This window comes from Centruroides vittatus, unplaced genomic scaffold, assembly GCF_030686945.1.
Source record: "Centruroides vittatus isolate TY-2023 unplaced genomic scaffold, ASM3068694v2 contig_738, whole genome shotgun sequence".
NCBI classification, from domain to species: Eukaryota; Metazoa; Arthropoda; class Arachnida; order Scorpiones; family Buthidae; genus Centruroides; species Centruroides vittatus.
Genome location: NW_027122474.1, coordinates 1,531,651 through 1,820,008, shown reverse-complemented (window position 1 = coordinate 1,820,008; position 288,358 = coordinate 1,531,651). Strand labels below are relative to the sequence as shown.

The 288,358-nt window shown below is 28.9% G+C and overlaps 9 protein-coding genes across 9 annotated transcripts; 6 read left to right on the top strand and 3 right to left on the bottom strand.

The window, feature by feature from the left end:
• Positions 1–39,480: 39,480 nt before the first annotated feature.
• eIF2Balpha (eukaryotic translation initiation factor 2B subunit alpha) lies at positions 39,481–62,027 on the bottom strand. Its single transcript, XM_067277179.1, has 9 exons — positions 61,887–62,027; positions 59,764–59,865; positions 59,450–59,592; positions 56,461–56,577; positions 53,499–53,611; positions 50,597–50,665; positions 45,255–45,330; positions 45,058–45,183; positions 39,481–39,754 (listed from the first exon to the last, which is right to left on the bottom strand). The coding sequence occupies exons 1-9, from the start codon at positions 61,897–61,899 to the stop codon at positions 39,602–39,604; spliced, it is 912 nt and encodes a 303-aa protein (XP_067133280.1). The 5' UTR covers positions 61,900–62,027; the 3' UTR covers positions 39,481–39,601.
• Positions 62,028–65,536: 3,509 nt separating this feature from the next.
• Positions 65,537–99,167, top strand: LOC136980980 (malectin-B). Its single transcript, XM_067277180.1, has 4 exons — positions 65,537–66,086; positions 81,179–81,358; positions 92,456–92,513; positions 97,949–99,167. Exons 1-4 carry the CDS (start codon positions 65,718–65,720, stop codon positions 98,158–98,160), a joined length of 819 nt encoding a protein of 272 aa, XP_067133281.1. The 5' UTR covers positions 65,537–65,717; the 3' UTR covers positions 98,161–99,167.
• Positions 99,168–110,059: 10,892 nt separating this feature from the next.
• Positions 110,060–156,495, top strand: SppL (signal peptide peptidase-like protein). Its single transcript, XM_067277243.1, has 13 exons — positions 110,060–110,505; positions 125,526–125,603; positions 133,212–133,279; positions 135,512–135,631; positions 135,857–135,935; positions 136,775–136,887; positions 138,789–138,895; positions 140,698–140,769; positions 141,995–142,083; positions 143,176–143,221; positions 149,707–149,854; positions 152,519–152,628; positions 155,163–156,495. Exons 1-13 carry the CDS (start codon positions 110,489–110,491, stop codon positions 155,229–155,231), a joined length of 1,116 nt encoding a protein of 371 aa, XP_067133344.1. The 5' UTR covers positions 110,060–110,488; the 3' UTR covers positions 155,232–156,495.
• A 6,203-nt stretch (positions 156,496–162,698) lies between these two features.
• LOC136980985 (active breakpoint cluster region-related protein) lies at positions 162,699–217,416 on the top strand. The gene is made up of 23 exons (XM_067277184.1): positions 162,699–164,470; positions 186,792–186,868; positions 188,575–188,700; positions 190,234–190,419; positions 190,802–190,909; positions 191,723–191,768; positions 191,846–191,898; positions 196,231–196,350; positions 197,159–197,292; positions 197,403–197,470; positions 201,719–201,834; positions 204,423–204,479; positions 208,310–208,448; positions 208,538–208,602; positions 209,342–209,381; positions 209,477–209,551; positions 209,642–209,739; positions 212,699–212,857; positions 212,942–213,051; positions 213,150–213,289; positions 214,783–214,917; positions 215,489–215,594; positions 215,698–217,416. The coding sequence occupies exons 1-23, from the start codon at positions 162,934–162,936 to the stop codon at positions 215,930–215,932; spliced, it is 3,930 nt and encodes a 1,309-aa protein (XP_067133285.1). The 5' UTR covers positions 162,699–162,933; the 3' UTR covers positions 215,933–217,416.
• Positions 217,417–219,817: 2,401 nt separating this feature from the next.
• Positions 219,818–222,278, bottom strand: LOC136980919 (carbonic anhydrase 2-like). The gene is made up of 7 exons (XM_067277117.1): positions 222,134–222,278; positions 221,984–222,037; positions 220,979–221,149; positions 220,763–220,911; positions 220,620–220,685; positions 220,327–220,554; positions 219,818–220,247 (listed from the first exon to the last, which is right to left on the bottom strand). Exons 1-7 carry the CDS (start codon positions 222,168–222,170, stop codon positions 220,059–220,061), a joined length of 894 nt encoding a protein of 297 aa, XP_067133218.1. The 5' UTR covers positions 222,171–222,278; the 3' UTR covers positions 219,818–220,058.
• Positions 222,279–228,401: 6,123 nt separating this feature from the next.
• LOC136980918 (carbonic anhydrase 1-like) lies at positions 228,402–230,119 on the top strand. Its single transcript, XM_067277116.1, has 5 exons — positions 228,402–228,565; positions 228,640–228,773; positions 228,865–228,954; positions 229,237–229,461; positions 229,525–230,119. The coding sequence occupies exons 1-5, from the start codon at positions 228,484–228,486 to the stop codon at positions 229,849–229,851; spliced, it is 858 nt and encodes a 285-aa protein (XP_067133217.1). The 5' UTR covers positions 228,402–228,483; the 3' UTR covers positions 229,852–230,119.
• A 1,601-nt stretch (positions 230,120–231,720) lies between these two features.
• Positions 231,721–245,031, bottom strand: LOC136980941 (carbonic anhydrase 13-like). The gene is made up of 7 exons (XM_067277139.1): positions 244,983–245,031; positions 244,843–244,893; positions 243,613–243,786; positions 243,364–243,515; positions 243,177–243,269; positions 242,880–243,104; positions 231,721–231,918 (listed from the first exon to the last, which is right to left on the bottom strand). The coding sequence occupies exons 1-7, from the start codon at positions 245,029–245,031 to the stop codon at positions 231,721–231,723; spliced, it is 942 nt and encodes a 313-aa protein (XP_067133240.1).
• A 4,950-nt stretch (positions 245,032–249,981) lies between these two features.
• On the top strand, positions 249,982–258,240 carry LOC136980917 (carbonic anhydrase-like). The gene is made up of 7 exons (XM_067277115.1): positions 249,982–250,129; positions 254,388–254,444; positions 254,581–254,748; positions 256,720–256,874; positions 256,945–257,034; positions 257,130–257,357; positions 257,429–258,240. The coding sequence occupies exons 1-7, from the start codon at positions 250,084–250,086 to the stop codon at positions 257,822–257,824; spliced, it is 1,140 nt and encodes a 379-aa protein (XP_067133216.1). The 5' UTR covers positions 249,982–250,083; the 3' UTR covers positions 257,825–258,240.
• Positions 258,241–272,222: 13,982 nt separating this feature from the next.
• On the top strand, positions 272,223–279,879 carry LOC136980978 (carbonic anhydrase-like). Its single transcript, XM_067277178.1, has 7 exons — positions 272,223–272,380; positions 276,986–277,045; positions 277,859–278,026; positions 278,124–278,272; positions 278,364–278,453; positions 278,619–278,846; positions 278,925–279,879. Exons 1-7 carry the CDS (start codon positions 272,326–272,328, stop codon positions 279,210–279,212), a joined length of 1,038 nt encoding a protein of 345 aa, XP_067133279.1. The 5' UTR covers positions 272,223–272,325; the 3' UTR covers positions 279,213–279,879.
• Positions 279,880–288,358: the final 8,479 nt, after the last annotated feature.

The window sequence follows — 288,358 nt, the reverse complement described above, 5'->3', positions numbered from 1 at the left end:
CCATCTTACAAACAAATCGTGTTTAAAGTTTTTCGTTTCTCTAGAGATTCTAACTTGTGATTTTTCTGTAGCAAAGAAAATTAAAAAATAAAATAAAAGAAAAGAAAAAAAATTGCTAAAAGCCAATTGAGTAAAACTGTAAAAAAAAATTATATATATAAAAAAATTTAAGTAAAAATCATCTAACAAATTGCATTGTTTACAGAAGAAAAAATTGAGCTATATCTATATAAATCGAAGGTTATTTTTCTTAATTACTATAAAAGTTTATTTATTTATTTATTTGTAATTTTTTTTAAAAAAATAGATAAATATTTAATTAACTTTTAACCCATTTTAACCGAATTTTTTTCTTTTTAAATGCATTTTTTTAAATTATATAATTTGCATTTAAATGAGTATTTTATGGGTTTTATGTTTAATTTCCGTTTAAATATATCTTCTTGGAGGATAATTTTGTTAATTTTTGTTAAAAATAACAGGTTATTTTTATTAATAATTCAAGTTAAAAAGTAGTAAACTTAATGATAAATTATGAAGTAAATTTTTAAAAAAATTAAAGAAAAAATATTTAATAAAAAAATTTCTTTTTCAAATAATTTTTTTTTCTTTCATTCAAGTTGTTAAAGAATTTTTTCCGAATTTTTAATGTAAATTAATTTAATAAAGATTAAAGGTAATTTTTTTTTTCTTAAATTTTAATAATTTTCTTTATGATTTAAATTATAATTTTTAGAAAGAATTTCATTAATTTAATGACAAATTAATTAGTTTGCTGAGAAAATTTTTTTCTTTTATTTTTAATATTTGAATATATTAAGAAGAAGTTTAAGATATTAAAATAATAATAATAATAATTCGAGCGCGATGCGACGCGACGCGCCGCCACGCGATCCGTTTTTTTTTTTTAATGGTAGGTGCGACGCGTTGCGAAGAAAGCGAAGGTGGCAGACAAAAATTTGAATAACTTATGTTTTCTACGTTGAATAATTCTGAAAATTTGCGTATCTTATCTGTAAAATGTGGAGAATCGTTACTACTAAAATTGTATTCGTTTCATGAGCCATTTTTTAAATATTATTACGCGTAAAATATGCTGATATACCATTACAGAGTTAAGCGAAACATCTCAAAAAAAATGTAAATTAATTAAAATTTTGGCATTAATTTAACGAGAAAATATATTTATTGCATACATCGCATGTTACAGAATGGGGAAAATGTTGTGTTTTATAGAATTACTCAGTGAAACGTGAAAATAAATGGAGATAAAGGTGGTGTGAGTACAGGAATTTAATGAGAATGTCTTCCAAATTCTGTTTTAAAATATATATATATATAAGATTTTCAATATTTTATCAGTTGAGAATCAAAATTTAAATAGAAATATCTCAAATTCAGTCGATCTTATGGCATGATTTTAATAGTTTCTATCCAATTTCATCCGAAGAAACTCAATAAAAATTCTTTAACTCGTCTTGGAAAATTGACCTTTAAATGACCTTCAAAAGATATAATTAATGTTTTTTAAATTGAGGATTTAATAAATTGATGCATCTTTATTTAAAATATCAATAGATTTTAATATAAATGAATTAAAATTGCTTCTATTTAATAATTCTTTATCGCAAGGTATGTAATTTCTTAAAGTAGAAACCATTTAAATCTACTCGATAGCACTGTATGAATATATATTTTAATATATTTTCCCATTTTGTAGACTGAAAATTTTAGCCTAAAAACTGCGAAAATATATTTAGAATTTCATATGAAATTTTGTAGAAGAGGATAATCCTGAATATTTCAAAGTTATGTATAGATGTCTTCACACGCTTTTAACTGATGATGATGATGATGTTTGAATTTATATAGGGGATTAAGACAAATGAACTAATATTACGCAGCTGAAGACATGTAATCGATGAAGATAATTTAACTGAAATGAAGATGTAATTAGTAAAAGTGATTTCTAAATTAATATGCAAAAATGAAATGTAATTAATAAAGATGATGCTAATTTCAAATTTTTGAAAATATGGAGATGGAGATGGACTTAAAAATTTATATATAAAAAGAAGCATCTAAAATACAAATTAATCCTATATTTAACAGAATATATTAAAATATTTTATGTAATTATTATAGTTTTGTCTTCTCAACAATTACAGAGATTCATTAATATAGAAATTAATGCATCTTGGTTCATCTGTTCATCTCTTACTATTCAAGAACTTCACAAATTTAATAATTTCTTCTTTCCATTGTAAATATACGTTAACAAATATCAATATTAACAATAAATACCTTAAAGAAATTTATTTTGCAAAGTTATAACAACTCGTTTCATGTTTATTTATTTATTTTCCACTTCAATATCAGTAAAATTAGATCCTTCAACCAACTTTAATGAATACATTTATCCCCTCTTTCGCATTTAATTGAATGAAAATAACTCCCCAACCACTCGAAACAGGCATTTAAAAGTACCAAATAAAACATCAATTGTAATAATTTATGTAATTATCTTCACAGCATCTCAAAATCTTCCATTTGTAACCTTCCATACAATTTCTTCGATGCTTATTATGATGAAACTCGAGTTAAAATGATTCATTTTTCGCTTCGTGTGATGATTTATTTATCAATGTAATGTAAATAGGATCTATTGTGTTGTTTCATTTCGCTATTTTTTGGTTTTTAATGTATTTTTCTCCTTATAAAATAAAGAAAATCTCTAAGAAAAATACACGATTATCTTTCCAAATTTCTCGTTCAGAGTAACATATTCGTACTCTCTGAATGGGAATTTCAGAAGGATAGCTTTGTATCCTTTCAATAATAATCAACAGGATACAAGATTACCATTCAGATACGAGATGTAATATCTTATCCTTGTCATACAGTAGAATATGGATACAAGATTATCCAGAAGGATAATCTTGTATCCTAGTGATACGTAGGATATATCCTTTATCTCCTTACATCTCTCAATATTCCTATATCTTTATTTTATTGATCCTATCCTACTGATAAAGGATAAAATATTAAATCTGATACAATTGTAGGATAATCAAGATTCTCTCAATAATAATTAATAGAATCAATATTATTCTTCAGTTATTATCAGACTTGATGATCCTCTAGAACAGCATTCTCATTCGAATGATCTGTAGGATATAAGATATAGGACGATATAGGATACATTGTGTCCTATTGATTTTTCGAATCGGAATCTTGTCCTATAAAGGATATAATACTAAGTCTGATGCTAATTTTTACGTTGCTAGTTGTCATATTTAAATTAAATTGGCTTAATTTATAATAGACAAAGTAATTATATACTTACAGTTCGGTATAGCATTAATATTACGTCTACAATTATAGATTGAAGTTGTTGAACTCACAGTACAATGGTAATTATCGTTACCCATTCAACAGCTGCTCTACATTCTCTATATATATTAACATCAATTACACTGATCGCATGTCTTGTCCTTTGTTCTGAATGAGTAAAACATGCAACTGATGTTGGCATATAGATTGCATTCTCCTAAGTAGAATCAAACATGCAATTAATAATCTCTTTTATTAAAATTGCGCATTAAAATGAACATAATTCACGTTTATGTCGACATATTTTCTCTGTACAAATATTGAAACTGATGATGCAGTCTGCGCAGTTTACGAGTTTAAAAAATGCTTAAAATCTTAAATTTTGTTGTTATAAAATGGATAAAATTATTTTTTTTTCTTTAAAATAATATTTTAAAATATAAGTTTATATTTGTTTTCACTGCTTATATGTAAATAATGACATCTTGAGCTTCTCTTTCACTATGTATATGGAGATTATAACATCTTGAGCTTCCTTACACTTGCTAATTTAAATCTTGAGCTTCCTTACATACTAATCTACAAATCTACATCTTGAGCTTCTTTTTTCATTCTTCTTTACTGTGTATTTGGACGTAATGACACTCTGAGCCACTTTATGGTGTTATTTAGGAGTATATCTTACGTATCATAACAGACAGAAAATATCAAAAAACAAGCGACTTTATCGGAGTATAGCGAAAGCAGTAACGGTTCCTCCAATATGAAAGTATGAGTAACTTTCGGATTAACGCTATCACAATTCTTTCACCTGCAAACTATACTCTACCCCTTCGAGAATTCGGATTTCTTATCTGATTTTCCTCTTCGTAAATAGACTTTATAGGAGAATTGACGTCATTTTTTATCATATAAGAGGACGTAATCGATCGATAAAATATTTATTTCGAACAAATTTGTTACAAGAAAACAAATTTAATCTCTAGAGTTATAAACAGCGCATTACTGGACGACTATCTCATTATGTAATATCCACAGAGATAACTAAAATGAATCTGTAAATCATTCTAAATGTTAACAATAAACATTTACACGACCCAAAGCTCATATTAAAATTGCAGAATTTGTTTAAGTGATGAGTTTACATTATGAGATCTGCGAGTAATGAAATTGTTCTGAGGTAATAATAGTAAATAACTTCGAATTTATTCCTTAGTTTTTATTTTATTTTATTTTATTTTGGGAATAATAAAAAGTACATTTTATACTTTATTTTATAATAGATAAATGTTTAATTATCATCATCGATTTTATTAAATAATTTATTCTTATTTAAAGTAATTTGAAATTTTAAGAATCTAAGTAAGTATCTTCAACTTATTAATATGTATGAGTTGTTCAAGTAAATTTATTGCTAAATAAAGAATTATTTTATTAAAACTTTCTTAAATTTTTTTAATTCGAGAAAATAACATTTTTTTTAAATTAAAGTTATTTTAACGGAATATTTTTAAGGTTTAAACAAAGAATTTCTTACTAAAAACATTAAAATGTTAATAAATAAATAATTATTTTATAGTTTTAATTATATTTTTTATAAAAGGCAACTTTACAACCGATTTTACAAGGAAAAAAATTTAATATATTTTTAAATTAAGTAAAAATGATAAATAATCTTAAGTAAATATGTTTTTAGAATCTGTAAGGATGGTGCGGATTATACTCCGATTTTTGATATTTTTTTTCTAATCTTACAATTTCGTTGGCTTAAAAGACTATCAGAGATGAGTTTTATATTAAAAAAACAGAAAAATTTACTTCATTTTGTAAATATATATCAAAATTTTCATTACATCTTATGTAGTAATCTTCTGTTTACGTCTTACATTATATAAATTAAATGGGTAAACAAAAGAAAATTGATATTTTTTTCACATTTTTGTATTGAAATGGAAGGGGAGAACGATTAAAATTATATTTTAACAAATTTTTGTTACTAAATAAAGCTAATTATTAGACACTAAATTGTTATTTATGCTATAAGTTTAATTCAAAGTTGAATATATGACTGTATTATATAAGACCATATGGAGCCTTGCATATAGTATAGTGTATATATATCTATTTGCACTATTGAAGATATATACTACATCCTATACTCTATTCTACTCTACCCTTATATATATAGAGTATACCCACAGAGATATATGTACTCTGTATCTCTGAGGTATATATTAATATATATATATCCTCAATACGTAAGACTTTATGTGTATACCTACCTAAGACTCGATATATATATAGACTTTATGTATACAACCTATATATTGAGGATATATATATATATATATTTCCTCAATATATAGGTTTGTATACATAAAGACCTATAATCTCTCACAACAGATCGCCCTCATTATGCATTGTTAACGAAAACTAGATAAAATTGTCTTTAAAACACATTAAAATCTAGAAAATCTAGCAAAGTTTTAATTTAAAAAAATAACTAAAAAATTTCTCCTCGTTGTTTCATGTTATTTCGTATAATTTCCAATTAAATATCGAAAGAAAAATAATTTAGTGGTCCGAAAGAATTTGAAAAAAGTACTGTACTTTGGAGTTAATAAAGAGTTACAATTAGATATCACTCGATATCTTTGGCCGTGTGCACATCTGCAACTAAATGACATCCACAGACATGGCTAATTGCACATGGCAACAGCCAATCGACTAACTATGTGGATGGCTTATACAATACAGTCCACTGGCCTTTAATAGCACATAAACACCGCAAATGGTTGCCTCTACACTTATTTAATTAAATAACTTTCTCTTGGCAGCAATTCCAGACAAACACATATTTTTTTTTAAACCTCTACTTCCTCGAAATGTAGAAATAAAATACAAAGTATAAAAAAGTAAATTTATAAAAGAGTTTTAAGACCGTATTTGTGAATTGTTTCGTACATAAACTTTATAGAAATTAACTTACATATTATATAACTTTGCTCATTGATAAGAGATAAAGAGATCGTTAATGAAGTATATCTATTAAGAATTCATTCACTCTGGCAATTCTCCGAAAAGATAAATCTGTTTAGACTCATCTTACGTGTCCTATCTAACGAAATTTTTGTTTGAAATGTCAGATGAATTATGACAATGCTTCTTAAGCACCAGACAACAGAGTTGTTAAGCAGCAAAGTAAGATTAATTCGCATAGAAACTTGATGAAGTTGTTAGTTTACCCCTTTCACGAAAACATTAAAGAGGAAAAAAAATGGCAAGATTTTAAATTTATTTATCCTTTCGGGAGTTGAAATTAATCTAGAAACTTTAATAATAACCCCATTTCAACTTGGTCACGTTTTATCCAATGCGAAATTGTATTTTTTTTTGGAAAGTTGAAAAAGGGTGCCATTTTATTCGGTACGACGCCGTTCTACTTCAATTTCCAATGGACAAATGGGGTGACTGAAGGTTGAAAGGAACAAGTGCACAACCCTGTCGCATCCTAACAAACTGCCACCAATTTTGTCGACGTTTAAAGAATAAAAAAAAAAGAAGGAAAAAAAATACTACAACAGGAAGTATTGAAAAATGGACAGAAGAAACCTGAAAAATCTAAGAAGTGTGAGAAGAAGTACTGTAAATCTTTAAAGCAATAGATAGTGAGTGAGAAACATCAGACGTTTATTATCAACAGACAAGTTAGGAAAAAGTCTCAAGGGATAGTGGCCATTGGAAGTAGGAAAAACTGACTTTTGCTAGCTGCAAAGACTTACTTAAACTGGACATCTTAACCCAAAGGGAAATGGGATTCTTCACATCACATGTCATTTTATACATCTCCTTTCTAAGTTCGATGATCTCTCTATTCTCTTACTATAATTAACTAAGAAATTTCTTTAAAAACATTCTCTTATCTAACTTACACTTCTTAAAAAAGTTTCCACTTACATTAATTCTATTTTTTTTTTTAACTTTAGAGACACAATTTTTGACTTTATCTTCCTTCGATGACACTTTTTTCTTTATAGATTCTCTTCTTTTACAATCGAATTTATTATTCTAATTATATAAATTGAATTTTTTTTTTAAATATATAAATTTTTTATTCAATAGTTAGATAAGAGATATGAAGGAGAGATAAGGTATTTTTTCTTATTTTCTGTTGAAAAAATAATCAAAATAAAATCAAGAAAAAAAAAATGGAGTTGGAGTGTTTTCTATTTGTCGTCGAGTGTCTCGTTTTCTTTTAAGACCTAAGATAACAGCACTTGTTTTATGGATGAAACTACTACAGTAACAATCACTTTGACTTCACTTTAACGTTATAGGTAAATATATATCGAGTGATAAAATTACTCTACTTGTGTTTTAAAATGTTATAAAATAACTCCAATTTTTTTTTTTATTTGATTTTTATGTTTCTAAATATATAATAATTTATTTAAAATTATTTACAGCAATCATTAAACGCAATAAACTTCTAAAAATTAGAATTTAATACATAGGAAGTTCGTCGAACAATTTCTGAGTAGTAATTCATAAAAAAATGTTCGAAATTTTAACCGCGATTGGTCGATGATATTGACGAATTAACGGTGATTGGCTTGTTTAAATTTCTTCAACGAATCGCCGTTAAGATAGTCATATTTTAAATTAATACGGTTAAAATTTAAAATATATTTATTTTTCGAAAATTTTACAGAGACCCGCTTACATTCGTAAGAGTATTTTTAATATCCTTTATCGTCTTCCACGATTATTGCAATTAATAATAACGAATTTTTTCTATAAAATATTAATGTAATTTTATTGAGTTTATTAAAATATTTAAAATTATGCATTAAAAAAGAACCGAATTCGAATGAAATTTAACGAACGGGAGACAAACTTTTTTCAATTTTTCTATTATTCTCCCAAATATTGAGAAAAGTATTTTTAGCATTTCATGTGGGATTTTCGAACGATAAACGTTAAATTTCTTATCGTTTCCTGGCATAAATTACTCTTTTGTGTTTTCTGAAAAAGAAAATAATAAATATATCAACTTCTTCCATACTTTTAAGATAAAAAAGAAGAAGAAGAGGGAAGTGCATTCTAGTCAAAACCGCTCGATAGACAAATATATCAACTCACTCGATATGACATATTCTGTCGAACTAAGCTGACTTTTCCAACCTTCTTGAATTTTTAACACATTTCGCCTCACGCTGTCAAAGCGCTTTAGCAAAGATTTTATCTGTCTGTCCGTCCGCAGAAGAGATAAACATTATTAAGTAGATCCTGTCTAGATCAAGTTTTGAGGCGAGGAATCGACACGGGTCGTCGACCTCAATTATTAAAAAAAAAAAATAGAAAACAAATAAAAAACAAAGGAGATTTAAAACTTTATCTTCAATATAAAGGAGGAGAATTCTCGAATATTTGCAAAATTTTCTGCAAAGTTCAATAAAGAATAATGTGAAATAATGTTTTAAAAATTCAAAAATGTAATAATTTTGATAGCTCGAGTATAAATATTGCAAGTGCCAAACTGTCTGTTTGATGGACACCTACACGAGTAGATTTAGAATATTCTTCTGACGATTCTTCTTCCATGATTAAACCTCTTACATTATTCAGATTTGAAGAATTTGTTGCATACTTCGATAAATCTAGGCACGTGCTTAAAAATCACCCTCGGATATCGCATATAAAACCATTATAACAATAATACATACGCATATTTAAGGGCGAGATAAGTGTATAAGTAAGCAATTCAGTTACTTTCATGTTTATGAATGGAAAAATAGAGAAATAATATGATATTAGAGATGGCATTTATTATATATTTACTACAAAAGAACAAATATATTACTGTGAAAGGTAATGCATCAGATGTGACCATCATCTTGAACTCTTTGTCAGATTATACGTTACACTTTTATACGAATTTTTTTTTTTTAGATAAATGGGGAAATGATAAGAATTATATAAAGTTTAATCTATAAATCATAAGTTTATAACTCGAAAATTTCTTTATTTTACTTCTTTTTACGCGATTCACGAAGGCCATTTCTCCGGTGATGTGACTGGGTGCGGTTGGCAGATCTTTGTCAGATAAGAATTTTATATGAAATTTAATCTGATGTTGTGTAAAATATAGGTTACGTTAAGGAAAACTTATCATCAATACAAAGAAAACTTTTGTTTTTGACAAAACATCCTTTGTTTTATACCTACTCCTATTGAAAATTACAGTTAAGGATGCATTATAATAGTAACATACGTAATATATTTTTAATTTATGAATTAATTTTAGTAATATTTATATGAAAAAAATAAATCATTTTGCATACTTTAAGCTGTCTCATAATTATAGAATGGTGGCAAAATTGTAGAGCATAGTTTCTTCTTCTATATGAAGCATGTGTTACGTATTATCAAAATATTTAAACTCTAGCTTTCTATAGAATAAAACATAAATAAACCATTAAAATATGTTAATTTAAGCGTGTTAAATAAATAATTTTGTTAAATTCTTATTAGTAAATACAGAATTTCATGTCTCGAGCAAAGTAATAAACATCAAGAGATTCTTGAGCTTAATTACAATGAATTTCTCTGAATTTCAATTTTTTTAATAATTTACCATCAAAACTAGAGTATTTTGAATAAAATTTTAATAAAATTTTTAATTGTTAAAAATACAGATTTTCGTTACAAAGTTTACAGTCATTATAGAAAACGTAATGGAACTTTCCTCTTCACATTCAATTTACAAGAACTAAACTTGAATTAATTAATTGAGAGAAATTTGTCGATGTAAATATTTACCAAGGTTTTCTTGTCGTTTATTGTCTTTTTATACATATTTTATTGTCATTCTAGACAATAAACCGTGCGTAAATCTCGGAAGTGTCGACAGTTGAATAACTCTCTTCTTGCATGAATTAAAACAGGTTCATTTAACCGAAGTAATAAGTTCATCCAGCGATTTTCTACATGAACTTCAACCTTTAAACTTATATAAAACATTGAACCAAAGAAATTTGATTGATAGTTTAAGAAATTTATAAATTTAACCTTGTTAAAATCACATTAAAAATTCATCCGTCGATGAAAATTCATATTTTACGGAACGGTCGACATGTTTTCGTTGAAAAAGTCATATAATTTTCTACCATTAAGAGAAGCATTTATTTTCATTTATTAAATAATCTCTTGAAATTTTAATCGTTTGTTCGTTTGTCTGTTCGTCCATCATTAAACACAATCATATATACCTATTCTTCTAATATATTAACATTAAGAGATTTAACTATCAATGAATACAGAAATTTAAACCTTAATACGGTCAAACCTATGAACAACGGACACTGAAGGAAACATTTAAAAAATAGCCGTTGTTTGGAGGTTATTTTGTATTGATTTTCTTCAACGTTCCTGAAAAACCTTACAACAATGGCCACATCTAAACGGAGTGGCCGTTGTTGCAGGTTCGACTAGATTAACATAAAATCTAGAAATTATAAAACAAATCTTCCGGATTTAACCAGATATATGCTTTTTATACACTATAAAATTAGTTTTATAATAATTAAACTAAAGGATAATCTCGTGAAGATTTTTATGCAAAAATTAAAGAGTGAACCCCTTGATTTATTTTCAAATTAAAGTCTTAAATCCGTATTTTTAAAATAAATTCGAGGATTAAAATTATTCGAAAATTAAGAATATAATTCTATTTTTAAAGATATAAGTAGTTTCAATCACTTAATCGTTCCTCACAAAATTAACTTATTAATTCATACCTTAAAAGTAAACAGTTACTATATTTCCATTACTTTTTCTAAATATTACCGAATAGAATTAAATTTAAACAGTAAGAACGAGAGAAATTTCCTATAAATTCGAAAAAATAATCGATAATTTCTTCGACTTTCCAAATTCTATCAAAAGAAGTAGCATCTTCTTATTAATTTCGACACATTTTTTGTATGTTTACTTGGAAAGGACAATGTCACAAAGCACGAAAATAGAAATATCATTTTTTTCCCCCTCTTCGATCTTTCTAATGAAGAAAAGTACAGTTAGAAGCTTAAATCCATGTTAGAAAAATCGATATTTTACGCCATGTAAGCAACTAATTACTAGAAATGTAAGATGCCATGTGTAAGAGACACGTTGCCAACAACCTGCATGCGACTTTCTTCTTCATTCTTCACTTCCACCATAAGTCAGAAGTGTTTGTTTTGGAAGCTCTCCAAGCAACGAATCTCAAAGGATGCTACTTTCTAAACAGCACTTACATTTTGCACATTCGGCAGATTATCTTTAACATAAAAACCTCATAAATTTAATTAAAATCATTTCTTTCTACAGCTTGAACATTACACGCGTGTGCTGAACCGAGTTAGTTTTTCGTATATAAATTCGTCTCTTTATAACAAATATTAATATTAAAAAATGATGTTATAAACTAGAAAAAAAAAGTCGAAAAACGTGTTTTTCTTATGTTCGTAATTCGTAGTTTACTTTATGATTTTTATGTTTACTTGAGTGAAAAATAAAGAAAAAATGCGAATAAAATAAAGAAATATTCACACTTCGAATCACGTAAACTTGCAATTTCCATCATTCAAAATGAAATCTTGACAAGATTTAAAATATTTAAAGCAATAAAAATCGATAAACTTCTTGATATCTGTTTACCTTTGAATAAATTCTGTTTGAGTTTTCAATTTTTCCAATAATTTCTTTACCGCACCTCCATTTTTATAATAAAAATCAATAAAAAAAATCATTATTATTATTTATTTATAAATTACTAACGAATTTTTTTAAAAAAATGGGGTTAAGTTATGTATTTTAATAGATTAATAATTAAATTGTGTAAAGGATGGAGGAGAAGGAGGAGGAAGAAGAAGGAGAAGAAGAAAAAAAAAATTGAAGCAAACAACTCGAGATAAATTATCTTTTAACAAAGCTAAATTAACTACATATTAATTATTGAAGAAAAGTTAGAAAATAAAAATAATTTTTAAACTTATAACAATGCAAAGGATCATTAGTTAATTATAGAATATTTTTAAAAAAGGTAAAGGAGAATGGCAATTAAACTAATTTCTCGTCAAAGAATCCTTCTGCAATTGACGCTGATGAACAATTCTGCTGATAAAATACTGAATATTACCATTAATTACCGTCCACTTATGCTACGAAACCTGCCATTTACACCATAACAAATAAACGCCAGTAATTTTCTATACGATTTGACAAGCGCACAATATAAACGTTTCACACTCAACTTGTTTCTCATATCATTAATGATGCCATTAATGAAGATTAACAAATCTCTCTTCCTTACAAAATTGTTTTCGGATAGTACTTCCCATCGTACAAATTGTTCAAATATATCATTCTTAATATGCCTGACATATCTTCGCCTCTCTTCAATGGATTAATTTCTTAATTAATCGCTCGAAAATGACACAATTTTTACTTATTTTTCAACTCCCCCTCCTAGAGGAATCGAGCAGGTGTGATGCTGAGCCACCTTATCGATCACCATAACTTGTTAAATTATTATTACGTTAAATTGGGACGGTGTTTACTGAAACTTATGGTAAGATGTACTGTCTACAAGTAGAGTCACCTTCCATCAATCATTCTGCAGCAAGGCACTGTATGTCTCCAGTTATCCATCACTAGGAGCCACTCTTAGAAGACGTCCTGCAGAGATGGACGATCTCTCGCTTGTCGGCTCCTTGCGGATACAGCAATGTCCTCCATCATCTACTTTATAGCATTATCTCAACTCTCTCGACTGTAGAACAGAAAAACAACCAATCTAATTTGTTAAATATTCTTTAAAATCTTCTAAATTGTTGCTATATACAGTGTATTTTTCTTCCTTTTTCTCTCTTGCTCTCCACGTGTCCTGTGATCGACGTTGCCTAAATGCCACCGTGCTAAACAAAGAATAAAATTTCTCTTTAACTAAGCTTTAATAATTAATGTATTTTAAACTCCCCTTATCTCGTTTACTCGTTATATTTTAAAAGTTACGGTACTTTTACCGTATAATTTATGTAAAAGTTTGTTTAAGTCTACGTGTAAATACAGATAAATAATTTTAAAACTTTTATATATCATAAAACTACACGAAATTGTATCGGAAAACATTAAAACAAGGAAGGAGAAGGATTATAAGAGTAATTTATAAGAATAGATTACTTAACTTCACCATTTTTTTTTCTCTCTCCTAAACTTAGGTAAGACCGTAAAAAATCGATTACTGGAATTTTTTCGAATTTAAACCTTTAAAATCTATAATATAATTTATAAATTTTATAAAATTTAAGTCGAAGAAGTGTTAAATTATTGTATATATATATATATTTTTAAATATTACAAACTTCCTTCACTTGACATTTATTAAATATTTCTTATAAACATATTTTTGGTAAATTGCCAGAAGACATTGAGAAATTGTCTTCTCTGTTCTAGAATTTTACTTTATATATATATATATATATACTAGATATTAAATATGCATTGAGTTTTACTGATATAGAAATAGATTTTGAGTCAGAAATGCCAAGAGAAAAGATATTAAATGCCATAGAGGACAATGACACGACATTGAAAACTTTTTTCCTTTTCTTCTTCTTCTTCTTCTTCTAACCTCCTTTAAAAAGAGGTTGGAAAAAGACTATTGTTAGAAAAATCAAGAAAAGATTTTTTTATTTTTTTATTTTCTTTCAAGCTATTACAATTATTTTTAGAGGTATTTAATTATTTTAAACCAATTTCAAACACTCGCAGACATACGTCGTATAAGATAAACGACCCTCTTAAAAACTAAACAATTATTATTACTACTTAATTAAACACTTAAAAGAATTTACGATCTTAGAAATTTAAGGTTTCTTGATTTTTTTTCCTGACGTAAGAAAATTTATTTTACATCAAAAAGTAATAATAAAATCTGTTAAGTTTGTGCAAAAGTCATTAACCTACTGATGAGAATTTCGCCTACGTTTTGTTACTTTATTTTATTATTACTTTTTTTTTTCTAAAGCTGTGTATTCTCGAACGTAGCCGAAAGGAAAAGATAGAAAATGAGAAGAATTTATCAAAATTGAAAATGTGAATTTCTTCTCCTTTCGTTTTTCTTTGTTTTAGTTTCCTTTTTTTTCCTTCCTGATATAAAATTAAAAACTAAGTGGGATAGTTTCAATCGTATATCTTTAGCCAGAAGGAGAATGAGCATCTGGAAGAAGTTTATGACGTTTCTTCGATTTCCCTTTTCATCTATAATTCTAAATGTTTTCTTCCGTCTTATATTGTTTTCCGTTGAGAAATTTTTCTACAGACTTAATGCGTTTTTATCGTGGTTGAAAACTATAACTCTGTTGTTGTAAAAGCAAAGTTTCTATTTTTTTACAATATTTTTTTTTTATTTCTTAAATTAAACACGATGGAACGATTAATAAATACAAGTAATGCTTCTATCGATAAAGTATTTTTAAAAAGTCATAAATAAGTCGATACGAGCTTTCTCTACAGAATTGTAACCGTACTTTTACTATTTACGTTTCGACTACGTCGCGCTATTTTATTTAAAATATTCATAAATATTTATGTTTCTCGTTGTAAATTATACATAAAAGTCGCTAATTTTTATTATTTAATTGTTCTTTTATTCTCTTATTAAAAATTGTATACGCTTGTAACTGAGAGAATATATTTAGTTGTATAAAATTACAAGCAAATAGTTCTAGAAAACTAATTTATATGTAAATATAAAATATGTTTGCTTATGTATTATCAGTAATTACCATTAAATTAATTAAATTTTGCTGTATCGTACTATACTATCGGGTAGAAAAAGGTAAGCAAGACAGTCAGAATCACGCCTGCATAAAGAGAGGCCCTCAAAATATAAGCCAAACAACATACATAGAACCTGGTGTTATGAGACAACAGCTTAAGGCCTTATAAAAGAGAAATATTTTTATATGCTATAGCTTAAAGACGTAGCAAATCTAACTCCTGTCCTGTATACATATATACGTACTAGTAGATAGGCCCGGCGTTGCTCGGGCAAAAGTAACGATAGCGAAGATTAAGATTATTACGTTGTAGTCACAGAAGAAAAAGAGTAATTTCATCAACAAACTAAATTTTTCTAAAGAAAAGTCAAATTTAAAAATCGAATATTCTAATATTGTTCTATTTTCACGACGTGTTCTGATTATATTGTTCGATTTTCATCGAATGTTCTAAAGAAGAAAAGTCGAGAAGAACCGAACTAATCTGTTTAAATTTGAAAATCGAATATGTTCTAACATATTACTCTTTTTTTTTTCCTCCAGCGCCCGTAAATCTTGCACGTCACTTTCTCTTGTTCTCCATTGTTACTTAACACTTCCATTGTTGATGGAAGTGTTAAGCCTTAATCCTGTCCCTCTCCCCATGGGGAGGAATTTCGAAAAACCCCTTCTTAGTGTGCGTTTTCGTGACGTACCGTAACTATGTACCAAATTTCAACTTTCAACTCTTAACCGTTTGGGCTCTTAACATTTCCATTGTTACGTAACACTTCCATTGTTAACATTTCCACTGTTGACACTTCCATTGTTACTTCACACTTCCATTGTTACTTCATACTTTCATTGTTACTTCACACTTCCATTGTTACTTCATACTTCCATTGTTACTTAACACTTCCATTGTTACTTCATACTTCCATTGTTACTTCACACTTCCATTGTTACTTCATACTTCCATTGTTACTTAACACTTCCATTGTTACTTCATACTTCCATTGTTACTTCACACTTCCATTGTTACTTCATACTTCCATTGTTACTTCATACTTCCATTGTTACTTAACACTTCCATTGTTACTTCACACTTCCATTGTTACTTAACACTTCCATTGTTACTTCACACTTCCATTGTTACTTCATACTTCCATTGTTACTTCACACTTCCATTGTTACTTCATACTTCCATTGTTACTTCACACTTCCATTGTTACTTCATACTTCCATTGTTACTTCACACTTCCATTGTTACTTCATACTTCCATTGTTACTTCATACTTCCATTGTTACTTCACACTTCCATTGTTACTTCATACTTCCATTGTTACTTAACACTTCCATTGTTACTTCATACTTCCATTGTTACTTCACACTTCCATTGTTACTTCATACTTCCATTGTTACTTCATACTTCCATTGTTACTTAACACTTCCATTGTTACTTCATACTTCCATTGTTACTTCATACTTCCATTGTTACTTAACACTTTTATTGTTACTTAACACTTCCATTGTTACTTCATACTTCCATTGTTACTTAACACTTTTATTGTTACTTAACACTTCCATTGTTACTTCATACTTCCATTGTTACTTCATACTTCCATTGTTACTTAACACTTCCATTGTTGATAGAAGTGTTAAGATTTAATCCTGTCCCTCTCCCCCGTGGAAAGGAATTTCGAAAAATCTCTTCTTAGTGTGCGTTCTCGTGACGTACCCTAACTGTGTACCAAATTTCAACTTTCAACTCCTAACCGTTTGGGCTCTGCGTTGATTATTATTATTATTATTATCAACTCGTCTCGATTATATATATAGATTAACGTACAACACGTTTAACAATAATAATAATACTTTTTAACGTTTATATTATTGTAAATATTTACTAAACATTGTTTACAATTACTATCAAATATTTACAAGCATGTCAAATGCTTATAAGTGCTTTAATTTGCGTTTCGAATAGCCTATATACAAATATTTACATATACCAATAACAGCTTACAGATGCTAGTAATTGCTAATAAATGATAAAAAATACAAAATATTTTTATATGCAAATTCTTTCCATTTTCTTCTCTGTTTGAAAATATTTAAATTTTTTTGCATATGCAAATTCTTTCCATTTTCTTTTGTAGAACGTTTGCAAAATGTTTATCATTTCTAAACGTTCGAAAGAATCTTTAAATCAAAGATAATGCGCCTAATTCAACTTTTTAAGAGTTTTTCGAACGTTTTTCTAACATATTAAATGTATTTTTTATTATTATTCTTCTAGATATTTATGCTATATTTACCTTTCTTTTTCTATAGTTAAATATTTTCTTTCTTCAGGAATTTGCAAATATTTAATTTTAAAATTTTTTACGAAGAAACAATTACTATTTAATTGATTTTATCCAATAGAAAATAGTATTTTTTCAGATATTAAATTTATCTATTCTATTAATTATAAGCTATACATTAAGATATATTATTGTAAAGTATGAAATTAAAGCATAAAATAATAATAAAAATAATTGTATCGAAACTTATTTTTTCCTTTAAAAAAAGTACAAGAATGAGTTAAATCCAGTAATAAATGTATAAAATAGCGATAATAAACGATAACTCCTGTAAAAAGTATGAAAAATCTTGCATATATTCTTTATCGAAAATGCCGATAAAGTAAAATTTCTTCCCTATTTTTTTTAACTTTAGTAAAATGAGTTAGTGAAGATGAAGGATATAGGTGCATGATCTGTTAAACCCGACAAAGTCTGACAGAAACGATTAGCTTATTTGATTTATGGTGGTCTTGACATTCATCCAAGGATTCTTATCGTTAGCAATGGTCTGAAGATCGTTTTGCGGTCCGTCAATTTAGAAGAATGGCTGATGTAATGTTGTCTGCTGCAGCATCTTCCTTCCAGTTCTCATCCGGATGAAAGGATGCTACTAGGGAAGGGAGAAGAAAACTCTCTTTTGTACTAAGTTGCAATTAGTACTAAATAAAGAATTCGTTTGAAATTACAACTTCTCTAGACTATCTTCTGCGATGGTTAAATTATTTGTTCCCTCTCCCTTATTTTTTTTTTTTTTTTTAATTTTAGAGAGCTTAGAGATTCTGGAAGTGTAAAATAAGAAAAGCATCGATTTGATTATTTCAATGGAGGAGAATCTCGTAGATGTTTACGATAAAAATTTAATTAAATTTAGCCGAAAGAAATTATAAGTGTTTCTTCCCCTTTTTTTTCTTCTTTAAGTATTTTTGGTTTAGAAGATAAGAAAGTTTAAGTTCGTTTAAAAATAAATTTGTCTCCGGCTGTATGTATGTATGTATGTATGTATTTATGTACACATATATTAAGTTTCAGTTCCTCTAGGTACTTTTTTATGATGTTAACTCTACTAGATATGTTTTCATTTTGCGTATATTAGAACTAGATGAATATTTCGTGTCAATTTTATTCGATATTTTTAATATACTCTCCGCTAAGCAATTTTTGATGCTAAATATAACTCGCGTATGTAATATTCATCGCTAGCTTTAAATATAGCAGATAAAAAGAGAAGAACTATATAAAAATTTTTATAATTTCGAAGCCTTTATACTCCTATAAATAAAAAAAAATAATATAAAAATATTACTTTACTGTTTCTATAGGTATTAAATCTATTAATAAACTATTCAATTGCGTGTAATATTTTTACTTTATGTCTTTACTAGAAGATAATAAACAATACTATGATTTTATTTTAAAAATAAATAGAGAAGTATCGAGAGAATTAATGCTTATATTAAAGAAATACTGCAGTTTGTACCATTAAATTATAACTTACATACGAGATATTATTATTACCCTTTGCAAATAAAAGATTTTTAAATAAATTTCCAGGCGGTTCCTTACAAAAAAATATCTAATTTTTAATACAAAAAGATATTCAAAATTTTTCATTAAATGATATATTTCTAGACCTTTCAAGAAGTTGATAAAAGGAAAAAAAAGCTGTATACGTAACGCCACTAATAGAGGGGTCGATTTCATTGTTTACACTTCTCTTGTGGTTCGGACACGACTTCATTAGCATAGAAATGACATTGTCGCAGCTCCCAGTTAATTGGCATGTACTACTTTCAGTGAAAAAATTTCTCCTCTCTTTCTTTCGATTTTGTTATTTTCATAAATACAAAATTTGGGAAGGAAAAAAATACGTTTATTTCCACTAAAAATCTGTATGAAAGAAGAAGAAAAAACAGTAATTTGATTTTTTTTTATCCGAATAATTACTACGCCATTCAATTACAGTTTGAATCAGATATTTAATTCTTATTTGATATTTTTTTAAAAATAATTTTGAACATGTAATTAAATGGTAAAAAATTCGTCAAAGAAGAGACGTTTCATTTATTTAAACGCACGATATTTATAATTAATTATCAAACTTAGAATTAATTGAATTCGGATAATGTTTTACTATATTATTCTCTTCCTTATGAATGGGAAATGAAACGTGTCAATTTCCATTCATAAACGTAAATGAAACGTGAAAGATCGCATCGTAAAGTTGTTGATTTCAACAATTAAATTTTTATTCATCGATTCGCCCATTCATTCGTTTTAATAATCAATTTCAATTGTTAATAAATAAATAAATTTATGAATGAATCGTAGTAAATTAGAACTAAACGTAAAAATAAGAGTAAGAAATTTAATTTACGCTTTCAAATTTTAACGCCGTAATACGATCAAAAATATCTGGAATCACGTCAGACATAAACACAATCTGACGATGTAGTAGCATTATTAATAAATGATACAGAAGATTTTATCTGAAGTATAAGAGAATTGGAGCATCTCAGAGTCATTTAGACTTGCAGTAATTTCTTATTATCCATTGCTCGTGTAATTTCCGTGAGAGCAGACGAGATGCCGTCAAGACTCCCTCGAGAAAAAGTTCTTTTCATTACTTTTCTCCCCTTATTCCCCCTTTTCCTGGATGAACTTGTGGAACGTTCGGATCGGATAGTTGAAAGCTGGATGTTTCCAAACCGTTATTATCGTAAGAGCTGGAGGAAAGATCCAATTGTTTAGGTGGAAGACAGAAAACCGAGTGAATAATGGCACTGTTTTACTTAACTGTAGGATGCAAATATGGTCTCTCGTTCGAGGAAAAAAAAAAAAGGCTTTTTTGGTTTGCAAATTGATTCTTTCCGACATTGTTATTCAATAGATGGCCGAGTTAAAAGTAGAAATCGTACGTAGAAGTAGTTTGAAAACTGTTGAAAAAGTTTCCAAGTAATAAACTCGTTCCCGGATTTTTTTTTTTTTTTTCCTACTTAATATTTCATACGTCGAATGATGAATCATTTTACAACTCATTAGTCAAATTTACTCGCTTTGTCGGCTTGAAATGTAAAATTCCTGATGTAATCTGTAAGTTTAATAAATCATTTTTAAAATCTCATTTATTATATTCTAACGTTAAAAGTTTAAAATAATAATAATAAGATAAATTAAACCCATAAAATTTTCTTAAAATAAAATTTATATAAGTTAATTAATTAACTGTTCTATATTTAAGAGCTGAGCAATAAGCATCGATTATCATTACTCGAATGCTCTTTATAATAAACGGTTAATCGAAAATTTTTTATTTCAAACAAAGCAAAAGATCCTACAGTGATTATCATCACCGAAATAATATTTAGAAGAATTTGTCAGCACGGTTAATCGGGAAAAAATGCCCTCCTTTCGTGCACGAGAAAGAGGGGGGTTTTACTTTGATTTTCTTCCAGTAAAAACTTAAGTAAAGAAATTATATTGCAAGTAACAAGAGCCGACAAAGAGAAAGATAAATTAGAAATCGAACAGACACCAAACTAAACGGAAATTGGGGGAGGAAGTAGTGAAAAAGTTTGTAATCCGTAGCGTGTATGATCAAAGCGTGAAAGATGGCAATTACCAGTTTAAATCCTAAGATTGATATACTTGGCTTGGCAAATACCTTCTGACAACAATACGGGTCAAAAGGTTAAAACTCATCTGATCTCACCTTAATACATCTGTTGTCTGCTCACCACTTACGATGAGAAATTAATGTACAGAATAATTAAAAAATCGTTACTTTTAAGTCTTTAAACCACCAGAAAAAAATTAACACGAGTGTACGTATCTCTGCGATAATAAACAGCATTACATTAATTATAAACATAATTTTCTCCCCTTGAGCGAAATGAGGTCGACTTATAAGTAACACAGTACGGTGTATATATATATATTTGATTACTCTGTGCGGTTTATGTGTTTACTTCTATCGAATATATTTTATTAAGAAAGAAATAGAGTAGAAATTATTAATAGTCTCTGCACATAAAAAATAAAAATAATAACAAAAATTATTAATTATCGAGCCACAAATTATGAGAAAATTAATATTAAATATGTTGAATATATTTATTTTTCTTCGTCTTTTTAATCAGATTTCTTCTATTTTTCTTTTAATTTTAATTAAAATTTCATTACTGTATATGGGCTATATACTGTATAAACTTATGTCTGTCTGTTTCTCTATTCGTTTCGTAACTTGACATTAATTATATATTTAAATATATTTAATTACTTTATATTATTTTTAATTTTTTAAACTTAATTAATTAAAATTATATTTCTTTTTTTACATCTGTTTGTCTATCGTCATTCATTTTAATATTAATTAGGTCTATATACATATATTATTTTTTAATTTTTCACCTGTTTAATTAAAAAAATTTAGTAAACGTTTTTGTACAGTACGTCTATTTGTCTATTCGTTGCACGCTTTGACGTTAATTATATATATTAAAAAACTCTATATATAATGAACGAATTGGGCTGAATCATTCCTATATGGGGATGTCACTATACTGAATACATTTAATTATTTATAATTTTAAAATAAAAATCTAGATTTTAACCACATGTATTCGAATAGTATTTTCCTTTATTTTATCTAAATTTTCTCAAATTATCCTTCGAAAACATAGAAGATATTTTATAGGAATATAAATATATTCACACTTATTATAACGTTAAGTTTAAAATATACGTTAAGAAAAATAATATCAGAAGGTAAAATATTTTATAAATTCTATTAAATTTCGCCTAGAAGATAGCTCGGAGTGTTTAGAATTCTTTTATATGTTTTTTTTATTTTTGTTTTCGACAACTTCCATATGCTCTCTTTCTCCATGTTTCAACGAAATTTCCCGACTTTATCTACTTTGTTTCCTGACAATTTCGATATAGAAGGATATTCTGTATGCCTTAGGCATATTCGTGTTTTTTCTCACGTTTTCCAATACTTGATTGAATTTATTTTGAACTTGACCACGTCATACCTTTAGAGACCCTCCACCAATACCAAATGTAACACCAACCACCATATGAATTTATCCAGATTCTACCTGTATGAATTATTTTTAAAAAATATAAAAAATCGATCAATTTTTATAGTTATAAATATTTTATATTAAATCACTATAAAATTTTTCTGTAAAAATAAATAAAAATCCTAAATTTTAGTTTTATTTTATGATTAAAAAGTCTTTCGTCGTCAACGCCAGATAGATGCACCGCTTCGTGTTATTATTATTTATTTTTTTTTTTTCTTTTTACTTCATTTAATTAAAATTTTTGTTTTCAAATGCGGTTTAATATTTTATAAATTATTATTTTAAAATTATTTTAAGGTTTAATACATTTTTTCATATATATATATATGTATAATTACTAAATAAATTAATTCTTAAAAATTAAGTTACGTAAGTCGTTGTTAAATTTAAAAAATAAAAGTGTAAAAAAAATTTAAATTTAAAAAAAAATTGGGTTAAAATTGTAGAAAAATTATGCATTTTCTATTAAATTATTTAAAAAATTAATCGATAGAAAATGGGATGTAACACGGAGAGGAGGAGAGTAATAGAGAAAATATACTTGTGTGGTAGGCAAATTCGGCAAGAGGAGCAGCAGTTAATTAATTACAGATTGTAACAGGGCGAAACGTGTCAAGTTACGTCACGGGTCTAACACGACAGGCGACAAACGTACCAAACAGGCACAGATTTGAATTCTGACACAGTTGACATTAATGCTATTACAATATCGAAGCATCAATTAGATATGTTAAAACTTTAAAGTTTGTAGTTAAATGACGTTGCTCTATCTACTGCTGCTGTTTGGTTAACACGACTCTAATCTAGTCAAACTTTAACTCACCCTGCTTTAACTCATCTCAAAGGAAGATCATAGTTCATTCACGTTCGTTATTACCAGAATTTTAAACTGATTTATTGAAAATTTATCAACGTATGCGCAATTATATATAATTAAATGATCCATAAAATCATTAAACAAAAAATTATAACTTTAAAATCTTTAAAAATTAAGTTTAAAAAGTCTTTTTGAACATAGGTAGTCGTTTGTGGAATATGGAAGATAAATTTAAAAATTTTATGATGATTGGTTGAAGACGAGAATATCCGAGCGACGATTGGTTAGTTACATAAAAGTGGGAAGAGATATATTTAAATTGTCTAATCTAATTCGTTAATTGAGTTTCTGTAAGCTAAATCATTCAAATCTTATAAATATTTTTATCTACCATAATTAGCAATAAACAATTTCATATTTAATGAATATTTATATTTATTTTTATTACTATTTCACGAAAGTTTTGCATATTAGTGATTTAGCTTACATGCGGTATTATTTAATATGTGTCACATTAATATTTCTATTAATTAAATTATAAATATCACCGATACTTGGGCAAGATGGGCTGTTGAAATTGTACATTTCTTAAAAATTTTCGTTAATTTCCTTAATTAATTATCACAAATTACATTAATTAAACCTGTATAATAAATAAATAAAAATAAATTTAAAATATTTCGATAAATACAATTATTTGAAGCTAGAAAAGTGAAGATATTTACGTCCCTTCTTGACACACATTATTATATTTATTAACAGAACATAATTAATTTTTCAAATAATTAATTTTCCTTAATTTTGTATCATAAAATTCGTTCTTATTCATTAAAGATGCGGAGTAGGCAAAGAACATTTAGAGAAATATCCACAAGAAGTGACTATCGTCGAAAATATTGGGTTGAACATTAATCTAGCATCGATTGCTCTAGGTCCCTGCCAACAATAGATTGCTTGCCAAGATTGTTTCGTCACCATCAAAAGGAAATGACGTCGTTACGGCCGAAAAAATAAATAAATAAAAAAAATAACAAAAAAAATCCGATCAAATTTAGGAAATATTGTTCTCTCTCTCGCTTCTTTATTCGTTTATTTTTTCCCTTTATTGTAAGAAACTTTGCAAAATAATCCTTTAAAGAAACTCGAATTTCTCTTTTATATTTTTAGGTATCGACAAACGTACAGGACCTTCCTTAACTAATTCTAAAACAATTCGAATTGAAAATGTAAAATTCCAAATGGAGAATCGTTAACGTAATGCTTTATTAATCGGTTGTGTCGCGTTAAATTATCAAACAATAGTAACTATTTTCGATTGCATAAAAATTAAATTAACTCATTTAATAAATAAGCCATTCCCCGAAGAATAATTATCGATGATAAATTAATTAATTCGTTAAGTAAAATCGCTATTTATCTTCCATAGTAACTGTATATACTTCGACGTTGTTGTGTACAGTAAAACCGGTCCAAACGGAAACCTGCTAAACCGGTTTATACAGGTTTTACCGTACTTACATACAAAGTTTTCAGCCGAAATTCTCATTTTTTTAAGCATGCAAACTGGAAAAATATGATAATTTGAAGCGAGTAATTCACTCGAATTTCATTCAAAACTTCGAATAATACTTTAATTTCGTTTGGTATTTTCTCTTTTGGATATCTGAAGCGTGCAGTCAAGTCATTTCCAGCTCGAGAGAGATAAGTAGAGCCTTCTTTTCCCTACAAATCTTATGAAAATACATAAGAAGAATATATTTTAGTAATGAACAATGACGAAAAAAACAAGAGTACAATAGCAGAAAGAACAGATATTTATAATTAAATGTGTTATCACAATAATGAAAAGACACGTTTAACAAATTCTGTCCACCTTTCTCTGAAACGGAAAAAGGAAAGTAACAAAAGAAGTTTAATTTTTATTTTTTATTGTTAGAGATGTTGGAAATTCCTCGACGTTATTTTCACAGGGAAGAAGATAAGTTATTAAATTTAACAGTGAAGCAAACCTCCAGGGGGGTTCTTCTTCTATAAGTCGATAGCTTTACGTTTTATCTTATCTGTTCTAATTTCCAGAATCGGTTAGAGTACAATAAGCTATAGTATCTTCTATAAAATTCCAGCCCCCGAGCAACCAATGACTGACCTTTTTACTTGCCAATGTGTGTCGTACAAAGGAGATTTTTCTGACGTAGGAAATTACCACGTCAACACTAAGGAAGTTCGACGTTTTACTAAGTAAGATAAACGGTCGACGAACTTAAATATCTGTCTTCTAACTTGTATCTTGTTTGAAAGGAGGGGAAAAAAATGAACCTCTACCGCCGTACCGTCGATTATTCATATTTGTATACGTTTAAACCTGTGTAAGCCGGAATCGCACATTGACGAGTATTTTTTCCCCGTTTTTCCGTTGTAAACGGGTTTTTTAACATAGAAAATCGCTCCGTATAGAACCATTTAAGCAGGTTTTTTGAGCTGAAAAATTGTAGACCTATAAATTCGCTCTATCGCCCGTCTGTCTGTCTGTTCTTCCTTAATCTCGAGAACGGTGTTAGATAGATGAAAATCGAGACCAGATATGGAAATTTTAGAGAAAGGAAGCCCCGAATTTATTGAATATTTAAATATTGTGTTAGAAATATTGAATTAACTATATTTTAGGTCCTCGTTCGCGTTATAAGCAAGTTTAAAATGCATGTACTGGTGAAGCTACTTCCTTATAACACACGTCTTTCTTTTTATACAGTTTATGTAAAAAAAAAAAAAGTAGACCTCTCAATAAAGAATCGTGTGCGTTATAAACGGGTTATTGGGGAGAAAACGTAGTCTTAAAATATATTATAAACCGGTAATTTATCTCAAGAATAAACGTAAATTATACCTCGTTATAACGTTACAAAAGAGATAATACGCGCGATTATACAATTATAATTTCGATAAAGAACAAGTGGCGTTAAAAGCGGATTATAGAAGAGATAACCTCATTATAACACCTAACCCCTTCTAAAAATAGTTTGTAGTGCGTAATATCAAGAAAAAAATAAATAAAAAATACTCGATATAACGTTGTAGAGTAGATACTTTTCTAAAGATCTCTCTCTCTCCAGTTATTAAATCGAGTGGTACTTTTTGAAGTGTCATTCATCCAAAAAATGGCAGCAAAACAAATTAAAAATACACTAAGAACTCCACACTTTAGCCAATGGAAGGGGGCGAAAACGAGCACGTGATCAATAACAAACGAAAGGAAAAACTTTTCGATAAGTGACAAGAGTTGACACTTTCAGAATAATAACACTGTTTATCTGTCTACAACGAGATATTAAGGCATTTACCTCTAGCATTAACTTGATTTATAAGATGACAAAATCAGGAGACGTTTGAGTATCGACGAGTAACGCTAAAGAAAAAGGGAGAGGGGGAGGACCCAAAGACAATAATTGCACGTTATTCCACTTCCCCTTCCCCCTTATTATTATTATTTGTTTCTTTTATCAAATATACAATTACTATAATCTAATTAAGTAAGGCAATTTCCTTTATGTATATATCGATTCCGGTGTTCGATAGTCGTTTATTTAATAGGGATATCGCTTCATCACCTTATCGTAATTTGGTGACGTTTGTGTAATAATAATTCGACTGTCAAATGCTTAAAATCCATTTTTACTTTATTATATTTTCTGATTTATTGTCATTAACTTAATGAAGTCTGAATATGTATTTTCCTCCCCTTTTTTTTCGCAGATTTTTATAGGTTCGTCGAAAGTAATAATGGTAATGGTTACTAATTAACACGATAATTTCTTACTCCTTCTCCTCCTCCTCCTCGTGTTTTCAATTTAAATTGAAAATATGAGAGGAGGAGAAGTTATTTATGCTTAATTTTTCAAATTTGTATTATTAATTCTCCTATTCTTCCTTTGAATTTAATTGAAAAAGATGAGGAAGATAAGAAGCATCGATAACTCTTTTCATCCTCCTCATCTTAAAGAAAATAATAATAACTTATCCTCTTTTTCATTCTCTTACTTTCAAGTTATGATGACGATAAAGATGAGAAGTTATTAATTAATAATATAAATTATAAAATTAAGCATCAATAATTTATCTTCCTCTTCATCCCCTTTAAAGATGATAAGAAAGATGATGTTATTATATCCTCTTTAAGAAGATGAGGAGGATGAAAAGTTAAAAATGCTTAATTTTTTAAATTTGTGTTATTAATTATAGTATATTTTTTTCTTACTTTAAATGAAAAAGATGAGGATAAGAAGCATCAATAACCTCTTATCCTTCTCATATTGATAAATTACTGATAATGCAAGTTTGAAAAATTAAGCATCGATAACTCTTTTCATCCTCCTCATCTTCTTAAAGAAAATGATGATAACTTTTCATCTTTATCGTCTTCTTAACTTAAATTAAGAGAAAAAAAGGGGGGGATAAGATATTAATACAACAAATTTAAGAAATTAAGCATCAATAAATTAGCCTCTCTTCATCCTCTTACTTTAATTAAGATGATAAGAAAGATAAGGTTATTATTTTCTTCTATAAGAAGATGAAGATAAAAAATTATCCATGTTTAATTTTTCAAATTTGTAGTATTAATAACTTATCCTCCTCATCATCTTTAACAAAAAAATTATATAATTTTCTCACGAATTTTCCCTATTTTTAATGTCTTCAAGATTCAAAAGAAAAAATACATATTTAAATTACGTTGACTTAATTTATTATACTTTAAAGTTGATTAATTAATGATTAAGTATGGAAATTACACACACTTTTAAATAATTTACATGTTTTTCTCGAATTTAATTAAGTAAAAATTAAGGAAATTTTAAAAGTAAACTGAATAAATAAACAAATGTTGTTCTTATCTGACTTTTAACAACTCCTGAAGTAACTTAACTACAAAAACAAGTAAAAAAAATTGTGTATTCTCGTATATTATTGAGTGTAAACATAAAAAATACTGTATAAAAAGAAGACAAGTGGGGAGACAAAATGTCTACATCTGCAGAAGATGGCACAACAAGCAACAAAAGATATCTTTCTCTTCTTTATCCTTTATCTTACAGAAATTCTATATCTACTTTTCAAAAAAACAAAACTGTTAGAGTACAATTTAAGTTTATTATACCGTATAATATACATTATATAATTTATTACGGTATAATATTAAAAAATTATACATAAATAATACCAGAATATATATATATATATATAAAAACGAATATGTTTTATTTATACTGGATGATGATATACGTTTGTATTGTATAATAAGTGTAATGCGATGTTTCTGAACTGTATATATACAGTATATTAATAAATTTATTGTATTTTATAAGTAAGTAGCTTGCTGTGTGCTTTGTGATGCTGGATAGATGAATATTTGCCAAAAAGAACCCCTTCAGATTCACCGATATAAGTCTGTAAATCTTACATTTTAAGGCGTAAAAAATTAGGTTTTAAATTTATTTTTACAGTTTATATTTATGGAAATGGTTTCGTTTTAGAGTTTTTAAATAATTATTTTGTAATAATTTAATTTATTGTTGTTAAATTGTATACAAGTTAGTACAAAAATCAGCTAAGTTGTAAAACATTGGAATAAGATAGCAATTTAGTCTTTATAGGACTTATGGTCCACCCTGTGCTTATGTATTTATTATTATTTTTTTTAAGAAAGATTATTTGATTATTTATGTATAAAATTTCCGAAAATCTTTCTTATCTCCGTCCTGTATAGAATATTTTTTCAAGTAACGTTTGCCATTATCATCGAAGCGAGGAACCAGATGCAAGCTACGAAAAACGAATGAAAAAGATCAACCAGAGCAAAATAAGAAATAAAAAAAAACTCAGGCTGTTCTTTTATAAAAATTCAAAAATTCAAAATAAAAATAAAATAAGTTAGAAAAAGTCGCCATAAAGTTTATAAATTCAAGATTTATTCTCCTCTTTCGACTCCAACTTCATACCTTGGAACCATAACAGAAAAATACTTTCCTTTCTATATATATATATAAACATACAGGGTGGCCAAAAAATCAGTTTAATAAAATTAAGTTATTTTTTAAAGCATATCCATATTTATTTTATTTATTTGAGTTATAAAAGTAGCTGTCTACAAGGTGATTTAAAGGGAGGAGGAGGAGGAGAAGATTTGTATCAATTTCCTTAACCCCAGCATCAAATGAAGATTAGAAGAGTAAAATAAAATACCCGGAGGATTTCTAAAATGGGATATTTCATATAAAATTTTTCGTAGGAAAGCTTAGATCGCACTCGAGTTCCTCCTAAATCTCGCCCTCTTCGACCAAGGAGTCGTTAAGTTTTGCTTCATTACTTTCGACTCCGAGAGGAAAAATAGTAAACGAAAGTAGAAGAAAACGAGGTAATTCCCTAAAAATAAATGGCAAATGAAACTTTCTTTGAGAGAAATTACTTTGTAAATTCCTTCCATTGTTTCTTTAAAGTAATAAAAGGTGATAACAGTTTAAGTGAAAATCGCTGAAGGACAAAGAAGAAAAATAATAATAATAATCTATACATAAACTTTATATAGATTTTATCACGATCTATAGCAAATTGTTATCTGTAAAATACATTTTTAAAAATTCAATTCTGGATTAAGAAAAGATCGCTATCATCTTTTATCTTGAAATTTTTGAATAGGTAAATTTAGGGTGACTTTACGAGGATTTCTGACTTATTTCTACACTTTTTATTCGATCTTTCGGTGTACTGAGTAGTCCAAAAGTCAGAATTATCTCTTTGGCACGCTCATAAATTGCTGGAAAATACGCCGTTGATTGACTTTAACACACCTATCCGATGTGAATTAAAGAATTTCGTTCAATTAAAACATATTATTTTAATCCGAATTCTTTACGTATATAAACTGTAGATAATTCTTAAAGATTTTTACACCCTAAACAAGGAATCTAACATGTGAAATTACCGTCGAAACATCGTTATTTATTGATTCCTCCGTATGGCAAAATTTTAAAATCATCGTCCGAGAAATCCCAGAGGTAAACGAATGATTTAACAGGCGTATAAAACTCGTCCAGACACACGTAAAAGAGTTAATCAAGAAACTTTCGTAAACTCATCAATGGACACTAACGAACTTTTGCCCTTTGAATAAAGAAGAAAATTAATAAAATACGCTACTGGGGTGTTAACCAATCGAATTTTTCCAACGTTATCCAAGAGTTAGAGCAGGGAATAACAAGTAATGGCCATTACTCGTTAGATGTAAGAGGAGTCAATAGGCGACACGACGTCCGAACAATTTGTCCAGCGATTTCTTCTCCAACCATGCTCGTCTTCAGCATACAAATGGTGGATTGATGTCTAACAACTTCTCCTAAATAGCTTCTGTAATGGTTTAGTTAAACAAGTTCCTTTATTGCTTACCTAACAGGGATCTTTTTCCCCTTTTCCCTACCCTCCCCTACACGTTTTTAACCTAGGAGTACGAATGTCGATGCTCTACTTACCCAAGCAATTAGTGGAGGAAGGTGAGGTCTGTCACATATTGCCTTAATTAAGAGCCCCGTGTGGCTTGTTTCCTCGCGACTGTAAATCACACATAGAAGCGACACGGCGCTTAAGCTTGATTAATTAAATTCTCGACTGGCTAACTTACAGAATAGATTGAAACATTATTAGTTTGGCAGTTCCCGTGTGTGAGAGGTCACGGTTATGAAGTCGACAAAATTCTATTTTTCCACTGTTTAAAGCAGTGTTAAATTGTGACGTTAATTGTTTAATTTTCTCTACATGGTATTTAATCAATTGACATAATTAAATTTTCACTTTAGAAATATGCCGCCTGATACGACGACGAACATTTGGGGTATGCTAATCGTGTTATCCCACAGTTAACATTTCAAATTGTAGTCAAACAATTTGTATAATTTATAACTTGAAAATATGTTTTGTACGTTTACTACTATTGCTGTAAACTATTTCTTACCGATTATAAGAGGAAAAAATACATACCGAATTTACGTAGGCCCTATAAACTACAGTTTAGGGCCTCTGCAAAGAGGGCCTTGCGTTTTATTTGGAGAGAAATGCTACATACTCGAGCCTGTTACGCTCAAAAACTATTTTTCTGGCATAAGAGTGGATTTATATGAACTTTAGGGACCTATTTCGATATTTTTACTTATTTTATAAAGATAAAAATGTGCGTTAATTTATAAATTAACATATTTTCTGTTGTTTAGAATATGCACGTCATCTCTTCTTCAGCATCTTCAGCATCCGATGATGCGGTAGATTTTTAAAACTACCGCATCACCGGATAAAAATGGGATTTACTACTAATAAAACTCAAAAAATGTGTTTAATATCCGTTTATCTACTTATAAAATAGTTATATATCTCTCATATTTTTACAGGTAATTAATTATTTTATTCATCAAAAACGAGATAATTCCGTTATCGACGAACAAGTAGTAAAGTCATTAAATTCTACTGGTTGCGATGAAGATAAACATCTAAAAACCTCAACAGTTACCGTTTCTGTAAAGTTTACGATAAAAATCTCTACTTTACATGCTATTTTAAGCATTTATTCTACTAATTAATACGTAAAATTAGAATTAGAAAGTCAATTATGCTTCTACGTTTTAATTTTACAGTTTAAGTTATCCATTCTTTTACAGTTGGGATGCTGAAGAGAAATTGCATTTCTATAATAATAATAAACGGATAAAATACCTAACTTTGGAGCAGAATCGCATTTGTCTCTGATGAAAGGATCGAAAGAGAGAGAGGGAGAGAGAGAGAGAGAAAAAAAAAATCTCATCTGAAATAAGGTGATGATTGGAAAGAAGTTTCTCGTAATTGAAGCTGCAAATGTTCATATTAGATTTCTTACAACGTCCCTTAGGAGAACTTCTTTAATAGATAATCCCCGAATCATCTTATGGTTTCTCATAACGATAGAATTCAAACCTTCCATTATCAGATAATGGATAGAAAATGGAAGAATTGTCATTACTTAATATAACTTACTTCGTATGTTTCGCCGTTTCTTACAGAATTCCATCCTTTCTTTCTACATTCCTACTAAATTCTACACATTTAAGTAAAATATTTTATAGATAATATACATTTTTAAGCTTGATAGAGAATATTTTTCGAATAAAATCCTACTTATACGTACAGAATAGTTCACATCTCAGTTAACGATGTGTGTTGTAAATACACTGTATACTTTGGAGGAAACATGATTAAAATACATAGAACTAAGATTATAATTAAGAGTTTAACTAAATTTTTGGCTACTCTGTACGTATTTAAATAGTATATATATTTATTTATTTATTTATTAAAATTTAATAAACTGAATTGATTTTTGAATATTTAAAAAAGAATTTTTAGAAAAAAAAACAAAAAAGATTCTCTCAAAATGCCATTATCGATTTTATATAATCGATAATTTGTAGCTGATAAGGTGAAAACTTGGTGATTGATTGCTGGTTGCAGTCAGTCAAGCAGTCAGTTCTAAGAATTTCTAATGGACAATTGTTCAATTTAAAGCTGATATTTAGTAAATAAACATCAATCTATAATTCTATTTTATCGACGATAAAGGCTAATGAAGTGTCCCTGTTACGTTGATGGATAATTAATGATCATTGTAAACGTTCTCTTAAGATGCTACAACATATTCTTAACATTAAATTTTACATGTTATGTATATTCATCTCTTGCTCTTACAATTTATGTATTAAAATCGCATTTAGTAACATATGTTACCGGATACTGTAACGCTTTATAATTAATAAACTCCAGTGATTTTCTACTAATCATCCTTCAAATATAATTTTTTTTTTTTTAATTAATTAAGAAAATCACAATTAAAATAGACATTCTTGCTTATAAAAAGCCATTTATATATTTTAAAAAAATTCTATAAATACTTTAAATTGTTAAATTCGTATCAAAAAGTCTCAATTCAATGTTAATGTATCATTAACTCAACCTGTTAAGTGCTCTTTAATGCTTGGTTGTATGGCCTTACATCAAGTACTTTTAACAGTTTATCATCAATTTTTATGAGTTCTAGAATTACTTTTGATATCTGAATGCCCTTGTGACAATTATAAGATAGTTTAAAAGTCATTTTAACTCAAAATTCCAGAAGAGATAGGAAGGAGAAGGAGGAGGGAAGAGGGAGGAGGGAGGAAGGAGAAGCAGGAGGAGGAGGAGGAGGAGGAGAATAGGATGTCATTTTAGTAAAGTTCTCTAGAATATAAATATTTTTCAAAATTTAAAAATCACGGAATAATGCAAACACTTTGAATCTCTCTAGAGATGGATTTAATTAATTAAAATTCATAAAGTAATATAAATAATTAAAATTTAATGAGAAATTATTCCTTCAAGATGACATTCCTGTTATAAATATTTATAAATTATTCTGATGATTGTTTAAATTAGTTTAAAAAATTTTTTTTTTCAATCTTTTTCTTACAATTTTAATATTAAAAACTACATTGTACAGTTATTTGTATTAATTTTATACATTCAATATACCATTTGATAATTGTAAAATGAATTAAAGTATTTTTTTTATAATGAAATTTTAAAAAAAAATCTGTATATTTCTTTATTTTATAGATTAAATTTAAAGAAATATTCATATTGATAACAAATAACTCAATGTTTAAATGAGGGTCATCAAGAGTTTGTATGGGGGGGGTGGAGGTAGAGGGGACACCTTTGCAAATTGTTTTGCTTTTTTTGAGCAAATGAAATATATAGAATGCTTATCAATAAAGAACAACCTTAAAGATTTTTTGTCAGTAAGAATAACATTAATTTATAGGATTTGAAACCACTAATGGCACTAATTTTTCTTTGGATCCAAGGAAACCCCCCCTCTCTCTCTCTCCTCCAGGTCTTGCTCAAGTGATACTTCCTTACTGCAATTATTAATTTTTTCATGAAGTTAATCAAATCTTTATCTGATATACGAGTATATATATACGTATATTTATATATTTAAATTAACTTTTATGATTTAATTTAATTTTACTTTGAAATATTATATTGTTGTTTTTAATATTTGTGATTTTGCAGGCAGAATTTAGTTTCTTCTTTGTTTGTAAACCTTTATACTGTTTATCATTTCCTGTGCCAAATTCCAGAGTTTTATTGATGTAAATAAAATTGATTTTTGTCCTCTGCTTAATCTTGTTTTTGGTAATAGAAAATTTGCTATTGGCCATTTTGAGGTATCTGCAGCTTTTTTTGTTTCTAGGAAATTCTAGATGCGAATACTCATAGATGATTCGGATCGTTCCGTAGTTTATATTGACATATAAATGATATTATTCCTTTCATATAAAGTAATTTATTATTATTTACTTCTTCTCTTTTATAGTAAGCTGTCACTGATGAGTTTTAATTCAGAAATAGAACAGAGCCTATAAAATCTGTAATATTTACCTCATATTTTGATATATTACTTCATATTATTATTATTATTATTATTCCATATTCTAGTTTAGATCAGATTTTTAAAGCTTTTTTATTTAGAAATTGTCTTAATTTCTTTGTTATTCTTGTATATTTAGCAAGGATAATTGCCATTATATCAACTTGGAACCTTCAATTTATATTTATCATTTGTTATTGTTATTAGGTATTTTATAATATCTGTTCTTAACATTTTAATTTCATCAATATATAAAATATTACTTGCATTTTTCCTTATTTACTGTTAACATTAAATTCATTAGTTAAGTTTAACTACATTTCATAATTTATACCTTTTTTTATACATGAATGTATATTTTAATTTTTATTTATTTCTGTATTTTAAAATGAAAGATTACTTTAGACTTTGTAAAATAAACCATCTTATGTTAAGAAGCACGGGCATCTGCAGAAGACAAATAATTACATTGATAAATTCTTATTTAATTTTTTTAGGTGCCGAGGGCTAAAACTGGTAGACCCGTAATAAAATTTTAAGACAGACAAAGCGTCTTACGGCCGCGGGTGTAAGGTTACATATCTCAATCACTTTTACAATTACACTTTGTGGAATTTTTTACTCAATCCGAGAGAGAGGAAAGTGTCCTCTCTGCAGAGACCTACATAAAGAAGCATTTTGCAACACCGATGAACGTTTCCGAGACTTACTCTCATCTTTAGATCAACTTTCAAACCTTTGATTCCATTAACTGTCAGTCAAACAACTGAAAATTGATTGAGAAACTCAAAAATATAAATCAGTCTTAAACTAGAGGATTGATTTATTTTTTTAACCTCAGTATACCCATACTTATTTTTATAGAATATTGACATAATACTGCTATACACTGTACTGTACTTCTGACTTTCTTCTAAAATACAGTGCATAGCAATAGCTTATTCATTAGTAATAAACTTATCACATATATTAACAAAGCATTTAAATCCTAGCACTTTCCAATTCCTTAATCATATTCAACATTATAAATGCTTTAAATATTCAAGAAGAGTGAAAAACTATAATTCACTTGGATTTGAATGCTTTTTTAACATGTTACAAATCAATAAAGCAAGGTTTTTGTGGCTTAAATTTCAGAGTTCTGGATGCATTATATTAAGTAATAATTGTAAATATACAATTTCTTTTAATTTTTAAATAAAATTAAACTTAATTTAATCAATATTATTTAATACATTTTAGTATTTTTGAAGTTTTACCATTCGTAAAGAGAGAAGCCTTTATTTTGATAGGTGAATGAGAAAACTAATACGAAAGCCCTACAAAATAATGCTTTTGGTTTAAGTCAGGAACATTGTAACAAATTTATATACAGTTATGAAATCAGTAATTTTAATAAAACTTAGAAGATAATTGGTCCATTACAGTTTTTATCCCATAAAAACTTAACAGAATAATCATCTTCATATAAAAAATTGAATAAGAAAATATTTTTATAATTCTTAATCACTTTTTTATAAATTTAAGATAACTTCCGTGCACGTTGTGTATATAATTTACATGCGCAAAGTCTTGTGATTAAACAAAAAATTTCTATGACGTGAATAATTACACTTGCAATTTATTCGGAATATTTTCAATATTTTCGTCTTGTGATATTTAAATGCATAAAAATAATAACTTTTATATATAACTAAAACATTAATTATGGTTGTATTAAATTTTGATGCACTTAAAATTATTATATCAATGTTTTTTAATACATAATTTATTTGTGTGTTTCTTCTTCATCCCGTATATTTTTCAGGACAATGATGATTATTTTCTCATAAAATAAAGCTTATTCATATAAAGTTTTATATAATGACTTCAATCAGTAGCATAAGTACATAACTAGAAACTAAATTGATGTGCAAATCTACATTCATCCCTGTACTAGTACTGTGGAAGAAGATAAAACATTTAGATATTGTGTATACGTGTGTATAAGTGCATTTGTCACATTCAAATCTTTTTTCCTATAATTATTTGATTGTTGTTTTTATCTATTTATTTTCAAAAATTTCTTTATTAATGTTTTAAATGTAGTTAATTTATTATTTATTGCAAAACAAGAAACAAACAAAATGGATAGTAAGTGCATGTTTGTTCACATTTAAAGACTATTTTCTATAAAAAAAAATTAAATCATAAGGATTGAGTTTAATTTTTGGGCTGCAATTTGAAAAACTGTAGACCTATAAATTCCCACTGTCATCAGTCTGTCTGTCATAATCTCGAGAATGGTATAGATCAGTGATTCCCAAACTTTATCAATCCACCGCCCCCTTTGTTCCATAAAGTTATACCCAACGCTCCCTAACCCATTTTCTCTTGTGTGAGAAGGATTGGAAATATTCTTAGGAAAACTTTTCTATGAATCTCACACTTTGTGTCCTTACCGTACATTGTTCTCAACATCTGGAATCAATAAAAGCAATGTTTCCTCTTATCGGTTTAACAGAGGAAAGGGAACGGCTGTCAGTGACCCCAACTTTTGCCTTTGGTCAGTGTTCAGTACCCTGCCTCCAGCACCCCTCTAGATTTACTCACCGCCCACTTTGAGAAACGCTGGTATAGATGGAAGTCAAGACCAGATATAGAAAACTTAAGGGCAGTCGGTCCTGATTAATTGTATACAAACTAGTGCTTTGGGCCAGAAGTCATGTTATTTCAATTCAAAGACTTTCTCCCGAACAAAGTTAGATAGATAACCAGCATGACTTCATTGTTAACAGGAAAAGTATGATGCACAGGGGCAAAATACTACTAAACTTAAGTGCATTGTGACAAAAAAATTGCACCTTAATATTATGACAATGTTACAATAGATAATTGCTCATTGAATATTAAATGTTTCTTCTAACGTTTTAAACCAATTTAATAATTTTCGTCATTTACATCAGGGATGGGCAACCCGCAGCCTGCGTCGCATAAAATATCAATAAATATATCAATTTCCCAGCTTAAGGAAGTATGCAGCAAAAATTAAAATGTTATTTTCTACAACTTATGTAAGTGAAAATTTTTCTACAATGAATTTAGTAAAAATTAAAACAAGAAACCAGCTAACAGACACATCAAAACTAATTTAAAACTAGCAGTGACTAATATTTAACCAAATATTTCTGATATATTACATTTACATCAGTTCTAGAAGCTAAATTAAGTATACCTATGCTAATTTATAATTATATATGAATAATAATATAAAATTCTTGTTATTTTAATAAAATTTTATATATAGTTTACTCTATTAGATGAAAATTCAAATGATAAAAGGAGTAATCAATAAGTTCTGAGATCTTTCTTCTTTTACAAAAGTATTAAGGAAGATGTTGCACCCCAGCAATAGTCTAGAAATTAGGATGTTTGTGTACCATATGTCGTCTTGGTGGCTCACATGCAGTGGTACAGAAGTGGGAAGAAGGAAGACTATCCATGGTCCAGCATCGCATTCAAAAATGTTAGAACAACATGTGGCAGTCAAATAAGAAAAATGGCCACATAAGTCTGCAAACTGCTGAAAGAGGCCAAAAAATTGGGAGTTAAGTCATAGTTTCTTCATCATGGCAACACACCGTGTCACAAGGCACTGTCTGTAAAGCAATATTTGATCTAAAAAATGTATCATTAGCCAAACATCCTCCATATTTGCCAGATTTGCCTCAGACTCTTTCCAAAACTGTCAAAGGAAAAAACTTTTGAAGATGTGGAAGCCATACGAGAAAATGTGACAAAGACACTAAAGACCATTCCAAAATCTGAGTTCCAGAACTATTTCAAAGCAGCTCCAGAAACACTGAGAAAAGTTTATTGTATTTCAAGGAGACTACTTTGAAGGAGATCCATCCTAACTAGCAATAAGTGCTTTCAATTATTTAAAACCATAATAATAATTCTTGGAACTTATTGATTACACCTCATACATAAAAAGACGACTTTATGCACCAACTTTACAAATGAGGTTGAAGAACAACTGTCTTTTTATTATTAGTTTTCAATAATTAACTTAAATAAAGGATACAAATTCAGATATTAGATATTTCCAATAAAATTACAGCTTTATCTTCATGCAAAAAATTGGGAGAAAACAGATAAATTTATAATTAAACAATTATTATGTATTTTCATTGAAAACACTTGTATATGTATCTTTAATTTATAAATTTTGTGTTAATTTGGAAAATTAACAGTCAGAAAGCTTGTTTTTTAAATCTAATGAGTAAACAATAATCGTATTTGCAAGTAACTTCAGAACTAAACGTGTCTTATCCGTTATAATCAATGATATGTAATTTTTCAATATGCAAAAATAAATAAAACTGATAAACAAATATAAATAAATTAACATATGAAGCCATGTGGACAAGACAATTTAATGAAATCGGCATTATATCTAAATATAAAATTTAATTAAGGAAGAGATTTTTAAAAATTGCCATTTGAAATTAATTACATGGATTAGTAGTTGTTACGAAATTATTAATTAGTTTAATATGCAAATTCTCGTTAATTATTTCAAAAATTAATTTAATAAATAGGCATTTTTCTACGAGTGAATAAAATACAATTAACATTTTTAAAATTTTTATAATTTATTAACATTTTGTACATTGTTGCCATTTTGCAAGCATTTTTGACATACTTCTTTCGCAATTATAAAACGGGAGACAATTCCATTCGTATTAATGCTATTGGTACAATTTTATTAATTCGTCACTAACCGCCGAAGGTGTCAATATGCCTAAGTCGGTAAACAGAAGAGTGATGTATGATGGCGGCGTGAAGTCGACCAGCGGATGTTCTTTGCTTAAATCTTTATTCTTCACTGTTTGAGGATTATACTGCAAGAAAATCTTGATTATTAGCAATCAACTTTCTGACGTGATAAAAATTTATTTTTATTTTAGCTGATTATTTGTAAATTTAAATAGAAATAAATGTGTAAATATTTTCTGTAGATAAATTTTCTATGTTGTTATAAAAAGAGAAGTAAGTTCTCAACTTACTTATATTTAAAATTTATGAAAATATTACTAATTTCCTAATAAGATAATGTGTTTCGAGCATACAAACACATTATCTTTCATTTTTACATTTCTTCAAATAGTGGAAACAAGAGTGTCACAAGAAACAATCTGAAAATTAGAATTAGAAAAGAATTGAATGATTGGAATTAGAAAATTGACTAGTCAGGTCATATGTGAAATTTTTGGTTTTGTCACTGTCGGGGTGGAATCGTGTAAACATGATTCCCGCCCTTTCCTTTTGGTCTGGTAATGACCAACGTGACAAGAAGACGGCGGAGGGAGAGACTGATAAATGTGGACGGGTAAACACCGGGTGGTCATCCGATCCGTAGCCGACGAGTGTGGAGGGCAAAGGTCGAGGCGGGAAGAGGGGAGTTGACGCTCGGAATGTGGGAAAAAGGAGGGAGAGACGCAGGTGGTGGACAGTTCGCCAAGGTTACGCCATTCGGAAGGGAGTTGGCCCACGTTACGCAACTCGAATAGTAGTTTGCTCACGTCACGCTATTCGGACGGTTGGCGAGAGAAGTTCCTCCGATCGTTTCGGACCCGAGTGTGGACCCTTCAAGTGCCAAAGTATTCGCAAGGTGTCTTCCCGACGGACCTGAGCAATGGTGTTTTCCAACAGGACTCACAGAACTTTATCTGATGTTATTGGCGCACTGGGTCGGTCGCCAACAGTGAACACATCGGACTTTTTTTGAACTTTACTGTCACTATCAATAAAAAGTCGTTCCTAAAGAATATGTGCACCAAGAAATGTTTGGTGCACATATGCATGAGCAGTGTTGACCAATTAGAAACCAGTTTTAGCGTGTTTGCTGTAAAGCGCTTTTCGAGCGCTGCATAAAGAAACGCGGCCTATGTGTGTTTTCCCTATAACAACATTTAAATCAGAATTTATAAAATAATAACAAAGCTGTATGGATGTTAATGTAACAGTTCTAAAGTTTTGAGACTTTCAAGTTTTAAATTTTCTAAGAAAATTATTTTTTCAGGTAAAAAATTGTTCCTTATTATCTATTTAGTGTAAAAATTCATTGAATATTTCATCAGAACAGAGTTACGGACTCAAAATACAATGTAATATAAACCTTTGATAATTACAAGTCATATTATGATATGTTTATTTCGGGAATTACTTTATGAGCTAATAAATATATTTATTTTTTTGTTAACCATCTTCTATATGAATCAATAAAGCTAATTAACTGTGTTATGTATTTACTAACCTATAGTGTCAGCTTCAAACTTTGCAATGTTATGATAAATTCTTTGGGACTGTTATGGAAAAAAACAGACTAACTGCAGAACAAGTGTGTTTATTACCTTATAATGCAACTTTTTAAGCAAAACAACACAATATACATAAATTTCTATATCAAATAGCCATAAAGTTTTGTCATTTGGTCTGCAACTCATTAAGAAGCAATTGTTAATAAAAAGTATTTCTATTCTTGCATTAAATGGAATAATTAATTTAATAGAATAAATAATTGGTTAGTAGTAGTTTAATTACGTAAATTTAAAAGTCAGAACTGTGTCAATATTTAAATTGTAAGTAATATTTTAAAAATTATAAAACTTTAAATCAAATTGCATATTCTTGAGTTCTAATTATATGAAAATGACCTGGTTAAATTATCGTGTAAAATCAAATATACTTACTTTTTAAATAATCAAAACTAATATTTAAAATTTCTTATAAAGACTCAGATTTAACTAAAAATGCAATTATTATATTTAAAAATATAAAATTAAAATTATGGCTAATACTTTTTGAAACTATGCAAGATTTAAACTTTAAAAATAGTTTTCAAATTAGCATTACATTACAGACTTTTCAGCTTTCTTATATTTCAACATTCAACATTCGTGTGTCAACATAACATGCCATTGTTCTACAGATTTTATAATATTCTGATGCTAACTTCTCATTACTTTTCTAATTATTCTTCACTAAATAATAAGGCACATAGTGAGCCAATTGAACATGTTCAATGCAATTTGCTGACAATTTAAATCTTTTAATTCATCAAGTTCTTTAAAAAAACTAATAGCAAATCCTAGTTCTTTTAGTTGTTATGAAGGCTATTAGTAATAGTGTTGTATCTTATCAATTCTAAAACAGAACAAATGTGTGATGGTCACAGTCCAATGTTCACAGACAACCTGCTGCCAGACTTCTGGGAGGAAATAAACACTGTCAACAGTATAACTTTTAGCCAGTATTTAGAGAGACTGCCTTAAGGGAGAAAGGATGCTGTTTACATCTAAATAGAACTTGCCTCTAAGAAAAAGATCAAAGTTACATGGATTCTCCATACTCACCTGATGCGAGTCTGTTTAGCAATGTCTTCATTTGTTGTAAAGAATGGCTATGTGAGTGCAAGTGGATTGGATTGGATTGTGCAAGTGAATTGGATGTAACTGCAGCAACTGTGGTCATTTGTGATGAATTACTGGATGATGTTCAAGGACGTGGCAGTAGTATCCAGTGTTAATTGTCTGTCCATGCTACACAAGAGGCCCCCTTGGATGTTGTAAGCAATGATCTTTAACACTTTTACCACATCCAGTTGTTGCTGCAGTTTCCTGGGGTGCAGGATGATTGATGAAGCTACTCATTTGAATGGTGTTTAATCTCTAGTTTGTAAGAGCTAAAACACCAATTTTTAGCTTTAGTCCATCTTTAATCAATTGCAATAATCTGATGAAGGATTCTTCTTCAGGCTTGTAATGTTCTAGATGAATGAGAGAAGTTTCCATTCATTGCCATTTCTGCACATTCTCAGTTCCTTCATCAAGACATAGTGTTTACTACAAAACATTAGAAGTTGTAATGCCTATTTCAGTACTCATTTCTTGGCAAGTCCACCAACAATCATTCTCCAATAACCTCAAAATGACTTCCACATGTTGCTCATCCATTGCAGTGATTGGATGGCTGCCACCACATGTTTGTGGCAAAAGGCTTTAACCATCAAGCTACGGGGCAATATCACAGTGCATCACCATCACATCTCTTAAACCTTTGTGACACTGTCATACATTTCATCCATGTGCAACTTGAATTTTGATGAGCAAACATTACTTCGGGAGATAAAATAAACACTTAAATATTTGACGAAATTTCATTAATGAAAATTTAGACTATACAAAACAAAGTTTGAGTCCTTTTGCCTATTAATATCCTTTTATTCCAGGAATATCTTATTAGATGGCTGTTTTGTGGTTCCTGGATTGGAATAAAAGGATATTAATAGGCAAAAGGACTCAAACTTTGTTTTGTGTAGTCTAAATTTTCATTAATGAAATTTTGTCAAAATAATCCTGGGCTTTTATGTACTTGAATATTCGACATTCTCCTATTTGTCACAAATGCATCAATGCTTATACAACAACTGGGAGAAAATTATTTGGCAGACTTTTGTCAATTTGCAATGTTACAGCCAATATTCAGTAATGTTGCCTGTTCAAAACAAGTTCATGTATTTTACATTATTCATAGCAGTTACTGACAATAAAATGCCTTTTTTATTCTTCTGATCCTTCTTCAACCACTTTTTTGTTTTATTAATTTTTATGCATATTAATTTATTTTCTAAGATAGCATCCATTTTTTTTGCAAATTCCAATTCCTTAATAAATTCTTTAATGCAATTTTTCTAGCATACAAAATTGTTTAAAAAAAATTTTATAGATTAATAAAAATATTGTATTCATTTATTTATGAATATTGTATTTTTTGTGTATTGTAAAGTTAATTTTAATTTTTTTTTCAACTTAAACTAAATATAATATTGTGATTAAAATTTAAGTATTATCTATGCAAGATTTTTAATGGTTTAAGATATTCTATGAAATATTGGACTATAATAAATTTTAAATGTAATTGTCAACAAATATTGTTTGAATCCCCATTTAAACACACTGCATTGAAGATAGATTTTAATAATACAAAACTAGCAAAGTACAGTAGACTTGCCATCATCCAGCCCAATCCATGCCCATATTTTCTGGTTCAAGCTATGTTGTAAAGATTTTTTACACAAATAAAAAGTGAAAAATAATTGCAATTTTAAAAATATTTTATATTTTTTATTGAAGTACAGTATTTTTAAATAATAATGTTGTGTAAAAATTCAATGGCAAATGTTTTCATAAAATATATGGTCATTCAGCAGATAACTAATCAACTATGTTATCCTATACGATAAGTTCTCCATAGCAATTCTGTGCTTACTTCTAAAAACCTTCATTCAAGTTAACAGTAAATAATTTAATTACAGTTTACAGATGCAGGCTTGCAGATTCAATTGTGGGTCTGTAACATGAATTGAATTATTTACTGACACTTGAATAAAGGTGGAATTACAACAGTTCATTATTACGATCATGTCCTATAAGTTTCGGAACAACTTCATCAAATGTATAATTCATTATATGTAATTCACAAATGATCTTATTTCAGCACATAATTACAAAAATTGGCAATGAATTTGTTTCTTACAGTTAAGAAAGCAGCTTATTAGTTTAGTTTGACTTGTGTTTTTACTGTACAAAATTCCTAAATAAAAATTAAATATATAATACTTTCTACATATATTTTTTTTATTCAAATATTTTGAAGATAGCAAAACATGAAAAATAAGTGTACAGAATTACAGGTACTCCTCACTTTACGACTGAGTTCTGTTCCGACAACTACATCGTTAAGCGAATTGATCGATAAGCGAGGAGCTTGCGCCGGGAATATAGGATCATTGTAAAATTATACAAATTATGCAACATACTTCAAATTTATTCATAAAAAGACTATTACAGTATGCTATTTGCCTATTATAGTACTAAAAGATTATTATAGTACGCTTAGTGCGCATGTCACCATTCACCACTGACCGACTCAGCTTGAGTGTCTCAAGCTGAAAAAGGGGATTCCCCGAATTGCAGGTCGAAACTCAATTGGTTGTAAGTGCGAGCGGTCATTAAGCAGATAGGTCGTAAAGTGAAAAGTACCTGTACTATTGTTCATTTCAATTGATATATATTCAAATGAACAATATAAATGTAAATCAAGTAAATATATTAACAAATAACATTATCATATTGAAACTAACCTTAAATTGATCAGGTATATCCTTCTGATTTAATGGATAAAGTCGAACAAATTTGATACTTTCCGCTAATACATAAAACGGTTTATTCATCTTACGAGCACATATTGCTAGAGGATAAGTACCAATCTATAATAACAGACATAAAAAAATTTTTTAATCCTTCATTATAACTATGGAAATTTATTTAAAATTTTTACCTTATTAATAATTCCACCGCTTTCTACAATACCTTCAGCTCCAACTAATACTAGATCAATCTTTTCCATTATGTAGCTGAAAAATTCATAAAAATAAATACATTAATTAATCAAAAATATTTACTATAGTAATAATATTAAATAATATAAACAAAAAAATTACATCACCCAGAAAAACATATTTAGTCTAGCCCATATAATTCTTAAGTCATTTCTAATTGTCCATATGATAAAGTAATACTACTATTATATATTCACAAAGAAAATTAAATAAGTCAATAATGATAATATTAAAACTGAAAGAATCAATAAATATAAATATTTAAAGTATTATATTTTATATACATTACGGGCTTAAAAATCGCATACATAACTAGAAAAACCTTTAGTTTTGCACTTTTTGAGAAATTCTGAATATTAATCATTAACTAAATGTTAAATTATAAACGATTTTCTATATTATTGTATGATATAAAAAGTTTTGCTCATTATAATCTTCTTGTTTTAAGTGTAAACTAGAAAGAAGGTTTTTGAGTTCTTTAAAGTGTATTTGTACTTCAAACAACTAACTTTGAATGATAAATTCAATAAAAATTTGCTTCAAAGTTCAAACTTTGCGGTGCCGAACGTCTGACGTACACGTTTACGCATTTAAAACTTCGGCTCAACCTCGCTAATAATAACACAACTTTTCGATTTAAAGTTTACAGAGTTGTAAATATTTAAATATTGATTTAATTTCATTTATTTACAATATTATTTTCAATTTTATTATTCTTTAGTTAGTGTCTAAAAATATAAATTGTTTGCAATTCTAACTAATAAATACAGACTGATAACTGATATATAATAATGTATTCATGTGATACACTTATTTTGTCTCTAATTATTCAGAATCATATCATTCAATAGAATTGTTTTTAAAATATTAAACACAGATCTAAACTAAAAATATTTACAAAATGTATGTATATCAAAGTTTGAAATTAAACAATGTAGTAAAATTCAATATTATCATATTTGTTATAATTTAATTTAATCAATTTATTACTTTTTACTCTAATTTTTTTGTTGTATTAAATGTATTTATACAAATTTATCACAATTATCAAGTTTAAGATAGTGAAACAATCAATTTTAAATTAAATCAAATCATATAAAATTTGCTCAATTCTTATATTTATTGTATTTCATTTACTCTGGATAATCTATTATGTTTTATAATTAAACTGCGTTCCGATCTTTTAAGAACAAATTCAAATGAAGATAGTTCGAAAGCGCGATGACCATCGCGCATGCGCTATATCTGTCGTGCTCCTTGTCGTACTGTATCATATTCTTTTTAATCTTTGTATTCTTTTTTATCTTTGGGTCACATGATTTCATGTGTTATCGGACCCAAATAAATCTTTATGCATCCTCTTGTAATAAAGTTTGCCAAGCAAGCGAAAGAGTTATCTCGTCGCGTGAATTAATGCATGTTGTTTTAGTTTGCGCTTTATGTATCTCTATCGCTTCCAGCCATTTGAGGTGTTCCATCCGAGTCGTTTTAGTTATTAGCGTGGCCCCGCGAAGTCCACATTAATGCCCGGTTCAGAAGCGTACACTGCAAGCGACGTGGTAGCTCTGTTGTATCTTATATCCGCCTCGTGTTCTTTAACCCTGACTTCCATAGAGCGTTTCGTTGATCCTATGTAGATCAGATCCCTATTAAATCTCTCGTCCTTTATCGGGATTCGGTATACGCCTGCCATTCTATTCGGGTCCGATGGGTCCTTTCCGTTACGTAACAAAGTGTAAATGGTTGGGCCTCTCCTATAAGCAACGGTGACCTTACGTCTCCTTGCGATAGACGCGTATACGGATTTCAAGGTCGGGTTATATGTGATGGGTATTCTCTCCACCTCCGTATTTTGGTTGTTACTTTGTGCCACTGCAGGTGCGTTTTGGCTCATTCGTGCTCTTTGGCGTTCCGCCATTCTTGGAATAATGTTGCGGTAGCCGTGTATATCCGCAATCTCTCTTTCGCTTGCTTGGCAAACTTTATTACAAGAGGATGCATAAAGATTTATTTGGGTCCGATAACACATGAAATCATGTGACCCAAAGATAAAAAAGAATACAAAGATTAAAAAGAATATGATACAGTACGACAAGGAGCACGACAGATATAGCGCATGCGCGATGGTCATCGCGCTTTCGAACTATCTTCATTTGAATTTGTTCTTAAAAGATCGGAACGCAGTTTTTTAAAAATAATAGAATCCAGCAGTTAACCTGAAGAAGGACACGGAAGGCGTCCAGAAAACGTTCGTTGAATTGAAGTTATTTATTTCACACCGGTCAATAGGCACAAGTGAGTTCGATTTATATTTTATACACCCCGGTGTGTAGGATGATGATATGTTAATCAGTGATGCCGACTAACGATTACCGGAAGATAGTAGTAGGCCTAACTAAGGCAAGAGAAAGGCTGGATTTCCTGAACACATGCAAGAGAAACGGAGTGTTCCCAATGACAATATTTCGCATCCACCTACCGCCAGGCAATGAGAGCATAAAGAAGAAAGTCAGATGGATGTGTTTGAACAGGGCCATAAAGACGACCAAAAAATTAGTATTTTCCAGTCTAGCGAAACTAATACAAGTTGAAAACATATTATTCCAACAGGACCCCCGCCTTTTGGAGATGGAAAATAATAGAATCATAAACATGGCCGATAGACTTCGAATGAATCTAAGAAAGCGGTACAGCAAGAAACTGAATTGGATTTTAAGGTTCCAAATCCCTAAAGACCAAAGACAACATCAATGCCCGTACGTTGTGTGGGATAATTTACAAATCCCTGGATTTGTCAAGGATATTCTCAAGTTTGGGCCAACATTCGCACCGACACGTCCTAATGCAGAAACTTTCACATCCACGATACCGGATTTAGAGCTATTGATAAGAGGCCTCACCGACACGCAGAAAGAATACTACAGATGGGTAGCCACACTCAAAATTAAAAACAACAGGAGTTCCAAGGAACTTCTAGTTCTGAGAGAAAATATCAAACGCACGGTTAGATGGGCACGTCTGAACAAGGTCACGATCACCAGAGCAGACAAAACCAAGAACATAGTAATCATGAAAAGGGAAACATACGAGAAAGGGCTGAAGGAATACATAGACGCAACTCAATGCAATCAGGTTGGAAGTAACTGGGTAGAAAAACTACATTCACGAGTTAAGAGATTGTCGTGCTCGAAATTGGCCAAGAAGCTAGAACTAAAGAACATCACAATGGATACCCCGGACGTACCCAAATTATTTGCGTTCGCGAAAACGCACAAAGAAGGCCAACAGTTTCGTCCGGTTGTGGATAAAACCAAGGCTCCCACCCGTAAGTTGGAAAAAGCGATTCACAACATAATTGTTCCACACATGAGCGGATATCAGTTCACCATCTCTAATCCGGAAGAATTAATCATTCAGTTGAAACAGATCACCTCCCCAGCTTACATAACGGTGCTGGATTTTAAATCGTTGTATCCTTCCATCAAGATACCACCGTGCTTTTGCGCACTTCGAGACTTCCTGTTTACGAAAGTAAATGACACAGCCCTCACCAGAATGTGTTGGAATTAGCGCACCTCATGTGTTACGGGTCGGTGTTTCAATTTAAAAATGTAACATACACACAATCGCGGGGTGTCCCGATGGGAAGTCCACTGTCAGGGGACTTGTGTGAGTTGGTGGTGAGACAACTCGAATCCAAAACACTCCCGGGATTCACCAACGATATCCTACTATACAGACGTTATATAGATGACGTCATCATCGTATGGAAGACAACACCGAACTTGGCGCAATTCGTAGAAAAGATGAATGATAACACGTATGGTCTGTCAATCGAAGTTGAGCAACATAGTGATACCAATGTGCATTTTTTGGATGTGGATATCAGGATTGACTCGCACAACATCCATACCTCTGTGTATCGCAAACAATGTGCAAGCCCCACATACATCCCGAGTGACTCATGCGACCCGATCCAATACAAAATAGCAGCATTTAGATCATTGGTCAGACGGGCATACACGCACTCTTCCACTCAACAAGCGCTTAAGAAAGAGTTGAAACATATTGAGAAGATTGCGGATATACACGGCTACCGCAACATTATTCCAAGAATGGCGGAACGCCAAAGAGCACGAATGAGCCAAAACGCACCTGCAGTGGCACAAAGTAACAACCAAAATACGGAGGTGGAGAGAATACCCATCACATATAACCCGACCTTGAAATCCGTATACGCGTCTATCGCAAGGAGACGTAAGGTCACCGTTGCTTATAGGAGAGGCCCAACCATTTACACTTTGTTACGTAACGGAAAGGACCCATCGGACCCGAATAGAATGGCAGGCGTATACCGAATCCCGATAAAGGACGAGAGATTTAATAGGGATCTGATCTACATAGGATCAACGAAACGCTCTATGGAAGTCAGGGTTAAAGAACACGAGGCGGATATAAGATACAACAGAGCTACCACGTCGCTTGCAGTGTACGCTTCTGAACCGGGCATTAATGTGGACTTCGCGGGGGCCACGCTAATAACTAAAACGACTCGGATGGAACACCTCAAATGGCTGGAAGCGATAGAGATACATAAAGCGCAAACTAAAACAACATGCATTAATTCACGCGACGAGATAACTCTTTCGCTTGCTTGGCAAACTTTATTACAAGAGGATGCATAAAGATTTATTTGGGTCCGATAACACATGAAATCATGTGACCCAAAGATAAAAAAGAATACAAAGATTAAAAAGAATATGATACAGTACGACAAGGAGCACGACAGATATAGCGCATGCGCGATGGTCATCGCGCTTTCGAACTATCTTCATTTGAATTTGTTCTTAAAAGATCGGAACGCAGTTTTTTAAAAATAATAGAATCCAGCAGTTAACCTGAAGAAGGACACGGAATCGTCCATGTATATCAAAGTTTGAAATTAAACAATGTAGTAAAATTCAATATTATCATATTTGTTATAATTTAATTTAATCAATTTATTACTTTTTACTCTAATTTTTTTGTTGTATTAAATGTATTTATACAAATTTATCACAATTATCAAGTTTAAGATAGTGAAACAATCAATTTTAAATTAAATCAAATCATATAAAATTTGCTCAATTCTTATATTTATTGTATTTCATTTACTCTGTAATCAATGTTCATAATTAAATGTGTATATATATTTATATGATTTAACCTTCTTAAATAGTCAAATTAAATTATTATGTATTTATTAAAATGCACATAATATAACAGTAAATAATTAACATACCCAATAGCTGCATCCAAAATTAGAGTGTAAGGAATACCTTTGTCTTTGAGCCATTCACACATCTGTAAACTAAAGACATAAATAAGTTATTTAATTTTTTAAAAAAGAATTTTCATAATTATTATTATTATTATAAGTTTTTAGAATAAAATTCATAAATATGATGGCAAATTTCTGGTATCTGCAATTGATAAAGCATTATGGAGACAAGAAAAATTTACAAATTGCAGACATATGTATAACAAAATGTATGTTTCATGCATTTCTGTTTCAGTGTAATGTAAGTAAATCCTGTCTATGTAATGAGATGTAAATGATTCTGTTTATATAATCAACTACAGTCAGACATATGATAAATTAAATAAAAACCAGTAATGAGAAAACACTGCATTCAATCACCATGATAAAAAGAAATGCAAAAGTAGAATAGGATTTTTTGTAACACATTTAAAAGAAACAAGCATTAAGAAAACGCTGAAAAATAAAGTAAAATCTGGCCATTTAGAAACATAAAATAAAATGAACCAATTTGAAATTTTTCTTAATATAATATGAATGAGTGATAGAAAACAAACATTTTTCTCCCCCTATAAAACAAACCTTTTGAGTACAGTTTTCTGATCAAGCAGGTATGATTTAAATAGTAATTTGTAATAATTACAAAAAAAGCAGTAAAACATTCATTTATGCTGATTGATTCCCAGATATTTGTAAATACAAATTCAAAAGCAGAATTTTATTTCTAACTAAACTAATTTTGAAAAAAGAAATGGAGTTGAATGCAATTATTTTTCATAATCAATCGTATAGATAAAAAATAATAAACATTTCACACATTCTTGTAAAAGTTAGAACAATAGAATTATTGAAGATTGTTAGTGAAGATACAATTGTAAAGGGCTTTAAGAAATTGTTTGTGTTAGAATAGAATAGAGGACAATATGCTATTCAAGGAGGCTGAAGAACTAAATGGTAATGAAACAGAAATGATGAAATTGAAAGTTCTGACTAAGATGAAAGTGATGAAGTATTATTTTAATGCTTTTTCCAAATTCTTTTAATGCAAATAAATTTAACAATGGAAGGTCGATTTACTTCATATTCTAATTTTTTCAAAAAAGGATTCCAAAATTGGGAATCAACTTACATTTGGAATAATACACCATTTGTTTGTAAATAAAAGACAGCATTGAAAGAACAAACAGTTTTGAAAAATATATTATTAATTTAGAAAGTATTCTTAAGAGATATCAGAATAATTAATTCTGATATCTCTTAACAATACTTTCTCAATTAAAAGAATCTTTTTGAATTTCTTAAAACATATCTAACTATTTTTTAAGAAATTCAAAAAGATAAGCAGAGTCGTTTATCAAATTTAACCGAGATACTAAAAATTTAAATTTAGTCATTAGCATTTTTTGACTCCTTCCACCCTGTGAGCACTAAGAGCTTTTTATCAAGCCCATTGTGAGTTTGGCCAGGCCTACATGGTGGCCAGGTGTGAGGGACAGAACCCAGTGTATCTGAAACAGACCACCCCAAAAAATTCATGGAGCTTATTGAACTGTCCAGATTTGTTCCTGGGTGCCTGGATTGGTAGGCTGAACCTTTAACCACTCAGATATCTGGCCATCATTAGCATGTTATGCAACACAAGATATAAACATGTACAACTAACCCATGGACACTAATCTAATCTGTGGTATTAGAAAGTGGTTAATGTAAGTAATGAAACCTATATTTTATGGAAGAAAGATTTAAAAAATTTATATAGACATTTACTTGTCAATATCAAATGTTCCAAAATTTAAATATGTAAAGTATTTAAATAGTTTTGAATTCAGACAAAAATGTCTTAAAAGACTCAAACATATTAAAGTTTATTATAACTATTTTTAATTTGAACAAATGCTTTAAAAATTCTTGAACATTCATTTGTCTCATTATAGACTTATTAATTTTTCATTTATGTTTTACTTATTAATTAAATACTTCTTTATGAAAACAGAAGTCCCAAATAATTTTAAATGCATAACTTTGACAGAGAGTTATTCGTATTAATATTTTAAAAAAGTCATAAAAATAGTCGCAATGTCAATATGTATAAATTTTCTCAAATATTTGAAATTAAGAAAATTATCTAAACCTAAACAATCATAATTATTTTATTAATAAGATGTTCTTATTGGATTAGAATAACTCAACAATAACTTAGAAATTCATATCAAGAATGTAAACAAGATAAAATTACCAAAATCTTATTCCAATTTACATTGACCACAATATACTGATTATGAAACGGAACAGTCAAATTTTTCATCTTGTAAAATGTTTCTGAAAAATCTAAGAAAACTTTTTTAATAGCCACGATTTTGCCTTAATGTAATTAATCATTTTAACACTATTTTAGTTTCTATCCTTAATTAGATTTTTGTTTTCATAGATGCTAATTTTCCCTAAAAATGAAATAATTGTTTGACTGACTGGCTGGCAGGCTTTTTTGAAATATACAGTACAAAAAGATATTCATATAATATTAGTGTAAATACTTTAATTTGTGATAACTGTTTAAGAAATAATGCATCTATTAAAAGATATAAATCCAATCATTAAGCAATACACGGATTATTTATGTAACTTTTATTAGCATTGTGTTATTGAAATGTTATTGGTAATTTTTATGAAATTTTAAAGAAATTTAAAAACTATTTTTATAAATTTAAGCATAGAAAAATGTAAAAATTTCTGTACGACAGAAACAGTCTGGACTGATGATAAATTTAAATTATACATTTCAATTCAGTTAAGACAATATTGAAAGCTTTAGTTATAACTTTCAATTACATAAAATATTCATTTATGAAAAATAAACTAAACAAAAATTTTTTGTATAACTTACCCATTCCTATTTGGACAAGATTCTGTTACATAAACATGAAATCGTTTTTTAGCTTCAAATGCTTCCACTAGAGTTTGATATACAACTCGAGAACAAGAATGGGTAAGAACAGTCTAAATATAAAAAAAATACGAATTCAAATGATAAAGCATTAACAAATGTTTATATAGAACTGTGTATGTATGTATGTATGTATGTATGTACGTATATATTTAGAATAAAAAAGGTTGATTGATTTATTTAATACAAGATTTTAAAAATTTGTTTGGATGGTAGCTATAGAATAAAAATACAATAAACAAGTATAACAACATGTATATTTTACTTCTTCACATTTTTATACTCTGCTTATAAGCAACATTTTGATCTTAAAAATAAGTTTTCTATAGAATTCACATCTAAATCATGACTTGATCTGTTCAAATCATATACACCAAAATTTGTTATCTATGTATAATTACATTGAAATTTTTTTTTCATTTAGTTATATATATATATATATATATTAAAATTATGTGCAAAGCAATAAACTAGTGAAAGAGTGATGTAGTTGCTTTGCTAATAAACACATTTACATATTGACAATATACTGTATATATCTGAAAAAAATTCCTCCAATCTTTCCTTATACGCTTCTAGCCTACAAAGAAATGTCAAAGAAGATTTTGCTTTGTTTATATAAAAGCAGTTGTCAACTATGTAATGTTCTGTCAGTTTGTTGTTTTACATAAAGTTTTAGTTTTTGATTGTATAACCAGCATTTTTTTAAACAAATGTTTACAAATTGTAAATTTCAAAAATATAAATATTAATTTTGTATCGATTGAATGTATGTATTATAATCAAAAATATTCTCTGGGAAATCAAACTACTCTCACAAAAATAATAAAATGAAAAAAAAAAAAAATCAATCTCAGCAACATAATTCAGTAATTTGATAAAATTTATTTAGAATTTCTTGTACTAATACTTATAAAACATCAAATATTTTAAATGCAATTTCACTTATTTTTTACATTGAAAATTTACATGTCAATATTATTTTTCATAAATATTAAAACATTTTAAATATGAGAAAATTTTAGAAAGTTAAAATCTAAAATTTTCACAATATATAAAAGAAAAACTTTCGTTGGCATTTTATGGTTAAAAATACCTGAATTTTACTAATAAATGTTTCAAAAACACTTATTAATAAAATTTATATATTTAGAAAGTAATAAATTTCAATAAGTCGTCACAAATTAATTAGCAATTATTGTTGAAATTATTAATTTTTATAACTGATGCATCTACTAATAATTAATCTCAAAGATCATTTTTTTTATCGCTGCATAGAACATATGTCCCCGGTCAAAAATTATCTTCATCTTGATTTTACAAAGTATAAATGCATTTGTCAATATTTATTATATAACTAGCAGATGAGCCCAGCATTGCTCGCGCAAAAGGTAACGACAGCGAAAATTAAGATTATTAGATTATAGGCAGTCTTATCCATTTTCACTGGTTGCAAGAATTAGGTCTTTATGTTCCAATTTTCATATAACAAATGAATTATGTTATTTAAATATTGCTATTAATGTATATTAATAATACCATTAAACATGTGTATTAATGATAAAACTAAGTACTGTACATTATTATGAATATATCAAATTGTATATCTGAAATATCATCCCAATAATTTGATATCTGCATTGCTACATTACAGTTACAGTAGAGAGTCGAAAATCGGAATCAATTGGGGACTGGAGTTGTTCCGATTACCCATTATGTACGAAAAAATGCATTAACCTGTCCGATGTTCAAATTTTTCTCCATTGCATGTCGCTTCGTGTTGAATTTTTGTCGATTTTAAGCCTAACGAAAATTTTTATAATAATAATCGAGGCTATCGTATCGTTAAAAATTATTTCTTTATTTTGTACAAACAAAATAAATATATTGAAAAATATAAAAACAAAAAAAATTATACTTTAGAAGTAAATTTAGTATCAAAAACGTTCGATTCGGCACGACACAGTCCAACTGAAAATCGTGCCGATTACTGGCGATTCCGATTAACGACGCTCTACTGTATTTACAATAACTTCAATGTTTGTTACTCTTTTAAAATTTAATTATTTCTATTTTACTTGCTTATATCTTAGATTTAACCATTTTTAATGTGAATTAAAATATGAGTAAAAGTAAAATTCTGAATACATTATCAAACAATCATGCCAGTTACTTTGAACACATATTTGCAAGAATTTGTTTGAAAAAACCTCATGATAAGAACAATCAGGCATGCAGGGAGACTAAACCAGCTAAAGACTCACTGGTTTGAGCAATCATAGCTGGCTGACTGGATGGTAAGACAGTTAACGCATCAGCCAACCACTTCAGAGGACTCTGGATCAAATCTGGGCAGATTGAAAAACCCTAGAAATTTTTTTGAATGTTAGATTTAGCCTAAGCTACCCATTTGTCTCCTTGTAGGCCTAGCTAAACTCATAATGGGCTTGAAAAAGACCATCTTAGTGCCCACAGGATGGGAGTAAAAAAAGGGAGAATACTAGCAAGAATACGAGAGAATTGACAGAGTTGGCACACGATCACATAACATGATACATTCACCTTCGTAACTTCTAAGGGTTGGACACAACTGAATGACTAATATATACACCATTACTTATTTTCCACCTTCAATTAATTCATCTATAAAAATTTCCATTTTCTTAAAAAATATTAAAAATCAAAAAATTTTACCAGTTGATATATTAGCCACTAAAAAATAATGTGATTTTGTTATACTTTGTATAAATCATTGCAAATCATAATTTTTAATTATGTTGGAAGTAGGAAAATTTAACATTTTCCTGGCCTAATTCTATATTTTGTATTTTTCATATTATTTTAATCAAAAATCAAAACTAAAATAAAGACTTAAACAATAAAAACATCTTAAAATACTTACACAATTATCAAGAATAAATGGATTTCCTAATTTTGCTATTTTATCTCTAGATGTAGTAACTTTTTTTAAAAATAATCTTCCACGTTCAGAGAGAACTTTTTTGCACTCACTAAAATCCTGAAAGTTATAAAAATATTACAAAAAATAAATAATATAGTTATAAAATAATTTTTTTAATTAAAAGATTAACTTTTAATCAAAAACATAAAGTACACTATAAAAAATTTGTGGTTAAAAAGACAAATAATGTAGAAATATCATCATTCGAGCTTTAAAAATAAAAATTCCATTACATATTGCTATATTTTGTTTTCATTTTAAAACTTGTAGAGTATTAAATTAATTAAACGTGAATTTAGTATTCTTTCAAATGAAATTGTTCATTCTATTTATAAAGAAACAAAATTACATTCACTAAAGTACTTCCTCTGTATTAAAAAATTAATTATCTGCATTTTACACACATTTGTTGTCACACATTTCTGAAATATCCATACATAAACAAAGCCTAAGTAACAAATTTTAAATGTCAACTATATGAATTAATAAATATAATGACAAGAACAATAATAAAATATAAAAATATTCCTGAATTAGAAGAATCTGTAAAAGTCTTTACATTCTCTTCTTTTTCAAAACCTAAAGAACACAACAGTCTTTACAGGTGAAGTTGACCTTTTATCTGAGGCTACTCATTTGTCTTGATATGTAAAAATATTTTTAAAAATTCCAGAGGTAATGGCAAAATCAATTATATGATATTGGAAAAAAATGCCAATAAACTATATAAATAGTTTAGGCATGTGTCTCTGTCTCCACACTCTTTGTAGATATCACTGTGGAATATCTAAGAGTGCAGAGACATACACTCTTTCCATCCTACAGGATAAAATTTTCCATCTTACAGGAATCACAACAAACTACTATCAATATAAGACTCTAGTTATATATTGTGAATCCACCCTTCCCTATTTTTGAAAGGTTTGCACTGTATCAACTCATTAATGGCAAAACTGTCCTCTTAAAGACAGGTACAAATCTTTGGCAATATATGTTATCAGAAACAGCCATCCAGTTAAAAGACTGCTTGGCATTTTCATGTTCAAAAGATCCATAACAATGCTTCACATTCCAAGATTTGAATAACATTTTTATTTCTTTTCTTGTAATTTATTAATACAATAAACCCACCACTAATTCAGACTAACAGAAGGTGAAGGTTGTCTGAGTTTATAAAAGTCAGAGTCAGCAGGGTATTTTTTCTGATGACATGGAAAATGAAAACATGGATTTACAATATAGCAATGAGCTCAAAAAATTTCATGACAGTACAGTATACAGCAATGTATGGTCTTTAGTAACTTACAGTATAATATGGAATACACAGCATCACAAAGACTTTCAGATGTTAATAATTAATAAGTGTTTTCAATATTAAATCTCAAGATGGATAAGAGGGAATCATTCATTCCATAAAGACATCCATAAGGAAGGACATCAGGCTGAAAAATGACTATCTAATTTAATTGTTTTTTAAGCAGGGAGCATAAACACCAATCCCAAATTGATGGGAAAAAGGCTACAATAAGAAAATGACAATGATTATACAATTATATAAATTGATAATATTTTAAGGAAAATGTATTATTGTTATTACAAGAACAGAAAATTTTAAAACAATATCTTGAATCTTAAAAACACTAAAATAAAGCTTTTATTTTGTTTTAATTTTTAGAGTAAAATTTTACAGTAATCAAATTGTCAAATCAATAAGTTGGAACAGAATGTTTTTTAAAAGATCATTGAGTGGAAAATTTGTGCATGTCTGTTAGGTCATATTCCCTTTGGCAAAATGACCTAACAGCACTGTCCAAGATTGAGTCTGTTTCTTTAAAGTTAATCACTGTGCCTTGTATATTTCAACTCTTTCTAGGTGTTTTATCTGTGACAGTTCCGTAGCATGGTGTAAGAGGTGTATTTATTTCTTTTGTTGTATATTGGTGTTGTGTTATTATTCTATTAGATTAAATAACTAGTACAATCTCAGAATAAACAAACAAATCAGGCTGAAATTTAATCATCAAAAATATATCATAATCTAAAAAATAATTTTATATAGCAAAACATAAAACTACCTCATAGATTTTGAAGATGAGGGTTTCTCAAAATCACTAAATAAATACATAGATAAATCCAAATAAAAGATTACAAGCAGCAGCATTTGAATAGGAATTAATGTGGAAGAGAATATCTTTTCCCCATTAGACAGATGGTACTAGTTGTCTTACAGCAGTTGTGCAGGTAGGTAGTGTAAGTTCGCTGACACATCAGAGTGATTGAAATGGCAAGATGTTTAGAAAAGTGGTCTTGCTTGGAGGTGCAAGCTGTGATTCGTTTCTTATGGGAATCTAATGCAAATGCCCTGGCATATTGAGTGATGTGTCATCCTCCTGCATGACAATGCCAGGCCCATACTGCTTGCAAAACTAAACAATTGCTGCAAAAGTTCAAGTGGGAAGTCTGGAGCCACCCCCCATACAGCCCAGATTTGGCACCCAGTGACTATTTCCTTTTTCTGAAAATGAAGAAACACTTATCTGGAACAAGGTTCTCTTCAGTGATGTGAAAACAGCTGCCGAGAACTGGCTCAATGGGCAGGGACGTGATTTCTACCAAGCTGGGTTATACGAGTTGGTCATGAATTCAGATGATTGCGTAAATAGATTTGGTGATTATGTGGAAAAGTGATTGGCAAGTATGCTTCTTAATTCCGTTTTGTATTTTCTGTCTATTATTAATAAATAATTTTTTATTACCCTTGTAACCTTTTTTTTTGGATCCACCCTCACCCTCATAGTAATATTTTTAAATTTAAACCTAATCCGTTTACTTAGTTTTATTATAAGCAATGCAGTGTTGAAATTTGCTACTAAAATCATCTCATTTTTAATATAGTATATATTTTTACAATAAAAGAAAAATTTCTTACTGCATGATCTAATTTAGCAGTTAATGTTATAAACCGAAGAAATAATTCACAGCCAGAACTGACAGTCGTTACTGACGAATCAGCAGTGGTAAGCACCTCGATTGCTTTCAATAAATTCTCTCTCAATCCTAATAACGTTTCAGCTAAAAAAATATATATTTAAAATGTAAAAATAAATTTTTTCAGTCTATATAAACAGCTGACTGTATCTTATTTAATTCATAAAATTTTTTATAAATTATCAAAAACATAAAAGAAAATATTAAATTTTAAATATTTTATGTTTAATAATTAAATATAAAGATCAAGCTTACAAGAATCTCTCTCCATAAATTCCATTAATGTTTTAAGTGCTGCAATTGCTGCTGATGAACTGGGATCGGTTTGTAAAATTTCATTGAAATAATTTAATATAGCTATAAAAACAAAGTAAAACACATTTAAATGACAATTTTTAAACAGACAATTGATTTTGTTATAAATATTAGAAATTAATATTTTTGAAAATATTTGCTATTAAAATCAATTTTAAAGTTTTCATTATTTTTCTCTGTTAAAAATTTTTGTTATTTGACTTCTTATTTCAATGTAAAAAACTTTAAACATAGTCAGGAAAATGTTAAAGAAAAAAAATAAGATTTGAAGAGCTAATGTTTTCCACAGACAGTTCCCAAGTTATACAATAAATTCTGGTTAATTGGGCAGCTGTTTAACATCAAAATATCTGAGAATTGATGATTTTTTTCTTAAAGAAAAGCATTTATATATAAATACCTTACGAGCATCATTGCTAAAGGCAAACACAGTTACACAATACTTATAAAAACTGGCAGCCACAATCAATGACTATGAGACAGTAGCCTAACTAGAATCAATACTATGGGGCTGAAATTAGAACTTGTAAATCACATTCCCCATACCACTATGGGCAAAGAGCAAATTCTTAAGTATAGTATATATGTGTCAATGCATTTGTCATATTTTTCCTGAACTTAACTGATTTTCTAGATTTATTTATTAGAAGCTAAGAGTGATCTGAGCCCCTGGTTATGCTACTGATGAGACTATACGCAAGTCATATCTATAAGTTATTAAAACAGCAATAGCATATTTTAATGTAACAAGAATCTTCACAAAGTTGCAATGCTAAATCTAAACTTTGTTTCCTTATCACATTAACCAAAAATAAAGAAAAATGTTCAATATAGTTCAATCTGAAAAATTACAAATATACAAATTTGCTAATCTTATTCAATATATTTTAGCAATTTTCATTAAAATTTTCAGTTAATGTTCACTTAGCTAGTCCCAATGGCGATATCTCAATCATCAGAGCGACGGTGGTTTTCACTACTTTTCTAGCAAACTCAATGTTTTATTTTGTATCTTTTACATAAATTACACCACCCCCACAACTGTTGATGACTTCGCGTGATATTCGTCTCCAAAGATCAGGTTTTAACACGTATCAGTCTACCTACTATCATCCATGCTTCACATGTAGGCAGGCGCTCGGTGCTTGCTATCACTTGCATCTTAGCGCCCGGGTGGGGATGAGCCCCCACACCACCTAAATCTATATAACATCAAGTAATCTATGAACAGTCAAGTGGGATACTCGAAGCCGGCACAGTCGCATGGGCTAGTTGTTAAACACAATACCGCCATTGGGGCTAGCTTGGTGAACATTGACCAAATTTTCAAGTAAACAAAGAAAATGAGTATTTTTTTGTCACTGTGAATGTTTAACAATTTACAGTTATTATTGCACTTCAATAAAAAAACATTTTGATACATTGGAATAAAATGAGCTCAATTCAAGTTTTGAATGAGACAGTTGGGACGTTATCAGAGTTGTAGAGCATATCGATAGGAGCAAAAGAGTCAAAGAAACCATACCTCTACAACCGACCCTTTGCAAGTTACAGCCTCCAAAATCAGGTCACACGAGATTGCAAGTTGCATCACTCCACTTAGACTATCACGTTTAACTATTTAGCCCACGCAACTATGCCGGCTTCAAGTAGCTGACTTGACTGTCCATGGAGTACTTGATGCCCAAGTGGGGCAATCAAGTACTCCCCACCGGGGCACTGAGGTGAGCAATAGTGAGCACCAAAGTGCACGACTACATGCAGAGCATCAGTCAAGGTGAGTAATAGCTACAGAGCATGGGGAATAGGTGTTACATGTTAAAATACATGTAACACCTATTCAATACATGTTAAAAACTGACCTTTGGAGGCAAATATCTCGCAAAAGGTCGCATGTACAGGTACGGTTCCTTTGACTTTTTTGCCTGTACAACCCCCGTCTACGATTCTCGGGGGGGGGGGTGCGAAACCCCTCATTCAGAGCTTGTATCTTACCACTAAACATACTGTACCTTATGGCATAAATATGTTTTATTAAAAAATAAAATTAAATTAATTCTTACATTCATCATCCATTTTACGAATTGTTTTTGTAGATTTTGATCTACGTCGAATTAGGTAATTATTTTTTAAAACAGGAAACTAGCGTATTCAATACTTTCTCTAATACGTACAACTTGTCATTTTCCAACCATGCTGTCTACTTGACGACCTCTATATATATTACGTTTCATTTTATACAAAATACAATTTGTGAATATTCGAAACCATTAATATAACTAGGTTATTTTATTCAATTAATAATATAACAGCAATAACTTCAAATAAAAAATAAGTTATATTGTTTAATATAAAAGTTTTTAAAAATAATGAAATTTTCAGAATAATTTTATCTTATATTTTTATTGAAAGAAGGATAATTCATTAAAAACTAAAGTGAATGGATATTTTATTATTTAATAATATAACATTGTCGTTCGAGCGAATGTGTTACAATATTCCCCATATCCCGAATCCTTTTTCCATTTATGACTCTTTTCGCTTTTTGGGAACAAAGAGGTTTTTTTTTTTTTTAGCAAGCCCATTATGAATTCGACCAGGCTCATACTGGGTGGCCGGTTGGAGAGTGACCGGGCCCAACATTTACGGACGGACGTGTTAGACCACTCCCGAAAAATTCCTGGGGTTTCTTTCAGTTTGGATTCGATATCCGGTCCCCCAGAGCCGTAGGTTGCCACCCTAACCTAACCGCTTTAATATTGTTTAAAACAATATCATTTTTATCTGCAATTATATACCCATAAAGAATAAGACACGTTCCAAAGATAGTTTTAAATCTGATCCTTCTAATTGGAAAATTGGTATGTTTTATACCACAATCCGAGCTGAAGGAACAAAAAGTCATAATTGATAAATAAAAATACAAGTATTTGTGCAAGAACTGCGATTTGATAAAATCAAATCGAAAATACGACGCTAATTGACAAATGAAGGTAAATTAACAAGGCGATTAAGGTGTTAGCCTACCTCTCTAAAACGAGCCCGTTATTTAGAAAGTGCTATCGCTCATTTAACTAACGTACCTGTACAGTACATACAATTCATCTGTGTTTTATTAACGTGGAATTAAAAAAACTCGCTATTTTGTCAGAAAAAAAAAGTATGCCTACGAAAAAGCGTAAGAATAGAATTGGTCAAGTAAATTCTAGATCTAAAAGAGTAAGAACAACTGAGACCCCTGAAGGCCGTGAAGCAACATGGAGTAAGAATGGCTTTGTCAAGGGCTGCATCTCTACTCTTCTCAATTCTTCAATTTCTATTTTCTCATAAAAAATATTCCGTCATGCTTGATGGGAGAATTTCTAGCAGCTTCCACTATAAACCTACTATGCTCACAGGAAGAGAGTTAAAAATTCTTTATTTATTCTTTATTCAAAATTACAGGCGGTTTTAAAGGCAGGCGGCCATTATTGTCAAAAGGATGTCTTTTGACAATAATGGCCGCCTGTCTTTAAAACAAAAGTATAACAAAACCCATTAAAATACAACAATTACAAAAGGTAACATATACGCGATAAAATACAAAAAATTCTATGAAAATCATTTTTTTTTCAGTGAAATTTATAACTAATTAGTGAATGATAAATGTGATAATTTATTGAGAAGAATGAAAATCTTGAGTTTAATTAAACGGGTAATTAAAATTGAAAAACTACTCAATTAATTAAATTAGAAATTTTTATATTTTTGTAAATTCAATGTTTTATATATGTTCTTAATAGTGTTTTTATTTGCATTTTATTTTTAAGTTAATCTTATAACGATAAAAGTTATTATAGTCATATTATAAGCATTGAAAAATGTCACATATAGCCAATTAGAATCAGTTTCAATTACTAAACGTGACCTATAGGCCGCGTTTCTTTATGCAGTGCTCGAGAAGCGCTTTACAACGAACACTCTGAAACCCGTTTCTAAATGCAGCGCTGCAATGTAGCGAACTGTTTCTAAATGTTTACTGCAAGAGATCGCTGCAGCAAAGATAAAGCAGCTTTTACGTCGCTACACGTGCAAAGCAAAATGGACGCTTATGTGTATAATACGACATTATGCTGTAAAAATAAAAAAGTCGAAATGACTGTTGATAAAAATATTATGTAAAGATTAAGAAGAATTAAATTTTATAAAATGACTCTGAAAGTTATCTAAAGAATAAGAAAATACTATGTTTTAAATATAATTATACATCTCCTATCTCTTTACTTCGTTCACATTTTCGGAAAGTGAAATGCTCAATTCTTTATATCTCTTTATTTAAATATTGTAGTTCTTTAACTAAAGCACTACTTTCGACTGTAACTGGAATTAAAGGATAGATTACGGCGTCCATGTTTCACTCGAGCGGAAAGCGTTTCTAAACTATGATGCAGCGATGTGTAGCGATAGCTGCTTGTGACGTCATTTTCGCTACACTCTCGCTGCATAAAGAAACGCGACCATATTCTGCCAATCATACAAGTCTAAAATCACACTCTAGCAAACCGGAAGTTCTGATTATTTCTCTTTCGCTTTAAAGATTTGATTGAGGATTTAAAGCCCTTAAAGCACTTTTTCATTTAAATTTGCATATATTTTGACAGTAATGTTTTTTTTCAAATAATTCCTATAAGCTAGTTATTAAATATTTTCCTAATTATTTTCGTGTTTATATCGTTGAGATGAAAATGATTTCTACTCCGAACGATGATAATAGGCGGCATATTCGGTTCTGTTATAGTTCAATTCTATTTTGTCTTTTAATATTCAATTTTTTAAAATGTTTTTAAATTAAAATTTTACATTCTGTAATTTTTTATCCCAAGTATCTATCTCTCACATAACCAATCAACGCAAAACAAAAATGATTCATTTTTTTTGTTTATGAAGTGTTGTTTGGCGAACCGTATGTTTGTGTCACACTGTTTTTTTATGTTGTAAACGTAATTAATAAAATAGTGTTCGGTAACCTGTTTTGTGCTTTATTCCTTAGTACAATTAAGGGAGTCGATTGGAAATACACGTTACGTAATTTTGGGGTTGGTTATATGTAAAAGGTTACGGAGCGTTACATAATTTATGGACGATTTCATACAGCTAATGATTCCTGGAGACCCTTACAATTATTTAACTGTAAGGTAAACAAATACAATCCAAACTGAAACATAAAAGGAATTTCTTTCTTTTTTTCTTTCTATCTAAATGTGTTCATCTGGAGATTCCAGCCTCTAGGGCTATATTCTCCGAGGTGCTGCCGCCTGGTGGTATAAAAGGAATTTATTACACTATAATATATATATATATATTAGAGAGGTTGCGGCCGACGTTTTCAACGCGAATACGTGTACGTCGGACGTTCAGCGCCGCCTTCCTGTGAGCCTAGAAGTTTGACAATGGCGTTTGGAACGTCAGTGGAATCATGCTCGACGTGATGGCGCTGCGCCTGTTAGTAGATTTCAATGGTGAATGAAATACTGTACTGTGCAATACTGTGTAGGAAAATGGTATTTTTATAAAAATATTTTAAAAACACTCTTTAGACCTTACTTTAAGAAAATATTAGTTAACTTCTCTCAAGATAATTTTTGTCCAACGAAAAGCTCTTATTAATACTTTATTAATTAAAATTAAAAAATTAAATTTAAAATTCATAAAAAATGAACGACAGGGAGCGCTTTATCGCAGCGTGTTCGTAAGTTCCGTTAAGCAGCATTTTCGATGTTGCCGAGTAACGCTATCTTTTCGCGGGCTTTAAAACGCCTTTTCTTATTACTACCATCAATAACATTATGGTAAACATTCCCATTGAATAGTGTAATATTTACTTTTTTCATTTTTTAGTAATATAATTATTTTCGATGAAGTCCTTCCATTTTATTCAAGTAACTATCGAACTGCTGTTTAACATCTTATGTGTGCTTCAGTTGGTGGACGTGGCTTTCGGCATAGGTGAAGTTATCTATGCCATCAATTGCGGTGGAGAAGTACACGTCGATAGTCACGGAATACATTATCGTCGTGATCCTTTGCATGGCAAAGTTGGGACTGCTTCTGATTATGGAAAACAGTTAATTATAAGCAGAGTTCCCAGATCAGATCAGATATTGTACCAGACTGAAAGATATCATCATATGACTTTCGGTTATGAGATACCTGTCAACAAAGATGGGGATTATGTGTTAATTTTGAAATTTTGTGAAGTTTATTTTTCTTCCCCTGGAATGAAGGTAATGTTTTTTTCATTCAAATAATTTCTATAAGCTAGCCTGCTTCTAACTATTAACATATACTATACATTATAAGTGATTTAAATTATAAAAACTTCAAAACTACTCAATGGTAACTGAATTTATTGCATAACTACTACTTAAAATAATAAAATCAATTTTTTTTAAATTAAAAAACACACCTTAAAATTTGTTTTTGAATTAGACATGTTTTATCAACACCTTTCTTTGGTTAATGTTACCTATGGTAGCGAACATGGCGGCTCGTCTCTGAAACAATGGGGACGCACGTTCTAATCTAACCTAACCTAACCTAACCTAACCTAACCTATTCTAATAAATTACCCCTATTATAATAATTTGGCTGGCAATAATTATGGTAATTTATTAGAATAGGTTAGGTTAGGTTAGAACGTGCATCCCCACTGTTTCAGAGACGAGCCGCCATGTTCACTACCATAGGTAACATTAACCCTTTTGATTAAATAAAATATAGATGATTGTATGGAATTCAGTTTACAAGCTTACAGTATCATATGTTTGTGGATTTTATTTACTTTTAAATTTATGAAAAATAATTTTTGATCTTTCAGGAATGATCTGTACAAAACAAATGTTTCCTTTGTAAATAATAATCAGTTTACAGTGTTGTTTCTTTATTTTCATTGATGTATATGAAATAATAGGTTGAATATTAATTCTATTATTCATATATTCAGAAAATAATCTATTGCAATAATTCAGTTTTTGTTTCATATTGTTTCAAACCTTATTATATTTCTTTTAACTATTTCTATAAGAGAACCAGAAATAAAAACAAGTGTTCGAAATGTAGGTTAAATAATTGAAAAGTATTGCCGTGTCAGAAAAGTAAAAAATCAAGTGATGTATGTTAACTTTTTGCAATATCTTTTTTATATAAAGAAAATTTGTTACACTTATCTAAATATAAAAAGAGAGTCCATGAAAAAATAAAATTATTTTTGGAAGACTTATATAAGAAGCAATTAAGATAGTTGAGTATGAATAGAAGCTTTTACCTTCGTGGGTATTATATCAATTCATGCTATTATTGAATCACTGAATGTACTTATATATTATATAAGTACAAGTTTTTTTATGGCAAAAAATTTTAAATTTAAAAAGTTCTTTATTAACCATAAGAATTCAAATGAAATTTGAAACTTGATTAATCTTAGTCCATGTTAATTTTAGAATAAATTTAGTGAAACAATTAATTCAGTCCTAAAATTGCTATACTATTCTTAACCTTTAAGAATTAACTTCGGTTTTTTATTGGAAATAATTTCTGTTCTAATAAGATTATAGGTTAAAACACTTGCAATTTCAGAGAAATTAATTTTTAAAGTTTGAGTTTTCCATGTTTTAAAATGGCAAACTTGGATTATATTATTTAAAAAAAATTCAAACATACCTCAACCTAGGTTAATAAAATGAGAATTTAAGATGAGTAAGCAATATACAGATTTATTGAACAATATAATAGAACAAAACATTTTATTTAATTAATAATAAATTAACATACAAATATAAACATAATCAAAATGCTGCTAATAGTGATCAAGAAATCACAGATTTATTATGGTGAAACATTTTTTGAAATGATTTATATCTCATTATCAGATTAAAATTAAAGAACAAATGTTTGAATTAATCGTGTTCTATGTGAGAGATTAGCGAGGTTGAGGCCGAAGTTTTAAACGCAAAAATGTGTACGTCGGTTGTTGGATGTTCGGCGCCGCTTTCCTGTAATTCTAGAAGTTTGACATTAGCATTTGGAATGTCGAGCATGATTTCACTGACTTTCCAAACACCATTGTCAAACTTCTAGGCTTACAGGAAAGCGGCGCTGAACATCAACGTACACGTTTTCACGTATAAAACTTCAGCCTCAACCTCGCTATTTATTCTTTGATTTTTGACTGATGATACAGAAATTATCTCAGAAAGATTTTAGCATCATTGTGATTTTTAAGTCTACCATATTAAACTGTAAAGTCATCAGAAATTTTAAAAATTACTAAAGTACAGAGTATAAAGTAGAAAAAAACATAAGTTAAGCTGATAAAAAGAAATTGGTAGTAACATAAGTACTAAAATTTTTTTATACTTTCATAACAGAGAAATATTAACAAATTTCTTTAAAATTTTAAAAATATAATTTTCTCAAATAAATTGAATTAAACAGTATAATTTACATTAAGATGTGGACATAAGCAGCAGCTGTCGGTTTATTGATAGTAAACATGTAATAAATATTAATACACTATCTAGTTTTACATGTATATGGTAATAATTCCTAGATGATATTCTTATTTCTGCCTATGAGTAGGAAAAAGAATAATATATAGGAATTACTATTTTTCTAATTATAATTCCTATGTAGCATCATTCTTATTTGCAGCAATTTGACAGTTTAAAGGTTTCACATTGTTTTGCAATGCCCTGTACATATATATAGTTATTTTTTAATAGTTCTTTATATAAATAATATTAGTTTCATATATAGATGGTGTAGAAATATTTTACTTTTTTGAGATTTTAGATTTTCTTGGTAATGTACTGGATATTGTCTTTCAACATTGTTTCGTTTTTATGCAAGTTACCTGCTTCTATAGTATTTAAGCATTTAATTCTGTGAGAGAGTGAGACCAATGTAGCTTTATTGTATTAAACGAGTAATACGTTTATGTCCTAATGTAGATTATATTGTTTATTTGCTATATATCTTTTCTTTTCAAAACATTTAAAATAAAGCGAAATACATTCAGGTAATCCTGGATATATGATAACTCTTTACATCCACATTGTACTATGTTCTATCCACGTAATAATCACATCTGTATCTTGCATTTCTTGAGTAACAAATCAGTTAAATATAAAAAACTATGTAAAGTAACTGGTATATCTAAAATTTTTAATACAGAAACACTTTTGGAATATAATTCTACTGTTTATTTACTTTAAGCTTAAAGAAGGGAAGATAAATGTATCTTCAAATTAATAATTAGTTAACAGGCTAACTGATTTGCCTTTCTTCCAGACTTATCAAACTGATCTTTTAACACAATTATTAATATGAACATCCAGACAAGAAGCAACAATCCTGAAGTGTCTTCAAATGTTTTTCTGTATTAAAACTTTTAGACTCTGGTATAAGTTATATTTTGAATTTATTTAGTATACTAATTGCACTTTACTATAATAAAGAGATGAGATAACTAGCTGTTACACGCAACTTTGCCCGTGCACATTTTGCAAGCAAACACTATTTATATTCAGTATTTTAACCATAGTAATTGTTATATAACACCTATCACTGAGAATGATGAGAATTGCTGAGAATCAAACAAACTGTTTTCAATTCGATCAATTTTCTGAAATGTTTACAATCGTTCTATAATTAAACCAATAAGCAATAACAAATTTGAATTTAAAACGGTTCAAACATTTGGTTAAAAAATCAAAATATATAAAAATATTTATAACAATGTCTGAAATGTTATCAATTTAATACACTAAGTACTCAATGAAGACTAAATGTAGTTGAAAACAAAAAATTGCATCTAACATAGTACAGTAGAAACTGTTCTTCAGGTTAAGTCTTAATCCTCTTTCTCTCCCCCACGGGAGAATTTCGAAAAATCCCTTCTTAGTGTGCATTCTCATGGCATACCCTACTAAAATGCAGTTAAAAACAAAAATCAGATCTAAAATAGTACAACAGAAGCCATTCCTCAGGTTAAGCCTTAATGCTCTCCCTCTCTCTCCGCGAGGGAATTTTGAAAAATCCCTTCTTAGTGTGCGTTTTCATGATGTACCCTAACTGTGTACCAAATTTCACCTCCTTAGGTTCTCTGGGTGATGATGAATCAATCAGTCACCCAGTCAGTCAGTCAGTCAGGGCAATTAATTGTATATACAGCTACTCCTCACTTTACGACTGAGTTCCGTTCTGACGACTACGTCAATAAGCGAGGAGCTTGCACTGGGAATATAGGATCATTGTAAAATTATACAAATTATGCACAAACTTCAAATTTATTTATAAAAAGACATGCATATGTACATATTATTATTTGTTTATTTGGTTATCTGGAGCTATAGAGGGTCCAGGTAAGGGAGATGACGACGATGAAAACTTGTACCTTCAAAGGCGGAGGTTCTGGATGTAACAGTTGAAAAGAAACTTGTGTGGTTTGCTTTGTAATCTTTTTTCTTGATAAATTTCTCTATAGCACTTCAAAAGTTCACTTATCCCACGTTCAACTTTACTAAAACATTCAGTATTTGGATCCATAACCTCAAGTTCCAACATAGGTGCATTAGTTTTGGAGAACACACCTGCTAACCCATGTACCATGAATTTCTTTTTCACTTCTTCAGTTCTCTTCTTCCTCTTCCAAATGCTGCATCGCTTCTAACTGTATTAAATCCTCATTTGTTAGCTCTCCATCGGCATAATCCACTAATTCAACAATGTCTTCCACTTCAACATCTAAATTAAGTGCATTGGCAAGGCCCACAATTGTCTGAATTAAATCAAACTGACTAAAAAGTGTATAGTAAGCCTATAGTATGCGCAGTTCACGTGTCACCAATAGCCACTGATCGACACCCACGCTGAGAAAGGGTATTCCCTGAATTGCAAGTCGAAACTCGATTGGTCGTAAGTGTGAGTGGTCGTTAAGCAGATAGGTCATAAAGTGAGGAGTACCTGTATTTAGATAATAAAGATGAGATTCAGACTAGAGTTTCTCAAACTTTTTCTACTGTTTTCAGAGTTTAAAATTTTTGTGCCAGTCTTTCTAAATTCACAATTATTTTCCAATTATTATTATAGCAAGAATAATTAAAAATAATAATACAGTAGAGCGTCGAAAATTGGCGTCAATTGGGGACTGGGGTTGTTCCAATTAGTCATTTGTTCCAATTTCCGACTTTGTACGAAAAAATATATTAACCTGTCCGATGTTCAAATTTTTCTCCGTTGCGTATCGCTTCCTGATGAATTTTTCTCCGTTGCGTGTCGCTTCGTGTTGAATTTTCGTCGATTTTAAGCCTAACGAAAATTTTCATAATAATAATCGAGGCTATCGTATCGTTAAAAATTATTTCTGCATTTTGTACAAACAAAATAAATATATTGAAGAATATAAAAAACATGGAAATTATACTTTAGAAGTAAATCTAGTATCAAAAACGTTCGATTCAGCACGACACAGTCCGACTGAAAATCGTTCCAATTTCCGGTCATTTCAATTACCGACATTCCAATTAACGGCGCTCTACTGTATATTATATAATAATGTCATATTAAATAATTGTAATTTTCCAAACAAAATATATAGTTTAACCCTGTTTATATGTTTTTCACAGTTATATGCTAGAAATTTTCTACATTTTTCTCAATTAAAAAAAAACGTTTCAGTTATACTTTTTTATTTATACCTTATATGTTTGGTACTCTATAACACTTTTCTCTCACATAACCTTTATTCACTTTCAAAAGAAAATATTTAAAACAATTACTTAAAAAGTAAAAAAGCAATTATATATTATTCACTCACGGTTAGTTAACACTGACAGTGAATTGCCAGCATATGCAAAAAGCCGAGCAAATAATACATAGTCCGATGCTGTTTCTGATGAATTTTCTTTTTAGAAAATCACTTGCCCAGTCCATGTTGAAAATTTTCACTTTTTACCTTTTCCAGTATGAACCGATTTCATTATGTGAGCAAAACTTGCTTTCTAAGTTTCTCATTTGTTTTCACTATTTGTTGTCAGTGTGAACTAACCTTTAAACTGGTTCTTTCTTTCAAATGATGGGAGTTCCAGCAGAAGAATAAGGCTTATGTCACATACTTTATCAGTAAGTGTGAGAAAGTAAGCTTTAATCAATTCACAATTGTTACAGTGACTGCTTGTGTAGTTATGTAGTAGTAGGAAAAGCACAATTGGCATCAGTAGTGCCCCTTATGCTATTCCTAGTGAGGAAAATCAGTGATTCATCAGAGAAAAAGAAAATGCAGAAGTCTTTATAATTGAAACAATCCAAATGAAAATAATGGCAACATTGCAATGCAATAGTTAAATTTATTGGTTACCAGTTAATTCACGTTGAACTGTACTTTTATGATGCTATATTCATTCTGAAAACAATTCAAATGTAGTTTCACTTGTACATTTCTTTTACTTATACAATATTTTTTCCAATTCCCTTGAAAAATGTATAAAAGGGATTTGACTATACTTTAAAATCGTTGAGACTGAATTATTCTGCTGAGTTAATTAGAATTGACCTAAATCACTGCTGAATTTTAGTTAAAAGAATTATAGATTCTTTTAAACAATGAAATGTTGTTAATATAAAGTTGAAAATTTAAACTTATAGTTAATTTTTAAAAGATAGTACAGTACATTGTACTAACTTGGACCTCTGGTCATCCAAATACCGTATTTTCCAGCGTATAAGACGATCCCCAACTTTTACAGTTAAAGTATAGAGTTTGGGATATACTTGTCCTATAAGACAACCCCCGACTTTTGAGAAGATTTTCCTGGGTTAAAAAGTCGTCTTATACGCCGGAAAATATGGTAGCTACTATTCCCCTAACTAAAATATTGTCAACTGTACACCCGCATTTCACATGTAAAGTAAACATAAGTCACATGTGAGCATTGCTGTTCATTCTTTCTGTGATCCTGTCTGACTTAACCATTCTAACAACTATTTGCTGTTGTAAAGTATCTTATAAAAGCGAAAAATGGCCTCAAAGAGTAAGTATTACATCTTTTCTATTATATCCGCATTAATTTGAACTTCTCGTTAATATAAACTACCACTAGTCTCAATTAGTTTTAATTAGCGTGACTGTACTGTAATTCACTGTTTTTTTTTTTTTTTTTTTTTAGAAAATAGTAATTCAATTTATAAAAATTTGTGAAAATTCGGAGGGAATAAAATCAGCATTATTGTAAAACTCTTCCAGTATTATAAAATTCAAAAATAAAAAGAACACAAAATTGAAGCACAAACATGTATTTTTTGTAACTACTTTTGATTACATTTACATCATCATCATGCATCTTCTGTAAGGAATAATGTGTGTAGAGATAATATAATTATTGTATTATATCTGCAGATGTTTCATATTTTAAGCTATATAATCAAAATGTAGTTTTAAATATGAAAAATCCAATGCATATTTCAAATTTAAAAATAAATTGTTCTTCTACTATTAATATATACTAAATATCTGAAGATGATGATATAATGTTGTTAAAGCAGTTATGAACAGAGCAGTGAACAAATAAATATAAAATTTTATTCTGAATTCACTTGAGTTTGTATTATTATTATTATTATTTATTTATTTATTTTTACATATATTTGCTTGTACAAAATGTTGAATGTAGATATACTTGCTGATCATGTGTAAAAATAAAGATTTGTTCATATTAATTATCTATCCAAAGCATTTAGGATTTGATATGATTCTCTGGGATTATTTGATATGTGAGTGTTCTCCAGTTTAAATCAGATTTTAATTTCAAATGTCTGTTGTTAAGTTGATTTACTCACAAATTGGAAATACCCTTTTATTTTGGTTATTCGTTGCCAATATACAGGAAGTACCTTAAATAAATTTTAGTTCAGTTGAATTTGTGTGCATCCATGATGATGATATTTAATAGAAAAATATCAAAAAATGCATGTTAGAAGATCGTTGTAATGATAAAGACAAATGAAAGGTAGACGAACACTCCAGAATATCTCTTTTTCTATCAAGAAACAATTATCAATTTTATACTTCATTAGAACAGTAAAAAGCACTCTAAAAACAATTCAAAAGAAAAAATATGATATAGCTAGTAATAAAAATTTTATTAAAGCAATTATAGCAATAGAAGATTTAAAGAATAATTTTCCCTCCTCAATGGGTCAATTTGTCTCAAAACTCTAAAAAGTTATTTCTGGTTGAATCTCTTTTAATAAAAACAAAAACATCCATATAATCAGGCTACTTTCAGTTTTAAAAAAAACCTTGAAAATTACTTAATATAAAAATTAATACCTTATTTTCTGGCGTATAAGACGACCCCCCACTTTTACAGTTAAAATATAGAGTTTGGGATATACTCACCCTATAAGACGACTCCTGACTTTTGAGAAGATTTTCCTGGGTTAAAAAGTCATCTTATACGCCGGAAAATACGGTAATACAAGTTATAGTTTGAATCTGTGGAATTTACATCCTTCTAAAAACATTAGAATTTTATATCTGCATTTCCTAAAGACATCTCTATTGAAGAAAAGGAGACAAAAATAGTTGCAATAAATCAACATATTTCTTTATGAATGATTTTTTTTTCTAATAGTATTGTTTTAATATTATCCAAATTCAACTGATTAATAAACTCAATGAGCCATTATTTCCACTTCAGTTGATATAATAAAAATTTCTTTTTCAGTTAGTGGAATAGATATAAAATAATAAACTACTGTCGCAAAAATCAAAACATTAGTAGAAATGGTCAAAAATTCACATTAGCAAATGTTTTACTCCATATTAAATGGAGGTCTTTAGTATCTTAACATTCTAAATCTAAACCGGACAGATACGGATTTAGAATGTTGGTTTTTTGTGGCAGTTGTTTATTTAAGTATAACTAGTTTTTAGCAGTCATTATTTAGATATAAAATAATTTTTTAAAATTTACATATTATATACTATATCTAATACAGTACTTTCGGGTGAAAACCCATTACTAGATAAATTATGAATTAACGAAAAAGAATACAAACTCTGTTAATCATACAACAGTTTGAAATTGCAGAAAATGTTCTGAAGGAACTATTTTTATATGAGCTTCAAGTCAATCATATTCTTACATGATTATAGTGGGGTTACCATAGTATTTTTTTTTTAACTCATAACATACCCAAAGATGGGTTTTTGCCTTAAAATAACTTTCATATTTATAGATTCAAATATTCATTACAGTTAAAATGGAAGATGGCAATTTTATAAAATTTAAAAATATAGAAGAAAGTAAGTCTTCTTTCATAGGGACAACCTTTTAATATGCCTCTTAATTTTTTTGAACTCCTGCCATTTACATTACAACAGTCTATACTGAAAAATATCCATATCCATTTGAGGAGAGGTTAAGGTTGAGGGCAGTAGCTCTAATGATGAGCATTACTTTATATCCACAATTCAGTTTCTCAGACAAGTTCTTACTACCTTTGAGAATTATGGATTTCTCCAAATAGACACAGGACAGTTGCCAGATCCAGCAATTTCTTGCCAAGTGAGCTAACTTTGAAGAAAATTAATGGCACTTTTTATGTCTATGTTGCAACATTCAATATACAAAAAATTTGCTTGTTAAAAACATTTATTTCTGACTTTTTATCTTCTACAGATTTTTGACATTGAAAACCAAAATGTTACACTTAAACTGTTATGCTACAAAATGTATTTTTGTAACATAACAGTCATTTTTTTCGACTTTTACATAAGCATTTGCATGAGCCTTGGCTGATTTCTGGCAATACTTTCAAGAGTATGACAGCCTGTAGTGTCAGTATAAAATGTTTATAATGGAAGTGTGAAGAAATTAAACAAGTGTCATACATTTTAGTTCTTCCACACTTTATTAAGAAAGTTTATTTCTAAATGTATTTTTATACTTGTGAAGTCATAACTGACCATTTGTTGTTCTAAAAAACATTTGTGAGAACTTAACTTTTTAAGAGTTTATGTTAAAAAAGGGAGGAAAACACAATGTGATGAATTCCGTTTTGAATAGTTGTAATCGCCGGTTTTATGTACGATTGGATGTAATAATTTACACTGGCTTTTTATGTGCTTATGTACAACCAACTGTATTCAGTCTTACAGGAATTTTTTGTAACCTTCTGTTGAAGAGGTGCAGTAGTTTGAAATGCTGAATAATTAGAATACAGAAACATGTTACAATAAATATCTGAAAAATGATCATTGTCCTCTAGTTTTTTGTATGTTCGTTCTCCTTGATTTAACATGTCCTTACATGAACTAAGGTTCTCGTAAACATTTTTTTTTTTTTTAGAATACTTAAAATAAGGACAAGAAGCAATGATTGTATTTATTATTATTCTTTATACATAGAATTTTCCTTATATCAAACAATCAAAAATATTGGTTTCTTCAAATTCATTAACTAGAAAATTTCTGTACTTCAGATAATTGCTCAAGAGCAAACTTTTAAGTTTATGTCTAGAGGTATCTTGATGATAACGAAAGAACTCTTGAAATTAAAACAGGATTTTTATGGTATTGTCTTAGTAATCAACAAATTGAAAACCGATAGAATACAATCAAACCTGTCTACAATGGAACCTGGATATAGCAGAAACCTTATCATAAATTTTCTTTTGTCCTGTGTATAGTGGAACCTATTTAACGTGGAAATGGAAATGAACATGACCCACGACATAAAATTGTTGTGCCAAGTATAAAAAATTCTAAAGCTATGGTTATACTTTTAATATTATTGTCTATTGGACGAGTTTGTTTTGTTTTTGGTAATGGTTACAAATTTCAAACTTTAAATTTGAAAAAAAGTTGTAAATAATACTATAAATTACCTTAAATTTTCAATATTGTCAGTTGAGATCATTCACAAAAGAAGCAATTGTCATGGCTTTGAAGAAAAGCGTACAGCTTTCTTTAAATATAATAACAGCATATGTACAGAAATAGAAATAATATACAGAAATAAATAGATATGGAAAGTCTAAGGGCAAGAGGTCCCAATTAACTATATGCAAACTAGAAGTCACATTATTTCAATTCAAAAATTTCCCCTGAAAAGAGTTAGGTGATCGGCATGACTCGCTTTCTAAAGAAAAAGTATGATGTGCAGGAGCGACACACTACTAATTTGAGGTGGAGAGCATGTATTTTAAATTAAATAAATTAAAAATTGCAGCCCTGCATTATGACATTGTCACAATAAATAATTGTTTGTTTTATAGATAGTTTTTAGTAATAACATTTTTCTAATTGCAACAGATGTGATACTTTTATGATAAAAATATACATGTATTCATTTAGTATTGAAACTTTTTGTGTCGAATTATTGATTGATAAATTATACAGTGATAAGAAATGAAAGTCCTAACTACAAGTTCAATAAGTAAAAATAAACTTGCTTTTAATGAAATCTGTATTTGTTGCTGTATTAGATTTAGAAAACCTGTTACATAGATTAAAAATAAAGAGTTAAAAAAGTCATTTATACAAAAAGTATTATATTAAACTAAATTCATATAAAATGTATGAACTTGGTTTAATATCAATGTTTATGGTTTATGTACAGAAGAATAAAGTCAAACTAACCAGTGGAGTTAACTTAATAAAGCAAACAATACATCTTTAACAGTGAGTAACAGTTTGGGAAAACACAAATGTTTCTGACCCAGTTAATGGACCATTTGCAGGCTTAAAAAAGATGTAAGAGGAATGTTAGTGTGGAAGAGGAAAGATGGGATATTTACTCTAGTAAATAATCTTGTCAATTCTTTACTGTATTTACCTTATCCTTTATAATGATTATATCTGAAATCAGGGATAATTTCCACAATAGATTTTAAGTAATAAAGTGTTTAGTGTTTTCAGTTAATAATTGAGTAGTTTTTTTAGTTAATTAGACATATTTTTGATTTAAAAAATAGTCCATTTGACTTAAAATTTATTAGATTTGATTGTTTCAGAGAAAATTTCTTAACTATTTTCAAATTTATTAGAAAAATGGTCAGTCGGATCCTGCTGTATTCTGCTACCGCAGTTCAGAACCTAATTTGATTTGAACAATTTTGAGTTTTCATAATTAGCTATTGCCATATATTTTCTATATCCTTTAGCTATGCAAATTAATCTTATTGCTAGAGTAACCTGTTCTTAATGGACAGCATTTAGACAATTCAACGGACAATTTTTCTGGGGTTTCGACATATTTTGAGTTATATTACTCAACATTAGTAATATAACTCAAAATATATTGAAAACTCAGAAAAATTCAATTCAATTTGTTGAAAATTAATATTTTGATAGCAAAAATGTTTAGGAATATTGTTAAAATGTAAAATATTGGTTACAATTTTCTAATTACTGTAATAAAATTAATTTTAAAAAAATAAGAGCATTTGAAATGCTCAGTTGTTTATTTATCTAACAATATAACATACTGCTTCAGAATTTATTGCAACTATTAATACTAGTAATGGCATAGAATTGAGTTTGTTGCTAATGTATAACACAAACTATAAAAAATATAACATACTAAAAACTTTTTTGAGTAGTGGAATATTCAAAAGTGGAGAAAATTCCAAGATAAAAGTATTTATAAATATGATTGATTTGTCTGAGAACAAAAAGTTTTATGATATTTTTATGTAAGAAAAGCAAAACAGACATATGATAAATGCATGTAAATTAAACTTTAATTTTTAAAGGTAAAAAAACATATAATTTAAAAAATTTTACTTTATCATTTATATTTATCAAATGACGAGTTTAAAATACAGTGGAACCTCGCTTAACGAGCACCTCTCACGACGAGTATTTTGCATAACGAGCAAGACAAATTGTAAAACTTTGCCTCGCTTAACGAGCGATGTTTCTCATAACGAGTGGTGAGGGGAGGGGAAGTCCCGAATTGTGTGCATGCGGCACGCTCTATCAGTCTGTGTTTCGCACTCCTTCCGCTAGCATCTTAGTGTCGCTCGTGATCACATATTTTTCCAAACTTGTGTTCACACATATTACTTATAAACATCAACTACTATAGCTCATTATATAATAAACACGTCAAACAATATGCCAAATTCTTGGGTCATTAAATATATGACTGAATTAAAAATTAGCTATTTATAATTATTAAATTTAATACAAGATGGAAACATAACTGCCTACTTCTAGTCAAATTAATTAATTTCTAATATTTAATTATAGCCTTTACATAACCCAAGAATTTGGCATATCGTTTGGAGTGTTTATCAAACTAATTAGCTGTGATGTTTTTTTGTTTCTGAAAATTGAATTTTCTTTCCAGGATGGTTCATTCTGTGCTACAAGAAAAGATGGTGATGATTCATGCTCCTTAACAGTGTATATTTTACAATTTTTTTTAAATAAACGTTATACATAAAACATTTGAGCGTTTTTTCGGCGTGTAACACATTATCGTATTTTACATTAATTTCTATGGGAAAAATTGTTATGCTTAATGAGTGTTTCACATTACGAGTAAGCCTCTGGAATGAATTGTGCTCGTTAAGCGAGGTTCCACTGTATTTTAAAAAGAATTTCAAATTTTTGTATCGTACAAGAAATGATTTTGATGAGAATGACCAAAATCAAATCTTTGAAATTTTTGATTTTAAAAAACTGTAATATAAAAGGATTTTAAAAATATATCTTTGTTTTATGTTTATGAAAAAAAATTAAAAAAAATAATAGATTGAGTTCTGAATTTACCAATGACTGAAGAAAGCAAGCAGTTTTTTGTTTCCTATAAATCATAAATCTTTATTTATCCATAAATCTATAAATTTTTCTGGAGATTTGTTGTTATATAAGATGAAAAAAAATTGATTCTGTTATATATTTGAAGAGTGTGTTCCTAGTTTTAAATCTATTTTTAAAAAATTTTTAGGGATTAAAAATAAGTCTTTATAGAACTTCTGATTTATAAAATGTAATTTTATCAGCAATAACATTTAAACATAAAATCGACTTTTTACTTCTAAATAGACAAGAAAAAAATATTTTTCCTCTCTGTTTATTCTCATGAAATAATATATCTGAAAATCATTTGTAAGGATTCATTTCACTTCATGAGATCGTAGTTCTGAACTTACAGGTGAAAACCACAATAAAAAAAAGTGATTACTTGATAACTATACAACAGAAAAAAATTACTTCAGTTATTTTACACAGTAATATTTAATCTTTATGTAATTTAATAATTACATAAAGATTATTTCTGTGTGTAATTTAGTGATAAATATGATATTATTATTATTAATTTTTTTATTTGTAGTAATAGAACTGCTTGAAATGTTGATTAAATTTGACTGTAAGAAATAAACAATATTAAATGCAAATATCGCACCAGTTTGTGTGTGTGTGTTGTATGCGCGCACAAGTGCGGGAGTAGGTGCATGTGTATAATGTCTTTATTGGAAATAATATTTGAGGAAAAATACAATGTTTAGTTCATTGAACTTCATTTAATATTGACTTAAGCTTACATATCAATAATATTGATGAAATATATTTATATATTTAGCTATTTTTTCTCAAAAGTGCATTTTCTACATATAAAATTTAGATCATCATTGAGAAATTATATATATATATATATATATTATATTATATTATATTATATGTGTGTGTGTGATATTATGTATGTTTTCTGTGTTTTTTATTTATTTTATTAAAAATTCTTAAAATATCATCATCATCATAACATATTCTATATAAATTTATTGTTAAATCTGAAAACATTAAAAAAATTTTAAAAATAATATAACTGCTTTATAATACATTTTTTTTAGAATTAAATAATAAATTAAAAGTGTTTATTTATTTCAATTAGTACTCTTTTATCTAACTGATTAATCTAACAAGCTATCATAAATTCTTATTTCCTCATTATATGCCTTTCCTCTGTCATTTTTATTTTTATATAATTTTATAATTCTATTTTTCAGTTTGTTATTCACAAATTTTTATTAAAATATGAGTTTTTTTGTTTTTAACTTACAAGTTAAAAGAATATATATATATATTTAAAATCAGTCATTAATTAAATATTAAATTTAAAACAAATATTTACAGTTATATTCATGTTATCATATTAAAAAATTATTACTGTATTTTACGGACTATAAGACACACTTTTTTCTTTGAAAAATTGCCTCCAAAATTAAGGTGCGTCTTATAGTCCGTAAAATACGGTATTTAAAGCCATTTTAAAATTATTAGTCATCATAAAATGATCTTTTTCAGGTGTTTGATGTTCTCTTAAATGGTATCCATACGATAGTGTCGGATTTAGACATTTTTGCCAAGGTTGGAAAAGGTGTGGCCCATGATGAATACATTCCATTTCAAATAAAAGGAAATAAACTTTCAGTAAATGGAGAAGAATCTAACCATGATGGAAAAATTAAAGTAGAGTTTATAAAGGTAAATAATTCTGTTTAATTATTATATTTATTAGTTTATTAATAAAGTGCATTTGAATTAATGTAGATGAGTGGTTTAATTTCATAAATAATGTCTATTGTTTTCTAAATCAATATGTTATTGATTTATTAAAAATCAATAGCATACTAATCAACTGACTTCAAAATTTATCAATATTATATTGATTTATAAAATGATGATCAAAAATTGCCGTCAGATATGCCCTGTTACATAAACATTGATATTAAAAACACGACAGAATCTGCTTATTATAATCACTTTGGGATTCATATACACTGATAACAATAACGGTAATGTAAGTGATGAAAGTAAATAAAAATGTATTTAATGGAAATTTGGAATTAAAAGTGCATGTTAAAAACAATTATGAAATGTATAAATAGAATGTTTATTAATTGTAATTATTATTATTGTTGATTGTAGTAATTCATCCATTGTTGTTTATCATCTTTAAGAACAGCAAGCATATAAATCAAGTAAGAAATACCAGTAATTTAAACTACTGTACTACAAACAAATAACAATTAAAATGATTAATATTTGATGTTTAAAGCATCAATTAAGACTGATAATGATTGTTCATTAGCAACCATGCATTAAGACTGATAGCATGAAAAGCAAGCTTAAATATTGTTCCAAAATAGAACACAAAAAAGAATAACTATGTTTAAATATTTGAAAATAAAGCCAAAAAACTAAAAATTAATACAAATAACGAATAACAGTAAAATGTAAAATAAATAACTCAAAAATATACAAAAAAGATATAGTAGAAATGAGGTAATTATTACCTTCTAACAAACTTATTCTGTACAATTTATTTCCAAGCTGTTGCTAAGCTGTCAGCATCTCTTTTATTAATGCACTAATCCTTCAATCTGGTTTTGTATATTTCAATTTTTTCAGCATTCTGTGCCAATGTAGGGGAGTGTACAGACAATAATGTTTGCCTTCCATTTTATCATTGAGCCTTTAGTTTGCACCATCCTGGAGAGTACCATGTTATTGCATCCCTTCCAAGCTGTGTTTAACTTACATTATATTGATGTTCTTTAAGTCTAATTTTCAAGTTCTTTGTGGTGACACCAATGTAATAATAACTATAATTAAATTAGATTACAATAAGCTAAGTTTTTATGATATATTTTTACTTATCTTTTTATTGTTTTTATGGGATTTTTGCTTTAGAATATTTATCATTAATCTACATTGTCTGCAACCATTCATAGTTGTGTGTATATGATAAATTAATATTTTAGTGGATAGTTTAAAGTTTTTCCCTCAAAGAAAATGATACTTAAACATATAAAAATTTAATAATAATATAACATATAAGCATGAAAGCAATAGAATTAAAGTGAGTTATTGGGCTGCAATTAGAAAAAATTATAGAGCTAGAAATTCCCACTGTCATCTGTCAGTCTGGTCTTTTTTAAATCTCTAGAACAGAGATAGATGAAAGTCAAGACCAGGAATGGAAAGCTTATGGGCAGGAGGCCCCAATTAACTATATATGAACTTCTGGTTTGAACTGGAAGTCACATTATTTAAATTCAAAAATTTTCCCCTGAAAGAAGTTAGTTAGATGACCCGTACATGACTCCACTGCTAACAGGAAAAGTATGGTGTATAGGGGCAAGACACTACTAATTTAAGGTGGAGAGCATATATTTTAAATTAATCTTTCATCTTCCAAGTTGTGTTTAACTAGTTTGTTAATTCTCCATTTCAAAAGGTTGGAAGACTGATTCCATCATATTTATTAAAATTAGTAAATTAAAATTTTAAATGCCAAACTTTTTCGTTGGCCTTCTCTATGCAAAATTATATAGTTAAAATTGCATTCTTGGGAAAATAATGTCAGCTTATGGCACTGAACATGTGGAAAACATGATAACTCACTTTACAACAGATTATTTAACAACTGTTTTCTAGGAACCATAAAAATATATTTATATAAATTTTGCAATATTTAATGTCTATCAGTAAAATAGATGATTCTGTAATTAACCTTTCAACAGTGGAACAGTCAGGTGTGGGGCTCCCACTTAGTTGTGGAGAAGAAATGTGGGAAATTTTTAAAGTATATTTTCAAGCGTTTTTTCTCATTACCGTTTCGGAAAAAGATTTTGTAAACAGTTCTGTCTAGTAAAGAAAAGTTTTTTTTTATTGTTACATAATTCATTTTTTATGTGAATTTCTTTTTCGCGGTAGTTTTTGGCTAGTTTTTGGCGATACCCCCAAAAGAATTTAGCGAGTATAGTCGTCCCTCACCACTGCCATATGATCACCTTGGACGATTATAATCGTCCCTCACTGTTAAGAGGTTAAGATATAATTAAGAAATGAATCTCATTTCAAATATAAAAAATTATTTATTTTGACATTGTCACAATGCTATGTTGCAATTTCTAATCATTTTTTTAATTTAAAAATTCTCCAATTACCTATATGTGAACTTCCAGTCTGAACCGGAAGTTCACATATAATTAATCAGGGCTTCTGGTCCTTAAGCTTTCTATATCTGGTCTTGATTTCCATCTATCTAACTCTGTTCTTGAGATTAATGAAGGACAGACAGATGACATGTATATTTGTATTTATTATTATGTTATTAGTCTGCAAATTGCAGACCAATAACATAATAATAAATACAAATAAACACTATTTTTAAATATATAATAATTAACTTTTTCTACATATTATTAATAAACAAAACATACCGTTATGATACTAAATTTCATTAATCATTTTAAAACAAAGGACTATATTGCTAAAATAAAAAGTAAAATGAATTTTACATAACCTAGTATTATTATGTTAAATTATCTGTATATTTAAATAGTAAATTTGTTTTTTAAAATATGAAAAGTTGAATTTAGAGTTTATTGTTAAATTATTATGAATGAAAATTGTTATCAATATCTGCCATACATACAAAAATCATATTTTCTGATCACTGAAAGTTATCATCATCAACTTTTAACATATTAAAATATTACAATAATATTTAATGCTATCTATTACATATAATTAAAACTACATACAACAAGGAAACTATTGATTAATATAATTTTTCAGAATTCTTAAAAAGAGTGAAAAAATAATACTAAAAATAATAAATTCATATAATTCTATAAATAAATACATAGAAATTTTATGGTTTAGAAAAGACTATAATATATTCTTATAATAAATAAATCATATTTATTTACCAATTTGATTTTCTGTCATAATTTATTAATGCCAATTAAATATATTAAGAGTAATTTTAGAAATGATTTCATTTTGTTAAACTTAAAATTATATATACCGTATTCTACGGACTATAAGACGCATTTTTTCTTTGAAAAATTGCCTCCAAAATTCAGGTGCGTCTTATAGTCCGTAGCGTCTTATAAGTATTTTTTTTTTTTTTAATTGCTTAAAAATTAAGGTGCGTCTTATAGTCCGTAAAATACGGTATTTTTTATTTTAATTAACATTTTATTTTTTTTATTTGTCATTTTTTGCCATAAAATGTTTTTATATTTATTTATGATATTCATAAATTAGTGTATTATGTTGTTGCTTTATTATACTAATTATAGAAAATGACTGAAATCTGATATGTAATTATTTTGTAACCAGTAAAATTGAAAAGAAAACAAGAACAATTAAATTTAATTAATAATACGTCAGTTATAAATATATTATTTTACTAATGGTAACAAATAAGCTAAGTAATGAAATTAAATATTCATAATTTGAAAGATTTGACATCTGCCAGCAATCTAAAAATGTCTATTTGATATGAGATATAAATAAATAAGTTCTATTTTTATATTTATAAATGTTATATTGATTTTTTATTTGATAATTTTACATGTATACTGAACAAATTAATAGAAAAAGGACTCTAACTTCAAAATTATACACGGATAAATATTAAAAAGACATACATATTGATAAATAAGTGGAATATGTATATATATATATATATATATATATATATATATATACATACATACATACATACATACATACATACATATACATATTAAAAATTAATTTAAGTTACATTAAAATTTTGTATAATTAATTTATTTGTTTTGAACAGAAAATCTGGAAATTTATTACAGAGATTTAGTATCTAAATTAATTTTTAGGGGGTAAAAAAATGATTTTGTCAGAAGACAGATAAGAAAATTTTGTTAATGATAATTTATGTTATTTCTAATTTATGGTTTAAGTAATTGTAATTTGTTTTTAATATATCATTGCATTAAATTATTAGTTCTAAAAAGTTTTTAGATAAATTTAGTGACATCCATATGTATTATATTTATTAACAATAACACTTAGATATAAATTAAATTGAAAAATTGAGAAAGTCATTGATTTTTTTTTAATATGAATATTTCTTTGTTTTATTAAATAAGAGTTTTATCAATGATTAATATTAAAAAATAAATTACTAATTAATATATTTTTTAATTAAATAAATTATTACCAAATTGGTAAATTAGCTATCAATCGAAAGTATTTTCATCATCCGTAAGACACAATGGTAATAACAATTAATATTTTTACATGTATTAATTTGCCTAAAAAATTTATTTGACTGGAACTGATTATTTGTATCTAACATTCAGTATATTTTGTTAAAATTATAAAACATTTGAATTTATTAATAGTATAGTTATTGATTATAAATTTTATCAATGGAGATAATTTATAATCAATAACTATACTATCGATTAATTGATAAAATTTAAATATACATTCATTTAAATTTTATCGATTAATCAAATATTTTCTTGAAAATCAAATTCTTTCTTAGTATAATGTATCTTTTTAGTATGTGTATCTTTATTAGTATTATTATGTATTTTTATTTTCTGTTGGAAAATAATAAAAATGCTACAACTTTAGTAATCAACATTAGACATTTATTTTCTATTTAAGTACTCCCAGTAACTTTATAAGTTAATGGGATCATATGATAAAAATGCTTAATACAATGCTGTAAATTGTATCATTGTTAAATAAATGATAATTTTGTAAGTTAGGTTGGTTTATTGGAGGTGTGAAACATGTTTTACAGTGTTCCAATCAAACATGAAAATTAGAAAAGACAATAAAGTTCCTGATGGAAAAAGTATAACTTATTAAACTTCTTCATGGTTGTATTTTTAAGTCATCATAGAAATTTTAATTTAAAATTTTTTATAGAATTTAGAATTTTAATTTCAGTAATAAAGAATTTGTGTCCTATTCTCTGTCTAATATTAATTTTATCTCTAATATATGTTGAATTATATATCAGAAAATATTTTTATAGTTTTTTTCCAACTGAATTTTCAGAAACGTTTGTTTTAATGTAATCATATTATTTGTTTAAACCTGTTATTCACTATGTATATGTTATTTAAATAATATAAATCCATTTAAAAAACATTTTAATGATGATTATATTTAAATAAAATTGATTTCTGCAATTTCTTTGTGAATTTTACTAATTTTTCTCTATTATAATTTATAGAAATAAAACATTACAGTTCTAACTGTTTAAAAAATACTTTTAAAGGTAATGTAAAATAATAATGAAAGACCTAATTTATATTTTTATTTTATTTAGATGTATGTTGCGACAGTATTAAAATACACCGTTATCAGAACAGTTGCAACAGGTGTTAATTATCTAAAAACACTCAGACAGATGCACATTACGTTCACATGACATTTAACTGTTTTGTATTATTTGTTTTAAGAAGTAATCTGTTATTAAATTCGACTAATTTTTAATAAAAGAAATTTTAATGTATTATATATAAACTAATATCCTGAAATATAAAACATGGGAGAAATAATTTTCTGGCATTAAATATTTTAACTAAAACAATAAATACATCACATAATATACAAGTACTTTTTATAACTTAATATTATCATTATCAAGTGAAATTGTGGTAAAATCAGGTAAAATTATCAGGTAAAAGTAATTTGTGTGAAATAACTATCCACTGCTTTCTCAGGAAATAAAACATCCATCTTATAATTAATTGCCATATCCTTTAACGTTTCTATTCATTTAAGATATTTCAAGCTGGTTGTATTACACTCCGTCATAGGGTGTAATAAACGTGTGTTATCAAATTTGACCTGAATGTCTTCATCATTTGTGAAAGTATTACTTTTATTTCTTGTTGGTTTATTGGTATATACATCTAGCTGTAGTTATTTATCATAATTCTGTACATTGAAATGTAAGTGAAATTTAAGTACAATAATTTAATTTGATAAAATGATATTATAACAGTTATATTAAAAATAATGAAAAAGTTATAAATATTTTAAATTAGAGGAAAAATACATAGAAATACAATAGTATAAGCTGCAATAATGTAAAAAATTTTAGAATAAAGCGTGATGTTATATCAAATTCTTCCAATTCACTGGAAATAACTATGAATGTTTCAGTTGTTCCTAAGGATTCCAATTTACTATTAATCCTTACTATATACAGTTTTACTTTCGTTATAACTCTTTGAATTGTCTTTTTGTACATCTGAGTTTACGTTTAATAATTCTTTCTAGTTGCAGTATCTCTTCATCTTGTCTTTACTATGAATATAATTTAAAACTGATATTTTTTTGAATAGAAAGTATTAGATATAAAAAGTAAATTTGTATTACTTTTTATATCTAATACAAGTTGTGTATGCTTTTGCAGAGGAAATCAACAAGTGAATTTCATAAAAATATACATTAATGACAATAAATGTGCTAGAGATTGTTCTAGGATTAAGTGTCAGTCTGTTGTTTTCGAGATGTAAATTTACAAAAATATTTTTACGATATGCAAGGCTTCAAGATAAATTATTTTAGATAGGTTTGTTATTGGAATAACATAACTACCATGTATTGTATAAAATGTTACTTAGATTATTTGTTAGCATTTTTAAGATACACTCATTGTAAATATCAAATAATGATGAAGTTGCTATGTACTACGTGATACTGTGGAAGGTGGAGATAATAAATTATTCTAGCTTGTAATGTCAAATATCCAACTTTTCATGTATTTATTCATTACATAAGTAAAGTTCATATGTTGTTTTTTAATTTCTATCATAGTCTTTTATTCAATTTCAATAGACTTTACACTTTCTTGAAAAGTATATGTCAGTTTATAATGTTTCATTTTGAAAAGAGGAGTTAGGAAAATGGAAAAAATTTTTCTTGAATTCTTTCTCGACAAACTGCATATAGCAGTATTAATAAATTTATTTGCAAAATAGTGAAATATACTTAATCCTTAAAGTACATTTTCAAAGTTTATAGTTCTCACTCAAAGTAAAGTAAATGAAAAATGCCTTTAATAAGATGCTATATTTCATTTTTTATATTTTGTCTTAGAAATGGAACAACTGAAATATATCAAATATATACTTAATATTAACAGAATTTTTATTTTTCTAATTTTATTCTGAAATAAGTTAGTAATATCAAAAATATAAAAAAAATAATAATAATAATATTTCTTAACATTTTAAAATTAATTTACATTCTTCAGAATACTATAATGCTACTGCCTTCAAAATTATTTTCGATATACAGATATTTTTTTTATTTAAATTAATGATTAAAATTTCTTGTATACAGGCTACAGATTGTCGGTGTTTTAGTCAGTTCAAAAGCTTACACTGGATACGTGTTCCAGCAATTTTTGCAGATTATATGTAGGAAATTACAGTAATTTAAATAAGACTTTTTTTTTTTTTTTTTTTATTATTAAATAAAATTTTTACTTAAAGTGCAGACACTTCTTGACTTAAAATGTTTCAACATGTGATATTTCACACATACGACGGCCGGTGCGAGTGAAGCAAAAGCACAGGAAAACTGTAAAACTGTTAGAATTTGAATTCAAGCTGCTATACTGATGCATTAATGATCTTTCTTGAGACTATATACACCAGCTTATATCATCATGTGTTTTACAGTGTACTCATTATGTCTGCAAAATACCCTGCTGTATCTCAATGAGAAACTTAAGATAATATGTAAGCATGACAGTTATGTCAATGGCTTGTGAGTTTGAGCTATCATTGATTGTAATAGCCCAAACTCACATTACATACTATAAAACCTTTCATATAGCTTATTTATTTATTTATTTTTATTTTCAACTTGCAATATTTTTGATTTACAGTGTGTTTTTCGGAACATAACCCCATCGTAAGTCAAGGAAAGACTGTAGTTTTGTTCCAAAGTCTTATAATGGCTAATGATTGTAATATTTAGTTATTTCAGATATATTATAAATTAGTTTGCCAATTTTTAATTTTAATTATTCAAATTATTAATACGGAAAGAGTTTATTACAATGAATTATGTATAATTTGTTATAATGATGATCTAAATTACATTTAAAATTAATATTTATAATTAATTTTTAAGTGGATTGAAGTCAAAGAAAATTATATAATACAGTAGAACCTCAATTATCCAGACCTCTATTATCCGGATTTTTGATTATCCGGATTGTTCAAAATAAACAAAAATTGTACGAATTTTCTGATTTGCCCTTGGCAAATTGCGACATTGTTTATGTACGTACTGTACATGATGGAATGCATGTAACAAAATTTTGAAAAGACCATTAGTAAATTCCAGTAACAGTAGAAAGTGGTATAGGAGACATTGCGGAAACAATAGCACAAATTTCAATATGTGCTGAATGTGACGAAGAAAATGTAACCGAGTGGTTAAATTGTGATGCGAATGATCCTGGATTCCAAATTTTGAATGATGAGGAAATAATTAAAGAAATATCTGCCTCAGATGAACAAGATTGAGAAGATGAAGAGATTTGCGAAGTAAGAGATATTGGTCCTACACATTCTGAAGCTTTTCGGGGCTTAGATGTTGCCATGAAGTGGTTTGAGAGCTAAGAAGAGTGTAACTCAGGACGACTTATATGTGTTAAAAGTATTTGCGATTTAGCAGCTTCAAAAAGAACAGCTAGCTTTACTGGTAAACAAAAATCGTTAATTGAATTTCTTAATAAAAAATAATTTAATATTGAAGCTATATGTAAATCTAGACAAATAAAAATTATTCATAATATATGCACTGTCAAATATTATTATTTTCGACTATCCGGATTTTTCCTTATCCGGACTACCTTCATCCCCAATTAGTCCGGATAATAGAGGTTCTACTGTAAAATGAAATAATAATTCATTTTTTTTAATTGAAATAAATACTTGAATATTTCTATTTAGTCAGCTATTCAAATTATTTTCATGAATTTTTAATATTGTTTATACATACGTTATTTGTTATGACATTTAGGCCTCTAAAAAAAGACTAAAAGCTTTCGTACATCTAGATAAAATGAATTTTTTATTCAAATGTTTTTCAAATCTTATGATGATAATATATATTGTTCTGTATTATTAATAACTTGGACCTAAATTAACATTCATTTTATTTGTTAATGGTAATAAGAGTAAATTGGCTTTGTCATTTTTAAAATATCAATAATATTAACATAAATATTAATATAGATCTAACATTAGGTTTACAATTTACATTAAATGCTTAGCTTAAAATCATTGTGACAACATCACAAAAATGCAAAATAGAAATGGTGACACTAGGAATTGCTGGTTTGGCTAAAATCTTAGAACAAGTGAGCAAAATGAAGGGGGCGGAGGGGAAATGAAGAAGTGGGCTGGTCCAGAGGAAGCAAAGTGAATGAGACTTGACTTGAGCAAAGCAAGTGGGGTAGGGGAGTTAGGCTGAGAGGGGAAAAGTGAACGAGGGTGGGAGGGTTGGCCACCCACCATGTGGGACATAGAGTGAAGGGAGCAAAGTGAACAGGAATTAATTTGAGGAGGTTAATCATCATTAAATTTTTATGAGTAGTCTGTATTAAGAACAAGTGTGTAAAGCCTAGTTTTATAAAAATAATAATCATAATTCAATGAAATTTATTCTATTTTCATTATTTTATATCTCTGATTATTATTCCAAGATAGCAAATTTCTTTACAGTAAATCTAAACTTGTAGTTTGAGATAAAATCCTAATTTTCATAAATTTTTGACTTTATAAAATTCTGATGTTTGAGAAGTGTAGCAATTATTATTTTCATTCTTGGTAAAAATAATTTTTCTAATATTTTGTGTATTAACTGAATACCTAATATTATTAATAAATAAATAGTATTTAAAATACCAAAATTAAATAAAAAGAAAGAAGCTAAAATATCGAACAAATCCTTTTTTTTATTTTGCCTGAATTGATTTTCCTCTTGATAAACCCAAAATATAAACTTTAGTGTATAAACCACAAGTGAGGCATTTACAACATGGCTTTTCAACCAAAGAACATTATATACTGAGAAATGGTAAATATCATCAGATCAGTTCAAGATCCAGGCTTACTAAACATATGGAAGTTTAAGATTTGCAGGCATGGATGGCTTTTTTGTCTAATGTCTAAATTATAAGAATTTGGATTATTAAATCGCCTCAGTAACCTTAGTTTTATTTCAGTAACACCTTAAAAATGACAAACGTTTTTGAACGCTTCAGGTCAGTTGTGTGTTCCATTTAGAATGCTCATTCTATTGCATTCTACATTCAATTTGAATTCAATTCTATTTGGATTATTTAATAATGGGGAAACTTTTACTTGTATAATTTCTTAAGTGGTATGTCTTATTAGTTAGTTCTAAAAATTTCTGTTTTGTTTGTTTTATTAATTGTAATTTTTAACTTTTATATATGTTTTTCCTTAATTAAAATGTTTTGAATATTCTATAATATGGTCTTCCCTTTTACTTCCAATTTGTAAATTTTAAGACGATTAAAAATATTTATTCTTTACTATTGATTTTTGTTGGATATAAAAGTCTGATTTTTTTTTCTGTTTCATCAATTCTGTTGTCAGGATTTTGATTTTTGGGTATTGTTTTTGTTTGTTTGAAAATATTTACTATTTACTTTCTAAATTTTCTATTTTTTTTTTTATGTATAATTTACTCAAGATGACAAATTTATTAATTTTTTTCTTCTTCCAGGGATATAGAGATAATCCAAAAATTAATGCAATTTATGTGATGAGAGGCACAGTTAATGGTAAGAATATGTTTCTATCATTCAAAAACTGTATTCAATGCTATTTTTTTTTTTATTGCTAATATAGATACTATTTGTTTGAAAAAGTTTTCTTGAATTTTAATGAACATAAAACTGATTAAGTATTTGATATTTTACAAATCAGAATAAGAGTTAAATGCAATTTAAAATATACAAACAAGTCTAAAAAATACTTTCATTTTTGATAACACTTTCATAAGTAAGAACATTTTCATAAGCAAATATATTTTTAAAATAAAAATAATAGATTGAATTAGATTATTCTTAGATAAAAATCTAGTGCAGTAGAGCATCGTTTATCCAAATCAATTGGGGACCGGGGTTGTTCAGATAACTGATTTTTTAGGATAACCGATTATGTACGAAAAAATATATTAACCTGTCCGATGTTGAAATTTTTCTCCGTTGCGTGTCGCTTCGTGTTGAATTTTCGTCGATTTTAAGCCTAACGAAAATTTTTATAATAATAATCGAGGCTATTGTATTGTTAAAAATTATTTCTTTATTTTGCACAAAGAAAATATATATATTGAAAAATATAAAAACAATAAAAATTATACTTTAGAAGTTAATTTAGTATCAAAAATGTTTGATTCAGCACGACACATTCCGACTGGAAAGCTTTCGGTTAACTGACGTTTTGGTTGACCGGGTTTCGGATAAACGATGCTCTACTGTATTTATATTCAATTCTACGGAAATGATTAAAAATTAAAATTCACACATTGATTTTATACCTTAATGATAGTAATAAATTGATAGACAAAACTTATACAGTAGAGTCCTGGAAACTTGACTTCCAATAACTCTATATTCTGTAAACTCTTCTGCAGGTGAAATAATACCAAATTCACTACTGATTCCCAACACAATGGCAACTGAAAAAGAACTCACAAGTTATTGGTCTTCTTTTTGGTCTACTGCTGTCATGCACAACTCTGAAACAGACTGAATTAAAGAGGAGAGTGAATACATGCAGGAATCACCTAGTATGTATTGTGTTGAAATAAATACACAGGACATCTGTTGCACAATGCAGAAAGCACACAACTGGACAACACCTAGTGTGGACAACATTCACAATTTTTGGTACAAAAAATTCACATCCCTGCACCAGAACTAGCTAAACATTTAACTCATATCATCAACAATCCCAAGACATGCCAATTTTTCTCATGCAGGGCATCACCTACATGAAAACAATAACACCAAAGACCCTGCACAGTACAGACCAATTGCATGTTTTCCAATGCTTTACAAGATTCTTAACTTTTTCATTGCAAACAAAATATACAATCATATTGATGAACATAACATTCTTATAAAACAACAAAAAGGCTGCTGTAGAAATCACTCTAACTCAGTCGAGAGACCTCGAAAAATTGTCCTTCACTTTTAAGGGGATTGTCCGGTCCAATCCAGGGCATGGTCAATAGCTCGCATTCAGGTCTGCTTCAGACAGGATCTCCCCGTGTGATGCACAAAGGTTGCAAAGAACAACTACTCATTGATTCTGTTGTCCTACGGCAAGTTCATAAGCAACACAGAAACATACACATGGCATACATAGATTATGGAAAAGCATTCAACAGTGTCTCACACACTTGGCTGTTGCACACACTTTGCATCTATAAAATCTATTTCTAACTCATTAGTTTCCTTGGTTCTACCATGCTCCACTGGAGAACAACATTACATCTTAACATCCATAACACTCTCATAAAAACAAATCAAATACACTTCAAGCAAGAAGTTTTTTAAGGAGATTCCTTGAGTCCTCTTTTGTTCTGCCTTGCACTTAACTCTTTATCTAACACATTGAACAAAACACACAATATGGTTACAATATCAGACACAATAAAACAACACTGTTCACATTATCACACTACATGAGGCGTGTTCATGGACGATATCAAACTGAAAGCGTCCACACAGAATCCGCTTTATCATCTCTTACAAACCACACACATATACTCAAAAGATATACAAATGTAGTTCGGTCTAGACAAATGCAAAACACTACACATTGAAAAAGGAGTTCTGAAGACAGGAGAATTTGTACTCAGAAGCGGAGAAATTATTGAGCCCATGGAATTATTGAGTTTTACAAATATTTAGGATTTCAACAGGTCAAATTTATAGAACATGCACAAATCAAACAAAGGTTAACACTTGAATACCAGAACAGATTACACACAATAAAGATTTTTATATACAGTATCACAATTATTATATTTACAAAAAATGTTTCTGTTGTGTGTTTCATTAAAGTAATTTTAATTTACTCACATTTTTAAGGAAAACATTTATGAATTAACTCAGTTTTTCATTGCATCATGCTTAAAACTCATGTAATATCAGTAATAAATGCTGCATAATAAGCCTTAATAAGTTTGTGGAACAAATTTTATTGTTGCAAAATACATAATTCTTCATTTTCTTACTTTTCTTGCTGTGACAATATATTAGTGTTTTTTTTTTCCAACTTTTTCTAATAGTGGTACCTTAACTTGGTAATTTTTTTACTTGAGGTGACCCTAGTTCTTTTGCAATGTTTTTATAACCAATTATTTCATTTTATATACTTTGAGTAATATATATAAGAAGTATTGTAAATATCAAGAACACTATGATGCTGCTCAGCACTACAGGGTGCGGCACCAGAATCCAGACAAATTACATATTTTTTATTGTAAAAACGAAAAGGTTTACAAATGTTTTTTTAATCACATTGTTTGTAAGGTCATAAAGAATACATTTATGACCTTACAAACAATGTGACTCCTCCTGCTTGAATGACTGCCTGCATTCTTAGTCTGAAGCGTGTGCATGCACGCTTTAATGTGTCAGCAAATGCTGCATCAATAGCAGCTCTCAGTGATGCGATGTTTGTATGTCTGGACTTGTTCATGACCCTTTCGACTACACTCCATACATAGAAGTCCAAAGGATTTAAATCTGGGTTGTTGGGAGGCCAGAATTCTTTTGACCAAAACATGTTGACGTTGTCCGACAACCAATTTTGCACCAAATGACTTGGGTAGGCGGGCGCACCATACTGCTGGAAAACATAAGGCTCTCCAGATGACACAGTTTCTATCCATGGCTTCACTACATTTGACAGAGCATGCAAATAGACTTCTTTTGTGACATTTTTCCCTTTGTTAAAGAAATATGGTGGCATGACATCACCCTCACTGGACACAACACCTAGCACATGAACATTTGCCGGAAATTTTGTTCTTGAAATAATGGGGGCATCTTCTGGGTCATGGGCGAGCCAGCGATCATTCCTTCGATTGATTTTCACATCAACAGTGAAAATTTTCTCGTCAGAAAAAAATCTGAGTCGTCCAGCAGCATTGTTTCTTAAGGAGCACAAAAGCAAGTTACAGCATTCAACTCGCTTTGTCCTGGCGGCTTCAGAAAGCATCTGTCTCATTTTGATTGTGTAAGACTTGTAGCAGAGGTCCTCCTCAATGATTCTATGCATAGTTTTCTCACTCACACCAACCACCAATGACAATTTTCGGATCGACTGACTTGGATCCTTAAAAATCAGCTCCTGAGCCCATTGGATGATTTCAGGTGTCCTGACAACATGCTCCTTTGAGTGAGTTTTCCTTGCTGGTGTTGTAAAACCTTTGTTGGACTTCTCCGACTGATTGTACCTTGTGACGACATCATACACAGTCTATCTCAGGTACCCGAAGAACCGAATGATTTCTGTCGCCGAGCGCCCAGCCTGAACACTTTCAATAAATAATCGTGGCTCTTCGGTTATACTCCGCACTTGGCTTCAACATGGTGACTGTTTTGCGGTTATGATGGTTTAGTACACATGTCAAGCTATTTGAACGCCAAACATGACATCTACCGGTGGTACAGAATGGCGAGAATTTGAAATTGAATTTTGTTCGGATTTTGGCACCGCACCGTGTCTATTTTGTGGCATCCCAATTGAAAACCACTGCAATAAATTCTTATTGAATTTAACATTTTGATTTTCTGTCAGCTTTTTATTATGATTAACTTTCAAATTAAATTTTAAATTATGTTAATTACAATGTATAGTAAAGTAAAAATATCAAAAGTTGAAAAGCTAATTTTAAGAAGAAAAAATGTGCATGATATATACATATTAACATATATATAATGTACAGTACATGATATATATATATATATACAGTATATGTACAATTAAGTAAGTAAAAAAAAAAAAGCTCAAAAATTATAACTGAGTATGCAACTGTTAATAATATGATTGTAGTAATAAACTATACAGTTGTACCTGTCTATTTTGAATCTCATGAGAACGAGAAAAAAATTCCAGGTAGACAGGTTTCGGGATATAGAGGTTTCTACACAGTAAACAGTAATAGGTTTGATTGGAGGTATGGCATTTTATTAATACAATAAGAAGTAAGTACAGTATATATCTGTATTAAATATAAATAAAACATTTTTGACATACCTTAACAGAACTAGTTTGTTAATAGTTTCTGATACTTGATTTTCTTCAACCAATAAGATGCAAGCCAAACTCATAGCCTCAGTCTACCAGTGGCTGAGTGGATAAAACCACCAAACACTGACAATTGGTCATGGGTTTGTTCCTTGCCAACGGGCTGGCAACATGGAATTTTTCAGATTTTCTCAGTCTTTGTAACACCTAAATGGGGGCCAGTTTCCCATAAAGTTCTCCCAGGCAGCATCTAACCTTGGAAGATTGCCCATGTATTATATTGCCATAAACAAATAAGCCAAAACAAACTCATAGCCAATTACAACTGTTACTATATTGCAAGAGATGTTTCTCAACTACAATTTATGCTATCAAAATATAATTGCTGAGCTTTTAATTTGGAATTGATACTTCAGTCCATAATTTGAGATAGACAAGTTCAACTGTAATTCAATAATAATAAAATAGGTTTTTTTTAATTAAAAAAATAGTTATTATATTATAATGTAACATGACAAAGTAATTTTTGTTTATTATATAATTATGAAATTTTAACTTTGTAATAAATAGCAGTTACAAACATTTCTCTTGAAGATATCAAAAGATTTTACAATAACTTTTCATTTCACTATGTTTGAAAACAATCCTCATACCGGTACTCCAATATCCAATATAACTTCTTAAGCCTTTTAAATTTTTGAAAGAATTCTATTTGCATTCTATTTCAAAACCGTCGATAAAACCTGACGAAGATCGCGGAGGCGATCGAAAACGTTAGTTAATTAGTTGTTAATTTTCGTATGGAGTACCGGAAAATCACTATGTTTGTCAATGTATCTTAGTTGTGTTTTTGTATCTAAAAATTGAGACAAATAATTATCAGTAGATTGTTTTAACGTCTGCTCAAAATTAAGAAATATATATATTATATCAATTTTATTTATTTTAGATGTACCACAGTTGCCACCACTCTCTCAGGGAGAAGAGAAAGATGAGGAAGAAGAAGAACTACAAACAGAAAAGAAATCATCACAAGTTAGAAGGCCATCAGGTCCTCGTAGTCCCAATCCATACGAGACAGATGACAACAGTACCATGCTTCCCATTTTTGTAGCCGTCGGTGCCTTTATTCCTTTACTTTTCTGTTTATGTCGATTGTGATATAGTTTTAGTATCACCCATCACTAAATTATGGTATGTTTTACCAGTATTAATTTCAAAAAAGAGAGAAAAAAATTTAATTTTTTTTTTAATATAAAAGTTTATAGGCTATTTATTTTAAAAGTTAATTGATATCAATGGATATAAGTTGTTCTGATGGATATATAAATATTGTTGCAATATTTTATTAATACATTCACTTGTTGAGCTTCCATATCCTTTGCAATAATATCAAATGTGTATCAGTTATGGATATTAATGTACAGTATGTAACTATAATATCCCAAATAGGTTATAGTTCTAACATTGGAGGAAAATGTTTTAAATGAAAAGGACAATATATGATCAAAATAAAATAAAAAAGCAAATTATCAGTTCATAATCCTGCATGTCATCCCTCAAAAGATATTTAGAGCCTTCTAAGTTTAACAAATGGCTTAGTGCAAAATTATTAGATTAGGATGTTCAGTAACATTGAAATTTTATTTATTTCTTTAATTTCAAAATTCGGCTATTGAAATGTATATCAGATATTTATTAACACCTTAAAAAAATGCACTTTATAAGCCACTGGTGATGTATTCTAGTCTTGAATTTCAAAGAAAGATTTTTTAAAAATTATCAGGAAAAAAGTCCTGCATATTGAACACATCATTTTTTAATTTTAAAATTAATGTTTAAAGATATTATGTTTTTGCCAAGTTTGATATTTTACTGTTGTTTGGACATTTAGTAAAGTTTCGAATTTATTTAAACAATTTTATAATTCATTTGTTACAAAACAAAAGATATAGAAAAATTCAAATAAAAATTATTTCTAATGGAAATACAATGGTTTTAAATAAATTACAACTTCATTTTGTTGGTGCTTTTTGTGTTATAATTAATTGCAGCAACTACAAGAATTGATAACTATTAACTACGCGATTAGAAATATAATTAATGTCTTTTCAATTGCCATCCTCTAAATGAGAGACAAATTTAATAAAATTATACTGAATGTTTAACCTCCTCCTCTTCATTTTTTGTTTGCATCTTAATTTTGTAAGATAGTGCAAATAGTACAGTTCTAACATTATCCATAATCAACATACTTTATTTATGTATTTATATAAAGGATGTCCACTTAAACATCTATCCAGGGTCAAAGAGATCTTTCAAGCATTGTGGTTAGGGTTTCTTATTTCCCGGTCTTTTGCTTGTCTCCAGTGGAAAATAACTGAAAGGAATCAATTTAAGACAATTTAGTATAACATATAAATAATCTCTGACTGTAAAGGATAAACACAAAATTGCAGAAATTGATACAAAAAAGTGAGCTTAATTTTGTTAGAGAACTTGTTCAAAACAACCACTTTATCAACAATACAAAGATTTAGATTGTCAAATATGGCATTATGGATGGCATGTAACATTCCTAGTGTCAGTGTTTCACAAGCCTTTCATATGCATCTCTCCAGTTTACCAACATCATGCAGTACTGGGTACACATCATATATTGATACTTTTAGGAGATCCAATGAGGAAAAAATCCGTAGGGATCAAATCTGGAGAATATGGTGACCATGGAACAGACTTTTGTCTTATCCAGAGGTTGCCAAACTACTCTGCAAGCCACTGATAGACATTTGTCTGAGAATGAGGTGGTGTGCCATTGTGCTGGTACCAAACCTGCTTTAGTTGCACCAGTGCAAGCCATTGACTCACTGTTGTGTTCAGGATGTTCAGATAGCAGTTTACTCAGTATTTAGGATACCATCAATGAATACAAAACCAAGAAGCTGCTCACCTCAAACTCTGGATCAGATATTTCGGGTAAAATGCACTTGCTGTTGTGTAGGTTGCATCGTGGAGCATGCTTTATCCATTGCTATATCACACCTCAAAAAACTTTCAAGTGTCCAGTGACAAAATTCACAGGTAAATGTAAACAAAGAGTTTTGGACTCCTCCTGCTTCAGGTTTTCTGCTTTCCTTTAAATGGAACTTAAAACTGATGTTCAAATTTAAATTTAAATTATAACTCTACATGGTTCAATGGACATAAGAAGCTGTATCATGACATAATTCAATGATTATGTTGATAGGATGGATTTCCATAGATGGTGTTGTATTGTAAATTGTTGCCAAGCATATGAAAGTTGTTTTTCTTCTTTATAATTAATGCATGTTCCCCTCCTTCCAGCTTTAAAAAAATTTCAAGGGTATCAACATCCCTGATATCTTCATCTTCACAGGCTGTGCATATCAGCACTGCTTGGTGGAACAAAGCCTCTTTGTCTTTGTGAAAAGCATATGTTGCCAGGCCAGTGGAGAGTTTTCTCTTATCCAAGTCAATTTATCAAATATCAATTTAAGAATCTAGTGTTAGATCAATGTATATTAGGTCACTATTGATCCTATGATCCCTTACAGATATCATCAGGGGCAGATCTACGTAGGGACTAATAGGGCTTAAGCCCTGGGCCCCCAAGTGTCAAGGGCCCACAAAAATTGAAATATTATTGTAAATTTTTAATACTTTTTCATTAACAATGAGCACTTATCGTATAGTAAAAAATAGTTAATATTAATAATATAATAATATGATAATTTATAGTATTGTTTGTATTAACAAAAAATGGGGTCCTATTGGCCTTCAATAAGCTCTAGGCCCCAAAAAACCTAGATTCCCCCGGGTATCATATATACCCCTGGGGCTCTGTGTGTTTAGGGTTCTTTCCCATTTCTAAGTAATGTGTATATGGTTGAATTCCATTTATATATAATGCCTGTGTCCTTGTGTGTCGCTATTCATCTATAAATTGTAAGTGGTGTTCATACCTCACCACTATTCAGTTAGAATACATTTGTTCTGTTTTGGTTACTAGTGGTGGGCACTCTTTAATTTGGGATAGTCATTTCCTTTACCCAGTAGTACACATTGTGACACTTATACAGTCCATTTTGGGAAAACAAATGACTTCTCAGTCCATAAAATGTGCCGAAGGAGTTGCAATTCATCATACTGTAAATTTAACATCATATTGCACCACTCAAATTGTTTTATGCAACCTCTACATTTTATGCTGGTTGCAGATAGCAGTGGAATAGGTGCCGTTTTTATTATTTAAAAGGTTTTTGGGTGGGAAGAATAAAAAATTTAGCAAAATATGGAAAATGCTTCAACATTAACTGAAACAGTAGACGAAGTTACAGGACTATCAGCTGAAAATATGAAAAACGATACAAAATATGCTGAGATTTCTTGTCAATTCGACTAATCGCTGGTTAATATTAATATGAACAAGATTTTGATACTTTGTCCTCTAATATTTGACAATAAAGTATGCTGCAGCATTTTTTCAACTCTGCCCTGTGGGTCCTAAGAGTGAGTGGTCTGGTAGTGAGGGACAGGACCTGACATGTCCAGACAGAGCACTCCCGAAAAATTCGTGGAATTTTTCCACCCGTCAGGATTAGATCTCGGATCTCTAGAGAGGTAGGATGCCATCTTAGCAACTCAGCCATCAGCCGTTAATGCTGCAGCTTTTGCATGATTTTTCAAATGTGGCTCGATCTTATAAAGGTTGACCGTTCGGACATCCGACCGTCATTGTTATATACTAGTGTTGCAACGAATAGTATATTCGGCTTAACATACGAAAATTGGCGCGCAAACCGCATTATGGCAAGGACCCTGCTTCTATTGGCCCGCTGTCACTACGCTTTGCCAATCGCGTTAATTCTTGACAGTTGTAGCGAACAAACGAGCGTCATGGCGGTATGTGATAAGTGATGACATCAAATGTGGATAACAATGAAATGACCTATACGTGTAAATAACGGAAGAAGAACAGAGAAGGACCGCGAAGTGAAAATATGAAAATAAATATGAAATTGAGTTGATAACATAATCGAACGAGTTGAGACAGCTTATTGGCCCGAAATTCGCGGCCGTCAATGCCAAATAATTGTTCTCATAGACTTTGGAAAGCTAAATGCTTGTAATGAAAGTCACTTAGCGTCACGGGCGAAAACCTGGGGCTGTTCAGGCTACCAAGCTGTCTCGAATCTGTGAAATCATAACTGTGACTTATACCGACGTCCTGTTTGTCTCTTTTTCTGTTATCACCAGGCTGAGAGTCACGTAATTGTAAAATGGGAAATCTACGACGGAAAAGTGACGAATCGAAAGTATCGTGCGCGCACATTATGATGTGTGCATAGGCACACTGTACTAGAGCGATAGAGGAAAGAGCAAAGACTAGCGCTTAAAAAGAAGGATAGGCAGGATCAGACTCATATGTGCGACGATTCTCGAATGAATAGGTATGCACTGTACAGTACGTGTGCTGATCTTTGTAATTATAAATTGTGAATACATGTGATTAATATTATTTTATTTTTTTATTTTGTGCAGGTTATAAGTTATAAATAAATATAAACAAACAACACTAACCCGATAACATTAAATCTAAATACCAAAATGATTAATTTACCGTGGTTTTGTTATTTCTTACTCCTGTTTTTAGGTATTCGGCCGAATACGAATATTCGTTTCATCACTGTTATATACTAGTCCAGACAGCAGGATGGCCAAGCAGTCAAGGTGCAGTCTACCACTGGATGACCTGAGATCAAATCTGGGCGGGTCGAAAAAGTCCCAAGAATTTTTCGGGTAGTGGTCCGTCCAGATATGTCGGATCCCGTCCTTCACTACCGGCCGCCCATTGTAGTAGGTCTGGCCGAACCCATAATGGGCTTGCTGAAAAAGGCCTTCTTAGTGCCCACAGGGCGGAGAGTTTAAAAAATCTATCAACGAGTTGCTTAACTTTTCCATCTTAACGTCTTAACTCATCTATTCTTAACATCTGCTATGATATTTTATTTTAAAACTTTATATTTTTAACTATTATAAAAAGCTTAATTTTGGTAGGGTTTTATAAAAACAAATTGTAATGCTAATACGAGTAAAATCGTGATTAAGTTTGACCGTACTCGAGATACACATGACCTCTTTATCTTCTCACCCCTCGACTTTTAATTACCAAAATTTAATAGCATCAACCCCCCTAATAAACAAACCCCTGCAAAATTTCAGAAATTTTCGACAAAAAGCATGGGAGTTATTAAGCTTCAAAGAGGGTGAACGAAATCGTGCCTAACACACATACACTAACATCCATACATACAGGAAAAAACCGAATTTTTTGTATTTCTCGACGTTTCAAGGTGTCCTGAGACCAAAAATGTAAAAATCTTGGGGAGGGGGTCATTTTTTGACCAATAGCCATGAAAATTAAACGTAAAAAAAATATATATATACTAGTCCGTACAAGTTCATTCCTTGCCGGACAATAAATTTTCTACTAGGACCGCTTCACACAATACTATAAATCCACATAATAATGCAAGCGTTAACACACCGTTGAAGCTTGCAATTTTGCTTTCGCAACGTAATGTTTTCTAGTTTTTGCCATTTCATAATTACCTTGTACGTCCATATGCGACGACCCTTCCCAGGAGAACATTTCTTGGGAAACTGGCTCCTACTGAAATGTTCGACACAAGAAGAAAAAAAGCCGGAAAACTCCACGTGGCAGCCGGTCAGTCATCCCGCAACCAACAACATAGTGTATCAGTGTTGAATGGTTCTGTCCACTCAGTTACTGGTTGATCCATTGGGCAGAAAGAGTCAAAACTAAGAAAATCTTACCCATCATGGATTCAGGAAGGCTTACAATGGGGCGGCTGAGTATTGAGAGACAGGCTTGACATCGGGATAGACTTTCCACAAAAAATTCCTGGATTTTTCGTCCTCCCGGCTTCGAACCCGAGTCCCTCAGAGCTGTAGGTTGACGCCTAAACTGCCTCTGCCTTTCCGTCTTCTTCGATAGCAATTTATCAATTAAAAAAAATAATAATAAAATAATAAGTAGTAACTAATATTTGTATTTTTTCCGTCGGTTATACTGTATATACGAATAGAATAGGTAAATAAATGAAGATGGAAAATTTCCGAAATGTTTATCTGAAAAATTTAATAAATTCTAAATTTTTAAGCTAATTAAACTAAAATTTCAATGAAAGATTTTAATATCAAGGTAATATATTTATTTACGTGAATTTATTCAGATTATAAATGTACCGGTACGTTTCTCGTGCCAAATTTAATAAGATTCAATTTAAGAAGATGGCTGAATAGTCGAAGAGGTTTATCCTTCAGTCTGCTGTGAATTCGAGTTTGATTTTAATCTAAGAAATTTATTAAGAATTCAGGGTTTAATCTCTCCGCATTGCAGCCATGGCCACTTTCATGACAGATATGAAGAAAGAACAGTGCTGCAGGACAGAAAAAATCAAATTTGAAGGCGTGCCCGCAAACAGGGACGGATACACGGGAGCTTCAGGTGTTAAGCTCTCTCCTACACGCAATATAGTCGTTTTGCACGCGTTAATAAAGGATACTTATAATTATTCAGATATTTTTAATTTTTGAGTTAGCTCCCTCTGGATCTGCCCGCAAGGCGAAAAGCATTCAGAATTGTCTTTATATTTACTTCATTTCGGGACCTTTTCTTCAAAACGTAGACATGTGTTTTAATTTGAAAACAAAAAAGAAATAGTTAATTTATCAAATTGTTATAATTGAAAATACAACGAATGCCAAATACAGTACTTCATTTTATTATTTTATAAAATTCTTACAGGGTTAGTATGATTAATTTCCCTATACGGAGCAGTCTGTAGCTGTAACCAATAAGCGAATTGATGCCAAAATATGTATACAGATGATGCAAAGAATCCGAAATTTCCAAAGAATTTTGCAAAAGAACAAAATTTAGTTCAAAAACTCTCGCTAGAGACGATTTACACGAAACAAAACAAAAACAACAAAAACGCTTTTGTTCGTTCGCAAGGAACACGCCTTCTGCAGAGGCTTTTTTTTTTTTTTTAACTCTTTCCGCCCTGTGGGCACTAAGAGGGCCTCTTTTAGTAGGCCCATTATGGGTTCGGCCAGGCCCACAATGGGGCGACCGGGTGGTGAGGGACGGGGCCCGACATATCCGAACGGACCACCCCCCGAAAAATTCCTGGGGATTATTTGACCCGTTCGGATTCGATCCCGGGTCCCCCAGAGCGGTAGGCTGCCACCTTTACCGCTCGGCCATCCGGCCGTCTGCAGAGGCTATTTACTGATGTAAGGAATGTTACTCAATGCGTGCCCCATTGTATAGGTGTAAAATTTGAAGGCTTTGAACAGCGTGTTTCGCAGCTGACCGCAACTGCCCTCCAGTTACACTTCACACGTGCAAACTGTTCTCCAAAGTTGCAACATGCCATATTCTTTAAATTATCCCACAACCAAAATTCACATGGATTCAGATCCGGAGAACGTAGTGGTCAGGCAATTAGAAACGAATGACTAATCACCCGGGTATCCGTAAGATGTCGGCACAAAATCTGCTGTACGTTACGTCCAATATGGAGGCGCAACATCCCGCATAAATGTTGCAGACGAAAGACCACTGATTAGGATACGACACTTCGGCAAATTTGCTAACTCTCTTTCCTGTCGCTACGAGGATGCGCTGAGTTTAGGTTCAATATGGCAAATGGAGGAAATCTTTGTTGTTCCGCAGTTTTTTGTAAAAAGTATAAAAAGAAAGCTTCTCATTTATCAATTTTTTAGGTTTCCAAAAGATATAAAAAGACCTATAAATTCCCACTGTCATCTGTCTGTCCTTCCTTAATCTCGAGAATGAAGTTATGTAGATGAAAGTCATGATCAGATACAGAAAGCTTAGAGGCAAAAGGCCCCGATTAACTATATAAGAACGTCCGGTTTAAAAAGGAAGTCATATTGTCCGAATTCAAAAATTTTATTCTGAATGGAGTTAAAAATGACCGGCATGACTCCATTGTTAACGGAAAAGTTAATGTACAGGACCAAAACACTTCCGTACTGATTTCAGGTGAAGAGCGTATATTTTAAATGAAATAAATTAAAAATATGATTAAAAATTATATATATATAGTTAGACAGTTATATAAATCTACTTAAAACATATTTTTACGTGCAATAATAAATGTAAAATAGTATATATACATACAGTACTGTACATTCACCAATTACAGCTAAAATTTACCAATATATTAAAAAACTACACTTTAGCAATGATTTACCCCTTTAAGCTGATAGTATGCAATATGCAATATGCAATACGTTTAGTTTTTCTTGTAGCTACCAGAGGGCGTTGGAAATTTAGTGTTAGTGTGCTATGGAAGTGTCGCATCCGAATCCTAATCCGTGCGGAATGCATTGCCGTTTTTGAAGTTGGGGTATGTCAAAAGTGTGAAGCGTGTCAGGATATCAGCGCTCCCTAGCAGAAGTTTTTGAACTAAAATTTTTTGCCAAATTTGAATTTTGCAAAATTCACATTCTTTTGCAAAACGATATACAAAAAGTTCAAAATTTTCTGTATACAAAGTTCGGTGTCAATCCGCTTATTGGTACAGCTCTGAATAAGGAAACTTTAATTATGGCCACCCTATAGAAAAACTATATGGCCTTTATTTTCAAAAATAAATTATTAATATTATTATCCATTGTTTAATTATAAAATGTTACTTTTTAATGTATTAAATTTTATAAATATTTTATTCAAAGCAATTTCAATAAATTATATTTATATATTAATTAATAAAGTTTAAAATGTACTGTTTATTTATTTCATTTTTAAATATAAATTACTTATTAATTTAAACGATATTTTTTAAAAATAAAAACGTGGTGCTTTAACTCAATTTTTTACTATAAACTTCCTAAGTTTAGAAAATCTTCATTGCTTCTGCTGCTAATATATATATACTGTATATAAATTGATCAGTTGATTATAAATAAACTGTTAAATGACACATTATATACTATCAGATATGTCGTTAGTTGCAGCAACTGCATTGGAAGATCATCAAAAATAAGAGATGTAATGATATTTTGCAATGGATCTAACGACTTAACGGAGCCTCTGTCAATCAATAAAAATAATGCCAAGAAAAATAAACAAACACCGAACTTTTAATTTTTACTAAGGATTCAAAAATTTATTTTATTTTTAAATCCATAAAGAATTTTAATATCGCATATCTCACGTAATCTTTCTAGTTGATGAATATAATGAAAGCATGGACATTTTGATTGATGGAGATGAGTATTACTTTCCGATCTTTGCACTAGAAAATATAATTTTTATTCTTTATTTTCATGTAAAAGATACTGTGGTTCAGCACTAATCCGTAATCCAACGTATACAATTATTAAATATGTCTGGACCATATAGAATTACGTATATTCGCTAGCTGACAATCTACCGTGACGGGTTTTCACGAGTTTCTTATAATTATGACAGCATTTAAATCTTTTTTGCATCGTTATTAAAGAAGGAAATCGTGTCTACAATTCTTAAATTTCCAGCCAAAATGTTTTAATTATTATACTCTTAATTATATTAATTTTTGAAGCATGGTTACTTAGACTTTAATTTCGGTTTATAAACTATCGTAAAATAAATTAAAATTGGCATGTAAACGAAGCGTGTAATTCGCAATTATGGATCAAAGGTAATTAATAGTTATAAGAAATTTAAATATAGTTTGTTGAGAAGTTAACAGATAAAAATAAGAAATTTTCCACTTCGTACCGTGATTTTCTGTTAGAAAAAATGTGATATTTGATGCTGATAAAACGCTTTTTTTATCGCTCTGATTATCTGTTTTTTCTTAATACAGGATTTTTTCCCTTATATTTTTGAAAATATCCAGAAACAAATTCACTTAATTAATTTTTCTAAGTGTTTTTATAATCTCTACACACTTATCAAATGACAAAACATTTTAAATAATAATATAAGAATTAATATTTCATTCCTGTGATTATATATATATATATATATAATTTACAAGAAAATAAGCTTGAAAAATATAAAAACCTAAAAAAAATTAATTAATTAAAATTTATATATTTATAAGATTAATTTTATAATTTAAAAATAAAAGGAAATTTAATTTTTTTTTCTACTAAAATCATCAAAATTTAATTTAGAAAGATACTTTAGAAAAATCCAGAAAGAAAATCAACTAAAAAAAAATTATTGTTGTTATTATTTAGAGAAATTTATAACTTTTTCCCTCTCTTAAAAGTTTTTCCTCCTCACTTCAAATTGTTTTGAGAATAGAAAAAAATTGAGAAATAAAATATTCTGAAGAAGCTTTACATTTAGAAATTTATAAAATTACATCTCTAATCCACAAAATAATTCTCCAATATAATCATAAAGTTAATTATTAAATCAACTTTAAAAACAGGGGAAAATTGAAAAAATAAATAAATAAATAAATAAAATTAAGAATTAAGTAAAATAAATAATTTATAATTTAATACAAATAAAATGTATTAAAGATATCATTTATAAATTAAATCAGATAATGGAAACATGGAGGCAATATTCTTCAAAAAAAAAAAAAAAAAAAAAAAAAATTACTTTCAACATAAAAAATTGCAATTGAAATTTTTTAAATCATTTTTTTTATTATTATTATTTTACATTTGTTTTAATAAAATATAAGAAGATATATGACAACTGTTAAATAGGGAATTAAGTTTGTTGGGGAAAAATAGGGAATAAAATAGGGAATTAAATTTATTAATCCTCACTAAACTTAATTCACCACTAATATTGTTTATATTATATTAATATAAATAAAATAAATATAAGATATATAAAAATATTTTTATATATTATATAATGATTATTTATAATTTTAAATGATTAAGGTTGCTTTGTAGTTATTTAGGTTTTCAATTCGATTTAAAAAAACAAAAAAAGAAATTAATATTGTTAGTTATTTGAGTGTGACTGATCTCAGGAAACCATAAAATGTTATTTTTTTATATATAAGTATTTTTTATTTTTGTTTTTTAAGTCGATGAACTAATGTTTGTTCGTACTGAAAAATTCGTACCTGTCAGTATTTATGTCTTTACGACCTCGGGAATCGCTTCATCGCTTTCTTTCTGCCTCATAACCCGCAAATTATTATTACTTTAATCGAGTTTTTCTTTTTACAGTTATACAGTATATCTTTTTAAAAAATATAATTATATTTACTTCGACATCAAAAATAATTATTTTTTTTTTATTAAAACACATCTCTGCACTTTTGATAATGATAGCCTTAAAATAAACTCTGATCTTTATTGATAATAAAATTTGATGAAATAATTAACGTATCTTATATGATTATTTATATTTAAAAATTATCGGGTTTAATTAATATCTTATGAACAAAGAATTGCTCTATAAAAAGAACTTAAAAAAAATAAATAAATAAAATAAACATTAATTTTGAATGTAAGGGCTCCTCTAGTAGAAAAATTATTAACTTTTGTGTTTAAAGGGAAAATCGTGTAAAAGTTTAGGTATATTTATTTTTACTTTTAAATTTTTTATTTTTATTTTTTTGTTAAATTAATGTTAATATTATTTCTTATTATTGTTTTATAAACGATAATAATTTATATATTTATTTTTTCAATTTATAGATACTTTTCTGTAAAATTTCCCTAACAAAGTTTTAAAATAAAAAAAAAAATTTGTTCACTTTTCGTGAAAAATCCCTAAAAGGTAAAAATTTTTCAGTAAATTTTCCCTAAATAAATCTACCGAATTTTCAGTTTTATAAACAAAATTACATTATCGATAAAATCTAATCTCGTTTAATGATTTACATATTTTTCGAATTAAATATTTATTATTCATTTTTGAAAGAAATTTTAAATAAAGTAAATTAACTATTAAATATTAAATTTATTTTTAGAAAAATATCCCTAAAGAAATTAAAACGACGTTACTCCGATTGGTAGAAATGTTCCACGTGAACCGTGACGTAATAAATGGCTGGCGGACATTGCAGACATACAGTATTATAGATTGTTTTTTATGAGAAAAGTTGCTTTTAAATCACATATGTAATTTATAATATCGAATTATTAAGAATATGGAACAAATGGAAGTTTGATAAGTTAGATGAATGTTTGGAGTGGTTATTTACATCTACAAGACGATTTGAACTTACAGTTTTAAGCCTAAACGGAAGAGGTCGAAAAACTGATAAAATACACACACTTGTATAAAAAAACACATAAAAACAAAATAGGGAAAAAATGGACGAAAGGCAGAAAAGGAATATTTGGTTAACATGATAGGATTTACACGAAAAGTACTGTCTTTAGAGAAGATTTTAGTGATCATCTGAAGACCATTTGTGTTGGTTGACAGTTGTTGGAAATGACTGAGTACCAATGGTAAGTTTTAATATCATTTATTTAAAAATTCAAACACTATCAAGCATTGTATTGTATTTTAACACTTATAAAACACACTAAAGAGCTTGAAAACACTACACAAACACAGTTAAGTAGGTGTATTATGTGTTGAAAACACCACACAGACACACTTATGTGTAGGAGTGTTGTGTGTTGAACACATTTGAATATAATTTGCACATTAATAAATCATATTTGATGAAAAGGATCTGTTCAAATATAAATTGTTAAAAATTGAAGTTTTAGATGTATTATTTCCTCTTTTTTTTTCTGTCCTTGTCCTACTACATTATAAAGTAGGCCAACTTATTTCTGTAGACATGGGAAAAATTGCAAATGATAAAACAATGATCTTGTTTAATATGTGTAGTTCTTGGTGATAAATTTTGTTTGTTTGAATGGTGGTTGTTTGGCTAAACATTACGGTTAGATCGAGTTAAAAGAAATAGATTAAAGGTTGCTTATCCGGATTGTTTAATTTATTTATGTGGATAGAATTTAAATGTATGTAAATGATAAAGAATTCATTATAATGTAGTACTATTATTCTAATTGAAATTATCATTGGTTTGGTTGTATATAAACATAATTATTTGTTTACATTTTATAAAATATTAGGTTTAATAAACAGTATTATCATTTATCACTGATTATCCAGGATTTACTGATTATGTTATAGTAATAGAAACAATAAAGTTGCAATATTTCAAGTATTTCATATTGAAAAAGTTTCAAGTTTTAATTTAGAAATTTTGAATGCTTATTAAATCTGATAAAAATTAAATTAATTATAGTGAGATTTTTACTTTTTTTTTAATATTTGTTTTATCACAAGAAAATAGTTATTTATTTGATAAAGCTAGAAATCAGATTTTTAAGTTTGACTTGACTAATACTGTAGAATTAAATATTTTACTTTGAAAGACAAGTAATCAAAAACCAAAGCCTAGATTAAATCTAAACTTCCATAAAATATTTTAGTAATAGTTTGTATTTAAAACATATTGATATTAATCAATAGTTGTAACCTTGTATTTAATTCCTCAATTTTTTTTTTTTTTGTTTTATTACTGTTACCAAAGTTAAATATTGTTTTCATTCATTCAGTATTGTTTTAAACAAAGATTATTCTTTCTCAAAACTGATGCCCATCTTAAAGCAGATGTTTACTTGTGTTTGATTTCTACAATAATATACAATGTATAGAGTTTATAAATACAAAATTATATTTTATATATGCGCTATATTTTTCGTGTCAAATCCGCAAAGATATATTCAGTTCCGTTTGTCTATTCAGGATGGACAATAATGCATCTGAAATTACTCTTTTAGTATTGCTTGAAATTATTATAATAATTTCATTTCCTCTGTGAAAGTTTAGATGTAAATAGAAATGTTCCAGGAAGCAATGAAGTGAAGTTAACAAAATAAGGTTTAAATAAAATTTCTTGGAAATTATATGGCCTACTAAATCTATAATGTTCTAAAATTTGTGAAATTTTATTTAAAAAATAATAATGTAACTAACAGCTGAAAATTTCCATGAGATATTGTTAAGTTGCTAGGGAGAATATACTAGACAGGAAGTTCTTTTTCCCTTCTTATTTAAATAAAAGAGCATTTCTCCTAGGATAGATTAGCCCTGAACCTTCAGTTATTGATCCTTTATCATAAAGACTTTAAAGTTGCTGGTATACATTACTTATATGACTTAATAGAGAAATTAGGTTATATTAATAATACATTTAATGTTATCAAAGTTTATATGCTTACTGTAAGATGTTATATTATTTTTTGTGGAATTCTTATTTATTCAAATTATTATCGTTATTTTATATCATTCTATCCATTTTACATAATTAAGCTTATATCTTAATATAATCAGATATTTCTGACGGTTGTTATTTTAGTTATTCAGTTGTGAATGATAGAATCACTATATTAATTATATCAAGATTGAAAATATTTTCCAACCATATACTTTTGAAAACAAAGTTACTTCAGTGAGATTTGAATTAAAATTATTTTTAAAAAGGTCTATGACTAATTTTTAAAAAATCATTTGAAGAATTGAATAACCAACTAAACTCCATTTTAACAGAAACTTATATGCTATGCCATGAATATAATTTTAATTAGAATTAATTAAAAATAATTGTTGTAATGAGAAATTGTTTACATCTATGTTATATTTAATGATTATGTAACAAAGTAGTACAAAGATCAGAGAGACCATAATTACATACATTTTTCCTTAATGAAAATTGAATATCTTAATTATTTTGTGCCAATTATATTAAATAAAACCATTAGAAAATGATACGTGGAATTTCAGATATTTTCAGATTTCTAATGTTATTACACAAAGCAATTATTACTGTAAGAAACAAACGCATACATATATCATTTGTTAAAAAATATTATGTTATGGAATGTTTTGTAATAGAAAAAAATTTTTATAGAAATATCTTTTCAAAAAAATATCTGCAATCTATCAATATGCGAATTTCCACATTACAAATTCAAGTTTCATAATAAAAAAATTAATGCAAACTTTATCATTTATTATGGCATGATTTCGTACGTGTGTATACGTATATAGCATTTTAATCATCCTTTAGTCCTTTATTTAAACATGCCATTCTAATTATTTTTATATATTTACATAAAATATTGGCTATAATGATTTGAATTATATTTATTGTTTAAATTAAAACTCTAAAAATACAGCTTGTTTATTTTCTTGTTCCTGTTTAAATATAGTCTTAATTCAAAATAAAAATATTAATTTCTGAAGCAAGTGATTTTTGCCTATTTAACTAAAGAGTCTATATTATTATAACTTTCAAATCATTCCTCCATTTAAAAACATTAATGAAAAACTACAGAATTGTTTTGAATAATCTTACTACTAAAGAACATATAGTTATCTAAGTATAAAATTTTAATTTGCAGCGTTAACATTTATCATATTAATTGGTACATTTTCACTCAAGAAATAAATTACATGTTTGTTTATTTAAACATAAATGTTTTTAATAATCTCTGTCTTTACTGGAGAGTTTAATTACATAACTGTTACATTGTTGCATTAAAATGGAAAGTTTACAAAATACTTTATCTTTAAACTGCACAGAAATAATTAAAATTTGCAGTCTTATTTAAAAATTAATAATTGTTTAAGCAAATTAACAGAGATTGTGAATTTCAATAATTTGTGCAGTTTAAAGGTAAAGTATTTTCTAAATTTTCCACTGTAATATAATATTCTAAACTTTAACAATTATATATTGTAGTTTGTTTGAAATGGTTTTTAATGGAATTAAAAATTGACCAAATAATTCAGACAGACAATCATTTTTTCTAGAATGGAAAATATATAGTCAATTGAAATATAAACCTTGGCAACATACAGAAAATGCTATTTTATAACTTGTAAAATTAACAGAATGGAAACGACAAATCTTTTATGCCAAAGTAAGCATATTTAACAGTGTCAGAATGATATAAAGATATCAATCCAAAGGAAAGAAATCAAATCTCAGAAGGAAAGAAAAAAATGTACTTTTATTTCAAGTGGGATTGATCCCAAGATGGTTGTAAATATTTTTGGGGAATATATTGCAATAGCATAGATTAGCCACAGTATCTAGTGCTTGATTGAAGAACTTTGGTTTGATTTGCACCTAGGATAAATTTGGGTTTACCCCCCCCCTTCCTGTTTGAACTCTATAAACATTTTTTGGGGGTGAAAATGTTATTTATGCACTAAAATTTTTATTTCATTTGTTATTATTTTAATAACTTCAGTTTATATATATTTTTATTAAAATGATTTATTTTTTGTTTTTAATTTACTCAATTGTTATATTTTCAGGAAACAGTCCAACATAAAACTCTTTGTATTTTGTCCCTTTCCAACTAATGAAAACACAACTTTGTGGAGAGTGGAAAGGGATAAGATATGAAGAATGTTCTTCTAAATCTTTGAATTTCAATAATTTTTATTAAATTTTGATAGTAAATTAAGCATTAATAAAAGACTTGAGCAATAATATATGGATAAATCCACATGTTATTGCTGTTTCTCAAGTGTTTATCCAGTTATCAATTGTTTAATATCATCATTATTTTCTCATATATACATAGCAATTTTTTCCTTTATATAATACAGAGATTATTTATTCTGATAAGTATGCTATTTACTTCTGCTTATTTTCTATTATTGACTTTATTTTTTTTCTGGTGGTTATTTTCCATATTTTATTGTTGGTAATATTTTATATGTATGATTTATTTTTAAAAATTAGACATAAAAAAGAACTTCAGTAAAGAGCTATAGAAGATAAGTAAATCAGATAAGATGGTGGGTAGATAGAAATTTTTAAAAGATTCAGATGAAGATAATTTTGGTGAAGAAAGTATTTTTAAGAATAAGAATTCTATAGCACTAAATGAAAATTGAATTTAACAAAAAAAATAAAAAGCTAATTTTGCTTAATGTCAAGATTTTTATTTTTATTAATATTACTGCAATACTTTCCTAAAGTATATTATTATTACAAATATATTCTGAAGAATATTATTATTAATAAAAATATATACATCAGAATATCTTTGTAGTTTGTTTCCAACAAAAATGTTTCTTGGCAGATTTTCTATTGGTATTTTCTATTATATATATATATAATAGAAAATACCAATTACAGCTTTAAAATCATTTTAAAAAAATCTGCCAAGAAACGTTTTTGTTGGAAACAAACTACAGTATATATATTTATATATACTGTATTTACTTGCATATAAGACGAGGTTTTTATTCATTTTTCACTGCTTCAAAAACTTAGGTTGTTCTATACACACGAACGAAGGGTTCTTTGCATTTTTGCAATAAATTTTGTGAACCATGTATTGACATTTTTTACCATATTCTCACTCTCTGATGTTTAAAAAAAGTATTTTATCTGGGTTGTTTGAATCCTTCTTGTGTATTGTCAGCAGTAAAGAAGAATAGAAATAGGAAAAGCAAAGCTTTTGAATTGAATTCTACAAATCATACAGAAGCCCGATATAAGTTTTAATCCATTCCTACATGAAAACAGATGATTATTCGGAAATCAGAATTTGGAGAAACTCATAAATGTAATCGACGGAGAGTTGATTCGACTGTTAAGAATTGGCAAAAAAGGTTCTCAATTGTTTAGCTTCACATGAACAAATTATGTTGTTGATTTTCAAGATTTTTCTTTAAAGTTTAAAAGTAATTTTTGCAGGACAATGTGTGCATTTACGTGCATTTGATATTTTAGTTGTAATTAAATGAAATAAAATTAGAATTGTATTAATAAATGTATATATTAATAAAGATCAAAATAAAGAAAATTTATTTTCTTTATTTTGATCTTTAAAGTCACACCTCGTCCTATATGCGAGATTGTCTTATAAGCGAGTAAATATATAACTTAAAATTTATTTAGTAAAAGATGATGAAAAATATATTTAAATGTAAGATATAAATACAGTTCATTATGTAGAATTTGTTAAACTGTTCTCCCTGTAAACAGTAGTTGTCAAGTAATTCTCTTCTCCTGTAATTAATAGCAGTGTTACACACTATTTTTTGAATTGTACAATTACTTCAGAGTTTCTTATCTTTTGGCAATCTAACATATCTAAGCATTTAAAACATTCTATGATTTAGCTACTTTTGTCTAAAGAGGATTCTGTGAAATAATTTAAACTTTTTAATAGAAGTTTATAGTTTTTTAGTATTGTGAATAAGTATTTAAAATATATTAGTGAAAATAGTGTTTTAATGATTATATGGGATAAAATTTTGAATTTTTAAACAGAATGTTAAATACATAGCCAAACAATCACCTTAAATACTTGGAGAATTCACACTCAACAACCTTTCAACTGTTTTCAATTACTATTACTGGTTTTTTAAAAAGGTTGTTGAGTGTGAATTCTTCGAGTACACAAGTCAAACCTTTAAATACTTGGGCTATTAATCTGCTAATTTTAACAATTAATACTAAGTAATTTGCTACTAGAAGTGGACATTAGGTGTCATCTCTTATCTAAATTAATAATTATAATTTTTTAAATAATTTAGAATCATCTGGAAGAAATTTATTATTAGTTTAGATAAGAGATGGTGCCTAACATCTACCTCTAATGGCAAATTACTTAGTATTAATTGTTAAAATTAGTGGATTAATAGCCCAAGTATTTAAGGTGATCATTTGGCTATGTATCTGTATATATATTGGGCTTTGGGTTGTTTAATATACTTATAGAATGTTAAATATTTCTGTACTTTGAAAATAGCTTATTTTATAATAATAATTAATGACAGGAATCCTTAAGGCAAATTTAATTAAAATTGCATATGCACCTTTGCATGCAAAAAATGTTTCTCCTAAAAATTTAATGCATACTGTAGATTTTGTTTTGTATTAAGGTATAAAAATCTTCATTCACATTACACCAAATACAGTGATTTTCTCAAATTACCATCAAAATTTTCAATAACATTGAAAAAATTGTAATTTGCTGTTTACACATCACAAAGTACACTGAAAAGGATCATTCAATCTCAGTGGAAGTGATTGGCACATATTTGGACTTAATATACAGTCCAGTTCATTATTAGTCTGAAAGTTTTTCCATATCTGGATTCTTACAGATAGAAGAGAGCAGATTCTCTTTTTCAAATCCATTTAAAGCTTTGGAAAATATTCAATTGCTTCTCTTTTGTTAAATTCCATTTTTCTAGTTTGCTAATATATCCAACAGGCATTTGAATGAATGGGCTGCACACAGTTAATCTAGATCTGTACATGAAATCAAATCCATGGCTCATGATCGGCCATCCAATGAATTCTTTAATTTTAGCAAAATTTTTGCAAAGAAATGTTAGTCTCTAATCATGTATCCCACCTTACTATGAATGGAATTAGTGGGAAAGGTTAGTCAGTTTTTCTTTGTAAAGGTGTAGTTGAGTAGGAGCTTTTGTAAGAATTTTTTTTCACTTCAAAGGAGTAAGCTATCTGATATTCTTTTTGCACTTTCTCACACACTTGAGTGAAATGTAGTAAGAAGGTCACATACTTTAAATTTGGATAAAAGAACTTCAGTTGAGACATTGCCTTTAGCATGTATGGTGCTTGGTCAGACAGGAAGAGCCACAATCTTTCATTATTAATTATTCCATTCCACAGCCTTGAACATGCATCATAAACTACTTTCATTACTAGTCGTGTTTGTGGATTCCAGAAGGTACATTCTAAACAACATAAATGGAGAACCATTTATGTTGTTTAGAATATAAACTCAATGGTTCTCCATTTAAAGGAACCACCATTACTCTGAATATGTATCTAGAGAGATTCAATAGTTTTATCCACAACAAATTCAACAGGTTATGCACCAATGATTTCTTTTATTTTTAAAATAGTTGCAATGTAATTCTTGTCAATGTACATTTTTCGTATCATGCTCTCATCTGGAATGCTTTTGTTTGTATTTTTCCAAAAAGTCTTTTATAGATTGATGTTGATAATGATGAACCAATATTAAAAGTATATAATTAGTATATTTATTTATTATTTCCAATAATGATATGTAAATAAAGAAGTTGGAGTTAGACTTCAAGCTTTTCTGAACTGACTCCGTAGCCCTGATAAATTCTTTTTTCAATTTTGTTCGTAAAGTAAAGCTATTATTTAACTAAGCATACAGTTAAAAAAATTGGCAAAGTGAATTTTGTTTTCGTCTTTTTGTATTTTTGATGAAGTATTAACATTGGTTTATCATTGACACTTTAAAAGTCTATTGTGTAATAAACTTGTTTTTACATTTTTTAAAAGTTAAAAAATTTTGAAATTTATAATCTTAATAAATGAAATATAGGAATGTCTCAGAATCTGACAAATTCTCTGTTCATTGTTTTCTCAATTGTTGAACTTGTTTTTAACTTCAGAAATAATACTTTCCACTATATTTCATCTAAGAAAAGAAAAAACATGATATAACAAATTGCTTCATATAAAACTGTATCATTCTTCTAGCAACTGCTACTTTAACACAAATTCTGGGAATAGGACTAAGTTGTAAACGTTTTTTCAAGTTTTTATTTTACTATTATCACGAGAAATGATTTTAAAAAATTATTATTATTATTTCAAATGCATTTTATTGCTTGCATTTGAATATATTCACATCAACAAATGAGAATGCATTTATTTATATCATATTTTTTTCCTCTAGATGTAATAAAGTAAGGCTTTAATTCCTCCAATATTCTAACATTTATTAGAGTGAAATTCAAAATAAATATTTAGGAATTAGAAATGAAACTTTAAAAAAAAATTTTTCTGTATTGAGAGAACTGTGGAAACAGAAAAGTAAAACTTTCTCATTTCATTTCCCTTTTTTGACTTGAAACAGTCAGCTTTCTCAGTTAACTGTTTTAACTCTCTTCTTTTTTATCAGAGGTTCTGTTTTTTGTAAATGAATTGATTCCTTTCTTCTTTAGAGTTCTTAAAAAACATTATCATCTTCCCTAAAGATGAGTCATAAGAATAGTAACCACTAGTAGTTGAGATTTAAATTTCAGATTTTGAATTTAAAAAAAATCAAATTTTTTGAATAATGTTGTTTTTGTTAAAAAAAAATTACAAAAGAGAACTGTATGTTAGTAAATTATGGATGTTTTAATACATTTGAATGATATCCAGATTGTATTTTCGATGTTTTAATGATTTTTCACTTTTTGTTTTATACCGTATTTTGATAAAAATATATTTGTGATTTCTCTCCAATTTTTAACTTTTAAACTTCAAATTTATTTATATAAATTTTAATAAATTAGTATATTTCGATTTTGATATAATTTAATATATTCAGCATTTATGAAACAGTGCATTTTATCCTAAAATTATTACTTGAATACAATTCCTGTAACAATGTGTAAGAGAAAGTTTTAAATAAATTTTAAAATAGTTGGTCGTATAATTGCATTATACATGCTTACATACAACCTATTTTATATATATAATTACAGATTTAGTTTTCTTCTGTGTAGAAGTATTTTTTTCAGCAAAAGTCTTAAATCTAATGTTGAAACTAATAGTTATTCTACAAAATTTTCTATTAAGGTTATAAAAAATTAATTTGTATCTGAATTAGATTATGGAGCAGACCGCATCTTGATAAATAATGCAGATATTTTATTTTTAGAAATTTAATAAATATCGACTATACAGATTGAAAGTTTGGTAAATTTAAGCAAGTCTGAAAATGGTTAAAGGTAGCAGCTTAACCTTTTACCTTTTAGAGTAAATAAGTTTTAATAATTAATTGATAGGAAGTTGAAGTCAGAAATAATTTGATTATGAAAGTTTTTTTATAGTGAAATTAAAACATTTTTGTGATTAAACTTTACTTTTTAAAACAAAAAAGTACAAACATCCAAACCCGATAAAATTCGGCAATTGTTTGACTTCAAAAAAGTACAGTTAAAGCTACGTACTGTACATTGGATGATATTGATCATTTCTTTAAAAGTTAGGTAATGTAATTTGTGACTGAAATAAATTGAATTAATTATTTTGAATATATGTAATTTTTTTTTAGAGTGGTATACATTTACATTTCTTCATATTTCACTAGATTGTTAGATATATTTAATATTCTTTTTTTTTTTTTTTTTTGAAATATCTACATTACTTTTAATGAATGCAGATGTAGACTATTAAGAAAATAATTTGCTTGCAGAATTTTAATATTTTTATAATCTAAAAGTAAATTATAGAAAAAATGAATAAATGAGACAATGATCTTGTATAGAATATATAACCAAGCAATTTCCAATGAACATCAAAAAGTGAAAACATAGATTCTAGTATTAAATTGAATCTTAAGAATTATAACGAAATTTTACCATAATTTCAATATGGCAAATAGAAAATAAACAAACAGTAGTCAAATTCAATTATTAGCTTAATTATATAACATGAAACTTCCAACATATAGATATTTGGCTATTCAATTAAAAATCTTGGTTGTACAGTACAATATACTAAATATGTTTCGTAAATTATTTTCACATAACCGATGATACACAAAATTCAAAGTAAAATATTTAATTATCAAGCACTTCTGCTTGTTATGCTTCAGAATATTTAGAAAGAATGTTGGAAGTTGAGCACATGGAGTTGATTAAATTTCAAATTTAAAAAATATCAGATTCATATATAGATGTATATATAATCGTATAATGGTTGGTTTTAAATATTAAAAAATAAAAAAAAAGTAGAGAAAGCATTAACACTTGTAGAAAAACTGGAAACAAATATACCAATCACACTATACATTACACACTTTTCCCGCACTAGTTTAATAAAAACAAACGTTTTTGACACAGTTCTGAGGTCTGTTTTTTCGAATTTTGTAAATTTAAAAATAGAGGTTATGGTTCTATCATTAGAACTGTTCTTTTCTTTACTTTGTATTTTAATACATTTTTTTAACCTGAGGCAGACCTTTGAACTGGGTCAAAAACGTTTGTTTTTATTAAACTAATTGGGGGGGGAGTGTGTAAAGTGTTACATAAAAATCAGAAAAGTTAAGATCTAGATTAACAAGACCTATAGTTACTAAAAATTAATACACACACCTTCCCTGGAATATAATCACTATTTTTAGCAAATACTGTTTTAATTAAATATAATAGTACTTGCAGTAGCCCATCAGCCCAAATAGCATAAATAAATTTAAAATATCTGCAAATTCTTTCTCAATCACATTATCCCTTTTGTGTTCACTGACTTGTTTAGACAGGGGTCTAGTAGTGGTCCAATATAAAATGCATCATAACTTCCTTTGTTGAGGGATATGCTCACTAAATTTTTCCTTTACTACCCATGTATCTCTACTATGTAAAGGAATCTCCGTAGTAATGGGAATGGAAAAAGAGGTAATTTTAATCAATGGGAAAGTGACATTCTAGCCAAACAGTTAATGAATGGGCTTCTAAATGGAAGAGATAAAGACACAAACCTTGCTTGTGAATGCAAAGATGGAGCTTAGTTTATGGGAATAAGGAGTTTTTAACTTTGTTATATAAATACCGTATTTTTGCGGAATGACCAGCATTCCAAATCCCCAGGATTACCAGTTAAAATGTGATTAAAATGTAAAATGAATCACATCTAATGAACTAGTTGTTAATTAAATGTTAAAGAAAACATTCTTCAGAGTTCACTAAAACAATAACATTGTAATTTGACTGACTTAAAATCAGAAAGAGAGTTATCATTTACAGACAATAAAACAATTAACCACTTATTGACAGTTGTTGTTACAGTGACCATCTACCCTGAACTTAAAATAACACCTTCCTCTCAAATTTCACACAAAGCCCATGTTAATCTGTGTAAGTTGTGATAATTTACAGCCTGTTTCTTAAATTTAATATGCTTATTTTTGTGTTTTTGAATGGAATTACAATAAAACGAACATAAAAAAGCTTTTTCAGAATTCCATGAATATTTGTCCGCCACGCTGTCTATCCAGAGGAGACCGTGAAATCAGATATTTCCGTATGGTAAAAACCTGCGGCATACCGGTAAATCATCGTTTAGAAATAAAACAAAATGAAGAATTTAAACATATAATGGTAGTTTTTGATGTGATGCTGACAAATTCAGTTTTAAAATAACAACTTGTTTGTTTTTTTAACACATACACTAGAGAGGGATGTATAACTTTACTTAAACTGGCATGCCAGCATTTCCATAGGATAAACCGATATGCCGGTTTTTACCATATAGAAATATCTGATTTCGTGGTCTCCTCTGGATAGATAGACATATCAGACAATCCAAAAAATATGGTAATGAAATTTGGAACCAGTAAAGCCACTATTAATAAATGCAGTCTTGATACCAAGCTCCTATTATATAGCCATCAGGTATAGAACAATCTAAATAAGATCTTCAAATATCTGAGTTAATATTAATTAAGATATAGACCATACTGAAAAGAATTTCTTATTGGATAAGTCTGGTGGTGAATTAAATTCCTAAAAACTCAAAAAAAAAAAAGTTGTTGTTAGTAATGCTTAACAAAGAACGTGTATAATTCTTCTAGTTCAAATTTAATATAACTAAAAAAAGAATTTATATGTAAAGAATGGCATATGTATACTTATATACAAAATATATAAACTTTTCCTATTTGTAGGAACATTGTTTTCTTTTTAAATTTTAATAATAAATTAATATTGTGTTTCCATTTTGGATCAGTTTGCTTCATTTTAGGCAGTCTTGTGACCTAGAGCCACCACTGGCCCATTATATTATTCTACTTGATAATATACTTTAATAAGAACTATGCTTTGAATTCATAAATCATCTCAAATATGAGAATATTTTTGCTATAAGATGACTTCCATTACTTCTGAACATCTAAAAGATAGCTGAGAATAAAGATCTTATCATGATATCTTCTAAGATAATGCTTTCTACAAAATAATTTTAAAAAGACATGTTTTAGATCGGTTTTCAGTTTATTATTATTATTTTTTATATATGAATTATTTATTAAATGACAAAATTTCTACTTAATAAACATTAAGAAGCTTACATGATATCATTTTTACCTCATGATACCTGTATGTATACAGAATGCTTACATAATATTTATTGATTGTGTGAGATTAAACTATTTATTCAATTAATTCAATTTAAAAAAATTTTGCATCTGTTACTGACACAAATTTTTTACCAAGTTGATAGTATAAACGATTTAAGACGAATTTCTGGCTTTGTTTTCATATAATAAAGAAAATGTTATTCTAATTTTGTTAGTTTTGATAGTAGTTGAGATTTCTGTTGACAAAAATATGGTTTTAATTCTTTAAAATAATTTTTACTTTTTAACAGCAATTTTTTTCAATAAAATTATTACTGAATTTATATCTAGAGTTGAGTTATAGTATTATAAACATATCATGTTCTAAGATTTTATTAGTAGTAATAATTTGGTTGAGATAATTTAAACATATTATTTGATCCATAATTGAAAATGTACTAAAAAAAAAAATGTAATTTTATTGTTCTGTTAAGTCTAATATTTTTTCCTGTTAAATTATATTTCAGTTATATTTTCAGCAGAAAATAAGAACAGATTTGAATAATTTTGAAAAGATCATTATTGAATACAGTAAAATAAATGCAATATATATGAATTTGATATTTTTATACAGATGTTACTTAAATAAAAACAAAGAAAAATGTAACATAATGTTAAATATATATGATACATACATTAACAAATATTTATACAGTGTTCTTCAATTCTTCAGGAAAAAAATTTGATTGCTGAATAGCAATGCCAGCTAGTTACTACTACAAATTCTTTTTATAAACATTAGTTAATGTTGATAAAACAATCTTTATACTATAACACTCAATTGCAAACTAGTCCATATCCTGGTTATCTTTTAAAAGTAATAATAATAAAAAAAAATTTTATTTTTACTCTGAAGGAAATATTTAGCTCATCAATCAATTAGCTAAAACTGGCTTGGGAAAGAGCTCTGTATATATATTATTAATGTTGTTATTGAACTAATTGGGCTTTTTCTCTGAGTGGACATTTATGGTGATAAGTAATAGCTTTTTTAATCTTTATATTTGTTTGTTTGCTATGCACACCTAGGTTGTTCGACCGATTGCTATGAAACTCTGCAATTCACATACTTAAATAATGTTGTACACCTGAAAATATTAATTGTATTTCTATATATCAATTAATTTCTGTCTATGTTTATTTGCTAGCTTTATATGTAGTGCTATCTATGGCAAAAAATTTAACAAAATAATAAAACTACAGTATATATAATTTTAAAAAATACATAATATATTCACTTAATTACTGTGACAGATAGCACATTGCACTTGCTTTTGTGGAGTGGTGTTTTGCCCCTGTACATCATACTTTTCCCATTAGCAAGAGAGTCGTACCATCAACTATCTAACTCCTTTCGGGGGAATTTTTGAACTGAAATAATGTGATTTTCAGTTTTCACTGGAAGTTCATATATAGTTAATCTGGGCCTCTTGCTCTTAAGTTTTCCATATCTGGTCTCGACATTCATCATCTAACTCTATTATAGAGATTAAGGAAAGACATATAGACAGACAGACAACAGTGGGAATTTACAGGTCTACAATTTTTTCAAATGGCAGCCCAATAAGTATCCTCCAAAAACTGTGTATAAGACCACCAAACACTGGTGGTCAGTTGTGGGTTTGTGCATAGCCGACAGACTGGCCATGTGGAGTTTTCCAAGTTTTCTTCACATGTGTAACACCTAAATAAAGGTCAGAGTTACGTAAAAGTCTTCTTGGTTTTTATCGGGATCACATAAAAGCAATTATTCTCGCATTTTTACAAGATTTTTTTTATTTAAACAAGTCATATGAAGTATTTCTGATGTTAAGGTTAGTGATGTGTCAACTTCAATCACATACAAGATCATTACAAACTATCCAACATGGATCACTTTTCAAAACTTAATATGATATAAATAATAATAATTTTTCTTTATTACAGTAGTTGATTTATATAACAACAAAGGTTGTCTTATGTAACAGTTTATTACACCAAGTGATCAATCTAACACATTTTAAAAATTCTATAAATTGTGTATGGTAGAGGAATATAGAAATTTAAAAATGTGTTAGATTAGTCACTTGGTGTGCTAAATCCTTACTCAAGATAACCTTTGTAGTTATATAAACCAAACACTATAATGTAATATAATAGAAGGGTTAATGTTTGTTCTTATTTTTTGCTCGGTCAATGCCGGGTTTACCCGCTAGTAGTTCTCTATATCTTTTTTCTGCTTTTTAAATTTTTCTTATGAAAAGAAATACATACATTTTTTTAAATTTAAATCAAATTTTTATTTTTGTTACTATTAGGGCTTATTCACTTGTGGATTCTTCAAGAGTGTCAACGTTTCTCATTTCAATTTTATTGATTGTATATGGCAGCTTTCGGTAAGTATAAATTCTTTTTTTAAAATGCACTTAATTGATAATGAAGTATATCAGAAAAACAGAGAATAAAAATAATAAAAGTAATTAATAATGAAACTTTTATGTATTGGAAAAGTATCCAAAATTTTACTTGGTAATATTGATAAATTTCCAGAATTAATGAAAAATTTGGATACAAAAAAAATGTCTTATTTCCAATCATACATTATTAAAAAAATAAACATATTAATTAATAATCATTAAGCTAATTAAACAAACAAATGATGATACTACAGTTTATTAATATCTATTAAGTAACCTTAGTAATATATAAGTTATTTCAAAATTGAGGCACACTTAGTTCTAAAGTTTTGCTAGATGAATGTCTATGCTGGACCAAGTGAGATCATGTAATAATAACTTAATAGTATATCTTGGACTACTAATTATACACTTCTCATACCTGTAAAGTTATATAGATTTTACAGATATGGTACAGGAAGTTTAAATTAGGCATATGTAAAATACGGACTAGTGTTTTTGTTCGATACCGCTAATACTTGCATTTTTTTAAAACTATAGCTAGAATAAAAACTAAATAAAATAAGCTAAAATCAGCACAGAATAGAGGGAGTAACAAAAACTGTAATGTAAACAATCCAAGTGAATGCATACTACATGTATTGCCATCTGTATCATTCAATGAACAAATTGTACAGATTTAAATTGTCCTGTCACAATTTTGTATAGATGCCAGAACATCATGTTCTGGAAAGTCACTGGTGAATTTGTTATATTTAAAATTTGTCATTTATTATTAAACTGAATACAGTTTTAAATAGTTGCCGATTATATTCTGTTTATTCATGTATATCTTGGTAAAGAATGTGAATTTTATTTTACTATTAATATACTTATATTTGTTAGAATTATTTAATTTTAAATTAATAACTAATTTGTCATTTATGTAAACAAACATTAGTTTATTGTTCAATTTAATAGTTACTCTAAAAAATAATTAAACAAAATTTTTGAAATCAAAACAATTTCACATGCCCCACAAATTCACTCTTTCAGTTTGTCTATTTTGTTTTTTTTTTTTTTTATAGTTAAAAAACAAATATTATCTTGAGAATACTTTTTGTTATCACAATATTTGGCAATATTTTTAGTTTTCAGTCATGCAAATATATGGCTGAAAATTTAATACCGAAATTTCTAAATTTAAATGTTATATAACAGCAAAAATGTTTGGTCTTTAAATAACCTTTTCTAAATAAGAGAAGAAAATTTTAATAAAATAATGAATATTTTGTAATATTAGAAAATATATATTTTTTGTATTTTTAGCAGGATTAAATTTGTTGTATTATATAATTTAGTATATAAAGTATTTCAAATAACTTGATTCAATTCTTAATTTATGTAAATTTTGATATAATGAATTGTTAATAAAAGGTATTAATATTTTATTTATCTCAACTTTCAGAGTATCATTTAAAATTTTTATTAATGTAGTTATTGAAATGTATTTTCTAATTAAGAACTGCTTAGTCGACTAATTTTTTCTACTTATTGAAAGTTGTTTTCTTTTGTCTGTTTAGTCAAAAAATGATGATGATGATGGTATTAAGTCGATGGATGGATGGTTGATTTTCTTTGGTACAAGAGTCATTTTGGCCAAGCAGCACCATTTAAGTTAAATTCTTCATGTAGAAACATTTCACTTTTGAAATGCTACTACATGAATTCATTCATCATGTCAACAGTTTAATGAAAACAACAACAAGTTTAATGAAATTAGAGTATGATCTTATTATTGTTTTACATTTAAGATGTTTTTAGCAATGAAATTATTATTCTTTCTCTGATGAAATTTGTGTTTAAATAAAAAATTTATCTTTATTCTTTCCCTGTTTGTGATGACTCTTCATATTCAGTTTGTTTTAATTAATTGGATAATTTATTTTAAACACTGAAATTGTAAAAGGATTAAGTTGCTGGATTAAAACTTCCGAAAAGCAGGAAAGAAATTTGATCTGAATTAATTTACATTGTGACAAAATACAGTACAAGTGAATTTTAATTTTATAACGGTCAGATGTATAGAAATCGATTTTTGAGTTTTTTTAAATTTTGGTGTAATTAATGATGTAAGTGCTAATCTGTTTAGTTTGTGAATTTACTAATCCTCAGATTACATCTCTAGAAGAAAATTTGTTTTACTAATAAACAATATTAATAAATTAGAATAATTTTTGTGAAATGACGATGTTAGAATTGAATGAAAATCGCTAAAAGTAGCTTAACTTTATGAAATTATTTAAAAATCTGTTGTGTTTTGAAATAATTTTATGTTAACTATTAGAATGCAATTAAAAATTTTTACATTCGAATAGTTGAGTAATAATGAATTTATTTAGAAATAAAAATGATCAATCACTATGTTACTTATTAAAGTAACATTGTAGATGAGTTCAGAAAATATGATATAAATTATAAACAGTTATTTCAAATAGCTGAAAATGCTAATTAGATCTTTAAAATTAGTTATTTTTATATAATTTTTATTTCTTCAGCAGTTATAAATTCATTGTTTATCCTATGTATTAGATGACAATTATTTCTTACATTGTTCTATTTTATTATGACAGACATCAAATGCTGATTAATGGCACTGATTGCATTGTAACTGTTTTTTGAATTTTAAAAAAACTAAATTTGTTTGTTTTGAGATTAAAGATCAGACAAATTTATTATTATGGTGGGAAGTATGATATTCAGTTGATACTTGTATCAGGTTTTGTGCCAGATGAAGTGATGGTATAGCTACTAAAACAACTATTTTGCTATAGCTATGTGCTATTAGTATAGCTATTTGTTTTTTAAAAGGGTGTGGTTACATGACATATATTTAACTTTGCATGTCGTATGGTATAAATATTGTAAGCAATAGCATTGAAAGCTCTTTATCATTTATTAGTAGCCAAGCATAAAAATATGACAAAATTTGCATACTGTATACGATATTTTTGTCATATTTATTACATATCTGAATAAAAATAAATACAGTAGCGACTCGTAAATCGGAACCCCGGTAATAGGAATCGCCGGTAATCGGCACGATATTCAGTCGGACTGTGTCATGCTGAATCGAACGTTTTTGATACTAAATTTACTTCTAAAGTATAATTTTAATGTTTTTATATTTTTCAATATATTTATTTTGTTTGTACAAAATACAGAAATAATTTTTAACAATACGATAGCCTTGATTATTATTATAAAAATTTTCGTTAGGCTTAAAATCGACGAAAATTCAACAGGAAGCGATATGCAACGGAGAAAAATTTGAACATCAGACAAGTTAATATATTTATTCGTACATAAACCATAATCGGAACAAATCCCTAATCTGAACAATCCCAGTCCCCAATTGATTCCGATTTTCGGTTTACTACTGTATAAGTATATTTAAATCATTGATTACATTATACTGATTAATAATCTGTGCAGGAAGTTTAAGAATGGTCTTTTTTTGATGCTGCTTTATACTAAATTGAACAATATTCATATCCACTCAAATTTCTATCTATATATATATATAATTGAGACAAGTTGATAATAATCAGTGCAGAGCCCAAACGGTTAGGAGTTGAAAGTTGAAATTTGGTACACAGTTAGGGTACGTCACGAGAACGCACACTAAGAAGGGATTTTTCACAATTCCTCCCCACGGGAGAGGGATAGGATTAAGGCTTAACATTTCCATCAACAATGGAAGTGTTAAGCCTTAATCCTGTCTTTCTCCCGTGCCTTAATCTTGTCCTCCTCCCCCTAATGCCTTAAGTAACAATGGACATGTCAACAATGGAAGTGTTAAGAGAAAGCGACGTGCAAGATGCAAATGCAGTTTTTTTCATTTTTGCAGGAAATCGAACATATTTTTAGACCCATCTAAAAATTCTGTAATTAGTCTGGAAACAGGGGGACCCAATTCTTGCATTCTGTGAAAATGGGTAAGGTTGACTAGAACGTAATAATCTTAATCTTCGCTGTCGTTACTTTTGCCCGAGCAATGCCGGGCCTACCTGCTAGTTTTCAAATAAAAATATCAAATTTTATGTATCTTTACTTGGTAAATTAAAAGTAATCAAATATGTTATGTCATACTGATTAAACTTTCATCTGTTATCTACAAAACTGACCATATTTTTTATTCAGTTTTGGTAATTTTTTTTAATTCAGTGACTATTATATAAATTCTCTTGTACACTCCATTTTCAATTTGTGCATTTTTGTTTTTATTTTTTCCAAACATAGATGAATTTTTTAATAAAATGATTTTTGATAATAGACAATTGTAATCTAGTTCTGAATAACGTTTACATTGTTATTTGATACGCTTGTGACCACTTCATTCAGTATCATTGACACTTATTATAAATTTTTTATTCAAAATTAATGAATGACATTTTTAAATATTTACATTTTTAAAACTTAATGGAGGTGTATTTTGTACAGAATTGAAAAAATTAGAACCAGAAATGGTGTCAATGACACATTATTAGACATTTTTAGAGAAAAGTAATGAAGATAAATGTATATTTAAAATGTTATGTATAAAAAAAGTATCGCAATTCTTTTCTTCATTTGCTGGCCATGAACATATTAAGGTATTTATGAACTTCACCCAAAAAATGGAGATACACTATGATATCACAGCAGCAGATATCACATAATATAAAATTCTGGTAAATTTATATTTCTCCCCAGGTAGTTCCATACAGGGGTTGGAAATTTAGTGACTATTACTGGTGAAATACTAAATTTTCAAAATGTTAAAATTACTAATTTAAAGATTACCAGTTTTCTGGTAAACTGGTAATCTTTAAATTTTGACTTCAAATGCAAAAATTAGTTCTAGGAATTTAGGGATAGTTTAGTTTTCAATTCCTCAGTGAGTTTGCAACTAAAAATTTTCAAGTGGTTGTAGATCACTAAACTTTTTTCCATTTTGAAAAGCAAAACTTTTGTTGCCTGTAAAATAGAGCATAGTGTCACAATGCCAGGCTGCAATTTTTTATTTTTAATTTATTCAATTTAAAATATATGCTATCCATCTCAAATTAGTACTGTAGTGTCTTGCCTCTGTACATCATACACTTTCTTTAGCAGTAGAGTCACGCCAGTCATCTATCTACTCCTTTCAGGTGAAAATTTTTGAATTGAAAAAATGTGACTTCTGGTTTTCATTGGAAGTTAGTATATAATTAATTGGGGCCTCCTGCTCCCAAGCTTTCCATATCTGGGCTTGAATTTCATTTATCTAATACCATTCTCGAGATCAAGGAAAGACACAGACAGACAATGGACAACAGTGGGAATTTATGGGTCTAGGTCTACAATTTTTTATCAAGATATGGTCTATTAAAAATCTAATTTTTTTATGTACTAATTAATTTCTATTCTTTCATTTTTTTCAGTACTTTAACAAATGTTCAAAGAAATGTCCATTTTCATCTAAACATTTCAGCAATCGAAGAACAAAATTTTGCCAGACTGCAACATTTCTGGGGTAATTTTAGCACATACATCATTTATTCTGTTTCACATCTTGAATCATGGTCAGTTATTGAGACAAAACTTGATTTATTATGAAACTGCATAGGAAATAATCAATTGGTATCAGCTTCGGTGACCTAAGTGGCTACGAAATTAGTCCTTTGTGTCTAATCCATTGCTTTCTGAAAATTTTTAAATTCACTTTTAAAATTAATTTAAGGATGAGTACTACTTTGAACCATGTCGAAAATTTATTAAAAATTACCAATTTTGAAATCCATTTCAAGTAATTAGCTCATTAATAAAATGTATAGTTTTATTAGATCATCAGCTCTCAAAACATACAAATACACATACTCATAGCTTTTGAAATTATCATTTTTTTTTGACAAAAAACATTACTAATGTAAAAGCCGTTGTCTATGTGTATGTGTAAATTCCTTAAAATTCCTGCAATTTTTGTCCAATCTAGATGAAATTTTGATTTGTACTCATATTCATTTTATGGTCTGATGGAAAGTATAGGCTGCTTATTTTGACAAATGGCGTATTTTAAATTTACTTCATTAAATTTAAAATTTAAAAAAGATAGCCTTATCATATCGCTTTATAACAAATTTTAAAAAAAAATCTTTTCGTAATGGCCATGTGACGTTCTATTATCCAATCAGAAGTAACAATCTAACAAGCCTGTTATTTAGAAAGTGTTACCACTCATAACATACTGGTACATACAATTCATTTTTTTTTTCTTTTTTATTAACGTGGAATTAAAGACACTCTATTTTATTGAAAGAAAGAAAAAAAATGCCTAGGGGAAAGTGTAGGAGTAAAATTGGTAAATTCTAGATCTGAAAGAGTAAGAACTACCGAGACCCCTGAAAGTCGTAAAACCCGACTTGAGCAACATTGAGTAAGAATGGCTTTATCAAGGACTACAGAAACAGCATCACAACATCAAGCTCGATTTTAAGCTCTTCTGAATTTTTCAATCTCTACTTTCTGGTAAAAAATATTCCGTCATGCTTGATGGGCGATATTTCTGGTTTCAATAGAAGTTTATTATTTTTTCATTGAGAATTCAAGAATATATTAAAAAAGGGAAAGCATATGAAACTTCAGTAACCTTCTCCACCCAACCCAGAAGGGGAAATGGGCAAATTTTAATTTATGGCATTAAATGGGTTCTTTGGAAATATTAAACTTTTTATTCTTATCAGTGTTTTTGTTAGAAGCATATTTTCTGAGTTATTGACTCTTAATACAATACATCAAACATACTGTACGTTGATTTGTATATTAAAGCTCCATGTTTTACAATTATCAGGCAACCAAAATAGTTTGTGTAGTATTCGTACAATCAATATTAAGATGTAAATTATAAGTAACTTATTGTAGATGGTACCTATGGATAAATATAGCAGATTGCTGATAATCATAAAATGTAGATTAGTAAAACTTTGAAAATTGATCTTTAAAAAAGGCCTAACGGTAAAAGTATTATAATTGATAAAATTTTATTTTGCATTTTTTGACATTTTAAGGTTTCTTGATTCTAAAAATTCAAAACAAGCAAAAAAAAAAAAAAGGAAAAGTTTGTGTTGGCCTGTATTTTTTCTTTATATCTCAGGACCACATGTACCAAAACTTTTGAAGTTTGACAGGAATACTTTTTATATTGAGCATTGATGCTATATTTTTTATAATCATTAATTATATTTTTATATAATGCTTGAAAGACTAACGTGATTTTTTATTGATCATTATAAACCATATACCAGCCTGTATTAAATTAAAATATTAAAATTCAATAACGTCATATTACTTTGATGATCATTTATCAAAAACGTAATTGCTGTAACTGTTAAGACTATTAACTTTAAAACTATAAGAGTGTGATGATAGAAAATATATCTCATTATTACTTCATGTTCTGTATCAATCACTTTCCTTTTAAATAATATTCAAATCAGAGTACTACTTACACTTTGTATAGAATGAATATTCTATAGTTTATTTAAAAATTTTAAATTATACTATTATTTTGTTAACTTTGTTTTCTAGGTCATTAAATATGGAGCAAGAAGCCAAACAGAAGGAAAAAGAAAGAAATGGACAGCCAGCAGATAACAGTAGGGGATTAATAAAATATTTTCATAATGCCTTTTATTATTATTATTTATTTTTATTTTCATTAGAATATTGTTTTGGACATAAACAAAACTTGATGCTCTATTTAAATAAAGACTGCTTGTTAAGGGAAACTGAAAATAAGACTTCATTATAAAAGTAATTACTGTATTAAGCATTAGAGGAACACAACTATTTGACTTGTGCTCTTCACTTTAATAGTTAACTGAAGTTGACCAAATGATAGGTTAAAAACATTTATAATGAAGTCTGCGTTTTCTTTTTATTCCTTAAATGCTATTTTTAAAAATATACAATATGAGATCATTAAGATTTATTTCAGTAATACAAAATAAGCTAATTACATATAGGCTTTGCGAATCTTGGCTAGGAGTTACACATTACTAGAATGAGAACATAGAAGTTTTTAGAGAGAGCAAATGAAGGCAACCTGAGATTTGTTTCAGATCCTGTTAAATTTATATAACCTGTAACTCTTTACACGTTAACATTAGTTTTGTTACTGCACATTACAGTAGCAAGCCAACATTCATGAAACACATTGTAGAAAAAACTTAACTAAATCATATCTATTAGAAATGAATATTATAAAAGGATTATCAAGTTCTTATAGAAAATATGAAATTTGGATTTTATTTATTTATTTATTTAAAAATACACTTTGGCCAGTTGCCTTTTTCAAAGTATTTTAGTGATTAAATACTTTACTAAGAATTACACATAAAAATTCATAATAATTTGTAGTTATATCATAGATTATAAATCCTTTAACTATACAGACAATAATAAATAAACCTTTTTTTATTTAATTAATTGCAATTTTTTTAAATAAAACTATTTCAGTTTATTAAATGAATGAGGAGAAACACTGAGCATATTTGAATTATTTTAGTCTAAAATACTTGTTTGCATTTATTCATTAAAGCGGGCTGAACAAATATTTATATTAAAAGTTAAATATAAAGTAAATTCCGTAGAAAACTTTAAAGTGAAGTCACTGGCTATTATTAATACACTATAATTTTATGATAAAGTAATGATAAAAACTGCTAGTACATTTTTTTGAAAATAATATAGCAAAATAATAGACGATTAATGTTTTGTAAATACATCTTTAATAAATAATTACTGAAAATGTATGCAATAAAATATCGTAAATGTGAGAAAGCATAAATTAAATATTATCAAAACAGTGTTTTAAATCTTACCAACTTGTAATTTTACCCATCTACAGCACCTTTTTATAAGCAAATTTTTATATTATATCCAGTTAATTGCTCAATTTTTAATTTCAGTTTGTATTCAATAATCAGCTAATATCTATAAAAAATAAGGACTGAAGAGGGGTCACTAAGACCCGAAATGCATTCCACATCCAATAATAAAGCCTATATCAATAAGGGTTTCTTGTGTGATGTAAGTTACCAAAAAAAAGCCAAAAATTTTAGGCTTTAAAATATCCACAGAAAACTAGTAATGGAAATGATCAACTTTAAAAATTGTTAATCATATGTAATTTTATCGTCGGAATTTTTAATACTGTTGGTAAATGCTAGTTTCATAAGAAAGTTTAAGTAACAGTCATATATTAAACTTATTTAATAGTATAATAAACCCAAAAATAGATTATAGATAATATAATTTCAAATTTATGCTGATATAATAGCAAATTAATTTATAATTTAAAAATATGTCAAAGTTAGTTTATGGTCTGTAGGCTATGTTTAAAAGAAGGAAACAATTTTTTAGAGATAATAGTTTTTATATTATATATTTGTGTATAATTTGAAGCAGATTCTTGACAAATGAGAAATTAATTCTATTTAATGATTTAAAAATACTTTAATATGTAAAGTAGAGAAAAACATAATTTTTGAAATTTTATAATCTTGCCATGACAAAGTTTATATTGTAATATATGAATTATATTTAACAAGATTCAAATTATGTGATTGAAAAACATTTTAATTTACATGAATAGTTTGAATATTAAAAGGTTCTTTAAATAAAGTTGACTTATCTTTTAACTCATTATATGTTAAAATGATAAATGATTTTACATTATAAATATTGTGTATTAAATTTATTTATTTATATATTCTGATAAATCACAACAGTTAATATGTTTTGAATGTACTAAATGTTAGATGTGTTATTAATTCTTAAAATAAAATAATCTGAATTCATTGTAACAATAAAATTATGTTGTTTAGATGTGCAGACTTTGGATACAATGCAGGCATTATGTCTTCCTCTTGGCGCCTCCATATCGTTATTAGTGATGTTTTTCTTTTTCGATTCAATGCAAATGCTCTTTGCTATCTGTACTGCAAGTAAGTGGAATACATATTATTTATAAATTATTATTTTACTGTATTTATTCGGTTTCTATCAGATTCAAACTAATTTTTATTACATTTATGTTCAGTGATTTCTATTTATTTGTATATTTTTTTCATAATTTATATTTAATATCTGAATTAATAAATAAATCAATAGCTTTTTTCAGTTAAACAGAAAATAGTAATAAAATTTTGTGAATTCTGATATTATTACAGTTATAGCCACCATTGCTTTAGCTTTTCTGCTCTTACCTATGTGTCAATATATTATTCGGCCTTGTTCAGATGGAAATAAGTAAGTGATTTGTTTGAAATATTATATAAGTAGTTAATTTATTTAATGTAAGAAATTATTATATTTTTTACAGCCATTTCTGTTAAGTAAAGTTTTATAGTACAGGTATACCTCACCTTACGTCAGTAATTGGTTCCAGGAGAGGCGACGTAAGTCGAATTTACTTGTCACTAGGCTAAACCACAAATAACCACTCCCAGTTCTGTATTCATTTATAAATGCATTTTTAATAATATATGGTTAATAAGAATCTATTTTAAGCTTACAAACAAATAAATTTTAATTTTTAATATAGTACAGAAAAAAAATAATTTGTTTGTAAGCTTAAAATAGATTCTTATTAACCATATATTATTAAAAATGCATTTATAAATGAATACAGAACTGGAGGTGGTTATTTGTGGTTTAGCCTACTGACAAGTAAATTCGACTTAAGTCACCTCTCCTGCAACTAATTACCGATGTAAGGGAGGTATACCTGTATTATTTTTAACTTAAATTATGTATTTGCTGTTTTAAGTTTATCAAAATGGGTATTGCTCAGGATTTGGGAATGGATTAATTTACTTCCCATTATTTTTAATGAAAAAAATGGATTCAGACTTCGAACTGTTCAAAGTTTGAATGACCTCCTGGAACAAATTAAATTTGAAGTACAAGGTGCCACTGTATAAGATGAAAATATTTTTATAATAAATAAATTCAGTGATATAACAGAATTACTTATTTTATTAAGCAGTTGTCATTTTATTGTCTTTCTAAACTGTAATTTTTATTTGAAATTTATAATTTCTTTTTGATCTGACTTTCAAATATTTACACGGTATTTATATTTTTAGAATCTCGTTTGGAATGTGTGGTCGTTTCACAGCAGCAGAACTTGTTTCTTTCTCATTATCTGTTACAATTGTGTGTATCTGGGTGTTAACTGGTCATTGGCTATTGATGGATGGTAAACTTTTATTTTAATTAAAATAATACTATATTATTTCAAATAATTAATTAATATTCATATATTTATGCAATTTCTCATATATAATTTGAATTTCTGATAAATTTTATTTAAAAGATTTAAAATTTAAATAAAACATTAGAAATTTTGGCTGTTCTTTTATGTGTAATCTATTAGTTTGCAGTAACTGTCATTAATTATAGTACTTGAATATTAATGTGTAATATAAGCCAAACTTTAACATTCAGTTTGGCTTATATTACACATTAATATTAAGGTTCCATATCTAGATTAAAATATAAATTTGATGATATTCTAGATTTTATGTTGCTATATATAGTCAAACTTCTATATGACAAAGTCGCTAAATCCTAAAAAAGTTTGCTATAGGAAAATTTCATTATACAAAAATTAAATTTTGGTAAATAAAGTATTATTTTAACGTAATTTTTTTCATTATTTTACATACATAAAATTAATATAAATGTAATATACAGTAATGATGTAATATAAACAGTTTTAATTTTATGTAAGTTTACATTTTGTGTTAAAATACTGTACTTACAACTTAGTTTAACTGTATTTTCATTAAAAAATTTAATTTTTTGTTGCACAGAACAATTAAAAAATGTTCTGTCTTTGTAATATTCTTCACACTTATTAAGAGTATTAAAACTGCTTCATCTACATCAATGTAAACACAGGCTCTAGCACATTTTCCTGTAGATTTTGTGTTATTGTCTAACTTCAAAATTGATTCACGATTTGTTATTATGGCTGATAAACTATTCACAGGAATTCCAAACTTGGCTACAATGTTTTTCTTTTTTGAGCCTTTACCAACTTTTTACAACACATTAATTTTTTAGTAATGCTTAAACACTATATTAACAATCCTTCAAATTCCAACTGGATGACTTATTAAATAAAATAAAATCTTGCAAACTGCAAAAATTAGTTCAGCAGTTGTCAAAATGATCGCCTTTCTAACGTTTTTGACATTTGTTAATTGTAAATCGTCTATATGTTAACCATGGCATTTGGACCTAATTTCTTTTTCCTTTTGTTACAACTAGTAACCCACATGGGGAGAAGATTAAATGATGGTTTTAAAAGCTAACAACCAGTATTTCTCATGCCTGGACCATGGTTTTACAAAGGGTTCACAAATTGATACCTGAAATTGAATCTAAATTTCAACTTTACCCGAATAAAGTAATTGACTTTTAATGATCGATGGTCTTTACAAATTAAAAAAAAAATTTGTTATATAGAAATCTGACTTCATTATATAGAAGCAATTTTACATATAGTTTTGGCTGACGGAGCAGCATATGATGCAAAAATTTGTTATATGAAAAAATTTGATATATAGAAGTTTATAATATGGAGATTTGACTGTATAAAATAGGACCAACAAATTTTGTTTAAAGTAGTACTTCTGAATCTAGTTAATCCATAATTATTTTATTATATTAGAACATAGAATCTCATTGTTCATTTATTTTAAATGTATTTTGTATTGTTTAATAGATTTAATATATTTATACATTTAAAATAATTTTGAACACATTTTACTGAGTTTCATTTCTTTACAATTCTTAGATTATTTGGAACTTAATAACAGATGAATTGGAAGCTGTGACTTATTAAATATGCAAAATATGATTATTAGATAAAGACATATTTTAGGTTGTTATAACATTACAGCAAACTTTTGATTAGGAGATTAATGGATTGAATTTCATTAATAATAATATTTTAGAAACATTATTGAAAGAACAGGTGATTACACATAATAGATCAAGGATAAAAAGCACATAAAAGAACCACCAAACTTTTTATCTTAATTTTTTTATGTATCATTGCTGTTGTTAACTGTTTTCATATTATTCTTATAGCAATGGGAATGGGTTTGTGTGTTGCATTTATTGCATTTGTAAGATTACCCAGTTTAAAAGTATCTACACTATTATTAACAGGATTATTGATTTATGATGTATTCTGGGTATGTATATAGTTTGATTTTTGAATTTACCATAAAATAGAAATAATATTAACTGTGGTTTTTTTAAAACATCATTATATTAGTATATAATTTGTATGTAAATTTGATGACTCCATAGCTTTAATTTTTAGTCTGTAAAGACTAAAAAATTCTGTAGGATATGTTAACCTTATTTATGTATTTACTTGAAAATATATTTGTAAGAATAGCGAAACAACTGTTTATATATAAAATTAACAGATTAACTTAAACTTAGGATAATTTTATGTCATAAATATAAAATCATTAATGATTCTGTTACATACATCTTCTGTAAAGTATGTATATGTATTTTACTATGATATATTAAGATTTACATTGTTTTCTGACTTCATCATGTAAACAATGTATAATTCATGCTTCTTACGTAATATATTTTAAATTAACATTTTAAAATTTTGTTTTTATTGGTACTAATAATTTATAAATAATTTAGATTGTAATATATGTTAAAAGTTATGATACAACTAAATATTTTTTTATCATATCATTACATATATTTATTTACCTGTTTTTTTAATTTAAAACTATCAATTTTTTAAATATTATACATTCCAAACATTATATATATGTATTTTTTGTATCAAGATTCTGTTATAAGTGTTATTTTATAAGTTAACGCTGATCTGTGAAAAATGAAAAACATTACTCATTAAAGCTTATTGGATTTCTGTAAAGCATCAAACAGATATAGTGTTTTTTATAAGTATTTGATAGAACCAGGTTCTTTATTAAAAGTTTAAATAATTTTGAGACATATCATTATATTCATAATCATCATAGCTGAATCAAATAGAAAAATCAATAATGTTCAATTCTATCCTATATTTGAAAATGACAGATTGATGATTGTTTATATATAATTTATCAATTCATTACATTATCTTTAAATTTTGACGATATGATAGATTTGCATTATAAAAACATATTCAGTTAAATTTTATATTTTATTCTCATACTTTAACATTATTTTCATACAATGTATGTGTGAGAGAAAATAATAATATGTATACATATTTGTATTTATTAGGTAATTTAATTATAACTATTTAGTGAAAATTTCCTGAAGTTTAATCTTATAATATGACACATCTATTTAGATAATTTGGCATTTCAATAAAAATAAAAATTAGTTTCACTGGTAATTTTCAACATTCTGAAATATTGATCAATACTCTTAATATTATTGAAATATTCTAACATCTGAACATCTGGTATTGCTAAATTAATCATTTATCAATAAAATATTCTCTTAATGTATGTAATAAAAATTTAAATAATTTAAATTTACTAAATTTAAAAAAATTAAATTAAATAGTTTTTTTAAAATCAATCTCTAATATAAGATGAAAAAGTTAATATTTTTAGTGTGGGTTTTTTTATTTACATAATATCAAAACAAACTAACTAAAGAGATTGGATTTTATAATATAGCAGTAGTTCATTAAATGATTTTAAGGAGAAGTTGTAAATACATGTAGTTCATTTTTGTGGTAAGATATTTGCAGTATTTTAGAAGGATATTTATCTCAAACATCCAAAAAGTTAATTAAATGATATATCTTATAATTGGGTCTGATAATGGAGCTTTTCCTGAAAATATTTAACTTTTTAGCAAAAAATCTGACTTAATTAAGATGCTTGAGTATTATTATTATATATATTTTTTTAATTTTATATTTGTAATTTATTTTGAGTTGTATATAAATTTGTAAAACTTTTGAAATTTTAAAGAAATATAATAAATTTATCTGTTTCTTTAGGTATTCTTTTCATCATATATATTTAATGCTAATGTTATGGTTAAAGTTGCAACTAGACCAGCTGAAAATCCAGTAAGTTTCTGCTAAATACTGTATGTTTGTTTATATAGATTATAACATTTACTTATACAGTCAAACCTGTTTTTATGCGCTCTTTTTATGTGCGATTTTTTTAATGCGAATTTTTAATTTGGGCGGTTTTTTTTGTGCGATTTTTTATTTGTGCGGTATAGTTGGCGACTAGTCTCGTGCGATTCATCATGTCTCACGTTGACTTATTATAGCTAAATAAACTTATTATAGCATAAATGCACTTATTATAGTAATATTATTGCATGAATATGCGAAAAATGAAATAATTTACTTTTTAAGTCAACAAAACACCACCTGGACAAAAATATGTAAAACAGACGATAGACCAGACGATGCAGTCAAGTGCTGACATCTGTTGTCAATAAATTCTATTTCGTACGGTTTTGAGTTATTTTCTATGTGAGACTTTTTTTATGCGGTCCCTGTTGACCGCATAAAAAAATTATTTTTTAATTGTGTTGCGAAAACTATTATTTACAGCCATTCGTGAAGTTTCGTGAGATTTTTTTTAATGCGTTTTTTTTTAATGTGGTCCCTATCCCCCGCATAAAAACAGGTTTGACTGTACATAAAATATACAGGATGAGTCAAAAGTACCTTGCATCCTTTTTATTCCAAAAGTACTGAAGATGTATTTATTAATTTTGTTAATGTCATAGTCATATATGAAAATGCTGCAAGGGACTTTTGACTCAGTTTGTATATATACTATGTATATGTACACATATAAAAATTAAAATGTTAAATTAGTTTAATTTTTTTATTAACTCCTGTAGTATTCTTAATTATATATATATATATTTTATTCTTATTTTTCTTCTTTTATATTTTGACACATAAACAGATAAAAATATGTTTGTGCCTTTATACCCAAATTATCATAAAATCATTCAGTATCAAAACCAAACACTGTTTTTATTTTTTCAAAATTGTTGGTAATCCTGCAGAAGCATGGAATATCTCAATTTAAAAAAAGTCTTTCTATTATATGTATTTGCTATTTATAAGTTTGTGTTTATTTTAAACAAATTATAATTAAATAAATGTTTATAATTTATTTTATCAATTATATATTTTGACCAAATGTAATGAATACTTTGAATTTTTTTTATGAGATTAAATTAGTCTTGATTAATTTCAAATTAAAATTTTTAATAGCTTAACAGGATTTTTGATTATAAATTGTTTAAATTAAAACAATTAGGTTGGAATTATGGCAAAGAAGTTTCATTTGGGTGGTGTTGTGAGAGAAGCTCCAAAACTACCATTACCAGGCAAGCTTGTTTTCCCAAGGTACATTTCCTTTTTTTATAATAAACAGTACTTTCCATTCATGTTAAACATGCAACCAGACATAATAATTTGCTAGTACTTTATCAATAATCATTGATTTCTTTTTACTCATAAATTCAATGAATAGAAAAGCTGAGATAAATTAATATGTTATAATTTGGAACAACATTTGAGCATCAGTTGCTTAGGAAAGTAACACTTAATTTTTTAATTGGTTAGTTTAACTTCACTTTAAACATTTGTTGATTTTAGAAATGTGATGGTTTTTGTTAGATTAGGTGTATAAAAATAACTGCTTAAAATAGGAACATTTTATTCTATTGGATGGTATTTCTTCTCATAACATCAATTGCTTGAATTTTCTAAGCATTAGAAAGCTACCACCAAACAAAAGAAGTGTCTTGTAACTTCTAGATTGAGGCATAATTATAGATTAAAGAAGCAGTTTGAAAAAGATACCAACAATGAATTGTGTATTTCTTGATACACAATTCATTGTTTTACAAATATTCCCTTGAAGAATGTAAAGATGCAGTGAGCAGTTGCAAGATGTATGGAATAATATATCTTCTTTTACAACAGACAATTGTTTTTCAAAGACTGGTTTGTTTTCAAGAATAAGAGTAGTGATAGATATATTTACTAACTTGTGTTCAAAACATTAAATAACTACTCTGAATGATTAAACAAAGGAAATTAAACAGCTGATCATATATAGTTACTGCAAATCTGCATTACTGACAATAGCTGTGTGGAAATATGGCATATGTAATTCTTTAGTAACTACTATCAAAAGTTGCTAAAGAATTACATATTTCCAATAGTAGCAATTTGTAATTTTGAGGCAAACGTTAATAATTCAAAACTCAAACTCTGAATTCCCCCTCTAAGATAATAAGATTTTACTACAATGGTATTAAAGCTAGATTCAAAAGACATTTCTGATAAAATAATGTAATTAGAAAAACATATTTGAAATTTTATTTAATTAAATAAAATTTTATCTTAAATAGTAATTTATATAATTTTTATTATCTAAGATTTACTTTATATTAGTTCAATAATAATAATGTGTTGAATTTAATGTTATAGTATGCATAACAGTGGACATTTTTCTATGTTGGGGCTTGGTGATATTGTAAGTATATTTAACATATATGAAAAAGTTTAATCACTCATTTGTATCATGATATATTGAAAGTTTTGAATAAAACTTATTCTTTTGTTAGTTAAATTTAACATAAAATTTATAATAAATGATTTTTAAATGAATGTTATACCATATTTTTGTGGATTGACCACATGCCAAGTAGAAACAGGGAGACCAGCATGCCAGACCCCAGGGTTACTGGCATGCCAGTTAAATTGCAACTAAAAAGTAAAATGAATCAGATATAATAAAACTAGTTGTTAAATAAATGTTAAAGAAAATGTTCTTCTGACTACAATAAAATAACAAAATTGTAATTTGACAGACTTACAACCAGGAAGAGTTTTTGTGTACAGGGTAATAAAACAATTAGCAACTTCTTATTGGTAGTAGTAGTAGTAGTAGTAGTTAGTTAGTTAGTGTGGACTGCAGTGATAATCTACCTGAAAGTAATAGTTTTACTACCCTGACATTGAAAGATAACACCTTCCTCTCAAATTTCACACAAAGCAGATGCTAACTGTGTAAATTGAGCTAATTTACAGGGCATTTCTGAAATTTGATATGTTCATTTTTGCATTTTTAGATCAAATTACAATAAAATGAATGTTAAAAAAGAAAAAAACACTTTTGGCATTCCATGAGTATTTTATATCATTAGAAAGAAGACCAAATGCAGAGATTAAACATATAATCTTAGTTTTTGATGTAATGTCGAGTTTCACAATTTTAGAATAAAAACTGGCATATATGAGATGTCACATGATGTAAGTTGTTTCATTTTTTTTACACACCCTCTGGAGAGGATTGTATAATCTCACATAAACCAACATGCTGGTTTTTACATACAGAAATATCTGATTTCATAGTCTCCCCAGATAGACCAGCATGCCAAGCACTCTGCGAAAATATGGTATATAATTCACAAATATGTATGACTTAAAAAAGCAGCCAGCTGTTGTTGATAAAAACTAAAACATTAATTAATGATATTTTTTTTTTAATTCAAATTGATAAAAATTAGTAATAATCATACTTATTACTACTTGATGATGATCTTTTATAAAACACTTTTTCAGATATTTTAAATAAGGTCCACCAGTAGCTCAATGGATAGAACCACTGAACACTGGTTATTGGTCCCAGATTCACACCTGATCAATGGGTTGCTTGGAGGTTTTTGGATTTCCTTCATATGTCTAATGCCTAAATAAGTGCCAGTTTCCCATAGAAAGTCCTTCTGGGAGGCATCTGTCCTGGCAGATAGTCCTTGTGTTGCATTGCCTTATCCTAAACAACATTTTAAAAGCAGTTGATGTTTTATGACTAAAATAGCTAATGATTCTTGGCTCATATGCTCAGTGAATCATACATAATTTAATAAAGCTTTAGTATTTGATTATTTTATCTTTCATCACTTGATGTTTTTCTTTATTCTGGATAGATTTGATATTGAATGGTTCCTATATGCAATTTTGAAGTTGGAGATTAAAAACAAATAATATAACAGCAAATAATTACTATCAAATGGCTTTGAAACCATGTTGTATTGCTATTCTGTAAATTGTTTCTATAGGAAGGAATATCAGTCCATACTAACAATTGCCTTGTTAGAACATCTTTATTTTGCCAATTACCCAAGGACTATATACTACAAGATAGCCAGATCCCATATATTCGTTAGCATGAACTTGGATCCATGTGATGTCGTAGTGAGACCTAAACTTCAACACGACAAATGATTTCAAATAACAAAATACGATAAAATACTAAAATTGTTTATTAATTATTTACTAGATTACTACTAACTGTAAATTACTATAGAATTTTCGAATTTAATAAGTGTACATAAAGAAATTTACAAACCTTTTGTCTAATATGTATTTAATAAATTAACAAGCTATATTTTTTATTATGCTTTTACTTAATTTTTCAATTTTTTTTCTATAATCACCATTTTCAGAAAACATTCTTTTCAAAATTTTTCTTGTTTAAGATTTCTATAATTAATTCTTATTATAGTTCTTAATTTACAAAAATTTTTTATTAAATAAAAAGGTAAAACTCTCTTGTTTTGATATTTCCACCAACAAATTCTGTACAATTCCAGAGCCTCTTTTATACGATTCACCATGATACATTTAGAAATGTTTATTCCATTCTATAATTTTTGCTAGCCATTTATCAGTAGGTTTAATAAGCTCCATAAGATAAATGCTTCACCCATGACGGAATGCTATAGTTACGGTGATTTTTAATTTTGATAGTGGAATTACCCAAGCTCGGGAGTTTTTCTTTATACTTATAGGCAAGATATCCTGCTATATATTTAAGAGCATCATGAGAAGTTTCTTCAGAGATTGTGTTAAAGTCTGGATTGCAAGTAGAGTTTTCTGAAAATATGTTTGAAGAAAAAGTAGTTCTACATTCAGTACATTGGTTTGTATTTTCACTCAGTACTTCTACATGTCCTTGCTCTAAAACTTTGGGTATAATATATTCCTCTTGTGTTTGATCTGTAGTATTTACTTTTGACTCCAAAATACCAGGATTCTTACCCAAAAGAATCAATATAATCCTATACATAGTATTCAATGGGCTTGGATGTTCATTAGGACACTGGCTACTAATTTGTCTCAAAAAAATAATTTTTTTTTTTCAATCTTGATTTAACTTGTGAGTGCAGATGTATTTTAGGTCAAAAGTCAATTTCATATCTTGAAAATGATCAATTAGAGATTTCATTGAGATGATCGTTCCTTTCTGGAAAATTTGGAGGACATTTTTCCACTTGCTCTCATTGTTGAGATTATTTTTATTGTTTTATTTAAATGTGCTTCTTGTAATTCCAAATTTACATCATATCCATTTTTGTTTGGAACAGAACCTTTTGGTGTATAGCTATTAAAAATGTCAAACCACATACATATATCTCTAATGAAATTACCCAATCTCTCTGCCATTTTCTTGTCTGTACTGAGAAGGTAGTGTAAAAGAGCTGTAGCCACGGTATTTGATAAAATCTGAGCTGCCAATTTAACATTTTGGTGCTGACTTTTTTGACAGTTTAATGTTTTTAATTAATTTTCCAACATGAATTAACTTTGGTATTGGTGATAGAAATGAGGGCTTGCAATGGATCTTTGTTTATTACAGTACTGTTTTCAAACTTAAAACCTACATCAATGAGTCAGATTCACAATAATTTAAGTAAACGAGGAACATCTACAAATATATATATATGAATTTTTTGTATTTGGATGAAAGAAAAATGCTTCATTGATATTTACATTTAATTCTCTCCATTAACTTATGTTACTGCAACTACAGTCACTGATGCAAACTACTACATTATACAGTATTGAATAAAATTCTGCTATTATTTTTAAAAGTATCTCCCTTGTCATTTTTTGATCACAATATAAACATGTTACTTCCAATTTGAAAAAAGACCTCTTGCCGTGATGACTTGCATTTGAATGTAAGATCCTAGAACTTCATCTGCAGAGACATCATATTCTTCAAATGCTTTAATTTTTGACTTCATCAAATGAAACACCACTGTTTTTTTTGAAAGGTTAAAATAATTTTCTCCAGTCAGTTTCAACATTAATAACATCTTTTAATATTCCTTGTCAAATTTACTTCAGATGACCATTTTTTCGAAGACAAAGGATAATGCAGTTTAGTTTTTAAATATAAGTAGCATTTCTCGTTGTAATACCTATCTTAATGTAAAGGCTATTAACATATGTGTTCTGTGTTCCAGTTAACTCTGTTTTTCTTTTTTGATTTTAATAAAATTTAATTTTTGTAAAGACCTGTGTCAACAAATCTATAGTTATCTGGTTTGATTTTTGAAGATTTGAATGACAGATATTTCTTATTTTGTAATATCGTACCAAATCATTTACTACTACTATTCTTTTCTTATAATCTTTTTTCAATTTTTTATATTCTGATTTTAAAACATTATGTTCTTCTAACATTTATTTAATTTATATTTAATTCTTACATTTAATTTTGTAATGGTATTCATCTTCAAGATTGTTACTATTGTCATCATTATTTATTAAAAGATTATTAACTTTTTTGTTTTCTTTTCGAACTTCTTTCTCATTCTGTAACTATTAGGTTCATTCTATCTGGTAAATTTAATATAGGGACAGCTGTTTCTTCAGAACCTTTCTAACTGGTAAACTTGAAATAGAAAATATTCTGCAATTTTATACTAAAACAAGCAAATTAACATTCACATGCAAAAACAAGTAACGTATATGAATGTACTGTACTTATGACTTACCCAACAATTCACTTTGTAAATCTCTTTCATAATCACTTTGAACAAAATGAACAGAACATATTCTACTTGTATTTGGATTAAATTTATCATCCTTTTTGTAACAATTCATCCATTTATACCTAGAACTTTTAGAAATTAAATCTTTTTGTCTAGGACATTACACTTTTTCCTTTAGCTTTTACTGCAACAAGGTTGTTATTGCAACCATGCACAGTACACCTTGTACCAGGCATTTTGTTTTTCACCTAACTTAAAAATATAGCTTTGAATATCTAATGATTTATGTTTAAATTGTCTTACCTTATAAGCAACTTAGTCAAATAAACAATGAAAGAAATATTAAAATAAATCACTTCGTTAATCACAAAATTGAACGAATATTAAAGTGAAAACTAAACATGCACATACTGTGATATGTAAACAAAGTGGTCAGGTCTTGTGTTGACATCACTAACTTTGCATTTCTGGCTAACATTGTAGAAAAAGAATCTGGCTATCTTTGTAGTATATAGTCCTTGCCAATTACCTATAGATGAGTTTTGGGGTAATTTTTTTCCTCTCCAAAATAAATAAATATCTAAAATGCATATTTTTTTGCCATATGAGGAAGAAGCATGATCCCAAAACATGTTTATGGCAATTGGTGAAATAATAAATGTTTTAAGAAGGCAGTTAGTATGGATTGATATTCTTTCCTACAGAAATAATTTGCAAAATAATTACTACTGTGTTTTCTAATAATTATTATGTAATTAATTTTTTTCAACAAATCAAGCAGATAAAAATGTAATGAAATACAAAAATATCCAGTTTTTTTAAATAGAATAATGCAATAACTATGATGCAAAAAACAAAAACAGAAAATATTTTTAAAAATAATTGAGATGATACAAAAAGTCAATATCATTAGTATCATCATTCTGTTAAAAATATTTAAAAAATATATATAACCTGTATTTACTCAAATGTAAGACATCCTTGAATCTAAGACACACCTTAATTTCTGCATACTTACCCACAGATTTTCTTTTGAAAAATAGCGAGTTTGAGACAAATTTATTGCACAGTAAAGTAACATATATTACTGTCTTCTGTGGTATCAAAGTCAGAAACTGCTTCACTCTGTGTTAGGTTCTTCTCAGTTAACACTGGATTCAATGTTTTTCCATTTTCTTATGTGTAATCACCCTCAATGCCATTTTAAGCATTAAAAATGCAGTTTCTTGAAAGATTGCAGCACAACTTTTTCTGTGTGTTTTTTTTTTTTACTGTATTTGAGACTGTATTAATAGACTAATGAGATTGTGAACTTACATATTTACTATTACAAATATTGGTCAAATAAGTTATTAAAATTTATAATGGAAGTAATGACATAGAATTAAGACACATGGCACTAGAGGTTATTACTTATAACATATTACATTGAATCTGATGTACACCCTATTTTTAGATATACAAAAGCATGAAAAAAGTGCATCTTACATTAGAGGAAATACAGTATATTAAAATTAACTAAAATTTGCTTTAATAAACAATTCTTATATAATTTTTTTAATGTCAAATTAGACTATTTTTTCTAACAAAAAGCTTGTCTCATTTTTTTGCTACATGGAAAAATAACAATAGATACTTATAACGTAACCAGGTTTACAATTAATTATAAAAAAAAAAAGTTTGGATAATTTCAAATTTTATGAATCCAAGAATCTAATTTTAAGTAAGATCTTAATTATCTCTCTTTATCTATTTATTCATTGCAGTGATTCACAATAAATAAGAAAGAAATTTTAAATAGTTGTTAAAATTTTGAGGAAGTTATAAAATAACAGGATTTGTACTTTTAGGTTTTTATATTTAAATTGTAAAATTAAATATATAAAATATTAAACTTTTATAAGAATTATTATATAAAATCTTATTTAATTGGTTTGTTATACAAGCTTTAACAAACCTGTTACATTTAAAAATTTGATCAAAAAATTTTACATTAATTAAATTAGAAAGAAAATTTGGCATGCATTACAAAAAGTTATACATATACTTCATATATATTTTATGTAATAAAAATAAATTATAAGAAAATAAAATTTTGAATTTAATTTTAATTAAATTTATCTTATAAGATGTGTTAAAAGTATAATTAATGATGATAAATAATACTTTTTAGGTTATGCCTGGACTATTGCTTTGTTTTGTTTTAAGATATGATGCTTACAAAAAGTCACAACTGAGCTCAGCAGAAGCAGGTGTTCCTCCTCCTAATCAACTTAATAAAATATCTTATTTCCATTGTTCATTGATAGGATATTTTTTAGGTAAATCATTGAGAGAGATTTATTCTTTTATTTTAGGTGTTTTATATCATAAGACATTCATAATATCTAGCATTTTTATCGGTATTTGAATAATCAAATACTGATGGAAAAAATCACTAATAAATGCATAATGACATATAATTATCTGTGTTCATATTGTACATGTTGTGTACCTCTATACATTCACAAAAATTGTAATTTTATTAATTGAAAAATATTGAGTAATTGATAAAACAACAAAGTTAATGTTAAAAATTCTCATACTATTACAAATAAACTGCTACTGTACAAATAACTTCTATTTATATCTTAATATGGTAAAGTATCATGATGCATTTAATAGTGATAGGTAAGAAGTGTTTTGAAACACATGCCACAAGCAAATATTTGCATTTTTCTACCTATTTTGTTTTTACCTTCTGCATGTGTCATTATGTAATATTTTGAATTTGCCATTTCACTAGAGACTAATTGAGAAATTATCTAAAAATGATCCTTATTGATGATAAATTTAGCATCATTTATCTTAAACAAGCAAGCATTGTGTTTGTTCTACAGTTTAAATGCTGTTGAAATAGAAAAGTTATGTTATTAAATAGAAATTTTTTTAAATGAAAGTTTAAAGTATTTTACTATATTTGTAATGATATATTTTTCAAACATTCAAAGAATTATATTCTATTGTTGAAAGTAGAGATTAATAAAATGTAGTAACTGTTAAAATTATTGACTGTGTAAAAGCTAGGAGGCTATAAAACAGTAATTAACAAGTAAAATGATTGCTTCACTTGTATGAAATAATTATACTTGCTTCATACAAGTGAAACAATTGAACTTACAATATAAGTACAGTAAGACTCTGCTTAACACTGATTCAATATAACGCGGTCTGCTTAAAGCCTACAAAAAGCTCAAAATTTACGCCGGTTCAAATTATCGCAGCATTTGTATATAATATAATTATTTATGAACATGAACCAATCAGCAAAAGGTGACAATTTGTCATAGTGCTGTACTTCCCTTAAATCTATGTTTTTTTTTGAGCAGTTTTGGAAAAAATATAACATCATGGATACCATAGGCAATATTGATTTCATTTGGCAAGAACTAACTGATAAATGCATGAACGAAGTGTGGAAGAAGTTATAACTGAAAGTATTCAAGAATTCTCAACAAGAAGAGCTTATCATTGTATCATTAGGTTGACCATATTGTCAACCTAATCAATACAGCAGGACTAGGAGATGTAGACAAACAGGATAATGTGGAGTTACTGCATGATTCTCGTGAGAGCCTTACAAACAACGACCTTCAAGAACTGGCAGAACAAGGAATTCGTGCAGAACTGGAAAATAGTAATCTTGAAACAAAGAACCCAGAGAATTTATCTACAGATTTCCTTAGTAAAAGTTTAGTTATGATAACCAAAATCGTTGATCAAATCGTAGCAAATGATCCAGATTTTGAAAGGAGTGCAAAAGCAAGATGAGGCATTTTGGATGCGATCTTCTGTTACCGACATTTGCTTAAGGAAAGAAAAAAGCAACAAATGAAACTACGTGACTTTATTGAAAAAAAAAAAAAAAACAAGAATTTCAGAAAAGCCGGGACCTTCATCACAAAAAAATGAACTTTACATTTCTGTCTGCATATGTTTGTGTTATTTAACATATATTATTATGCAAATTAATATAAAAATAACTTAAAATTAAAGTAAAACCTTTGATTGGGTTTTTTTTCAAAGTAAAACCTGTTTATTTTTAGTCGTGTGTTCCCCTTTCCCTATTTACTGTTTTAAAATGACCTTGTTTAATGCTGTTTCACTTAGCACTTTGTTGTCTAGGAATGCATCCTCCGCGTTAAGTGGTAGTCTTACTGTAGTTTAAATGTAGAAAGAGTAACTTTGAGTTTTGAATTCTAATAAGTAGTTTGTTCTTGTTCTTTCTAAATTGACATCATACAAGGTGTCCAAGAAAGATTTTTATTATACAAACTCGTAACACAAAAATGAAGCAGTCTGTTAAAATGAAGTTTGTGATAAAAGAAAGAATAACTCAAAAGTGTTTTAGTACAAATGTTTATAATGGTACTAATGGCTTGCGGAATTAAAAATGGTGACAATACACGTAAAAGTGTAATGTGTGTGTTGTGATTAGTTAAAACAAAATCATTATAACTGTGCAAAGAAAATATTGCTGAAACTACAGAACACCATCACAAAGTGTCCCTTCAATTTATGCTTGAATGCAGAAATTTAAAGATACAAGAAGTGTTCAGCACTGAAAAGATTATGGCTGCCCATCAACATTGTATCAATCTGGAACAGGCTGGCGAATTGTTCCGTTAGAGACCAAGGAATTCAGAGGTTCTTTGAATGTGTGTTAATAAAAGAATCTTTGAGTTATTCTTTCTTTTACTCCAAACTATGTCAATAGACCACTTTGTTTTTGTGTTTATGAATTTGAATAGTAATAAAGATCTTTCTCAGACACCCTGTGTATTTTTGGAAATATTTATGATTATGAAGTAATTAAAATATAATTAAAATATATTTCTCTATTAAAATATGTTTAGTTTTAAAAAAAAATTAATACCTTTACTTAATACAAGTATTTAAAAATTTTGTTTTGAAGGTAATTTTAAATGATATAATTTTTTTAAAAGGTTTATTGACAGCTACTGTATCATCGGAAGTATTTAAAGCTGCTCAGCCAGCTCTTCTCTACTTAGTTCCATTTACTCTGTTACCTTTACTTACGATGGCTTATCTAAAGGTAAGAATAAATTATGAAATTACCAGACTAATTACTATTGAATATATTTAGATTAAAATAATTCAAAAATGACTTTTTTTCTGCTGTCAAAATTTAATGGATATTTTTTAAATAATTGTTTTAAAGGTTATGTTATTCGAAAATTTAATGTGTATAAATTAAAACAAGTAATACTTTGAATAATATACTCAAATATTCTAGTTTAAGATGTTAAAAGTCTGTTTAAGTAGTCTTTTTGATATAGATTAATAGTTTTATTTATTATTCTATATATTAATCAAACCAAAAAGATGTAAAAATAGATCATTTATAAGAAAAAAATACAGTAGAGAGTCGAAAATCGGAATCAATTGGGGACTGGGGTGGTTCAGATTAGTCATTTGTTCCGATTACCAATTATGTACGAAAAAATACATTAACCTGTCCGATGTTCAAATTTTTCTCCGTTGCGTGTCGCTTCGTGTTGAATTTTTCTCCGTTGCGTGTCGCTTCGTGTTGAATTTTCGTTGATTTTAAGCCTAACGAAAATTTTTATAATAATAATCGAGGCTATCGTATGGTTAAAAATTATTTCTGCATTTTGTACAAACAAAATAAATATATTGAACAATATAAAAACATGAAAATTATACTTTAGAAGTAAATTTAGTATCAAAAACGTTCGATTCAGCATGACACAGTCCGACTGAAAATTGTGTTGATTACCAGCAATTCCGATTACTGGCGTTCCGATTAACGACTCTCTACTGTATATATAATTAAGTTTTGATTTTAAGATGCTAAAAGGTTTTCAAAACTCCTCTCGTTTGAACACGAGATTGTGTTATTAACCAATCACACGGCTTCTTTTCCACCTTTATTTAGTTGATACTAAAAGGTTTCAGTGTCTTTGAGTTTTAATTATCCATAATCAAGAGCCTAGTTCTTTATTCTGTTATGTCATGATTCTTTCAGTTTGTTTATAGAGAGCAGTTTAAAAAAAAGTTGTATTTGTTTTATGGAAAATTTAGAACTTTCCATTAAACAGATTATAATTTTGTGTAACTATATATTCAAGAAATACTTTAATATTTTATTTTTGTTCATATGCAGATGTATAATATTTTTTGTATAATTGTCTATATTTTCCTAATAGTTATTTCAAAAATTTTTAGTTTTCTCAAACTATTTTAGATCATGAATACAGTATACTATTGCTGATCCAGCATGGTTATCTGGCATACCATCCAGTGTAATTGCTTGTGCACTCTCTTGTTTACCTGGTTTCATTTCTATGTAGAATATTCAATTTTAGTGCACTGTATTATTTGCCATCCTGCCTCCAAAAATAATTGCTACTGAAGGGCAACAGGTCCTACCATTCATTGATTTTAGGCCTACATACACAGTAAATTTAGGACTCTTGCTAATCTGTCATCCAAGGTTGGCTGTACAGTAGAGCATCGATTATCCGACCCCCGATCAACCGTCACATTGGTTAACCGACCGCGTTCTAGTCCGCAAATTCAAATGTCCGCTAGTGATGTGACGCTACAATATTTGGCTATGTCTTGGCTACTTTAATATTATTTTTGTTTAATTTTTGCGTGTTTTAGCTGACAACACTGGCTGAACCATGAAAGGGAGGCCAGTATTTAAACCAAGCTTAATTTTCTTTTTTTGTCTTTATTTTTGTATTTATTTTGTGCAAAATAAAGAAATAATTTTTAACAATACAATAGCGATGATTATTATTTAAAAAAAATTTTGTTAGGCTTAATATCGATGAAAATTCAACGCGAAGTAGGTTAATAGCGATATACTAATATACTAATTACATGGGATATACTAATATACTATACTAATAATGTATTTTTTCATACTTTTCGGTTATCCGACCAACCCCAATCCCCAATTGAGTCGGATAATCGATGCTCTACTGTATTAACATGAATCTGCTGTATATAAAATATGATTTTTAGCAATGTATGTCTTTAAAGTTAACTTATAATTTTAATTAATTATACTAATCGATAAATATATATAACATTTGTATCCATGCCAAATGTTATACTTTTTAAATGAATATTTTTTTATTTTTAATAATACTTTAGTTTTCTAATTTTGAAGTTTAGTGTTTAATTGTTGGCATTCAATAGGATTTTAACATTGTTTAAATGTTATAATTTGTAAATAATTTGTACAATAATTTTCAAATGGACTAGAATTTTATTTTAATATGAATATCACAATTTAGTTATACTTCTCTCTGTGTTCTCTTGTATTTTCAACCTTTAATATATACAATTTCTCTTTTTTTCTTATTAATTAGAGAACTTGTTATATTTAATAAGTGTCATCTGTATAAATAATTCTATTTTATTTTAAGTTGTTTTAACAAAGTCGATAAATGAATTAAAAGTACTTGTAATATATTTAATGAGACGTGCCATTATATGATTTGTACATTTTTATAAAACTTTTTTGAATATTTTCTATTGACAAATTAATTGAACGTAATTCGTAATAATTGTAATATTTTAAATTTTTTACAGGGAGATCTGCGACGCATGTGGAGCGAACCTTTTATAGTTACTCAACCATCTAAACATCAAGAAGTTTGAATTAATCATAAAAATAAGACTATTATAATAATTGACTTGACTGTTGCTAGGCAACTGCACTGCCCAAACCAAATGCTACAGCCCCAGGCAACTAGTCCTTTGATCTCCTGAGGCTAGAAGATATTTTGGAGGCCATCAAAGAATCTCATCTAAATTTTACAATAAGGCGTAGAAATTTGCTAGATATCTGTTATTGGAATTAAGTTGGCAAGATTGGAGTGCCTTATAAGTTGTGAAGAACTTTCATGTTTGGAAACTTTGTTTGAGAAGTTTATAAACTCAATGCTGAAAGGAAAGTCAGTTTAGCAAGACTTTAAAAAAGCTTAAAAAGTGAAATTAAATATCAAACAAACAGATCATGACATCAATATTTAAATCCACATAGAGAATTCGAACAGAACTTTATACAATATTTTTTTGTGTATTAGTCTAATTTGTTGTTGTTTTTAGAGATCAATTTTTTAAGTTTCACAAAAGTAAAAATAACTCACATGGGGTTGTCTCGTTAAATATTTTGCATTTTCATTTGGAAAAATGTCATTATCGACAAGCAGATAACACACGAAAGCTTTTCTGTAAGAAAGGCAAAAAAAAAAAAAAAAAAAAACAATTTTGGTGCATTCCCAGAGTTTTATAAATGCATGTTTTGTTGGGCTTCCAGAATATTTGTTTTTCATATATAAAATTAATATATAGTTAAATTGCCAGTTTGAATCTAGATCTGACAATTTGAAATAACTCAAGATTGTGAGATATAAATATATTATATATATAAATATAAAATATATCTGGCAGCTGTAAATATAGAAATTTATTATGGGGAATGTACAATTACCCATAATTTATTCACAAATAGAAACAAAACAATTACTATTGTTTTAAATCATCAGGGAAAAGCAACATAGTTTCTGACACTCATGGTGCAAAGTAATTTAAAAATCTAAGGTATGGTACCAGCAGAGTCGAAAAAGGAAGAGAGTGAAATGGTCTTGTACAGATACATCTTATTTTAATTCCCTACATTTTACAATTTATTCTCCAGTAGGGGTTGTGGATAGAACACTTTTGTTGTATAATGTGTCACATTTGTAAGATTTTGTATGTGATTTTGTTCTTTATTGTGAATGCACACTGTGTGTGTATACAAAGTCTGCAATATACATAAGTCATTGAAATGTCCCCTAGTAGAAAGATGTTCTGCCATTTTGATACTTGAATATATTTAAAGGTCTCTGTAATAAAGTAATCATACCTTTTACAATTACTTATGTGTAGTGTTTCTTTTAATTATTCTTGCATGCACAGTTTTTTATAATCTATCATACTATTGAAATTTAAAATTTTACGTGTTATTAAAATCTGGATGACAAAAACGCCAATTTTTAATGGCACTTGCATAATTTGGTAAGTATTGTACGTTTAGAACATTCTAAAACACACTAATATCAAAGCAGTGAACAACTTTTTCTGGATGCAAGCTTTGTAGGCTTCTGGTGGGTTGCATGCATTTTTTCTTGCAGAGTCGTGGATTTTAAGCCCTGCCAAGTCATCATCATCACTGTCCATGGGACCAGTGCCCGTTTGAGTCTGATGCCATTTTCACTATCTTTTTCCACCTCTCTCTGTCTAGGGCACAGTGAACCAGTTCCTGAATACTATTTTTGCATCATTCTTTCACATCATCCATCCATTTCCCATGTCTCTTATTTGTCTCCTCCATGATTCCAAGTGTTTTAATTGCTCTCTTGTTACTCATTCTACAGGTGTGATCAGAGAGGCCAAGTTTCCTTTGGATGACCCATTGGAATAGCATTTTCTCATATTGGACTCTCTTATAGACTTTGTCATTTGTAACCCTATCATGCCAGTCTGATTTTGTTTTTATTGTAATGTTTTGACTTTTTCAAATGTCCATGGCTTTGAGATTTGCAGATCTTTTGGCTACTCTTGTTTTTATTTCTTCAGGATAGTCTAGATCTTCAGTCAGCTTTCTCCCTAGGTTTGTAAATTCTGTATCCTTTTCAATTCTTGTTCTATTTATGTTAATTCCTTTTGTCTTGATTTGACCTTCCAAATAACATCATCTTGGTCTTTTCTAAGTTCATGTGCAGTCTATATCTCATGCATTCTTCATTTAAGGTGTTAACTGTTTTTCAGATCAGTTGCATTTTCTTCAAGAATTATAGTATCGTATGCTAATCTGATGGGGTTGATCCTTCGACCATGCACAGATGTGTCTTTGATATCACTTCTGATGCATTCCATTGTCCTTTCTAGCAGAGTTATGAATAAAAGTGGTGATATCGAGTCTCCCTGTCTGGTACCTTTTCTTGTTTTAAACCATCTTTTAAGACTTCCAAAATTTCTCGCTGCTGCCCCTGAATTTTCATTAATGTTCTATAGAAGTTATTTTTTTGTCCACTGAAAGGTACTGTCCTATTGAGTATCAACATACTGTATAATCTCCAGTTCACTAGATACTAAAATAATATATGCTAATGATATTGCTAGTAATATATAGTTTATTCTCATTTTTTCACTGGTCAAGTTTAGTTTGAATGTATTTTGCTGTGTTTCAAAGCTGCATATTAGGACCTCACAAACTGTAGGTTGCTCATGATTGTTTCAAAGAATCTCTCGTTAAATTTGCTAAATTGATTGAGTTATCATTTTACAATATGCTAATATTAAATTGACAAAATAGAAGTAAAATATTCAACTTCATGTATTAAAATTGTTTAAAGCATTTTTTCTGTTTCTGGTTAATAATTGATTTTCAAATAAAATTAAAATATTTTTGCTAATTGAGAAAAGTGAGCAAGAAAAAACAGTTTTGTTGAAATTAAGATACTACTGTATATGATTTTAAAATATTCAATTAGAATAACTTTATTTCTCTTAAGAATGCTTTCATATATATATAAAGATTAATATAATTACATATAATTAAAAAATTATATCTTGTATAATTTCTGTAGAAAATAATCATACTGGTTATTCAATGATGGTACCCACAGCTTTCTACTATGGCACTCGCTGGCTATTGCTCTACTCTGGCGTGGTGTATATATACAAATACGAGGGCTGTTCAAAAAATTTGCGGCCTCAAATAGAACAACAAACAAAATAATGTTAATACTTTTTTTATTTTTCAATGTAGTCTCCTTTATTATCAATGCACTTATTCCAGCAATGTTCTAGCTTTTTTATGCCATCACAATAGGTCGATTTGTCAAGGTGTGCAAAATACTCGTTCACTTCAGAGATGACTTTGTCATTTGAGTGGAATCTCTTTCCAGCCAAGAATTTTTTTAGGTTTGGAAAAGGGTGGAAGTCACTGGGGGCCAAATTAGGTGAGTACGGTGGATGTGGAACTAATTGGAAGTGAAGTTCGTTTACCTTTTGTTCAGTGATTCTGGCGGAATGTGCAGGTGCATTATCGTGGTGGAACAGAATCTTTTTCTTCTTCAAGTGTGGCCTCTTTTCTTCGATTTCTTTCTTCAGTTTTTCCAAAAGTTTGCAGAAATAGACAGCATTGATGGTCTTTCCTCTTTCTAGGTAGTCAATAAAGATGATTCCTTTAGCATCTCAAAAAATCGAGGCCATCACTTCCCCCACTGATGGAACTGTCTTTGCCTTCTTTGGTGGTGGCGAACTGTGATGTTTCCATTGCTTCAACTGTTCTTTTGTTTCAGGAGTGTAGTAGTGGACCCACGTTTCATCAGTAGTCACAAACCAACACATGAAATCCTGTGGGTTTTTCTGATAGAAGACCAAACACTTCTTTGACATCAAAGTGCAAACAGGTTTTTGCTTGGCGGTCAGCAGATGCGGCACCCACCTTGCTGAGACCTTCGTCATACCCAAATTTTCGGTTAGGATGTGGTAAACTCGGTTGACAGAGATGCCTGTTGTCTCAGCTATCTCACATGTTTTCAAACGGTGATCTGCTAACGCCAAATCGTGAACTTTGTCAATATTTTCTTCAGTGACAGCAGTTGATGGATGTCCATTGCGAGGGTCATCTTCCACACTCTCTCTGCCAGATTTAAAAAGGGCTGTCCATTTTCCACAATGGTGTATGAAGGAGCAGACTCTCCCAAAACTTCATCCATGTCAGCTTTGATTTGAGATGAGGTCAACCTTTTTTTCGTCAGGTATTTTATGACTGCACGAGTCTCCATTTTTTCCATTTTTGACAAAGCATGTGCACACTGACTATCTGATAAGCCAGTGGTTCCCAACCGGTGTTCTGCGGAACACTGGTGTTCCGTAAGCTGTGTTCCGCAGATTTAGTCGCAAATCGGAAAGTGTACAATCGTATTCGAGCCGCCGAATATCAAAAAATTAAAATCAAAATTTTCATAAACTTAAATATATATGTACGACTCGTACTTATGGAGTGTACTACTGTTTCGAATAAGATAAAGGCAACGATAAAAACTGAATGAAATATGTAAAAAACATCAGGCACAAGTTTCCCATTAAAGTTATTTAGATATATTTTTTCCTGTCTTAGAATTGGCGTTAATAATATGAGTAGAGGTTTTGAATTATAACTGCTCAATTCTAATAAAATAACTGATGACAAGCTTATGTATTTCATATTAACTTAAGTAAGTGTTCCGCTAAAGAAAATTGCTCACAAAAGTGTTCCGCATCCTAGAAAAGGTTGGGAACCACTGTGATAAGCTGTTGTGAAGAAACTTTACGACAAATCAAGCGGAAATTCGTATCGTATCTTTAGCAAAGATGACTGAATTATTCCCGCCAAAAATTAAATTGATCGCAGCGCCGCATATAGGCAAGGCTGCAAACTTTCCGAACAGCCCTCGTATAAACATAATAATAACTATAACTATGATATTCCTCATTTTATCATTTTACTTTAAAAAAAAGGAATTCACTTTGTAGTGCTGAAAGACTAGTAAGATTTAATGTTGATTATTTCCTATTGGATGTTTATTGGCATACGGTTTGAAATATCATTACAATTTTGAAAATATTGAAATATGGTATTTTAAAGATTTTAAGATAAAAGTCAATGGAAATATATAGGAATAGCTACAGAAGGAAGCTGTGTAGAGCTTTACATTGGGTGCATGCTTGGTAAAGCTGCTCTAATATAGCTGGATAAGCAAACCAACATGACCCATTTTATTTGAAAAGGACTCTGTTGGTTTACTTATCCAGCTGTATTAAAGATACTTTACAAGGCAACACATTCATTGTTATAGAAGAGTAAATATGTTTTGGTCAAGATCATCCGATAACTTGCCTCAAAAGAGTTATTCAACATGCATAATATACTATACCTTACTAGATGGGATATTCCTTTTGTACATGTTGTATTTGAAATTTACCATCAGTCTGCCAATGATTCCCATGCTATATTAAGCTAACTGAAATTTTAAACTACCTGTGAAAATGTTACTTTAATATGAATTCAGCTTACACTCCAAATTAACATTCCATTCATGTTTTGTGCCCACCAGTGGCGAGTGGGTACAAACCACTAAACTTGGAGTTTTCTTTGTGTTAGTAACAACTAAATAGGGGCCAGTTTCCCATAAAAGACCTTGCCAGTGACATCCCCTAGACAGATTGGCCATGTCCCCCATTGTTGTATAAAACCAAACCATTCATATATTATCACCAGTGGTTGTATCCAGGAATTTGCTCTCAGTTTAAAGCAAAGTAAGTGACAGTGATATCTGTACACACTGTTTTTATATCTTGAATAACATCTTTAGCATATTTTTCAAAACTCTTCCCTGTGGGTGCTAGGAGCCGTTTTTTAGCAAGCCCTTTATGGATTCACTAGGATAGTGAGGGACGTATCCGACAGACTCCCCATCTGAAAAATTGTTGGGACCCTCAATCCATTCAGATTAGATCCCGGGTAGAGAGGTAGGCTGCCACTTGGCTATCCAGCTGTTGCATCTTTAGCATATCTGCACCCATAGTAATTAACCTGATAATTGACTATTAATTAATTATCTTGAAGCAAGACATTGTATAGTTTTAAAAAGATTTAACTCTAACATAACTAACTAACTATTCATGCATAAAATTCATATTGCATATAAAGACTGACTGTATAATCAATTGAAATTGTGTATTTGCTTAAATACTAGTAACATTTATTGTATTTTAATTCAATAATTGAACGCAAACATCATCCAATTGACTATACCCAATTTGAAATAAAATATTTATCGATAAAAAGATCTTTAAATTTGACGATGCCATTTTATATTGACCAGATTTTAACCAATTCGATTACTATAAAAATTTTTGGGTAACAATATAATTTTATATGACTGCAATTGCTTGGTTATATAATACTAATTCGAAACTACAGAGCGTCACTAGTATTTTTTTACTTTAATTTTTTCGTTCTGTACTTTTTTTTAAAGCTCTTTCTGCCCTGTGGGCATTAATAGGGCCTCTATTAGCAAGCCTATTATGGTTCGGCCAGGCCCACAATGGGTTCGGCCAGGCCCACAATGGAGTGACCGGGTGGTGAGGGATGGGGCCCGACATCCGGTCGGATCACCCCCGAAAAATTTTCCGGCATTTATCGACCCGTCCAGATTCGAACCCGGGTCCTCCAGAGCGGTAGGTGCTACGATCGACCGTCCGGCCGCCATTGAAATTCATTATTCAAGTGTGTCCTAACAACTATATTGAAAGAGAAAAATATTTCTGATCATAGGAAAACGTAAACACGTCACTCAAACAAACAACAAAAAGAAAAACTTGTAAGAAATTTTGATCTTAAATGCCATTTTTAAAGTGTCTTTTCAAGTCTAGTTTGCCGAATTTATTATGCTTTTGAAGCATAAATTGGATTGATTTTTTGATTTAGCGAGTGAACCTTATACGCCTGGCCATAATTTTGTTCATTAATAATTCCTGGTCCACAGTAAGGCTAGCCATTATCAATAAAAGAGAACAATAATCGGACAAGCCGTGAGAAATCCAGATAAAACTCGAATTTGGACTCTTCCGGTGGATAAAGTCTCCCCGCTTCTCTAACCGGCCGATTTTATTATTTAAAAAAATTCAATTATAAATTAACATAAAATTAAATAAAATTTAATTATTACATAAATTTCATATAAGACATACAATATATTGATTTTATATACGAACTAGTAGTAAATTTCAATTATCATATAAACCAAAAACACTATAGGTCATTTTATAAAAAAAAGAGCAAAAATACGGCAGAAATTATAATTAAAAAAAGTTACAAAATTGTTTAATATTTTAATAAATATTGCAATATTATTAATTAAAAAATATAAATTAAAAAAAATGCAATATAGAGCGACGCAGTTCAGTATATACCGAATTAGGTTCAATTAGAGTGAGAAAAAATTAAAATAATGGTAATAATTACTTTAATCTATTTTATAATTTTAATAAGCAGAAATTATAATTAATTAATTATATTTCGGCTAATTTATATTTAATTTCGATTTAGTATACGTTGCGGACATGTACGATTTCATCCGATAACGGCGGATGTAAAGATGGCGAGGGAGTGGTTGACATAAGTCCTCTGTTTCGACATCAGGAAGTTTGTTTATCTAATACGAATCAGTATTAGATATAACGATGATAGATAAGTAATAGTTGATACTGGTAATTTGAGGAGCGTGTATGTGTGAGTGTGTGTACAGTAAATAGGAAGATGAGTGTGTTTAGTGATTTTCAAACAGCCTGGGCTCAACGTTTTCCTGGATGCGAGTTGCCAAAAGCTTGGGAAGATGATGTTCGAGCGAATTTGGCTAAACATCAGCACAGGGTGTCTTATCTTAGAGAAGAATTAGAAAAAGAAGAATTCTATGTAGAATACTTGGAAAGTTTATTGGCTGATGTCGATAGAGTTAAAAAATCCTATGGAAGCGAAGCCAGTGCTGTCGGTGAAGAAAAATCGTCACATTCGAGCGATTATAATAGACGCAGCTTGCAGAACAGCTGTGAAACGCTGGAAGGAGGGTTCGACGGTGCTTCCTGCGAAAGCCTGTTTGACAAACACGGCGGCGGCGTTCGAGAAGGTGGCGAAAAGGAGAACGTCCCCGTTACGAATCCGGAGAGTCAGACGAGTAAGAAAGTTGGAAGCAGCAGCAGTAGGACGAGCACCGCCAGTTCCTCCAGCCTTCACGAGGGTGCAAGCGCCGATTACGACGGAGAACATTCCAATCCGTACGTGACGGTCATTGAAGTCGGAGGCGGTGCCGGACAGTCAGATGCGCAGGGTCGCGGCGAGAAGATTCGCCCCTCCGGATCAGAATCGTCCATTAGCGAAACTGCGGTCAGTTGCGAAGAGATGAGTAAACACAGACCGGAAGAGAGAAGAAGTTCGGGATCGTACCAGAAGAAGAAACCGCCAACGCCTCCTCCTAAAAAGTCTAGAAATTTAATTTCGACACAGCTCAGTAGGACGGAATTAAAACTGAATAAATCCAAAGTATCCGGCGATTTGCCGATCGTGGGGCAGCTGAAAAACGATTCGAAACAGAACGAGATGGAAGCTACAAAATTGCCGGGAAGTATCGAAAAATTGGATTCTAATTCGTTTCGTCCTCCTTTACCACCCAAACACGAAATAAGTCAAGAATTATTAGACTGTTTGCATTCCCCGTTGCAAGAAACAGAAAATTTTGAATTTGACAATGGCAACGTGCCCAATAATAACCAAGAAGGGAATGATAAAACTTCTTTGCAGCTAGATTATTTTAACGACAATCAGACTATATACGATACGGTGGCACCAGACGAAGTTGTACAAACTGATCTTCCAGAAAATACGTACCGTTTATCACAAAATTTATCAAATAATAATACCATAGATAATGTAGAAAGCGAAGGCGATTATGTTGTATTTTCGGAATGTGCTTTTATTCCGCAGAAAAGCATATCACACGATATTCCAGTGTCAAAATCTGTTACTAGTAGTGATTCGAATAAAGGTTTAGACAGTCCAGATTATGCAACATATATGAATATTGATTACTTCTTGAAGAAGAAAGAGAAATTTAGTATAACTTCTCACGGAGAATCGTTCACCGTAGATTCGGACGAAGACGATCACGACGACGCCTTATTAGTACATTCTTTTTCTAGCGATCAAGAATTGGGCGATAGCGGGACAACAAACGAGGATGTTAAAGGTTTAGAAAGTAATCCGTCAACTGTAACCGACGACGTGTTCGATGTAGATTCTGGTAAGTCAGCTGTTATGTATTATTTTGTCATTATCGAAATTGCCTTTCTTTTTTCTTAATTTTTGAATATTTTAAAAGATCTTTTGCAGATAAGATCCATTTTAATTTTTTATTATTAATGGTGTAAGATTTATCTCAAAAATATATTTAGTAAGAAATTTCTTGGATGATGATATTGTAAATTTAATCTAATTAGCCATAAGTAATGTAACTATTAGCCTCTTTACTTAAATTACATTTGAATTTTGAACTCTATTACATTAAAAAATAATAAACTATATATAATAACCATATGAATCATATGGTTGGGATTTATATATCTTTAACTTTGATCTGCAACAATGGCATCTCTAATGCCTTACTAATGTTATCTTTTATAAAATTATTTCTTTGATTTGTGATGATTATACGATTATTAAGCATTAACGAAACTATAACAATTAACTTTGTAGACTACCCTTACCTCCTATTTGTAAATATTAATTAGTTAAAAGTTTTTTTTTTCTTTTCAATTTATTATTGAAAATAGTTTTATTTATCCATTGGTAGGAAGTAATATTTGTCTTAAGAGCTTTGGAAGATAAACATTTGCTTGCCACTCTAGTTTGATTATTCAGTTTATAGATTAATTGTACATGATATTGAACATTAATACTACATTTTAGCTCATTTGAATGGTTGAATTTATTCCATTTTTTTGTGCATGTTTTACTTAAAAGAACAGTCTAAATGTTGGTTGTGAATCTTGTCATTATACCCAGGTGCATCATTTGTTACCACCTGCTTGACTTATTGCAGCTGTAACTGTTAAAGTGTAGTGGAAAATTGTAGACATAATAATATTTATTTTTTAATAATGTCTAAAATTAGATTAATTTAATAACTGTTTAACGAGACTATTTAAACCCATGATTATCTGCAGTTTTTTTTTTTTTTTTTGGCGCTATAATGTCTCATACCTCTGAAAATTATTTGAATAAAAATGTTTATAAAATCAATAGATTTTAAATGGATATGATGTAAAAATAATTATTGTAATGTAATTAGTAACAGTTTATGCTCTGTAAATTTTATATAAATTATGCTATATTTTGATTCTGTCAAATTTTTTATTTTTAATTACTGCAGTAGCTTCGTACTGTCATAAATTTTAATTTAACATAATTATAATAGCAACTTTATGTATTAAGGTCAAAATTAACATTTTAGTAATAGTTTGAATAGCCAATGACAATTTATAATTGTATATTTTATATCATATATAATAATAGTTTCCTAATATGATGGTTTATAGCTATGTTTGATACAATCTATTATAATTTTGCAAAGTATAGATGATGAATTATTAATGATTCTCTATGCTATAATTAGTATACAGAATTAATTCACGAAAATTATCTATTAAAATAACTGTTAACAACAAAATAAATTAAAAATAACGCAATTACAAATGTACCTAATTAAAGAATTATTATTAATGGAGAAACTCGAGCAACACCAAATTATACTGATAACAATTCATTAATTGAATTCCATCTATATCATAACTTGACATTATGAAAAATTATCTTGATGTTATATTAAACAGTAATTATTGAGAACAAATCTATATTTCAAGTTCAGGAAATTTATCCCTTAAAACTGAATCTATTTTGTCTTTTATACATTAACGAGGTGATGACTATCTAATTAAAGGTCACACTGATGCTTATATTCGTAGTTCAAATATGTGATCACATAAAGGTAAAAAAAAAAAATGTATGATCCAGCTAAGTTAAATTTTCTGCATTTTCATAATTGACTAAATGAGGGGTCAATGATATTGAAATATACAGTATCTGATGCTATTTTAGTATAACTGCGTTAAGCTCATTTATCTATGTCAAGATTACTTTCTAAGAAGCACCTATATTAATATTTGGATTAGAATTTTGCAAGGATGAACTAGCCATTGTAGTTAATCTGCTGAATTAATCAATGCATCTTTAACAGTGGGTGAAGTGCACTTTCATCTGTCCATGCCTGAAGAGGACCATTAACTGGGTTAAAAATATTAGCATTTCTTTAACTTTATGTACAGTTAAAAATGCTTTGATTAATTTACAGAATTTAACTATATTGATCCATTTGGAATGTATATTTTGAAGAAAATTTTTAAAAGCTTCTTGTTATAATCAAATACATGATACAAAAACAAAAATTACTTTTGACGTCATTGAGGCTCTTTTTAATATGCATCAATATAAAAAATACCAATGGTTTGAAAAAGAAGTAGCTGCAGCAAGTAAAAATGTCTGAAGTTAAAAATAAAAAATTGTTAGTACCATACGTTTCGTGTGAAGATTTTAAGACGAAAAACTCTTATCAAATGTTTCATTCATTTCATTTTACTTACATATCTAACCAATGAAAACTGTTGAATGTGAATATTGTTTTGTGCATTTAGCTAAATGTAGAAGTAACTTAGATGCATTCAACTTTAAAACAATTTAACATGACACGAATTTGAATATAAAAAAACATAAATTTATTTTAGTAAATTATATCTATTTACTCTAATGATACATTGATACTTCGACTTACGCTACCCCGACTTACGCGATTTTCAAATATCGTCGATTCGTCTTTTGTTTGAGTGCCATGCAAGTCTTGATTACTCACTCCCCCCACACACTATTGTTCAGCTTACATTTTTGGACATGTCACGTGGAATTGACGCATAGCTACAATTTATTTTGTGTTACTTATTTCAATTGAAAAGGGGTTACAAATTTTAGAAAATATAGACTCCAACAAAGAGCGCATTTCTTCTACAAAACGAGAAATTAAAAAATTATTAGCATGCTACGAGGAAATTTTGTGGGAGAAAAACAATCTTTGAGCTGTCATACGAATTTGTTCGATTTTATGAGGCCTTCTACATCAAAATAACTTCGGTTTACGATTTTAATAATATAATTTGTTATATGTATTATCTAAGATTTTATTAAACATTTTTTCTAAATTATTGTTTTCTTTAGTCTCCGGCCCCAATTAAAAATAATTTGTATGTATTTATGTGCGAAATTATACCCGACTTACGCGAATTTCGACTTACGCGGTTATCGCTCGGTCCCACCTATCGCGTAAGTTCGGGGTATTACTGTATTTTTAAGAAGTATATTTTGCCTGTTGTATTATTTGTAGCTTTTCAATTAATACATCTATTATGGTTTCATTTATCATTATAGATGAATTAATAGAACTATGAATAATACAATAAGAAATTGAAAGAAATATTTATTTATTTAAATATTAAAATATTGATTTATTTATGAATGATTTTTATTATTACAAGATAACTTAAAGTAATTGTTAAAAAATTCTTAACCGTGCATTTTTTGGGGTCCTTTAGATAAGTAAAATTACTTTAACATATTAGTTATGATGTGTACTGTATATATAATAATCAATCCTGCTCTGTCCAAATATAATCTAATTATCAATCACTATGGTGAATGCTTGTTATAATTAAATTTGTATATTAGTATATATTTCAAATGTTTTGTACATAATTTAGAAATAAAAATTAATGCCATAAGGAGATTTTATATAAGCAAAGCAGGGATTAAAAAATATTAAAAGGAACTATATAATAAGTTTAAAAATCAAAGTATTAATATCTTTTTAATCATGCTGATAAAATTATTTATAAACAGAATAATAATTACTTTGATTTTTAAGAAGAATTGATAAGAATCTCATATATTTTGAGATAAAAATAAATGATTTATAAATAATTTCTTAGATCTTCAACAAGAGTTTATAATGATTAGTGATACTTACTCTTAAATGTTTAAACAATTTGCAACTAACAATATGTTATTTTCTTTAAGAATTAAAATGTTTTTGTTAGCTTAGATAATAAGTTTATCCACAGTTAAAAATATACTTTTTTGTAAATATTAAAATGTATAACAAATGTATGTGTTTAAGCAGTTTCCATCAAAGTTCATAAATTTATTACATTTTATCAAAAATTTGAAGCATTTATTTTTGATTTAAAGAAACAATAAAATTAAACTCATAACTTATCAGTGAGGAGTATTATAAAAGCCAAAAGTTACAGAGAAAATAAAAGTTAAAATATTATATATCAAATTACAGTATTTAATTTATAATTTAGCATGTTTATATGAATATAAAAATGAATTGTATCAATATTATTATTCTAATAACACATCGGTTTCGCATGTTATCGTTACGTTGATATTACTCCTAACCACAATATATGGTTTGTTAAATTATCAGGAATTCAGTGTTTTGAATTAAAATTTAATTATTATTCACAAAATATTTTAGTCAAACATCTTTAAAGGGTGTAAAAATGTTTTGTTATATTGTTTAAATAATTTTTCTTAAATGTTTAATATATTATATATATAATTAGGCTAATTGTTTCAGTATTCTGCATCCCTTTCCACTCTGTTGAATATCTGACATTTAAAGTAACTGTTCAAAGTTCAATAAATTATGCTTAATTACAATACAGTAGTTTTGTAATACTTTCTGATGCTGTAAACTATAAAAATGATTCATTTTATGAATCATTTTTATAGTCTACAGCATCAGAATTGATTTTTATGTTTTTATTTTGATTCATGAAATTTATTTAATTAATTAATTTTTTCTAGTACATTTCTTAAACAATTGTTTATTTGTAAAATTAACCATTTGATAATTGCTTACTACGTAGTTCGGACTTTAATAATTAAAAATAGCAATTTAAAAATGACTGTAATTAAGATAATTATTTTTAATTATAAATTAAATCGTGAATATTAAATAAATTTAACTCTGATTTTGATTAAAGTAAATTGAAAGTTTAATAAAAAAAAATTTTCATTTTTTACCAAAGTATTATAAACTGTAATGGTTTATTTTTATCAAAATAATATATAAATGGTTAATATATTACAAATCTACAAATGTAAGTAAAGATAAAATTTCTTTTTTTATAGAGTTATATTTTTTGATATTGTTTTCTACTGCTTTTGAATAAGTGATGCCGAAAAGCACTAAAATGTCAATATTAAAAGTCTTCAGAAACATTCACAGAAGCTGGAAACGAGATTTCTAATCATTATCTAATGCTTTAACACCCTTTTTTTTCCTGCTTGTATGCGTGAAGACTGCCGAAGAGACTGAAAATGTTTGTTTTTTTTAAGAAAATAATTGCTGGAAGAAGTGTTAAAGCATTAGGTAATAATTAATTAAAAGTCTCTTTAAACTGCAAGAAAATAGTTAATATAAAATAAGTTTTTTTATCATTAAAACATTTTTATTGAAGTAAACCTAGCAGTTTTAATATTTAAATATTAATTTCAAACAGTGTAAAAACACATTTTAATTTAATGTTTACAAGAATTTTGAAAAGAGTATTAAAAGTCTTTCTATAAATATTTAATTAAATTATCTGTCATATAAGAAAACTCGTTTATTCATTAATTTTTCTTAAATAATAGAAGCGGAGTCGTAATACGAATAAAAAAATCGTTTAAATTATTTATTAATAATATAATAATTAATTTCATAAAAAAATTATGCCAATAATTTACGAGTATTGACACAACATAAAGATAAATCTGAATTGTATTCCAAATGCAAAAGTCAAATTCTACTCGATTTTTCTCGGTCGTTAATTATACCGTTCTAATTCTAGTGCTAAAAATTTAGAAAGTATTTAATTTATGTATTTGGAATAATCTTAGACGCTATTGTTTCGCTATTTACGATTTTTATACACTTTTGACGGTATTCTAATAATTTTCGAATATAAAAAAAGTGATGTTGGTTTATGCAAAGAGAAGTTGGCACACAGTCAAATATCTGATAGAAATATTATATATTGTGTAACTGCAGAGATAAAAAAATTATTGTATATGTATTACAGTGTAAAATTCTAATTTCGTAAAAATTTTAAAAGTAAATACTTTTATTTCTAAACAAAAAAAAAAATATTTAAATTAAAAATTGCAACGAAAATATCTTTTCACTTGGATTTTTTTTAAGAAAAATTGTTTACAAAATGGAATGACTTTGCACTCAGATAATATTAATCATTTAAAATTTCTTAAGCACGAGAGTTTGTCATAAAAAATTTTATGACAATTCGTCGAATGTTGTATTACTACGGTAATGACACTCATTTTCTTTAAATTTGTTTAGTTCTGAAGTAGAATATTACCTTGAAGACATTAGTACTTTATTGCTTTTATGTATTCTCTTAAAATAAGCAATGTTTGGATTGCTTAATTGTATAATTGAATAAGATATATAGGATAAATATTTGAGTGTAGAAGGCAGAGAAAAATAGAGAAACAAGTTATGAAAGGAAAGAACGACTGAGGAGAAAATAGTCAATGAGGTTGGAACAGGCAACTTGCAAATAAAAGTTTGAATTTTCAATATTTATTGTCAATAAAACTAAACTATTCAAAATATAGGAAAGATTTGTTTACCAACTGCTCATCATTTTCGATCTTCAGACAGTTTGAAATTATAGTGTACAAACACCTTGTCTACAAATTTCAAGAAACAATTTTTTTTACAAGAGCAAAAAATATGCAGTAAAATGTGTCAATTATCTGAAAAATTGATTAAGCAAAAGCAACTTCGGAGAGTATTAATTTCAGAGAAATTAAAAACATTTTATGTAATAACTAAGACTCGGATATCTAGGCATTAAAAGTCATATAAAGAATTATAAAAAAATTATATATTATATGATTTTTAGTGCCTAGATGACCTAGCTTTAATTATAATAATTGTCCATAGGCCTGCTATTAAACTATCTTATTATCAGCATCAGTGTTAAGTTTTAAGTATTAATGTGAAAATGGAAAGGCATGATTAATGAATCAACGGCTTCTAATGCTTCACTGTGCTTAGGTACGGCGAAGCATTAGAATGCGCACAGTGATGCATTAAAGCCAGCATTCAGAAGATTAGAAATGCATTCTGAAGCATATTCTTTTTTAACTCCCATGACAATGAAGCAAGGCAGGGATTTAGCAGAGTTAAAGAAGAATAACTATTTAAAAGAAGCAAAATAACTGACTACTATCCAAAAAAACTACTTTACATAATAGTAAAAGGTGTATTAAATTTTTACTTTGAATTTGTAGTTTTATCAATATGTTATAGATAGCAATGAAAGACTGGTGCATGTTTTTTTAATAAATTAGATTTTTTTCATTACTTCTTCCCATTGTATGAATTAAATCTTTACACTTTATGTTTTTACTTTGTGGTAGAGTTAAAATTATAGTAAATCAATTTTAATTTAGAATTTCTGGAAGAAAATGATTGGCCTGGAGTGGGACTCAAACCTGCAATTTTTGCTTACCATGTAGATGCATTGCCAGTTATAGTACCCAGACCTCTGTCTGATCTTTGCTTTCAGAAGAATTGGCATACACTTGGAAATGTTAAAATTTATTATCATATAATTGCACTGTACTTACATATTGGTTTCCATTCTTATGTCATCAGTTTTTATTGTTCTATCAAATAACCAGTTAAAACAGCATTTTTACCAATCACACTATCATTTCTTTCCAAAAATATAGTAGGTGATCTAGCTGAAAAGCAGTGAACACTCTTCCTCCAAAATTTCTGAATACTCTTTAATTAATGGGATGTACTGTACAGTGTAAAAAATATCGTTTTAAAGTAACTATCATATGATTTCTTAAATCCAATTACTAATCACTACTTGGTTTGTCCTCTTGAGATGAAGATACAGTACATGTGATCTGCACTGTTTACTCATATATGGACTGTTTATTTTGAAAGTAGCGTAAGTCCATTTTTTCTTCTTTCGAGATATTTAAAGGTTGCATTTTAGTTGATTCAAAAATATAAGTGTACTAAGTTCAGCAATTTTTCTATGAATTTAGAAATATGTAAGTTGATTATATAAATGAGTTTTATGTGAATTTAACAAAATGAATTTATTCTCTCTGAGTTATAAATGGACTTACACCACTTCCATAATTATTGAACTGTAAAAGTCATTAAATTTTGTGAATTGCTTTTTGTCCTTATGCTACAATATGAAACTATTATGAACATGAAGTTTTGGTTCTATGGAGGACTTCTCCAACTACGTGAATAGTGTGTGATTAATCACAAAGAAGTTGATAAACCTGTGTCTACGGACTTCTGTGTTATTACTCCAACTACGTCAATAGTGTGTGATAAGTCTTCCATAAGAGCCAAAACTTAGTGATCATAGTTTCACATCATTAAATTTAAATTATTGGGCTGCAATTTGAAAAAACTGTAGATCTGTAAATCACTGTCGTCTGTCTGTTGTTTCTTAATGTCAAGAATAGCGTTAGATAGATGAAAGTCAACACCAGATGTTGAAATCTTTGGGATAGGAGGCCTCAATTAACTATATATGAACTTCCAATCCAATAGAAATTGGGTCATGTTATTTCAATGCAAAAATTTTTCCTTGAGAAAGGTTAGATAGATGACGGCACGACTCTCTTGCTAAAAGGAAAAGCATGATGAAAAGGTTCAAGATGCTACTAATTTGAGGTGGAGAGCATATATTTTAAATTAAATAAATTAAAAATATGATTAAAAATTGCAGCCCGACATTGTGACAATGCCACAATAAATAATTGCTTGTCTAAAATTCAATTTCATTTGAAATACATTGTGTTTTATTGTGCTTTTGTTAGTAAAATTCATAGTTTTATTTTTCTCTTATAAGAGGATGTTCACATTGGAAGAGGGCATGGGTTAAGACGAGTTGGACAAGGAAAAGGAGATGTGTTGAGTGTCACTGGATGCCCGTTTATTTTATTAAATTTATTTAAGCATTTTATTGTATTTATTTCAAAATTCCACGTATGTTTCATTTCTACTTATGGTATCTATCATTCATAAAGTGATGGAGGTTTTAACGGAGGTTGAGTTTTATTGGACGTCTGAAAAGTGGAAGGGGATACGGAAACTTGAACAAACTGGGACAAGGAAGGAGGGAGAGTAAAAATTTCAAGAAATATATGGACTTAATTTATAGACAGCTCCTAAGTGCTTAATTAGACTGTGGAAAATGGACTTGCACCACTTTTATAATTAATGGTTATGCAATGTCATTTACTGGCAAGTCTTCAATTGATCAAAGTGTATGGTTATTTTAAAATACTAATTGTAAACTGTTTTTAAATAAAAAGTTTACACTAAATTATATGTGAATTATGTGATTTCGCAACTTTTTTCCGCAAATAGAATTACACCACTTACAATAAAATGTATGAACTGTTTATTTTGAATCTTTTTAATACGTAATTACTTCTCATATGTGTGTAATAAAATGAGTTTATTACGATTCTGTAAGAAATCTTTTGATTGTTAATTTATAAGAGAACTGGCCAACAGAAGGTTTTATAAAACTTCAACAAAAATAACATGGTATAAAGAACCCTGTTGTCATGTGCCCATGTATCATAAGATTAAAGATAGATCACCCTGTAATTACCCCCATATCCCACCTGTATCATTAGTTGTACAGTACCATTGCATCAGTGTTGTTTTTTGAACATAGCTTTTGCAGATTTTGAACAAAGTTTGGTTGCTAAACAAAACTACATTAAGATCTTTACTTTTTCATATTATTTGTGTTCTAATCTTATTTTTTTATATTATTTATATTTTTATTAAATGTTATATAAAGTCAGTTAACTATCTTTTTTATGCTGTTTTTGTAGATTATCAAACTTGTTCTTGCTATATACTTCTATAATTATGTTTTTGGCTGTTTAGTGTAACTCTGTCCTTGTTGCTGCTAAGATTTTCAAAACATAGTTGTTTCTATGATCGAGATTTTCCCTTGAATATAAATATACAGAGTTTAACTATTAATTATTAATGTGAGGCCCTGGGCTGGGATGAAAAACATTCTTTTAACCATATATCCAAACAAAAACAAATCTTGATCTTTGCAATTAATTAAAATTAAGGAAACTAAATTATAAAGAAAAAGGGGGAAAAAATAAAAATATTTTAATATTAAAACTATGCGGTAAAAAAGGAGGAAAATTAGTAAATTAAATTTTTTATAAGACAAGACTAACAAAAAAGGGAATGTTAGTTAAGATACAAGTTCATTTGGTGTCAAATTGTATTAATAAACAATCATCTTTCTCCAGAACCTATCTGGTCCAATTTCACCTGGTAACAGAAAGACCAATCTGGGATTGAGAAAGGGGATTTATAACCAATAAAGTGACAATTTGTGAGATGAAAAGATATTTAAGCTCAGGCTACAAGAACACTTCGTTCTTTGCCATGGCGTCTTACGAGGCTGTGTCCCTCATTGGGGTGCTTCCCGCAAGGTTCCATCTTCATCCTTTGCCAATGTATCCTCTGAAAGTTATAGACCTTCGTTGAGAGAAACTTCAGAAATTCTTATCTGCATTCACTGGACATGGTTTCTTGTTTCAGAACTGGACTTTGAATGCAACATCTGGTCAGCAATAGGAAACCACTCTCATCGCTGGATTTTCCTCCTCTTCTTTGAAGACTGTGTGCCAAAGTATACAAGGACTTCAACCTTTCATGACTATAGAACAATTTGTAAGTTAATTGTCTAATAAACGGATTATGTTGTTTGTAAACAGGCATCAATCTCTGACTCCACCACTCCCACATGTAGTTGACTGTTACTGCTCGGCAGTCCAGACTGCAATGGAGATGATAATGATATCACATATAATCGTTATTATTTTGTTTTGAAATCTTCCTCCCTTGGCCCCTCACATTAATTAATATTTCGACTTGCTAACTCAATTCAGGCTGTCTTTCTAATTTCTTGCATAAAGCTAACGATTTTTACGATGCTAACATATATATTCTAAATGAATAAAAGTTGAATATTAGATTTAAATAAAAGATACAAAAAAATTTTTAAATTTTTCTGTGCTGAAACTAACCTAAGACTTCAAGTATGACTAAAATTAAGCTTATTATATCATAAAAACTGTCGAAACGTGCTTCGTCAATGAATAAACTTCAAGTGTAGGTCTAAATTTCTTATTTTGGTTTCTTTTTTTTAGTTAGAAATATAAAGTATAATTATTAATACTTACAAATATTGAAACTTGAAATTGACTTAAAATAAAAATTAAAGAATAAATTTTTAATGTGTGAATGTTTTACAAATATAAATTTATTTATGTTCTTTAATTATAGACATCAGAACTTGTTAGCACATCAGTTACATCAGATTTTATGCAACTAATGATGGATTGGCAAGTTCAAAAGCATTTCTACATTATTTAAAAAGTTTGTTTCTTTGATAATTACAACTTACTTGAACCTGTGACCGGTGTGAAAATAATCAATTCAAATTAACAAACGTTTTCCGGACGCCTTCTGTGTCCTTCAGGTTAAAACTGCTGATTCACGCAATCGAACTATCATCGTTCGAATTCGTTCTTAAAAGTTTGGAACGGCGTTGTATAAAAAAAATAGAATCCAGCAGTTTTAACCTGAAGGACACGGAAGGCGTCCGGAAAACGTTTGTTAATTTGAATTGATTATTTTCACACCGGTCACAGGCTCAAGTAAGTTGTAATTATCTAATATACACCCCGGTGTGTATGAGGAAGATAGTTTGTTTCTTCATTAAATTTATATGAATATACTTACTTTTGTAAATGTAATGTGTACTTTTTTCATTTAAAATTTACAAAAATAACTTATTAATTGATACTTTTTACATAATATCTATTATGCTAAAATTCAAGGGAATTAACAAACTCTCAAACATAACTGTAATGAAATATAACTGAATAGCATGGCAAGATATTAAGTTAATTTCATAGTTATTGGACTGTAATTTGAAGAAATTGTAGACCTATAAACTGTCATCCATCTGTCTGTCCTTACGTAATCTCGAGAATGGTGTTAGATAGATGAAAGTCAAGATCAGATACGGGAAGCTTGGTAGCCAGAGGCCCCAATTAACTATATAAGAACTTTCGGTCTAGACTGGAAGTCGTGTTAATTCAATTTAAAAATTTTTCCTTATACTGAGATACATAGATGTCTGGCAGGAAAAGTATGATGTACAGGGGTAAGACACTACTAATTTGAGATGGAGAACACATATTTTAAAGTAAATAAATTAAGGATATGATTAAAAATTGCAGTCTGGCATTGCAACAATGTCACAATAAATAATTGCTCGTTAAATATTAAAAAATATAATATACAAAAACTACTGAACATACATATATATATATATATAGTTTTTGTTTTTAGTGAAATGCATATAACTAGAAAAAACAAATTTTTATTGATGTATAGAAGTGATTGTTCTGTTGTGGCTATATTTAAAAAATCTTACTACTATTAAATAAATATACAGTACATAAAAGTAGTTAAAAATGTTCACATTAATGCTTTCATAGTATGCTACACAAATGGTATCCTGATAGCTATCACACGTATTATATATTAAATACTCATTTAATTACATATATCAAATAACAAAAATAACAGATGTTTATAATCAAATCATTGTTTTTTTTTACTATAGTTAGCATAAATAAAGTTTTAAATTTTTTTGAATAGAATTAATTATGATTATAATAATAAACTTAAATCTAATTATTCTGTAAACATAATTATGACAATATATATAATACGTATGAGTTGATATAATTTTTATATTTATTGCAAACCATAATTATGGAGCACACAAAAGCTTTAAGTGTTTTTTAATTATATAAGTTATGTAATCATATTTGATATTATTATATGTTAATAATATACTGTAAAATATTTAACATAGTTCTGTAAATATATATTATCATCATGCTATAACCTCTCATATTGATTCTAAATTAACAGATTTTTGAGTAAATGCCAGATATTAGCTAACTTATGTAGAAGATAAAGATCTATTTTTATACATTACTCTAAGACATTGATCATTTGATGTCTGAACTTAAAGTTTACTCACTACATGCAGACATGATTGTTACTTTTCCTGAATGAATATAAGTATCCATGCCATTTAATTTTGTGATAAGTTATTTATAGGTAAATTTACTGCCTGTGTACTTAATATAGAGTGTCCTGGAAAAATCGGCAATATTGAGACTGTAAGAAATATTTTGATAAATAAAGTATGTTACGTGAATTAGTATATTTGATTGAACAATAGCAATGTAATTTTGTATAAAACATTTAAAAAGTTGTCATTTTGTTTTGTTTGAATCCATTCCTTAGAAGTCTAAGATTATAAAACTGATGATGATGATATTTAAATAATTATTCGCGACTGTGTTTTTGTTATGTAAGCTATCTGTTATCTTAAAGTAAACCAGAATAAGAAATATTCTTGTTTCAAAAGTTATGTGATGAATGCCAATTACATACAAAAAAGTAATTCCTTTTATCATTTTTTTAAACTGGTAATTTATGTCTTGGTTGATTTGTATTCTGTTTTATATACTTGCATATTAATCCAAATGTATTTAATTAGAGATTTAGGTCATTTGCTAATTCTTTATAGGAAAATATATTGATAATCCTTTTTTTATGATATATTAAATTGTTTTCTTCTTTCTGAAGTTATACATTTTAAATGTTAAAATGTATAACAATGATCAAACTATTAACTTATGCATAAAGATGGGTATGATTTAAATTCATGATTTTAAATTAAAATCAGTATTACTCAAAGACTTATGATTCTTGAGTTTACATCATATAAAATTGATAATGAATTCACATCAGTAACATGAAAAAATTATCAGTAAGCAACAAAATATATTTTGTAATATATGTGTTCAAGATTTTAATGTGTTATTCCTAGAAATAGGAAGAGCAATTCAAAAACATTCTCAGCTTTTTAGATGGGAAGAAGTTATTTAAGAAAAATCATATTTGTATTTCGTCCGATGAGAAATGGCTTTGATGACAGTACATACAATAATCTTGTAGACATTAGTGGCAAGGTAAAGTCATTCATAAATAATGCATTTAAAAAATATAAAAAAATTGTATAATTTTATAAAATTAGCTAAAAGTTTTAGTTTTTGATGAAGACATGTATAACATTTAATTTTCAGTAGCTTTTTTTTATGAATTTTGATAATTTTTGGACAGTAATTTTGCAATTTTAAGTGAATTATTATCATCCTCCTTATTGTGTGTTCGTCATGCATTGAATTTGATATTAATCACTGATACTGATAAAACCTTTAGCATACCAGCTTACTCTAGGACTCATTATAGTGCTATGGAAAAGTGTCAGGTGTTAGAAGTTCAAAGACATCTGATGAAATAGAGAACATTTTTGGTAAAGGAAAACAAAATTATCTTGTTTTACTCACTGGAATTCAAAGTATGTGCAGTTAAGAACTGGAATTGATCAACTCTTTATCAAACATCTGTATAGCTTTAAACCTTTCATCTTTCAAACCTAATGAGCTGGATTTCCTTAAAGAATATGTGAAGATCATGAACCTATTGCAAGTACAACACTACTTATACATTTTTATTCAAGGTTATTTTCTTCATAATATCTTCTTCTGCCTGTACCTTCTCCTAGGGGAAGTTGGCGGTGCCTTTTCCTATTGTGAGTCTTATGAATAATTTCTTCAGTATCTAGTCCTGTCCAGTCCTTAAGGTCATCCATCCAGCCTCGTCTTCTTCTTCCCCTTGATCTTCTTCCCTCAATCTTTCTTTCTAATGTGAGTTTGGGGATTTCATATTTTTCTCCCCTCAGCATGTGTTCACAGTATGCTAGTTTTCTCCTCTTTATTATTTTTATTAATTCTCTTTTAGTATCTGCCATCTGTAACACCCTGTCATTAGTGGTTCTGCTAGTCCACTTGATCTTCAATATTCTTCTGATTGCCCACATCTCGAAGGCCTCAATTTTCCTCTCCATATCTTTTTGCAGTGTCCATGCCTCACATCCATAAAGCAAAATAGGCCAAATGTAGTTGTAGATTTAGTTTCTTTTCACACAGAATGTTTTTCATCTGGTTAAACTTGTCTTTAGCTTGTCCAATTCTGCTTTGATACATTATTGTCTGAATAAAATCTTTTCTCTAAATAACAGAAACTATCTACTTGTTCAAGGTTCTCTTTTCTGCATTTCATCTTTATTGTGTACTTATCTTTACTTATACACATTGTCTTAGTCCTCTTTGTATTTACTGTGAGTCCCATTTCTTCACTTTTTAATACTAGTTTATTTAACAGTATTTGTAGTTCTTTTTCTGATGTAGCGAGAATGACTATGTCATCTGCATATCTGAGATTGTTAATGCTTATCCCATTAATCTTTACACTTTCTGTTCTATCCTCCAGGGCCTCCCGCATTATGTACCCAGCATACAAATTATATCGGATTGGTGAGAGTACACAGCCCTCTCATAACCCCTTTTTTCACTTCAATCTATTTCATTTCCCACTCTAACTTTTGTTTTTTGATTCCACTATGCATCTTTAATGATCTTAATGTCTCTTTTGTCTAGTCCTAGGTTACAAAGTATTTCAAGTAGTTTATCATGCTGTATCTTATCAAATGCTTTTTCATGGTCCAGGAAGCATACAAAAATGGGAACATTCATATTGATTGTTTTTTCAGCAATTTGAGAGAGAGCAAAGATTGCTTCTCTTGAGCCAACTCCTGTTCAAAATCCAAATTGAGTATTATTGATGTTACTTTCAATTTTGCCATATATTCTGTTGTGAATGATTTTTAGTAATATTTTGCTTATATGGTTTAGCAAGCTAATTGTTCTGTGTTCACAATGTTTTATAGTTCCTGTTTTCGTGGATATAGGTACCGTAATAGAATAGTTCATTTCATCTGGTGCCTTCCCTTTTTTGTATATGTTATTCAAGATGTCTGCTAATGCATCTATTCCTTCGTCACCTATATTTTTGATAAGTTCAATGGGAATCCCATCTGGTGTTTAAGCCTTACCTTCATTCATGTTTTCAATTGCATGTCTCACTTCTTCTACCATAATGTCTGGGCTTTCTTCGTCTATCTCAGGTTCTTCGAAATACCTTTGGTCTTCATAAAGTGTTCGAATATAATCCTCCCGTGATTTTTTCATTTCTACCAAATCTGATGTTATTTTGCCATCTTTGTTTTTCTACACATCCTGTTCTTAGTGGAAATTTTCTTGTTAGTTCCCTAATCTTTTTATGTAAGTCTTTGGAGTTATGGTCTCTCTAGAATAACTCCATTTCCTCGCATTTAATTTTTAGTCAGTTTTCTTTTGCTCTTACAATTTCTTTCTGTATTTGTCTGTGTATATTCATATACATTTGTTGATTTTTATTTTTATACTTCTTTCTTTCGTCCATGAGCTGTAAGATTTCATTTGTCATCCATGGCTTATTCTTTTCAATTTTTTTATATCCAATTGTTTTCTCAGCTGCATTTTGCTGATTTCAGTATTTGCCATCGAACCTCCTGATTTGTCATGTAGTTGCTGTCTTCGTGTTCTTTCAGTTTGTTCTTGATTATTTCTTGATATCTTGATGTAACCAAGATGTTTTTTAGTGCCTCTGTGTTTAAAATTCTTTTGGGGCTTTTTCTCAGTTATTTTTAGTTTTAAATTAAGATTGCTTACCAGCAAGTTGTGATCAGAGCCACAGTCTGCACTAGGGCAAGTTTTGGTTTTAGGAATCATGGTCTTGAATCTTTGATTGGTCATGATATAGTCTATTTGATTTCTGATTATGTTTTTAGAGTTATCTGAAGGGGCTTTCCACATATATAGTCTTCTTCTCAGTTGATCTTCTTCATAATATACAATACATAAAAGTAAATTATTGTTAAAATTAATTTTTAAATTTGTGATGAGAGACAACAAATAAGCTGTATTCATTAAACAGATTCAAAGTTCGAACACCAATTGAAAAATTGAACAAGGTTTGAAAATAAGACTTGAACAGTCAATTTTGTATTCTGATAATGAGGAGTTTGTGTCTTAAAAGTACTAAATAAACAAAACATTAAAATTTTTCTAAAAGACATCTGTATTTTAAGAATATTAGGAGTTATAAAGAGTAAATGAGTAAAATATTTCAGTTGTAGAGTTACACTGTCTATTATTTTCTTTATTTGTTGCAACAGACTGTAATAAGGCCAGGAAACCTTAAATATTTGTAGTGTGTAATTTCTTAAAAGTTGTAATTCAGAGAACTAAAACACTCAAAATGCATATCATAGAACAACGTTGTTGTATCAAGTTAAGCATTTATTCATTGTCTTTTAAAAAAATTAAGAGAAAATATTGTTTCAATAGTCATTTCCTTCCACTCATTTCCATTCTAATAAAAGTTCTTCAGTTATTAATTGTTTCTATTTCTCTAAATAAATTGAAACTTTTTGTAAACTTTTATTTATTTTAATTAAATTTAAAGGAAATTTAATGCATATTTTAAAAATCATTTCTAATAATTTTTAAATGGAGATTTTTATAATTTTTATAAAAATTACATATAAGTATTTTTCTTTTATGTGAATGCAAAATTCAGTTATTTTTTAATGAGAGAGTGCATGCTCATTGTCGAAATTCTGGTAAGAAAGAATTATTTATATAATTTAGGATAAATAATGTAATTATATATAATGTAGGGAGGATAAAAACTCTAACTCTAGTGGTAGCCTACAAGTACAGGTCTGTTGGGAGGCGTAAACTTTAGTCTTTGTGGAACTTTCTCATCAATGCAGACTTTTTATTGTGCTTTAAAATATAATGTGACGAAGCCCTTTTATGGGAATTTTTAATACTTTTGTAATTGTACTTTTTATATAATAATAAATATCTCGACGTTTATGTATTTATATGTGGAGAAAATGAAAAAGAAAAATCAAAATATTATCCATGTGTTTATTTTAAATATCACTTTTACTTTTATTTGAAATTAAGATTAGTTATTAATTTTATGGTGAATTTATTCAAAATTGACTAGAAATTTGTTTTAAAAAGAATTAATTTATACAACATGTTTCTTAACACTCGTATATAATTATAAGACATTAAAATACTAAAAGTATATATATATTTTAAAATAAACAAATTTATTTTATCTGTTTTCTAAAAACTGCATTTTAAAATGTCTATTCTTATCTGTTGAATAACCTTGAAGGTACTGTAAGTGAAATAAGGGTTTCCAGTTTATTTCCAATTGTTTTTAAGGAAATATTTCTAAAATCTCATTATTTATTGACAAAAACTTACTTTCCTTTATTTAAATTGACTGCTTAATAATACATATCTAAGAAATTTTAAACAAAGTGGAGATTAGAATGTTAAACTCAATGAAATTGGATCTCCGATAAAAATTTTATTGAGATTCCCGAAATTTATTTTATAACTTATTAATTGAATTAATATCAGTTTAAAGTTACAAGTACTCCAAGCTTTCTTCCGGATATCATTCTTTTATCTTCATTCTGGTTAATTCTGAGATTAAACGAAAATTATATAAATAATAAGGAAAAGGTTATGAGAAATGTTTTATACGAATAGCATTTTTTGATTTTGTTCTTTGTTTACCTTTCTTATCATCATTGTTACTATTATTATTTATGAGATTCAGACGTGCTGAGAGAATTAAGCATAACAGAATAAACAGATTGAAAATATCCTCATTTCTCAGCATATATCTATATTTTACAAATGCTCTTTATTAAAAGAAATTAATAAAATTGCATTTCTGAAATGATTAATTAATTATTTATATGCAATATGAGAATTTAATTGTTTTTTTCTAATGTCCTATAATAATTTTAATATATAAAAAGATGTATTGTACTTGTAATCAGTAGTCAAATATAATTAAAGAAGCATAGAGCCCTATATATATAAATCTGTATGTTTTAACAGCATGTATTGATTATGAATAAAGCAGTAGTTTTTAACATTAATATATTAGCATAACAATTAACTTTTCATTGATAAATTCTTTCAATTATATACTATCTATTAGGAGAGTTCAAGTACCCTTTCTAATTTAGTGTCCAGAGGAACATACACTTCTCTGTCACTGTACCTCTATATAATTAAATTAATTTAGATACATTTAAATTGTTGCAATAAACTTCTTAAATGATACATAAACTTGGTATAAGTAGTATGTTAAAGTTAAATGTAGTTTAACATATTAGGCAATAAGCCATGAAATTTAGATCTGTTAAATTGCATTGATTTATTATGTTTTGATTGTTAAACTTTAAACATGTTACAGAGATTCGTCAGAAGTAATTTCAATCAACAACGAATTGAAATAATGATAAAATTATGTTTTTGTCTCTTTTAGTGCATGAAATTGCTTGATTTTGATAAATTTAAGTATTTCCTCTATGCATGTTATGAGAAGTGTGTAATTATTTTAGACTGGACAAGAATTGCTTGTTTTTAATTTTGTAATCTTATCATTTATTTTTGTTGTTAATGCTCTAAAGTAGCATATTTCACTTATCTGACTTTTTTCACTGAGGATGAGCTATAAATATCAAATAAAATAGGTTCAAGCATTCTGTTTATAATAGAATAATAATTTTGAGAGAACAAAAAATTTAAGTAAATTTTATTGAAAATTTAGAATAAATTGAAACTATAAGTCTAAAATAGCCGTCGTTAAAAGAAATGCTAATGAAATATATTGAAAAATTTTATTGCTTTTCGTAATGTGAGAAAAGATTCGTAATTGAAAATCAATGAGAATAAGTTTAATATTAATTATAACAAATTTTTTTGTTAATAGAAATGAAAAAAAAAAAAAGTCAAAATATTTACAAAATTTATGTTTAAATCGGAGCAGTTGCTTATGTGAACGTAAGAATTACTAAAATTCTTGTATTATTTTTCAAATATTTAAAAATACACAGCTTACGGAGTAACTCTTAATCGAAAAGTCTAATTCGTATGCAATTTTTAAGTTTATTCGTGCATTTCGTTGGAATAATTCAAGCAATTTTAACTATGAAAGATGGGTTAAAAATAAGAGTAAACTGAAAAATTTAATCTGAATGCAAATTCTGCATTCCATCTCAATTCCAGTCTATCATATTTACAATCATCTCTTATAATTGCTTCCAGAAATTTAATAATATATCCAATATCGAATTTTAATTAGAATTCAATAAAAATTCTGAAAATTAATTCTGATCAATTTATTTATTAATTTATGGAATCGAGAAATATTCAAATTGAATACTGCGATAGATAAATCATGTTATAATAAGATGTAATATCATTACCATAGTTTCTATTAATAAAGATATTGTGTTAATATGCTGGTATATAATAAAAATAAAAAAATCTGCAAAGTTAAATGGAGAAAAATATTAATAAAATATAAATAATTTTCTATTTAATTTATTAATTATTCTAAATATAACTTACTCCAATTAGAAATTATTATTGCTTTCCCTCTCTATTATATACAAATGCTATAAATGTTATTTAATTGTTTCATCGGTATTTATATATTACGACTATAATTATTACTATTTTTTTAATGATAACAACCATTACAAGCACCAATTTCAATACGATTTAAATGAAAACTGTTAAAGTCTGTTTCTACTTCATTTAAAACTTAAAACACCTCAACAAAACTTCAAATAAAATGGTCGTTATTAATTTCTTCAGTTAAACAGAAATGATTTTGTAGGTCGAGTTACATATCGTAGAGAAATTCAATACTAGCAAACCAAACTAAATAATGAAGTCCGCTGTTAATGGTGTTTTTGATGGAAAAAAATATTTTGATATATCAATTTCTTAAATCTCAGATTTTTGATTTTTCTCTCTTATAGTTTAAAAGCTTTATTTTTAGATTTAGTAATACATAATACATATTTTTTTACCTATAATATTTAGTAGAGTCCAGTACTTGAACTTTATAATGTAAATAAATGTTTCGTATACGTAAAGTTGTAATGTTTTATAATTTCGGAATTGTTATTTGCGTGATTTAGCCATTATTTCTATCCGAGTACTAATATTTTACAGAAGAATTTTAATTTAAAATCAAATTTTGATTGGTTAGATTAAAGAAAAATTTAATTAAAATGTTATTAAATATAAATTCTTTAATTTGTTACTTAAATAATTGTTTTTCTTGTTTCTTCTTCTTTTGAAAATTATAATATAGTTATGAAATTCTTATTGAAAATGTTTTATTTAGTTATTTATTTTTATAATAAACTTTCTAAAAATATTTATACAACTATTCTCTAATTTTATGAAAAGCTTTCTCAGTTTTTTTTTTCTAATTGCTTTTTATATAGACAAATAAAATTAATAATAATTTAAATAAATAAATATCAATTACTTCAAAGATTTTGATAATTTTTAGTCTAATTTAATTATTTAAAATGAATTTATTCTGCTTAAATTTTATCGAAACTGTCAAATTTTATTTCATAAATTATTAAGCTGCTGCTTCCTTTTCACCAATATAAAAGCATTGTTAACCATTATCAGAAGTAATCTGATAATCTAGCTCTGTCTGCTGGATAGAAAAATTGACATATATATCCTTTATTTTTTTTTTTAAACTTCCCTTTATATATTTTTCTGGAATTGTTCCGTTAAGCTTTAAAAACAAAGTTTTATTTTTTAAAAAAAACCCGAATAATTATAAATTTTCAAACTAAAACCCGTATATCGTTTTTAAAAATATATTTATAATAATAAAACGTGTTCAATTCAACGTTTATTTTAATATATTATCTACATTACATCAATGTTTGTGCAGTAATTTTTTTTAAAACTTATATTTTAGTCTAATAATAAACTGCTAAAAAAAATAACCATAAAAGCACTTCTAATTTGGCCTACATTCATTCATTCAGGTGTAACGTACTAAATAGACCTTGACACTAATATGTAGGTGTTTGCTACTAAGCACTTCTGTTAAAATACTTACAATTTGACAAATATTATTGTTAATAAATGTTATTTTAATCATTTTAATATATTTACTTACTTATGAAATTAAAAAAAAAATAATTTCTTTCTCAATTAATTTTGAAAATTTAACGAGTAATTTTTTTTTTTGTTTAACTTATCGGATTTTTATTTAATTATTTTATTTATCTTTTATTAGCGTATTTATTCGGTCATCATATGCCAAATTTAATAATATTAAATGAGATTTTAAAATGAAATTTTAAAACTTTCTTTTGAGAAATTTTAAGTGTTTTAATTATGAAAATAGAGTTTAAGATATCATCTTTCTAAATAAATTTTGCTACTTTTAGGTGTTTACAGCAGCTCTGTTGAATCGACTTCGTGTTTATATGCATCTGGATCTTCCACACCTCCCAATAACCAAAAAGTAAGAAGAGGAAAATATCTATTTAAATATTTTATTGCTTTTGCATACTGATTATTATAATTTAAAAACGTTTATTACTTGTTTTTTTTTGATATAATAAATGCTATGTCAATCTATGACCTGCTAGATATTATAATTTTAATACGGCCGTGATCCTATCCTAATCAACAGTGACCTTCATTACCTATTTATATTGATTATGATGATGAATTGTTAAGTAAAAAAAACTTATCTATGAGAATAATAAAAAAATTATCTGCAAACAGAAAATCATTTATGATTATTATTGTTTTTCTTCTACTAATATATCTATTGTTTAAATTTATTTTTAAACTTAAAAATGATAAAATTTTTGTTAAATTATTAAATAAACATTTTAGTATTTCAATAACTGTTTTTCATTTTATAAAATTAAAGAAACATAGATAACAATTATTAAGTAATTTTTAATTTAGGAAAGAGATGGCTGAAGGTGTAAATTAATTTTAATGTTCAAATTTTGTGAATTTAATTATCAAATATTGGAAACAACCCTAAGATTGATCAATCAATCAATAAAAAAAAACAATTATTGAATATTTGCATTAGGCTACACTCATTACTAAGCATTTACACCAGAAATTTAATTATTACAACAAACATTATAACAGAATACAATTGAAAATTGAAAATTAGTTTAAAAAAAGGTATACTTATTTATATTATATTAAAAAACTTTCAAAAAGAAAAGTTATTCTAAAAATGAATATAATAAAAATCACTCCGAAGTTTTCAACAGTCTTTTTTTTTTTTTTTTTTTTTATCAAAGAGATGTACTTACTCCATATGCATTTTGAATCGCATTAATTAACAGTTCCTCTTCAGTGGTAGGCATAAACAATAATAATCTCAGTACTCTTGTATACTAGAGTTGTCATTATTATCATACATTCCTACCACTGAAGATGAACTGTTAATTGATGCAGTTTGAAATGCATATGGAGTAAGTACATCTCTTTGATAATAAAAAAAAAAAAGACTTTTGAAAAGATCAGAGTGATGTTTTTATTATATTCATTTTTAAAGTGACTTTTCTTTTCAAAAGTTTTTTTAAAATTATATATAAAAATATAATTTTAAAAAAATATATTTTAATCAATTTCCCGAATTCACAAATTAACTTTGAAAACTAGTGTTGAATTTTAACAAATTTTATACATTATTAGATAATCAGAAATAATAACAACTACATTTACATATCAACATTAGTTTAGAAAAAATAAATAATAAACATTATTTTCAGTACTATTTTTTATTAGCAAAGCGTAGAATGAGAGACATTCACAATAGCAGAAACAAAGGAAACCTGATTTATAGTAGATTAAATGAAATTTGCAGTTAACTAGTGTTACGTAGAAGAAATGCTGGTTAGATGTACTACATCTAATCTAGACCAACCCACATTATTTATTCTCATGTTCTGAACCTGATTTGCAAATGAAACTTCATACTTTGAGGAAAAAAGACATTTATAAAAACTCTGAATAAAAAAAAAATAATTAAATTCATAGCAACTGAGAGGTCATAAAAAAACCTAAAAAAATATGTAGTTCATAATATAATCAAATAAAAAATTCTCACATTGATAAGCAGTTAACTGATTAAAGTATTCTCACGTAGGAACATTGAATAAAAATAAAATATAATATAATTTTATATTATTTCAGAGTAATGAAGATGAATTGGAACCAAACAAAGAAGAATTGGATAGACAAAACATGCATAAATGTATTATTAGAAACATCTATGAAAGTGAAACTATATATGTTGAATGTCTCACTGTTTTGCTTCAGGTAAAAAGTAATTTATTGTTAATTTACTTTTATTTAATGCATATTATTTATTACATTTCTGTAAATAAATATTAAAAATTGTAGTTAATAATTTTCTTAATAAAAATGGAATTGATGCATACGTAGTGATTTTCATTGCTTGTAATCATATAAAAGTATTTTTTCCCTTCCATTACAAACTCATTTTGACAGTTGATAACAAACACATTTGCTTTTTTACGTTTGATACTAATGAATTTAATGTGAAACAACATCTAACTGCAATCTGTTAATTTAAGAAATATAAATGCAATTTATACAATTATCTGATCATAATTTAATTTATATTACAAATCTTTCAGATTCATGGTATTAATTCATGATTAGATAATTGTATAGATTGCCTTTTAAACTTTTTAAGATTATGAATATTATTAAAAATGTAAAAGCAGTTTACAATTATTATTTTATATATATAAAAAAAATCCATTAAAACATTTAAATCAACAATAGAAGGGAATTATACTTGATGCAAAAGCAATTATTTGTAAAAGAAATTTTTAAAAACCTATTACATAGCTGATAAATTGATATTCTAATCTCTGTTCAACTGTAAGAATTAAGCGTTGTTATGGAAGTTATTCATTATAAAATTGTTTATGTTGGAATTTTTTTAATACATATATGATAAATTATTTTTGGTGTGTTATTTTTATTTTAAACGAACAATGACAATTTAAAAGCTCTTCATTTTCCATAACAATACATTTTTATACTCAGTTGATATACAGTATTTGTAACCTATCTAACTTTTGCATAATGAAGATAATTTTAAATATATTATTTTCAGTTTTATAATTTAAATAAATTATAATATGTATATTTAGAAAAGTTTGTAAAGGAGGAAAGTTAAAAATTACAAACCTATTATTACAGAATAATCAGAGATTTGGAAATGGATATAAAATAATTAAAAAATATTTTAGAATATTTAAAATTAATTATAATGACTCAAAATTTTTTTTTTGTGAACCAAAATACATTGTTAGCAATAAATCAATAGTTTTCTTACATAAGAACAATTATGAGAAATTTAAAAATGCTTTATTATGGTATATACAGTAGAATTTCAATTATCCAAATGCCGATTAACTGAACGTACAATTATCTGAACCACCACTTGTCCTCCTTTCTCTCTCCCACTGACATCTTACTGCAATTCTCTTACATCATGATCACTGATATCTATTAGCTTTGACAGATCAAAATGATCAGTATGATGCTACTTGCACATTGATGAATAAATAAATACAGTACATGTACAATAATGTGCTCTTACCCTGTAATTTCATTCTTTACGTGTTAATCCACTTATCTGAATTTTTGATTATCCAAATCATCTGCAGAATGAATCAATTCAGATAATTGGAGTTCTATTATACGTTCATTAATTTTTTTCTTTTTGCTAGAAAAATATAAAATTTAGAACGTAAATATAATTAGATACATCTATATTTATATAATATGTCATGATTTATTAATATATTCATTTAGTATATGAAGGCTCTAAAGGCAACTATTGGGACATCGCAGCCATTGCTTTCCTTAGAAGATTTCAACACAGTATTTTTTAGGATTCCAGAATTGCATAATATTCATTTGAGTTTTCTTCAAGGATTAAAAGCCTATACTGAAAGTCAAGATGGAAAACATGCAGTTGGAGAACATTTTAAAATATTGGTATACATTATTAAGAATTTTTTTGAAACATATTTCTTATATTTGGAAAGCTAATTTTTTTATAAATACAAAATGGATACATAGACATTTATTGTATTAAGTTCTTGAAAAATGTTAGTTATAATTTATAGGTTAAATAAAAAAATAATTTTTACTAGTGAGTTTTTGAAACCTATTTAAGTCAGTGATTGCAATATGATAATTTTAAGTTATTTATGTAATTCAGAACTAGTTTATATCATGATTTCACACATCTAAAATGTTTAACATTCGAATTAAAGAAATTTTTACATCTTAATATAATTGTTTTTGTTAATTTATAATAATTAATAATGTAATTTGACTTTTGAAATAATTAAACATAATTTGTCTTTTGAATTAGGCTAGCAAGTTGGGTGTTTATGCAGCTTTTCTTCAGAACTATTCTAAGGCAATTGAAACTGTAAAAAAGTGTAGTGTTGAAAATGCAAAATTTGCAGAAATTATTAAGGTATGTATTAAATAAATTATTTGTAGTAATTCATTATCCATTTTTCATTACTTTATTTATTTTAACGTTTTTTTTTCATTATATCAGTTTGAAACAAAACTGTTACTTTAATACAATTTAATTTCAAAATGCCTTAACGGACTACAAATTTTGTGCAGAGTAACACTGTATAAGGCATTGCTTTTATTTACCAGATTGCAGGACTGAGTCCCATTTTGGGCATGGATTTGGATATTTCTATAAAACTAATGTGTTTGAGCTTTTATAAAGCCCTCTTCAAAGAGGACAAATTGTATATACTGTAAACTTTGATTAATTACATTTTTATTCCCTTTATCTATTGCCACAATGTTGTTCCAATGCATTAAAAATGCTGTCTATAATAGCTAATTAAGTTGTCAATTCATACATCATGATTCACGCACAAATCACAATTTTATAGAAATAAAAGAGAAATTTGTGCCTAGAATTCTTATGTGAATTTTTGGCAAATGATATGGATAGAATCCTAAATAAGGTGGTACAGATGTTTATATAAATATATATTTGTATTCATTAGATATTGACATTGACTGTTGTTTAGAGAAGAGAGTATGATAACCACAAAAATGTGCCATTGCTCTTAATTAAATTGGAATTTGATATACAAGTTATCAAAAAATTAAACAAATCATAATTTAAAATATTTTGTTTTAATTATTATTATTTTAATGCTTTAAAATTTTATGAAAAATGTTTTTAAATATTATATTAAATTACAATTTCTTCATTATATTCACTATCTTTAAATTTTTGTATTTTTTATTATTATAGAGCATTAAATTAAAATATATGAAAGGACAAGCCACAACATTAGAAGGTAACTTTATATATTTATGGCTTTATATTTCATAAGTGATGATAAAAATAAATTAAATTTACAATTTTTTATTTTAGATTTACTTCATAAACCTGTAGCCAGAGTTCAGAAAAATGCCTTGGTCTTGCATGTAAGTTTTTAGTTAGTTTTATATTTTATATTAATTTTTATTTAAAATCTTAATAGATTTTTTGAAGACTTCTGGAATCAAAATTGAATTTATTAATATTTTTAATTGAATCTTAAAATTTTAATTTGAAAGTTATATTTATGTTTCAAAATATTAATATTTTAACAAATAACAAAATGGCAATTGTCTTTTAAATTCTGTTTCTCCTTTTTAAAAGTAACATGTTACAATATACACTAGCTAGGATTGCCAACTGTCCTCCATTGAACTGTATTGTTCTCTCATCTTCCTTTTGAGTATAATTTTAATTGTTTGTTTGATTTTACTTCTTCATTTCTGAAATATTACCAGCAGATGATGATCCAATATTTTATTTTCTTATTTTAAAGTAATAGTTTAGTTTTATAGCCGTAGCGCTTATAGTCCGTAAAATACGGTAATTAAGTTGGGGAAGCAAATAAAATTTAAGGCTTAAGGTGGTATTGTGTTAACTGTTGGTAGTAATTCTAATGTTGAGTTTAAAACCCTATTCATTGTCTAATTAATGTTTTATGATGTATAGAATTTGTCAACAAATATTTATAAATGACTTCTGTTGTATATTGTCTGTTCACTGGCCTCTTTTTTATTGTACAAGAAAGTTGGCAACTTAACTATCATTAATAGCCAGACACTGTTAGATTGCATGCAAAGTAAGCACTATGTTGGCTATAAACACATTTGCTGGGCTTTGAACAGACCATAACAAAGGAAAGCTTGCAAAATACCACATTCAGTGGAATTAACCAACTTTCAACATGGAATGATAGTAGGTCCAAGGTCACATTTACATATGTTCTGAATGAGACACTGAGTTAGTCTTGGGGTTCTGAAGTCAACAGTTGATGATATCATATGCAAACTGAAGTGAACTGGGGCTGAATCCTCCAAGAAACATGCCAGAAAACTTCTTAAAATAACAAAGAGACAAGAGTTTTGTGCAAAACAGTGTGCACAATAAGCAGCTCAACACTTCCTATACTTTTTCCTGCAAAAAGCTGGAAAGAGTATGGAAGGTGTTGAGTTGCTTATTGTTAAAGTGTTCCAGCTTCTCAAGAGTATGTTAGTGTGCACAAACTGTATATTACCATTGTCTTAGTTTGCACAAACTCTATGTGAGAGTTCTGGAATGACTGTCAGGACAAATATGGTATGAAGAACTCCATGCTCTGGGTTACAATGGCTGTGCAACTATTTCTAAGCCAGTAATCATCATGACAAATACTACATACCAATTGACATAGTGTACGGAATGCAAATGCTGGATTTAAATCTGTTCATTGAAAGGATTTCCACTGGTCTAATCAAGATTTGCAATCTACCAGTCAGATGCCTGTATCCAGATGTGGCAAATACCAGGGGAACAGTTCCTTCCAGATTGTATCATCCCAACAAAGGAGTTTGGTCGATGGCACCAAAGCCATATTGACATGGCTTGGATTCATTAATTGCTATTGATAAAACTATAAATGCTGTGTGGTATCTGGACATTTTGGACAATTATACACTTTCAACATTATGATAAGTACTTCAAGGAAGGCCTCTACATCTGCAGGAAGATAATGCACCTTCCATATTGCTTTGGTTGTAACAATGTGGTTTGTAGGCCTAGATAATGGAAAGTTGGATTGGCCAGCCCAAGCCCTATTCTGAATTCTATTGAGCATCTTTGGGATAGAGTGGAATGTCAATTCTGTGCACATAAGGACCATACAAAGAAGAAATCTAAACTTGATGGTTGTGTTAAAGACTGAATATGTATAACTAGATATTTATTAAAAATTAGTGGAAGGTATGTCACAAAGAGGAAAAACCATTATATCAGGTTTCAACACCATAATATTAGAAATATAATAAATAATGTATCTTTTTTAAAATCTTAGTGATCAGATATTAATGTATAAATGTTAGGGTAATGTATATTACTCCAGAATTAATACATGTTTATGAAAAATAAAATGATTTTAAGGATTAATGTAAATAATTGTATTGATTATTTGTAAATTACATGTTAAATTAGGAAAAAATTTGATGTAGAATAACTAAACTGTTAGTTAGGCAGCATGCATTTCTTGCAATGACATTGAGATGGGTGTTGATGAATGCTGACACAGGGAGGAGAAGTCATCCGAGTGTTTGTGCATACAAAATAATTCATTTATTTTGAAATATTCTGTTGTTAATTGACATTTGTTGTACATATGATTGAGCAAATGGGGAGGGGCGGTAGTGGTGATATGAATTGTATAAGAAGGAAGGTGGAAGTAAAAAATGAGGCAAAATCTGTCATTGCAATATGTACATGTCACCTTACAATAGCAGATTTCATAAAATATCAAAGTAATTGTTTTAAATTGACAAAAACAAAAGATTTTAAATTATCATTTAATCACCTAAATATTTCTAAATCAAACAAAATAGTCACATATAATGTTTTCTTTTTAAATTTTAGCGAGGTTGAGGCCGATGTTTTAAACGTGAAAACAATGTACATCGGATGTTCAGCGCCGCTTTCTTGTAAGCCTAGAAGTTTGACAATGGCATTTGGGATGTCGAGCATGATTCCACTGACTTTCCAAACACCATTGTCAAACTTCTAGGCTTACAGGAAAGCGGCGCTGAATGTCCGACGTACACGTTTTCACGTTTAAAACTTTGGCCTCAACCTCGCTTTTATTTCATTTTTATAAAGAAAAATCAAATATTGATTTTTAATATATAATTAGTATAATTAGTTTTTTATAATTAATTAATTATAAAAGCTTATATATATATATCTTATATTTCAAATAGTAATTTTAATGTTGTTATTATGTTATTAATTAAAATTTATATCTATTACACAATAGTAATTTTGATGTATAATAACTTTATGTTGCTCTCCTTTTTATACTGGCAATGGTTCTATTTATCTTAATAGTTTAGAATTTGTATTTAACATTTATTTATTTCATTTTAATGAGATTAATGACTGATTAAGTTTGAATATATTTTTCCTGTAGTGTAATTAACATTTAAAAGTAATGAAAAAATGAAACAATAATGCTTATCATAAAGGATATTTTAAAATTTACTACTGTCTAGACATGATGTCTGATTTTTGTAGAGGAAGTTTTACCTATACATCAGATTTTTATTGAAAAATGTTGTTATAACTTATTTAAATGTCAATACAATACTTTAACACTTTGTATATTGCATCTTAAAATTGAATCTTTATGACAATTATTCTATGGACTTGCAAATCATGTAATGTTTGATTAATGTGTAGATTATTGATAGATTTCATTAACCTAATAAATTTTAAGTATCTAAATTACAGTATTGGTTAAAGATGAAATAAAGAGTTTAAACAAGTATATTTCCACTAATAATGTTCTTATGTAATAATGTTATACTCGTGCTAATTTATATTACACAATGCTGATTTTCAATATTAAAGATATATGTATTAAATGTGAATGTTTAAAGGAATGCATAACATGGATATTTAACTTATTTAATTCCAGTTTTTACAAAAATGAAATTGTATATGAATATTTTTAAACAAAATTATAACCAATAAGTATATAAAATTTTGTGATATAAATTTTGGTTTCATTGTAATGGAAAAAATGTTGTAAATTTTGGCTTCCTGTAGTTAATTGCTGACATAATTTCCAAAGCAGGATTTCCCAAGTAATTATCTCATCATTACACTGAGTTCATCACTTTATTTTATATGAAAGATGGTTTTGAGTTTTAATCATGTCATTAGTTTTTGTAGTGAGTTGAGAGTTTTCCCATTAAAGAATTCTAAAAATGATACTATTTATACTAAAAAACAACTAATTTTTTAAAAGAACTTTCATAAAAAAATTTAGTGTTTTTGTTAACTTAAAAAAATGTATAACATACTTTAACTACTCTAACTCCTTGACTGTGTAAATTATTACTTTGATAAATCTTTTTAATATACAAAAATGAGTTTTTTGAAGTTTGAATTTTATTTATATTGATGTAATGTGAAAATTATAAAAAACCAAATATATGAGTTAAATAAAAATATCCTGCTGAATGTTAGTGTTGATTTGAATACTTGTGTTTTTGAGTGTTGAATACATTAGGAATTATTTTAATATTTGAACAAAAATAATTTTAAATGTTTAAAGTAAATGTTGTCTTTTTAGAAATTCATAAATATTGCATTTTTTAATTTAAATTGTTGATAGCATATTGCTATACATAAATAATTTTCATTTATATTGCATTGTTACATAACTAAAGCATAATATTCACAATTTATGTTTATAGGATTTATTAAGATACACTCCCCAGTCCTGTCCTGATCAAAAAACTCTGAAATTGGCACTAAAAATGACTCAGTGTTTCTTGAATGATTTGAATTTTACTGCTACTGATAATATGTTTCCGGTAAGTACGATATTATTGTAACAAAACAAAATTTTATATCTAATTCGTTTTATAATCAAACAAATTTTAGCAAATACTACAATGGGTAACTCTTCAAATTACAAATGAAATGTTTTGTCATAAAAAAAAAATCATATTTATTTGCTGTTTCTTAATAAAGGAATAAATGTAATGCAATATTTCAATGCAGAATTTAGATCTGAAGTTTGATTAAAAATACCCAGCAAATTTGTAAAGTGAAGGGAAAAAAATCACATTTTTTTTCTTCACTTTACACCTTCAAACTTACTATTCCTAAAAAATTTATGACAAAGTTAATTTAAGTATTTTAAAAATCACAAAAAAAAACAAAAATTAATATCCTTTAAATTTTGTTACTTGCATTTAAAGAATTCTGAATTTTAAATCTTAGATGCATTTATTCTATTATAAGTACTTATGAAATGATAGAAGGATGGTTCAGATGTTGAAGCCCTGATTCCCAGCCTATCCTGGGAGATTCAGGCTTGATTCTTAGTGGCTCAAAAATTTTCTTGGACAGGTTGACCCAGTTATATATTCTTCATCATCCAGCTACCCCTATTGTTGATTTGGTTGACCCATGATGAGCTTGAAAATGGTCATTGTAGTGTTTGCTGGATAGAAAAAATTACTTGAAAAAAAATGGCTATGAAAATAACATAAATCATAAAATAATTTTGTTTTGAATATATTTTTGCAAATTTCAAGAAGTTAATTTATAATATTATAAAAAAAGGTTTCCTTAAAATTTTATTATGATTTTAAAAATGACCTGTTCTTTCGATAGGTTCCAGACAGAGCACAAAGGCACTTGGTCAAAAACAGTTTCATAGTAGAGTTATCAGAAGGCCATCGCAAGTTGAGGCATTTGTTTTTATTCAATGATGTTGTTGTTTGTGCCAAATATAAACCTTCTGCTAGGTAAATAATGATAAAAATTAAAATTGTTAACTATAAGTTTCATTTATAAAATTTTAGTTAATGTTTTCTTTCAGTATGTTTGATTACATCTGTAAATTTAAATATTTCAGGCAAAAGTTTACATTTGAAATAAAATGGTATATACCTTTAGTAGAGGTTGTATTGCCAAGTCATGAAAGTAAGTTTTTGAGTAAACTAATTCATTTTATTAACTTTAAAAAAATAAATATTCAAAATAGAAATTTAAAAGATTAATTACATAAGCAAAAAGTTGAATTAAAAAATTGTTGAATACATATTAATTAAAATTTAATATTATAGAACTAATAAAACACAAGTAATTTCTTGGCCATGTGTATTTCAATATAGATTATCATATTTGAAATATAATTGAGTTCTGATTGTATGAGGTAATGTGGATCAAAGATTTTTAATATAAGATGGAAATTTTTGCAAATTGTTGAATAAACTGGATTTGTAGGCAGTAACATGTATAATGTACTGTATTTTTAGATTACTACTTACTTAGCATAAACTTATTTATTGCTTAATCAAAATTTTAAGTATAATTTTAAACATTTTTGTAAATAAAATTAAAGCAAATGTAAACCTACCATACAATTAAAATTTCTTCAACATTTTTAACAATTCATATTGTTATGAGAAGTCATCATTCTTTTTAAAACTTCTGTTTTGATTACCTGGCCAAGATTTGCAAAGTGAATTATACTGCTTTGTTTTCTTGTCTTTGTTGACAAAGTATGCTTTTATAATTTATCTTGGATAACCTGCAGAGACATGATTAATCATGAATATACTATATAGAGTTTCATCTAATGTGATAAGTAATAATAAAGGTCCATAATTTTGAAACTTTGACTTAAAAATGGTTTTCCCTTCATCTAAAAAACTAAGAAATCTACTTAGAAAACAATGGAAAAAATACAGCAACCCATGTGATATATGTATATATGGAAAAAATACAGCAACCCATGTGATATATGTATATATGTATGTATGTATATATATATATATATTATATATAAACACTGTGTCATTTAAAAAACGGTTCCACATAGAATGCAACATTTCTTTTCAAAATTATTTTAATAAAATAATCAGCTCCTTTGCTTCAGACTCAAAGACGTTTTGGAATTTTATACCAGAAAGATTTCCTATAAATCATCTGTCATACTGGACCAACAGGTTTACAAAGTATAGAATGATTTTAAAAATAGATTCACTAATATTTTACCAAATACCAAATTCAATCACTTACACATCACTCAAATAGATACTACCATTCTTTTTCCTTTTCTGACATAATTGATGCAATGGATACTTTAAAAATTTCTAATTTTAGTTCAGACTATGTACCTGCTATCTTCTACAAATAAAACCCATGTCTGCAGTCATATTATCTAGATTATTCACAAAATTCTCTAGATTTAGTTTTGTTCCTAAACAGTGGTATTCATCTTCTATAAAAGCCATTCCAAAAAAGGACAAAACCTTGTACCACCTTATTACCTTATCTCTCGCTATGCTCAAAATATTTGAAATTTATGTCTACCGAAAAATATACCTTATCATTTCTTCAAAACTCCTACCCTTTCAACACTGTGTGCTCCATCATCACTCCACTTCCACTAACTTACTCACTACCTTATCAGTAATCATTAATAACTTAGAAAGAAAATGCCCAATTTACGTTGGTCACTTAGACATTAGCCAAACTTTCAACTCAGTCCTCCCAAACATTTTTCTTTTGACCCTTCACGAGCATTTCAATCTTGACCCCGTTTATCAATTCTGGTTCAGTAACTACTTTCTATCATGTACTTACAAAATTAAAATAGGAAAATTTGAGTTTCTAGATTTTGCATCAATTTTTAGCATACAACAGGGTTCAGTATTAAGTTGCCTTTTCTTCTCTGTTTACATAAACAATATTCTTGGCTAACTCAAATCTACTATTAATGACATCAGAATAATAATTCATAACACGGACATCTTTCAACAAGACTTACATCATTTGTCAGAACTCTTCCAAAAATATAATCTGAAAATTAACACCCATAAAACTGCTGTAATGTGCTTCTCATTTGGAATACCCCTCTTCCACCATTTTCTATTAATACAAATCGTTTAAAATACATCAATTTCATAAATAATCTCAGCATAATTTTTGACAATAAAATTACAGTTAAGTGTCACATTGGTAAAATAGTAAAAGCATTAGCAATACGTCATGGCATCGCCTGGCAATTCTGGAAACACATCTCATTGAATAATGTGCTACACACTATTTTTTTCACAAATTTTCAGTCTATTGTAGATTACAGTTTATCAATTTGGGCCATGGCTACACCTTCTCTTTTAAATAAAATCATGAAAGAATTTGACAAAATTTATTTAACTTTAAATTTACTCTGCAATCTACCCTGTACTTATCATCTAAACATCACTAGGTCCAGCCAGACCTGGGTCTTCTGGTTTTTAAAGAGCACATAAAATACTTTGATTGTTTGCACTTCCACAAATATTTTAACAGAAACATACAGTTGGATTGGCTATGATTAATAATTCTTCAACAGAACTTGCATAACACATCATATGTTTTTACTCCCTTTTATAGACTAAGCATTTCTCAAAGATCATACTTTTATCACATCTCTCATAATATGATAGATTTTAAAAATTTACTACATGAAGATTTTAGTCATTTTAAATATGCTTGTAAACAAATACTTTAATATTTTTGTTCTAAGGATTATAAACACTATCATTTCTTTTTTTTTTGTTTTCTTTATTTTTTATTTAGATTTGAATGTTTATATATTATATTTGATGTATCTGGGTTATACTGTTAAGTGGGGGGTGGAAATCTTTTGTCATATACATGACATGTGAAGAGCGAAAGCGAATGAGAACAGTGAAAAGTGATTTTTTATTCATTTAGAGAAATCGATCCGCACAACCAAAAGCAAAAAGTGATTGCAAATTTTAAGCAGCCAATCATTTGCAAGCATGACTGGCTGCTTTCAATATTCTGTTGTTAACCATGTTTATTTATTTATTGAGAAGAAAGATATGTCAAAAAGAAAATGATGTTGGGTGAGTGGAATATTAAAAAATCATAAATTACAACATTACTCTATTGAATGAGAAAGTTTTGTAGCCATCTTGAAAACAAGAACCATGTGACAACTAGCAGAAATACAATTGGCGGCAAAATTTTTTCACTAGCAAAAATGCTTGACGGTTCCAAACTTCAAAACAATTTACAAAATGGTAAATTTGTCAGAAATGATGTCATGTCTGATGTGTTATTTGCTCTGTTTTTCACTTTTTCCAGCAAATTGTACTCAATGTGAACTAAGCTTTACCATAAATATTTTCTTATACAACTATCTTAGAAAAATACATTGTTTTAAAAACTTGAAAATATAAAATGGTTAAAAGTTATTCACAATAGAAAATCAGTTCAGAATTTATTCTTTGGTTTTCGTAGTTTGGTATAACAAAGTTTAGATTCATAATCTTCCAAATAACTTGCAGTAAATACATATTTACTAGCCTATAAGACACCATACTTTCCAAAAGAAAGAATATATCCAAATATTATACTTTGTCTAATATGTGTGTCATGGATAGGAAGATGAGTTGTGTACCTATAGTGTTGTTATGAATTGTGGCAAGCAATAATAACATAATTTGGATTTGTATTGTATGCTTCTTTTTTGTATGTTTATTAGCCTAATAATTATACTAATACAATAACATAAAACACTGATTAAGTGTGAAAAACAATAAAATTATGAGTTATTAGAGATGTAAATTAACATCTTATCTGTGCATTGACTAAAAGTAGAAAACTTGACACATTCAATATACCTTTTTTCTATAAAATGTAACCAAAACGCCTCTTTGTTACTCTATCTACTGGCTTAAAATATATTGTTTTGTGAAAAAAAAATTACTTTAAAATAATTTTTAGTAAATATAAATTGTATTAAAATTCTTTTTCTCCAAAAAATTACTTGTGAAACAGTGATGCATTCTTTGTATATTCATATTTATAAGCTAAAATTCAGTACTTAATTCAGTAATAAATCAGTTTTGAATTATACAAATTAATATTAATTTAGTTAGTTATTATGTAATTGATTTTTATTAATTAAATTAAAATTAATTACATAATAACTAACTATCTTCAATTTTTATCTTAAGCTAGAAACTAATTTTGTATTATTAACTCAAGCAAAACTGAAAATATTTAAATTCTCTGGAATAGTTGCTTTATTACTTTTTTATTCTTTTATTACATTAATAATCTTATTTGTGAGGTATTTTCTTATCAAATAAATTTTTAACATGTATGATTACAAATTCTATAAAAATATTTTAATATTGTTATTTTTAGGTGATCAAGAAACTGCACAAGAGAATTCACCTTTTGATATTTTAATGTTAAAATCACGAGCTAGTAATGTTAGAGACCAGATTTTAAAAGAAGAACGAATTCATCAAGGCAAAGATGTAAGTAGCTATTTTAATACTTTTAAGTAAATCTTATTTTATAATGCATGAATGAAAATCTAACAAAAAGCAGTTGTATCTTTCTATGATTAATTTTAACACTTCCATTTGCTTTTCAATAATCTTTAAAATGTAATTTACCTTTAAAGATAAATTTTTCCATCTGTTATAGAATATAATGTAGAGAAAGTATGTTAATTGGTCAAATTTTGTCCCCTGATTTCTTTGCATTTCTTAACATTTCGAACACACAATTTTGTAAGAGATGTATACTGGTGTCTATTTCCAAAAGTTTTGTAACTTGGAACGATTATTTCTATAAATTGGCATTGATGCTATTAAATCTCGGTAGTTAAAGTCAACGGAGTTGGGAAATACAGGTGGTCACGTGTCATCTCAAATTATATTATTAATTATTATATAAAAATTATTAATAAAATTAATGACAGATGGTCACAATGACACACAGTTTTAATTTTGTGCTAATATGTCATACAAGGAAACTGTTGGAGTGTATTTTAATAAATATTAATAAAATTTAGTTAATAATTATGCTAAAAAGTATACAAACTCTTAGTGAATATTACAAATTTAATATAATGTGTTAATCAGAGTTAATAGCAATCAAATGTACTATTTTATATTAATTTAACACAAATATGCAAATTTTTAGAAGTGAAAGGTTTGCAGAGGAAGATGACGATATTACATTTACAGAGTAGAATAAGGAATAAACTCAAATAAATGTTATATGAAAGATTAGATGCTGCGGTTGACAACATGGCATTTGACCGCTTTAGTTCTGTAAAATAAAATGCGTGACAATGACCATTGGACACCATTGTCTGTCCTGGAATCATTCATTCGACACGACGACACTATTTGCAGATATAATCAGATTGATCGATGTAATCGATTTTCTTTTCAAGAGGTACACCTTAGTGGCCTCCTCACTAGCGAGCCGAACGTCACCTCACAATGTAGTAATCTGGACTAAGTGATCCCAGCAACGCCGACCATTTCAAAATCTGAATCCCAGACTTCACTGACCGGAACCAGGTAGGCCTCCTTTTTTCTCTCTATGCCAGTCAAGCAGCCGAACTACCTGGTTCCTGTCGATGAAATCTGGGATTCAGATTTTGAAATGGTCGGCGTTGCTGGGATCACTTAGTCCAGATTACTACATTGTGAGGTGACGTCCGGCTCGCTAGCGAGGAGGCCACTAAGGTGTACCTCTTGAAAAGAAAATCGATTACATCGATCAATCTGATTATATCTGCAAATAGTGTCGGTGTGTCGAATGAATGATTCCAGGACAGACAATGGTGTCCAATGGTCATTGTCACGCATTTTATTTTACAGAACTAAAGCGGTCAAATGCCATGTTGTCAACCGCAGCAATCTAATCTTTCATATAACATTTATTTGAGTTTATAGTTTATTCTTTAATCTACTCTGTAAATGTAATATCGTCATCTTCCTCTGCAAACCTTTCATTTCTAAAAATTTGCATATTTGTGTTAAACTAATATAAAATCTGAGTTAATAGTATGACATATGATTGCTATTAACACTATATTAAATTTGTAATATTCACTAAGAGTTTGTTTACTTTTAACACAATTATTAACTAAATTTTATTAATATTTATTAAAAGACACTCCACTTCCTTGTTAGTGGTTTTTAATTTGTTTAATTTTGTTGAATTAAGACAAATTTCTCTATTTACTCCTTTTAAGCTTTTGTTATTATTTAAATTTTATATTGAAAATAATCAGACTTCCTTCCGGTCCTCTTAACCTTCTGTTTGAGAGGTGGCAAGGTTGAACAAGAACCCTTTCCAGCTGTTTTCTTTGCATTAAAAAACTCTCTCACAAATTAAGTTTGATATATCTCTGAAATTCATTGTTTTTTCTTAACAATTTTATTTATTGTTGTTTGATAATATTCATTTATTGTAGAATAGTTTGGTTAAATGCACTATAATTCATTTTTTAGTATTGCTATGATTTTTGATTTTCTTGATTTGTTTATTAATAAATTTAATTTTTGTTTTGTCATAAATTTTGTCAATAAAATTTTGACTAGTGTAATGTTTCAAATGGTAAGCTTAGTTTTACTGTTGCTTTGAACTACTGAGTGATCTGATTAATAATTGGGCTGCAATTTTAAAAAATTGTAGATATATAAATTCCCATTGTCACTGTCTGTCTGTCTTTCCTTAATGTTGAGACCAGATGTGGAAACCTTAGGAGCAGGAGGCCCAATTAACTATATATGAACTTCCACTGCAAACTGGAAGCCATGTTATTTCAATTCAAAACTTAGTAGAAAAAAGAAGTAGATTAAAAATGTAATGCTTTTTCTATGAGAAATTTTTTGCCATCTGCATAACCAAAGAGGTTATAACCAGCCTTAAGTTTTTAAAACGAATGTTATAAAAAAGGATTTAAGTAGAATGAACTCTTAAAATTTTTTAAATGTTTTAATGTTTAAGAATTTTATAAAATAGTAAACTGGAAAAATTGCTCAAAAGATGTTATCAGAAACACTATCTTATATGGCTGAATTAGATTTAAATTTTTCAGAAGCAAAAAGTTGCCGGTAGAAATTTAGATAAGCAAAAGAAGAAGCTTGCTGAACTGGTACGTATAAAAATTACATTTTATTTTTGTCTAGTATAAACTAATAATTTTTATAAATTATAATTAACTGAATGTTTTAAATTTTATGTGTAATTAAATAAATGTGTGCAAAATTCTTGCAGAAATTTTAGTTTTCACATTTTTATCGTTGATTAATTTTAAATACACCACAGCTTTTTTATATACATTTTGTAGGTTAAAAATGTATCGAATAAATTTTAGACTCAATAGATATTTATTTGTGAGAAAACAGATAGAATTTACACTAAAATATGGCACTAATGATTTTTATAAATATTATATATATATTTTCATAACAATAACAAACTAAGATTTTACTCTGCAAGTTTAAAATGTTGACTGAGTTTACGTAACAAATTTTATGCTTAATTTTCTAAAAAAAATTATATATAAAGCACGAAATTTGTTACATAACTCAGTCAACATTTTAAACTTGCAGAGTAAAATTTTAGTTTGTTATTGTTATGAAATTTTATAGATTTTTTTGTAGTAGTGTATTATACACTACATCACCTGATAATTCTTTTTTAATTGAATAATTTATTGTCTATTAATATTTGCCAGATGGTCTTTCTAAGTGCTTTCCCTACTAACTTCTTGTTTCTTTTGCTAAGTTAATTATCTGTAACAAATTATTTAGTAATTAATTAAAAATAATTACAAAAAAGTAGTTTGATGTAATCCGATGGTTGTTTGGCTTTACAAATTTATTGGGTTTCGTGATGTTTATTTATGTATTTATCTGTAACTTTAAAAATTTTATTTTGATTACATTTCAATGATTAATTGCTTCATCACATATTCATTAAATAAATATTTTCTTCTTCTCGTCTGTAAGACTAATAATTTCATATATTTATTATATATTTTAAAATTCAATTTATTAAATTTGTACAGAGCTTAGATCTTAATGATTTGTTGTTATGTAACAATTATCTACTTTATACAGAGTATTAATCAATTGAACTGTTGGAAATTACAGGCTATTTTTATGCTATAATTCAGTTCAATTATTGAATAATTTGCCATTAAAGATAGGTGATAATTAATTAAGTTTTTAATCATTAGTGCTGTTATCACAAAATCTTACCTACTGGTGCCAATTATAGTATAAAAATGGCTTATAATTTCTGGCTGTTTAGTTGATTAATATTTTTATGATTGAACCAAAGGAAAAAGGACAAAACTTTAAATGAAAAAATATTAATATACTAAAAGTTATGTAAATAATTTTAGATAAATAAATTTGATTCACACTATATGGATTATTGATTCACTGATACGGAATTGAGTTCAAAGGTTTCACAAAGAATATTAATCTGTTCTTTTTATTTATTTATTATTGTCTTTAATAACTGAATTTTTTAAAGGGTCTTAGATGAGAATTGTACTGACCAAAAAAAAATTTATCTCTCAAATACTGGATTGAGAAATGTATGAGATGGTCTGAGAAATAGTAATTTCAAACTATTTTTTTTAATTTTTTTATTTCATTTGGCTCAGTGATTGTTATATTTGAAATACACTTGATTCTGTTGGAGTAAACATGAAGCATTACTGGGTGAACTCAATCAACAATAATGTGTACAAATCTCAATTAGGTGGCTCAAAAATGTATGCCATAAATATACTCTATTCCATATTTTCACTCTTTAGATAAAAGCAAATGAAGAGTACAAACTATTCTTAAAACTATATGGCTTGCTTCCACTTTTTCAGTGTGCATTCTTTGTGTTCTTAATAGGAAAAAATACTGATTATGTGATGTAGGTGATATTGCTAGACATTTAAAAGTCAACAAACAAGTCAATACATTTAAAACAGATTTTATACAAATGTTTTCAATAGAACTAAGCAAATACAAAGCCTTTCAAAACATTTTGTAAGGTTGAGGTTTCTCAACTTTTTTTTTTCTTGTGACACACTTACATTCAGGTTTGAACAGAAAAAAAAAACATTAATTTGAAATAGTATTCATTACATATAACTGTTGCAATATTTTATAGTTATTTGAACAACAGTTGCTATTCAATGGCAAAATTCCTATCATCATTTTAACCTCTTAGGTTTTTTAATATATATTTTTTCATATCTCTAAATCACTGCTCAGTAATAGCATCATGTAAATCATTTTTCTAGTGTATGACTTTTTTTAGAAATATTATATATATATATATATATAAACATGGTCATGGTACTCTTAAACTGTAAAATTTATTTCATATTTTTAGTTAATTATTTTTATTATTCACTTTAATATCTTACAAATTGACATCTGTTTATGCAAGGTCTAACATTAAAGAGTATGAAATAAACAATTTCTGAACTCAGTTTAGCAATAGTTGGAAAGACACAAAATTCTGAAATATTCCATGAATTCAAGTTTATCATCATTTCAACACAATTTCTCTTATATTAATTCATAATCGTAAAATATCCAGTAAAATTATCAGTTTGAGTTTTGCCTTTTCCTTTTACAAGATGTGGCATGTTTAAAGTTATATCTTTTGTTTTTGACAATGTGTCTGCCATGACAGAATCTCCTGGCTTATAAAATATTTGTCTTTCATTAATTAAACTAGTTGTTGCACAGCCTACAGCATATTTATCTGTATTGTCATTTTTGTAATGGGGTCAGAGACCTGCTAAACTTCTGGGAGGGGCTTTGGTTTATAAATTTTACATTCCCAAGAGTCAATAATGTCTTGAGTAGAAGGAAACAGTCTCTCTCTCCATTACTTAGATAAATTTTTATGGCTGTGCAATGAAGATATTCATTACTGTGGACTTTGAATTAAGTAGGATGTTTAACGTGATATAGTTTGATGGTGGTTAGAAAAAGTTGAAAACTTGGGACTTGCTGCATATAATAATAAAGTTAAATTTTGCATCCGGTTATGAAAAATGATAACTTATATACTAATTAGAATTATCTCAACTAGTGCTGCTTCTATGTTACTTTTATCTCTACAAAAACAGACAAGAAAATATGAAATTGTATGGGAATTTCACAAAATATTCTTACAGTTAACTTGCCTAACTGTCATCGAAAAGAAACTTCTAATCTGCTGTTTAAATTGAAAGCCTTTTTCCTTAACCTCACTCGATCCTCAGCTTTACCTCATTCTTTCGTAGTTCATCTCTCTTCTTATAGTGCTGGGATGGTGACGTTACATTGATATGCCTACTCGACCCTATTTACATAATCAGATTCACGTAAATGTTAAATACAGTATTCTTCTTTCCATGTCATGTCATGTCATCACCCTCACATAATTCTTTTAAAATTTTTGGTAACAATTTGGGGTGGGAGATCATTCTTTTAACTTCCCTTCGGAAGTCTCACTCCCGAGATGTCATTTGTTGTCATGAGGTGAGTTTTGTTTTTCTTTGTTTTAGAATTTTGTCTGGGCGAAGTGCGATAGTCTATCCTAATAAATAATAAATAAGAAAACAAACTGAAAATAATCCCCAAACAATAAATAGATTGCCGATGGCTATTGCAAAGTTACTTGTTTTGTTGTAGCACCAGCATGCAATGACAACCACCCCTTTTATAAATTCACTAAAAGGGCATGCTAAAGCCTTGCATTTCCTTTGATTTGCATATAAGTTGATCATTTGGCATTATAATAAAATAGTCAATGTATGTTGGATTACATTGGTCTATATTAATACTAGTAATTACTAATTAAAGTAATGTAAGAATCGGGTTTATGGTTGTTTATATTTGTAAGTTATATTCTTATTTTACAATTATATACACATAAATAGGCAAAGAAGTTTAATATATGTATTTTTTTTTATAGGAAGCCCAACTTGTTCTAGCTTCTCCTAATTTAATATTTCGTATCAGTCAAAAAAATAGCAAAACATACACATTTTTCTTATCTTCGGAGTTTGAGAGAACCCAGTGGATTGAAGCAATTGGCATTCTTCAGTCATCAGGTTGAAATTTAATGTGCTTTGAGATTTCCAAACTTGCATTTTGTCATATAATTTTTGCAAATGCTAACTTGAGATTTTTTTTAATGTAGCACCTGCAACCACTCTTCCTCTTAGTACATATGAGTTGCAAGCATGGATAACATCTTGTAGAAAAGTAAGTTGATGAATGCTTATAGTATTTTAAAATATTATAGCACACAAGAAATTTAAAAGTTTCTGACAAAAGTCCCTAAAATTTAGCTGTTACCTAGGTATTTCAGGTCAGATATGGAAAACATTTAAACAATGCTTCATTACAGTTAATGAGTACTACTTTCTGATTACATATTATCTGACATTAAAAATAATAAATGGCAAAAAGTAATAATACAAAGAACATGTTACCAGTAGGAAGTGAAGAGACTTATTTATTGTATCAGTTTTAGAGATGGTAAATGAAGAGTGTGGACCCAAACGGTTGTAAAACCACATGTCACATGGAGGAATATAAATGTCATGACTTTTCCTCATCCTTTGTACTTGATTTTCAGTGGTGTGTCTTACAGATGTTTTGTTGTCATTTTTATACAGCATTAATTTGGTAAAATGGACACCACTAGTGTGTTCACAGTAACCCATAAAAGATGGTCTAAGTTATATGTAAGGAGTCAATGTTTTGAAGTTATGAATTTATCAGTTACACTGTTTTTGTAAAATCTTTGAAAGTGTTGCAGTACTCCAGAAATATGCACTGATCTATCTGCAGCAGAGAACAGAATTATGATGATGATAGAAGTGGTTAAGTCATGACACATCGTTCTTGCACTGAATTAAAGACTAAAATTGAAGGAATGGGTGTAAAAATAAACTTTTTTAACTTGAATATGTCCTAATTATATTACTTTGTTTTTTAGCATTTAGGAACAAATCTAGGTTCATTTCTTTTGAGATCAGGTAATCATCTCAGTTCATTACTATCGTTTTTTATGATTTTCTAGCACAACTTATTGATATGGATATTATATAATATCTATTATCTCCTCTAATAGATAAAGATGAAGATTTGTTAGTGGGTGACCTCTATTTAGTGGTACATTGTTTGCATGGACTGTCCAGGCCATCAGGTGAGACTTTTCACAGTCTTTAATAATTATAACAAATTGTATTAGAAAAACTAAAACAATGTTAAATATTTAAACAATATATTTTTACAGACATCTATCTCTGCTTTGAAGTAGATTCATATGGACATTTTTTTAACAAGGCTAAAACAAAAATTTGCAGAAATTCACCTGACGTATGTTTTAATCAAGTAAGTATAGCATATTGTTAATTAAAGTAATACAATATTACTCAGAAATTAATTTCTATAGCTATCTCCAAAAGACTTGATTTTCAAGTCATGCATTTGTCACCATGCCTAATCCATACCGCTCAATGTTCTGTAATAATTACAGAACAATTTTTATGCTAGATATTGGGTGGTATTAATTAAGCATGACTTGATTTTCAATTTTTTTTCCAGCACACTTGTGTGTAACATTAAAAGCAAAAAATATTTAAATTTAATGAAAATACAACAAACTTTGATTTGTTGTTACTGAAAAATGTTCAAACAATTACATAAAAACTGGAGATTAGCAGTAACAAATAATAGGCAAACCAGGTTTGCAATGATGTGATATCTAATGATTTTTCACAAATAATTCATAATTGAAAATGTGTGTTTGATTAGTTTTAATAGTGCTTAAAACAATCGAGATAATTCCTTAAAATATAACAAGTGTTAGAACACTTGTTGCTCAGTGTGTTCACAGTCATCTAACATCTAACTGATTGTCTCCATCCAGGAGTGACAGTTGCTCTACCAATGATGATTGTATTTCTGCATTGACTACGTTCTCTAGAATTTATTTCTTTAAGAAGTCAGAGTGTAGCTTCTTGCTGGCCAGGAAATGTACTCAACAATGGATTCTATCTCAAACATAGATATACTATCTTTCTTCATCAAGATGATATTGAAAAACTTCTAGCCTGTCCAAACACTCTTGTAAATGCTCTCATTATGCATTTATCTGAGAAGAGTCACAAACATATTGTAGAATTTGGGAGTTTGAACAATTGAATAAGATTTTTTCAATTTTGATGATACCTTAATGAAATGATGCCTCATTACTAATCTTGAATTCAACTCAAGAATGAAATCAAGCCTGGTGAATATGCAGTTTCAGATGTTTATGAAGCACAATTTCTATGGTTGTTTTAGGAATTCCAAGCTCCAAGCCATGCACAAGATTGTTTTAAATGCTCCACGGTTTCTTCCGACATAGAAGGTCAGCCTAGATATTTCTTAATGTGTACACTTTTGGTTTCTTTAAACTGATTCAATGGTTTGTCTTTCACTATAACTTTCCTAAAAAATTTTACTGAGAAAATCATAGTTGCATGCACTGTTTGTTATTAATATATTTACAAAAAAGTAATAAGTTAATATAAAACTTTTATTTGTAGTTTTTATCACAGAATAAACTTTTATTTTTAACATTATTAAACATGTAAAGCTGATCTTAATCACAATGCTTTCCTTTATGTTCAAAGACATAAGTATTCAGAGGGAATATTGTCAACCCTATAAAATCCTATTTCAAGCAGAAATGATGTCTGCTTTCAGTTCCTTGATGATCAGGGATGCCACTTGCAACATATGAAAAAACTTTGGTCTGGATGGAAAAAAACCCAGATTATTTACCCAGAAAAATTTGTGATTAAAATATAATTATAAATACTTTATCATAGTACATTCATGCTGTTACAATTACAGACACTATAATACAAATTTAAAAAACCATTTGTTAATGTTATTTAACACTTACTCTGTTTCTTCTTCTTCTATTAACAGTTCTGCACAATCTTTATGTTCTTCTTGTCGCTTCTTATACCTTTGGTGGCAAACTCCTTGCACTACATCTCTAATTAGTTCAGGTTCGGGTTCATACATCAAACAGCTAAGGTTTTTCCTACTGATTGCTTGTTTAGCAATCAACCTGTTCTTTGATGATTCCACAGCCTCTCAGTTGCAATTCCTGATTCCAGCTACCATATTTGCTTCAGAATCTCTCAGTACTAAGAATATCTTATGAATTTTGTCAACTTATACTGTTAAAAACACTGTTTATCTGTTCACTGATTTGTGTAGCTGTGTGGGAACCTTCAAACAGAACAATTTGCAAAACAGCTTTTTCTTGCTGAAAATCATCCTTCAACCAGTAGAGCTGTTACATTTAAAAAAGGAAAATTATTTGTAGTTGCTGTCCAAATATCAGCAGTTAAAGAAATATATTTTGCATCATCAATAGCTTTCTGAATTTTTGACTGAACTTTTTGAAATATATCATCAGACACAACAGAGTATGGCTGTATATCTACACTTATCATTTATCCAATCAAATAATGAACTTCTTTGAATCTTTGATCATTTATATCCCTCACTTTTTTCTTCTCTATTAATTGAGTTAAAGTAGTTTGTCTTTGGATATGAGTTTCCATTGTTACTGACAAACATCCAGCTTCTTTTGTTTCGGAACTTTCTCTTTTCATCTTTTAAGTTTATTTTAAAAAGTTTTCGTGACGACATTTTTTCCACCTCTCGATATAGAAGCCTGGTACAAATTGAATTTGGAAAACTTCTCGTTTTTATCTTTCCTAAAAAATTTCCAAGCAATACTGGAAGCCATGAGAGGTTTGGATTTGGCTGTTAATTAAAATTAAATTATTATTCTGAAAAACTTTATCAGTTTAATTTAATACATGAACCTGAAAAAGAAAAAAATAGCTTCATATTGAAGATTATTTTTATAACAAATTGTTATAAAATTATTTTTATTAAGAATACATAATTTCGTGCGATAATAATCATAATATAATTAACAGTTAACACTAATCGGCCGATAGTGCGTGACCGATTAATCGGTAATCGGCCATTTTGCTTATTGGTGCATATGCTTACTACAGACCCAATATAAAAAAAACCATGCATGTCCAATGTTTACACAGTTTATGATGCTTCGATCTTTAAGTAGACCGAGTTTTAACAAATGGCTATTGATGCTTCTACACAATTTAAGGTAACAATAAATGATAGATTATAAATTTAACCTGTAAATTCAGTGCCATTGAAAAACATGTCTGTGATTTCAATGGCAAATATCTTGGGTAATAATCAAATTTTCTTAACTTTTGGCAAAGAATTTTAATTCATGTAAATTTTCTAGGATTTTGTTATTGAACTGGAAGGATCGCAGACGCTTCGAATATTGTGCTACGAGAATCACCCCACACAAGGTGCTATTCTAAGAGGAAAGGCTGCATTAGAACTGACACATTTGTGGCTAAATGATAAAATGCAAGAAAAATCCATAAGTTTGCAAGAAGTAATAAAATTTGCATTTTGATGACTATTTTTAATTACAGATTTAATATATTAAAAAACATGTACTAATTTTATTGTTTTGCAGTTCATGTTGACCATCAGCTTAAAATTTGTGTCGGCAGAAACAATATTGCAAAGGATTCCGTCTTCGAAAACGGTCGGTCTTTTCGGAGTTAAAATAGAACAAGTCTGCAAGTGAGTAAAACTGTTTTGAATTATTATTATTATTTTTATTTCATGTATAATAGAGGAATGTAAAAGGACAAGTAATTAAAGATTGTTTGATCTTTCAGAAAAGAGAAATCATCCGTACCGTTTATCATCACCAGTTGTATACGAGAGGTGGAGAGGAGAGGGATGAATGAAATTGGAATCTATAGAGTTTCTGGCTCGGCATCCGACGTTCAGAAGCTGAAGAAAACATTTGAAACTAGTAAATATTGTTTTTTCTTCATAAAGTCTAGGAAAAAAAAATCAATAAAGTCAAAATTTTATCAGTTTCTGTTAATTTTTCCTAAAAAGCTAACACAAATAGCAAATATGCTTACTGTCTTGAGTTTTTTTTAAGCTAAAGATTCTAGGATATTGGATCGTCATCATGGTCAATATATTATTATTAAGTAGTTAGTGGCAGACAAAAATTTAGGATTATAAGTCTTTGCATAAAAAAAATCTGCATTTGAAACACCCTACTAAGCATAGTGAACAGATAAATGAGCTTCAATGTACTGTACTTAGTAGAACACATTAAGGATCAAACACTAACAATATGTGGTTATTCTGGGTACAAATGTACTTTCTAGGTTAGTTTTTGACTTACAGTTGGGTTAGGTTCCCAAGGTATGGTTGTAAGAAGAGGAGCACCTGTACTCAAAATTGCTATTAATTTGATTTGGGGAATGAAATATTCTATATCTCTTTCTCTTAGGCTGTGTGTTTATGCAGAAGAGGGAAAGAGAAATGCACTAGTTTCCTTTTTCGTTGATAAATCTGTCAAACCTTCTCTCGTATTTTTCTTGTTTCCCGAGTTGGTGCACAGTAGTTCGGCAGCCTGTCTTCCATGCAACAACAATAAAACGGTGACGACAAAGCATGCCAGCAATTGTCAAACAGGGATGCCATATATAAAAAAAAGGAAACATTAATAGAGTTAGTAAGGGAATTGCCCGAAATTTGGAACCGAAGAATGGAAGTTTGTCGGACATTTCCTTCCCACTTTTTCACAAATACAACTAAGATAAATCAGGGAGAGTATGCCTGTAGGCAAGTTCTCTCTCTATGTGGTTTTGTTTGCTTGGTTTTTCTCTCTCCTACATAAATGTAGCCTTAGTCCCTCAATTTGTTAAATTGTTAAATTGCCTTCTTTAAAGACTGCAGGACTACATTTAACCTTTGTACAGAAGAAATTAGTTTAAATTTAGTTTCAAGTTATTTAGTTATTCAATGAATTTTCATTTGCTGCTTTATTTATAATTTTAATTATGAAGCAATAATGTGAATGAATTAGCACGTAGAGGAAATGATTGGAGTGCTCAGTTCTTATAACGGGTTATCCTTTCACATACTTAAACATAGAATACATAATCAAGATGATTCTTATAAAGAAATAATTACTCAATAAAATAACTTGTTAAACAATTGTGTTAAAATTATAATCAAATTTTTGTTTATTTATTTTGTTAGCTTTACAATTTACTTTTAATTATAAAAAATTAAGTCAGAGATTTTCACAGAAAATAGGTGGTGCATAAAATATCGAAGTTGTTTTTATGTTTTTTTTAATACTCATTTCAAAAATAAATAAATAATTGCACTAAGAACTATCATTCTTGTATATGTAGAAACTAAAAATGATCATATCGAGTGCTATTATAATAAAATTATGTACAAACTGAAAAAATACTTACATTTTATATTTATTTTTAGATGTTTATGAAGCCGAACAATTACTGAAAGAAGTGGACATTCATACCGTGACGGGGCTTCTCAAATTATATTTACGAGAATTGCCGGAAGCTCTGTTTACTGACCATCTTTATCCAAAATTCTTCTCTGCATTCAGTAAGTTTCTTTTTTAAAATTATAAATATTAACTTTTAATGTTTTAATATACTGGTAAGATTGATATTAAAAGCAGGTATATAGCCATTGGGGTGGTATTTCCCCACACAAATATTACTGGCTAGATTACCATAAATGTTAATTTGTCAAGTTAATTCAATTACATACAAAAAGATTTGTTAAATTCCAGTACTGGAGAGTAATTAATAAATTAATTACTCTCCAGTACTGGAATATATTATTTAAACACAGATGAAACACCTAAACCAAGTAACATATGCTGGTTTAGGTGTTTTGTCTGTGTTCCAGCAATTGACAAGTGCATCAAATGATGACTTTGTGGGTGCTAACATGCAAGCATAATCATTGTCTTCTCACACTACCAGCTTCAAATACATCACTATTTAGATAAACTGGTAAGTTAAAGTACATTGTATTGTGACATGCTATGTGCCTGTACAAATGAAATTAGGAGTCTCAATTTATTTGAGAAAAGTAATAAAAAACTTTTACTTAAACACTGATTTTTCTGGCTAGTATAAAATTATAATGTTTAATTTCATTCTTTTAGCATTTCACGATCAAGACGAAAAGAGGAAGCAGCTATTAGCATTATTCGAAACACTGCCACAGGTTAACCAAGCAATCATTTTGCATCTACTTGACCATTTAGTGCGGTAAGCTTAAAAGTTTTAAACGTGCTATTTTATGACTTATTTACCCGCTTTACCATGCCATTAATTAGCTAAATAATACGTGCTGTCTTTTAATAAAACTTAGGGTCAATCATCACGAAGCCAACAACAAAATGTCGTTACACAATCTGGCTACGGTTTTCGGACCGACTGTTCTGAGGCAGGGGAGCAATTCATCCAATTCCAACTCCACGGACCTTCTGACCGCGGGGACAGTGGACGTCATGGCACAGGCGGGCATCCTCTATTTCTTTCTGAAGAGGAGGGCGTCGGGACTTCCGGTCAAGACGGAACCGGAAAGCCAAACAGTAATTTTATAATTCGTGTTTGTATTCGGATCAAAAGAAATTTTTTTAGAATATATGAAAATGTACAAATTTCTTATATCGTTTGTAGTCTAGATACGTGTTACCGTAAGAAAAAGGATAAAAAAAAAATTATACCCGATATATAAGAATTTATATGTTAATATGTTAAATAGGGCATTCTGATATTGTATATATAAATATATAGTTATATAATAGAACAGTGCATATCAGAATCTGTAAATGATTGTAAAAACAAAAAAAAATCAATCTAATTAGATATCAATTGCAAAAGTAAAACTTTAAATTTTGCACGTGATGGTTTTATTTAGAAATCTGTTATTTTTCTCTCTTTCTTTTTATGATATTTATATTACCGAAAGGAGATTTAATTATTGCATAAAACAGCTATTTTTCAGAGTAAAAAACAAAAAGTATACATATAAAACATACCATTCGACTATTATTTTTGTATATATTAGTTTGTGGTATTAAAAGAACTATCATTCCACTGGAAACCTCTGTACGAACAAGATGGAGATATTCCAGTTCTCGTCCACGTGGCCGTCGTGTGTGTCTAGTGTTCGTGCCGGTGGCGTATCTTGTATAAAATTCTCCGTGTGGTCGTTCGAGTAGCTCTTCTCGTAGTTCTACACGAAACGTGTTCGATCCGAGCTATTAATGTCAAGTCTACGACCGAAATGTTAACCGTATCGACTAATACCAATTTTTTAAGGTACTTACCGAAGATAAGACAGCTTCCCAGAACAATTTTAGTTACTAGATGGGTTTGTAGATAAGCAAAACTTCGTATTACTTTTCTAATCGTGTGTCGAAACGACAAATATTACGACTCTAATTTTGCTATATTTATACGTCACAAGAACATCGTCGTTTATTGGTCTGTACCGTTCGATTCTCGTCTTCTGTAATTCCGTGCTTTACGTCCCCGCGGTAGAAGTTATACCAGTTTTTAGATTCCCGTACGTATGGTACACGCAATCGGAAATCGTTACGTCCCATTTATTTCGGTGCACAATCGTTACCAAATAAACAAGACTGCCATTACGAGATCGAAACTTTTTATATTTAATATACTATTAACAATCTTTTACGGACTGTATATTTTTGATCCGAACATCGTAGGAGATCTTAGACTAATCCAACGGACCCCAGACAGCTTCCCAGTCTGATTTTTAAACGTGCAAAGTAATAGCGGGCGTAAGATAGTTTTGTAGCATTCTATATATGCATTTATATAATTATGCAAGAATAAGTAAAAAAAAAAACATGTAACTTTTTGCAATGTAGATGATGATAACAAGAAATTTTTGAATTTGTTGCACCGTCGTCGACCGTTATTATTTCCTTTTGTATAGAAAGTACCTTTTTGATGTAAATTCTAGTTTAATAAATTCTAGCTGGTGCTTTTGTAATTTATACCTTCAAATTATTAATATAAAGTAGAAATCAATAAAAGTTCTTTTACAAGAAAGAAATTTCTGTCTTGTCAAACCTTTTGTTCCAACATGAAGATCATAAAAGATTTACACCCGTTCCGAGTTGAGGATAAATCTTTTATGATCTTTGAATATTTGATAAAACGTTTTAACTTATGTGTATTTATTTGTGTTTGCAGTATTTCAGAGTTTATCTGAATTGTTAAAGATTAAATATACTAATGCATGCATTGTTTTTGCAGGGTGATCATAAAGTTCCCAAACATTGACAAATGTTTAAAATTTTTTCTATTTATATATGTTTGGGAACTTTACAATTACCTTGTATATATCAATCAACATTCTTCTTGTATTGTGTTAAAATGTTTGCTTTGGGAATTTTTAATTGTTTTTGTTTTGTTTTTTTGGGTATTATAAACCGAAGAAGTCGACATACGATTTATGCAATAATTTTAAATTATAAGGTAAACTATTTTCCAAGACAATTAGGAGAAAGGACGAGTAACTCGAGATCTGTTTTTCATTTTTTTCCTCATAATTAAAAGAGAACTCGAGTGTGTGGCGTGAAAGTTCTCGTATCTCATTCTTACTCTTAATTGTCTCGGAAAATGGTATACTTAAACGTGTTAAAACAATAGCCTAAAAATTCATACACTGACATTTCATAAATTAAAGAATTGCTTCAAATATAAATTTTCATGCATACATTTTATCAAATAATTTTTATCTTTATGTAAGAGAATAATTTCACCCTAGAGTAACTTATTATATGGACAAAAGCTATATTTAAAATTATATCCCTCCTATTCAAAAATCCAAATGAGGTTACCAAAGGTCTCTTGACTCAAAGGTCTGGGTTACCAAACTCTTGATTTGCTTTTCTCACTCATTCCTGTCCCAGCTGTTTTAATAATTTCAACTCTACTTGCTTATCCTGTCATTATCATTTTGTCTCTTACTCCTCATTCTTTTCATATGTCTTGTCTGTCTGTCCCCACTTTTTGTGCTAGGCTGAGGTCATAGAAAAACTAAACAATATGTATGCCTATCTAAGCACCAACACAAATATACTCTTCTCTTTTGTTGGCTTACGTTTCCACATTCTGTTTTACTGCTATAACATAAACTAAGTACATTAATAAACAAATTTTCATATTACTTCTTATTTTATCAAGTCTAATTAAAACAAATGGTATAAGTTTGTATAAAGAAACCTTCCACATGGAAAGAAGAAGGCTGCCAGACGGAACCATTCTGTTACGGCTACTTGAACTACGGCGGGACCTTAGAGAGACTTTAAAGTCCACGCCTGGCCTTGGGTGGAAATTTATACAGCATCCACCTTACAGCCCAAATGTGTTTTTGAACCTTTGTGGCCTTTGCTGTGTGATGGAGATTAAAGTCCAAGCATCTGTAACCGATCCAGCAGTCTTCCTCATTCTATGTGGAGACTCGTACCCTGTTGGGTCACACACGAATGCAGAAGGTAATTTATATCTAGTTTAGCTGAAAGAATAACAAAACAATACACTAATGGATTATTGGATTGATACAAGTAATTTATAAGTGTCTTGCTACTCTTTTCTGTAAGTTACCAACATAAAAAAAAGGATTATTTTAGTTACGACTACGTTAAAACCAGATTTAGGCCATTTTAACTCTCGGTTACGTTGAAATTAAATCGAATTTTAAGTAGAGAAGTGCCACAATTAATTCCAGCCAAGATCGTAACACGCCAAAGCCACGAAAATAAATTAATTATTAACCTCTAGTATTAACGTTCTTTGCAAAGATTTAATGAATAGACGACTACATGCATATTTTAACGAATCCGTAACAATTTTTAAATTCCATTTCATTTACGGCAAAGGACTAAACGATTTAAAAAATGGCGAAGACTACAGAAGTTTTAAGATGAAGCGTGGACACTCAATACTTAAATTCTTGACAATAAGCGGAAAACTTTCAAGTCTAAATCGGTAATTCGGTTGTACGGTGTGTATAAATGAACGATGAATAAATGACTGATATACGCAACACTCGACAAATTGTTGGAACAGAATTGTTGCCAGGAAAACTAATACAAAGTTTTTTATGTTGTAGAGGCGGTTGCTATTTACGAATAGGCTCGTGTGGGCGTGAATAGAGTCGACAACCATTATTATGCAATGTCCCTACACCGACATAACAATCCACTGGAGGGATATATATATATAATATATATATATATATGACCTTCAGATTAGTACAAAGAAAAAAAAATGGGACGATCGGGCCGAGGGCAAGGTCCCCGGCGTGTTTCGGGAGTTACGAAGTGGCTAAGCCCCTCCGGTTTAGTCAGTATTGTATTATATATGATTATGTAGTGTATTATATATGATTATGTTTTCATCACGAAACATAGGCTACCGTTACTTATTTTTATACTTAAATTGTAGACTTAGTGTTTTTTCAGTTTGTTCCTCTAGTCCTCCAGTGATTTCTTCGTGGTCGCGGAATCGTCGTAGCACTTGAAGTGTCGTCGCCCGTGTACACGGCTGCATTTGAACTCGATGAATACGTAAAGGCAAGAAAAGTGTTTCAACAGTTTGTCGATCGTGTACGCACGGCCTAACGAGAGTTTATGCACAAAATTCGTTCTACAGATAGAACTACATCAATGAGCCCTTAAGGAATTTCGATTAATAATCGACAAGCCAAAACATCCTTCCCAAAAACACAGACAGCAGCAATAACGTATTCGGAAGGACAACTGCAGTTTTCGAATAATAAACCGTTCTTCCATTCAGCTCCTGGAGGGGTCTAGCATTTCCTCTTGCGCTTACCGACAGATTAAAAGCATTCATTTCCAGAGAACGAAATTTCTCCAACTAATAAATTAATTCAAAATAATCATCAGTTATCGAATTTAAGTATAAGGAAAGATGCCAATCTACCAGAAGAGCCTACTTGATTGATTCCTATCTCGTTTGTGTTTTTATAAACAATCCAAACGACGTCTTCTGTACACGGCGGGGTGGTTAACGATCCGGAATAGGTAAAATATTTCAATTTTCCGTTAGGAAGGAGGTCGGAAAGTCGAAAATCCCGCTCTAAACCCCTGGTAAGTCCTATCTTTCGAACGTGGCGCAGAACTTCCACGATGGGTTCGAGGTCTCCGTTGTCCTTTTCCACCGCCTTTAACCAGAATAAAACTTGTCATTTAAGTCTAACACCATCGTCGCGGATTTGTGTGGTCTTACTTTGAACAAAACCGCCACAACCGCCAGTCGGTTCGGTCGTTTATCTTCCCGGTGTACTAAGTGTACCTGAGTTCACCGTTAAATACATATTGGTTAGGAGTACCCGGACAAAGTATCGACTTAAACCTCTGTTTTCTATTTACCTCTAGAGCCGAATGTCTGTCGTCGAAGCTATGTTCTGAGCCTTTGTCGTTTTCGCTTCCCCAATGAAAATGCAGTTGGGCGAAGTTATATTTTTTCGAAGAATCCGAATTAGCGAACTGGGCTTGAAAATCTTTGATTTCTAACTGAACTGGATAATGGAACAGTCTTTATTTGCAATTATTTTAAATAATTTTGTGTGAAAAAAGGCGACTTACCGCTGTGACCGTTATTTGTTAGGCTGCAGTTCTTCGAATATTTGCTATAGTTTACGAAGCTCTTCAGAGGAGGATCCTGTGCCTTCGAGTTTGTATCGCTTCCTTTTATGTCGATGGGAGATTGTCGTTTTCCTCCACAATTTGGATATCCTTTTACCCAATTCTCCGGACCTTAGTTTAAACGGCTATATTAATTCAATGTAACGGCTACACTCACGCAAATTACAACGATTCGTGTTCGTATCAAACGAAGAAATGATTTTAAGAAATAAATATCTAAGCCAGACAAGTTACTCTACAACGGTTAAGTGACTTTTAGAGTTTTCCTCAACAACCTTCTTTGCGGATAAATTTTGAAAGAATATCGGCGTGTCATATTAATGAATGAATATAAAACACTAGAGGAGTATTCTTCCAAAATTTGTCTACGTAGAAAAACGTCGATAAGGGTCGCAACACCGTGTAGAAAGCGCGATTGGCATATTTGATCGAATAAGTCACTAAGCTACAATGATAGACGTAGGCTTCATCATTGTACAGTACGTAACAATATTCACCGCCATATTTCTCCGATTTCAAAGGAATTTGGCGTGAATAGCGATGACGAAGAAGTAATTTTACATCTGTAATGGAATCTCCTATCGAATTATTACAAACAAATCACATTTTACGTTCGTCGTCACTAGGTCCAGACAAAAAGGGGGACTTAAGGCCATTTGGACGTGTCCCGAAGACGGAGGGACGCCAAAATTTTGTATTTTATATTAGTTAAACACTCGTGATGTATATGAAAATTCCTTTACGATACGAACGAGTATCGAATGCAATTTCGTCAGACAATTTATTATAATCAGAGATATCAATTCTCTGGAATAAATTACTCGAAAACTTTCATTTTTAAGCAATCACTATTTCTATGTAATTCAATTATAAAATTTTAAAGAAGATAAAGAAATCTGAGGTAGAACGAAATTAAACTTTACGAGGATCCCTATATGGACTCACCATCGACCCCTTGGTAACTCCATCCATCTTCGGATGCTCGAGCTAAATTGCAACCTTCGAATAATAATAAATTAACATATCAAATTCGATGCAATTACGAATAAATTCTGCTCTTTATATTAATTAAATCACTGTATAATTTGTACTTACTCGAAGATAAAAGAACGACTAGAAGGACGGAAATCATTACATACGAGATAGAGTAAATTAGAATTTCACTCTGTCTTAATATAATAATAAAGAGTCTACGTCGAAATTGTAAAAATCGGCATCGAATTTACGCAATTGGATACAATTAAATCCTTAGAAAATACTCTAAAACGTCACGCAGATGTGTTGTATCATTCGATAAATGTTATCGAAGGTGGGTAGAACCGATTCAAGCTTTGATAGAATTAACAATAAGGCTTCAGACTGATATTTAGGTTATCGTTAAATGTTATCATCTGGATATTTTTCTGATGGATTTATATAATTTAAGTGATTTATTTACACGTTTTGACGTCTCTTCTAAAGTTTGTTACCGTAATAGTATTAAGCGATCTTTTATTAAGCGGGACTTTTCGAGCCAGTTTTTATATATCGGGGCCCAAATATATTAAAAACCTTTTATCACTTAATACACAAGAAATGAAACGGAATGAATTTTTAACAAGTGTATTCATTTACGTTGGCCCTTGTACACGCCAGGCACGGGCCAAATAATCTTGCGAAGGCGCCTGCATTAAACCTCAACTTTTACTGTATAAATTGCATTTACTGAATTTTTACAGTGTATAGAAACTGATTGCTATATCAGCTTCGTATACAAAAGCCTTCTTTTTTTTTTAAATAAAATATAATAAATAAATAAATAATGATAAATAAAACATCTGGAGAGACAGTAATTCTTACATTTAAATTTTGCGAAAGGTCATACGTTAGTATCAGTTGGAAATCTAACACGGTTAATATCCAAATTTTTCCAATCAGTAGGAAAATATTTAGAAATTAGACGATAAAAAGCACAAAGTACTAGGCTAAACAAGATATAGAATGCCCCCAAAAATAGCTTTAACTATTTGAGTAATTCAAATCAGTAATTGAATATTATATGTTTAACATTTTTGCCCATCGATCGCCCTCAATCTTATCCAAAATTCTGAAGAACGGTCTCTTGGAACAGCGAAGATATCGCACGCCACAGACGACTCGAGCTGCTCGAAAGTCTTTAGTAAACATCATCGAGATGTCTCCCCGAAAAGAAGTCGAGGATCGACGCCTGAAGAACACGCAAACCAATTAATTTCTTTTCACGGTGTTCTGCACGACACGTAATTGAAATTGAAAGCAAGCGCATCGACAAATGCCACGATACTCCTAACGTTCGAATGCTCTTTGTCGGCCTACTTTTCTACTTGTAATATTCGATACAACATAGAACAAAACTTTCTGGCCACCCCGTGTTATGGGCCGATCTAAGTAAAGGAAAGTTTTAAAGTTGTGGCATAAGAATAGTGGAAGCAGATTTGACAGCAAGACTCAACGTGTGTATAAAGTGCACAATACACAGACTACAACTGCAGGAAATTTTGAATGAAGACATGTCGCCATATTAATAAATAGGAAAAAAAAAAAAAAAAAAAAAACACCGGCACGGAAAAAGACTTCCAGCTGTACTTTGTTCCTCGAAATCGTTGACGTACAGTACATTAATTTGGCCGAACGGTAGAATGTCTTTAAGCTGTATCAGTGAAGGAAGTTTGGAGCAATGGGTTTATGAGTTAATAAGAGATGAAATCGAGGGAAGAGCGGGGTATTCAGGTTTCGTGGTAGCTATATATGTCCTCGAAAATATCGCGTTTATACTAAAACTAATAGAATTAGGTTAGTTTATTCGGTTACGACAATGCGACACGTGAGCGATATGCTCTATTTAGGTGTTACTAACGTGAAGAAAACCCAGAAAACTCCACGTGGCCAGTCTGTTGGCCAAGGCCGACTTTAAAAAATAAAGTAGCCAAATACAAGCAACCCAAAATTTGTTCATCAGTGGCCCGACGTGCATTCCTTAATTCTCTAAAATATATAGAGGTTATGCGGTATTCTTACGGATTTCGGGACATTCCAAATGCACGAAAGCGTATATCATTATATGGGTATAAATTACTTAAATTTAACTACTGTTTAAAAAAAATACAGCAACGAGTTGCTTAACTTTCCCGGCAACATTTAAAACTGAGTGCGTGACATCATCTGTTACGATATTTTATTATTAAAAACTTATATTTTTAATTATTATAAAAATGGCAAAAGGCTTAATTTCGAGAGTAGGGATGAGTTATTAAAAACTGTAAATGTTAATAACGAGTAAAGTCGTCATTAAGCCCGACCTGACTCGAGATACGACACAGGATCCCGTTTATCTCCCCACCCTGTCGACCTTTTACCACCAAAATCTAATAAATCAACCTCCCTTAATACACAAACCTTCCTACAAAATTTCAGAAATTATCGATAAAAGACAAAGGCGTTATTAAGCTTCAAAGACAATGAACAAAATCATGCCCCCCCCACACACACACATCCATACATACAGGAAAAAAACCCACGATTTTTTTTATTCTTTTTTTGCATTTCTCGACGTTTCAAGGAATTAAAATATTTCACAATCCTAATTGTCACAATCTACATATAATAATTACGGAAATTATTTAATTTTTAGATTGAAAATAAATTCTAAAAAGCTCTAAAAACAAATATCCTTAGTAGCAAATCTACTGTTTCCTATGCAAAGTTTGTTACAGATTTGCCACTTATCTTTTTATAACAATAGTGATGTTTAAGATGACTTGATCGAACTTTTTACTACATTTTTAACAATATTTTTGACGTAAAATGTTTCTTGCACTTTATGATTTACGTGTGTTATTGTAATTGAAATCCATCGATATTTTGGGGCGATATGTACGGCATTACGTAAGTTACGAGTATTTTAACGTAACTGCCGAGTTTCGTAGCCATTGGTCGAACGGCCTAAAAGTGTATAGCAAACAAACAAACAAACAACCTCATTTATATATTACATATAGATGGACAACGCATTAAATTTTATACCAGGATTTAGAAATGATTCAATTTTTCTTGAAATCGAATATTGCGAATAAACCGATTTCACGAAATACTTCAACATATTTAATCATATAATATCAAATACAATACGATCGAGTCGGGAAAATAAGTAAATATAATTAAACTGACGTATATTGAATTAAATAAATTAATTTTTATTGTTTTATCATCAAAAAGTGTGCACGAATTTAGTATTTTTTTTATTTTTTTAATAAAAGAAATTTATGATAGCATTGAGTTTATATAGGCCTATGTTAAAAAATAATATATAAATTTATGTAGTTTTATACTTTAAATCAACAGATCCTTAAAATAATATCTCTGAAATTATAATTAAATTTCTGAAATGCACGCGAAGAGTTTCTAGTTAATTACAAAATCAAATTAGGTGCTATTCGGTTAACAATTCCGCACGCGATTGTGTTTACAGTTCGCGACAAACAAACAAATTTATAGCAACCAACGACGACTAGTTTCATGTATTATATATGCATATATTATTATAAACCATCAAAAAAATTCCCCAGCATTTATATCATGCACGAGAATTTTCCGATTTTTTTTAATGGATTCGTATCAAAGAACTCTTTCCTAAGGGCGATCGTACCGACAAGAATATAATGCAGCATCGAAAAGAATGAAGTAAATTATATAACTAGCAATATTTACATTATTCAGAGAGCCCTACTACATGGGGGGGACTAACAGGAACCTTTGGTCCAAGCCTCACGTTTACCGGGCCTAAAAGATTGCTTTTTCCGCTACATTCTTTGTATATATAAGTGTATTTTAAAACCCAAAACCTTAAATTAGGAAGAAAATCTACAGAAGAAGAGAAACGAAATTTGTATTTGTTACGAAACACAAGACAGAAGTCTTTATGACATCAGATTACGTCACCGGCAGTCACGAATTATATAAAAACGAGAGAGATCGATCCTTATGAAAAATTTATTTATTTATCATTGTTATTACGTGTTAATTATTATTTTAATCGGTAAAAGTAACCGACAGCTAACGTATGAAAAATGTTTCACCCCTTTATTAAATTGGAAAATATTCTTACGACGTAACAATACGTCATTATACGTCACGGGCGACCCCACATTGGTGGTCGACGTTTTGCGTTTCGGACGGAGAAAAACTGAAATGTATAGTAATTACTTTTTAATAATACTTTCTTCCCTCGTATTCTTATCAGAGGGTGAGTATTTTTCAATTATCTAAACCTCATTTCATTCGTCGTTACGACGTCGAATTAGAATTTTAACGAAGCAACGAGTTTCTTAATTATATAATATAATATACACGGTATGTAGGCAATAATTCGAATTAATTGCGACAATTTCGAGTTAATTGGTACACAGAAGAGTGTCGAAACGTAGTAGTGTTTGTTCAGTATTGATTGTTTATGCAATTTCTCTTTCGTAACCGATTTATTAAAGATATTCCTGCTTTTCACCAGACAAATTTGTACTTTCTGATTATCAGAGAGAGGAGTTCTTAGACAAAAGTCAAGACATAATATCTACGTTTTTACCTGTTCAATATTTTAAGTAATTTACAGCCGAAATTCTGGTGAAGTGGAAGGAAGATGCAAACAGCAGGGAAAACGTTAGAAGAAATGGAAATATTGAACAGGTGGAAGTAAAGATGAATTGGATGCTGGATGCTGAATATAATCCGTAATCAAGATAAACTATATTTTCTTTCGCAGTAAAATTCATCGAATTGTTGATTGTAAAAATCAACAATTCGATGAATTTTACTGTCCTAATGTACTAATCTTTATTTCATTCTTGACATATTAAACATATCTTAATGTTCCATTCAAAAATTGTATTCGATTTAATCAATTCGATCTCGACTTAAGCAGCCTGAAATTAAATATAATGGGTACTTTATGTATCGTATGTAATACTAGATGGTTCCAATTATCATATACTAAAATTTCCACATTTCTTTCTGACTGAGCATCCAATAAACATCAATGGCAATAAATGATATTTATCAATTACGAAGAAATTTTATCACCACCTTTCGAAAATAAACCAGAAACGAGTTGCTCAACTTTCCCGGCAACGTTTAAGATTTTGGTGGCGCCATCTGTTATCATATTTTATTAAAAACGTTTTGTACTTTTAACTGTTATAAAGTAGCAAAAAGCTTAATTTTGGAGGGTAGGGTCGAAATTAGCATATTACTCTTAAAATATCAACGAAGAATTATTATATTTTAGAAGTTTTTCTATTAATTAATGGAAAACTTGTGTCATTTCCTGTTTATTTACATACATGATTTATACACAAGACATCACGCTAATCTCTTACTTCATTTTATTGGGTCACGCAATAACGTGTGACTATTCTTTCGATGTTAACGCCATCCTCGTAGAACTCGAATCTTTTAATTTCATAATAACTGTATTTAACTTGTGTACTGTGGAAACTCGGTTAATCAATAAGGTCTCGCGCGATCAACTATTATAACTTATTATTTTAAAAAAAAATCATGTAATTTATATATACAAACTGTGGATATTCAAAATTTATACATTGTATCATCGACTGAATTATTGAGCATCTAAATATTTTTATTGTAGAAATATGTAAAGATATTATGCGAGAAAAATATTTAAATTATAATTCACTCACTCCTTTTTTAATAATTTTTATAATTAAATTATTATTTACCTTGTTTTATAGGAAAAGAAGAAAGTCGAAATAAAAGTTCATCAGTTTTGGATCATGACGGCGAGGCAGGCGAGTTGGTCGTTATTATTATTATTTTTTTTAATATGTTTATTATTTATACTTTATATTTTAATAATTTAATGATATTTAAGTAATGAATTTCTAATTTAAATTCAATTAAATGCATTTTTTAAATTCATTTTTTGGCATTTAAATCCCGTGCATAAAAAACTCAATTTTGACACCGACATTTTTCGAATTCTCGCGCTACGCATCAGAACACAAATGTTAATTTATGACCAAATTAACTATTATAATACGCATCAAAAAAGCTTATCTCAGATAATATAAATCAATTTTTCGTGGGTGATTTTTGTCCCCGATGTCTTGGCCCCGGTTGTTCCCACGGTTGTGTCTAAACGACCAAATTAGTGCCCATTGGAAAAGAGCGTTACCGTGTATAAAAATAACAGCAGCGGTAGTATAATAAGTACTGATTAGCTTCTATATGTACTCCATTTTATTCTTCCAGCTTACCGTAAAGCTGAAAGAGAGTCAATGAAAAAAATTTAAGAAAAATAAAAGAATAATTTTGTATCCTTCTTCGAAGGTCCAGATAAGTGGAAAGAAATTCGTCCTTCTTGTAACGGTACGAGACAATCGCCAATCGATCTGTTCAAAGCTAAAATCGTAAATATGACACAATACGAAGTGATCGAATTTAACGATTACGATACCGTCGTTAAAAGTGCCCACGTCAAAACTAATGGAATTTCAGGTAAAAATACGTCTCCTATTTGTTTTAATAGTACGAATTAAATATCAACTTCGTTTAATTTGATACATTTTTAGTTCAATTAACGATCGAAAATCCGATACAAAGCATTTCCATTGGAGGCTTAAACGACGACAAGTATAAATTTCAAAAAATCATCTTTCACTGGCCATCCGAGCACGCTTTCTCTGCAACTTATTCTCCCTTGGAGGTTGGTCTGCTAATATCTATTGTAAAATATTAACCGTATGAACGAAAATATGAACGTCTGTCGAATTTTAATTTAATTTATTCTGTGTCAGATGCAAATGGTTCATTACAATACTCGATACGAAGACAAAGAAGCCGTAGCTGAAAAAGACGGTTTGGCAATCTTGGCATTTCTCTTTCGGGTAAATTTCATAGCCTTAATTAATTTACATACAAAAATGGCAAATAGTCGCTTAATTACTTAAAACTAATGTATAGGCCTATAATGTATTAGAACAGTATCATCCCGTCCTTTCAACTAACTGCAATCTTTTCATTAAACTCTCACTAAACTCTTTTGTAACATCTGTAAATATAGTTCAACTTTACACTTAAATTGGTTTGCTCATCGTTCGATCTATACAATTTATATACTTAAATTATTAAGAGAGTTTATTCGATTGTAACTTTCACTTCCTTTCCAGATTTCCAACGAAGAAAACCTTATATTGAGACCAATTACCGATGTTCTGGACTATATTGTGAAGGAAAACACATCGAAGACTATTCGTAATTTTTTATTGCCTTACGATCGAGATATCGCTTCAACGGATTATTACAGATATTGGGGATCTTTGACTTCTTCTCCTTGTTACCAGTCCGCACCGTGGACAATATTTAAGGAGAGACTAACAATTAGCGAATCGCAGGTAAATTAAAACATTTGCAAATTTCTTTAAAGCGAATATTCTTACACCGACTTCATTTTAAAGCTTGAAAAATTTCACCGACTGGAAAAGAAAACCGGAGCTAGTTCAGCAAATAACTCCCAATTGGTAGAACTCGCAAACGGAAAAACTGTACAGTTTTATTCGATAAAGCCAGAGGATGACGACGGTGACGCTTCAGAGGAAGATCACAAGAAGAAGAAACCTGTCATATTCAAACCTAAATTCAAAGTTAAGAGATCTAAAGGAGGGCGAAACAGCAGAAGAGGCAGAGGGCATCGCAATAACGGTGTTTCTATCGAAACTCCAAAAGTGATACTGTTATTATTAATAGTAGTATGGGGTGGTGCCTACGACTATTTGGTCGTCTAGAGCTTTGTAATGTTGATAAAAATCAAACGCGAGACAATTGTGTAAGAGGATTTGCTGCTTCGTTCAGTTAAAACCATAGAAATAGATCCATTAGAAAAGTATCTTCGTCTCTCGAAAGGTATTAAAATGCCGTTCTTTCAGAATTTATCAGCTTTTCTATGGAAAATACTTTAATTTCTGTTATGTACTGTACAGTACAACTTAATTATATTCTCTTACACTTGAGGTGCACAATGATTATATACATTCTTTTTCATTCGTATCATTTTAAAAAACTTAACTTATGCCTTATGTGAACACAAATTGTGTAATTTATTATTTACAGCGAAACCTGCTAATGTGACCACCTGTGTAAGATGATCACTGTTCAGCTGGTCCTTTCAGTGGTAACATTAGCAGGTTTCACTGTATACGAATCGTATACTATGTATATGATAAGAATATGTGTAAAGTATACGGTATTTTTCTTATGGTTTTGTTGGGAAACACTATTAGAATGTATATTTAGTATTATTATTAAGTCAGGAAATCAGACTAATGAATAGATTTATCACTTAAAATATCAAATAATCATAGAATTTTTCTAATTATATAAGAATTTCAAACTAACAGAGAAATATTGTATACGCATTAATAGAGAAAGGTATGATTAAACGAGAAAGCTGTCAAGAAGAAAATTGAGTTTTAGCACATTTTACATTTTAAAAAATAATGTGCAATGTGTATGTGCATCAGATTCAAATGCACTTTACTAAAAAACGATCTTTTATAAGAGAGTCAAATATAATTCGAAATTAAATCATCACGTGTGAACGAGCATAAATGCATTTAGACTAAAAAATAATAATTATTTCTTTTATGTAACTACCGCCATACATTCTATTATTTATAGTCTCAGTTTATTTTAATTGTAACGTTCAATCGACAACCATTTCTACTCATTATATATCGAAATAAATCACGTTGAAAATATCAGAGTGGGTTTTATTACATTTTCAACTACTTAATATTTTGTCCACGAGCAAGGTTTTCATTATAATCAGCAGTAAAGTATATAACATTCGATAAACAATTACCGTATAAATTGTAATTAATTAATATTTTTATTATTCTTAAAAATATGTATTTGGATTATGATGACGATAAATAATGGATTTTCTTCAAAGTATTCCACGTCTTATCACTCGAAGTACAGCAGAATATAATAAACATAATGTAATAATTATACATATATACGTTTTTTGCTTGCAGCAGAAATCATTTTCTTTTATTTTAATATAATAAAGAGAGTTTAAATAATTAATAATTACAATTGCCAAAAGGAATATATAAATCATATTTTATTTAAAGACGTTTCATACTTTTAACTGTTATAAAGTAGCAAAAAGCTTAATTTTGAGGGCAGGACTGAGTTTATAAAAATTGTAAATGCTAATAAAATCGTCATTAAATTCGACCCTACTGGAGATACCAGACACCCCCAATTATCTCCCCGCCCCCTCTCTTTCTTTAACTAACCAAAATTTAATAGCATCAATCCCCATAATAAACAAACCTGCCTGCAGAATTTCAGAAATTTTCGACGAAAAGCAGAGGAATTATTAAAATAAAATTAAGGTTTTTTTTTAAAAAACTTTACATGTAATTTAATACAAACTGAATTTTTATTACATACCTTGTACAATTAATGTAACTGTTGTATTAATTAAATATGAAATACGTTTCCAATTTACATTTTATAACAAAAAGAAAGAAAAAACATGGCTATCAGAAACGAAATTTATGGATTAAATAATAAAATCTTGAAATTATTCAATTACAAATATTAATAAATAAAGATGCAACTTCTAGTTGAATAAATAAAATGTATTAAAACATTATCAAGTTCAGATAAAACATTCGAATAAATGATATTAAAACTTGAAGAATAATCATTGGTTGGTTAAAACTGCTGGTGGAATAAACCTCGACTTTTCTTAGAAACCTTCCAGTTAACGGTCTGATATTACCCCAATCATTTGTAGAAAGGTTAAATTTCGTCATTGATAATTTTCGAAATTTACTAATCTGTAAGATAAAAACTAATTTTATGCACAATTTCCAAACCTATTTTTATATTAACAGCTGTACAAATTAATGCAAACAGTTATTTATTATTATTTTTAATACTTTAAAGTTTCTAAATCACTAACTACTGTATTCCTAACAGCTTCTATTAGTACAATCTTTAAACTAATTTACTTATTTTTTATTTATTAGTTTTCTGTATATAAAATATACTTATTACTATTTAACTTTTTCATTTTGTTGGCATTATCAGTTGCTAAAGACCATTGCAAATCAGTGGCGTGCCGTCATTGGAAGCGGTGGAAGCGGCGCTTCCACCTTCCAATGACCTTCCCTTGTATTTTCTAAAATATAAATTCTTATATTTCAATGTTAATTTTTTATTATAATTGCATTATGTATCTTATAAGAAATTTCTATACATGTGAAAAAAAAAACGATAAGATTGCTATTGTATATTCGAATAATCAGTGGCGGAAGGAATGTCGAAACCGGGTCAGCTTCCACGCAGCCAGATTATAGGCATTGGCGCATGCGCTTTACAGAGCACCAACCTCACACGGTTTAACTAGTGATAGCTACACACGTATAACGCTTCCAATTTTATATCCGGACCGGTTCTGGGCTGTTAGCCGCCTGCCCGCTAGATATTCGGCCACCCTCGCCCGATTATGTGAATCATCAGTAGACTAGATTTATAACGTAACCCAACCGATAGGAGTTTACTGGCATGTTTTTATGATAGTTCTGTATAGTTGACAGGAGTTAAAAAATCCATTAAAACACTTGATATATTTATTCTGCGTTTATTCTGCTCTCCCATCTTATATTACTTGCGGATTTCAATGTTAAACCAGTGATATTACGATTTAGTAAGTCCCATCTGTAAGCGGATGCAGAAAAAACGTGTACAATTCTTGTATAATATTAAAAAAAATTAACTGTTACTTGGCAGCATCCTTTACAACCAAATTTAATGAATGAGATGCACGAGGTACAAAAAAGGCTCTAGAATTTATTTTCCTTAAATTTACGATTTATTATTCCTTAAATTTTTATGACAACCGATACATATAAAAATTTGTCTTTCCATTGTTTTCCCAAGACTACAGATATTCGACTTATTTCTACTTAAGAAGTAATTAAATAATTAAGAGATTAGAGAATTGGGAAAATAAATAAAACCCTGCTGAAAGAGCCAGAATTTTACTTACACAAAAGTTTAACCCAACCAATCTCTAGCCCAGTACAGTGGGAACTGATTTCTTCGTAATATTAGATAATAAAGACAGAAATTTTTCCAGTTCAATGAGAGTGACTAGAAAGTTGTAAATTTACGTGGAAACTGGTCCTAAAACGAATTAGTTAGAAAACAAATGACAGACAATCTACTTAGTATTAAGTTTAACATATTTAGATTTTTACAGCTATGGTGAAAAATGTTTAAAATCTACAACAACCCTGTCTCGTCAGTTGAGATATACTAGTGATGCGACAAAAGAGGCATTTGACATTGACCGGTATCCCTTGGACATCGACCCTTGGGATTTGGCATGCATGCACGCACTGCACATCTACCTGGACCGTCTCCGATTCCATCCATTAGCCACTCGTATCCAGCTATTTGACTAACAAGGGAACTGTCGGAGTGTCATCTAATAGATTTTAATAAAATTTAGTTAATAATTACGTTAAAAGTATACAAACTCTATGACAAATTTGTAGTATTCACTAAAAGTGTTAATCAGAGTTATTAGCAATCAAATGTCGTACTATTTTATAGTGGTTTAACACAAAATGCAAATTTTTAGAAGTGAAAGGGTCGCGGAGGAAGATACAGTAATACCTCGATTTTCGTTGACTTTGGTTTTCGTCGATTTTTTGCAAAAAATTTGCCTCGGATTTCGTCGGCGTGCCACATGATCTCGTTGCTAATTTTGCGAAAACAAAGAGCGACCCACGCATTTTTCTGCTCACAAGTCATCGTGGCGGTGTTTCTTGCTGTATGAGCATTACTCCGCGCGTCTAGCCAAACAATTCCATTGCTTCCATTCTTTTTAGTTCCATCGTGGGACCAAAGAAAGTTTCCAGAGCCAATAGCCTTTCAAACAAGGCCAGGAACACGATCGAGTTGAAGGAAATCATTAAAAAATACGTGACCGGCATTAAGATTGCTGAAATCGGTCGCATGTACTGTACGGGAAGTCGGCATCCACGATAAGTTTCGTTGTGGCGAAAAAGGAAGCAAAACGGAGGCTAATGTAGCAAAAGGTGTAAATGTGCTAATGAAACGGAGACCGCAAACAATTGAAGAGGCCGAACAGTTATTATTAATTTCGATCAATCAAAAACAGTTAGATGGCGATTCTGTTTCGGAGACCATTGTATTAGTTTTTTATACTCATTTTATATTAATTTCTTAATTTTTTTTAGTATTAAACACTACGAAAACAGAGGTATCACTGTATTACATTTACAGAGTAGAAGAAGGAATAACTCAAATAGGAAACTCAATAAGGAAACTAAAATAAATATTATAAAAGATTAGATATATATACTAGTTTAACAATGACATTTAATATAAAAGTATTGATAGAATAAATATAAAAAAAACAATCGAAACGTAATAAATAAATACATTTTAATAGATATATTTAAAAGTTATTATATTCACAAATTATTAGATGGGCAACTATTTACATGATATTTTTCAACAAAGCAAAATAAACAAAGAATCTGTTGGCATCGTGCACATTTAACAAATCGAAGATTTTCGCAATTACTCTCGACACAATTTAAACTGTCAGTGTTTAAAAAAGAAAAACAAACTTGTTTTACATTTAAGAATTGACACTTTTCATTTATGAGTCCAGAAGCGAACCATGCATGTTTAATCAAATTATTAAATATTGGCGCAGATAATTGATGATGAAGAATCGAATGTAATTTTATAATGCCATTTCTAGTTGTCCAAAACAATTTCATCGAAGAATCATTACAGAATAATTGTATAGCATTTAAAATTTCTTTAGCTAAAAGTTTTAATTGTCTATGAAATCCGACATCTAAAGGTTGGCATATAGACGTACACTTTGGTGGAATAATTAATATTTCGCACGAATTTTGATTTGTAGATGTTTGAAATACTGTATTATAAATATTAATATTTGTTTGTCCACTCCACGAGTCAATTATTAATAAAGAGTTTTCTGTTATATTTGGAGATAATACGTCTTTTACATAGTTTGTAATAATTGCTGTAGATAATTTGCCAGATGAGCTAGCTGTAACAGTTACGTTTGGGGCATTGAACAGCGATGCTTGAACTCTACGTCCAAAGGTTCCATGAGCCTCTTGTAAGCAAATAAATACATTACCTACAACTTGTCCGTTAGCATTAATTAAATATTGAACAGTGTAGGAATGCGTAACTTTATTACTTGGAGAATGTGCAAATCCAATAGTGTTTTTTTCTCCTTTATATGAAAGTGTTCTTGGTGAAATCATTTCGTATGAAAAACCACACTGATCCGTATTGAATATGAAGTTACGCGAATAAGATGGCAATAAATTTTTTACTGTTGTTTGAAATTGCGCAGCTTTTACTAAAATATCCTTTTCGTTCACTATTTCTGTTTTATTTACAAGTTTTGTAATCTTTCGAGATACTAATCTATATTCTTTTTTAAATTTTGCAACCCAAGAATCACTAGCTGTAAACTTAATTGAACTATTCAGTTGAAGAAATTTCTGTAATGCCCATATTTTTAATTGATTTCCTTTAACAATTTTATAGCTGCCTCGAGCTTCGTCAAACATTTGTTTAGTATGTTCTTTAATGATTTTTAACGTTTCAATTCTATGCTTTCGAGATTTAAATTGTTTTTCCCATTTATATAAATCACTAAAACGTTTTAATTCTTTAGCTCCTTTCCGCTGTAATGTGTGTAATTTCCATTTTGGGTGTTTCTTATGCAAGTTAAGAATTTCTTCTTTTCGTTTTGTTGAGATTATATTCTTATCGAATTTTTCATCATCTGAATATCCTGATTCGCAGTCAGTGTCTGCGTTATCAATTTCTTTCTCTAGAAGCAGACGTGTTATTTTATTATCTGAAATAGGCCTATCTATAATCAAATTATTATTTTCCATCTGACAAAACTCTTCGTCATCTCTACTTACATAACTACTTAAAATATCGCTAAATGCATTAAAAAGCAGTTTGGCTACCTGTTTATCAACGTCTGAAATATTAGGCCTACAAATATTTTCTGTAGGCCAAACATTATCACATAAACGTTTAAATTCTGCTATAATGTTTTGAATATTTACATTTAATTCTCCCATTTTCGAAAACTAGAATTCGTTCATAAATGTAATAGCGCCATCTTCCTCCGCGACCGTTTCACTACTAAAAATTTGCATATTTGTGTTAACACTTTTAGTAACACATTACAAATTTGGTATAAAGTTTGTATACTTTAATAAAATTTAGTTTAATTACGTTAATTCTTCTCCCATTTTCGAAAATTCCAGAATTTATTCTAAATATAATATCGCCGTCTTCCTCCGCGACCCTTTCACTTCTAAAACTTTGCATATTTGTGTTAAACCACTATAAAATAGTACGACATTTGATTGCTAATAACTCTGATTAACACTTTTAGTGAATTCTAGAAATTTGTCATAGAGTTTGTATACTTTTAACGTAATTATTAACTAAATTTTATTAAAATCTATTAGATGACACTCCGACAGTTCCCTTGTAAGTGGATTGTTTTAAAATTTAAAAAAGTAAAGAATATGTTTATGTTATTTTTATGTACGTTTCTTTACAAAGCTACATTTAATTATAATTTTCTTTAAAAGTATATTAATACAATTGAACAATATATTGTACCAGGTATGTATATCCACCGCACATTTTATTTCACCGAGTAAGTTTTTATAATTTATTTTTAATTTTAGCCCTTATATCGTGACTAGCGATTCAGAATGTAATTGTGATATTAAAAATACATCTAGAGAAATCTATAGTTTTTACTGGCTTATCGCACAAGTGAATACAAATGGACCCTTGACCATCACTGACGCGCAATTAACTGATTACCCCTGGAAGTTGGCTTCTTACAGAAGCACAGCTTCCCTGTCATCAAATGTCACGGCACGCCACTGATACATACTGATATTGAAAACATTAATATTAAAAACATTCTACATTTCCTAAAATCTATTGGTATTATTTATAAAGGGGTAATTTTTCTACAATTTTAAAAAGAAAACAATGAAATTTTGAAAATATTTATTTCCAATTAAACTTACATGAAATAATCAATCATATTAATGTATTTACGAATGAATTATTAAATTATTTAAAAAATAAATTTTATTATCGTTTGGCAGCACTTCTATTCCCAAATTTCATCCATGTCTAAATGAATAAAAGTTTTTGTAGTGACAGCGTTTCTTTTAGAAGTAAAATTTTCGATTGTATCGGGTAAAATTTCTGTATTTTTTCCTCTTAATTGACGATTTGATAGATTATTCTTCGAAACCAAGTCTTTGTATTGATGTCGTGAATTTTTTTCTTTCTTCAAGAAATCATCTTCCTCGATTAATCTTTCGTTCGCTTTGTCTAAAATTGTGCAAAGATCCACTTTAGATTTTTCAATTTCTTTGCCAGTCAATCCATTTAAGATGTGATTTGTTTTAAAATCGCCTTTGTTTAGACCACGATCCACAGACGATCTGTTGTATGCATCTCCACAATGACTTACTTGGTTTGAGTTCTTCAAACACTCTTTTTTCATTTGAAGAACCGATGTTAGGTTGGTGTATTCTATAGTATGAACCGTGTACAGATCGTGCGCTCTATCGTTTAATGAAAACTCGACTTTCTGTGTTGTTATGTCCTGAAATGAATCAGGATCCTCGTTCGATTTCGGGAGAGCATGCGAGACTTTTTCAGACTGCAATCCGGAAGATTTTAGAAAATTATAAGTCTCATCTTCGTATGAATTAGTTCTGTTTACGTGTTTGGATAATTTGACGTCGGTGTCTAAATCGGTTTCTTCCTCTTTCTCAGACGAATCACTGGTTTCTACGCTACCGGAAACGGGAGTTTTAATTTTGACCAACGTCTGTACAGTTTCGGTTCCACTGGAGGAAGACGAATGGTTCTTATACTTTTTATTTTTCGGTGATGTTGATTTTGAAGATAACAACGGAGTTGTTTCCTCGATATCATTGTCTCCCGGTATTTCCTCCAGTGACAAAACAGTTTCTTTACGTGCTTCTTGCGAACTAACGTGACTAGCCGATTCGGACTTCTGTATCTCGTCCTCTTCACGCAGAGATGGATCGATATCGACGAAGAAGACGGACTTTGGTGGCTGGGGTCCTTCGTATTTCTCTTGTTTAGATGGTGTTTCGCGACATATCTTGGAGAAAATGTGCACGAGCGCAGTAGCGAGTAGAGATATAAACGATACTACAACGAAAGCAACCAATACTATGAAAATTGCTCGGCCTATTTTTTTCATTACGACCTTCGTTTCATGCTTGGTAAGCTTTCTGTTCACTTTAAAACCAGTTCTACTTTCTGGTAATTTATTTTCGTCGCCTTTCTGCCTGATTGGACCAATTAACATTCTGTTGAAACGCGTTTTAAAATGATTCTCCTCCGAAAATCGAGCATTGTTGTCCAATTTTCTCATTTCTTCCATTCCTTTTTTTGATTCGAGTTCTTTATTTGCATATTTTCGCTTAAAATACGATTCTTTGTACTTTTTATTATTTTCCACAAAAGCCTCGTCCTCATCAGTTGTGGAACCGAGGGACAGTAAGCTATGTTTATTCTTGTGTTTGTTTTTCAGACGTATCTTAAAGTTTTGTCCCGTAGGAGCATTCGTTAAAATGACTAATGGAATAATTACCATTAATATATCGCGTACGTTCATTGCGTACGTTGGCGATTACAACTTTAAAGCGCTTCTAGAATTATTTACTTCGGTACGTATTGTTAGAAAACGTTAACAATGTTCGTATTATTGAAATCGCGAGAATAAAATCATTTACGGAATTACGTGTCTATTGTTAGTTCTTTTATAGAATTCATATATGTGGATTTAAGCCTATTTGAAGTCTCTCGTGGTTTCGGACAAGAACACGTGGAGTGACAAGATGCCGGGGCATGATCTGTTAAATTTTTGGTTAAACATTTCAAATGTTTTATACTTTGTTTTACATATTTACAGTAAAACACTACTACTTATTTTTTAACTTAGTCAGACATTTTAGAGTTTTCCTTTTTCTTTGATCTCTGAGAACAGAACTTCCTTTCTAACACGCAACTCCTACTAGTTGACATTCGGACATTTGATTTGGTCTGTAAAGACCGTTTGTTTCGGTGGTGTCCCCTCCTGTCGTGAAAGCCTCTTAAACAAATCTGAAATTACCCCTAAAACTAACACATTTCCTCTCAAAAAATGAAACAAGTTTCCCTAAATAGCTCTGTTCCATGTGCAATGCGTATCAAAAAAGTATTAGACTTTTGACAATCCAGAGGAACACAAAGTTTTATTTCAAAGTGCAGGCAGGTGAGTGCATCTGAACAAAAAGCTTCGTGTGATAAAGCGACCTCCGGATCACAATCATGCAGTGGCGTGCCGTGATTGGAAGAGCTGGAAGCGCCGCTTCCACCTTCCAATGATCTTCCCTTGTATTTTCTAAAATATAAATTCTCATATTTTAACGTACTTTGAATTAATTAAAATTAATTTTTTGTTATAACTGTATTATGTATCTTATTAGAAATTTCTATACTACATGTGAAAAAAACGATAAGATTGCTATTGTATATTCGAATAAATTTCAGTGGCGGAAGGAATGTCGAAACCGGGTCAGCTTCCAAGCAGCCAGATTATAGGCATTGGCGCATGCGCTTTACAGAGCACCAACATCACACGGTTTAGCTAGTGAAAGCTATACACGTATAACGCTTCCAATTTTATATGCCGGACCGGTTCTGGGCTATTAGCCGCCTGCCTGCTAGATATTCGGCCACCCTCGCCCGATTATGTGAATCATCAGTAGACTAGATTTATAACTTAACCCAGTCGATAGGAGTTTACTGGCATGTTTTTGTGATAGTTCTGTATAGTTGACAGGAGTTAAAAAAATCCATTAAAATATTTGATATATTTATTCTGCGTTTATTCCGCTCTCCCATCTTATATTACTTACGGATTTCAATGTTAAACCGGTGATATTACAATTTAATATGTCCCATCTGTAAGGGGATGCAGAAAAAACGTGTACAATTCTTGTATAATGTTAAAAAATTAACTGTTACTTTGGCAGCCTCATTTGCAACCAAATTTAATGAATGAGACGTACTGTACAAGATACAAAAAAAGCTCTAGAATTTATTTTCCTTAAATTTACGATTTATGTATCCGTTGTCATAAAAATTTGTCTTTCCACTGTTTTCCCAAGACTACAGATATTCAAGTAAAAGTAACTAGTTTTTCGACTTATTTCTACTTAAGAAGTAATTAAATAATTAATTAAGAGATTAGGGAATTGGGGAAATAAATAAAACCCTGCTGAAAGAGCCAGAATTTTACTTAAACAGAAGTTTAGTACAGTGGAGACTGATTTCTTCGTAATATTAAATAATAAAGACGGAAATTTTTCGAATTCAATGAGAGTGACTAAAAATTGTAATTTTGGAAATTTTCGTAAACACTGGTCCTAAAACGAATTAGTTAGAAAACAAATGACAGACAATCTACTTAGTATTAAGTTCAACATATTTAGATTTTTACAGCTATAGTGAGAAACGTTTAAAATCTACAACAACCCTGTCGCGTCAGTTGAGATATACTAGTGATGCGACAAAAGAGGCATTTGACATTGACCGGTATCCCTTGGACATCGACCCTTGGGATTTGGCATGCATGCACGCACTGCACACCTACCTGGACTGTCTCCGATTCCATCCATTAACCACTCGTATCTAGCTATTTGACTAAGTGGATTGTTTAAAATTTAAAAAGTAAAGAATATTTTATGTTATTTTTATGTACGTTTCTTTACAAAGCCACATTTAATTACAATTTTTTTTAAAAGTATATTAATACAATTGAACAATATATTGTACCAGGTATCCACTGCACATTTTATTTCACCGAGTAAGTTTTTATAATATATTTTTAATTTTAGCCCTTATATCGTGACTAGTGATTCAGAATGTAATTGTGATATTAAAAATACATTTAGAGAAATCTATAGTTTTTACTGGCTTATCGCACAAGTGAATACAAATGGACCATTGACCATCACTGACGCGCAATTAACTGATTACTCCTGGAAGTCGGCTTCTTACAGAAACACAGCTTCCCTGTCATCAAATGTCACGGCACGCCACTGTTGCAAATATGTCTTAAAGCTTGTTCGTTATTTGAAGTAAATGGTTTTTCTGTCCTGGTCTTATTTTCCTGTGTTTAGAATTCAGCATTATGCCTTAAATACGCATGTATATAAAACAATTTTTTAAGCGTAAGGTATATCGTTCTTTCGATTGTTACTAATGCAACTCGTTTACCGCTGCAAACACAATGCCATTGTACTTTTCATGTGTCCCACAAACTATTGTTTAGTAATATTAATAAAAAGAAATTGGTTTAACTAGCTTGGTCACTCGAACCTATCTATCTTATTTAATTATGATCGACAAATTGAATTTAAATAGAAACATGCCTTACACGGAAATATACTTGGCGCATTTGCCTACAGGATCTTAACTGCATTCCAACATATCTTTGGAGATATTATTACTTATTATTATTACGAATTTAGTAGATGTCTTTGAAGATTTAAGCAAATTTTAACCATGAGCATCTCAAGGAGCTTTCTCAATACTGCAGAGAAATTTAATGGACCATCTTTATCCTTTTTCCAACCTGAACCTACAAGTGTTGTTCAAGCAATAGGTTTAAATCACCCGCAAGTTGCAAAATTTTATAATTTGCCGAAAGAACTATAGGCTATAACAACGTAACATTTAGACCCACAAAAATATTTAACATGGATGGAACTGGAATCGGCACAGTACCCGGAAAATTACCAAAAGTAATTTCCGAAAAAAAAGCAAAAACTGTGTTAACAAAGTCATATCTGCAATGAAAAATATGAAGAACTATCATCAGAAAAATGGATAAAATATAAAGAATGGTGGCATGAAGAATGTACTGGATATGAAGAATCAGGAGTTTGTAACCTTTGTTAATATAAAAATATAAGATATAATGATACAATCATATGGATACCCTTTCTTATGCGTACTCTTACCCCCGCTATTCGGGAAAGAGTACGCATAAGAAAGGGTTATAATAATTACTGCTTTTGTGTATGTCTTATATACTAATTAAATGAATAAAATACCCATAAAAGCTAAATGTGTGTAGTATTGTTTTGTATAGAGTTTACTCTGATAAATGTACTGCATTAATACTGATAAATGTGAGTGCATTAATGCAAAATCTAAAAACCACGTACTCTTGCCCCACATTCCCTTATTTGTTATCGTAAAGCCAATGAAACAATAATTACACAAGAGAATACTTGATTGAGGATGATAAACAGATGGGGTCGTAATATATAAAGCAACACCAAGCCATCGGCCGCATTCACAACGAAGAATCGAGAGTTAAAGTTAAAAGTTTATCACTAAAAAGTTAATTCTTACTCGTTAGTTATGAATACGGCCGTATGTTTCTAAACAAGATGTTCAGAACAGTATTCGGTATTACTACAATTATTCAACAGTTAGAATTTCAATTTCAAAGATAAAAGGGAAAAATTACAAAATCAAATAGAGATTAAATATGATATTTTTCACTTATTTATTTATAAATATGATGCACAGCATTACAAATATCTGTTTTTAGTTAACGTACCTGAAAGTCACTTATATGATGCAAATCTTGATAAACCCACCATGATACTCCTGAGGTACAAGGAGGTATTGTCAAGCTACCGTCGTATCTAACAAAATCGAGAGAGGCGGGTAGCATATCGCGCAATTTCATGGCATACTTTAATCTAGCTTCTTGATTAACATAAGTAATATCGTCTAATGTTTCGATAATAGAAGTTAGTTGTTTATTATCTTCGGTGGAAGCCTTAATTGATAAGTAATAAATTCATAAATAAAAAAAACAGTACATATGAATTTAAAAAACAGAAGAAACCACCTCATATAAAACTGCAAGAATAGCGATATTGGATCCATTCACTTTAGCTACATCATAACTTTCGAATCTGTTGTCGTAATGAATGAATTGCATCTGAGTAAAAAAGAATTATAGAAAATAAACTTTTTTTCATTATTTATTACACAGTTTACTGTGTTTTCGAAATTAGTTTTTTTGGGGTGAATACCTCTAAAGCAAAATGTTCTCCATCAAAGACGTGTTCTGTACCTTTACTGTTTGTATCTCCCCAATGAAATCTTATTTCTTCGAAATTATATGTTACCTTAAAATGGGTTTCGAAGGTAATTGATGGCTTGAGATCATTAATATGCAATGTTACTATGCGATGGAAACATAAAATTTTGATATAATTATTGTTTATTGTAAATGTATATTTTATAAGCGAACAATAAGAATTATTTAAAAGGTTGCTTACCAGTAGAACCAATGTTTTTCATAATTCCGCGAGTCACGTAGTCTTCGTAATGGTTATAAGTTAACGGTGAAGTTTTTCTTCTAAGTATTGTTCTTATACCTTTTTTAAAAATATCAATAGGTGATTGATCTCCTCTTCCACAAGCAGGATAATATTTCTTCCAGTGCTTTGGACCTATATCGTTAGAACGCATAATAAACATTTGAACGTAACACGAGAGAAAGAGCGATTCTGTATATTCTTATTGAATCTATATATACGTGGTACGATCCAAAAGTTCGAGGAATGCAGTAATCTATGACAACAGAAGCATGTATTTGAAGTTACAGCGTATGAAACGGATTCTACAAACCATCTCTACGTGTTCAGGTTAATTTCACCCATGTCATGTGATTAAACCGCAAGCGCTGCTGTTTTTTTCCGGAGATAGTTACCTTTGTCCTGCGACGTAATCAAAGTGGAGTTTCAAGAACAACCTCCAACACTAAATTTACGTCAGCTTTAACGGTAAAATCACCGTACGAGATTTTAGAATTGCTAAGAAGCTCCGTACGGTGATTCTACGGTGAAAGGTCTGACGGAGAATTCGAACTGTTGGAGGTTGTTCTTGAAACTCCACTTTGATTACGTCGCAGGAACAAAGGTAACTATCTCCGGAAAAAAACAGCAGTGCTCGCGGTTTAATCACATGACATGGGTGAAATTAACCTGAACACGTAGAAATGGTTTGGAATCCGTTTCATACGCTGTAACTTCAAATACATGCTTCTGTTGTCATAGATTACTGCATTCCCCGAACTTTTGGATCGTACCACGTATATATATATATATAGTAATATAACAGATTTTATTAAGAACGTTTGTTAACATACCGTGAGCCCAAAATACGTTAAAAAATCCTTACGAAATTCTGTGTCTATTTTGCATTATGCTATTTTGAAACTTGGCAGGTTTATTTCTATGTTTATGCTATTAAATTTTGATAATTAAAAGTTAAGGGAGTGGGGAGATAGATCAATCTCTAACCTCAAAATTAAGCCTTTTGTCCTTATTCGTGTGCCTATAAAATCGATCAAGAGCCCTTGCTAACTTTTTAAATATCACGTGGCAACCCTAGACATAATGATGTAACTACAGGAAAACGAAAAAAAAAAATTGTCATCCTAAATATTGGAAATTATAGCAATTTCCAATAATTAGGATTACAGGCGAAAATATACTGCATAGTACCTGTTAGGCCTTCATAAGACCATTTGTCTTGTACAGCTTCTAATTCAATACCTGTATTTGCACGAAAAGCGTTAAAAATTAGAAGTAATAAAATATTAATATTTCATTTTGATAAAAGAGAAACAATTATAATGTCTTACTTATTATTAAATTGATTATGAAATAGAAATAAGTTACAAAAGCGGCCATTTTGTTTGTAATAAAAAAAACTAAAGTAATCACGTGATCGGATCATTAAATATGATTTATAATCATTAAAAATTGTATATTTTCTGGTAAAAAAAAATTATTAATTTTTAAATTAATAATATATTTTATTTAAAATAAAATGCATTATTAGACAAATTTAAAACTTATTAAATACGTTTATAAATTAATTTAATCGGCCATCTTATATTTAATATCCCAGATGGCGCTTTGAAAGATTTTACAGCCATAGATATCGATCGGATACTATCGGTTATCCGATTTACAATCGATTGCTAACCTATTAATGTAAAGTGGACGTGGAATAAAGACAGATTATTTAATAAACAAACAAACTTTATTTCAATTAAAAAATTATTTTTTAAAGAAATATTAAATAGTTTATCTTTGAGAAAAGACGACGAGAAATGTACTGTGTTTGTCTGTCGAGAAAACTCTCGGAGCTGACAAGAGGAATCACAAATTATAGCCACGTGTGATAAACTGTTTTCCTATTATCGAAATAAGAATATCTACCGTTGTTGACCCAAAATTGAAGGGGGTTGGAATCTGAAGTCTCGTTAGGTCGTTCGATATACCGCCTAAAAACAGTAGCGAGGTTGCGGCCGACGTTTTCAACGCGAAAACGTGTACGGCGGACGTTCAGCGCCGTCATCCTGTAAACCTAGAAGTTTGACAAACGTCGAACATGATTCTACTGACGTTCCAAACGTCATTGTCAAACTTTTAGGCTTAAAGAATGGCGGCGCTGAACGTCCGACGTACAGTACCTCCATCCCCACGTTTTCGCTTTGAAAACGTCGGCCGCAACCTCGCTAGTAATTGCGTCCGCTGTTGAATTATTTTAATTTGGTAAATATCTACTCTTTCTTAAGAAAATCCAAGAACGAGTTGCTTAACTTTCTCCGAAAACATTTGATGGCGCCATCTGTTATAGTATTTTATTTTAAAAACTTTTTATATTTTTAACTATTATAAAATGGCAAAAAGCTTAATTTTGAGGGTACAGATGGGTTTTATAAAAAAATTGTAAATGTTAATAACGAGTAAAATCGTCGTTAAGTCCGATCCTACTGGATATTTACACGACCCCCTTTATCTCCCCACCCCGACCTCTAATCACCAAAATTTAATAGCATCAGCACCCCTAACGCTCAAACCTCCCTGCAAAATTTCAGAAATTTTCGACAAGAAGCACGGCAGTTATTATAAAAGACTGTATCTTATTTTTGGGACCTTTTTTTTTTTTTTTTTTTTTGTAACTCTTTCCACCCAGTGGTCACTAAGAGGGCCTCTTAGAACAAGCCCATTATGGGTTCGGCCAGGCCCACAATGGGGCGGCCGGGTGGTGAGGGACGGGGACCGACATATCTGGACGGACCACCCCCCGAAAAATTCCTGGGGATTACTTTTGGGACCTGCCTCGTACTACATTATTCCTTAGTAAATATTGTTTAAAATATTAAAGAAAAACACTAAGCACGTTAACATAAAGACAGTTTCGAGAAATAACGAACACCATAAATTACGTAAATTAAAATATAAATATTGAACTTATATGTTGCCAAAGTGTACATTTCGACAGGACAAAAATCTAAAAACCAAATCTAAAGGTAGGACACTTTGTCCTACCTTTAGATTTGGTTTGGTTTATTTGGTCACGGCAAAGCGGCACGTGGGCGATCTGCCGAGAGGGGTTGCCTCCCGGGAGGACTTTCTACGGGAAACTGGTCCCTATTTACATGCTACAAACGTGATTAAAACTGGAAAAGTCCACGTGGCCAACCCGTTGGTCAGGTACGAACCCACGACCAGTATTCAGTGGTTTTATCTGCTCGGCCATTGGTGGGTCCTATCTTTAGCGGCGCGTTCAGGATTTAATCTTGGAAGTTGGACGGATGAAAAATTTTAATGCAAATTCAATAAAATTCATTAGGTGATTATAAAAATGTATTTAAAGTTTTCTTTTCTTTTTAGAAAGCTCTTTACTTCAGTCCTGGTCACATTAACTCTGTATATATAGCAAAGCAGGTCCGTTCGATCGTGATTGTGTTATGGTATATTTTAAATAGGTTTTTAAAAGACTTAAGGTGGAAAATGATCTCTCACTGAAGCATGTTGTTAGTGAACACGTTGCCAATATTTTTAATTAGTTATAGATGTCTGGGCTACAATCTACAAGATAAATTTCCACTGTCGTCGGACTATGTATCTGTGCTTCCTTTATCTACAGAAAATAGTTAGATAGATTAAAATTGGGACATTATATGAAAAGTTTGGGGGGAAGAAGGCCCAATTAGCTATATTCGAACTTCCGATTTAGACCATAAGTCACGTTATTCCAATTCAAAACTTTTCCCGAAAGCAGTTAATAGATGACCGGCATGACTATATAGTTAAAGGAAAAGTATGGTGCCACTGCTAATTTAAGGTGGAGAGCTTATATTTTAAAGTAAACGAATTAAAAATATGATTAAAATTTCAACCCGGCATTGTAACGATATGACAATAAATAATTGTTTATACTCGTATTTAAGTTCCAGGAACTGAAAATGAACAGAACATTTATCTCTAACTTCCCTGTCCACAAAAGGGGTTACTCGTAGTAGGGCCCATTCAAATACTTTCATTTTTTACGAAAGAGTTGCTCCGGCTACTTAAATAATCAATTCAGGTTTAGTAAAATTTATAAATTGCGTAAAATAAATTAGATAAATTAAATATTGGTGCCGTTTGCGGACACCAATATCGATTTAATATTTCAATTCACAGAATAAAAGACAAAATGACCATTTTAGATTAGAGCTATAAGAATTCCCACCTTATGTAACCGCTAATTCGCGACTAATTTAGAAATAGAAGAAACAACAAAATATGAATTTTAAAATGAATTTTACAGGGTGACAATAATTAACCCGTACAAGTTTTTTGTATCGTAAATTTATTAAAGAAATGAAAATTAGCAAAACAACAGCATATAACAGTGACAATACTTTACGTATTAATCAGATATTCAGCCAGTTGCAAAGTGGACTCCTTTTGCTTTGATGCAGAGCTCCAAACGCGTTTTGAAATTCTCAGCGATGGGCCGCACTCTTCTGGAGACAGTTTGTCTCACTCCCAGCGCAAGGATTGCTTCAGCGACTCCAAACTTTCATGGCGCTTAGAACAGGCCCTGGCCTCCAAAATGGACCACACACTGTAGTCCGTTGGGTTCAGATTCGGCGAGTACGGTGGCCATTCCGCAGACGAGATGAAATCGGAAAAATGAGCCTTGCACACTCCTGAGTCTTCTTCGCCCTGTGTGTCGGCGCCGAGTCCTGCTGAAACATCCATTTCGCACTGCCAAAATGCTGCTGAGCCCACAGAAGTACCAAAGCTTTGAGAATGTCATGGTGGTACACATCTTGATTGATTTTGGCCCCTTGATTGACGAAAACAAGGGGTGTCTTGCCGCTCGCACAAATTCCGCCCCAAACCATGACTGACATTGGATTTTGTGATGTTCGATGACGGCTGAGCGTCCAGGAGCCCCCGCGGACCAGTTCCTGTCGTTTTGATGGTTGTACGGAGAAAAGCTTCTCGTCTGTGAAGAGAATGCACTCCCATTGTCGACCTGCGGCCCGACGCTTGAGTTAACGGGATCTTTGGAGTCTCACGCACTTGTTTTCATCGGTGAGGAGCTGAACCTTTTGGAACTTGTAGGGCTTGAGTACGAGTTCCTTTTTCACCATTAATTGCACCGATTCACGATTGATTCTGATCTCACGAGCAATTTTTCTCATTGAGACCTTCGCATGTCAGTCAACTCGCTTTGTGATGATCTTGCGGTTCCTAGACGTGTTGACTGTGCGCTTTCTTCGATGTCCGGGACGGTCACCATTGTGGCCAAGCTCCTTGAATCGCCGAACTGCATCTGAGACTGTTATTTTTGGAACACCGAGCAGACGAACAATTTCACATTGATGCTTTTCTTGCCGGAATAGCTCCAAAATTGCACAACATTTGTTCGACACCATTAAAAAAATAAAGAACTAACCCTTATTACATCGAAAGTACATCTACACGGGCAGGAAATCATGGAGAATTAAACAATAGTATGTAAATTGGTGACAGTAAAAAAGTTCAGGTGCAGCATTGCTACAAACTTTGTACGGGGTAATTATTGTCACCCTGTAATTAAGAAGTTTTTTTTAGTGTTTTTGCCCCTTTGTCTTTGGGGTGCCAGGGGCCCTTGGGCCCCCCATTGCTTATCTTTATACTTTAAAAGCGATAGATTATCGGAATTTATTGGCTCCTGGCGTGAAAACGTGTTAAAATATCTGAGTTTGAGATGGTAAGTTACTTTTTTGGATTTTACTTTCCCGGCTGTTTCGCTTAATATCTCAGGCTGGGATAAAGATTAAGAAACGAAATATTTGGCATATTGGCTTGTATACGAGGGTCATTGATGCTATTAAATTTTGGTGGTGAAAGTTCGAGAGGGTGGGTAGATAGAGGGGGTCATGTATCTCGAAAGAGGTAGGACTTAATATTAACGAATAAAATCTTCATTTACACTTTTTTTTTTTTGCTTTTTTTTTATAAAACTCACACACATCCATAAAATTAAGCTTTTCGCCATTTTATAGTAATTAAAAATATAAAAAGTTCTTAAACAAAATCTCATAACAGATGGCGCCACACACAATTTGAATTTTTTGCTTAATAATGCAAAAGTTTTTTTTAAAATAAAAAGCTCATAACATCCGGGAAAGTTAAACAACTCTCGATGCTAGATTTTTTTAAACTTACAATTGGAAACTCTTCCTCACGCACTAAAAATTACAACGAACATTAAAATAATAACGGATTAATTTTTATTTTGGTTTACGCGATCGATCGAGGAAGAGTGGCGTCATGTGTTTATCACCACAAAGTAGCATACGTCATGCCCTCGCCACACCTAAATTCATTCGATTCGTCGACGATGTCAGCGGCACACTTCTCGTTCAGGTTTCAAATTAGCGGTTCATAACATTAAAAGCGTGACTGATGCTCGACTTATTTATAGCTTTCTTCCTCCTCTTCCTTTCGAGGGGTGAGTAGGCCCTAATTATTTACCAAATTTACTCGATTTTAGTTTTTTCTCCCACTTTTCGTATTATTTTATTATTTACTCTTCTTTTTAAAAACAGCAAATTATAAGACTTAATATCAGATTCACCGTTTGATTGCTTAGGAAAGAAAATACTACTTCTTTACAACTAAAAATAGATACAATCTGCTCTAATACTACGAATTCTCCCATCCAACTCGTCCTTGAAGTTTTGTGCGATCGATATGTTTATTACGTACGAATAAAAACAATATTTTAACAAAAACAAATGAAAAAATACAATTTAAAAAACTAAAATATGGAGAATGATCAATGAGATCATCTCAAAAACCTACTCTTTCTCGGATTGTTCCCACCAGTGACCGAGTAGATAAAATCCCGAATACTGGTAGTTGGTCGCGGGTTCGCACCCGACAAACGGACCGGAACACCAGGAGTTTGCCGGGTTTCTTCGCGTGTTTAACACTTAAATAAGAGAGATTTCCATTGAAAGTCCTCCAGAGAGACATCCTCCCTTGGCAGATGGCCCAAATGTTGCGTGCGCCCATTAATTCAATCCAATTTCTTTTCAATTCATTCTTTTCAAGGACGTTTTTATTTGTTAGAATTATTTAAAATGCAAAGTTATATATAATCAAGCATGTCTACAGTTACAACTTCGAGAGTAAAATGCTTTAGCTGAGACTTTAGAAAACAAGTGATTTTTAGAGAGAAAACTAAAATTTAAAAAAAAAAATCAAATACAGTTTAATAATAATCAATCCAATTTAATTCTAAACAATGTTATCATGTCAAAGTAATTAAACTTGGCACGTGCCACGTGCCAAGTTTAATTACTTTGACTTGGTGGCACGTGCCAAGTGCCACCAAGTCAAAGTAATTAAACCGATGAACGTGTTAATTCGCACTTGGCACGTGCGAATTAACACGTTCATCGGTTTGGCGATAACTACGAGAAAATATAAAAGTTATTTATTTGACTTAAGGTAACGTAACACATGGGTGATCTGCCAAGGGATGCGCCTTCCGGGAGGATACTTTCTGTGGAAAATTACTTATATTTACATGTTAGACATGTCAGGAAGGCCCGGAAAGCTATGTGGCCAACCCATCGGTCAGGCGGATTCTGCTAGTGCTTGGTAATTCCACCCGGGCACTAGTGAATCTTGCTTAAAATTACGAAGTCACTCATTAAAAAGAAAAAAGTGTTTTAAATGTTCAGCAAATTTTCACCACTCACGAAGTGTATTAATTGCAAACGTTTTATTTCCGAAACCATTCACAGTGTGTGTGTGTGTGTGTGTGTGTGTGTGTGTGTGTGCGTGCTGCAGTGATTCTCAAAGTGGGGGTCGTGAAAAATATTTGGGGGTCGCTGAAAAATTGATGCCAGATCAATTTTTTTTTTCCAAATATTTTATAAATTTACAATGGATTCATGTTTAGAAATAATAGAAATAAAAAATATATAAAATAATTTTTACTTAAATAAATTGCACATATAAATAATAAAACAATATAAATATTTAAATACGAGCCTAAATATAATATTCATAAATTTGTGCGCTATTGGGGAATCTCCCGAGTTCCACCCTCCGCCTAAACTATGATAGAACAGCGTTGTCATTTGGAACAGTGTTCGCTAGCAGCGTCGCGTCTGTAGGCAAGTCGAGTTAGAAATACAGTAGAGCGTCGTTATCCGAAAACCAATCAACCGAAAACGTTTCAGTCGGCAAATTCGAATTTCCGCTAGTGCTGTGGCGCTGCAATATTTGGCTGTCTTGGGATACTCCGATATTATTTTAGTTGATATGCGTTTTTAGCTGACAACACTGGCGCGACCATGAGAGGGTACTTAAGGACGCGCCAGTATTTGAACGAGACTTTTTTTCCCATCGTGAGTGGTAAGTTTTGCTTGTTTTTCTGAGGACTGTGTAGTGCTGAATCGGAACGTTTAGAGACTAGATTAACTTCCGAAATATAATGTTTTTTGTTTTTATATTTTTCAATATATTTATTTTGTTTGTGAAAAATAAAGAAATAATTTTTTTTTAAAATTTCGTTAGTCTTAACATTGACAAAAATTCAACACAAAGCGACACGCAATGGGGAGAAATTTCAACATGGAATAGATTAATTAAACAAAAGAAATTAACTCCTCCTGAATTTAAATTAACCCCCTCCCTCCGGGATGTTTTTCTACACATACTCATTCTTCGGGGGTCCTTTGAAATTTTTAAGTGCAAAAGGGGGTCGCGGACCAAAAAGTTTGAGAAAAACATCTTATTTCACTTATCAGTTCTTGAGATAAAACGAATTATTTTCATGCAGAACTGTTTCTTATGCAATCGATTCACTCATCAGTTGCCCAGATAAATGCAAATTGCCCATAAATTAACAACAAATATTAATACAGAAATCAGAAATGATCATCACGAATGTTTTTACACATAAATACAAAACAAAAATTGAGTTTCATCAATGTTTCTCTTCAATTATATGTAGACTATGCATGTAATTGATAGTATCAAGGTTTTTGTAGAATGCCACATACGAAAATCATTTTTTACTCTTTTCGCCCTGTGGACACAAGGCCTTTTTAAAATTACACTCACCGTAAATCTAGTCCACAAAGGGGTAAAGTAACTGATACGTTTTAAATCAGACAACGGTAGTAGCTGTAACTATTTGTCTTTAAATTGTAGTTAGTTAATAAAATCTATATCTAGAAAAATGATATATATAGTTTATTGTAAATAGTTATAACTATAATTCTTTACACTGTCAATGTTTTTGGGTTGATATAACTGCATTGTGTTGTTTGATTGTTAAAAAAAATATCACCGTTGTTACTTGTCACCTTCAGGCCTGTGTGTTAGAAATACCATTTATACAACGTAATTTTCGAACAAGAACACTAATGCCCATCAGAATAATATACAAATGCAGATAAAACGATAGAAAATGTTAGTAGTAATGCTTTAAGAGAAGAAAAATAACTTTTATTACTTTTTACCAAAGAAATTAAAGTCATCGGAAAATACTAATATAATCAATCAATTGATTTTATTACTAATGTACTTGCATAACAGTAATGTTGGAAAAGAAAGAAAATTAAAACTGAACTCGAACCGAAATTAAGTATTGACATCTACACATTCATTGATTCGATGCAACCGCATCGAATCAATATTACATGATTTGATACGGTTTACGAACTTATAAAAATGGATAATTAAAAGTTTTTAAATGATAAAACAGTTCATAAAATTTTCCATCATAAACAATTCGATTTTATACCAAAAGAGCGCATCGAACGATTCGAAATTATCGACATCAATTCAATTCATTTAAAAGAAAAAGTTTGGTTTTTTGACTTCACCATTAAACCTCGGTAATTTAATAATCAATAAAATAATTTATCTTTTGTGAAATTATACATTACAATTGATTAGTACATACAGGTTACATATGACGATTTCGGGGCAAGAATGGTCAGTGTTAGTAAATTCTAATTTTGAGATAATTAACTCAACGTTTACACGATATTTCCATTTTTGGGGGACTAGACAAATTTGACTTGGTTCCGTATTGCATTAGATAAAGCAGCTGCTCTTAAGTAAACTCCACGTGCTAAAGGCCATGACACCAAAACGAGCTTGGATCATTCTTGCTCCGAGGGCCTACCAGTGGCCGAGTGGATAAAACCACAGAACACTGGCAGTGTGTTCGCGCCTTCCCAACGGACTGTTATCCGGGGTTTTTTTTAACGTTAGTAACACCTAAATAGAGGCCATATATACACGCATACAAAATTATATAATATAATAAAGAACCATTATATATATGAAAAAATTTTTAAATGGATTCTATACATTTTTACCTCGAGCTTACATAAAATAGTGTTCATTTAGTGATTACATTGTCTATAGTCACCTATGTGTTTCACTCGACGAGAGAATCTCGGTATGTTTTCAATAGTCTCTTTGAAAATGAAATAACAATATAGAACTTGTAATTTATTCACTGTTATTCTTATTATAAGCTTTGCAACTTTTTAAACACATGGTAAATATTTTTGCTCGATTTTATTTATCGCAACTTAGGATTACTTATTACGTTTTATTTATTTATTTTTCATATATTCTGGAGCATTATTTCAATTAATTTAGTAATATTCAACGAAACAACCTATTGTTATTCTTTACCATTGCTAAAATTATTATGAAAATTATTTCTCTAGGAATCGAGGCAAATCAAAATGACAGCGAACCGTTCTGGGATTACGGTGATGTTTCAGGTAAGATTGTAATCGTATCATATTTGAATAAGTTAAAAACTAGAGATTTAAAAATTTCTATAATCGTTTTAAAATATATATATATTTTTAGGCCAATTATTATTATTATAAATTATAAATGGTTTTTTCCAAAAAGGTCCAGAAAAATGGAGAGAACTCTATCCTTCTTGCAACGGTAGTAGACAATCACCAATTGACTTACTCAGAGGTGAAATTGTGACAGCTACTTCTTACGAAAGAATTAATTTTTTTGGATACAAAACAGTGGTAAAAAATGCTTACTTAAAAAATAATGGGCACACAAGTAAGTGAAATTATACTGGAAAATTTTTTAATTTACATAATATGATCTCGTATCAAGAATAAGATATAGCCTATATACAATTGATTCTAGAAAAATTACATACAAGCATATGAAAGTAACCGATAGATAGAAAATCGAGACCAGATTCTGAAAGTTTATTTTTAAATTAAAATATGATTAAAAATTGCAACCCGGCATTGCGACGATGACACTATAAGTAATTGCTCGTATTAATATTTTTATTAAATAAGTTAAATCAGACACGAACTTCTGGAATTGTGATAAGTAGAGCGCAGCGATGGTTAAAGGCACTGTCCCACTTGTTTAACATTCTATGGTAAAAGTTTGAATTTTATACCTTCCTTTTAAGTCGACCTCTATATTTACTTTTCGCTTATTGAGAGGAAGGACTCATTATAATACAAATAATAGCAATTAAATGATTATTACATATATAATGTAAAAGCCTCTGGGACTATTTCACGAAGAATTTCCATTAACGGTTAATAAATTTTACATGAATGAGTAAAAATATTAGGTGAAAGAATAAATTCACAAGCCCAATTTTTAATTAATGCCTTGTTATCGGGCTATAATAAAGCTAATTATAATCGAATGGCTTGGGTGCAAAAAAGATGATAAGCCATACAAAGAATTTTAAAAATGTCACATTTAAATCTTTAAACAAATCTTGTAATCGATATGTTTAAGATTTAAATGATGATATTTCTTAAATACTTCTCTGTATGGCTTATCACCCTTTGCACCCAAGCCATTCAATTATAATTAGCCTTATTATAGCCCGATAATACGGCAGATCGTTTAGCATTATTACATAAATATATAATATTTTAAACACATTTTTATGAGAGTCTAAAAAATCGGTCGAAACTTCACAGCTGCTTTTAATTTTAGGAATTATTGCACGAAAGAAATTAACATTTACATGGTCCTATTATATCGATTCTATTATAGACTTTTTGTCAAAAAAAAAAAAAATACTACGGATCATGAGACAGCAACTCGAAACTATAAGATCCAAGAATCAGAAAAGATGGTTGGATCTTAAAGTAGTTTTATACTTATGCTCCTCACGTTTAGAAATTTCAATGCAGTTTCATTAAAGCTATGAGGATTTAATGCTTCGATAAACAGTTATATAAACTTTATATGTCTTTCAAATATCCGAACCGGCTCAATAAGTATTTCGTTATATTCGATTAAAGTGAGCAAACATCTTGATATCAGTAACTAATCAGCATTACATTTCGTTGTAGCGTGAATTTGGTTTTTACTGTAATACCATTCGTTTTATATTCATAAAAAGAGATAATAAACATGTAATAAATGTCCGAGATCTTTAATTCTTTTCTTTATAAAGCTTAAACTCTCATTACAGTTTAAAACTGGCAATACATTGTTAATACAGTAATTTGTGATTTCTTGAATAGAACTTCCTAGTAATGTCAACGCCTCTTTCATTTATAGAAATGCATGACTCGAGCTTAGATATAATATATAATAATAAAAAATTTTAATTTACTGTATTTAAGTTCATTAATAATATAGTCTTAATAACTACCGTATTCAGATTGTAGACCTATAAATTCTCACTGTCGTCCGTCCGCGCCTGTCTTTCCTTAATCTCAAGAACTGAATTAGATAGATGAAATCCGAGACTAGATATGGAAACCTTAGGAGCAGGTGGTCCTGATAAACTATTTACCGAATTTCTAGTGAAAAACGGAAGTCACATTATTCCAATTCAAAAATTTCCCCCGAAAGGAGTTATAGTTGACGGCACAACTCTCTTGCTAATGGGGAAAGTACGATGTACAGGGGCAATCCACTACTAACTTGAGGTGGAGAGCATATATTTTTAAATTAAATTAATTAAAAATACGATAAAAAATTGCAGCCCGGCATTGTGACCGTGTCACAATAAATAATTGTTTTCTTTTATGTTTCTAGTCCAATTAGAAATCCGACAAGATATACGTTTACCGAGATTTACAGGTGGTGGTTTAATAGGCGTATACAAATTTTTGAAAATCATCTTTCATTGGGGACACACAAATGAAGTCGGTTCCGAGCACGCTTTCTCTGGTCGTTATTCTCCTTTAGAAGTAAGTTTCGTTACGGTGTTAACAGAAACGAATACGATTAAGCTAATCTAATCTTTCATCTCTGCCGTAGATGCAGTTGATCCATTACAATACTCAATATGAACCAGAAGAGGCTGCAACTAAACCGGACGGTTTGGCAGTTTTATCGGTACTATTCAGAGTAAGTTATAATTAAATTTATTTGCTATATTTTCTAGATATATTATAATAAGAGTACAAACAAGAAGTCCAAAATTGATTCAAACTTTCCTTTAGATTTCTTCAGTAGATAATATAAAACTAAGACCTATTCTCGGCAGCATGCATAAAATTATCGAAGCAAATTCTTCGACGGAAATTCCGAATTTATTTTATCTGATCAATCTTCTACCCTCCACTTCTAAGGATTATTATAGATATATGGGATCTCTGACCTCGCCTCCGTGTCACGAATCTGTACATTGGACAATATTTAAAGACAGAGTGCCGATTAGTGAACGTCAGGTATTTAAAATAATACTTTTTTTTTAGCAAATTAAAAACTGATAATTTCATATTTTCGTTTATTTTCAAAGCTGGAAAGATTTCGACAGTTGAAAAAGAGTTCCGGATATAATTTGGTTAATAATTTTCGACCGGTGGAACCAATAAACGGAAGAATAGTGATGTTTTACAAAGAACCTAACGATAGCAGGGATCGGAATCCATTCGTCATTACAGATGATGATGATGACGATGACGACGACGACGACGACATCGACATAGACATCGATTTGAAATTCAAGAATAAAGATAAACATAAAAACAAGGATAAATATAAAGATAAAAAATACAAAGATAAAGATAAAAAGTACAAAGATAAAGATAAAAGCAAGAGTAAATATAAAAAACATAAAGGAGCCACCACCATTCCAATCCCAACCACGTTTCTCATTTTAACGGCAGTTCTGGTCAGTACAAATCTCGTTTAATTTTGTACTTCGTAATTCTCAGAATCATTTGTTTGCCACTGCCTTAAAATAATGGTTAAATGTCATCTCTCTTAGCTAAATGGTAGCATTTAGCTAAGAGAGAAACTTTGTTACTGAAATCCGCTCTAAATCACGATGGCATTTAACTAAATTTATATAATGCGAAAATATGAAAATAAGAAGCCTTTCCTAGTTGGCAATTACATTGTTCTGACGTAATACCATTAATGTGATATACTCTAAAATATACGAAAAACTATACTTTTCGATGTCGTTGTTTAAATTGTTTAAAAATTTTATGCAAATTTTTATGATGTGGATCCATTTTCAGAAACTTAAAATGAGTTTTCAGTGTCAAGTGATGCGATACTGTAATTAGGTCCTATATAGATTTTCAGTCTCTAGATGTAGGACCATAAAGACCAGGGCCGTGTTGTAGATTTTCTCAGTATGATGCAAGTGTTCGAAATGCCGCCCTTTAAATGTTTTTTTCTTTAAAATAACCTTAGATTGTGAATTTTTTTTAAACTGCACAAAATGTAAGAATACTATTTGTATTTTGTAAATATAAACTACTATAAAATATTGATACCAACTATCAACTACAACAATCTATTACAGTTTTACTCTTCTAACTTTAAATTTAGCAAATTCGTTAATTAGGGATGTGTAGTTTAGAGTGACAGCCAATGTACTGTACAGTACATTCAATAGAAATTAATGATAAATTTCTAAGTTTTGTTTGACTTATTGAACTTCTTAAGTAGTGATCATATCCAGATTGTCTGTAACTTTTCACTTTTTGTATGGTTTCTGATAACATCCTTACACAATCTGACAAATTTATAGTTACAGATTACAATAGCTTCGAGACTGAATTTAGTTCGAATAAAATATCATGTCAAACAATTATACCGCATATAAACTTGCAATTTTTAATAGTTTTTGCTAACCCTCTTGCTTTAATTTCTGTATCTCTGTTGACGTCTTCTATTATTTGGAATAATGCATCTTAGATTTCGCAATGTTGAAATCGTGAAGATTTTAACGCATCTATTCTGCTTGACCACCCAGTAGAATCGATGATTTTGGAGTTAATTGTGAAACATATTTTTTTAGCACTTCCCAACGCTTTGTAGAACTAGAAAAAAATGTAAAGTTCTCGTACAATAGAAAAAATAGTTGTTGTTTCTGTAGAATCATTCACAACTAGGTTTAAAGAATAACATGCACGGAGCACATAAAACGCCCTTCTTATTTTAGTAATGAAAAGTCCTGCTACCGAGAATACCCTCTCCTATTCAATTGATGTGATTGGAATCGTGTTTAATGCATTTAAGAGAAGACAGATGTCATGTGTTTTTTCACCCGTAGCCTGGAAGATTTCTAGTTCGTTTTCGAGATTGTAGTACTTCTTGTTCCACTGATTCTAATGTCAGACATGATTCCACTGATTCTAATGTCAGACATGATTCCACTGATTCTAATGTCAGACATGATTCCACTGATTCTAATGTCAGACATGATTCCACTGATTCTAATGTCAGACATGATTCCACTGATTCTAATGTCAGACATGATTCCACTGATTCTAATGTCAGACATGATTCCACTGACTTTCCAAACGCCATTGTCAAACTTCTAGGCTTACAGGAAAGCGGCGCTGAACGTCCGACGTACACGTTTTCGCGTTGAAAACTTACCTCGCTAATAAGGCTAATATGTATATAAGATATAAAACGAAAACATTTTGTCTGCTGGCTAATTGATAACATTAGATTACGTTCAACAAGTATCTACTATATATTACATAAAATTTATACCGTCATATATTTTTCTGTAATATTTCATTTCACTTAAAAAGTTTCTGAATATGGATCCTGACTATAATTAGAGATGTGTTATATAAGGATATTTTAATATAAAGTGTACAAATTTTTCAAAAGAAAATTTTTGTATAATTTATCTTCAACAGTAAAAATAACAAATAAATAAATGTTCATACAAAGTAAAATTTACTTTCTATAAAACCAATTTAATGAGGCAGCATCTGTTCTAATCCTTAAGCATCAGATAAGATGGAAATATCAAAACACTGTGCCATTCGAAAATTTATTCCAACTAATGCGAGAAGAAATATATATACATATACAGTATTTTCATTTTTTCGAGAAATACAATTCAGGAACCATTTTATCAATTTGAACCTCCCACATTCATTGTTGCTATTTTATCTATATTTTATATGATAATGTTTGTAAATTTATTACAGTAACTGCCTTTTTATACATTTTAGCTTCATAAATAGTATTACATCAGCCCACTTATCTAACTGATTCTCAATTATTTGACTGTACAGTAGTATAACAGAATATGGATTGTTAGATGTGAATATGATGTGAAATGTGAGATGATGTGAATATAGATTTATTATTATGGCTTTCTTTATTCATTGTCTTTGAAATTCATAATTAAGGAAACTTAAAATTTATTTAGAAATAAGGAATCAAAATAAAGAAGATAATTACTGTAAAGCAGCAATTCTCAAACTCTCCCCTTTTTTGATATTGAGGTATCAAAAAAGGGGGATGTATGTAATTCAGTGGCACGTTATCAAATTGGCAAAAAAAGGCAATTGCCTTGGCCCCCCACCAACAGGGAGCCTCCAAACAAAATCTTTTGTAAGAAAATATTTTCCCAAAGAAAAGTGTCTGAGTCAACACTGTACACGAGGCCCACTAATTCAAATTTGCCTGGGTCCACGAAGTTATAACGCGTTGCTGAGCAGTTATTATACTTAAGGAGTTGAAATATCGAAACGTCTGAGAATTTCTGCTGTATTTCATTCAACAATTTGTAAAATAATACCAGTACAGGCAGTCCTCTACTTACGAACATTCGACTTACGAACCTGTGCCGACAGATGGCGGGTTAAAGTGCAGTTGGTTATTTTTTATGTATAGTCAAATTTATTTTTGAAGTTTTACGTTAAAACATTTACAGTACATACATATGTACATTTGTAGTTGTTTTAAATGAGTAATTTTAATAAATAATGTACTGTACAGGAGGGTCTAATGATGTGTTCACTTGTTTATAATCGATCAGCGCAAATCGCAACCGTCAATCTCGTAACGGTCAAATCGTAACGGTCAACTCTTTGATAACAGGTGCGTGTCTGGGAATTGTAACGGATAAGTTACGGCGGCGCTGATCGATTATAAACAAGTGAACACATCATTAGACCCTCCTGTACATGATTTTAATTTATACTTCCCTTTAACAATCGTAATTCAACATTATTCAAGTAGCCTAAACATTACATAATTGTAAAAACAACGTTGTATTTGAGTTTTTGCGCCAAACATCGTCTTTTCGAGTTACGAACTTTTCGACTTGCGAACGACTGCTACGAACGGATTAAGTTCGTAAGTAGAGGACTTACTGTAATGACAACTTTAAACAAATATAAAAAACGTTTTCGTGTATTACGCATTTTGATATCGATATTTTGTTAAAGATTGTAAATATTTTGTTTAATTATAAAGTTTTATTTTAAATAAATTACATAAAAGAGTATGCTATTTTAACTATATGTAGGCAGATTATAAACATTCATTACTTTAACATATATGATAATATCTTTTAAATATACAATATATACGTATTCGTTTAGTATATAGAGATATTAAAACTTTTTAATGCTTTTAAATGTATTATTGTAACCATGATAATAGTTTTAAAAGATTATATATATATAGTTGTCATTGTTCAGTTTTGAGTGTGTATTTATATATTGGGTGTGTGTATATATATGTGTATGTATATATACACACACACACCCAAAACTGAACAATGGCCACTGCGGAAACAGAAAAATGGCTGTTGTTGGGAATGGTCGTTGCTTTGAGGTTATTTAGTATACATTTTTGTTCAACGATCCTGAAACAATAGCCGCTATTGGAGGTTAAATTATATAGTCCCGTTTTTTGAAAATTAAAAATCTTGTATATTGTGATTTGTTGGGAGATATTTATTCAGGTTGATAAGGGTCATACATTTGAATGGATACTACTAAAAAAGATGCGGCACAAATTAGTAGGCGCTAATAAAGACAATAATTAAACACTTGAAGAAATTGAAAAAAAGAAAAAACATCAATGTAGCTGACAGATGGGTCAAAATGCTTAATGAAATGGACGAAAAGATCTCGAATGCCAAGATTTTAAAAATTTGATAAAATTAGTCCTTTATCAGGATTACAACTTCTATAGAAAAAATGGTGTACTATACATTACCACCTATGGAATTTCGAGACTTTGAGTATATATTTGAACTCAGAGGACCGAGACGAGTTCAACGGTACCCTACTTCTGGGCCGGAGACAAAAAATAAGAAAGTTATCATACTTTTTTCGGCGATCGCGCGATGATCGGGAGTCGCGTCGCTCTCTCCGCTAAGCCTATCGCGTGTTTAACAGGCAGTCCGGCAAGTCGGCCATACATACCTTCAACAGACAGATGTTGATCCACGAGCAGACTGATCGTCTAGGCCTACAGTTGGAGTTAAGTCCTTTTTGCACACCCTAGCGCTCGTCGACCTCGGGGGGGCTACGGCTCCTCAGTCTCGCTATCGCTCGCGGTCGGCTAGTACTACGGGCCGACCGCGCTATCGCGATCGGGAGTCGCGATGCTTGAACAAAAGGAAAAAAAGGAACTGGCGTTCGACTGTTCGTGGTCCCGACGGACTCCCCCCTGGAGGGGAGCCGCCGGCAGGGCGCCGATTGTTTAACGTCACTAGTTATTGATTTACGATAATTCTTGAACAAAAGAAAAAAAAGGTCGTGCAATTTCTTGCCTTTCAGAGTGCTTTTTTTTTAATTTGTTTGCAGACTTTACCGCGAGATGGCAGCACTAGCAACTACGGTGCCGTCTGCATGAAAGCATTAAAAAAAGTATGAAAACTTAAAAACTATGATAACTTTCTTATTTTTCGTCTCCGGTCCAAAAGTAGAGAATCGTTGAACTTGTCTCTGTCCCCTCAGTTCAGATATATATCCAAAGACCCGAAATTCCATAGGTGGTAATCTACAGTATCCCCAAATTAAATATTGAAGCCCTGAATGAAACACTTTATAAAAAGGTAAATCTTCTATTACTTAAGCTTAATCCGTACGTATTTAAAGACCCTTGCATTACATAACGTTATTGTAAATATTCCTTTATAACAGAACGTATTTGTTACAGAACGTAACAGTTAGTTACATTACGTAATTTATAGACAGTCCTATACGAAAATAATTATATTATAACGTGAAGCGGAGTAACTATCATCAGTAGTTCTGTTCGATTGTTCAAATACTGTTTTATGAAGAATATTAATGGATTATCTGCTTATCTATAGAATGTGAGATAAAGTATTTTTTTTCATACTACTATACAAAAAAGGTGATACGGTAATAACACAATCATCATCAATCAATTTGACAATGGTAATGTAACGTTCCTAACTGTTGGTTTCCATAATTACTAGATTTAAATTCAATCGAGTACGTGTTTATATTTTCATTATTATTATTTTTTTATTTGCTGGAATCAGAAACGAGCCACCATTTTGGAACCATAGGTAACACTAACCTTAAAAGCATTGATGTAATACGTAGATTTTTTTAACACAGCAAGTCCTCACTTAACGTCGTCGATTGTTGGAAATTGCGACGTTATAACGAAACAACGTTAAGTACAGACTCGTATGATATTAAAATATAATAAATTTAACTTACATTATTAAACTGAGTACTAGTTTAATAGACTGAACATTCTTTTCCAATCTTTTCACTTCGCGAAACCTATTTTCCATTTGAAATGATCTCCACACCAAATTTAGATATTTTCTTGATGCTCCACGTTGAATCTATGCCTTTTTCATGTATTTTTTCGCGCACAACACTTCCACGTTTGTTGTTTTCTTACACCTCCATTTTGGATTTTTTTTCACTCTAAATGTAATTTCATTTTTACACCCTTTTTTTCTTTTTTTGTTGCAAAAGTTTTCAGAATGTAATATGCCACATCACTACAGAATGCGATAATCAACTTTAGACTTAAGCAAATTCCAAGTATAGAACGAATCCATTGTTCCACCAACACAAATTCTCAAGTCGGAGACTAATTTGCATATCAGCGCGTATTATGAAACACCTGTAATGTTACGTTCGATTTCTCAAAAATAGCCATTCTGATTTTATAAACAAAAAAGTATTTTTTAATGTTATCGAAACAAGTTAATGTTAATTATATCTTTGTTCTATGCAATATTTAAATTCGGTGATCCACTCAAATTCACTACGTCATTTCGTATGCGATGCGGCACACGTGAGACTGGAATAGACATGTGAGAGGAAAATCAAGTACTGTATTGCTTTCTTGGAACTATGTAAAAATATAAATAAATAAATAAATAAAATATTTTAAATTAAATGTATTTATTTCTAATTATTCAATTTAACACGAGATGGCAACTTAACTGCCTACCTTTTACTGTACTTTCCTGTATTATTAGAGTTTTTGCAAAATCTCCTACGCAGGAAATATGATAATTTTAACGTTACAAACGACGTTTACTTTAATTATAAACTTTGTAATCAAAATTTTGTCAACTACAGATTTTACTATATAATCTTTCGGGATCCAAATACATTACAGTTCTGAAGAATTTCTTCGCAGAACAGTTCATTAGAAAGGCCCAGAATTGAAACTCTAAGACCACTTTCTGATAAATATTTCCGCAAAATATTAAAGAAATATACTATATATTCATTTAGATTTACAAATATTTCTTCTTTATGAGCACAGTGCGACAATTAAGAACTAAAATATTGCTGAAGAAGAAGTCATCTAGTTATAAGTACTGTACATTTCAAATATCGAATGATATTTATCTTGCAGTGTTAGATCAATACACAGATAATTCTACGTATTTAAAAATAATAAAAAATAAATATACTTTTATTTTTTCAAGTAGGGAACTTCAAAATGAACAAACGTGGAGTAAGATGGAAGAATTACTTTAAAAAACACGAACTTTTTGTTAAAAATTACAAAATATAATTACAACGTTTATAGAATCGATAAATAAGTATAAGAAATAAAATACCTTACAATAGAAACCAGGTATAAATAATTGTTTAAAGTTTCTGTGAGAGATTATTGTTACCAAGCACCAATTCTGTTTCATTTTTCTGAATTCATTGGGGTACTCGATGGGATCCAAATAAGAGTTGGAAGAAAAATTCAATTCGATTTTATTTCTACTCGAAATCTAATCTACTTGTCAATAATATGGTCATCGGTATTCATCCGTTCAAAGATTTCTTCGGCAATTTTCACACGATAAAGTATTTCAGCTACGACATTTGATCGATCTCCTTTCGAGAATTTCACCAAAGAATCGTCCTCTATTAATTCTATTTCGCAATTTACTTTCTTCCTCTACAAAGCATGTCAAATATAAGAATCAAATATTTAAATTAATTAACATTTTCAATGGAATTTTCAATAGATAATTAAAATTTGAATGTTTTTGGACATTCATATCTTTAATATTCTCAGTAATATTCTAATATAAATAATGTACTGAATTACGGTGCAACTGTAGGAATGCCATTGTATTTGTATAAATATAGAAGTTAATTATAAAAGTAATATCAAATAATTATAGAAGTAAATACGAAATTATATATTTAGCAAACTTAAATATGTCACAGTATTGAATTGCCAAATTAATATGCAAATACAGGTATCAATAATTCCAATATAAGCTTTCAGTCTGTTAATCTATTAAATACCATAATAGTAAATAACCATGTGAGCCTGCTGGTCTTATTGTTAAAATTATCAGACTTATCACACACCTTTTCGATTTCTTTAATGCATTTTACCCAATAGGAAAATAGGGAGGTCAACAGACAGTGTGGTTAAAGTATGATGATTTTCGGTTTTATGGTGTATTGGACTTCAGAAGATGAGGAACGTCTCGAAATGAAAAACATTAAGAACTGAACATCACACAGCAATTTATATGGGGTAGAAAATTAACATTTAGTAGGGTTACAGAGGTAAATTAACATCAATTTCGTTAAGATTTTTATAATTATCGTTATAATGTTATACGTAGTGGTTGTATAGCATTGTAAATGTCGGTTTATCTGAAATTTACATTATTACATTGTATTTCATTTTATTAGCTTCTTTTATGTGTATTTTAATTATAATGCCATATTATCGTGATACAGAAATATAATTGCTGCTTTTGTATATAAATTTTCATTCTTAGTTTTACAGAACCAAAATTAAATGTTATTTGGCTATAGCCCTAAGCTATGCAAATTATAACTTCATTTTTCGTTTTTGAAATTTTTTCTATGACTTTAAAAGACTTATTAAAATGAAAGGCATTGAGAATTTTCTTCAAAAGCATCAATATCTTCGCTTTCCTTTCTGTTTTCTTCATTATTTTCTAAATCGGGTACCACGGATAACAAATCCTTCTCCTTATACACCACGATCTTGTCCTAGTATATGTCATTTTTAAAATGCATGAAAGCCATTTCTAAATTTAAAAAAAATTCATCCTTTAAAACTATCCTTCCGACAAATTGATTTTTGTGGAATAAATCATTAACTACAGACCGTTCGTCTCCTTTAAGATCAATTAAAATTAAATTACACCATTTCTATTACTTGATAATGGAACGAAATTAAACTCGATAAAATTCTCATAAAAATTGGTTACAAGATATCAATTATCCGGAAGACTTCTTCCAATTGTATACAAATTACAGTAGACCCCCCTATAACACGGTAGATAAGTTCCGTGTTATATGAATCCGTGTTGTACGAGTCACTTAAATACATGAGCCAATCACAGCCCGTGTGTCGGGCTGCGATTGGCTCATGTATTTACGATTCTGTCATATTCCGAAATCTTTACTTGAGATAAAACTTAAATATTCGTATTAATCTATTATTGTGTAGAATCGCTACCTGATTGACAAACTTTCAAATTTATATGTTGTTGATCCCTATTCTCATCCTTGGTCAATACGTTTCTTCCATTCCGTTCTAATTCCGAATTAATTCTCGATTAATTTATCCATTATCCATGCTGTAAACAAAAATGGCGACGGTATCGAGATAAGGGAAATAGAGTTTACAACCTGAAAACTTATTGGATCAATTGCTAGATGACAAAGGACAAAGTTCAATTGGTTGGACTAATTCTAAATTTCCATAAGGCTATAATGCGCCACCGAAACGACTTCGAAAATTGGAGAATCTCGACGAAATCCAGTAGAATTGAATATATATAATTATATTTTTTAGTCATTTGATGTAAACAGTAAATAATTTCAGTTGTTCTATCAACATAACGAGCATACCCGCGAAAAGATATTACTTTTTACCTGTTTTATAGTTCAGAGCTGAACAAGATAACCGTGATAACAATACTAAATTTGTTTTAAATTCAGAAATGTAGAAAAGTAGCCTAATACGGTATCCAAAAGGACGACATGTTCTCTGTTTAGACATCATACGGAAGATGTGTTCCATTTTTTAATTTAAAAATTACGTAAAGCTATAACATATAACTGATAAACTACTTCACGTTTCCACCTTCACGATAGTAAGCGCCGCGCCGCGGGGTCGCGGTGCGGCGCGTGTCACTAACTTTCGTTTAGTAACATAGAAATTTAAAATATAGTTTAATTAAATAAAATAATTTTAAATAAATTTAATATATAATTTTAATTAAATAACAGATAATAATAATAACAATTTAATTAAATACAAAATTCACTCACGTAGGTGCTTCCATCTAATGAGAAAATTTTCGTTATTGAAATTCTAATTAAAATTATAAATAAAATATAAAATTTTAAATCAATTAATTTAATTCAACGTATAGAATTATTACAAAATTTTTGATGTACTCATATAAACTAATAATTTAATAAATTTACCCATCTACTTCAGTAAGTTGTATACAAGACGAAGGTTAAGGAATCATCAATTAAAAAACAAAAAACAAAAGAAAAAATAAAAAAGAAAATCCGACCTTGTGGATTGATTTGATAATATAAATATCATCGTTCAGATAATTTAAAGTTCTGCTTTAAAAAGGTCTATCTATACAAAAAACCTCAGATAATGCCATTTATTTTCATTTCTGAATGGTGTATCGTTTCATAAACTTTAATTAAAGTTCAGAAATCCAATTATATCAATTTATTTTATATTAGGAAGTTAAAATTTCTCATAAATATCCTTTTTTGTTATATATAATAATTTTTTAAAGAATTAATTATTCAAAATTCATTCATTAAATGTTGAGAAAATAAAGTATATATATATATATATATATATATATTTTAAACAGCCCTTCATCAATTTATATTGGAATGTATATATACTTCTAGAATTATTCCTGTAATAAATATACCAATAAAATTATAAAACGAATACGAAATTAATTATTTAAAAAGATGAATAATTTTTGAATTTCAAATTGTTCGTACAAGAAATAAAATTTATTACTTATAAATGATAAAGTGTAGAGAATTTATTTATTAAATAATGATAAATAAAAATGTCTTGACTGTAAATTTTATATAAATTAAGCAGGATATACAAGTAACATGGATTTAAACATAAACATTTACTGGAAAATTACGTGAAAAATATTTCTATCTTATCTGAATCGATGGATGTTTATAAAAATTTTAAATAACATTTATATTTTTAAACTTATTTGTTTTAAATTTACCTTATTTATTATTTTTATACATTTTTTTTTTCCTCTAATAAAAAATACATCCGCACAGATATCAATTTTAATAGTAATTAAGGCGATAAATGTAATAAATTAATATAAAATTATGTTTAAATTATTATTTACTTATTTATTTATTTTTAATGTAATTTAATGACTAATAATTTCCTTTTTAAATTTAAAGGAATTTATTATATATTAATCATTTCAAATAGTTATTACTCATTGAAACGTTATTATCAAATTTTATAAATATTAAAAGTTGTAATTAAATAATGTTTTCTTATAATTTTGATTTAAAAAATTAAAAAAAAATTATTTTCTAATTTAGTTTTAAATTTATTTAATTATTTATTTATTTTAAAAAACAATAAACAAAACTATTATTTTTTGTAATTTATCTTAATATTATATTTAATTATATTTAATATTTCATTCTTATTTTTTTAAGTAGTTATATTCAATATTTAATATATATATTTATTTATTTATTAATAAAAAATTATATACATTAAAAGTTTAATGAACTTTTCTATTATTATTATTATTATAAATGTACGATTCATAGAAGTTAGTAATAACATTTGAATCAAATATCAGGATAAATTATTATTATTTTAAATTGAAAATTCAAAAATAATTTTCTTTCGTCTATTCTAATATTTCGGTATATTTTAATTTAAAAAAACACAATAATAATAAATTAAATTTTTTTTCTTTTAATGCGTTTAACTCATTTATTCATTCTACTTTGTTACAGTTACAAATTGTCAATTTTGGAAAGCTAATAGATTATTTTATCTAGAAAACGATCAAAATTCTAGAAAAAGTTCTAGATTTACGATCAAGGATCGATCAAATGATCAAACTTCTAGAAAAACGATCAAACAATCGATCAAATGATCAAACTTCTAGAAAAACGATCAAACGATTAAGATTCTAGAAAAAATGTTCTAGACTGAAAATTACATATTGGTAGAAAGAATTGAATAGATAGAAACCTAAAAAAAAACAATAAAAACTTTTAAAACATATTCCAGAATTCAAAAACTTAGTAAAAACGACCAAAACTCTAGAATAAAGTTCTAAAATTTAAAAAGTTATAGATTTTTCTCAAAGAACTGATACATAAATAATCCACAAGAAATATAAATGATATAAAATTCTAGAATAGTAAAAGTTACAGATTATTTGTCTGAAATACAATTAAATTCTAGAAAGAAATGTTCTAGAATTCAAAAAAATTTTACAGACAATATTCACAAAGAATTTAAATATATATATATATATATATAAATTTTAGGTTAAATAAACTTTATAATCATTTAAAATATTGAATTTAATTTATTAATCATAATTAAATCCTGTAGTATATCATTCTTTATTTAATGAAATATGATCCCCCGTAAAATTAGTAGTAAATTATTTGATAAAAGCTCAACACAATTTTATGTGTAATTTATAACGCATCCTTATTTAAATATAGTCTCATTAAAGTATAAAATTACTATAATAAATAAAAACTGCATACATATAACCATAATATAAATATACTGTACTTAAATTTGTATTCCATAACGCATAGAACAATTCTCTATCCAGTTTTATATTTTTCAACAGAGAGATAAACGTTATAAATCTTCAAAATCCACCAATAGAATTTTATTATCATAATTTTTCACTCTATAAACTGAAAAATGCTATTTTCCATTAAATTATCGTAATCTTTTACGGTGAATAAAGATGTCAAAATAATGGAAAAATGCTAAATCTGTAGAAATATTTGTAATATAATAATTTAAAAAATAAATACTTTTTTGAAATATATATATAATAGAAAATACAGGTGGCCTAAAAGTCTAGCTGTGTGACCATTGTGAGGGATGAATTTCTGTCTTGTGCAGCTAATTTATTACATAGGCCTACAAACTGCCGAAAATGCCGAATTGTTAGCTGACCACCCTTTATTATTCATAATTATTAATTTGTTATTTTTAAAAAAATTTTAAAATATATATTCAGAAAGAGACTTACATAATGATAAATTTTTCCTTATATTGGTGAAAGCTCATTAAGAATTCTGATAGATAAATATACTTTTCATTCGTTAGTTAATTTTGAGGTCAGATATTTAAATTAAGAATAGATTATATCTTAAATATATATATATTTTTAGTGTAAAAAATACAGGGTGACCATTGCAAGAAACGAATACCTGCCTTATTAAAATGCTTAGAAATTTCGAAAAAAAAAAAAAAAAAAAAAAATTACTAGCAAAAGACACGGTTAAATTGATTTTCTGACCATCTGTATTATTTATAATTATTAATTTGTCATTAAAAGTTTAAAATACATAAATTCAGAAGAGGGATTGCTTAATGATGAATTTGCTCCTTATATTGATGAAATGCTCATTAAGAATTCTAATAGATAGATATAAACATACTTCCATTCATTAATTTTGAGGTCAGATATTTAATTCTTAAAAATATTAATGTAAAAATATGATAATTAATCGAATTTAATAAATAAATACTATCAAAACAGTGGCTAGAGATTTAAAAAAAGAAAAAAAAAAGAAACTGATAAAATGCAGGAAGGGGATTTTTCATTTTACTTCTATTTTAAAGATTGAAAAAAAAAAAAAAAATTATGTAAAATTTCATCATTAGTCGTGATCAATCGCTAGTTATTATTTTATTATATTTAACACGAATTGTATGCAACATCACGTTTTAGAATGGGATAAAATTTACTAATAAATTGCAACTGTAAATACAGTAATTGCTTCTCTATCTAAATATTGTTAAATCGTTTAAATTCATTCATATAAATATCGATATTTTTTTTTAATTACTAGTTCCTATGGATACTATAAAAATTATTTTTTTAAAAAAATGTTATTAAAATGTAAATTTTTCTTCTTGTTATTGGTGTACGGTTATTGAAATTTGAAAATAAAAAATAAATTTAATAATCGTTTCTAAATTTTATTTCATATATATTTTTTTATTATTATTATTTCTTCGATATTTTTTAATTAAAAAATTCGTGTTTGTAGTTTCCTTTCTATGTATTATACTTTTGAATGAATATTATAAATATTTTTAAATTAAATACATCGATATCTTTAATTTTTTAAGATATAAAAACGATTAATACCATTTTTAAAACTCGAATTTTAATTATTAATTTAAGTAAATAAATCAATTATTTTGCTCTAAAAAATAACTTTATTATTACTATTTCAATATTCTTTAATTTAAAAGAAATTTTTAAAGCTAATATAAATAATTTATTTGTAAATTTTAATAATTTTTTAAATAAATATCTAAGACTTTTTTCTTCCTTAAAAAAAGGGGGAAAAATTAAATATATAACATATTAATTATTATAAATAAATAAATTTATAAAATAGAATTAAAATTAAAATTTCTCGTCGTAGAAAAGACAAAAGTTAACGTTGTTTGGCAAGAAGCAAATTTCCAAGAGAAACAGTAGTGACGTCAGTATAAAAGCGAAGCCGCTCGACCAATAAGAATTATCGGACGACGTGACGAAAACTTAGTAAGTCATATAAATGGGTAGACACATTTAGATGATAGACTTTCTATGTGTCACTGCAGGAATTTAACAGTATCGACATAGGAAAAATCCCATTTAGGAATTGAATGCATTGGAAAGAAGCGTTAATAACCACCTTCCTGATCACCTGCTGGACAGCGGGTAAGTAAAAATAAAAAAAATATATACAAAGAAAAAATTCATCATCGTCCTCATCATCTTCATTCAATTATCAGCTTCCTGATTATCCCTTTTTATAACAAATAATTACATCGTTACGGGTCGGAAAAGGGAAGCGTGTGTTACGATTTACATCGTAAAATGCGCTCTTGTATAGGTGTTGTATTTAATTAATGGGATGATGTTACGTTTCTGTGTTGCACGTTGCACTTTCTCTCTAAGCTCTCTTCCTATCCCTGCAACGTTCCTTAATTCTAAAAATATATTTTATAAATTTCTCCAGCAGTGATTCTATTCAATGTAGATTATCAACTAGAGTAACCTTGATTAACTTACGTAGTCTTTCGTATAGTTATAACTTGTATTATTACTATCTTTTATAAGGTTAAATGCTCTTTCTAAGTTCAATTTTACTTGTAGATTATAACGCTTTAGTCGATTAATTTTTATTACGTTTTTATATTAAATTTTATCGAATTTTTCGGTCGTTGAACAGAAATTATTACTCGATGCATTACGCTTCCTTCTGCAATAGAAATAAGATTTTTGTTACGTTTTAAGTTGATTTTTTAAAATATTTTTATTTAAAGTTACTAGTTTTACAAGTAAATTTACTAATATTGCACGCTGTCTTCGTTAAACTGGTGTCATTCTTTGCTGAAATTATCATTTATCCATTATTCAATTAGATAGGGAATTTATATATATATATATATTTAAAATCTCTTAGCTAAAGTTACGTCTTAGAAACGAACTGCTTTACAATTTGTTCGTTTAAATACTTTATTATTATTATTTTTTGTGTGTAAATCTGGTATAAAAAAAAAAAACAGATTGGAAAATTATGGTAAACGATGCCATTCTCTTGGAAGTAGTTGGAATTTGATCTCGACTTATGACGACATCATTTTTCCCTCTTCCGATTGCATCGACACACTCTTTGTTGCCTTAAGCAGCTGTGACTAGTACATCTATTCCTGAGCTTCCTTGCTATTTGATCTGGAGACGAGTTTGGATGTGGATCAGAATTTACATCTAAGTCTAGTTAGTAGCAGACGGGAAACATTCGAATGGTAACACCATATAAAAACTAACAGGATGCTACAAATATAATTCGTACAAGCAATAAATTTAATCCTTTTATTAATTTTACAGAATCGTTCCCTTCTATATTAAGCTTTAAAATAACTTGTTGCTATAGAGGCGTTAAGTAAAATGTTTCTATAGTAACGTTACCATTTTGTAAGTTATCTAACAGAAGATGATGTTCGGAATATACCGATTATCAGACGATTTATCCTTGACACTGATGCCATAAAATAAACCATTAGTTTTTTTTCTTTTCACGTGTATATATAGGAATATATACAGATCGGAAGTCTGCAGTCATTAATTTTATAGTAAAACACGTCATAAATTTACTTTGACAACATTCCCATAGATACATCTATTGTTAGAAAACAAAAATTGTAGAGTCATACCTCTCGACGCGATTCTGCACTTTGCACAAGAATGCGAATTTTAAAATAGAACGTCCAGATTTCCCTTGGATTTTTATTTTATCATTTAGACTGCTCGATTTTTGTTTTCTATGCCGCATTGTTGCTATAATTAGCGCAATTGTTCCTACTTCTTTCGAGCTTTTAATTACTATTCCCCCCCTCTTCACAGATAAGGAAAAAAAATGTTACAAATTCCTCTTTAATTTTTTAAGGAAGCTATAAAACAAAGTATAGTTTTAATATCAATAAATTCCTTAATATTAAAAAATAAAATAAGTTTTTAAGAAAATACATTTCCTCTTACGAACAATGAAATTCCCACGTTACCTTATTATATAATCTTTTATAGCTTTTAGTATTTATTTATTTAAAATAGAATATATTAATTATAATATTTTAAAAATAAAATAAATAATTAAGGATCTTTTTATACTTAAGAGAATAAGTTAGAAAACAAAAATGTAGTAATGATGACAATAGACAGCTTCGAGTTGTCTCTTTGTAATGTTAAAAATAGACGTTTACTGTACCTTTTTAACGTATTGGAATTTGTCCCTTTTGAGTTTTGCCCCCTCCAAAGTAAGAAGTTTATCGATTTTTAAACAAAAATTTAACTTAAATTTAAAGTTTTTTTAAATAGCTCGAACACACTAAAAATAAATCTTTAACATTTATGATGCTGTAATTCTTTAATAAATTAATTTATCACCTTTTCACGCTGTTGACAGCGGTTATGCAACGAGATCTAGGGAAATTCTGTAAAGTTATGTATATAACCTGGGCGTAGGTGTTTGTAAAATTTGATTATTCATTGTAGATTAACACGTATAAGAATTGAAATCCGTAAAATCCTGTAAACAGATTTTAAACCCGAAGTGAGTGAAAGAAAAGAAAAGAAAAAAAAAGATCACCCGTTTCTAAATTTAACGTCTGACAATTATTCAAGAAGACTTACTGCTATTATATAATAGTTTCTAGCCAAAATAACCAGATAAATGAATATCTACTTTGTTTTATAGATTATTAAAATAAAAAAAAGCATTAAAATAATGTAAACAAACCTCTCCGGTAGTCATTTATAAATTGATTTTAAACTAGGAAACGACGAGGGATGTTCTTTATTGACGTAAATAAAATGGGAAGATTATGCAAATTCGACGAAAGGAATTTTCGATAATGCTAAAAATTTCCATTTATATTACTTTTTTACATGTTAAAGAATGGGATAATACGAATCAAAATAAACCTTTATTTTCAATCTGATATATGCAAAGAACCCAAGACATTTTCCAAATTGGAGACGGTGTTTAAACAATTAATTATAATTATAATTAAAAAAAAAATACTTTGTCCTAATTAAGTTAACGCTTTATTCTATTTGTAGAAAACTATATTTAATTCTAGGTAAGTCCATTAAACATTCAACATTTTCTTTAAGATGCCAGCTTTATTTCTAGAATGCTGGGATGAGTATTAATTTCTACATAAAATGATACTAAAATTCATCGATTGTCTGGATGAAAGAAGATCTAAAAATTATCATCAATAATTTTTTTTCCTTGTTTAACTTATAAAACAGTATCACTTTCATTATCTCGATAGACTAAAACAGGATTTAAATTTCACCGAACTGGATTTTTTCTCACCAATATCCGGTATACGTGTTAGAGCCAATACTCTATATACGACACTAGTTTAACGTTAAAAATTCTTTAATATCACTCAACAATTGTCATGTTATCGAATGAAAAGCTGCCTAATTGAAATATTAACAAATTTATAGCGTACGAAGGACGTTTATTGTTTTATTTCGCCAATAAAATCCCTTTTTTTTTTCTCCTGTCATTGTAAATCTTACCGAGTCGGTTTTTACTTCATTCTATGAATAAAACGTTACTTAATCTCATAATTTTCAATGTTCCATCAACGAATTTAAGTATCTGTTTACTTATAAATTAGAGAAGATGGATGAGTTGATGAGGAGGAAGAAGAAAAAAAGAAAAAGAAAAAAAAAACAATGTTTTGTGGTGAAGGGGAGACGAGAAGTTTCTCATATCATTCATTTTATTCTCCATTTTTTTTTCCCCCTTACGAAGTGTAAAAATATCCTTTCAGACTTACACAATTTTTGTGTATTTCACAATACTAAACCGTAAATACAAATAATGTTTAACAATTGTTTTAAAAAAACTATTGATATAACAAAAAGTCCTTCACGCTCTGTAATTTTGCGGTAAAATATATATTTTTAATTAATATAAATTTAATTTTCTGTAATATTATTATTATATAAATAAAACTAGAAACCTTGAGATATCATAAACTAATTTTGAAGTCAAGTTCTTGACCTTTTTCCTCTAGAGAATTTGATAAAATACTTTTCAGTAATGGAAATATTTAACAAGGTTAATATCTTATAATTTTTTTTTTTTTTTCATATTTTTAAGAAAAAATTTTAAAGATTTTTAAACGTTAAATCTTACGACATTAGTAAATACTTTTTCTTATCCTACTTCTAATTTGGTGAGAGTCATGATTCTTGAATATTGATGACTCATATTCTTTGCTTAATCTCATTAATTCGATTTCCTACGGGGTAAACATAGAAATAGAATTAATTAATAAAATTAAATTTGAATGTTTAAATATAATTATCTAGCGATTGCTAAACACATTTACATAGCGACATTCTTCGTTTTCAATTAAATTACAAGCACGAGCGATTTTTAAACACCCTCTTCGATTAGCTGGGGACAAATTGCATTTTCTTCAGATTCATACGAAGAGATGACGAGACGAATATTGCCCCCTTTTTTTTTTCTTTAAATAATAATTAATTGAACGACGATAATGATTAGCCTAAATAAAGGTCATCAAGATGTTACAAACGGAGAGATCCACGTGCAGTCACCCCCCATCGTAGATTACGTCAAGCAGGGGGCCGAATTCTTGTGATTTTTTTCGATCCCCCCTGCACTTAAGAAGGTCATAAATAAACACAGTTAAATAAGATAATTTACTTGAGTTTTAAAGAATAATATTTATTAAATATATAATTTAATAATTGCTTTATTTTGTTTTATAGGGATCGAAGGTGGTAAAGCTAAGGGACATGATCACGATTGGGGTTACTCTGGAAAAATGGGTAAGTTTGGTGTATTAAACACCGTGAGAAAATATTTTATATAGTAAACTAGCTGCTCTTGAACTTCTAAAATAATAAATTAAGTCGGCACTTACTATCAGGTCGTATTATTTTTTTTTAAACTCGTTTTTAAACTGACACAAGCTGACATTCAATACACCTTCACATATCCTTGTAACTTATGCTAAATTAAATTTTTGTTTATAAAAATTTGTCGCGTTTAGTAATGAATTTTATCTCAAATCTATTTTTCTGGTTGATTCTTTTTTTTTTAATTATTATTTCTATTTAATTAAAAAATGCCGACTTTCCTGTAATGTTGTTATTACAGTAACAAGCACCAAAAGTAAAATGAAACCTTTTTACACAATAGCATAAACCTATAATTAAGCTAGTTTTATGAGAAAATAAATTAAATTTATAAGAGAAAATTTGCTAAAATATACAAGTGAAAATTCGATTTAGCATCAACATTTGACCGCCTATAAAACTACATTAAATCGAGTATTGCGCTAAACCGAAGTATCTCAATTAATAAGAACGAAGTTTATACACAAATTTGAGTTTTGGGAATTTGAAAAATCACGTAATTTATTAATAAAAATGCAAAACGTACAGATAATGACGTGTCTTCCATTTTAATAATACGTAGAAGATCGTCGTACGAGTATTAATTGGCGCTTTACGAGGATGGGGTTAAATCGAAATTTGACTGTATTAAAAACATTCCCATTTTCTTAAGATTTTTACATTTTTCTCGTTAAAAAATATGGAAAATTTTCTGTTTTCTGGAGCGTACATTTCTTCCCTTAGGTCCAGAAAATTGGGATGACGATTATCCTACCTGTGGCGGTAACAGGCAATCTCCTATTGACATAGACGTCGATCAGGTGAAGAAAGACGAAAATCTCAAATTAATTAAATTTTTCGGCTACGAAACGCATATAAAAGATGCTATCTTAGAAAATAATGGACATACAGGTGAGTGGTTAAGTGGTTATTTACAAGGTCATTCGGCTTTTATTTAAATTTATAACTTTAATTGAGTTTTTATTTTATTTATTTAATTTTTTTTTAGCACAACTAACGTTAAAAAATCCGGTACAGTCGATTTCTGGTGGAGGTTTGAATGGTACATACAAATTTTTGCAACTTCACTTCCATTGGGGTCAAAAGAATGATGAAGGATCAGAGCACACTATAGAAGGAAGTGATTATCCTTTAGAGGTAAATTAATATAATTCTGAGTCTATATTGTATAGATATATTATACTATTTATTAATTAATAACATAATGAGGTTATTTTCTAATTTCCAGATGCATTTAGTGCATTATAACAGTCGCTACAAGCCGGAGGTTGCAATTATGAAACCAGATGGTTTAGCAGTATTGGGAGTATTGTTCGAAGTAAGTTTGATAAAACATTAATAACTTATTTAAAATTTACTTGTAAATTTTTGTATAATTCGTTGATAAACGAGGCGCACTCCCCTTCTCATCGCACTTCAATATGTCCGCCAAAAGACGGTACAGATTCGTTAATTGTAATTATTACTTTTTGTTGTTTTAAAGTTGAGCAAGGAAGATAATAAAGAATTAGCATCTGTTATCGATACGTTGGATGATATTATTCCAGAAGGATCTTCGGCGGAAGTGAAAGAATCGTTTGATCTCGACGATTTGCTTCCAGATGATACTTTACCATATTACAGATACGAAGGATCTTTAACTACTCCTCCTTGCTACGAATCCGTAATTTGGACAGTTTTTAAACATACGCAAACAATTAGCGAAAGACAGGTAAAATTCTCGAATAAGAAACTATATTAATTTTATATATTTTTAAAAGCTTTCTAACTTACTTTTTACATTCGAAAGCTCGAGCAATTCCGTGCCTTGAAAGAAAAATCGGATGGTGATGACGACGATCAGCTCGAAGATAACTTTAGACCAACTCAAAAATTACACGGAAGAGTAGTGAAGATTTCATCAGACACGGGTGACGAACCGGATAAAGACGAAGACGAAGGTCACGACCACGATGATGACGATGATGACAACGACGACGACGACGATGATGATGATAAGAACGCCGCTAGTCAAATAATTCCATCACTTCTTTTCGTTTTAACAACTGCATTCGAAGCTTACAATGCTATTTTCTAATCGTACAAATAGAATTTAGCATTATTTTGCATTAGTAAAGTGCCATATAACACAAAAAAAACTGTGGAACTGTTTGAAGTCCCCTAATCGTGAAAACACTTTGAAAGATTCTTAAAACATATATATATATATATATATATTTTAAAATATAATATATAAAAGGTATTAAAAATTCCGTCATAATCTATTAAAAAATTATAAATAAACCAAAAAATATAAGAATTTATTTACTGACTTTTGCAATTTTTTTTTTTTTTGTAAAGAATTTTGAAGATTTACTTTTTGATTCCAGAAGGGTCGATGTAAATTTATCTAATTTCTTTCTTTTTTATAAAGGAATCGGATCCGAATTTCTGTAAATAAAAGGAATTTTTTTCTTTCTGATAATGTTTTAAATGTACAGTACAATGTTACGTCTTTGAAGTTAGTCGAGTTTATAGTACAGTGGAAATTAGATATTGTATGGTATAAATCACTACTAGTGCAGAAATAGCAGCTACAGAGAGAATTTTTTGCACATGGTCGACGTACAGTACTTAGAAATCATCTCTCTCTTAGATTGTAAAATCTCAGAAAATGTATTAATTTTCTTATACAGAAAAACTCACATTCGAATCTCAGTTGTATTCTTAAAAATTGTTAAAATAAATAGTTTTAAAAAATGAAATTCTTTGTCTTTGTTTCAAGAATAATAAAACTCTGGAATTTAAACTTCGAATAAATCATGACTTTAATAGAATTTTTGGTTAATGTAACCCTTGGTGCCAAGATGGCGGCTCGTCTCTGATTCCAGCAAGAAAACAGTGGGACGCACGTTCTAACCTAACCTAACCTATTCTAATAATTTGGTTGCTAATAATTATGGTAATTTATTAGAATAGGTCAGGTTAGGTTAGAACGTGCGTCCCACTGTTTCCTTGCTGGAATCAGAGACGAGCCGCCATCTTGGCACCAAGGGTTACAATAACCGAATTGTTAGTAATTTGATAATATTTTCTTTGAATATTCAACAAAATTGTTGTTTAATTAATACAGAAAAAGTAAATAATAGTTCATTATACTGTACACAGTCATACTTTATGTTAAAGTTTAGCAAAATTTTGCCTTAAACTTTTGGAAATTTGTAAGTTTTGTCCTAAATTTTTTAATTGTTTTGTTTTGAAAAATGTAGAAAATGTATTGTAGAAGTGAAAATGTAGAAGATTCATTTAAAGTCATGGTCAAATCTGTAGAGTTAACGAACCTAAAAGAACTTAAAGCTAAATATTATACTGTATATATCTATGACATAAAACAATAAAATGAATTTAGAATTGTGTTATTTAATATATATTTAAGAGCTATACATTAAAGCAATAATTTGATTTAATCTATATAAAAAAATGACTGACACGACTATGGATTGTACAACTTAAAATGACACTTTAAAGTAATAGTTATTACATTTCATTCCCACTTTCAGTGATAACGACAGATCTTATCCCTATTTTTCTCTGTTTTTTTCTTTCTTTAAGTATAAAATATAGAAATTTCTTATCATAAAATATATGAGAAGTTCGCCCAGCATCGGACACATATTACAAGTTATTTGTGTGCTGAATATTCGAATAATTAGAATTTTTCATTATATTTCTTGCTAAAACGATACAAGTCTTTGTTTATTATTTTTCAAAAAGAAAACACAATGAAGTTACAAAACATCAAATTCTTAAGGCATACAAAATTTACATGCATAGATGCCATGTGTAAAAAGTCTATAGATCATTCTTTTTGGTCCCCATATTAACATTATTGACACTAAAAGAGAAAAATAAAAGCTACTGATGTAGATTTTTCTTAATTAACAATGTATTTTGTCCTTGTCCGGTACTGGGTGAATCGGTACTGTCTGGTACTGGGAAACTAACGTGTTATTTGTTCTCATTCCTTAGTAACACTTTTTATTATACTTGTGTACAGTACGTCATATAATAAGAGATGTAATAACTGTAATAAAAGTTTGATTTACTCACCCGAAAAGCCGGCACAAAAGCCAAAACTTTAAACAGTACACGGATGCAACACTTTCATACACAAATTTCTTCTTCGCGACTCGCTGACAAGTCAAAACTTGTCGATTTTCGTGTCTTACATAAACGGTTATGTATTAATACGTATCTGTAATGAAAAGGGTACGGATAGAACTACTTTATGAAATTGATGGAATGAAACTTTATTTTATATGAGAGTCCTTATATTAGCATTCACATGTCGACATGCGCGTAAAACTGCAGATTATTACGTACTGTACCGGTACGTACGTATTAAATGACACACTGACATTGAACATAGTTTCTCTGCATTTGTTGAGTAGATCTTACTTTAGTATGGCAATCGGTCAAAAAAATGACCCCCAAGATTTTTACATTTTTGAGCTCAGAACACCTTGAAACGTAGCAAAAAAAGGGGGGGTTTCTATACCTATGGATGTTAGTGTGTGGAGAGCACGATTTTGTTCACCCTCTTTGAAGCTTAATATCTCCTGTGCTTTTTGCCGAAAATTTCTGAAATTTTGCAGGGAGGTTTGTTTATTAAGGGAGTTGATTTATTACATTTTAGTGGTTAAAGTTGAGGAAGTGGGGAGATAAAAGAGGTCGTGTGTATCTCCAGTAGGGTCGAACTTAATGACGATTTTACTTTCAATTACATTTTTTTTATAAAACCCATCCCTAGCCTCAAAATTAAGCTTTTTGCCATTTTATAATAGTTAAAATAAAAAAAAAATTGGTTAAATAATATATAAATAAATAAAATATGATAACAGATGGCGCCATTAAATGTTTCTGGGAAAGTTAAGCAACACGTTACTGCATTTTTTTAATAAGTGGCATCAACGTATAAGGTTAATGTAGTGGCAAAATTAAAGATGGTCCTGATCTGCAGTAAGCTCAAACAGAGAAATGTAAAAGATTAACCGTTAATTTCGATTAACGAATACTTGTTTTTTCTTATCGATATTTGTCGCTATTATGAAAAGAAATACTCAAAGAACAAATCGATGCCATTTTAAGGAGCGCCTTCCGTTAACGGGCACAAACATTTTTATATTTTCCCATAACCATCGTGGTTTCGGCTGGGTGGTAAGGGACGGGACCTGACGTATCCAAGACAGACCCTCGAAAACTTTCTATGTTTACTCGCTTGGATTCGATTCCGGGTCCACAGAGTGATAGGCTAACGCCTTGCCTATCTCAGTCATCCGGCCATCGAACCAGACCTACTTGGATTCTTTTACGTGTATTGTCGGCCATTTTATGAACACGTGGCGTACGTTTTAAATAGTAAAAAAGCCTGACAACAATAAACAAAGTCGACAACTAAACTATTCTTAGACTAGAATTATTAGACATGTATAAGTATACAGTTTCACGAACTGAAAAGTTCGTGAAACTGGATACTTATACATGTCTAATAATTATATCATGGAATAATAATAATAATAAAAAAGTAGTTTCTACAAAAATACGAAACGTGGTTTGAACTAACAGAAAAATTTAATTGTTTTTCCGAAGTTAATGATAGAGATGTCAAGGAATTGTAAACGTTCTGGAAGAATTTGAAACAAAGCCAGGAAGGATAGAGCTTTAAACAAACAAATACGAATGATTACAGGTAGAGCCGTCGAGAGGGAGGGAAGTTGGGGAATTTTCCCCCGGGCCTAAAGAAAATTTAAGAGGAGCTGCCCCTATAAATTAATGTTATTTTAACTAAAAGGAAATAAAATCTTTAAGACTATTTTTAATTAATTAATAAACATTCTACATATTTCATTAGTTCAAAAAAAAAAAGCAAGAGTTCCTTCCACCCCGGCCCTGTACAAGCTCTCGGCGACCCCTGGTACAAGTGTAGGGAGTGCCTCGCGAATACACAGCATCCTGTTTCTTTAGTCAAAAAAAAATAAATAAATAAATAAAATAACACTAATTCCTGAGCAGTTCGTACCATTAGCGAATCCCGGATGGTCGATGTGGTTAAGGCCTCGCAATCCAATGTAAAATTTCTGGATAGTTGCTCGCCCGGACCCTGAATTTTTTCATGGCCGATCCGTCCCGGATTTGTCAGAATCCGCAATTCATTACTCGACTGTCCCCGCTGTGGGCCTGAACCGAACCCACAATTTGCACGATTTTTTTTTTTTAAGATCTTGTTATTGCCGACAGTTGAGTCAAAAACAAAAAAAAAAGTTGTTTGGTTTGGTTTGGTTTAACAGGAAACGGCAATGCAACTAACGGGGATCTGCCAAGGGGAATACATTCCGGGAGGGTTTTCTATGGGGAAACTAGGTCCTATTTAGGTATTACACGCGAAGAAAATTCGGAAAACCCCATATGGCCAGCCCGTCGTGAGATGCAAATCCGCGACCAACTACCAGAGTTCAGTGATTTTGTGCACTCTGCTATTGGTGGGAGGAGTCTGAAATCATCGGACTGATGACCGAAACAGTGAATGCGCTTTAAATGACCCGGGTTCGGGTCCTTGGCTCAAAATTTTTATAAATTGCTGAGCCGTCCCTCACCGTCTGGCATCCAATAGTCCTGCCGAACTCGTAATGACTATGATTGAAGGACCCTCTTAACGACTGCAGATCGAAGAGTTCTTAAGTCATTAAACGATTTTTGATTGTGTATTCCCTTATTTCGTTTTATCCATGATTATAAATTCATTCACGTGTCTAATATACACAGTAAAAATAACGATTAATAATTGTTAAAACACCGATTATCCGGCGAAAATAGAAAATAACTATTTATTGAAATTAATGCTTTATAACCATCGATTAATACTTATTTATACATGTAATAAAACTTCTTCAAAGCTGGTCCTATAGGCCATTCTCCGTATTATATACGTTAGAAAAGTTTGTTACCGAATACGAATAAAATATTTTAATTTTTCTTTTCCTTGCTGCACAAAGTAAACTTAAGCACGCGTGAACCTGAATTGAGGGGGCATTGCATAATAGGTATGACTTTTCTATTAAGTGTATCTACTGGTAACATTCGACATAAAACACGAATTTATAAATTCTGTAGTGTGTTTCACGCTTACTTAATTTACAACGAATTGCTTCTATACGGTATTTAACATTTGGTTCACGTTTACACGTACATTTTATGACAATTCTGGTTTCTCAAGAAGATAATCGGTGTGATATTTACTACAATTAGCTGCAAAAATTATACGAAAAATGATAAAATTTAGAAATTATTATTAATAGTTAAACACAATCAATTTAACGTTTCGTTCGTAGTTTACAATTTCACACAATTTATAATATGCACTTTAATCGAGTTCCGATCCTTTTAAAACTCTACAATTTTGTACAGATGTCAATTATTCGATTGAACACATAGTGTATTGTCAGTATCAATTGTTTTACGTTTATTCGACGGCTCTGTCAAAAGTTTAACATTAAATGTTTCCATTATTCGTACGGATTAAACACTCGAATAAATTTCATCCGGTAACGAGAAAGTAATGTTTTAATATTCTCTTTTAAAGTTTATAATTTAAATGTATAAACTGTATAATTAAGTGCAAAAATTCGACGTTATATTCCAAAATAATTACACAAGAGACTACATATCGTAGTATACATCTTGTGCATCAATATGCTGTATATTCGAATTAAATTTTTCTCGCAAAATCTTAATGAGAACTGAACTTGTTAATGGTTCTTTTCTTCGCAAATATCATTTCAATACGAGTTTAGTACATCAATTACAATAAAATTTATGGCTTATAAGTGTACTTGATATAACCGTATCGTTTATCTATCATAATTTCCGATATTAAAACCATGGGTTTCCTCGTCACCCTCCATTTACAAGCTTAATGCTCCATCGAAACAATTGTTAACGATTCTAATCTTTCTAAATTAATATTAAAAGTTAATTTTAATAATTTTAATATATTTTTTAAAATTTTGAATATATTTATAAAGTGATTTTCCTTTAATATTTAAAGAAAAGTAATGTCCGTATTTATTACCCTTGAAATTAAAACCGGTCGAGATATATATATATAATAAGATAAAAAGCAAAAAATAAAAGAAATTTTCAAGGAAGTAATTATTGCTTTTGTTAAAATCAACAATAAAACCATAAAGTAGTTATTACTTTACACTGTTTTTCTTTAATGAATTTTTAATAATCTAGACAAAACTTTTTAAATTTTTAATGTCTTATGTGAAGATAAATATAAACACTACTAGAACAGAAAATCAAGCTTTTTAAATTTTATATAAATCTTGCAAATAGTAAAAACGAAAAGGATTAAAAATGAATAAATAAATAAGATGATTAAGTTTTCTTTACATAATGCTCTATATAATTCTGGATGGAAAATACAGAAGCATTTATGTATGTGCAAATAAAGAACAGTGTGTTAAACAGTGTCAGTTAACAAGCGAGATCTTCCAAGAATTTTCTTGTAACGTTATGATCCAAGTTAGAAAAAATTTCAATTCTTGGATGACATTTCGTGGATAGAATTGTACAATTTTTAAATATACTGTAAGGAAATTTTATTATTATTATTATTATAAAATGATAATGGATAAAATTTTCCTAAATTTTGTTAATTTCCCAACCGGTTTTGAAGATACCAAGTTTAAAAACATCAGGTATTCTGCAACGAACAGATTTGACATTGTCATAAATTTTTAAATTTGAATTTTGAAAAAAAATAAAATAAAATAAATAAAATTGTTATTAATTTAATACAAAAAACAGACCACAGAAAATATCAATTCGATAATTATTATATGAATTCTTGTTTGGCAGATAGTCAAATTTTTCCTATTTAAATTAATTATATAAGCAAAATTATTAAATATTTAAAAAATTGTTATAGTTTCAATGATTCTCTATTATTATTATGTCAATTTAATTGTAAATAAAAAATTCTATTAAAAAGATAAAACCACAAGGAAAATAAATGTCTATAAACTTACAAGAGCAACTTTTCGATAAAGTTGTCTGACAGCAAAATTTAAAAAAAAATCTTTCTTGGAATTTGAATATTTAGATGCTAAAGTATGAGGCCAACATTCATTTGACAGGATAAAAGGCTTCTTGTTATATTCATTAATAACTAAATATCTGTAAAATAATCTTGTCATGATATAAGAAATGTTATAATTATATACTAAAATATATGCTAGATTTTATGCATTTTAACATAAAAAAAAAATTCAAATATAAATTTAATTTAAAAATTTAAATATAAAAAGAAGTTTAAAAAGTTTACAAATTATATTGTTTGGGAATTTTAAAATAAAAATTTCAAAAAATATTTATTTAATCAATCAAAATAAATAAAAAAAATTACATTTAAAAAGACGTTTGAAAAGTAAAAATTGTTCAGAAAAGTAATCTAAAGTCAATTTGATATTGAATTGCTTTGAGCAAATAATATTTTATGTATTTTTATAACTTTGTCAATAAGTTTCAAAATTATATTTTGATTATGAAAAAATGTTAATTAGAATTTTTACACAAATGAAAAAAGTACGGAAAAAATTTTTTGTAATTACTTACTTTCTTGAAAAAAACCGAATATGTAAATTTACTAAAAATTATGATTTAAAGAATTTTTAAATTTAAACCATAAAAATATTAATGTGTATTAAATGTGCACTTATGTTCTGAATAAAAAATGTTTTTTCCTTAATTACAATTATCAAAATATGATAAAAACCTTCAAGAAATTAATTTTTTGTTTGAAAGTAAAAGATTTAGAAATATAAAAAGTAACTTAATATAGATGCTTAACTATACTCTATCATCAGAATGATTTGTGATAAAAATAATTTTTTTAAGAAAATACTTACATATTTAAACATATACACAGAATGTGCAGAAAACAAATACTGACTTTTGAATATTAATTATTAATCTGATTATTATTAGTGACAAATTGATGTTTAACAGAAATAGAGCAATTTAGAACAAATCACTTAATCATATTTTTGTTTAATTTAAAATATATGCTCTTAATTAGTGGTGGCTTGCCCCTGTACATAATACTTTTCCTTTAACAATAGAGCTGTGCCAATCATCTATCTAACACCTTTTGGGAGAAAATTTTTGAATTGAAATGTGACTTCCTGTTTGCATATAGTTAATCAGGCCTCCTGTCTCTAATGTTTCCATATCTGGCCTCTAATTTCATCTAACTAGCTCCATTCTCAAGATTAAAGAAAGACAGACGACAAGTGGGAATTTATGGGTCTACTTTTTTTTTTCTTTACATTGCAGCCCAATTAGTCTCCTTATTAAATTTTTATGAAATTATTCTATGAATTTTTAAAAATAAAACTGTGTGTAATAACAGCAACAATACACATTTCCTAATTAATTTTAGAATTTATTTCAAAAACTAACTTTTTATATTGAGAAAATTAATAGTTCCTCGAAAAATGTTTAAAGTTTTATTCTTAACATGTTACATACTTTTAATTAAGCGAAATTTGCAAATTTATCTGTGATAAAATAAAAACATGAGATAATTTTCTGAAGTATATTGGACTATCTTAAAAGAATTTCAATTTCAGTTATTAACATAAACTAATTCTAATTATCTGCCTTTTTGAATTAAACAGAACTAGAATAAAGTTGTATTGCAAATTTTATTATTATTCTATATACTTTTTGATGCTCATTTTACTTTATAACAGTTCTTAAAGTGAAAAAAAAATATATCCAAATCAGAAGATTGTTTTTTTTTATCTACCAATGATATATATATATTTTATATATTTTTTAAATGTAATACTTTTATGTTTGTAGATATAATTGCAATATTTCTATACATAATTCTACTCCTGATATAATTTCTTTAATCTATCTTTTTATTATTGATATAAAAGTCTTTCTTTTTCTATTAAAAGGAATTGTTCAAATTTTCTCAAAATCCAATAATTAAATAAAAATCCATATAAAAGATTATTCTTTTATCCTATTGTATTTAAATTGTATTGATATTTAACTTCAGGATTTTTATCTTTATGTAGAATATGAAAATTCATGTATACAAAAGAAAAAACAGGCAGGTAATTTAATACTGCTTCTACACTAAACTGGCATAGCAACTCTGTTTTAAAA

What these genes read in the sequence shown, in the direction of transcription:
- LOC136980980 (XM_067277180.1), top strand. Translation starts at nt 65,718, where the DNA reads ATGAAGTCCTTCCATTTTATTCAAGTAACTATCGAACTGCTGTTTAAC. An exon ending in TTTCTTCCCCTGGAATGAAG is followed by an intron (nt 66,087 to 81,178) that starts GTAATGTTTTTT and finishes GATCTTTTTCAG; the next exon opens with GTGTTTGATGTTCTCTTAAA. An exon ending in TTAAAGTAGAGTTTATAAAG is followed by an intron (nt 81,359 to 92,455) that starts GTAAATAATTCT and finishes TTCTTCTTCCAG; the next exon opens with GGATATAGAGATAATCCAAA.
- LOC136980918 (XM_067277116.1), top strand. Translation starts at nt 228,484, where the DNA reads ATGACACAATACGAAGTGATCGAATTTAACGATTACGATACCGTCGTT. An exon ending in CAAAACTAATGGAATTTCAG is followed by an intron (nt 228,566 to 228,639) that starts GTAAAAATACGT and finishes ATACATTTTTAG; the next exon opens with TTCAATTAACGATCGAAAAT. An exon ending in TAACAATTAGCGAATCGCAG is followed by an intron (nt 229,462 to 229,524) that starts GTAAATTAAAAC and finishes TTCATTTTAAAG; the next exon opens with CTTGAAAAATTTCACCGACT.
- LOC136980917 (XM_067277115.1), top strand. Translation starts at nt 250,084, where the DNA reads ATGCTCGACTTATTTATAGCTTTCTTCCTCCTCTTCCTTTCGAGGG. An exon ending in CCTCCTCTTCCTTTCGAGGG is followed by an intron (nt 250,130 to 254,387) that starts GTGAGTAGGCCC and finishes TTATTTCTCTAG; the next exon opens with GAATCGAGGCAAATCAAAAT. An exon ending in TGCCGATTAGTGAACGTCAG is followed by an intron (nt 257,358 to 257,428) that starts GTATTTAAAATA and finishes TTATTTTCAAAG; the next exon opens with CTGGAAAGATTTCGACAGTT.
- LOC136980978 (XM_067277178.1), top strand. Translation starts at nt 272,326, where the DNA reads ATGCATTGGAAAGAAGCGTTAATAACCACCTTCCTGATCACCTGCTGG. An exon ending in AGAAAATAATGGACATACAG is followed by an intron (nt 278,027 to 278,123) that starts GTGAGTGGTTAA and finishes ATTTTTTTTTAG; the next exon opens with CACAACTAACGTTAAAAAAT. An exon ending in GAAGTGATTATCCTTTAGAG is followed by an intron (nt 278,273 to 278,363) that starts GTAAATTAATAT and finishes TCTAATTTCCAG; the next exon opens with ATGCATTTAGTGCATTATAA.
- LOC136980941 (XM_067277139.1), bottom strand. Translation starts at nt 245,031, where the DNA reads ATGGCCGCTTTTGTAACTTATTTCTATTTCATAATCAATTTAATAATA. An exon ending in GAGAACATTTTGCTTTAGAG is followed by an intron (nt 243,270 to 243,363) that starts GTATTCACCCCA and finishes TTTTTTACTCAG; the next exon opens with ATGCAATTCATTCATTACGA. An exon ending in ATCATATAAGTGACTTTCAG is followed by an intron (nt 231,919 to 242,879) that starts GTACGTTAACTA and finishes TTTATCTTACAG; the next exon opens with ATTAGTAAATTTCGAAAATT.
- SppL (XM_067277243.1), top strand. An exon ending in CTAGACCAGCTGAAAATCCA is followed by an intron (nt 140,770 to 141,994) that starts GTAAGTTTCTGC and finishes TAAAACAATTAG; the next exon opens with GTTGGAATTATGGCAAAGAA. An exon ending in TGTTGGGGCTTGGTGATATT is followed by an intron (nt 143,222 to 149,706) that starts GTAAGTATATTT and finishes AATACTTTTTAG; the next exon opens with GTTATGCCTGGACTATTGCT.
- LOC136980985 (XM_067277184.1), top strand. Translation starts at nt 162,934, where the DNA reads ATGAGTGTGTTTAGTGATTTTCAAACAGCCTGGGCTCAACGTTTTCCT. An exon ending in AAATATAAACCTTCTGCTAG is followed by an intron (nt 197,293 to 197,402) that starts GTAAATAATGAT and finishes TAAATATTTCAG; the next exon opens with GCAAAAGTTTACATTTGAAA. An exon ending in GAAGAAAACATTTGAAACTA is followed by an intron (nt 213,290 to 214,782) that starts GTAAATATTGTT and finishes ATTTATTTTTAG; the next exon opens with ATGTTTATGAAGCCGAACAA.
- eIF2Balpha (XM_067277179.1), bottom strand. An exon ending in CATTTATTCTTGATAATTGT is followed by an intron (nt 53,612 to 56,460) that starts GTAAGTATTTTA and finishes TTTTATATTTAG; the next exon opens with ACTGTTCTTACCCATTCTTG. An exon ending in TCTTGTCCAAATAGGAATGG is followed by an intron (nt 50,666 to 53,498) that starts GTAAGTTATACA and finishes TTATGTCTTTAG; the next exon opens with TTTACAGATGTGTGAATGGC.
- LOC136980919 (XM_067277117.1), bottom strand. Translation starts at nt 222,170, where the DNA reads ATGATTTCCGTCCTTCTAGTCGTTCTTTTATCTTCGA. An exon ending in TTGTGGCGGTTTTGTTCAAA is followed by an intron (nt 220,555 to 220,619) that starts GTAAGACCACAC and finishes TTCTGGTTAAAG; the next exon opens with GCGGTGGAAAAGGACAACGG. An exon ending in ACGAGATAGGAATCAATCAA is followed by an intron (nt 220,248 to 220,326) that starts GTAGGCTCTTCT and finishes TTAATTTATTAG; the next exon opens with TTGGAGAAATTTCGTTCTCT.